This window comes from Schistocerca cancellata, chromosome 11 (genome assembly GCF_023864275.1).
Source record: "Schistocerca cancellata isolate TAMUIC-IGC-003103 chromosome 11, iqSchCanc2.1, whole genome shotgun sequence".
Lineage (NCBI taxonomy): Eukaryota > Metazoa > Arthropoda > Insecta > Orthoptera > Acrididae > Schistocerca > Schistocerca cancellata.
In genome coordinates, this window is record NC_064636.1 from 110,456,399 (window position 1) to 110,742,731 (window position 286,333).

At 40.9% G+C, this 286,333-nt stretch overlaps 1 protein-coding gene and 1 non-coding gene across 2 annotated transcripts; both read right to left on the reverse strand.

Annotated features, from left to right (window-relative positions):
* Positions 1-35,716: 35,716 nt before the first annotated feature.
* Positions 35,717-179,111, reverse strand: LOC126108748 (cation-dependent mannose-6-phosphate receptor-like). Its single transcript, XM_049914092.1, has 6 exons — positions 178,871-179,111; positions 136,311-136,419; positions 113,635-113,756; positions 76,674-76,770; positions 51,715-51,963; positions 35,717-36,635 (listed from the first exon to the last, which is right to left on the reverse strand). Exons 1-6 carry the CDS (start codon positions 179,047-179,049, stop codon positions 36,570-36,572), a joined length of 822 nt encoding a protein of 273 aa, XP_049770049.1. The 5' UTR covers positions 179,050-179,111; the 3' UTR covers positions 35,717-36,569.
* Positions 69,137-69,211, reverse strand: Trnal-caa (transfer RNA leucine (anticodon CAA)). Its single transcript has one exon. It is a non-coding gene; the product is annotated as a tRNA-Leu (tRNA).
* Positions 179,112-286,333: the final 107,222 nt, after the last annotated feature.

Sequence of the window (286,333 nt, forward strand, 5' to 3'; positions counted from 1 at the left end):
TATTCTGTGAAGATGTACCTGTCAGTAGAGGCCTTTGACCCCCAAAGTCTCCAGACTTAACATCGTGTGGTTTTTAGTTGTGAGGCACACTAAAATGCAAACTGTATGCTGACAATCCTCACACAACAGATAGTCTTAAATGGAAATTACTAGAGAAATTGACATCACGCCTGCAAAACTACAGCATGTTGCCAGTAACGTCAGCGATGTCTGGATGGCTGTGGCCACCACTTACAGCATTTCTTATAAACAGCTAACTACCGTGTTTCTGAATGTAACTGTTATCTATTCTTTTTTAGTTAGTTCATTGTTATTTGAATTTTGGGCGTGAGGGATACCGGTTTTACGTGGGACACCCGTCAGTATCTGATTTAACAACAGCAGTCAAGGTGCGTCTCCTAAGTCTTAATAAATGACCTTAAAATTCCAACCGTAAATGTGTGAGAGGAGGAAGGCATTTTAATTACCACTGACACTGAGTGAGAGTAAAATATACAGAAAATGAATTTGGACTAATTTTCATTCATTCCAGTTGTAACGTTACGTGCATGAAATTTACAATAATATTGTTTGACTTGTTATTAATTGATATTAATTTTCATTTTCATGCTGAGGAAATTAATTTGTTAAAAAAAAAGTAAAAGGATAACGTTCTATAAAATAATTTGCATGTACGTGAAAGAAAAATGTTGGATTGAAAACTGTATATCTGGCGCTACATTTGCAACATAAGACTGAAGAACAAAAAAATTGGTGAGTACAGAAATTTACATTTTTTTCCAGTTTCAGGCAGCCATCTGTACTTCCTTTATTCCAATCCATTTATTTCGAAATTATTTTTCCAAATTGTAGTTAAAATTGATTTTCTATTGTTGCAAATGATACGTGAAGAACATATTCACAGTAATTTATTTGTGAGAGGGAAATTTCAGTACCAGTTTAATAATTCAATTTATTAAAAATCATCTAGAAATATCCATTTCCATAAGAGAAATTTCAGATTTCAACAAATCATATTTTAATTTATTTATTTTTATTATTTATTTATTTATTTATTTATTTATTATGCCTTTGGAAAACTTTATTTGCAATTAATTACGAAAATCACAAGATGCATGCCAGACGCTAAGAAATTGTTTCCGCAGACGAGCTTAGTGAAAGCGACACACTGCAAAACATGTCCAACAGTCAAATGAATATTGAACTTAATAGTGAGGATGTTCAAGACATAATTTTACCGGATTGACTAAGACAACAACAGGCGAATGGAGAGTGAGTACTACGCGACCAGACATTAATCAGACATGAAAAAATGACGAAACTAAGACATAGGACTCTGACATGCTCAACCAGATTCTTTTGTTACTTGGTGACCAAAACAGAAAATTTGACACTTTAGACAAAAGATTTGACGCTTTAGACAAGGAAAATGACAATTTAAAATGTGACATTGGGAAATTTGATACTAAATTTGATGAACTGACATGGGACATAAAACAATATTTTGAAAAACAATAGAGACAAATTGCCAATGTGACAGAAACCACCAGTAGTCTTGGAAGGAAATTTACTGACTTATCAGACAAGGTTAAGAGACAAAAACTGACTTACGACGATGTAATGAGAAATTGTTAACAGTAGTTTTTGAACAACAGAAAACCAGTATCCAAGTTGACGAATTACGACAGTCACACAATTCCGTAAAAACAAACCGAGAACACTTAGACCAGACGATTACAGACCTTTCAGACAGATTAAATGATGTAACATTGGAGCAGAAATCCTTACAGGAAAAGTTAGAAAAACTTGAAGACAGAGCAGATGTAGCATCTTTAAAGAATGACACAACTCTAGCAGAGAAAATTGTCCATGAATGCAAATTATGTGATGATTATTTAGATGAGAAGTTTGAGACAATGACACAGATCATTTTAGATACCGGTAAGACAAAGGAACAACTAAAGAGGAAACAGATAATATTCAGAAAGAAAATTTAATACCAAGTTTGTCAGTGATACCAAAACCCATAACAGGCAACCAAAACACGAATGAGAATCCGAATAATGCTAGGCCCAGCACACAGCCGAAAATAGAATTACCAATGAGTGGTACAAATCCCAATGAATCATTTTCACTGCTACCACAGGATCAAAGTTACTATCAGACATCACCACATACTATGCACAGTTTGACCCAAAATGCAGGACCCATAATACCATCAGGAGTAGCTGCTGAAACATTAGTACGGCATGGATACTTTCAGACATTTTCATGTGATGAGAAAGACAAAGTGCATCGGTATTTTCCTGAGACATTGGTTAGAAGCTGATTAAATTCTATATCTTACGAATTTGTTACGTGGAAGAGCAGCTAAGTGGGGAGCAGCAATGAAAAGATGATGTTTAACATTTGAACAGTTTGAACAAGCATTTCTTGAGGAATTCTGGTCGATCACAGAACAGCAAGTTTTAAACGAGAAGTATACAATCCAGAAATTTACAACCCGAAGAAAGAGACTTTATGCCAATACTTTGAACGCTACCTAGTCAAAACATTATATTGGACAAAAACCAGCAGATTTACCAGACGTAATTAGAACACTTAAAAGCCACTTACAATTACCATACCGTGATAAATTATAGGAGTGTCTGAGGACAACATAAAGAATTTTTTCAGTTATGTTGATGAGATAGATGTTGTTTACAGAGATGATATCAGGAATTTCAATCAATTCTATCTGATCCATCCAAGCAATTCGCATACGCACAACAACAGAAATGACAGAAGCTATTGGAATCTGCCTCCGACACCACAACAAAACACTCAAAGAAACAATTCGCACTATACTGAGACAAATCCATTCAATATTAGGAGAAACAACTCGCAGCATTGGCAAGGAAATGGTAATTATTACTATAATGGTTATCCGAACAGTAATTACAATCAGAACAATAACAGTTATATTCAAAATAACAACAACAGAAGAAGGAACCGAAATTATAGAGATCAAAGAAGAGAGGATAACAGGTACCATCCAGGATATTTTCAGAGAAACAACAGACAACAACATCCAAACATGTATTGCAGGATTAACAGTAATGACAATACCAGTTACATTCAAGGGCGAAATAATTCATGGGGAAATCACAATGGCCCACCGCCGCGACACATGCAATACAGCAACCCTCAATTCATACCTAACGGAACTCCCAATGCGACGCGAGGTAATGTCAACAATCAAACAGCTGATACTTGGGTGACACGTGACAGAAATGTAAATATTATTGAGTTGGGCAATGAACCCAACCCGCAGCAACAGCCGAATTTGCCGGAAACGAAAGACGATCGAGCTAAGCGCTCGAGTTAGGGTCTGTAGGAAGCAGAGCGCAACGGACCTGACGATTTGTTTTCTCCAATATGATAACAATAAAAAAATAGAAAATGAATTATCTCATGATGTAGATTTTAACAGTACCAGTAAAACAAAGAAGATTATTCAGACTATAACACGAGTTATGATTGGTAGTTACAAAGTGGAAATAATGTTAGATACAGGAGCAGCAGCAAGTGTCATTTCAATGTTTTTATATAATGAACTCAAACGAATAATGAACATACCAACATTGCCAGTACAGAATTGTCACATTATAAGTGCCCCCACCCAATGAACCATGGATCTTGCCGTTGGTGGGTGGGGTGAGAGAGGGGGGGGGGGGGGAGGGGGGCTTGCGTGCCTCAGCGATAACAGATTGCCATACTGTAGGTGCAACCACAACAGAGGGGTATCTGTTGAAAGGCCAGACAAACATGTGGTTCCTGAAGAGGGGCAGCAACCTTTTCAGTAGTTGCAGGGGCAACAGTCTGGATGATAGACTGATCTGGCCTTGTAACACTAACCTAAACGGCCTTGCTGTTGTGGTACGGTGAACGGCTGAAAGCAAGGGGAAACTACAGCCGTAATTTATGATGATGGCATCCTCTTGGGTAAAATATTCCGGAGGTAAAATAGTTCCCCATTCAGATCTCCGGGCGGGGACTACTCAAGAGGACGTCGTTATCAGCAGAAAGAAAACTGGCATTCTACGGATCGGAGCGTGGAATGTCAGATCCCTTAATCGTGCAGTTAGGTTAGAAAATTTAAAAAGGGAAATGGATAGGTTAAAGTTAGATATAGTGGGAATTAGTGAAGTTCGGTGGCAGGAGGAACAAGACTTCTGGTCAGGTGAATACAGGGTTATAAATACAAAATCAAATAGGGATAATGCAGGAGTAGGAGTGCGGGTAAGCTACTACAAACAGCATAGTGAACGCATTATTGTGGCCAAGATAGACACAAAGCCCACACCTACTACAGTAGTACAAGTTTATATGCCGACTAGCTCTGCAGATGATGAAGAAATTAATGAAATGTATGATGAGGTAAAAGAAATTATTCAGGTAGTGAAGGGAGATGAAAATTTAATAGTCATGGGTGAGTGGAATTCGAGAGTAGGAAAAGGGAGAGAAGGAAACACAGTAGGTGAATATGGATTGGGGGAAAGAAATGAAAGAGAAAGTCGTCTGGTAGAATTTTGCACAGAGCATAACTTAATCATAGCTAACACTTAGTTCAAGAATTATGAAATAAGGTTGTACATGGAAGAATCCTGGAGATACTAGAAGGTATCAGATACATTATATAATGGTAAGACAGAGATTTAGGAACCAGGTTTTAAATTGTATTACATTTCCAGAGGCAGATGTGGACTCTGACCACAATCTATTGGTTATGAACTGTAGATTAAAACTGAAGAAACTGCAAAAAGGTGGGAATTTAAGGAGATGGGACCTGGACAAACTGATTAAACCAGAGGTTGTACAGAGTTTCAGGGAGACATAAGGGAACAATTGACAGAAATGGGGGTGGGTGGGGGGGAGATACAGTAGAAGAAGAATGGGTAGCTTTAAGGGAGAAGTAGTGAAGGCAGCAGAGGATCAAGTAGGTAAAAAGACGAGGGCTAGTAGAAATCCTTGGGTAGCAGAAGAGATTCTGAATTTAATTGATGAAAGGAGAAAATATAAAAATGCAGCAAATGAAGCAGGCAAAAAGGAATATAAACGTCTCAAAAATGAGATCGACAGGCAGTGCAAAATGGCTAAGCAGGGATGGCTGGAGGACAAATGTAAGGTTGTAGAGGCTTATCTCACGAGGGGTAAGATGGATACTTCCTACAGGAAAATTAAAGAGACCTTTGGAGAAAAGAGAACCACCTGTATGAATATCAAGAGCTCAGATGGAAACCCAGTTCTAAGCAAAGAAGGGGAAGCAGAAAGGTGGAAGAAGTATATATAGGGTCTATACAAGGGCGATGTACTTGAGGACAATATTATGGAAATGGAAGAGGATGTTGTAGATGAAGATGAAATGGGAGATATGATATTGCGTGAAGAGTTTGACAGAGCACTGAAAGACCTGAGTCGAAACAAGGCCCCGGGAGTAGACAACATTCCATTAGAACTACTGACGGCCTTGGGAGAACCAGTCCTGACAAAACTCAGGAACATCAACAAAAGCAAAACGAGGATAATGGAATGTAGTCGAATGAAGTCGGGTGATGCTGAGGGAATTAGATTAGGAAATGGGATGCTTGAAGTAGTAAAGGTGGTTTGCTATTTGGGGAGCAAAATAACTGATGATGGTCGAAGTAGAAAGGATATAAAATGTAGACTGGCAGTGGGAAGCAAAGCGTTTCTGAAGAAGAGAAATCTGTTAACATCGAGTATAGATTTAAGTGTCAGGAAGTCATTCCTGAAAGTATTTGTATGGAGTGTAGCCATGTATGGAAGTGAAACATAGTTCGGACAAGAAGAGAATAGAAGCTTTTGAAATGTGATGCTACAGAAGAATGCTGAAGATTAGATGGGTAGATCACATAACTAATGAGGAGGTAGTGAATAGAATTGGGGAGAAGAGGAATTTGTGGCACAACTTGACAAGAAGAAAGGATCAGTTGGTAGGACATGTTCTGAGGCATCAGGGGATCACAAATTTGCATCGGAGGGTAAAAATCGTAGAGGGAGACCAAGAGATGAATACACTAAGCTGATTCAGAAGGATGTAGGTTGCAGTAAGTACTGGGAGATGAAGAAGCTTGCACAGGATAGAGTACGAGGTGCATTCAAGTTCTAAGGCCTCTGATTTTTTTTTCTAATTAACTACTCACCGGAAATCGATGAAACTGGCGTTACTTCTCGACGTAATCGCCCTGCAGATGTACACATTTTTCACAACGGTGATGCCATGATTCCATGGCAGCGGCGAAGGCTTCTTTAGGAGTCTGTTGTGACCACTGGAAAATCGCTGAGGCAATAGCAGCATGGCTGGTGAATGTGCGGCCACGGAGAGTGTCTTTCATTGTTGGAAAAAGCCAAAAGTCACTAGGAGCCAGATCAGGTGAGTAGGGAGCATGAGGAATCACTTCAAAGTTGTTATCACAAAGAAACTGTTGCGTAACGTTAGCTCAATGTGCGGGTGCGTTGTCTTGGTGAAACAGCACACGTGCAGGCCTTCCCCGGACGTTTTTGTTGCAGTGCAGGAAGGAATTTGTTCTTCAAAACATTTTCGTAGGATGCACCTGTTACCGTAGTGCCCTTTGGAACGCAATGGGTAAGGATTATGCCCTCGCTGTCCCAGAACATGGACACCATAATTTTTTCAGCACTGGCGGTTACCTGAAATTTTTTTGGTGGTGGTGAATCTGTGTGCTTCCATTGAGCTGACTGGCACTTTGTTTCTAGATTGAAAAATGGCATCCACGTCTCATCCATTGTCACAACCGATGAAAAGAAAGTCCCATTCATGCCGTTGTTGCGTGTCAACATTGCTTGGCAACATGCCACACGGGCAGCCGTGTGGTCGTCCGTGAGCATTCGTGGCACCCACCTGGATGACACTTTTCGCATTTTCAGGTCGTCGTGCAGGATTGTGTGCACAGAACCCACAGAAATGCCAACTCTGGAGGCGATCTGTTGAACAGTCATTCGGTGATCCCCCAAAACAATTCTCTCCACTTTCTCGATCATGTCGTCAGACCGGCTTGTGCGAGCCCGAGGTTGTTTCGGTTTGTTGTCACACGCTGTTCTGCGTTCATTAAACTGTCGCACCCACGAACGCACTTTCGACACATCCATAACTCCATCACCACATTTCTCCTTCAACTGTTGATGAATTTCAATTGGTTTCACACCACGCAAATTCAGAAAACGAATGATTGCACGCTGTTCAAGTAAGGAAAACGTCGCCATTTTAAGTATTTAAAACAGTTCTCATTCTCGCCACTGGCGGTAAAATTCCATCTGCCGTACGGTGCTGCCATCTCTGGGACGTATTGACAATGAACGCGGCCTCATTTTAAAACAATGCGCATGTTTCTATCGCTTTCCAGTCCGGAGAAAAAAAATCGGAGGCCTTAGAACTTGAATGCACCTCGTAGGATGGAGAGCTGCATCAAACCAGTCTCAGGACTGAAGATCACAACAACAAGAAGTGCCACCGGCAATAAATCAAAGAATATAAAATTTCAAGCTGTCATTAACTTCACATTTTCAAATATACCACTCAATTATAGTTTTCTGGTAGTAGACAAATTAGTTATGCATTGCATATTAGGAATTGACTTTTTGAATGAATATCAAGCTATCATAGATTTACGAAAAGGGAAATGTGATTTAAGCTTAAACCAACTACAACTGACAATAGGGAAAATTTAAACAGTAAACAAAGTAAGTTTGAACAGTTACATTTTGTGTATCCACCAGCAACAAACATATGTGATTTAACTTTTAATGAAGCTGTATCTCAGGGAATTAAACCTAATGATTTATATGAGAAATGCGCAGAATCTGAATATCTGATGAAGGAAAAACTTGAATTACTTGAAGTTTTGCAGCAATTTGCTGAGATATTTGCCTACGTTGAAGTTATACAGTTATTTACAATCTAATGAATGCAGGTAAGTCTAGAAAGCTAAGAGAAGTATATATAGGCCTATATATTTTAGACATTTGAACCATCCAATAGCTAATAAGATATTTGGTTATAAGAGGATTTGCTATTGAGGCATACACACATTAGAGGAGGCATATACACATTAGAGGAGGCAGAGAACTGAACAGAATTATTTTCTTTAGGAGGCATGTGATAATAGTTATGTTGATATGAGTGTCTGAATGAGATAAGTGAATGTAATTTTAGTTTAATAAGAGGATAAATAGTAATATGGAGAGAGGTAAATGGAATATAAGATAAGAAAAGGGTGTTATTATTATTATTGTTGTTGAAGTAAAAAACGAAGTGATGCTGAATAAGAGGAACAGATTCTGTAACTTGCCAAATGAAAGCATTGGTACGTTGATAGAGACAATAACAAACACAAATTTCAAGCTTTCACAACCCACTGTTGCTTCACCAGGAAAGAGGGAAGGAGAGGGAAAGACGAAAGGATGTGGGTTTTAAGGGAGAGGGTAAGGAGTCATTCCAATCCCGGGAGTGGAAAGACTTACCTTGGGGGGGGGACAGGTATACACTCGCGCGCGCACACTCACATATCCGTCCGCAAATATATGGTCTATGTGCAGGTGTGTGTGTGTGTGTGTGTGTGTGTGTGTGCGTGTGTGCAGCAGCCACTGTTGAATACCGTATTTACTCGAATCTAAGCCGCACTTTTTTTCCGGTTTTTGTAATCCAAAAAACCGCCTGCGGCTTAGAATCGAGTGCAAAGTAAGCGGAAGTTCTGAAAAATGTTGGTAGGTGCCGCCACAACTAACTTCTGCCGTTGAATATATGTAGCGCTACACATGCATGCTTTGCAGGCAGAAAGATAAATACTAGAGCCAAAACCTCTGCGTCAGTAAATAAATTTAAAAAAAGGTGGAAGATGAGCTTTTTTCTCCGCCCCGAGTTTCGACCATTGCATTTTCAGACATTATCCAACGAAGTAAATACAAATGCCGTATTGTTCATCTTCGAATGTGGCAGCATTTCAATGTACTACGAAAATCCGACTGGCAAAACTGTTTGGGATGTTTGTCAATATGGCCAACTCTACGTTCTGAATTTTTTTCCTACATGTGAAAAGAGATGGCCGCAAATAGGAACTTTTATGAATTGCGAATCACATGCAGTGTTCTCTTCACCATAAGAATAATAACGAATATAAACATTTTGCCATGTATTCTTTCGTGTTTGCTGCTACCTCATTTAAATTCTGTCTGCCTAATAAACTACGAAACTAGAGTGAGACAACAGCAAACGTGGAAGGATATACATATCATGTCATGTTTATATTCATATTATTCTTATGCCTAATAGTGATACAGTCACAAATGAAGCACGGCAATTGACTAGATTTTTAAATCTAAGACGACTCTAATTTCTGTGCAGAATGTAATGTACGAAAGAGGCGTCTGCAAAGATTTTCAAACAGAGAAAAATTTTCGCTAAACTCTCGTTCAGAACATCTTCTATCATAAGCAATCTATTATTTGGTTCTTGCTGATCATTATCAAAGAAAGCAGCAAAGAAAACAAAGAGCAGTCTCTTGCCATTGTTTCGTTGATGAGACGATTCACCCCTTTTTTTTTTAATGCGGCAGTAGCGCACACAAAAGCAAGCCATGCTGCGAGCGGCGGAAGGTCATAAACACTCATTATCAGAATGCGACAAACAATGCATGACACAGTAAAATAATGCATTTTCAGCTTAGAGTGACGTAAACACCTATATCAAAGAGAACGGCACTTATCAGATCAAAGAAAAATAAGCAATGAATTCAAACCAGAGGAAGCACGTGAAAAAGGAGGGGTAACCGTATAAATACGGACGGAGCGCCTACGCATAGCAAAGGCTACCTGGTAAAGCTTAACTGCTAAGCTTACGACTCGAACCAAACTACTGTAACTGTACTGTCATTCATTCAACCTAAATTGTGTCTCATATTACTATGGACCAACTTTGTTTCGATTTGGAGGTGCGGCCTAAAACTTTTCTCTCCCCTTGAATTTCGAGTCTCAAATTTCAGGTGCGGCTTAGATTCGGGAAATTTTTTTTTCCTTGATTTCGAATCTCATTTTTCGGGTACGGCTTAGATTCGAGTAAATACGGTATTACCCACCAGCCCTCAACCTCCACTAATTTCAAGTTGCTGCCGCTCATTCCTCACCTGTCATTCAGCAACATCTTTGCCTCTGTACTTCCGCATTGCCTGACATATTTGCCCAAACTCTTTGCCCATATGTCTGCTTGTTTCTGTATATGTGCGACTCGTGTGTGTGCACGCGTGTGTGTGCGTGCGTGCACGTATACCTGTCCCTTTTTTCCCCCTAAGGCCGGTATTACACTATCAAATTTCTTTGTCAGAGATTTGATCAAATATGTTATCAAATATTCCGTCAAATATATTTGACAAAGATCTTTGACGTAGTGCTAGAAGGGGTATTACACTGTCATCAAATTTTTCGTCAAAGTTCAAGATGGCTGACAACAACTTGTTATTAACCGCAGCAGTTGCACATACCACAATTGCATTGTGTGCACATGCGGAAAAGAAGTGGGGGGAAAAAAAGGAAACATACATACGAGGTTGACAGTCTTAAATTCCTGGGATTACAACTTAATAATAAATTCATTTGGGAGGAGCAAACCACAGAACTGCAGAAACGCCTTAACAAGTCTGTATTTGCAATTCGAGTGTTAGCAGACATAGGCAACATAAAAATGAAAAAGCTTGATACTTTCATTCCATAATGTCATATGGTATAATATTGTGTGGTAAATCTTCGACTCAAACAAAAGTTTTCAGAGTCCAAAAGCGTGTAATACTTATTATTTGTGGAGTAAATTCACGGACGTCCTGCAGAAACCTCTTCAAAGAACTGGGTATACTAACTACTGCCTCTCAGTATATTTACTCCTTAATGAAATTTGCCCTAAATAATATCTCTTTTTTCCAACAAACAACTCAGTTCAGACATACAATACCAGGAACAAAAATGATCTGCTCAAGGACTTAAAAGCACTTACTTTAGTTCAAAAAGGTGTCCACTACTAAGGAACGCTCATCTTCAATAATTTGCCAGCAAACATAAAAAATTTAGTTACAAATAAAGGTCAGTTTAAAAGGAGCCTGAAAGACTTACTAGTGGCCAACTCTTACTCCACTGACGAAATTTTTAATAGAAACAAATGATGTATTGTATTTTTCATACTATTAGTATCGTTATTTCAGCTTAAAAAAATTGACATGTTTCATATCTACCAGGATCTCCTCAGCACAGATCTATGGAACGAAAAACTAATCTAATCTGGGTGAAGCCGTGGGTTTTACGATGACACGATAAAAGCATTCAACAAAACTTGTTACGTGAGCTTACAGTGGAAGACGTCAAGTCGCACATCAATTACTTAAGAATGGATGAGCATACATTTCTGTATCTGCTCAGATAAGTGTATCCTCATATCACAAAGCACAATATTCACTTAAGAACTGCTACATCTTCAGAAGACAGGCTCACTGTAACACTCCGATTCCTTGCTACAGGAGAGGGTTAGGTTAGGGCAGGTCAGGTCTCGTCTCCAATCTTCTTAATCTATTTTTGTATTCAGGGTGACTCACGTTGTAAAGCGCCACATCAGCTTCATACATGTCTATTAATTTTGTAGTTGTCGGCACACACCACTTGTATTTACTGGCAATGTTTATAAAAACACTACAGACGACAGAACGCTGCAGCGATGCTAGCGCTCCATGTGGTAACATGTCACATTGCAGTGAACAGAAGACAAGCGATTTCTTTGATAAAATCTACGGCGAGGCCCTAGATTTGATCACATATTGGACGACATTTGACAAAGTTCCTATTACACCATCAAATATCTTTGACAAAGATTTTTGACAATGAAATTTGATGGTGTAATACCGGCCTGAGGTAAGTCTTTCCGCTCCCAGGATTGGAATGACTACTTACCAACCCACATCCTTTCGTCTTTCCCTCTCCTTCCCTCTTTCCTGATGAAGCAACCGTGGGTTGCGAAAGCTTGAATTTTGTGTGTGTGTTTGTTAGTGTCTCTATCAACATACCAACACTTTCGTTTGGTAAGTTACATCATCTCTGTTCACTTTAACATTAATCTAATAGGAATTTGTAATGAAATTTGTGGAATTATGTAGGCTTGATACTTCAGATTGGTGGAATTATTTAAGAGAACATATTTAGCACAGTCATCTAATAAACAAAAAGTCTGCCCTTCGTTACGGCTCACACTCTCATCCCTACCTTAGAAAAATTTATACATGTTGATGAAATATTTGACATTATATAATTAGTGATTATCTGACAGTATGGAGAGACACACACATATATTTATTTATGAATAGAATTTTACAGGTACCGCAAGGTAAGTACAGAATGAATATACAGCATGGAACGCAGCAGCAATTATCTGACAAGAACTAAGATGAAGAAACGGTGTTAGGTATAGGAAATTTTACATTATATTAAGTTAACATGTACTTTGTCTATCTTATTTTATTTTGTGCAGCCCACTGTAGGAGATGACTTTACTATTATTTATGAAGTAATCAGCAACCATCCCATGAACCTATCCTCCTACAGAAGGCTGTCGTGAAGCTTGAAATATGCGTAAATTTTATTCCAGGAGGCAAGATGAATTTTAAGTTGAATATTCTAGTGAGTTGCCACAATTATTTTAAAATGTTGCAAGTGTAACAAAAGGGAAAGGAACAAAAAGGAAAGAAAGGAGAAAGAATGAGGTAACAAATAAAATAAATAAAAATGTATATTTCAATCTGAATGGAATGTAATTCACATGTCAACACAATTATATTGAATGTAACGTAAAAATTTACTATATTTTTCATTTAATTCTGTATATGTACTATGACAACAATGTAAATATCTCATGTAATGATTTATTGTAAATATTTGTATATTCATGTACTTATTATATCAAGAAATGTATTTTAAGGAGATGTTAATGAACTGCAAATGACTTGTGCATGCAGCACATGATTCATATAAATCGAACTGAAAATGCACAGAAGAAACCAACGTGATGGAACACTGGTCAAGAAATATTTACGGAGTGTCAATGTGTCTTGAAGTGTATGGTGTAGTGGAAGCCGGCAGGTCTTCAGGTTGGTGTAAACGACAAGCTCGTCGCCTGTCGTAGGCAGTGAGGTGTTTCCTGTGCCCTCATTGACCATTTATACCCCGGTGGACGCCACCAAAATTCGACTGCTGGAGATTACAATTTCGTGTTGACAGAATGAACAAACTTTGGATTTTCTTCAAGTCATACGCAAGAGACCCAGGCACTGCACATACACTCAGGAGCCGATACTACGTTTAAAGACATTGGAGCAATATAACAGAAACATTTATTGTTCGAATTAATTCCGTTGTAAACACGATTGATGTGATGTGAAGTTGTGAACTGAATTCAAACGCTGTGCTAAGCAAGTAAGCAACGATAATATGCCGAAGTGCAAAGACATTAATATTACGAGTCGTAAAGAAGATACACACCAAAAAGACTGATATGCAAATAGCATTGTGCTCAGAAATATTTTTGTAATATGTAAAATTATTATTTTCTCATATATATAAATAAGTGTGTAAATTTTCTACACTGCCACGCTCGCTTGCGGAGCGTGTCAGTAGAGGAGGCATTGTAACAGTAGTTGACTACCGCCCTTCCGCCAAAGCAAAGTTGTGATTTACGATCACGCATGCAGAAGAGCGCTGCGCCAACGACAGATTTTTATAAGTAATTTTTACTTTTGCGTAGGTGCTTGTTTTAACTACTAGTTCATTACTCTATCTTGTCTTCATACGTTTAAGATGTATTTTTTGGCGCTGATGTTAAAGAATGATTTTAAATGGAAATTAAGACTTTACTATGAAACGAACACACGGCGTTTTCAAGTTATTTCAGTAGTGATTCGCAATGGTTATCGCCAAATTTATAAATTAATCCAGACAGTGAGAACTTCAAGAAATTTTCATCAGACGGAGAACTAGAGGACCAGCGAACAATGAAAAAAGGACTTCCTACAAGAAGTAGTATTCCAGATGCAGCCACAAAGACTATATTATAATATATACTACGTTACTGACAGAATTATAAGGTAAATTTCGACTTATTTCTGATGCTATTTCCCTACAGTTGCTTTTTGTAGTGTTGCCGACCCGGTCTGCCATTCACGGTCAAATTACATAATTATCTCAATCAGTAATATGAAGTCCGCCTTATCCGTAACTTAGTCAATCAAAATTCAAACCCCACTCAGATTTTCTATTTTGTATTTTCACGGCAGAACTCCGAGGACAGGAAAAGTTTTATCTAAAACTGGGCAGTGGTAGTACTGAATTTTCAATCGTACCAGCAGAACAACTTAATAGTTTGGGCCTCCAGCATTCACAAGTATGATGATGAGTGAAAACTAGAGAATTTCCATCACAGTTAATTAAAAGTTCTCATAACAACCTAGCTGCTGCATATGACGAGATACTCAACTTCGATATCCTCGGGGGTTGTTGCTTCAGGAAGTCACAGAGTTTGACGTTGCTGATATAATTTCCTGTAATGCAGCCTCCGAAAGAATCTCGCGCAAACAGCTTCCTCACTGACTGACTGGCTCTCACTGCCTCTGTCTCTCTTTTACACGTCTCTTCCTTACTGACTCTCTTCGATTGGCTGCTACTCTTACTGCCTCTGACTCTCTTCGGCTTACTGCTATTCCTGGTTCATGTGCCACATCCTTTTATATAAAACTAAACAATCGAATACATTGTTAAATGTAAGATATTCAAAACAACAATTAAGTCATTAGATGATTTTCATTGAAAGTTTAACTAATCTCGTATATTGTTTCAATTAATTTTACATTACAACAATGTAAATTTCATTTCAGTTAATTATAAACAAATGACAGTCAGTAAAATTCTGACGTTTCGGCGACTATTGCAAGACGCCTTCCTCAGGGTGTATTGCTGACTGCTGAATGAGCACTAGTTTCGTTACGTATAGACTGTGGAGGAATGGTATCATTGGATATGAGGGTGAGGAAGAAGAGTATAGGTGTTCTTTTATTGGTCTTTGCATTGTGTGTTGTTATTGGTGGAAATAGCATTTTCCAGTGGAGTTTCCTTTATTGCTTGCCATTTGTGGAAATCGGCGAATAGGAAACTTGAGTGCCGACTGCAGTGCAGCGTTGTTCATTAACTGCCTAGTATCGACTACGGTGCGTCAGCACTCTGTGTACCCTCTGCTGCTGTGGCCGACTGCGCACCTGTTGCTTTGCGTGAGCTGTCCTTTTGCAAAACTGTCACTGCTGGCAGTCAACACACTGCAAGTCGGTATCTATCTTCTCTATTCATGTTGTCACATTGCTTGACTATTTCTGTAGCTTTCTCAAACTAAACGGCTGTTTTGCCAGTATGCGAGCCTCTCGAAATTTGATCTCCATCCTGCACTGTTCCTGGTGTTCTGCCACCCCTGATTTGTTGTATTGTTTGAGATTGATATCTCTCTCGTCTTCAAATAACCTTGTGCTTATTGGACGTCCAGTCTCACCTACATACACCAGTCCACATTCACACCCGATTTAATAAACTCTGGTGGCATGAAACTTGTCTCTTAGCCCAAAATAGCTTTTATTTTGTTGTTGCTACAAAGGACTGTGCGCCCTGCTTCGTTCTGTATTTCCCTATTGCTCTTCTCCTTCGGTGCCATAGTTTTATGTATCATCCTCATGTCGTAGCTATTACCTCCAAAAATGGACCTGAGGTTCTGTAGTTCAACTTTGGGATTGTGTTCATTGCTGATTCTGTAGGCTCTCTTGGTTAAAGTTTGCAGGGCCGATTTGTTTTGTGTAGGATGGTGGTGGAAGAGGAGAGGGGGGAGGGATCTGTGCTGGTGGGCTTCCTATAAACTGTGTCCTAGCTTCCCGTCAGGCCTACGATACACTTACATGTCGAGAAAAGGCAATACCCCATTCTTTTCTATTGTCATGCTAAAGTGAATTTTGCTGTGCTGCTGACTGATCGAGTACGGATCTGATGGTCAGTTTTGCCCTGAAGTCTTTATTCACGAATGGATCCATGACGAACGCCCTGAACATTTTAGAGGAACGCATGGCACATGATACCCGTGAGCTAGTGCACCACTGTTTGACAACCACCTACTTCAGGTGGAAAGGGGATTTACATGAGCAGACGGATGGTGTAGCTACAGGCTCCCCTCTATCGCCGATTGCAGCAGACTTTTTTTATGCAAGTGTTCGAAGAAACAGCACTCCAGTCCATACCATTACTTCGGAATGCTGGCTACGATATGTTGACGACACCTTTGTCATCTGGTCACGCGGGGAAGAAGAGCTTTAGAACTTCCACCAACATCTCAATCAGCAGCACAGCAAAATTCACTTTACCATCAAGATAGAAAAGAATGGGGTATTGCCTTTTCTCAACGTGAAAATTTGCTGTAAACCTGCCAGGAAGCTTGGCCACAAAGTTTATTGGAAGCCCACCAACACAGGTCAGGTACCTGCATGCATCCTCCCACCACCATCCTATGCAAAAGAAAATGGCCCTGCAAATTTCAACTAAGAGAGCCTACAGGATCAGTGATGAACACAATCTCACATTTAAACTACAGAACCTCAGGTCCATATTTGGAGCTAATGGCTATGACATGAGGAAGAAGGCAATAGGGAAATGCAGAACGAAGCACGGAACACCGTCCTGCTACCATACTTACAAGGGATCACTGAACATCTTCGACGTGCAAGTCGCCAAAGTGGTGTCAAATCGAAAGACTCGCACCCGGTGAACGGTCTACCCACCGGGAGGCCCTAGTCACACGACTAAAAAAACGGAACGTCTGGGCAAAATTCTCCCTCAGGCAGGTATTAAGCCAATTTTTCGTAGCAACAACAAATTAAAAGAAGTTCTGGCCTCTACAAAAGATACAATTGAGAAGTTTCATGCCACCAGATTGTATGAAATCGGGTGCAAATGCGGATTGGTGTATGGTGTATGTAGGTGAGACTGGACGTCCAATAAGTACAAGGTTATCTGAAGATGAGAGAGATATCCATCTCAAACAATACAACAAATCAGCAGTGGCAGAACACCAGGAACAGTGCAGGATGAAGATCAGAGTTCAGACACGAACTAGACTTTGGATATAATTGGAGTAACAGATCCTACACATACATTTCAGCACTTCTAAAGCTACTGAAGTCAATTGTCAGTGGTGTGATGGTGAGGCGGAAACACGAAGGAAGACCGTAGCTAAAGTGAGATCACCAGGGCTTCAGATAGCGATGGGGGGGGGGGGGGGGGGGGAACCCTCATAAAATCAGTGGAAATAACCACTCCTGAGTTCCAAAGAGTTACCAGCACTCTAGCTAGAACAGGGGATTAAAAAGAATGGGGTACAGTGTTTGAGACTGTGTGGAGACGGATCAGTGGGAGACGAGAAAAGAGTAGTTCGTAGTGATGAATTGTGCTGTGTTGTGGAATTTTGATGGAATGGGTTTTTCACATCTGGAGAATGTTACCTGGCATCATGTGTAGTGCCAGTAATGGAAGTACAGAGGTAGTGTTGTTATTTTTAGAAGAGTATTATTGGTAGTCATTGTATCATGTCCTTTCTGCGCTAAGTTGGGAAGGATATGAACACATTTTACAGTACTGTGTGCTGTGTGGAATAGAGGTACTGTTCAAAGATGATGATTAATTGAAGGGGTCTGAGAGATATAGTCATAAGCCACATTGAACTAGTTTTGAGATACAGCGAGTTTAAATTTCCACGGAGATCTGGAAATGTTAAATACAAAATAGAAACTTTATTTCTACTGCAAACACTTGCTTAATACTTGTAAAGCATGTTGTTAAATAGTCAACTCTCTGCATGCTATAAAATATTAATTTTAGAATGATTCTAATTAAGATGTAGTCAATGGTGGCTTATGACTATATCTCCCAAAAAAATTGTTTAAAACATAAAGTATGAATTTGTATGGACTTATTTTAACTACTCTTACACAGCAAGCAGAATGTATAATTTTTACACATTAATATATACATATCGGGTATCTCAGATGTATAAAATACTTTTTCATTGATACAGTTACATCAAGGAAGTTCCTCTACCTCATCATTGTACACGTTATTTCCAGTACATGAATGAAAGAAATCTTGATTTGCTGCAGGTATGTATGGCATAAGAGACAGTACATCATCAATTTTTTCCTGGTTAATTAGTAGTGGCTTTCTGTACTTTATTGGCAGCTGATATGGATTTGGTTCGACTAGCCTTCCTTTCTTTTTGACACGAATATCCACTGACATGAAAGCTCCTATGTCTGAATAAGAGTGATTTACACTTAGCTTGAAGGGATTTTCAGACTCGAACTTAAATTGGGTAGTTTCACTGAAATGGTGGGGATCTCCAGACGTGGATTCTGTACGTTTTGAGATCAATGTCTTCAGGCTTTCCAAACTTCTGATGTCTTCAGGCTTTCCAAACTTCTGAAGTCTTCTCTTTCCATTTTAGTTACAGTGAAATGTTTTGGACTCGCAGATTTTATTACTTCTGCCCATTCATCTGGAGTGTACACTATTGGATGTCTGTTTCTTGCATACCGTTGAATGCGACAAAAATCACAATCGCAAGGTAGCATGGTGTGACCTACCACAGGGAAGTAATGCTGGACAGAATCAAATCTTTTGGTAGCAACAAGGGACCTTTCCAAAGCAATAATAGTCCAATTCTTTCCCTGACCCTTGCAGTTGTCTGTGATTATGTGGAGATGTTTTGTCTGAGAACTAGTTATCTCAAAGTACTTCAATAAGCAGCTCCCAACCTCATCTGAACCCCGTCCTCCACCTTTCTCGCTCCACAGAAACATATAACCCTTATTTGATCCACACTCATAGATAGCATAGTTGTATATCCATATTTTCCTCTTGTAAAATGCTGGATCAACTGTTAGTTTACGTGTGGGGAACGTTTGCTGCGTATCCATTGCTATCACATGATGCTCTTTCGAATTTTCTTTAGCCAGAGCAGTTAGATACAATCATATTTTGTCCTCGGTCAGCCTTTTTGAGATGCAGTTCATATTGTTGTTTCTTTTCTGTGACTTCTTCTGCACATAATTCTGGGTTATTTATTGCAATTAGAAATCCATCACATTTTGAACAGGTGTCACTTTTTGGTAGTTTGAAGCTTATGTTAAATTCAGATACGAAAATTTCTCTGAATTTACTTTCAGATACTGCAGGAACCTGCTTTTCCTTGCAGTATTCTGAGTATTTATCTTGAAATTAGGAAGCAGTTTTGAGATCACAATCCAAATACACTCTATTGGGGTTCTGTTGCCTACTGTAATGACTGTTATATTTCGGTATGGCAGTTGAGAAATTTTCTAACACTTTGTACAACTTCGTCTTGAAATTTATGTGGGTAGTTTCCATGTTTTCCTGAAAGAAAAAAAAAGATGAGCTTTTATCCTCTTCCTAATAGAAATATTTGTATCGTACTCAGTTTGAGTACATCCCTAACTTATAGCACGGAGTAACATACAAACCTCTTCCATCTTCTTTTGGCACTGCAAATCCCTGCTTCATTTGATGTTGCAAATTCCTCACTCTTTGTGCATGTATCTGTAAGCCATGAACGCTTAGGAAAGCTTCCTTGCAGATCATGACTTCTATTCCGTATATCCTCACATAATAAGAAAATGTAACATCCCTGGATGATATTTTCTTGGAAGTCTTTTTTGGATAGCTTTGAAAGAAATTACGACAAATGTAACAAAATGAAATAAATACACAAAATATTAAACCATTTTTATTTAAATAGTGAACAAACCTCTGCTTTTTCGGTTCCATTTTCATACAGCTCTGGGCATTAAAGTTTCCTATGTCCCAAAATGAATGAAAAATGTTTCTTCCTCTCCAAACAGTTTTGTGAAGCATTTATTTAAACATGCACAGGGACTTCCTATAGTAGCAGCCTGAACAGTCTTGTGGGTTTTTAAAGACATATACTGCTGACCAGCATTTCGTTGACATTTTGCTTTATTTTTCTTCCACTGATCAATATTGTGCTTTCTTTTCCGTGAAGGCTTTGGTTTTTCTGGTGATTCTTCATTTATTCTACTTATTTCAAGCTATAATATGAAAAGCAAAATAGTCTAAGAATTTGCGTGAGATATAGTCATAAGCCACACAAAACATTAAATTTCGCTAAAATCACATTAATGAGAGAATATTTTTTACACATCCTTTACCTTTGAAACTACATTATTGCACCAGTAAGCAGTAATATAAATGTGCCCATCAAGTTTCATCATTAACACACAGGATGGCTGTCAAATGCGTTGGCAATGTTGAGAGAAACAGTCACAGGCCACAGGAAATTAATCACCAGATATAAACCGTTTTATACAGGGTGTTACAAAAAGGTACGGCCAAACTTTCAGGAAACATTACTCACACACAAATAAAGAAAAGATGTTATGTGGACATGTGTCCGGAAACGCTTAATTTCCATGTTAGAGCTCATTTTAGTTTCGTCAATATGTACTGTACTTCCTCGATTCACCGCCAGTTGGCCCAATTGAAGGAAGGTAATGTTGACTTCGTTGCTTGTGATGACATGCGACTCATTGCTCTACAGACTAGCATCAAGCACATCAGTACGTAGCATCAAAAGGTTAGTGTTCATCACGAACGTGGGTTTGCAGTCAGTGCAATGTTTACAAATGCGGTGTTGGCAGATGCCACTTTGATGTACAGATTAGCACGGGGCAATAGCCGTGGCACGGTACGTTTGTATCGAGACAGATTTCCAGAACTAATGTGTCCCGACAGGAAGACGTTCGAAGCAATCGATCGGCATCTTAGGGAGCACGGAACATTCCAGCCTATGACTCGCGACTGCGGAAGACCTAGAACGACGAGGACACCTGCAATGGTCGAGGCAATTCTTCGTGCAGTTGACGATAACCCCAATGTCAGCGTCAGAGAAGTTGCTGCTGTACAAGGTAACGTTGACCACATCACTGTATGGAGAGTGCTACAGGAGAACCAGTTGTTTCCGTACCGTGTACAGCGTGTGCAGGCACTATCGGCAGCTGATTGGCCTCCACGGGTACACTTCTGCAAATGGTTCATCCGACAATGTGTCTATCCTCATTTCAGTGCAAATGTTCTCTTTACGAATGAGGCTTCATTCCAACGTGATCAAATTGTAAATTTTCACAATTGACATGTGTGGGCCGACGAGTATCCGCACGCATTTGTGCAATCGCGTCATCGACACAGATTTTCTGTGAGCGTTTGGGCAGGCGTTGTTGGTGATGTCTTGATTGGGTCCCATGTTCTTCCACCTACGCTCAATGGAGCGCATTATAATGATTTCATATGGGATACTCTACCTGTGCTGCTAGAACGTGTGCCTTTACAAGTACGACACAACATGTGGTTCATGCACGATGGAGCTCCTGCACATTTCAGTCGAAGTGTTCGTACGCTTCTCAACAACAGATTCGGTGACCGACGGGTTGGTAGAGGTGGACCAATTCCGTGACCTCCACACCCTCCTGACCTCAACCCTCTTGACCGAGCGAGGTGGCGCAGTGGTTAGCACACTGGACTCGCATTCGGGAGGACGACGGTTCAATCCCGTCTCCGGCCATCTTGATTTAGGTTTTCCGTGATTCCCCTAAATCGCTTCAGGCAAATGCCGGGATGATTCCTTTGAAAGGGCACGGCCGATTTCCTTCCCTCACCCGAGCTTGCGCTCCGTCTCTAATGACCTCGTTGTCGACGAGACGTTAAACACTAGTATCCTCCTCCTCCTCAACCCTCTTGACTTTCATTTATGGGGGCATTTGAAAGCTCTCGTCTAGGTAACCCTGGTACCAAATGTAGAGACTCTTCGTGCTCGTATTGTGGACGGCTGTGATACAATACGCCATTCTCCAGGGCTGCATCAGCGCATCAGTGATTCCATGTGACGGGGGGTGGATGCACGTATCCTCGCTAACGGAGGACATTTTGAACATTTCCTGTAACAAAGTGTTTGAAGTCACGCTGGTACGTTCTGTTGCTGTGTGTTTCCATTCCATGATTAATGTGATTTGAAGAGAAGTAATAAAATGAGCTCTAACATTGAAAGTAAGCGTTTCCGGACACGTCCACATAACGTGTTTTCTTTCTTTGTGTGTGAGGAATGTTCCCTGAAAGTTTGGTCGTACCTTTTTGTAACACCCTGTATACTTACCGAAACATCATCTGAGCTGGAACTGCTGGTCGATGGATGCCAAGATTCATCACTGTCAGGATCCAAAGTGTCAAGCTCTTCACTTCCACTACTGTCTGTGTCAAATATGTGTTGAAGACGCAAAGACGCTTCAGATGTTCCTGACCCACCTGCCATTTTGCCGTGGCTTGTGACTATGTATCTTCTGAAACTACCACCAGATGGCACAGCATAGAACTGCACTCCATCATAGCCTGCCATCTGTTGCAGTAACATGGAACATTTTCAACACATTGTGAAGAAGACATTTTTAAGAATGCCGCAATATGAAAAACTCAATTTCGTGAAAGTTGTGGCTTATGACTATATCTCTCCAAGTCCTTCAATTGTATAGCATGACAGTGCGCATGTGTTACAGAAGCACCTGTGAGGTATTGGTTTTGGCACAATAACATTCCTGTAATGGACGGTCCTGTGCCCAGGATCCAAACCTTGAGCCCAGTGAAACCTCTACAGAACGAGGTAGAATGTCAACTTCACCCCAGACCGCAGCCTCCAACATCGCTACTTTCTCTGGTTCCAGTTCTTGAGGAAAGAATAGGATTGCCATTCTGTCAGATTTTCAGACACCTCATTGAGTGTCCCCAGAAGAATTCAAGGTCCCATAAAGGTGAAGGGAGGATATACTCCATATATTGTAATATACCCTGTACTGATAGGTTTCCATATACTTACGATCAGAAAATGTACAGTGTATACAAAGCATCACCTACGGTAAAAGTAGTATCAACTGGAAGTAAATGATAGTTTTAGGTGACTGAAATTTATGCATAATACTATTTTCTTTACTGTTATGTCGATAAAAGTGCAGGTGAAACACATTTTACATCTCGCGGTTTGATGCAATTGACAGACACTTCTTTTGTACTTCTCTTAAATGATGGTTTTATCTTTTTTTTCCATTGGGTGCTAAATGGCGAGGAAAATTAAAAGTGATAGCATATCAGATGGGTTACTTTTCTTGACAGAGTGGAAATTGTTAAGAGCAAATGGTTAAGGAGTAGCTTTCTGCTATTCCTAAGAAATTTTTACATCTAAGTGAGAATCGAAAGATTTGTTTGTACTTCATTGGTGGGAGAATAGTGATGTTCATTACCAGTATGTAAAATGTAGTTCACATTGTGGGTAAAAAATAAAAGTGTAGTTAATATTAAGCTTCACGTACTTTTATGAAACTGATATATAATGATACTCGTATATTTTAACACAACCAGGTGCTGCACAAAGTTTTCCCTCTTGTACTTCTACTGAAAATACTACAGACATGATGCACATGTCAGTTGACCGAGATCTGTTGCAATATAATGATGTCGATTGCATTGGTGCACCGTGTCTTTGTTCAGCATAAGGTTCCAATAGCTCTATATATGAAACTTCCTGGCAGATTAAAACTGTGTGCCCGACCGAGACTCGAACTCGGGACCTTTGCCTTTCGCGGGCAAGTGCTCTACCATCTGAGCTACCGAAGCACGACTCACGCCCGGTACTCACAGCTTTACTTCTGCCAGTATCTCGTCTCCTACCTTCCAAAGGATTTTTTACGTGTTTCTGATTATAAATCTTATTTAATTGACTGCAATAGCGTCTGAAGTTTGGAAGTATCAGGTGAGCATAAGAGAGCAGTGCCTCATTAGAAGGCACCTAAATCATGAGAGCAATCAAATCCCTCACTTGAGCTAGGAATATTTCAGTCTCTCTTATGGTATTGTTCCAACAAATGGTAATGGGAAATATACTCCTACCGAAATATCTTGTGGGCTTTGTCTTTTTACTTGACACGTTTTGCATGAAAATGACAAGATTTCACAGTACTGTTCCGAGAATTCATTGTTTGTCACCTAGTACATACATCTCTGTTGTCAGAATCGTTCAGCTCTACTACCAAGAAGCGCAGATAATCTTCAGTGCCCAAGATTTAATCCTGTTAAGAGAAATATATTGTCACCTTTGCAGTATGCAAGAACCGCCCAGTTGTACTAAACCTCCAGGAGATGTTTCAGTTTAGCAGGTGTCTGTAGATGGCGGTATAAGGGCCCTGCTTTCCCACTCGAGTCTTACAATAATTAAGCCAGTCCATCCTCGATTTGACTTAGTGAGCTATTGTGCAGGAATTCTTCCTACCTGTTGCGTAGAGATGCTCTTGTAGTTTTATGCCCCCTTGCGAAACCATAGCAGTGTCGTCAGATTCTGAATGTGCAGTACTACTGTCTGTTTTTCACATAAGGAAATGAGAGGAAGTTTTTTGTGCAAATAATTTTTACACGGGATGCCATTATGGTGCATTTATGTAAGAAACTCTGTCAAACGAACTTTTTCACACTGATTGTTATTGACCGTAAGAGAGCACGGTCTACCGCATAAATAGATCAAAAGGCATCATATCGACAACTGCCAATTGTGGTGCACAGTCTGTAACTTGAGCATAAAATTGGTACAGTTCGTGTAAGATAGTATGTCTTCGGTTATGCCAAAGTTACTCATTCATTTACTAATATCAATGTTTCCTGGTAGTGTACAAATTACTGAAAGATATTATTTATGACTCACAGACTCCTAATGTCAGAGTGTCAAAAGGCAACTTTTGCTAGCAAATGTGTATTAATAACAATTACTTTCCAAAATAAATCTCTTTGCTGATGTCACAAGCAATTTCTGAATCGGCACCTCAATCCTCTGGCCCTGAAAGCGCAAGACAGCCCACCACGGCTAGCTGGTGTGGGAGCCTACCACTCTCTTCTTACTCCATATGTATTGCAGCACAAGTGTCATCCACAGCTGAGAAGGATGTCCACAACTTAATGAACTGCTGCATTTCCAGTGTGAATTGTAAACTGCTCTAGACAAAATCTGACTGCTTCGAGCAACATATTAAATCGTCTATTTTGTTCAGTGCATTGGTATTTTATATGTAACATTGTTCAAATTCTCCATATTGATACCAGTAGCTGCTGTATCAATAATTTTTTAATACTGGTACTGTGTATATAATTAGTGATATGCCATGGTTCTCACCATTATACATATTTCATGTTAATTTAAAACCTCATTAGTGGTAGGGTTTTTTGCTTACAATGTAGATGTGATGTGTCACTTAGAATATCTTTTATCTCACTGTTGTTTGTACAGAATTCTAGAAACTCAGAGACCATGACCTGCAAACAATGGAACACATGGCTGCGTACGAAATCTAGTAGAAAGGTAGTTTTGGGAAGGCCGATAACACAAACTGCAGGCAGCCACAGCGTGTGAGGGAGCGAGGGGAGGAACCATTTCACTTCACACCCAGAAGGTCTTCTGAACTCCATAATGTGTGTATCTGTGCAGCTTTGACTGACAACCTAAAAGCTTATATGCAGTGCATCACTTCAGATACCAAATACGAGGTGCTATCCAAAATTTTCTGGACTGGTGCTGCCTTCTGTTGAAAACCTTACCTTTGGACTGACTGTCACCATCACCGTCGAACTAGTTCCCATCCGCACGTACACACTGGTCCCAGTGATTCTGCCACTAGTGAAACGTTTTCTGGAAGTCCTGTTCTTTGAAGGTGCCAGCGATGCTTCTTGAATGAGTGTCGAACACACTGCCTTTCAACTTGAGTTTCAGTTTTGGGAATAGCGCAAAGTCGCAAGGTGCCAAATCTGACGAGTACGGTGGGTGGGGTACAACCGCCATGTTGTCTTTGCCAAAAAGGTCCTGGGAAGCAAGGACGTGTGACAGGGCATGTTGTTGTGATGCAGCAGCCAGTTCCCTAGACGTCAAAGTTCGGGCCGTCGTCACCGCACGTTTTTACGGAGCCGTTGCAAAACGTCACAGTAGTACGCAGAATTCACTGTTTGGTTGGGGGGGTCGAATCCTCTGTGCACAATTCCCTCAGTATCAAAGTAAAAGATGATCATGGTCGTCACTTTGCTCATCACCTGTCTCGCTCTTTATTTATTTATTTTTTTTTCTCCTCGGAGAGCCTGGGCTCTTCCACTGGGACAATTGTCTCTGGATCTGTAGCACTTTTACCAAGATTCACACAGAATTTGACACTCATGCGCTGTTCTGTTCGCGGATCCATCGTAAAATCGCCACACACCAAACACAGAGTATTATGGAAATCACTGTGGACACGCAACACGTCCTCCCAGCTGAATGCCACTCCACACACTGACTCGTCAGATATGCAGCTCTCGCCACCTAGCTGTGCAAAGATCGACTACTCGTACTTTCCAGATGGCAGCACCTCTTATGTATAAAAATGTATTCTGCCTTTTACATTGTATCATTGTTACGATATTATGAGAAGGAAAGTTCCTACTCACCGTATAGCAGAGATGCCGAGTCGCGATAGGCACAACAAAAAGATTCACACAATTATAGCTTTCGGCCATTAAGTGTGGTTTCAGTTGCCTGAGACTGCAGACGTGTGTGCAAGTTGTGTTCGCGTGAGTGTGCGTGTGTGTATGTGTGTCTATTGGTGACAAAGGCCTTCATGGCTAAAAGCTATAATTGTGTGAATATTTTTGTTGTGCCTATCGCGACTCGGCATCTCTGCAATGTGGTGAGTAGCAACTTTCCTTCTGGAATATTGTTACATTCAATCCTGGATTTTCCACTGCATCATTGCTACATTTACACTGAAGTGACAAAAGTCGTGGGATTCCTCGTAATATCATGTCGCACCTCTTTTTGCCCAGCGTAATGCAGCAACTGAACTTAGCATGTTCTGGACAAGTCATTGGAAATCCCCTACAGAAATATTGAGAGGTGCAGGATTTGTGCACGACCTGACCTCTCGAGTATGTCCCATAAATGTTCGTCGGATTCGTGTTGTGTGAGCTGCGTGGCCAAATCATTTGCTCAAATTGTCATTCAAAACAGTATAAAAATTGCTTCACTTGGACCAGAGGTCCCAAACCTTTATAGGACCACCACCAGTTTGCACAGTCCGCTGTTGACAGTTTGGATGCATGACTTTGTGGGGTCTGCACCACACTAGACCCCTACTATCAGCTCTTACCAACTGCAATCTGGGCTCATCTGACCAGGCCACATTTTTTCATTTGTCTAGGATCCAACTGATATGATCATGAGCGCAGGAGAGGTGCTGCCATAGCCCGTCGACACCAAATTTCGCCACACTGTCTTACCGCATCTGTTTGTTGTACATCCTACATTGTTTGCAGTTATTTCACACGTTGTTGCTTGTTTGTTAGCACTGACAACTCTACGCAAATGCTGCTGCTCTCGGTCATTAACTGAAGGCCGTCGGCCACTGCAGTATCTGTGGTGAGAAGAAATGGTGTCCGATGACTTTTGTCTGCTGAATGTAATGGATACAGGAGAAGTTCATTCGTAATTTTTATCAGCAGTTAAAGGGCATCTAGCATTGTGCACAACACTGATTTTATAAATTACACATACTTAGAAATTAGGGTAATACAGTACATAATTTGTCGATTTCTGCTGCATCTCGTGATGGCAGGATGGTGTTTTTTACAAGTGGTATCGTAATGTGTCTTCCCCCCTCCCCCCATTTTAAGACATGACGCAATCTATATTGTGTTGTGTTACTTACATCCTTAATTTTTGTCCCCTCTGCCCTCCCATGCCCCATGTGTTCCCGGCTAGATATCAATTAGCTTGTTGATTGAATTGTTAGTTAAGATGCTGTCTCACTAAAGTGACAGTAAATTCATACAACACAAACATTTTAAACCAAATTCTTCTGTTCTGACTAAGGATAAAAGTGGAGATACTGTGTTTTAGAAAACAGATAAATAAGAAATTGTGAGTTATTTCTGTGTGTCAGTTTTCTTTTTAATTCCTTTAATTAAAAGCTTGCTGACATAAATCACACAAATATATATATATATTTGCTCAAGAGAGCATACTTGTGGCACTGAGAACAGCAATAGCAGATGATTTTTCTTACACTTAACATGAAACAAAAAATATATGAAAGATGGAAAATCTCTATCATATGACTGGCATACAGATGCCTTAAAAGAATGTGACTGTAGCAGGATTAAACCTTTCCAACACACTTACAAGGAGAGTTCTCCAGCAGTGGGATCGACTTTTTGAAACCATCTATACCATAGGTTCCAAAACTCTTGTGTGTCACACCCCTCTGCAGCCAAAATTGGAAACTTTGCGCCACCCTTCATCAGTGTGTGTGTGTGTGTGGGGGGGGGGGGATTGTTTAAAGAGAAAGTGGTAAGGACTTGATGAGGAGAGGGGGTTGTGATGGAAAATACCTATGTATTAATTTTTCTCTTGGCACTGCCAACATAAAGGTGGTGTGTGTGCGCCTTGTACCCATCAGATACTAAGGCGTAACAATGACATGGAAGTAACATGGAGTCGTGTAGACTCATCATTACAGCCTTAATTTCCATGTACTGCCATGTCTTAACCACTCTCCTTCCAAATGCGAATCCAGTGCGCCACATCACCGATAGGAATCAGAATTTTCCAAAGGGCTTCTTTTAGTGAGAATAGCAGTTAACCGACGAAATGCCCACATTCTGCTCCTGAGCTTACACAGCTGAAAGAGCTGAATGTAAAATCAAATTTTGATAAGTAGCTCAGAGCTCATATGTGGGTCGCAGAACGCAATTGTGCGCCTTGTGGGGTGGAGGTGACATTTTAAAGTGTTCGACACTTCTGAAGTACAGAGGACGAAATTTGTTCTTGTGTTTGACGTCCCGTCAATGGTGTCATTAGAGACAGAGCGCAAGCTCGGATTAGGGAAGGACGGAGGAGGACACCGACAGTGTCCCTTCAAGGGAAACGTACCGACATTTGCTTTAAGCTAGTTAGTGAAATCACAGAAAACCTAAACCGAGATGGCCAGATGCGAGTTTGAATGTGTTCCGAATGTGAGTCCAGTGTATTAACCACAGCTCTATCCCTCTCGTTTGTCGAGGGAATTAGCAATCCTTTGTGTGCCACAGAATTACTTTTCAGATACAGAAAATACAACTGTCTTCACACTTGCCAACAGGTTTGGGGTGCTATCTTCAAATGAAATCAAAACTGAGCCATTGTGATATAGTTAATCTGTAGGGATCCTGGTGTATCCCTCGTCTGAGGAAAGTAAAAACAAAAGGGAAAGAGTTTGTTAACAGTCAGCAGTTCGAACATTTCTCATTAGGGATGTGAAGGATCGTGTTGTGTGTTCAGAATCTCTGTATCGGGGCCTCATATGACGTGTCAAAGAGGCCGTTCTGGCAGTTATTGAGACAGCAGTAGGGTGCAACCAGCAACAGATTGTGGCACACAGTGTTAAGAACAACAACACGTATTGTCGAGGACCCGAGGTTGTTCTCAGATTGTTCCAGCTACCGGCTGTTAAATTACGGAAGACCGGCCTTGTGCATGGAATTTCAATAAAACTGACAATCTGCACCACTGCCCATGGACCTAATTGTGCCCCCCCCCCCTTTTGAGTTAAGTGCAAGTCTTTAACGAGAGGCTTTGCCAGGACCGTGATGTTCTAATGGTTACTTTCTTCATTTATGCCACAGAGCTGAGAACTGTAAGAGCTCCTTAAATGAGTCGAGGATGCGCTAGATGTCAGAGTAACTGACTGTATGTGGAGGCAAGCAAGAGTTTTTTAGATTGATTGACACTCCACCCAGCCCAGATAACTATAGTAACTACAGCTACACAAATTCACAAAGCTTTACTGTAACCCAGAGACAAGGATGAGATTATTAAGATATCAGACGCCTAAGCATCTGCAACACAAATGTCAGAGTTGCTCCTCAAGAGCTGTGGAACTCATTTAATATTGTCTGGCTAAAACCAAATGCAGCAGTGACAGCTTCAGTGTAAATCTAAGTGTATACCACAATTATAGGCTAATGGCAAGTAGATGTGTTAGTTTTGTCACAATTGTTAAGAAACACCCACAGATATAGAATTTGCAACTCCATGCAAAATTATTTGAGTAAGACTCAGTACCAAGAGTGGGCATAAACTTTTAATGGTGTCCTATCGATCATCGGACTGCCCCCCCCCCCCCCCCTCCCCAATATAACCAGAATCTTTAGAGGAAATCTCAGCTGTCTAGAACGTACATTTCCCAACCCTACTCTAAGCATTGGGTAAGACTCATGCTGCAACTGCAGGATGTTACAAAAAGGTACGGCCAAACTTTCAGGAAACATTCCTCACACACAAAGAAAGAAAATACGTTATGTGGACATGTGTCTGGAAACGCTTACTTTCAATGTTAGAGCTCATTTTATTACTTCTCTTCAAATCACATTAATCATGGAATGGAATGGAAACACACAGCAACAGAACGTACCAGCGTGACTTCAAACACTTTGTTACAGGAAATGTTCAAAATGTCCTCTGTCAGCGAGGATACGTGCATCCACCCTCCGTCACATGGAATCCCTGATGCGCTGATGCAGCCCTGGAGAATGGCGTATTGTATCACAGCCGTCCACAATACGAGCGCGAAGAGTCTCTACATTTGGTACCGGGGTTGCGTAGACGAGAGCTTTCAAATGCCCCCATAAATTAAAGTCAAGAGGGTTGAGGTCAGGAGGGTGTGGAGGCCACGGAATTGGTCCACCTCTACCAATCCGTCGGTCACCGAATCTGTTGTTGAGAAGCGTACGAACACTTTGACTGAAATGTGCAGGAGCTCCATCGTGAATGAACCACATGTTGTGTCGTACTTGTAAAGGCACGTGTTCTAGCAGCACAGGTAGAGTATCCCGTATGAAATCATGATAACGCACTCCATTGATCGTAGGTGGAAGAACGTGGGGCCCAATCGAGACATCACCAACAATGCCTGCCCAAACGTTCACAGAAAATCTGTGTCGATGACGTGATTGCACAATTCCGTGCGGATTCTCATCAGCCCACACATGTCGATTGTGAAAATTTACAATCTGATCACGTTGGAATGAAGCCTCATCTGTAAAGAGAACATTTGCACTGAAATGAGGATTGACGCATTGTCGGATGAACCATTCGCAGAAGTGTACCCGTGGAGGCCAATCAGCTGCCGATAGTGCCTGCACACGCTGTACACGGTACGGAAACAACTGGTTCTCCTGTAACGCTCTACATACAGTGACGTGGTCAACGTTACCTTGTACAGCAGCAACTTCTCTGACCCTGACATTAGGGTTATCGTCAGCTGCACGAAGAACTGCCTCGTCCATTGCAGGTGTCCTCGTCGTTCTAGGTCTTCCCCAGTCGCGAGTCGTAGGCTGGAATGTTCCGTGCTCCGTAAGACGCCGATCGATTGCTTCAAACGTCTTCCTGTCGGGACACCTCCGTTCTGGAAATTTGTGTCGATACAAACGTACCGCGCCACGGCTATTGCCCTGTGCTAATCCGTACATCAAATGGGCATCTGCCAACTCCACATTTGTTAACATTGCACTGACTGCAAAACCACGTTCGTGATGAACACTAACCTGTCGATGCTACGTACTGATGTGCTCGATGCTAGTACTGTAGAGCAATGAGTCGCATGTCAACATAAGAACCGAAGTCAACATTACCTTCCTTCAATTGGGCCAACTGGCGGTGAATCGAGGAAGTACAGTACATACTGACAAAATTAAAATGAGCTCTAACATGGAAATTAAGCATTTCCGGACACATCTCCACATAACATCTTTTCTTTATTTGTGTGTGAGGAATGTTTCCTGAAAGTTTGGCCGTACCTTTTTGTAACACCCTGTATGTTAGATGTGATGGCAACAAATAGGCCTGATCTCTTAGACGGTGCTCACATTCAACCTGTCACTGTAAGACAAGTGTAGCACAAATGCTTACTGCAAGACAAACTACAACTACAGCATGTAGAAAGAATTACACATTCAGTAAATTAGATGAAGAAGCAGCAGTGTACATCTCAAGGGAGAACTTTAAGCCTTTAGCTTTCGGCATGAGATATTAGAAAAAACTGTGTAAGCATTTAGAATAATAATTAATAAAGCACTTGACTGATATGTATCTAACAAAACAGGCCATGATGAGAAGGACCCTTCACAGTATACTGTCCAAGTAGAGAAACTTTATTTAAACATTAACTACTGCACAACAGGTATAAAACAAAGCACGTGGAGTAATAGACACTAAATGAAAAGTGCTATGTCTTCAGAAGGGCAATCCATCAAGCTGCTTTCACCAACTAACACAGCAGTTACTTTATGTAAAACCTGTCAGAAAACCCAAAGAAACTCTGGCCATTTGCAAAGATTGTATTTGGCACCATTGTTTGGGTAGATATATTTCTGAATGGCAAAAGGAACAAACTGGAGGGTAAGTACACAAAGTCAAAGATTTTAAATGTTCCTTTAAGAAGGAGCACTCCTCAATAATAACACTGACACCAATGTAAAGGCATGACAGAGAGATGAGTGTCAGTAGTCTTGGGAAACAGCTCAAATTTGTGAAACTGAACAAGCCCCCAGGGTCGAATTAATTCCCTATCACACACTACACAAAATTTTCATCAGAGTTAGCTCATCTTTTAATTATAATATACTAATTATTAATTATAATATACTAATATACTACACTTTCAGAAATGACTTCCTGACACTTAAATCTACATTCGATGTTAACAAATTTCTCTTCTTCAGAAATGCTTTCCTTGCCAATGTAGACTGGCAATGGCAAGGAAAGCGTTTCTGAAGAAGAGAAATTTGTTAACATCGAGTATAGATTTAAGTGTCAGGAAGTCGTTTCTGAAAGTATTTGTATGGAGTGTAGCCATGTATGGAAGTGAAACATGGACGATAAATAGTTTAGACAAGAAGAGAATGGCAGCTTTTGAAATGTGGTGCTACAGAAGAATGCTGAAGATTAGATGGGTAGATCACATAACTAATAATGAGGTATTGAGTAGAAGTGGGGAGGAGTTTGTGGCACAACTTGACTAGAAGAAGGGATCAGTTGGTAGGACATGTTCTGAGGCACCAAGGGATCACAAATTTAGCATTGGAGGGCAGCGTGGAGGGAAAAAATCATAGAGGGAGACCAAGAGATTAACACACTAAGCAGATTCAGACGGATGTAGGTTGCAGTAGGTACTGGGAGATGAAGGAGCTTGCACAGGATAGATTAGCATGGAGAGCTGCATCAAACCTGTCTCAGGACTGAAGACAACAGCAACATACTGAAATTCCTCGAATGACAAATTGTGTCCAGCAGTTGGAAGAAATCACAAGTCACATCTGTGCACAAGAAAGGTAGCATAAATGATCCACAATACTACTGTCCAACATCCCTGACATTCTTCTGTTGTAGCAAAAATAACACAGTACCTTGAACAGAATCGTGTCTTCCAGTAAACAGGTTTTGAAAATATAGATCACGTGAAATCCAATTTGTATTTTCTCACCTACACATCTTGAAAGCTGTGTATCAAAGCCATCTGAATGTAAAACCTTAACAAGAAAAGAAAAGAAAAATTATTTGTGCATTGGGGTCAACACAGACTGACACACTGGGTTGTACAGTTTACCCCAAAATTGAAACACTGTTACATATATCTGTACTGCTTCCACATCTATAAGTAACAACAGTGGTAAACAATTGTCGCAAAAGCAAGTCAAAATATGAAAGCAAGTTGAAATACGTAGAAGGAAGAGCAGTTAACATTCAGATATAAGCACCACAAAATCACATGGTTTGGGAAGTGTAATGGTACTTGAATTACGTAACCATTACGGTACCTCACCTGAACCTCTCGATACCAGCAATGTTTTACTGTGTTTCTGTAAAGTAGTTAACATATTTCTGTGACAACATTCAGATTTGATTTCATTAATGTAGAGATACTTTGATACATCGATATGTTTATGTTGCAATGATATTATTCTTATGTGTATTCTTTCTTTTGTCACTATGATCTTTGATGTACTTGTAACTCTTGATTTTTGGGCGCGTAAGCGATTATTACTTAGTTAGAGAGTTGGACTTTGAGAAGGTCAAGTCTTGGACGTCATGTTGGAAAGACGCATATTGTAGCCAGTTTATAAAATGTGAACTTTAACAGTGAGGAAGATGTTTTCAAGTATGTTTTGTATTGTGAAGTGATGTTTTGTGTGTTACGTGCCATTGCAACAAAAGCAATAAAAAAGAAGTGTAACTTGAATTTGGAGTGTTGATTACTTTTTTTTTTTTACATCACCATTGTGCTAACTTTCAAAGGTTGAATCTTCAAAAATGGTTTGTGAAACACATCTATAAAACTTTTGAATATTGCATAATAAAATCTAGGCTTCTTTGCATCTGAGCTTGGAATCATCACCACCTAGATTTTCGACGATTGTGCCATGATTTTACGAGACCAGCGTGGGAAACACGAAAAGATGAGTGCCTAGTTCATTCATTATTACATGAAATAACTTTATTAACTGTCCTCTAATGACACCTGCCACATAATAACTTTGTTGTTGCCTGAAAATGCAGTATTTAGCAGCGTGAGCAACACCACAATCATTATTAAATTGACCTTTGTTGAGGTAGGGTTGTTAGAGAAGCAATTTATGTTGGTGACAAAAATTGTCATTCAGCACATCTGAATGATCAATCTGTAGATACTACAACTCTATTGGCTGACTGTGTGTCTGTAAAGTAAGTTTTGATAACTGCCTTAGACAGGACTGCCTCACTTCTATGTATGAAAGAGGTTTAACCGTTTTTTGAACTATGGTTCTGTTTTGAAATTGCACATGCTTCGCATATTTTTAGAATGAACACACTATACTCCCCATGTAAGATGAATTCAAATGGCTGAAACTGAATAAAAATTATTTTAAAATACAGAGATTTGTTTGTTCTACCACCCATCACAGTAATTTACATGTAAAACTCTGTATTCATACAATTGAGCCAATTTAAAGATTAAATGAACACAAGTAGCTGAAGAAACAATGCCATGTCACAGACAATTATAAGTGGAAAATCCACAAGAACCGTAAATGAGGTATTATTTGGCAAAAAGTAAATTAGTGTGTGAGAAAGAAATGGAGTACTTGCAGATTTATATTTCCCAAAACTAGTTCTTGCATTCTCATTAGCATTTCTATTTCCCTCAAGGTATTAGTTTGCAAGAAAAGAGAAGCCAATCAAATGAACATTTTATGAAGTATGTTATTACTTTCTTCCTTCAAGTCTATGGGTTCCATCACAGTAAACATCTGTTGTACAAAAATTTCAAACTTAAAGCACATAAATAATACATTCTAAGTGGGGAAGAGGAAGGAATTCTGACAAACACAATGAGGAATTAATTATCCTCTTGTGTGCATAATTTTAAGCAGAATGAACATACAATTATTGCATATCCCTCTTTTTTTTAATTAAAGCTTTATAAAAGTTTAGAAACAAGAAACGAACATAAACTTCACTCACAGTCTTCGTCTCTTTCCACAGAAAAACACAACATACTCCAATCGTGGTAAAATACACTCTTGTGGTTTCAACATCTATTTTTTTTTAACAGTAAACAAGATAAAAACAAATATTTACAAGTTAGTAATGATAAGTTACACAGCAGCACAAAAAATATATTGCTCTCACCAAAGCAGTAAACTATTATATATCATTATACTCAGACAATAAATCCTCATCGTTTTATTTCTGAAAACATTACAAGGAAAAATTCTGCTCCATTTTCAGTAATCATTCACGACCTGGATCAAAAACTTTGTGAATTACACTCTGTAATTATGTTACAAATATAAATGCCCAGCATTCTTTTATGGAACACATCTGTATTTACAATCCCTGTACACTCAGCAAGTTTATGAAACATATTCAACTGTTTTTGGCACAAGTACCTCTTTTAAACTCAAAATTCTCCCTTCATACGAAGAGAGCTATCCAGTATTTATTGTTACTAAAGTGTGTGTTAACCATCAGAATGTTTCTGACATCTTAGCTTTTTAAACAAAAAAGAGAACAACTTCCGTGTTTAGTGAGTCGATACATAACAAACTGCCATTTGTACTTCTCCCGATTGTGCGAAATGTCGCACCGCAGTAACTTGCAGACAGAATTGTGATAGATACATTTTGAGCAGTTCAGCTTTTACAGATCTGTAACACTGACACAAAAGCAGCTCAGACAGGTTCGAATAATATCAGGCTGGCAGCAGTATCGGCATACCACAGGGGACACCGAGTCCTCAGATGCTGTCGTAGAGATTGGCTGGCCGCACTCGGCAGCCGCTGAGAGTGAACGTGACACCGTCCTGCAACAGACGTGACAGGTCTGGATAAGTTAACCATAAAGCTCAGTTCTACCTGCTTTGCACTTACCAATGTATCTCATTGCATCGACCTAGCTAAACTTTACAAAGGGAGGGCCATCTGTGCGTTTGTTCATAGTAGTAACCTATAAGATGCAGGCAGCCAATAGGAGGATAGAATGTGGAAGCCAATGAACAACTGTTAACAAGATACACCTTTATGCCACTAACGTAAGAATTAATCACATTTTGTGGCCAGCCTTTCCTTCATATTCTGCTGAAAAATATATTAAAAAATGCTGTGACTTACCAAATGGGAAAGCGCTGGTAGACACACAATAAATAAAAAACAAACAAACTGACACACACACACACACACACACACACACACACACACACACACAAAAATATCAAGCTTTCGCAATCCACGATTGCTTCATTAGGAAAGAGGGAAGGAGAGGGAAAGACGAAATGATGTGGGTTTTAAGGGAGAGGGTAAGGAGTCATTCCGACCCCGGGAGCGGAAAGAATTACCTTAGGGGGAAAAAAGGACAGGTATACCCTCGCACACACACACACGTATCCATGCGCACATATACAGACACAGGCAGACATATGTGAAGGCAAAGAGGTTGGGCAGAGATGTCAGTCGAGGCAGACGTACAGGGGCAAAGAAGTTGTCCAATGAAAAGTGATGTACGAGGGGCGGCAACTTGAAATTAGCGGAGGCTGAGGCCTGGTGGGTAACGGGAAGAGAGAATATATTGAAGGGCAAGTTCCCATCTCCGTAGTTCTGATAGGTTGCTATTAGTGGGAAGTATCCAGATAACCCGGACGGTGTAACACTGTGCCAAGATGTGCTGGCCGTGCACCGAGGCATGTTTAACCACAGGGTAATCCTCATTACCAACAAACACTGTCTGCCTGTGTCAGTTCATGCGAATGAATAGTTTGTTGCTGGTCTTCCCACATAGAAGGCTTCACAGTGTAGGCAGGTCATTCGATAATTCATGTGGGTGCTTTCACACGTGGCTCTGCCTTTGATTGTGTACACCTTCCGGCTTACAGCACTGCAGTAGGTGGTGGTGGGAGGGTGCACGGGACAGGTTTTACACTGGGGGCAGTTACAAGGGTAGGAGCCAGAGGGTAGGGAAGGTGGTTTGGGGATTTCATAGGGATGAACCGAGAGGTTACGAGGGTTAGGTGGACAGCGGAAAGACACACTTGGTGGAGTGGGGAGGATTTCGTGAAGGATGGATCTCATTTCAGGGCAGGATTTGAGGAAGTCTTATCCCTGGTGGAGAGCCACATTCAGAGTCTGATCCAGTCCCGGAAAGTATCTTGTCACAAGTGGGGCACTTTTGGGATTCTTCTGTGGGAGGTTCTGGGTTTGAAGAGATGAGGAAGTGGCTCCGGTTATTTGCTTCTGTACCAGGTCAGGAGGGTAGTTGCGGGATGCGAAAGCTGTTTTCAGGTTATTGGTGTAATGGTTCAGTGATTCAGGACTGGAGCAGATTCGTTTGCCACGAAGACCTAAGCTGTAGGGAAGGGACCGTTTGATATGGAATGGGTGGCAGCTGTCATAATGGAGGTACTGTCGCTTGTTGGTGGGTTTGATGTGGACGGATGTGTGAAGCTGGCCATTGGACAGATGGAGATCAACGTCGAGGAAAGTGGCATGGGATCTGGAGTAGGACCAGGTGAATCTGATGCAACCAAAGGAGTTGAGGTTGGAGAGGAAATTCTGGAGTTCTTCTTCACTGTGAGTCTAGATCATGAAGATGTCATCAATAGATCTGTACCAAACTTCGGGTTGGTAGGCCTGAGTAACCAAGAAGGCTTCCTCTAAGCGACCAGTAAATAGGTTGTCGTACGAGGGGGCCATCCTGGTACCCATGGCTGTTCCCTTTAATTGTTGGTACATCTGGCCTTCAAAAGTGAAGGCGTTGTGAGTTAGGATGAAGCTGGCTAAGGTAATGAGGAAAGAGGTTTTAGGTAGGGTGGCAGGTGATTGGCGTGAAAGGAAGTGCTCCATCGCAGTGAGGCCCTGGACGTGTGGGATATTTGTGTATAAGGAAGTGGCATCAATGGTTACAAGGACGGTTTCCAGGGGCAACAGATTCAGTAAGGATTCCAGGTGTTCGAGAAAGTGGTTGGTGTCTTTGATGAAGGATGGGAGACTGCATCTAATAGGTTGAAGGTGTTGATCTACATAGGCAGAGATACGTTCTGTGGGGGCTTGGTAACCAGCTGCAATGGGTCGGCTGCGATGTTTGGGTTTGTGAATTTTAGGAAGTGGGAAGAAGGTAGGGGTGCAGGGTGTTGGTGGGGTCAGGAGGTTGATGGAGTCAGGTGAAAGGTTTTGTAGAGGGCCTAAGGTTCTGAGGATTCCTTGAAGCTCCGCCTGGACGTCAGGAATGGGATTACCTTGGCAAACTTTGTATGTAGTGTTGTCTGAAAGCCGATGCAGTCCCTCAGCCCCATACTCCCGATGATCAAGTACCACGGTCGTGGAACCCTTGTCAGCCGGAAGAATGACGATGGATCGGTCAGCCTTCAGATCACGGATAGCCTGGGCTTCAGCAGTGGTGATGTTGGGAGTAGGATTAAGGTTTTTCAAGAAAGATTGAGAGGCAAGGCTGGAAGTGAGAAATTCCTGGAAGGTTTGGAGAGGGTGATTTTGAGGAAGAGGAGGTGGGTCCCGCTGTGATGGAGAACGGAACTGTTCCAGGCAGGGTTCAATTTGGATAGTGTCTTGGGGAGTTGGATCGTTAGGAGTAGGATTAGGATTAGGATTATTTTTCTTCGTGGCAAAGTGATATTTCCAGCAGAGACTACGAGTGTAGGACAGTAAATCTTTGATGAGGGCTGTTTGGTTGAATCTGGGAGTAGGGCTGAAGGTGAGGCCTTTGGATAGGACAGAGGTTTCGGACTGGGAGAGAGTTTTGGAGGAAAGTTAGCTACTGAATTGGGGTGTTGTGGTTCCAGATTGTGTTGACTAGAATTTTGAGGTTTTGGGGGGAGTGGCGCTGGAAGTGGGAGATTGAGTAGATGGGAGAGACTGGGTCTATATGCAATGAGAGGAGGTTGAGGTTTGTTGGAGGTTGTGGAGGGTGAGTGAGTTCTCTCTCCGGAGGTGGAAAACCAGGAGATTGGATAGTTTTTTGAGGTGGAAGGTGACATGCTGTTCTAATTTGCGGTTGGCCTGTAGGAGGATGCTCTGAACAGTCGGTGTGGATGTGGGAGAGGGAAGATTGAAGACTCTGATTAGGGATAGGAGTTGACAGGTGTATTCATTGGCTGAGTTGATGTGTAGGTGAAGGATTAGGTGTGTGAGGGCAATGGATTGTTCGGTTTGGAACTGGTATAGGGACTGATGGAAAGAAGTGTTACAGCCAGAGATGGGAACTTTAAGTGTGAGGCCTTTGGGGGTGATGCCAAATGTCAGACAAGCCTGAGTAAATAAAATATGGGAGCGTAATCCGGCTAGGGTGGAGGCATGTTTGTGGAGGGAATGTAAATAAAACTTAATGGGGTCGTCGTGGGGATGTTGTGAGGGTGACATGTTATTAGAAGGTGGAAAGTGTAACATGAGGCTAAAGTGAAAATAAAAATATATGGGGAGAGATAAAGGTGAACTAGAAAGCAACTAGAGTTTCGAAAAGTGTTGGTTTAAGCTGAGCTATGTTGATCCTGTGGTGAACTTAGGTTGGTAAACAATGATGTGTACAAAGGTTGGGTAGTTGTGTTGCCTCCAAAACACTTTAAGGGTGGAGAAATTCGGGAAAATTGTGAAAAAACTGCGTGTAAATGTATTAAAAGGACTGGTTATGTGGTGGCAGATTATGAAAATGAGGCTAACAATTGTCTGATGAATCTGTTACCCCCGGAAACCATCCTTGTAACCACTGATGCCACTTCATTATACACAAATATCCCACACGTCCAGGGCCTCACTGCGATGGAGCACTTCCTTCCACGCAGATCACCTGCCACCCTACCTAAAACCTCTTCCCTCATTACCTTAACCAGCTTCATCCTAACTCACAACGCCTTCACTTTTGAAGGCCAGACATACCAACAATTAAAGGGAACAGCCATGGGTACCAGGATGTCCCCCTCGTATGCCAACCTATTTACAGGTCACTTAGAGGAAGCCTTCTTGGTTACCCAAGCCTGCCAACCCAAAGTTTGGTACAGATTTATTGATGATCTGGACTCATAGTGAAGAAGAACTCCAGAATTTCCTCTCCAACCTCAACTCCTTTGGTTCCATCAGATTCACCTGGTTCTACTCCAAATCCCATGCCACTTTCCTCAACGTTGACCTCCATCTGTCCAATGGCCAGCTTCACACATCCGTCCACATCAAACCCACCAACAAGCAACAGTACCTCCATTATGACGGCTGCCACCCATTCCATATCAAACGGTCCCTTCCCTACAGCTTAGGTCTTCGTGGCAAACGAATCTGCTCCAGTCCTGAATCACTGAACCATTATACCAATAACCTGAAAACAGCTTTCGCATCCCGCAACTACCCTCCCGACCAGGTACAGAAGCAAATAACCGGAGCCACTTCCTCATCCCCTCAAACCCAGAACCTCCCACAGAAGAATCCCAAAAGTGTCCCACTTGTGACAAGATACTTTCCGGGACTGGATCAGACTCTGAATGTGGCTCTCCAGGAGGGATACGACTTCCTCAAATCCTGCCCTGAAATGAGATCCACCCTTCATGAAATCCTCCCCACTCCACCAAGAGTGTCTTTCCGCCGTCCACCTAACCTTCATAACCTCTCGGTTCATCCCTATGAAATCCCCAAATCACCTTTCCTACCCTCCAGCTCCTACCCTTGCAACTGCCCCCGATGTGAAACCTGTCCCATGCACCCTCTCACCACCACCTACTGCAGTGCTGTAAGCCGGAAGGTGTACACAATCAAAGGCAGAGCCACGTGTGAAAGCACCCACGTGATTTACCAACTGACCTGCCTACACTGTGAAGCCTTCTATGTGGGAATGACCAGCAACAAACTGTCCATTCGCATGAATGGACACAGGCAGACAGTGTTTGTTGGTAATGAGGATCACCCTGTGGCTAAACATGACTTGGTGCACGGCCAGCACATCTTGGCACAGTGTTACATCGTCCAGGTTATCTGGATACTTCCCTCTGACACTAACCTATCAGAACTCCGGAGATGGGAACTTGCCCTTCAATATACTCTCTCTTCCCGTTACCCACCAGGCCTCAACCTCCGCTAATTTCAAGTTGCCCCCCCCCTCGTACATTACTTGTCATTCGACAACATCTTTGCCCCTGTACTTCTGCCTCGACTGTCATCTCTGCCCAACCTCTTTGCCTTTACATGTGTTTGCCTGTGTCTGTATATGTGCGGATGGATGTGTGTGTGTGTGTGTGTGTGTGTGTGTGTGTGTGTGTTTTTTATTGTGTCTATCTACCAAAGCTTTCTCGTTTGGTAAGTCACAGCATCTTTATTCTTTATATATATTTTCCCTGTGTCCTGCTTGACACCGTCAAATATCTGGGCGTAATGCTGGCGAGTGGAGAGCAATGTGAGGTGGAATGAGCATGTGAGAACTGTGGTAGGGAACACAAATTGTCAGCTTCGATTTATTGGGAGAATTTTAGGAATGAGTGGTACACCTGTAAAGGACACCGCATATAGGACACTGGTATGACCTATTCTTGAGTATTGCTCGAATGTTTGGGTTCTGTACGGTTGCACTGAAGGAAGACATCAAAGCAACTGAGAGGCAGGCTGCTAGATTTGTTACCGGTAGGTTCAAGAAACAAGTACGTGTTACAGAGGTGCTTCAGGAACTCAAATGGGAATCCTCACAGGGAAGATGACATTCTTTTCGAGAAACCCCATTGAGAAAATTTAGACAACCGGCGTTTGAAGCTAACTGCCGCCCAACAATTCTACTGCCACCGACGTATATGGCGCATAAGGGCCACGGAGATAAGATACGAGAAATTTGGGGCTCATACGGAGGCGTACAGACATTTGTTTTACCCTCGCTCTATTTCAGAGTGGAACAGGAGGGGAAATGACAAGTAGTGGTATTAGGTACCATCCACCACACACAGTATGGTGGCCTGCAGAGTATTGATGTATATGTAATTATCTTGACGCACGAGTTCATAGCATTTTTCCATAAATTTAATAAACACGACAAATGCACATAACAGAGACTTTTGTCATCAATAATATATTCTCCTCCACCATTTACAATAGTCTGCCAATGCTGGGTTCACTTTTCAATTTCTCGACTAGAAATCACTTGGTTTTCAGGGAAGAACTCGTCGAGCCACGTTAGGAGCACATTTTCGTCTGGAAAAGAAGTTCCTTGAAGGCCGACGGAGGTTTCTCGGGTCTCCAGCCGGGTGGTAGCGTTGATATCTCACGATGTTTTGGGAAGTGTCATACTACCCATCTTTGCCAGAAGACCCGAGAAACCTTCATTAATAGTTTACGCCGGGAAAGCCTACAGTCACATATTTCTCGAAGGCTGTTCAACAGAGAATGGTAAAGAAGAAAATGTGAGGGCACGGTATCAGGTGAGTAAGGTAGGTGCAGAATGACTTCCCAACTCAACTCCCGCACAGTGTTTTTTGTACGTCTAGTAGAATGCGGATGAGCATTATTGTGGTGTAGCATCTCTTCGTGCTGTCTTCCCGGTTGTTGTTCTCGGACTATGTTTGCAAGATGTCTCAGCTCTCGATAATAAATGTCAGCAGTGATGGTTACACTTTGGGGATGCAATCCTCAGTACATCACACTGTCATTGTTCCACCAAATGTGTAACATTATCTTTTGTAGATTCACACAGGTCTTTGTTTGGCTCAACCATTCCTCTATTTTCCTTACGTTAGCACGAAGGCACCATTTCTCGTCACCAGTAATCGCACAGGAAGGGAATGCTCGGTGTTGTTCACAAGAAACTGATGATGAGCAAGCAGAGATGCACATAAAGACGCCTCTTAATTTTTGTGATTTTGGCTCAGAGCGTGTGGTACCTGTGCACCTGATGTCTGAAACTTTCCCCACTGTGTGCAAATGTCGCACGACGGTGGAGTGATCATAGTTCGTCACACTTGCAAGTTCTCGAGTACAGTGACGTGGATAACTGTAGATTAATGCTTTTAGTACACTGAAATGGATTAATGATTTTTAAATGGTCTTCATCAAACCTCCAAGGTATTTCTAAATCTGGAGAGCCACTGGTGTCAAAACGATCTCCTTAAAATGCGAAAATCAATTTCTTGCCGTGTCCAGTCCAATAGCATTATCCCCGTGCACAGCGCAAGTGTCTCTAGCTGCCTTCACCGCTGTCACCCCTATACTAAACTCAAACACGAAGATATGTCACAAATATTTGAATTTTTACACTTGGCAGCACATTTTCTAGCATCCACCGCTCCAGTAGCTACCTCAAAATGACAATATATAAACTCAGATAGCAACAGTGGACTACAAATAAAAGATGAGAATCGACAAACAAACCCGTAGCAACCGGAATACCAAGCTGCAAACAAAAATGCTATGAATTTATGCAGCAACCTAATAATATAAAGTATGAAACACTCAGAACAGGAGGAGGAAACAAAATAAAACTTATCAGGTCGAAAGGGAATGTGATGTTATTTCAATGACTACAAAATATAGTCAAATTTACAAACAACCACTTGGCAGTACCAACCCACTTTCAAGTATAACTTTCATCCCCTCTGGCAGAAATTCACACACCAATTTGGTCGGGAAGGGTGTCGTAAAACCGTCGTATCCTCTCGCAATGTAAGCTGGCTCACAACTCTCCTAAACGGCAACTCTCCCCGTGGTATTTGTAAATGTGTAGAGCCACTGATGGCAAAACGATATCCTCATGTGTGGACGAGAGTTTTCCCATCGACAAACGGTACCACAGTACTGTCGCACAGGATTTAACTTGCGAGGACACAAGACATACCGTCATGCCGACAGAGTTCCCTCGGTCACTACGACCCACGATACACGACGTGATACTGGCAGAAAAACCTCTGTGCCTCTCCGAAACACTGAAAGAATGGGATCTCTCCCGATGTCACTGACATACTCACTGACTACAGTCATCCGGGGTAGCGCAGAATCGCAATTCGTCACCGATCGCAATGTCACGTCACTCGACATCAGTCCGTGTGTGCTTCCCAGTCACAGCACCACTTCGTACACCGTCATCATTGTAATGGTAGCCTACATGTGGGGCAATAATTCCCTAGTCTGGCTGCTGCTCATCTCAGACTAATGGTGTGCGGTGACACAGAATACTGCAGGGAGTCCATTACATGTCCTCAGTTCACAATGCAGTGATCCTCAGTCGTGGTGTTCAGATACTATCGAAAGAAACCTTGCTGACAAGTACGCTCACCTTCACATTCCCATCTAGTCCGATATTGAGCCACTGTCACATCTGAATGCCCGACAAATCTGGATAATGCACGATTCGACCAGCCGGCTGAACGGATATCCACAGTGAGGCCCCTTTCGAGCTTTGTCACGTGCTGATAATGCTGTCTCACACAAGTACATATTTCCTTCCCAGGAATCACTCGCCATGTGATGCTATTCGTGCCCCTTTATACCCTACTGGACCTGGTACAAACAACTAAACATGAAGAACACCAATGCACTCTGGTGGCTGTTCTACCTGTCACGGACAACTGCAACTTTAATCTTTTACATATCTGATGATATTGTGTACATGCACAAGTTATACAGGCATCTGACCGTGTCTTCTGGGCGTTTCACTGTTTTTGTCAGGCAGTGTATATATACAGGGTGTTCCAAAACTTGGTAGGCAAAGCTTCTGAAATGGATTCCTCGTATAATGAGAAGAAAAAAAGTCCGGTACATGTGGGCTCAAAAGTGAATACCTTAAAGAGTTACAAGCACCTTTTCATCTTCGATACTGTGAAACATATGTCTTCTACTGTAAGCTCTTTGCTTTCCATATTCTGGGAGGCAGTGGTATGGACCAAAACAAGAAAAAAATTGTCAAGTAAACATGGCTCTAAAATGTATACCTTAAGAGTTACAAGCAGTTGTTTATCTTCACTACTGTGGAACACTTATCTTCTACAGTGAACAAGTGCTCGTAGTTCTTAAGGTATTCATTTTACAGCACATGTTTACTAATAATTTTTTTTTCTTGTTCTTGTCCATATTACCTCCTCCGAAAATATGGAAAGCAAAGAGCTTGCAGTAAGAGAGATTTGCTTCACAGTATCAGAGATGAGCCCATGTTTACTGGACATTCTTTCTTCTTCTTGTACGAGGATTCCATTCCCGAAGTTTTCCCATCGAGTTTTGAAACACCCTGGACAGCACGTCTGAACCTTCTATGCTGAAATATTATTAATGGTTTTGTCTCAAAGGTAGGATGTAGATTGTGGTGACAGTGATCTGTAGCATAACCTGAGGTCTAGTTAGGTTGGAATGTCACAATTTAGTTGCAAGTGGGTAAAGCTGACAAATGTGAAGGAGTATTCCATATAGAGCAGGACACACTTACAATATTTAAAAGTTTATGATTTGGTACTTTATTTATATTTTTTGAAAATGCTGGACTTTTTACTGTATATCAACAATGGTTTGTGGCTCATTATTGCTTTCCCGCCATAATTTGTAGCCTTTATATAACACCATATGTTTTTCATGTGATGAGAGTGTGAAATATTGGAGATTTTGGACCTTCATTTCACCTAATTCGCAGGTAAGAATTAGCATAGAATTATTTGTATTACTGTTACATACCCTAATGAACTGCACAAAGAGCATGAAACTGAAGCAGGCAAATTATAGGTTGAGCTAAATAATATAATATAACAGTACGAATTTTCATGTAACATGAGTCACTTTCATGTAATTAAGTTTTTGTACCAAGAGAGATATTAGAGATAACTTTATCTTGTTCAGTAATTTACTTCTTAATGTGACTGTATAACTAATATCACTACTAAAAATTTCTCAATTTCAAAAATTGTTCAAATGGCTCTGGGCACTATGGGACTTAACCTAACTAACCTAAGGACATCACACACATCCATGCCCGAGGCAGGATTCGAACCTGCAACCATAGCGGTCATGCGGTTCCAGACTGAAGCGCCTAGGACCGCACGGCCTTACCGGCCGGCTTCTCAATTTCAACCCACATTGTAATAACAGAAAATTAAATGTGTAATGTGAGCACGTAATCTGAGTCACAGTTGTTTTATTTTAAGATTGGAAGACGAGGATGCCCTAGCAGCAACAGAAAGACAGGAAAAAGTTATAGAAAGAGAAGGAAAACATGAATAATTTAAGAAGTATCTGGAAGAAGCTCGAAAAAGCCAGCAGGAGCAGAAACAAAAGTTTCTACAGTTGAATCACCATAAACAAGGACTGTTATTAGAAGAAAGAGGAGCTAAAAATAGGGAGAGAGTTAGAAAACATAGGCAACTAAGATGCAAGATCAGCAACCTAGTAAAACAAGTTTCTCACTGTATAAGTCACATAGTGCTCTGGATAAAGCCATGGCTTGAGTGCTGCAATTGCTTACATTAGCAAGGTACTGTCAACTATACCTGAAAATGTGAAGGTAGTTTCAATCTAATCAGATGGACCTGCCTCACAATTCAAAAATTCAATTTCAAAAACATCCCAGATGTGTGTGATAAGGCTCAGATCAGGTGAACTGGGGCCCCAGCACGTCAATTGAAATTCACCACTGTGTTCCGTGAATCAGTCCATCACACGCCAAGCCTCGGGACATGGTGCATTATTGTGTCAAAAAATGCCACCGTCATCAGGAAACGTGATCATCATAAAGGGGTGTGCACGGTCTGCAGCCCGTGTACAATACTCCTCGACTGTCACGGTGCTGAGCTCCATCGGATACACGGATGTCAGTACAAATATTCCCCTGAGGCATAATGAGGGTGCCGCCAGCTTCTCTCCGTCGCACGGTACAAACGTCGAGGAGCTGTTCCCCTCAAAGATGACGGATTTGTGCTGTCTCATCATGTCAAATGCTCTGCCATTGTCTCAACGTCCAGTGCCGACGGTCACGTGCCCGTTTCAGTTGTAGTTGGCAATGTCGTGGTGTTAACATTGGCACGTGACGTCTACGGGAACATTATTTCTATTTCTTGTATTGCGGCAGCGAATTGCCGAGTTTATTCTAAATTCACTTTTTTTATCAACAAAATATACAAATAGTGACAATATTATGAAACAGATAGATTGATACTGACTTGTAGATGAGATGCTGATGTTGAGTTGCAGACTGGCACCACAAAAAGAATGGTATACATTTGAGCTTTCGGCCAAAATCCCTTCTTCTAACACACAGCAAAGAAAAGCAACACACACACACACACACACACACACACACACACACATACACGACCACTGTCTCTGGTCTCTGACACCTGATTGCCTACAGCAATGGTGCCTCATCTCTTCCTCCACCCAAACGCCTCAGGAGGCCCAACGGTACTGACTGACCGCCATTTCATTCTCAGCCAACAGGCATCACTGGATGCAGATATGGAGGGTCACGGGTTCAGCACACTATTCTCCTGGCCGTTAGCTTTGATAAGCGTAGCCACTACTTCTCAGTTGAGTAGCTCCTCAACTGACCCCACAAAGACTCAGTGCACCCCGATTGCCGACAACACTCAGCAGACCCGGACGGCATCCAATCCGGGCACTAGCTAAGGCCCACAGCACTTACTTTTTGGTGATCTGGCAGCAACCGCTGTTACCATTGCAGTATGACAGTGCATCATAGGATAAGCAGTCTAGGTGGTGGGGTTGAGGAGGCCGGGCCGGGGAGGGGGAGGGGGAGGGGGAGGGGGAGGGGGAGGGGTAGGAGGGTACGGGTGGGGGAGGGTGTGGTGCTGCTTGCAGCAGTGTTTAGGGACACTGTGGGAACAGGAAAGGGCTGCTAGGTCAGGAGGTTTGGGGGGGGGGGGGGGGAGGGAGACAAGGAGGGGGAGGGGAAAAGAACTAGTTATTTAAACTCCCATCTCATGTAACATGCGCAAGAAATGGGAATCCCTACTGCCTAAAAATAAATTTAGAAACATATCTCATTTGCCCATCTTTCTACAAATCATCTGTATATCCACATTCAGAGATTTCAAAGTTCTGTTAGCAACATGGCACATAACAGTGTTCATACAAGCTCCAAGACAAGCAGTAATGTACTGTGAATAGGATTCACTATTTACATACAGAGGTAAACATTTACTTCAACAGTACAATCATAATCAGGTAAATATTAAGCTACCAGTTTTTCTCTATACAAAAATGAATGTTTGTCCATGTGTTTGGAACGTCTAATCACAGCAAGTAATGACCTGATTTATACACTGTTATTTGCAAAATAATGCGCATTGTCTGGAGAAGGTTTGTAGTTTTGGGTTGGGTAGTTTTATGGAGAGGAGACCAAACAGCCGGTCATCGGTCTCATCAGATTAGGGAAGGACGGGGAAGGAAGTCAGGCGTGTCTTTTCAAAGGAACCATCCCGGCATTTGCCTGGAGCGATTTAGGGAAATTACGGAAAACCTAAATCAGGATGGCCGGATGTGGGATCGAACTGTCGTCCTCCCGAATGAGAGTCCAGTGTGCTAGCCACTGTGCCACCTCGCTCGGTGCGATATAGGATGAACACCAATAAAAGCAAAAAAATGATAATAGAATGTAGTCAGATTAAATCAGGTGATGGTAATGGAAACTAAGAGTTTTGCTACTATATTTGGGCAGCAAATTACACGACGGCCGAAGTAAAGAGAGTATAAAATGTAGACTGGCTACGGCAAGAAAAACGTTTCTGAAGAAGATAGATTTGTTAACACTGAATACAGATTTAAGTATAGTCTTTTCTGATGGTTTTTGCAAAGAGTGTAGTCTTGCACAGATGTGGATGTGGACAATGAACAGTTTTGACAAGAAGAATGAGGAGACACTGAATCACATAAGACGGAACTTAAATATATGGAAAACATGACTAAAAGAAGGAATCGGTCGATAGGGCACAAGCAATCATCGATTCGGTAACTGAATGAAGTTTGGAGGATAAAAGTTGTAGAGGGGGACGAAAGCTCGAGTACAGTAAATAGATCTGAGTGGATGTCGGTTGCAGGATTTATACAGAGGTGAAGAGGCTTGCACAGGATCGATTAGCACGGAGAACTGCGCCCCGCGGGCGCAAGGCAGTGTAGTTCAGCGCCCCGTACACGACCGTGTGTCGCTAGTGTTGGCATGGGGGGGGGGGGGGGGAGAGAGAGAGAGAGAGTGAGTGATAGCTGCAGAGTGAGTTGTACTGTACCATGGTCTGATCACACGTAAACAAATTATTCTATTTTAAAAATACTTTTATGTAAGGGATATAGAGTCTCATTCTTACTGTTAGTAGTTACAAGTAAATATTTTTTGTTATACTTCGTGCTACAGCTTTTTGTATCTCTTTTCAGAGTTTAGAAATCGGATCCTTAGTTTGCTGTTTTGTACATAATAATTTTAACTGACCAAGGTTATAAAGCCCTTTAATTCTTACAGTCAGCATTGTTAAAGAAGACAATTAACATTTTACACGTTTTTCTTTTTCGAGAAAACTATTTTGTCTAGGTTTGGTACAATATTCCGTGAGACTGCTAACCTCAAAGAATTAATCAAATTTTTATCGCCAAGTAATGAATGCTTCTTAGTTTTAGCAAGCTTTAAAAGAGAGAAAAAGCGCTCACAAATAAATGTAGAACCAAACATTAAGAGAAATTTGGCCGTGTGCTTGTGCAAAAGAGGGTATTTCTCTCGTGGAAGACATCTGTAAAAGTCATCCCAAGTTTTACACTAAGAAAGTGGTTCTTCAGGTGGATGTTGCACTGTAGGTCAATCAGCTCTAGTTGAAGCACTTGTGAGACGTCCTCTACCCGAAGGGAAAACGGGCGAACAAATATATATAAGGCCGGTTGACGGTCAATTATCTCCAAAAATTTGTTTTCAAACCGTTCTTGTAATTCGCAAATGATTTTGACATAATCTGAAAAATCCGCATCTTCTTTAACGCTGTCTAGTGCAGGAAAATGTCCACAATTTTTCTTGTGCAATTGTTTTTTTAAGTGCTTGAATCGTCTGCACTAAATCAGCAACAGAGTGAACATTTCACTCCAAGGTGAAAATCAAAGTATTTAAATGACCAGTGAGGTCACTCAAAAAATCCAAATTCGCCACCCACTTAGGATCACAAAGTAATTCTTCTGGACGTCCTTTCATTTCAAAAAGGTATTTATTTCACCCCTCAAGGAGAAAAACCGATGAAGCACCTTTCCTCTGCTCAGCCATCTTAATTCGGTGTGGTAGGGGATATCCGGGTATTCCGCTTCGATGATGATGATGATGATGATGATGATGAGTCCCATACTTCTTTACAGAGCGTAGGGGAGCGACGCGGAAGACTCGCTACCGCGAGACCACAAGCTGATCAGCCAGAAATTCTTTAAATTGGTGATATGTGAGTCCATGCGATCGAAGATGATTAACCGTTCGAAGAACTGTGTCCATAACATTTATTATGTTGACAATCTTCGCACAAAGTGCCTCCTGGTATATCAGACAATGGACTGCCGCGAATAAGGAACAGCCGACTTCAGCCATTTTTGACCTAACATAACCCAGGAATCAAGTGCGTATCCCTCGTAGGGCAGGGGCTCCATCCGTTGTTATACTGGTCAGGCGTTCCTATTTTAAACCAATTGACTCTAACACATTTTCCATGGCTAGAAAAATATCCAAACCCGTGGTTGTGTCTTATAATGGTATAAGGTCCAGTGGCGCGGCGGGCGGTCGGGCGGGCGGTCTGCACGGCCAGCTGAGCGACACGGCCGGCCACTGCGACAACAAACGAATTCGCCCGGGGCGCTGGCTGATTGCGGGCACTAGCGCATCGGGGGCACAGTTTGGACGAGCCTGCTTTACACTGAAGACCACAACAATAATAGATTTCAACAGCAGATGAAAGCAGAGTGCCGTACCTTGACGAGCTCGGGCAGGGCTGACCAGAACTCGATGTTGGGCACCATCTCCCGGCCAGTGGCGCCCCGTAGCAGTCGAAGGGCGAGTGCTCCGCCCACAAAGTACACCCCTAGGAACACGACCAACAGGATGCACAGCACCGACCCCGTCGACAGTCCGCCGTCAGCGGCAGCTCCCGCGGCAAAATCCGCCGGCGACATGGCGGGCCGGTACGTCGGGCACGCAGCTGCCGAAATCAGTTCGAACTTCTGCAAATATCGAACAAGGATGGGGATCAGGAGGGGACACTGTAGTGAGCCAATTAACTTACACGATATTTAGACCCAGTACACACACAGGGTTGAAGTGTCTACGACCCGGGACAACTGGGAGATCCGGGAAAAAACAGGGAAAAACCTGGGAATCTTTTTGAATTCTGGGAATTTTTCATTGTTTTAGTTTTCAGTTAAATTTTTGTGATTTTTGACTGGTAAGAACCAATACTCTAACAAAAAATTTTACTGTATCCCACTTCTGCAGAATAATACTGCAGCAACAAAACATGAACGAGAGAAAAAAACGAAAATAAAGCTTAAGTCACAAAGAAAATGCGCCATAGATAGCAACAAAACACAGTGTTTATACAAACGTCTGCCAACAGTAAAGTGTGTCAAAGGCTTTAGGAAGACTGTGCAGTGCTTCTTAACAACAAATTGCCTCCAATGAGCATGACATGACAGTTTTTTACATTAGAATCGTTTTAATGCAAGATTTTTTAATGTTTCACACGTACGAACATGTGGGCTTCCTGCGTCTTCGTAACTGCGCGAGTGCAGTGACGCCTATTATCTGGCACTCTCTGGCAACTGCTGAAACGTACCTTTCTAATAGGTACCGGAAAAATATTGCGAATATTGCTTTGAAAAGCGTTACTTTCAAAGAAAATTTCCTTTTATGTAAGATAAACTATGTGAGAGAGTGTACGACAAATTTCTTAAATCACAGAGCGTTTGACTCTCATTTAAAACTCAACTCCTTGAGGACGACCATATGAAGAGTTTCGAGCCCAGACGATCAGACATTTACGTCGTTATTAAAAAATTTTACTGGCACATTTACGTGATGTATGACGCGCAAAAAAGATCAACAATATATGTGGAAGCATAGTTTCTCTTGCAGCTCATTAATCTTAGAGACCAATATTATATATCATAGCTTTGCTTTTCTTGTAGCAACAATTGTACATTAATTTAAGCCATTAATTTTTCTTATTTGTGTGTTCGCACTACTTAAGAGTGATCTTGCTATTGGCTGACTACATCACGTGTCAAATGCTGTCATCAGCTGGTGAGATCAGGTGACAAGAGCTGTGACTGGCTTACAAAAGTGCGTCGCAATCTCAATTTTAATGCTTCGGAAAGTAATATGCGGTGTTTGGTGTAATTCGAATTTATACCTTCGTAACAATGAAATACGCAGTGTATATGTTGCTGCACATCAAAAATCTTTCCAAAACGTGTTTTTTTCCCCTGAGTTTCATTTTCTAAAGTGCCGGGAAATTCTACGCCGGTGTATAAAACCATAAACCATAAAAGGATTGATAAGTGCCGAGAAAAAGTATACTGTCACTTAACACGGAAAAGTGTATTTTCACTGGGGAGAAAGTGTATTTTCAACCGGGAAATCCGGGTAAAATCTGGGAATTATTTTTCCTTATCCATGTAGACGCCCTGAGGGTGTATGGGTGGAGAAGGAAAAAAAATTCCCGGATTTCCCGGTTAAAAATACACTTTCTCCCGGGTGAAAATACACTTTTTCTTTTTTAAGTGACAGTATACTCTTCCTCGGCACTGTAAAACTCGTCAATCCTTTGAATGTTTATGGTTTTATATACCGGAGTAGAATTTCCAGGCACTTTAGAAAACGAAACTCGGGGGGAAAAACATGTTTTGAAAGACCTTTGATGTGCTCCACCAAATAATGTATGTCACTTTCCAAAGAATTGAAACTGAGATTGCAATGCGCTTTTGTAAGCGTCATAGCTCATTCACGTGATCTCGCCAGCTTATGACAACAATAGGACACGTGATGTAGTCAGCCAATAGCAAGATCACTCTTAAGTAGCGCGAATACACAAATAAGAATAGTTAATGGCTTAAATTGATATACATAGCATTCACATATAATATTGGTCTCGAAGATTAATAAGTTGGAAGAGAAGCTAAGCTTCCACATATAATGTTGATCTTTTTTGTGCGTGTTACACTTTAAGATACACACACAAATGTGCCAGTAAAATTATTAATAACGACGTAAATGTCTCATCTTCTGGACTCGAAATACTTCTAAATGGTCGTCCTCAAAGAGTTGATTTTTAAATGAGAGTCAAACGCTTTGTGTAAGCAATTCATCGTACATTCTCGCACATAATTCATCTTGCGTAAAAGGAAATCTGCTTTGAATGTAACGCTTTTCAAACCACCATTCGCAATATTTTCCCGCGACCTGTTAGAAATAGGTTCCTTTCAGCAGTTGCAAGAAAGCGCCAGTTAACTGGCGTCACCGCGCTTGCGCAGCTACGATGACGCACGAAGCCCATATGTTCGTTCGTACGTGTAAAACATTAAAAGAGCTTGTCATAAAAGAAACAAGACTTCAAGGGATACTTCAAGAGCATCGGGATTTCGCGAACCATACTAAAGTGCATCAAATTCGGCTTAAAATGCACATCCGCATGTAAATTTTCTTGATGTACCAGTACTCGCATTTGGTTCTTTATTATAGCATAATGCCATACGTGCACTTGAAATGCAGCGAACAGTTGAAACTAAATTAAACACTTCGTTTCAAATAAATTGACTGCCTCAGTAGAAAGGATTAATAAAAGCCAAATCTCTTTAGCAAACCAGCAAAAATAACTTCATTGTTCTGTAAGGCGATTAATGCTTGACTGTCAAAGATGGAAATAAAATCTGAAACTTTTAACATATTTTATCCTGCCGTAATTATGCGAACGTATTTTAATTCATTTGATAGCACCCGGCCACAAAAATCCGTTTTGTTATCATTTAACGTGAGAGCAATAAACGTAGAGGAAACAACAAAATCACTGAACATAAACACAGGTCACGTGGAGAAGACCCACCTCCCCACCACAACTCTGACTGCTCTGTGCATGTCCCGGATCTACGAAATTTCCGAACCGGAGCAATATTAAGTAGTGGCGCCCAGCCACACTTCCGTAAGCAGCAGCGGGAGAAGGTACTACTCATACGTGACTCAATTGCGCATGCGCAAGAGCCCGCCCGCAACTGCTCAAACGAATCTAATTTAAACAGTTGTCAAGTCACGCTCATCGGAGGCAATTTGTTGCTATAAAGCATTCCATAGTGTTCCTAATGCCTTTGACACACTTTACTGTTGGCAGACGCTTGTATGAGCACTGTTTTGTTGTTGGATAGAGGGCATTTCCTTTGCAACTTAAGTTTTATTTTCATTTTTTTCTCTCCCGTTCATGTTTTGTTGCTGCAGTTTTATTCTGCAGTAGCGGGATACAGTAATATCCTTTGTTAGAGTGTTGGTTCTTACCAGCCAAAATCACTAAAACTAAAACAATGAAAAATTCCCGGAATTCTAAACAATTCACGGGTTTTTCCAGGTTTTCTCCCGGATGGAAAAATTCCCGGGTTTTTCCCTGATCTCCAGGGTCGTATACACCCTGACACATCTATCAGTGTGAAATCCATATGTGGATTGCACCTGCTTTGCGAGCGGTGTTCATTGTAGATTATTCTTCAGATTTTGTCTTTTTTTTGTATAATAATATTTTTCAAAAAGCTTCGTTGTTAAAATTACATTTCTAATTACTATTATCATTATCACTGTTATTATTATCATTAAGTATATATGTTAATAGACATAATTGTTAACTGTGGCCATGAAAAGGGTGCAGGTATATATCAGCAGCATACGATACAATCAATCACCAGCTACTACTAGTCGAGGTCTACAATCTGACCAAAGATTTAGGTCTAACCACACTCATCGCCTTCCTTCTGCAGAACTGCAGGTTCTCTGTCGACTTTCCGGGACGGCGTAGGCGACGGAGACTACAGAAGAATGGCCTCCCGCAAGGAAGTGTTTTGGCTCCAATTCTGTTTAATATACACACGAACGATCGAACTATAGCTCCAAACACAGGGAGCTGCTTCTACGCTGACGACTTCGCTCTAGCCACCCAGGGCACAGATTTTGAATTGGTGGAGAACAACCTCACGAATGCCCTCTAAGATCTATCCAGATACTACAACACAAACCAGCTTAAACCAAACCCTTCAAAGACCCAAGTGTGTGCTTTTCATTTGAGAAACACGGAAGCGACTCGCAAGTTGAAAATAGTACGGTCGGGGGTCAAACTGGAACACTGTGAGACTCCAAAATACCTAGGAGTGACACTTGACAGATCTCTCACTTTCAAAAAGCACTGCATGAAATGCAAGTTGAAAGTCTCCACCAGGAACAATCTCCTTTGGAAACTGACCAGATCATGGTGAGATAGTGAATCTGAAACAATCCAAACATTTGCAATGGCACTATGCTATTCTGCGGCAGAGAATGCCTGTCCTGTTTGCTTTAATTCAACTCTTGCCAAGCAGGTGGATGTAGCTCTCAACGAAACCTGTAGAATTATAACAGGTTGCTCGAAACCCACTCCAGTCGAACGGTTTTACCGCCTCGCAGGAATAGCAGCACCACCAGTTCAAAGAGAGAGAGTTGCGACAAGGAAAGAAAGGCAGTGGAACAGGAAATCACTTATCCTCTGTACGACCACAAACTGTATCCACAACGACTGAAGTCGAGGAAGAGTTTCCTTATGACATCAAAGGAACTTAGTTCCACTGCTGAAAAAGCTAGGTTACAACTATGGAGGGCTATGACCTACCTTCCCCCAGGTTGGAAAAAGAGTTGAAGCTTTACCTCCAGGCCATGACAGGGAATGGACAACTCTGAAGTCCCTGAACAGACTGAGACCTGGAGTTGGAAGATCAAAACTTAACCTGGCTAAATGGGGATACACTGATCCAAATGATATTCAGTGTGACTGTGGAGAACAGACAGTCCGGCACATGCTTCGGTGTCGATTGTGCCCAGTCTCCTGTACAGATTATCTTCAACAAGTTACAAAAAATGCACTGGAAGTGGCCAAGTTTTGATCAAAAGTAATGTAATCATAAATGTGTAAAATGCATGTATATGTACCTGTGTGTTTCTGACAGGAGAATAATAATAATTATTATTATTATCATTAAGTGTGTACACAAGTTCACAGCACTTTTGTTTTGCTTATTGGTATTCCGGTTGCTATGGGTTTATTTATTGTTTGTCATTTCTTATTTGTAGTTCAGTGTTACTACTTGAGTTTACATATTGTCATTTCGAGACAATGAGTGGATCTGCAGGGGCTAGAAACTGGAGTGCCGTGTGGAGAAATCAGAACATTTCTGACACATTCTTCTGTTTGAGTTAAACAGAGAGGTGACAACAGCAGAGGCAGCCAGAAACATTTCCACCGTGTATGGGGACAATGCCACTAGATGGAGAACAGCAAGACAATGGTTTTCTCATTTAAGGATAGTTCTGACATTAGCGACTCTCCGCATTTGGAAAGACCTACAGGGTTTGGTGAAGATTGTTTAAACACATAAATCCACAATGATGCACGTCAGTGTACTGCGAGAACTGGCAAATGTGATGAAGTACGATCATTCCACCATTGTGCAACATTTGCATGCAACGGGGATGGTTTAAACATCTGGTGTACACATACCTCATGCTCTGAGCCAAAATCACAAAAATCAGCAGTTGTCCATGTGTGTGCACCTCTGATTGCTCGTCACCAAAAGGCTCACGAGCAACACCGACCATTCCAATCCCGTGTCATTACTGATGACGCAAAATAGTAGTATCTTTATGCTAACGTAAGGAAAAGAAAAGAATGGCTGAGCCCAAACAAAGTAGCAACTTCCCATACATAGACCTGCATCCTTCCACAAAAGATAATGTTACACATCCAGTGTAACAGTGACAGTATGATGTACTGCAAATGATTCCCCAAGTTGCAACCAACAACAACTGAGATGTCTTCCAGATGCAGTCCGAGAACAACAACCATGAAGCCAGCATGAAGTGATTCTACTCCACGATAACACCGGCCCCCATTCTGCTAGACTGACAAAAAAACACTGCTTGGTTGCGAAATCGTTCCACACCCACCTTATTCAGCTGCATTTGTATCCTCAGATATTTCACCTTTTTTGCTCTCTATGGAACAATCTTCAAGTAACTTCCTTTTCGGTCAAAAATGCGCTCCAAACACAGTTCGATATGTTCTTCACCTTAAAACCACGCATTTTCTACAGTCGTGGAATCAAAAAGTTGCCCCATTGTTGAGAGGCTGTTGGAAGTAATGAAGGAGAATATTGTATTGATGACAGAAGACTCCGTTATGTCTCTCTGTCATGTTTTAATAATCGTATGGAAAAACGATAGTGAGCAAGATGTATCAGACAGGTGAAATACCATCGGACTTCAAGAAGAATATAATAATTCCAATCCCAAAGAAAGCAGGTGTTGACAGATGTGAAAATTACCGAACTATCAGTTTAATAAGCCACGGCTGCAAAATACTATCACGAATTCTTTACAGACAAATGGAAAAACTAGTAGAAGCCGACCTCGGGGAAGATCAGTTTGGATTCCATAGAAATATTGGAACATGTGAGGCAATACTGACCCGATGGCAGTTATAAGAGTCGAGGGGCATGAAAGGGAAGCAGTGGTTGGGAAGGGAGTGAGGCAGGGTTGTAGCCTATCCCCGATGTTATTCAATCTGTATATTGAGCAAGCAGTAAAGGAAACAAAAGAAAATTTCGGAGTAGGTATTAAAATCCATGGAGAAGAAATAAAAACTTTGAAATTCGCCAATGACATTGTAATTCTGTCAGAGACAGTAGAGGAACAGGTACTCGATTGTGTTGAAAGATGCAGTTGCCATCCTCGAATTGCTCTTCAACAGTGGGAAGCAAGAAGGTGCTTAAAACCTCAAAGTAGGCCTGTGCTGTGATACTGCCATGCAAAACAACAAGGGGTGCAAGCCCCCCTCCACGAAAAACAAGACCACACCGTAACACCATTGCCATCGAATTTTACTGTTGGCACTACACACGCTGGCAGATGACATTCACCAGGCATTTGCCATACCCACACCCTACCATCAGATCACCACATTATGTACCATGATTTGTCACTCCACACAACGTTTTTCCACTGTTCAATCGTGCAATGTTTACGCTCCTTACACCGAGCGAGGCGTCGTTTGTCATTTACTGGCACGATGTGTGGCTTATGGGCAGCCGCTCGACCGTGAAATCCAAATTTTCTCACCTCCCGCCTGACTGTCATAGTACTTGCAATGGATCCTGCAGTTTGGAATTCCTGTGTGATGGTCTGGATAGATGTCTCCCTATTACACATTACGACCATCTTCAACTGTCGGCGGTCTCTGTCGGTCACCAGATGAGGTCGGCCTGTATGTTTTTGTGCTGTACGTGTCCCTTCACATTTCCACTTGTGTTCCTTTACATTTCCACTTCACTATCACAAACAGTGGGCCTAGGGATGTTTAGGAGAGTGGAAACCTCGGGTGCAGAGATATGATACAAGTGGCACCCAATCACCTGAGGACGTCCGAAGTCTGTGAGTTCGTCAGAGTGCCCCATTTTGCTCTCCCATGATGTATGACGACTACTGAGGTTGCTGATATGGAGTATCTGGCAGTAGGTGGCAGCACCTAATATGAAAAACGTATATTTTTGGGGGTGTCCAGATACTTTTGATGATGATGATGATGAGAATGAGGATAATGATGTTTGGTTTGTGGGGCACTCAACTGTGTGTTTATCAGCATCCATGCAACTTCCCAACCTTTGCTCAGTCCAATCTCGCCACTTTCATGAATGATGATGAAATGTTGAGGACAACACAAACACCCAGTCATCTCGAGGCAGGTGAAAATCCTCGCCCCAGCCCGGAATCGATCCCGGGACTCCGTGCTCGGGAAGCGAGAGCGCGACCGTGAGACCACGAGCTGCAGACCGGATACTTTTCATCACACAGTGTATGACTGATATGTAGGAAGAAAATCCTTTAGTACATTTCAGTCCCAGCTGGTCACTATTGAAGGTACATTGGGTTACGGGATTCCTCTTAAGCTGCAACATAATTGGTGACTTATTTTTGTTACGGTGCAAAGTCAAGCGCTGGAACGACAGTAAAGAGAACGCCGTGAGAAGAGGTCAGCTAATAGCATACTGACCTACCTCCTTCCAGGATAACAATGTGACAGCAGCGGCCTCTTCGTGAAGTGGATACAAGCGCTGCGCCCGACTGGTGACGGCCTACCTCAATAGCAGCTCCAGTGTTAACCACTTCATTAGTACTCTCTACATAGCACAGACTTTTGTTTGCCTATTCTGAAGACTGATTATTTTGTACGTTGTGCACTGCTTACAACAGATTTATCAAAGTTAAGTATTTGTAATTTTCTTATTGTAATAAGGCTCATTAATACGAGTTGTTTGATTGTTTGTCTAGTGAACCGAGTAGGCATGATTCCTAGACACAACAATTTTCATTTCAATTGTTAACCTATTTTTCTTCAGAGAGGTTTCACTACTCACAAGTTTTGAGTAACACATATGTTTACCTAATTGTCATGTTAAATTTCGCTTTTTTGCCAAAATACAGTATAAATTTCACAAACTCACCTTGGAAAAGCTATTGTCACACCATCTTGAAATAGTGTGTCTTATTAAACACGCAATAGGTGATCAGAGAGGTCAATACGTTACTGGAAACCTCACTGTGTCAGTTTGCAGTAACACACAAGAAGGAATTTCACATTAATTTTCATACTAAGAAGTGAATGACTGTTTAGAAATTGCAGTACTGGATAGAAAATAAATAAATAGATAAATAAAAACTGTAGCTTCAGTTGTATCGTTGTAGATAAGGAAGTTCTGTGTGTTAACCTTCTGGCAAAATACTCTCCTAGTTTTGTATTATCATTTGCCAAAATTTCATTCTGATTGTTCAAATCATTTAGGAGATGTGAGGTATACATATGGAGGGGAGAGAGGACAAGCAACCAAGTACTAAATAGTATTTGACGTAACTATAATAATACAATGACAAATAGAAAGATGGGGTACAGGTGCAGAAAATGAATTAATAGAAAAGGACAGTAGAAACAGTAGGGTTTTGAATCGGTAATCTAGCTGGAGTTTGAGTTTTAAGAAAAGAGAGAACAAAAGAAAGAATAGAGTGCAGTTAAAAATACTTAGACATGTAGTGTCGTCAATAGATGAGTTGAGATGTGAAGAAGGTAGTAAGCAAAGGATGTAACACCTGAAATAGAGTACAGACATGGAGGTCGAAAGGGAACCTCAAAGTAATATAGGAGAAAGCAGAAGGAAAAGTAATGGAAGATATAAATATATCTGAAACGTGGTGTACTCTCTAATCAGGCATGATGAATAAAAGGCAGATAGGTGGAGCTAAGAAAGGCCGACCTATACTGTGCGGGCAGGGGCACCAAGAAAGGGATTGACCTGTACCATAGTAGAATAGGAATTAATATGCGGCACTGCCATACTGAAGGAAATAGAAATATTTTACAGTACTGGGACACAGAAGTTGTCTTTGGTGGAAGTGAGGGTAAGTTTTGTTAAAAGGATAATCCATAGATCTTTCTTAAAACTGGTTATAAGTAACACGAGGTTTTTTCCAATGGTTTATAGTAAAGAAGTGAAAGGATTTGTGTGCAGTGGTGGAAACAATTTACACCCCACCATAACTGCGCGCAGAAGCTTTCGAAAACAAGTCCGTATTCTTGGAAAGTGGGATATTAAAGAAGTAAAATTCTCTAAAAAGAGAAGAACTAAATGTCAATATAATGGAAACTCAGAAAGTTTATAATGAGTATAACAGCGAAAGATCTGCTACCTACATAAAGAAGGTTCATACTGCTTTACCTATTCAAAGAGGAATAATATTATGATGTATATCATATCAGAATAAGTGTCTCACAAATATCCAGTAGATAGATGCTAAAATTGTCTTAAATTGAAAACGAAAATAGTTAATTGGTTATGAGGTCAAGAGGATCACAAATGAAAGGAACTTAAAAATAACATTAATGACAAGTAATATGTTTGTATTACTATGCACATTCCTCAGATACTTCGGCTGATCAAGAAAAGGTAGCCACACTAGTAAAGAAAGTAACAAGATATGAGAAATAATATTACAAGTATGAAGAAAATGAATGAATCCTGCCAAACAGGAACCAAGTAGTTAAGTAATTAAGTGAACATAGTCACAAGTGATCATTAATGATTCTAAAAATTTATGTTGGAGAAATTATGTAAAGGCAGCTTAAAGATGTAAGAGTAGGATAATAATAATAGAATAGACTACAGACTTAAGCACAAGATCTCTTGTGTGATTGACAGAATATGTAGTGTTTCAGGATATTTGTAAACATCCCAAGCCGTCAACAAGAGATGCTCGTGAGTAAGTTGAATAAGGATAAATGTAGTGGGAAAGGGAAACTGTGAGTTTTCCTTTCTTGTATGCAGTGAATGTGGAGCAGTGGTGAAGCCGTCGAGAAGCGGGCCAGTAAAAGTGGCATTACAACGACTGGTCGTCTGGGAGTCATTTGTGCCATGGGACTGCAAGTGCCTGAATACGAAAGCCACAGAGTAAATGACACAACAATAAGGGTGTAATGAATAACTGAAGAATGGTAGTTGTTTTTCTCTCGGGTCCTACTGTATGCATGTACGGACGTTTGAATGTACTCAAGAGAGTGGTATTACAGTAGCAATTGTTAGTTGTGTTGTGAAAAGTAATAGTAAAAATATTGGGCAAAATATACCCCTGTTTGTCAGAAGTGTGGCTATTTATTTAGTAGCGCCATAGAGAGAACTTGCAGAAGCATTCCAGGAATCTTCACTGATGGAAGGATCCGGACCTCCAAAAAAATTACTCCGAGAAGAGAGGATAAAGGTAATACTTCTTTCATCTGGCAGTGTATTGTGGTCGGCAAAATACTGCCCTGTTATATCAGCCAGGGATGCAACTTCCCGATAGTGCTGGTATAAGACCCACCACAAATCTTACAAAATAAACAGCAGCAGGAAAAGAAGGAAAAATACACACCAAATGTTGATTAGATTTGATTGCATTTAGAGGCCGCTCCTGCCAGATCCCGTACACGATCCACATCTGCCAAATACAGAATAAAAATACTTTCCATATGTAACGCAAAGAGTTTTTACACCACTGATACTGAAGCATATTTGAGAAAGCAGCCAGGAGAGCCATTTCAAGTACCATACATCCCAGCAGATAATATAAAAAGGCTGGTCACTGATATCAAAGATACACAGAGAAATGGGACCACTGATAATTGGTACATGAGCTGCCAATTAGCGAAAGAGATGTAACAGAAAAAACTGACCATTCTACGCACTCAGCACAAGAAAAAAAGGCAGATCCCAACTGACTTTTTGCCTCTAAAAACCAGTCTGCTCGAGTTTTGAAATTGTTGCTTTCAAAGTAATAAATCACCTGTCACATAATTGACAAAAAGAAATCACTCAGACTTCTGCCTCTAAAAACCAGTCTGCTGGAGTTTCGAAATTTGGCTTTCAAAGTAATAAATCTCCTGTCACATAGTTGACAAAAAGAAATTGCTCAGACTCCTGTCCACAATGCACAATATGGATGATGTTGACACCAAACCAGGAAAACCACAGCCATTAATGATTAAAATCGCACTACAGGAGGGGTGGCAAGGAGGCAAAAAAGCAAAACAAGAATTGGTACCATAATAAAATAATTAATATTAAAATGTATGTCATTTTTATGTTACTTACAACTTAACTGTCTGTTATACAGAAGTAAAATAACATATCTGTACCATGAATTCCTTCATCCAGGTGCTGGTTAAAGCTTTTGAAACAAATATAATATTACCGCAAAATATAAATATTTAACTGATCCCTAAAGAAACTATAAATTATTGTAAAAAGCCTATGCACATATTCGTGTGTGTGTGTGTGTGGAAGAGGGGGGGGGGTGGAGGGGGGGAAGGGGGGGGAAGGTGGGAGGGGAAAGAAGACTAAAAACACACACACACACACACACACACACACACACACACACACACACACACACAATCACACACCCTTGAAGGTTAATCAGCCACGTCTACCAGCTGACACTTTCAGAACACAGCTTCCTTTGGAATTGTACCATATTTAAGTTCCATCTAAGTACATTACAGGCCTATAGTTCTCAGCACACAATATGTGCTGCCGTATTGTGTCTGCATTTGATCAAAAATTTTCATCCGTCATTCAACTTTCTCAATCGAAAAATGAGGGAATGGAGAAGATGAAGAGGCCACTGAACCAGTATATAATTAATTTTTTCACGGAGACCAGCCTGCATTTTTTGGCCGCCGGATGCTACCTCTGGCATATTACCTCGAAGAAAACAATTTATTGACAAATAGTCTGCACGGATTCAGAAAATATCATTCTCGTGAAACACAAATAGTTCTCTTTTCTCACGAAGTAATGAGTGCTATTGACAAGGGTTGATTCCACCATATTTTTAGATTTCCAGAAGACTTCCGACACCACTCCTCACAAGCGTCTTTCAATCAAATTATGCCTACGTTGTGGGACTGGATTCGTGATTTCCTGTCAGAAAGGTCACAGTTCATGGTAATTGATGGAAGGTCATTGAGTAAAACAAAAGGAATACCTGGCATTCCCCGAGAAAGTGTTACAGGCCCTCAGCTGTTCCTGATCTACGTAAATGGCATAGGGGAGTTACCTGTGCAGCCTCTCGGATTGTTTGCAGAGGATGCTGTCACTTCCTATCTTATAAAGCCGTGAGATAATCAAAACCAAATGCAAAATGATTAAGATGAGGTACGATATGGTCAAAAAGTGCCAACTGTCTCTAAATTATGAAAAATGTGAAGTCATCCACATGAGTACTAAAGAAATCTGCTAAGTTTTGGTTACACAATTAATCAACCAAATATAAAGGCTGTAAATTCAAGAAAATACTTAGGGATTACAATTACAAATAACTTAAACTGGAATGATCAGATAGATAATGTCGTGGGCCAGGTAAATCAAAGACTGCAATTTATTGGCAGAACACCTAGAAAGAAAGAGATTTCTTGCACTATTCTTGCCCACTCTCTTCTGGAGTATTGCTGTGTGATGTGGGATCAGCATCAGATGAGAATGACAGAGGACATCGAAAAAATTCAAAGAAGACCATCCCATTTTGTATTACTGCGGAATAGGGGACAGAGTGCTACAGACACGACACACCAATTAGGGTGGCAATCATTGAAGCAGAGACATTTTTCACTGCGGCACAATTTTCTCGTATAATTTAAACTGCCAACTGTCCCCTTCGACAGCGGAAATGTTCTGCTGGCTCCCACCTACACAGTGAGAAATGATCATCACGATAAAATAAGGGAAATCAGAGGTTGTGCAGGAGGATTTAAGTGCTCATTTTTCCTGCGTACCATTCCAGAGTGCAACAGTAAAGAAATAGCTTGAAGGTGGTTCAATAAACACTCTGACGGGCACTTCATTGTGAATTGCAGAATAAGTGTGTGTGTGTGTGTGTGTGTGTGTGTGTGTGTGTGTGTGTGTGTGTGTGTGTGCGGTTGGGTGGGTGGGTGGGTGGGGGGGGGGGGAGAGGGGAGGAGGTGGGGCAGTTTGAAGTACAGTCAGTTCTAGACACAAGTTCTTTGTTGGAATTGTCTCAGATTCTGTAACTTTCCATTCTCATTTATATTCCTCTCTTGGAGGATCACAACACACATTCAATCTGGAGATAATGCAAATGTTATTGATCTGGTAATACATACTACACTTTTGCTGAGAGTTTATGAATCTGCACAAAATTTACATTAATACTGGCTCCTTCACTACGGGCCAGATCAGTAAAAAATTTCAATACTTTCGACGGGATGATGTTAGATAGTTTTTGAATGACTTTTCACCCTTTACACTCACCGACTGGAGTAGCACTACACGCCGAGCACTGCTCTGTGTTTTGCTCACTACCAATTATTCAGGTGCCACTCAGCTACTGCACTCTTAACAGTGTAAGTGTGGAAACGAAGCTATGAGGCGGGTGAATCACAGGTCTCAGCAGGCGCAGACTGCAGGGAGCAGGTGTGACCTTAATGTGTCTAATTTTGTGATGGCCGCTTTAGGTACTTCATTGTTCAATGCTATATATATATGCTAGATTAGTATATGAAAATAACTTTCTTTGAAAAAAAAAAATTGTTACACTAATATGCAATGAAAAGTAAAGTAACCACTCAATATATCGGGTGATCAAAAAGTCAGTATAAATTTGAAAACTTAATAAACCACAGAATAACGTAGATAGAAAGGTAAAAATTGACACACATGCTTGGAATGACGTGGGGTTTTATTAGAACAGAAAAAAAAAACAATGTTGCTAGACGCGTGAAAGATCTCTTGCGCGCGTCGTTTGGTGGTGATCGTGTGCTCAGGCACCACTTTCGTCACGCTTGGCCTCCCAGGTCCCCAGACCTCAGCCCGCGCGATTATTGGCTTTGGGGTTACCTGAAGTCGCAAGTGTATCGTGATTGATCGACATCTCTAGGGATACTGAAAGACAACATCCGACGCCAATGCCTCACCATAACTCCGGACATGCTTTACAGTGCTGTTCACAACATTATTCCTCGACTACAGCTATTTTTGAGGAATGATGATGGACATATTGAGTATTTCCTGTAAAGAACATCGTCTTTGCTTTGTCTTACTTTGTTATGCTAATTATTGCTATTCTGATCAGATGAAGCGCCATCTGTTGGACATTTTTTGAATATTTGTATTTTTTTGGTTCTAATAAAACTCCATGTCATTCCGAGCATGTGTGTCAATTTGTACCTCTATATCTACATTATTCCGTGATTTATTCAGTTTTAATATTTATACCGACTTTTTGATCATCCTGTATGTGAGGAATTGTAGAAACCTAAAACATAATGTGAGTTTAATGTAAAAAAAGTCATAAGAAAATTGTAAAATTTGTGACAGATTGTTCTATTTTCAAATGCAAGAGTAATTATTTTAATAATGTGTCACATGTAAGACTTTATAAAATTACTACTTTGAGTGAAACTGAGTCTTATTATATAACAAAGCACTGAAACGACTGTCTTTTGTTTCTGTGTTACAGTGTTTTTCTGGTTCAGTCACAGTATACAAAATGAAAAGTTACGTTTATATGTGAAAAGTGTTCAGTTTTACAGATTAGCAACCTGTGGACCAACAAAGTATCTTCTGACACAAGTAAATATTTTTCATTTGACTGAACTCGACACAGTGTGCAATTGGAATGGGGAACAATAAAATCGTCAAGAGTACAATGGGTGCCCAAAAATGCATGTGGTGTTACTTTCAGTTCACGATTGCATTAAAAAATACATACCCTTTGCAATAATTGCTCAATTAGGTTCTTTTTGGACATACAATTATTTGTCAAATAATTTCGGACACAGTGTCCATGGAACTAGATAGATCACAACATACTGATTGTAATAAACAGTCTGAATTGTGATTATTTAACATTAATGTTGAAACTTGCTGGCATATCAGCGCACACTCCACTGCAGAGTGAAAATCTCATTCTGGAACATTAATGTTGTTAGCACTTTCGGTCAGTACTACCCGACCACGATATTACTGCACATGGCCTCCCGTGACCATTACCACAAACGCGCCAAGACGTTACAGCAAACGAGTACAGTGGTGATTACAGAAAGCGCATCGTACCGTAAACGATTTTGAGACAGTAGTCCACATGCTATGAAGTGATTCAGTGTGCCCTTGTGAGATATCACAATAAAACCTCACGATAAAAGCACCCTCACTCCCAGGTGCAGTAATACTGCGGTCCATCAGTAGACCATCATCAGACAACATTTAACGCAGCAGTAACGGGCCATCCAGCAATGACAACAGTTAACTCTAACTGACAAGCTACTGTTCTCCTGTCGATCAAAATTTGTGAGGCAACTTCCTTTGCACACAGCAGCACAGTAACACATATCGCTGCCGCTCTTCTGGTATATCTTGCACTATTTTTTCCTGTGTACGCATGCACGATTCCTGTCGGTATATAAAGTCAATAGGAGTGCTTCCAGTCTTTAAATCTCACTCCAAAGACGGGGGAATGGTTTTCCTAGCTGAAATACACTGACAATAAATAAATAAATAAATAAATAAATAAATAAATAAAAAATAATAATAATAATAATTCACACTTTGAAATTGACCATCATTCTAGATCCAGTAAAGTTCACCAATTTAAATACCCCAGATCGTGCTTCAGCAGTAAAAACATCATAACACTGGATGCTGATGACAGAATAACCTCAAGATCAAGATGTCTGTACACTCTAATCAGCCCACTCAAAAGTAAAGCTTTGTCAGTCACCACTAATATGAAGATATACAGGGCGTATCATAATTAATGGCGTAAATGCGTACAGTTGAAAGTACACAATACTAGAAGCAAAAAAGTCTCAGTCAACATAGGGCCAAAAATGCATACCTTAAGAGCTGCGAGTAATTATTCATCTTCAGTACTGTGAAGCAAATCTCTTCTACTGCATGCTCTTTGCTTTCCATATTTCGGGTATATGATAATATGGACCAAAACAAGAAAAAAAAGTCCAGTAAACATGTGCTCTAAAATGCATGGCTTAGGAGCTATGGGTAATTGTTCATCTTTGGTACATTGGAACACAATTCTTCTAATGAACAAGTGCTCATAACTGTTAAGGTATGCATTTTGGAGCACATGTTTACTGGACAGTTTTTCCTTGTTTTGGTCCATATTACCGTTTCCCAAAATATTGAAAGCAAAGAGCTTGCAGTAGAAGGGATTTGCTTCACAGTACTGAAGATGAAAAATTACTCTTAGTTCTTAAGGTATGCATTTTTGACCCTATGTTTACTGAGACTGTTTTGCTTCTAGTATTGTGTACTTTCAACCATATGTGTTTACACCATTAAAATACCCTGTATAACACCGTCATGTGCCTAGTAGTACTGTATGGTTTGCAAAGCTGGATGCTTACCAAGAAAGAAAGAGAAAAACTGAATGTTCTCGAAAGAAAAGTGGCGCAAAGATCTGGGGGCCTGAGTTGGGGAATGTAATGTGGAGATTCAAAAGAGCATTGAAATTTGACTTGAAAGTCTCTTCGCAAACATCCTGGCAGATTAAAACTGTGTGCCGGACCGAGACTCGAACTCGGGACCTTTGCCTTTTGCGGGCAAGTGCTCTACCAACTGAGCTACCCAAGCACGACTCACGCCCCGTCCCCACAGCTTTACTTCTGCCAGTACCTCGTCTCCTATCTTCCAAACTGTGAGAAAGGGGCGTGAGTTGTGCTTGGGCAGCTCAGTTGGTAGAGCACTTGCCTGCGAAAGGCAAAGGTCCCGAGTTCGAGTCTCGGTCCAGCACACAGTTTTAATCTGCCAGGAAATTTCACATCAGCGCACACTCCGCTACAGAGTGAAAATCTCAGTCTGGAAACATCCCCCAGGCTGTGGCTAAGCCATGTCTCCGCAATATCCTTTCTTTCAGGAGTGCTAGTTCTGCAAGGTTCGCAGGAGAGCTGCAAAGTTTGGAAGGTAGGTAAGAGGAGGTACTGGCAGAAGTAAATCTGTGGGGATGGGGCGTGAGTCGTGCTTGGGTAGCTCAGTTGGTAGAGCACTTCCCCGAGAAAGGCAAAGGTCCCGAGTTCGAGTCTCGGTCCGGCACACAGTTTTAATCTGCCAGGAAGTTTCGTATCAGCGCACACTCTGCTGCAGAGTGAAAATCTCATTTTGGAAGTCTCTTTGCGTTTGCTGCTGGATCCTAAAATCAACTTGACTCGATATTTCGGCGATCCAACTGGTCGCCATCTTCAGGAAATGCTGCTTCTGGTGACGAGTCCCGCTGAGAACTGACGCCAGGCTGCAAATCGACGTCCTATATAGGACACCATTCAGTACACGGCGCATGTGCCGCCCATCACAGTTGCTGCCCCCTAAGACAGGGAGGTGGTGCCGCCCTCAGTGGAACACTGCTGGCAACGATATATCGCCCTCAGGGCCGCACCGAAGAACGTTCAGTTTTGATGCGAGATAATACAGGATTCCACGTCTTGCTAAGAGGAAATCCATTGTCTCTGTTGATTAAATTCTCAGCCAACCTAACTTCAATTGCCTCTTTATAGCCACTGTTCAAAAAACCGGAAATGTTGGCAACTACCACAGTTTCATCAAATTTCATACTGTGTCCCTCATTTAAGCAGTGTTCTGCTACTGCCGATTTTTCCGGCTGTCGTAGCCTCGTATGACGGCGTGTTCCACACACCTGTCACGCACTGTGCGAATCAAACAGCACATGTAAGCTTTCCCACACTGACACAGAATTTTGTACACACCAGGTTCCCTAAGCCTCAAATCACCTTTCCCAGAGCCATGCAGTGCCCTAATCTTAGAATGTGGGCGGAACACACTCTTACTGTTATAATTCCTTAAAATTCGTCCATTCTTAAATGGTAAGCCTCCAGCGTAAGGAAGAAAGGCCACTGATCTATGTTCCTCTTCGTACACCTCCGGAGATGGCCCAAACTCCAAAGCCCGACAAATCTGCTTCTCGGATAATCCATTTTCCTGATAATTTAATGAACAGAGACAATGGGTTTTCTCTTAGCAAGATGTGGAATCCTGTATTGTCTCGCATCAAAATTGAACGTTCTTCGGTGCGGCCCCGAGTGAGATATATCGTTGCCGGCAGTGTTCCACTAATGGCGGCACCACCTCCCTGAAATATGGAGTCAAGTTGATTTTAGGATCTGGCAGCAAACCCGAAGAGACTTTCAAGACTTATTATGCTGGGAAAGCCTACGTAATCGCATTGAAATTTGTCAGTTAATGAAGCAACCCGCTATCATCCAGAAATTACAAAGTAGGAGACTGTAAGGGGCTGGGCCTGTGGTTAGAATGGAAACCAACATAATTCCTAAGAAGGCATCTGACGGCACTCTCCAAGCAACAAGACCGCTGGGTCGACCTCATACACGGTGGAGAGACGACATAGAGAAGGACGCCATAGTATTAGGAATCCACACAGGGTGGAGAGAGACAGCAAGAGATAGAAGAAGATGGAAGCAGATCGTCGATGCGGTGCACAGTCTACAGGGCCTGTAATTGCTGAAAAGGAGAAGAATACGACAAAGAATATATTTAAGTTGTTAAAATTGCAAGATCACAGGTTAATGTAAACACAAGATAAGCCACTGAAAATATGAAATGCTGGTACATTAATAAATGGTGTAACCACAGAATGTAGAAGCAAGCATGCAAATGTCAACGAATTGTGTTTTACAGGTTTGTGGGACTGGTTCTCAGGGCTGTTGGACTCGGTCGGTCAGTACTGGGACGGTTAATGCCGATTGTGGACGACGCCAAGATTGTCGTCCGATGACATCCTGTATCTGCTCCATTGGAGACAGATCTGGTGATCGAATTGGCCGTGGCAACGTATGGACACCCTGTAGGACGTGTCGAGTTATGACAGCTGTCTGTGGGTGAGTGTTACCCTCACGTTAAACACCCCACGGAATACTGTTCTTGAATAGCAGCGTAACAGGTTGAAATTGTGGTCAGCTTGTCACAGAATACTGTTCATGAATAGCAGCGTAACAGATTGAATTTGTGGTCAGCATGTCACGGAATACTGTTCGTGAATAGCAGCGTAACAGGTTGAATTTGTGGTCAGCATGCGTGGGATAACCACATAGTGCTACTGTTGTCATACAAAAGTACACCCCAGCTCATAACTCCAGGTGTAGGTCCAGTGTGCTGCAAGCCCTCAACAACACAAACAAACACACAGCCATCACTGGCACTGAGGCAGAACCAGTTTTCATCAGAAAACACGACAGAGCTGAGGTGTTACATGCTGTTTAGGCAAACAACATTTCACACTCCTTGTATAGTACAAGAAAAGATGATTGTGACAGAATAATATTAAGTAGAGAGTAAGTCGCAGAACATATACTGTGCACGGGTGTTTGTTTTCATTTGTCACAGGACGTGTGAAATATGAGAAAACAGCAAGGTGTGACGACAAGTAAACATCTTCACCTGCGGTGCGCGAGGCCTTCACGTTTCGACACCGCGGCTCGGTGGCCAACCACTGAGGAGCAGCCACACTCTCCGAGAATAAAAAAAAAAAGATGATGATTTTGTGACAAATAAAATATACTGAATCTTGGATGTGATGCTGAACCTTCAAGACGTATGTAGTATGAAAAGTTGTGTGCTTTATAATTCGTGCGTCACTCTAATGATCTGTATACCCATTCAAGGAAATATAAGTTTGTAAAAAGAAGGCCCCAGATGTGCTTTTTCGTGACACGAGTAGAAGTTCTCTCTTTTTGCTCCAATAATGCCTGCAGAATGTGAAGAAGTCATGACTTTCCTCAGGTGTAACGGAAATTCAGGGGCACTTATTAGCAGGACCTCTACTTCAAAAGAATCAACTACAGCAAACTGATTTAAGAAAGAGGGTAAATACATCAGAAGTACATCTGGTGACAGATCTCGTAAGGTGTTCTAACTCAGTTTCAACTATAAGGAGCGAGCCAGCAGCTACACTAATGGCCATTAAAATTGCTACATCATGAAGATGACGTGCTACAGATGCAAAAATTAACCGACAGGAAGAAGATGCTGTGATATGCAAATGATTAGCTTTTCGGAGCATTCACACAAGGTTGGCGCTGGTGGCGACACCTACAACGTGCTGTCATGAAGAAAGCTTCCAACCGATTTCTCATACACAAACAGCAGTTGACCGGCGTTGCCTGGTGAAACGTTGTTGTCATGCCTCGTGTAAGGAGGAGAAATGCGTACCATCACGTTTCCGACTTTGATAAAGGTCGGATTGTAGCCTACCGTGATTGTGGCTTATTGTATTGCGACATTGCTGCTCGTGTCGGTCGAGAACCAATGACTGTTAGCATAATATTGGTAGGTTCAGGAAGGTAATACGGAACGCAGTGCTGGATCACAATGGCCTCGTATCACTATCAGTCAAGCTGACAGGCATCTTATCCACTGCAGCCACGTCTTGATCCCTGAGGCAACAGATGGGGATGTTTTCAAGACAACAACCACCTGCATGAACAGTTCGATGACATTTGCAGCAGCATGGAATATCAGCTCGGAGACCATGGCTGCGGTTACCCTTGATGCTGCATCACTGACAGAAGCACCTGCGATGGTGTACTCAACGAAGAAACTGGGTGCACGAATGGCAAAACGTCATTTTTTCGGATGAATCCAGGTTCTGTTTACAGCATCACGATGGTCGCATCCGTGTTTTTCGACATTGCGGTGAATGCACATTGGAAGCGTGTATTTGTCATCGCCATACTGGCGTGTCACCCAGTGTGATGGTATGGGGTGCCATCGGTTACACGTCTCGGCTCGCCTCTTGTTTGCGCTGACGGCACTTTGAGCAGTGGACGTTGCATTTCAGATGTGTTATGACCCGTGGCTCTATCCTTCATTCGATCCCTGCAAAACCCTACATTTCAGCAGGATAATGCACCACCACATGTTGCAGGTCCTGTACGGGCCTTTCTGGATACAGAAAATGTTCGACTGCTCCCCTGGCCAGCACATTCTCCAGATCTCTCACCAACTGAAAACGTCTGGTCAATGGTGGCCGAACAACTGGCTCGTCACAAGACGCCTGTCACTACTCTCGATGAACTGTGGTATCGTGTTGAAGCTACATGGGCAGCTGTACCTGTACACGCCATCCAAGCTCTGTTTGACTCAAAGCCCAGGCGTATCAAGGCCGTTATTACGGCCAGAGGTGGTTGTTCTGGGTACTGATTTCTCAGGACCTATGCACCCAAACTGTGTGAAAATGTAATCACATGTCAGTTCTAGTATATTATAATTGTCCAATGAATACCCGTTTATCATCTGCATTTCTTCTTGGTGTACCAATTTTAATGGCCAGTAGTGTACATAAAACTCTAAACCAACAAGAAAAATGCTTCAGACCTCCAACCTGCGCTGCCTGTGAAGGTACCCCTTGAAGCAAACCAAGCGCTGTATCGTGTGTGAGATACAGAGGCGAGCGAGAGCACCGGGACTTACCCCAGTTCACTGCTAGTAGCGCCACGTCACCTTAACGCGTCTGCATGTAGCAAACAAGTATTGCACCACAATTTAGTATGAAATTAAAAATCAAAATTTATGTTTAAAACTTTGTTAAATTATAGTTTAGTATAATAATGTTCCAAATATCAAGTCTTGATGTTCTAAACTTACTCATTTACGGAAAAACGCCATTTTAAGAGAAAAATCAGAGGCGCTATATAATGACGCTAGGAAGCCAGAATTTGGTTAGAAGGTGCAATTAGAAGTTGTAAATAAGACATGCTGGTTTCCAAAACCACAAAACAAAAATTAACGGCAGAATTCACGTTTTTCGGAAAAATCAGAGGTGCTAAATAATGGACTTAGAAACTTGAAAATTTGTTTTATGCTTCAGTACAACCCAAACATAGTAACAGAGTGTCCACATTAATCTACCTCTTATAGTTTTTAAGTAATTAAATAAAAACTAATTTTGTAACTAAAATGTACCTAAGTGTTGTAGATTAAGTACTTGAAATTTGAATGACAGAGGATTTTGGTTAAACCAGATGATCAAATATATCAAATAATAGAGCTACACCAAGTTTAAGACTTGTAACATAAATAGCAACTGATAAGTCTTAGCAAAGGTGTGGTTCAGAGGTAACAATCTACCGTTAGTTCCACTAAATAAATTCTATTAGGCAAAGTTTTCATTCTAGCGAGCTGAAACTTTCTACGTGCTTTCAAACTGCTTATCTGCATACCAGCAAAAATTAAGAAGTTTCTGAAGTAATTGGTTACTATATTATTAAAGATTATGTGCCCGAGAGAACTCGCGAGGACTGTACACCATCCTGGATCGTTGAGAATTTGGTAAAATAACTGTTAGTGTGCCGTCCGTGTGAAATTCAATTCTGCGTGGCAAGTGGTGAATTTATTTCCACATTTATGGCGAGCATTAATTTTTGAATATTTATTGCGAACTTTCAATTGAGTGATTTTAGTCAGGGCGAAAAAAAATCTGGTAGGAAGTTACCATAGAGGTCGCCTCTGAACTGCTAAAGCTGCTGTTAGATTAGAAAGACTCGTTTTCAATCGAACATAATGAAATTTTAAGTGTTGTTTGTGAGAAACTTTAATTAAATTAAATCTTGATTGGAACTTTAAATTTTTACTGAAGTCATAGTCCTGATCCCACGAAGAAATGGGAAATAGACACTTTTCTTTCAGTGGGCTGGACCGGAATGTGGCCGTGCATACTGGAAACTAATGTCAGTATGTATCCCTTCGCTTTCTGGCTGACCACCAGATTAGTTGCCAGGCTCACGTGATTAAAGACGGCATCAAAACTTTACACCAGTGTCAGAACTTACTCGCCGCCCCACACCCTCTCTTGAAGCCATTGCACAATTGTGGTGAAAAGGGTATGCAATGAAGTCAGACATCTTGATAAGAGCTATAAGCAGTTCAATTATTGTGAGCTTTGACATTCAGAAGGCTCATGTTGATGTTTTGGCTCAAATGGCTCTGAGCACTATGGGACTTAACATCTTAGGTCATCAGTCCCCTAGAACTTAGAACTACTTAAACCTAACTAACCTAAGGACATCACACACAGCCACGCCCGAGGCAGGATTCGAACCTGCGACCGTAGCAGTCCTGCGGTTCCGGACTGCAGCGCCTAGAACCGCACGGCCACCGCGGCCGGCTGTTGATGTATTCTGCAAACGTGTATTCAACCGTGTTGCTCTGACACACTCAGACACATGAATGAGTTTCGAACCAGGTCACAGAGGTAGGAAAGATGTCAAATAACATCAATTAATCTGTGGTAACCATCCTCCACCGTGACTACCTGTTGCAAACTATCTAGCAAACATGTTTCAAAACTGCTGTAGCATGGAAACGGTATGTTCCCAAATTTGTAACGGGAATTTCCAAACACCCCATATTTAAAAAATAGCAGTCTTCCTGTTACCAAGGAAAACACAAATGAGCAAAACCACAGTCCAATCTTACTCTAATTAAATAACAATAAAACTCATTATATGACCTAAATCAGCATTTAATTGAAAAGTAATAAGAGATACTTTCATATTATATCACTCTGATGCCAAGTTCAAGTCTTACCCCACAGAAACAACACACTCAAAACTTTAAACAGAACAGCTGTCTCAGATCACAGCCAACTGCTTATTAGATTGCTACTTATTTTGTATAAAACTGTCTCATTGAGGGATTGTACTGCTAGCTTGGGAGGATCACATTCTTGCACGGATCATACATTTTTTCTCACCTAGCATACAGTTTATTTTATGTTACTGCTGCTCACTTGGATGCATGACAGCACCATTTAGCACTGTGTTAGCTGAAGCAATAATGAAAGAATAGGTATGGGCTTGCAATTATAAAGCAACAACAGAACAGTACTAGACAATGTTATTTGCGATTGGCACATTTTATACACAGGTGCGGCCGCTCGAGGACAGAGATCACTTCGCCAGAACCAGATGCCTAAATAGTGAGATGTGGCTGTACACTGTGGAAATACTGGCTGTAGTTATTTAATTTACAGAGATCACTGGAATCGAAAATAAAAAGCTCTCACTCACCAGGTGGTTCTCCTCTGTACTTCCAGGACTGACCGTCAGCCTCGTGTTGTTGACATCAGTCGACTCAGTGTCACACAAGATCCGGAATGTTGTTGTCCTGAAAAAGCATCTCGGGTGAAGAACACAAATAGGTTTAACAGTTTTAACAGAAACAAGTGTAGCACAAATGGGGAATGATGACGTTTGGTTTGTGGGACGCTCAACTGCGTGGCCATCACCACCCGTACAAAGTCCCAATTTTGACACAGTCCAATTTTTACATAGTCTAATGTAGCCACTGTCATGGACGGTGATGACGACGACGACGACAACACAAACAGCCAATCCCCGGTCATAGAAAATCCCCAACCTGGCTGGGAATCGAACCCGGGACCCCGTGATCCAGAGGCAGCAACGCTAACCACTAGACCACGAGCTGCGAACACAAATGGGGAATAAAACAATAAAACTTTCATGCTTTTGTGTCAAAACCAACACTGTTGAACCAAAATTTTGACACTGCCGCAACTGAAAACTGGTGTTGAAGTCTTTAGTTTGAAGGCTGGTTTGATGCAACCCTACATGCCAATCTGTCCTCTGCAATCCTCTCCATCCCCACATAACTACTGCATCCTATAACTACTGTATCCTACAACCACTTATAGCTGTATTCAAGCCATGTCAACAGAACCAACCAATTCCTGTATATCCATCTTTTTAGAGATTGTTGCAGGACTCAGGTGTTCGATAGAGAATGTCAAACACCTTCCAGCTGCCAAATTTCCAACCTTATGTTATTTGGCAACTAGTTTCAGCCATCTTCAGGCCCCTGACCGACGTGTAGGAAGAATCTAAATCGGTTGTGATCAAAACAGGTGCCAGCAATACTGGTATCAGTAGATATTTGCTACAGTGATCACTTCAACCATATGACAATGGCTACATCCTGTAACATAATGACAATGTGGTGTGTGACTTCACATGTGCTTCAAAAGACAGGGAACAGGAGACAGAATATTTCTTTTGCATCACCGTCAGTTCTTCGAATGAGCTGTGATCATAGACTAATCAGTAGCATGGCCCAAGTATTACATTAGGTTGGGAAAGCAGTATCAAACTCTGTGTAACAGAGCAAGAGGGACAATCCTGCTTCTTCTTCTACCATTCCTGAAATCAATTTTTTTTTCTTTTCTGATATTCTTTCCATTAGTAGCAAACTAACGCATCAAGATCCACTGCAAGTAGTATGACAGGCGGGAGGTGAGAAAACTATGATTTCACGGTCAAGCGGCTGCTCGTAATCCTACATCACACTGGTAAATGCCAAACGACGCCTTGCTTGGTGTAACGAGCCTAAACATTGGATGATTGAACAGTGGAGAAACATCGTGTGGAGTAACGAATCACGGTAAATAATGTGGCGATCCGATGGCAGGGTGTGGGTATGGCGAATGCCCGGTGAACGTCATCTGCAGCATGTGTAGTGCCAACTGTAAAATTCGGAGGTGGTGGTGTTACGGTGTGGTTGTGTTTTTCATGGAGGGGGCTTGCACCTCTTGTTTTGCGTGGCACTGTCACAGCACAGGCTTACATTGATGCTGTAAGCACCTTCTTGCTTTCCACTGCTGAAGAGCAACTCGGGGATGGCGATTGCAACTTTCTACACGATTGAGCATCTGTTCGTAATGCACGGCCTGTGGTGGAGTGGTTACATGACAATAACATCCCTGTAATCGACTGGTCTGCACAAAGTCCTGACCTGAATCCTACGGAACACCTTTGGAAAGTTTTGGAACGCTGCCTTCGTGCCCAGCTTCACCGACCAACATCGATACCTCTCCTCAATGCAGCACTCAGTGAAGAATGGGCTGCCATTCCCCAAGAAACCTCACAGCACCTGACTGAACGTATGCCTGCGAGAGTGGAAGCTGTCACCAAGGCTAAGGGTGGGCCAACACCATATTGAATTCCATTTTCAGCTAGGTGTCTGGATACGTTTGATCATGTAGTGTATTTTGGTGTTACAAAAGTATAAAATACAGTGTTGTAGTTTCCAAACATAGAACACCAAAATGTAAGTAGTACGATGCCCATGCTACGATACGGACTGTAGCAGTGCTCTGAGTGGTCTGGCAGTGAATTTCAATTTTGGGAAAATATGGCACAATAATATGTATTATTGCTTTGTGTAACATAGTTACAAGGTGATATTTTTCATCAAGAAACACTAAGCTTTGACATATAATAATAGTCGTCAAAAATTTTTTGCTGTTGTTTCTTAAGTGTGTGGTTATGGAAGAATCACTGTTCACAATATTTTCCCACGACCTGTTAGAAACGTAAACAGTTGTGATGACACACTCATCAAAAGCACTTTGCTGTTACCAAGTATTTCACAGTCTTCATTTTAAAGCCCTTGAGACATTTTGCTGTTGGCAGATGCATGTGTGTGCACTGTGCTTTGTTGTATAGTGTGTTTTCTTTGCAACTGAAGTTCTATTTTGGTGTTATTCTCTTGTTTATGTTTTATTGCTGCAGTATTACTCTGCAGTAGTGGACTAAAGTCAAATTAGTTTACAGAAATTTAACTGAAAACTAAAGTAATGAAAAATTTCCAGTATACTAAAAAATTCTTGGCTATTTCCTGGTTTTGTACCAAATGAAAAAATTCCCGCGTTTCCCAGTTGTCTCGGGGTGTATACACCCTGTTCTACGGTACAATGCTATGTTGCGGGCATCAATTGTTACTTCTCACAGTGCGACAGTGTTGTGGTAGCATTTTTTGACACGGTATGTGTCTCTATGAATTATCTGTACAGTTTTGAGATACTCCTGTGGCGAGCGTGATCCCCAGCGATCTTCCACAATGGCATACGTGAAGGAGCAGCCTGGACTTTGACTCAGTCCCAGGGCCTGTAGCCAGCTGCGGGCCAGCCTGCCTCGGAATAGTATACAACAGCGCTCGACACGGTTCCCGACCGAACCAGACCACGCATCCAGGCTAGAGAGGTGCAACGTTGTACTGCTGTGTTCTCTGTCAAATTGGCACACTTTTGTAATGACTGAAATAATATCAAATACCTTCTCAACCCGCAACATTTATTTTCATTTTCTCCTAAAAAATACTTGACCTTTGAGGTGCACATATTATAAGTTAAAGGTATCTGTCCTCCTAAATAATGAAAAATGATCATAATATTTAATAAATTCTGTATGAATAGTTAAGATGGGTCAGGTTCGGTCGATTTGGGGGAAGAGACGAAACAGTGATGTTATCGGTCTCATCGGGTTAGGGAAGAATGGGGAAGGAAGTCGGCCACACCCTGTCAAAGTAACCATCCTGGCATTTACCTGAAGTGATTTAGGGAAATCATGGAAAACCTAAATAAGGATGGCCAGACTTGGGACTGAATTGTCATCCTCTCAAATGCGAGTCCACTGTGCTAACCACTGTGCCAACTTGCTCGGTAATAGTTAAGAATCATATTATTTGTTTCATTCTTTTCTTTTCTTATCTTATACAAAGGGGTCCAAAAAAATGTATCTACTGTTTAAAAGTCCATAACTGTCAAACTAATTGACGAGTTGTCTCGTCTTTGGTAGTGTAATAGTTTGTAGTTCCAGCAATCGCCACACAAGCGTTGTATTGCGTTGTTTTGTTTGTGTGGTGTGGGTTGTCTTACCGGGGCTTGATTGGGCCATTATTCTTTGATGGCACAGTTACCAGTGAGGTGTGCCTTCAGAAGCTTCAGACATCCATTTTACCTGCCATCCGAGACTCGTATGGAGATGGAAGAGTTTACTTTCAACAAGATGGTGCCCCAGCCCACTACCAAAATCGTGTTAGGGCATATCTCGACAAAAATCTACCAGGAAGATGGATAGGCCATAGAGGTGCTGTGGAGTATCCACCACACTCCACAGACCTAACTCCTCTGTACTTTTACCTCTGGGGAACACTAAAGGATGCGATTATCAACAAAAGCCATGCACATTGGATGAACTTTGAGAATGAAAATATCCAACTGAACATGTTGCAGTCAGTAGTTCGTGGTGCACTTCGGTGGCATCGTTTGTGTGTGGATGTTAATGGTGACCATTTTGAAACACCTACAGTGATGAAACTTCCTGGCGGATTAAAACGGTGTGCTGGACCGAGACTCAAACTCGGGGCCTTTGCCTTTCGCGGGCAAGTGCTCTACCAACTGAGCTACCCAAGCACGACTCACGCCCCGTCCTCACAGCTTTACTTCTGCCAGTACTTCATATCCTACCTTCCAAACTTTACAGAAGCTCTCCTGCGGACCTTGCAGAACTAGCGCTCCTGAAAGAAAGGAGTTCGAGTCTCAGTCCGGCACACAGTTTTAATCTACCAGGAAGTTTCATATCAGCGCACACTCCACTGCAGAGTGAAAGTCTCATTCTGGAAACATCCCCCAGGCTGTGGCTAAGCCATGTCTCCGCAGTATCCTTTCTTTCAGGAGTGTTAGTTCTGCAAGGTCCGCAGAAGAGCTTCTGTTAAGTTTGGAAGGTAGGAGACGAAGTACTGGCAGAAGTAAAGCTGTGAGGACAGGGCGTGAGTCGTGCTTGGGTAGCTCAGTTGGTGGAGCACTTGCCCGCGAAAGGCAAAGGTCCCGAGTTCCAGTCGGTCTGGCACAGTTTTAATTTGCCAGGAAGTTTCGTATCAGTGCACACTCTGCTGCAGAGTGAAAGTCTCATTCTGGACCTACAGTGATATCTTTAATTTGGACTTTAAGTTACACTTTCACCAAAAATGAGACAACTCCGTCAATTAGTTTGCAAGTTATGGACTTTTAAACAGTGGATACATTTGTTTGGACCCCTCTGTATATAACAGCTATATGCAAACTGAATGAGACACCACCAAAGGTAAATTAACGAATTGTTATGTGACAAAGATAATGTTTTGATACATCGTTAAATATCAGTATGAAACAAAGTAAGAAACACACACTTCACCCTTTTGTTCAGAGAAGTGGTAGTGTACAGACGTATGCTTGGATCTGTCCTACCAGCATTGTTAAAAAATGTCTATTTCAACTATTCATAAAAAGTGTTACAAAAAGATATTGGAAAAGTAATGTTTATTCATACGGTTAAGAGGTCAACTCCTATCTGTTCACCATTTCACTCGCCGCCGAGATCCTGCATCCGGAGGTTTGGTGCAGACGAGAAGAATTTACGTGGTATCCTGAGGAGCGTTCTGCCATCGTCACTGTCACAATTGAGGCTAAACACAATGCAATTAATGTGAAGCAGTATGTAATGCAAATCACGTTAACTGACCTTGAATGTATTCATATTAAAGGTCTGTTGATATTGGTATCAGTTAAAGTCCACCTAGGACTGTGCACAGATTTATAAATTACCTTCTAATTTCTTTCAACTACTCTTTCCAATCACTTTTTCCAATTATTCATGCAATTATTAATCAATTTGAGTCCCAAATCCCTATTCAATGGCAACCATGACAAGATGGCACCACAGAAAATAGGAAAACTTTTCAATTGTTGAGATACAAATTTACTCGAGATAAGTGATTGATATTATTGTTACAAGAAACTAATGAAACTTTCATTGTATTTGTTACATGTCCATAAGATTGAAAATACTAAAAACATTGATGATCCTAATTAAAATTAAATTCTGCCTACAAACGAGACAAGCCGGGAATGCTGATTTCAGCAGTAAGGCTAGAAAGCTGCTACGCTGTATGCCTATGTGGACATGCCTGGTGCCACCTCTCTGGCAGTAGATAATCTCTTTTCCTTCCAATTAATATCCTTTATAGAAAGTGTGTTTCTACAGAAAAGACAAAAATTTGTACAAAGTCATCATTTAAGTGCAAGATAAGTCATTCAAATTCTAAAAGACTGTGTCAGATAATAATCAGCTAAACCTACTTAAATTGAAAACTACCAATACAGACAAAATTTCATTTTTGAAAAAATTTTATTCATAATTTTGTAAAAAACTATTCACAACAAAGTCAAAGGGAATGGCCATTGCTGCACATTCATTACAAATTGCAAATGGCAAACACAAATTGCAAATGGCAAACACAAAACAATACCAAACAGTACAATAATCCACAGACACCTGAGCATGGCAACAGTTGAAGGTAACGCACCAGCTCGTGAACTCGCCAACGGTAACCCAAATGACGAGATTGGCTTCCCACTATCAATATATGACGACACTATTAATATAACTATTCATGATGTCACTTTTATTACACTCTATGAGACAATTTCTCTGTTCTCACCAGGAAACATTTTTTCAAATAGTGGAACTGAAGGGCGCGACAGCGAAAATTCCTTCGATTATTCGTTCATGACATCGCAAACGCAAGAACAGGAAACAGTTTGTAAAAGCAGTGTAAATACTAGTGAGACAAAAAATTTCATACAACTCCTGCAACAACTAACACAACAACTTAAGGGTATAGGACAACAGTTTACACAGCAAAATCAGGCATTTAATGATTTCAAGAATAATATTAGTCAACAGTTCAGTGAGGTGACCAAAATTATACACACTGAATTATCTGACAAACTATCTGGGTAGTTGACAGAGCTACATAAAGAACGAAAACAAGAAATAATTACCAACCTATCCTGCAATATAAATACGTTAATGGAAAGAGTATATCATCCATAGATGATAAACAGGAACAACCTGCAGATGTGTTACAGAACCTTAGTGAAGCATTTCTGAAATTCAGGAGACGCAATCCCAAGTGGGTGCATCGCTAAAAATGTGACAAAGTCAGTCAGAGAGTTGCAAGACCTCTGCAAAAACTTAGAAACAGAAGTACAAAAGTTGACTCTATGGGGTAGAGTCAAAATGTGCCAAAAAAACACAGAGATAAGTTATGTGTGGATTAAAGGAAATAACTGAAAAAGCTGAAGCTAGGATGCTGGATAAGAGCAGCAAAATTTATGTAGATACTGTAGAAGCTTTAAAAGAGAAAGAAAGTCAGTTTCTAGCTAAAATAGATTCCAGTTTAAAGGAAGCAGAGAAAAGAAACTTCCTGGCAGATTAAAAGTGTGTGCCGGACTGAGACTCGAACTCGGGACCTTTGCCTTTCATGGGCAAGTGCTCTACCATCTGAGCTACCTAAGTACGACTCACAACCCGTCCTGACAGCTTCAATTCTGCCAGTATCTCATCTCCTACCTTCCACACTTTACAGAAGCTCTTCTGCGAACCTTGCAGAACTAGCACTCCTGGAAGAAAGGATATTGCAGAGACGTGGCTTAGCCACAGCCTGGGGGATGTTTCCAGAATGAGATTTTCACTCTGCAGCAGAGAGTGCACTGTAATGAAACATCCTGGCAGATTAAAAAGCTGTAAGGACGGGTCGTGCATCATGCTTGGGTAGCTCAGATGGTAGAGCACTTGCCTGCGAAAGGCGAAGGTCCCGAGTTCGAGTCTCGGTCCGACACATAGTTTTAATCTGCCAGGAAGTTTCACATCAGCACACGTTCTGCTGCAGAGCGAAAATCTCATTCTGGAAACATTCCCCAGGCTGTGGCTAAGCCATGTCTCCGCAATATCCTTTCTTCCAGGAGTGCTAGTTCTGCAAGGTTTGCTGAAGAGCTTCTGTGAAGTTTGGAAGGTAGGAGACAAAGTACTGGCAGAAGTGAAGCTGTGAGGACAGGTCGCGAGTCGTGCTTGGGTAGCTCAGATGGTGGAGCACTTGCCTGCGAAAGGCAAAGGTCCCGAGTTCGAGTCTCGGTCCGGCACACGGTTTTAATCTGTCAGGAAGTTTCACATCAGGACACACTTGGCTGTAGAGTGAAAATCTCATTCTGGAAGCAGAGGAAAAATTACACAGCAGTATTGCTATAACTACTGATATTCCAAAACAACATTTGACAGAAAACAAATGCATGCTTTTAGAGAAGTTAGATACTTTCACCGGTTACCCACAATACGTGGCTAGCCTGCTGAAAGAAAATAACAAAGGTTGCAGAATGCAGCAACACTTGCCGGCAGTGGTATCTGTCGAGCAAACGCAATTTCCATGCACAGTGCCACAATCGAACACAAATGTGCCTGTCGCTGGCAGCGTTGCGTGTTTTACAACATTACTTGCAGATATAGGATTACTTAGACATCAACAATTTCTGGTATTTACCTCCAAAGGGAAAAGAACAAACCTCACGATCTTTATCAGAGCATTTCGAAATGTTTTACTTCGCACCGGGACGGAAGCCGAGAAATTAGATTTGTTGTCGGATACACACAGGGTGACATTCTACTACGGGCTACGGACATGGCAGAACATTGCCACTACTATGAATAGTTTGCGAGGTGAGAGCCTTTCTGGAAAAATATTGGTCTGAGGCTGTACAAGGGAGGCTTATATGTGAAGTATTCAACCCAGCTCCATCCAGTAGCAAACATGGAAGCTTAAGGGGATATTCTGAAAAATATTTGACTACAATCAGTTACTGGATGAATCCAGTATCTCAAGTAGACGTTGTAGTGGGACGCGGAATTGAAGCGTCACCCATCCACCAGTGTCAGCCCAGTTAATTTAGTGTTTTGTTTATGTATTTTGTAATATTTGTAATGTTTGTGAATTATCTAAAGTTTTGTATTTATTTTTATGTTTCGTGTAGGTAGAGGGTGACGCAACAAATGGAGACAGCATCTTCACTGCCGGGACCAGAGAGAAAATTGCTGGCCACTATACGTCGCGGGTCGACAGCCAAAGAGCAACAGAAGATCCTGAAACTGAGTTGTTGCGTCGTGCCTCTAAAAACTGAAAAAAATAAGAATTTGTAATGTTTCTACAACAATGACGTCATAGAAAGTTTAATCATGCTGTAAATGTTCAGTCCTATCTTGTCAAGGCTCATGTTCATGTCTATATGTAGTATATATGAAGATAATAAACTAGCGTATACTACAAAAGTTTAAATACGTGTTCCGAGAATTTATTTATGAAGAATTATATTAAGGAAGAAGTATTACTGATTTATTTGACAAGATTATTAATTTTTGACAATGTTCATCACGAGTTTGAGTCTTAAAAGTTTATTCAATGTGGTTTTAATATTTATTAAAGCAGATAACTTGCATTAATATAATTTCTGAGAAGAAACAAACGACATCTAAATTAAAAAAAGTTTGCGCAAACCAATTGGACTGAGTGACATAATTCTGCGCATACGACTCAAATGATGATGTTTTAATTACAATTTCATTCAACAACAATTCAGAGACAACTTTAAAAAGAATTTAAATAATTTTGAAGTGTTTTGTAACTGACTTAGGTGACGAAGTCTGCACACGGTCATATGTCAAAAGAAAATCATTTATACAAAACGTATGTCGTTACACTACAACGTGCTGAAAATTTCCTGCCCACATTAGGAAAAAAACTCATCATCATCCCAAACACGACACCAAATTCTTTCTATCTGTACTGGTTTCAATTGATTTGATATATCAAGAGAGATCAGTACAACCCGAGCCCATTAATATGCAGATAGTGCCACAGAGATGTGGACCAACAAATGAACAATGGATTTGTAGTGCAACACGGATGGCAACCTTACCCCACACAGACCTACGGTAACGGCAATGGTAATCGCAATGGCAATGGCAAAAGCCATAAATTCGTGGGTGGATATAAAAGAAATGGGCAAAAATTTAACACAAACAACTACAACGGGCGAGTAGAGTATGGCCAGCCTAAAAATTACTGGCAATAATCAGCTGATCACTTGGCAAACCCAAAACAATACCAGACAGTAAAATAATCCACAGACAGAGGAATTTGACCAACAAAGTAATGCGCAAAGGCAAAGAGAATTTTAGTCGATAGCCTCACTGGATATTATTTGGCACAATCAAACACTAACGCTCCACATAGTAGAAATTATGCCTAACCCAGAGACCGATGCCACTGCAATACCGGAAAACTTGAACTGGTCACGGTAGGCCTCTGTCCTGTGAGCTGGGGGGGGAGAGTGGGGGCGTGAGATCGATCTACACTCGCTTTATCAAATACGATGAAGGTAGTGATGTGGAAGATTATCTGTATCAGAGGTGGGCACGAGAGCTACCCGTGGGCACCGTGAGCCACGAGGGCAACGCTGAGCAGCTGTGAGGGCACGTAGTGCGGATAGCAGAGCTGTGCGACGTGGCCGGCTGCTCGGGTACGCACACTGCAGGGGGGTAAACCGCGCCGCTGTGAGCGCGCTTCGTGCACAAAGCTGTGTACGGACAAGCTAACGTATATAGTGCAGGTGGAACACGAGTAAGTCCGAGGTGGTTTTATGCATATGTGGCGTCCGTGAGCTCGGCACCAGTACACGGTTATTGGGAGGCCAATTGTATGTGGCACAATGTGTGTGTCTGGGACGTAAGTGTAAAACGTGCTTACATGAAGTTTCTGTATCCAGAGCCTGCAACGGTTGCCAACATACGGATGAAACACAGTTTCAAACTTTTTTTTAAAATTTACTATTAAAAACATATACAAGGGCGATGTACTTGAGGACAATATTATGGAAATGGAAGAGGATGTAGATGAAGATGAAATGGGAGATACGGTACTGCGTGAAGAGTTTGACAGAGCAGTGAAAGACCCGAGTCGAAACAAGGCCCCGGGAGTAGACAACATTCCATTAGAACTACTGACAGCTTGGGAGAGCCAGTCCTCACAAAACTCTACCATCTGGTGAGCAAGATGCATGAGACAGGCGAAATTCCCTCAGACTTCAAGAAGAATATAATAATTCCAAAGAAAACAAGTGTTGACAGATGTGAAAATTACCGAACTATCAGTTTAATAAGTCACGGCTGCAAAATACTACCGCGAATTCTTCACAGAGGAATGGAAAAACTTGTAGAAGCCGACCTCGGGGAAGATCAGGTTGGATTCCGTAGAAATGTTGGAACACTTGAGGCAATACTGACCTTACGACTTATCTTAGAAGCTAGATTAAGGAAAGGCAAACCTATGTTTCTAGCATTTGTAGACTTAGAGAAAGCTTTTGACAATGTTGACTGGAATACTCTCTTTCAAATTCTGAAGGTGGCAGGGGTAAGATACAGGGAGTGAAAGGCTATTTACAATTTGTACAGAAACCAGATGGCAGTTATAAGAGTTGAGGGACATGAAAAGGAAGTGGTGGTTGGGAAGGGAGTGAGACAGGGTTGTAGCCTCTCCCCAATGTTATTCAATCTGTATATTGAGCAAGCAGTGAAGGAAACAAAAGAAAAATTCAGAGTAGGTATTAAAATCCGTGAAGAAGAAATAAAAACTTTGAGGTTCGCTGATGACTTTGTAATTCTGTCAGAGACAGCAAAGGACTTGGAAGAGCAGTTGAACGGAATAGATAACATCTTGAAAGGAGGATACAAGATAAGCTTCAACAAGAGCAAAATGAGAATAATGGAATGTAGTCAAATTAAATCGCGTGATGCTGAGGGAATTAGATTAGGAGATGAGACACTTAAAGTAGTAAAGGAGTTTTGCTATTTGGGGAGCAAAATAACTGATGATGGTCGAAGTAGAGAGGATATAAAATGTAGACTGGCAATGGCCTGAAGAAGAGAAATTTGTTGACATTGAGTTTAGATTTAAATGTCAGGACGAGAAATAGTTTGGACAAGAAGAGAATAGAAGCTTTCGAAATGTGGTCCTACAGAAGAATGCTGAAGATTAGATGGGTAGATCACATAACTAATGAGGAGGTATTGAATAGAATTAGGGAGAAGAGAAATTTGTGGCACAACTTGACTAGAAGAAGGGATTGGTTGGTAGGACATGTTCTGAGGCATCAAGGTATCACCAATTTAGTATTGAAGGGCAGCATGGAGGGTAAAAATCTTAGAGGGAGACCAAGAGATGAATACACTAAGCAGATTCAGAAGGATGTAGGCTGCAGTACATACTGGGAGATGAAGAAGCTTGCACAGGATAGAGTAGCATGGAGAGCTGCATCAAACCAGTCTCAGGACTGAAGACTGCAACATATTAAAAACAGTTTTGATCACAATTTATTTGTTACGGTGACCGGATTTGACCACTACTGTGGTCATCTTCAGACCGATGACTAAGAATCTCCTTCTGCTGGAGAATCACTCCACTAGCATTCTCCAGCAGAAGGAGATTTTTACTCATCGGTCTGAAGATGACCACAGTAGTGGTCAAATCTGGTCATCATAACAAATAAATTGTGATCGAGACTGTTTTTAATAGTAAATATTTGTAACACATTGATCACTGTCACTTCCATAATGTACTCAAAAGTAACAGTTTCAAACCATTGTAACACATTCTACTTTCGTGGCCACAAATAGGATACAGACATAAAGGACTAAGAAACGAACGCATCTCTATTGTAAATCTTACATTATATTTAAATAATAGAGGGAAACATTCCACGAGGGAAAAATATATATATAAAAAAAACAAATATGCTGTAACTTACCAAATGAGAAAGTGCTGGTATGTTGATAGACACAATAAAAAATCACACAGACAATTTTCAAGCTTTCGCAACCCAAGATTGCTTCATCAGGAAAGAGGGAAGGATAGGGGAAGATGAAAGGATGTGGGTTTTAAGGGAGAGGGTAAGGAGTCATTCCAATCCCGGGAAGGTATACAACCGCGTGCGCGTGCGCGCACGCGCCTACACACACACACACACACACACACACACACACACACACACACACACACACACACACCTATGTGTGTCCTGATTTGCACAGAAAAATTTTCAGTGTAAATGAAACACTTTACTAATAAGTTATATCTTGAAACTCTTACTAGATACACTTTCCAGTACATCTACTATGTTACGACTTATCTCATCTAAATTGAAGCTAAATTAAAACAATAAAATAGAATAATCAATAATGAGAGCGACGGGCGATGTGTACACACCTCAGAGCCAATATCAGTTAAATGGATCACACATCCATATGTGTGTGTGTGTGTGTGTGTGTGTGTGTGTGTGTGTGTGTGTGTGTGTGTGTGTCCTTTTTTCCCCCTAAAGTAAGTCTTTCCGCTCCCAGGATTGGAATGACTCCTTACCCTCTCCCTTAAAACCCACATCCTTTTGTCTTCCCCTCTCCTTCCCTCTTTCCTGATGAAGGAACCTTGGGTTGCAAAAGCTTGACATATGTATGTGTGTTTGTGTGTTTTTTATTGTGTCTGTCAACATACCAGTGCTTCCTCGTTTGGTAAGTTACAGCATCTTTGTTTTTTACATTATATTTACATCTAAAAACAAAGATGATTTGACTTACCAAACGAAAGTGCTGGCACATTGACAGACACACAAACAAACACAAACATAAACAGAGGCCAGCCTCTGTATATGTCTGCTTGTGCCTGTATATGTGTGGATGGATATGTGTGTGTGTGTGCGCGAGTGTATACCCGTCCTTTTTTCCCCCTAAGGTAAGTCTTTCCACTCCCGGGATTGGAATGACTCCTTACCCTCTCCCTTAAAACCCTAATCCTTTCATCTTTCCCTCTCCTTCCCTCTTTCCTGACGAGGCAACCGTTGGTTGCGAAAGCTAGCATTTTGTGTGTATGTTTGTGTGTCTATCGACGTACCAGCGCTTTCGTTTGGTAAGTCAAATCATCTTTGTTTTTAGATGTACTTTTTCCCACGTGAAATGTTTCCTTCTATTATATTCATTACATTATATTTACATAGACGTGTGTAGTTCAGAGGAGGGGTACTGCGTACGAATAGGACATAGGTGTTAATTTACATCATCCTGGATGTTTTAACAATGATTCTGAACTAGCATCACGACATTTTGTATGAAATTACTGATCATCAGGTGCACTACACCAGTCAGATGAACATCAGTAAGGCTACTCCTAAGGTTCGATCTTGTGAGTTTCATTACGGAGAACACACTTTTGCACAAGTACGTTGTTCCAAAAAAACTATACGCACGGGCAGATATTTTAAATAACAATGGAAATTGGTCACGTGGGAAATATTTGTAGAAGCTTCCCAAGATTTCTGCATTGTGAAGCTTTTTCAGCACACAACTGCATTGAAAGTCAATGAGTTCCAACTGAATTTCAGAAGGCACATTTTGAACGTTAACTGCAAAAGGAGTCACAAAAAGCTTGACATTGCATTCCAGTCAATGTAAGTCCTCAAACCTACTATGAAAACTGCCTTAGTCAGACTTTTCACTAACAACTAGTGCAAAGCTTGGGAAGTGTACACACTGACAGTTGCACTGCCCACAAAAGCAGTTTCCTCTTGAATGCCAAAATAGTTTCAAACACTTCACTAATTACTTTATTTCTACCTTGCAAAGCTACATTCAAGCTATTCAGATGCTTGGTTATATCAGTTAAAAATACAAAAGTCTAAATCCACTGTGGGTTGTCCAATTCTTTCACCGGTTTTCCTTTCGCATCCACGAATAAGGCTATACCTTTACGTCATTAAAAAATCATTCTATAACAACACCTTGAATCAACCAGAGTACTTCACACAAATATGGAACATCACCATCTTCACACTCGAGATTTGCCAGGAATGATACGAATTGTCTGTGTCCCGAACCGTGCAATCTGAGAATGTTAACTGTTTTTATAACGACGTCCGTGACACCAACTAATTTGGCACATTTTGCTAGCAAATTAAAACGGTGAAGAACACAATGTATTGGTAGCAGTTCCTGCTGGATATCGACAGCTTTCAACTTTTTTCGTATCAAAGCACCGGCACCATACTTATGACCAATCATTCCAAAAGCCCCATCTGTTGCAACCGATGAAAGTTTTTCCCAACATAGCTCGTATTTCTCCATTATATGTTCCACGCATGAAAATATATCGTCAACCATTGTCGTGTATTGCATTGGCACTAAATCAACGAGTTCCTCAATCGCATAAAACTGAGCATCAACTTCTCACAAAAAGACTGAAAGTGGGGCAACATCACATACATTAGTGCTTTGGTCCGATGTTAATGAAAAGAAAACCAAATCTCTGATCGTGTTTCTCAATTGAGCTTCCACATCGTGTGCCATTTTTTCAATGCGTCTGCAAACCATTCTCCGTGAAAGAGGAACGGTTTCAAAACAGAAAGACTTGCCGGTCACAAAATGTTGCGGCAGCAACAAAACATTCTTTCACAAATTCTCCATCACCGTAGGGCTGTACTGTTTTAGCCATTTTTAGAGCTACATCATAGCTTACTGTCATTGCCGCACTGTTGCGGACGATGAGTTTTTTCGTCCTGTTAATACGTACCGGAGAGAGTAAAAGTGACCGAAAATGCATGTAACATATTATTAATAACAGTAATAACGTGAATCAATGTTATAATTATCTACAGGTACTCGTACGTCTTTCTCATTTTTCTGTTTCAATTCGATAAGTTTGGCTTTTATTTCTTCATCATTCAAACTTGTGAAGCAGTTGATAATGTTGCTTCAAATTGTACTTCTTCCTTGAAGACAATGTTGCATTGCAAACCAAACATTGAAGTCAGCTTTGCGTTCTAACAAAAAAGTACTCTTCTTCCCATTGTGGATTAACGAGTACGGTTTCAAAGGACTTTCGTTTCAATGATTTTAACCCATTAGCACTGGAAATAATTTTTTCGTGATTTTTTAAAAAAATTTGCATTATTATGTCTGTAAAAGGCATAAATTACACAACAGAGTTGTTTCGACGAAAGATATTTGATGTTGCCATATGGCAATGCTAGGCGCTTTCACTACCTAAATTTATATGGATTACAACTTCAACTAAAATAAGTACGATATTGAAATTTCTTATTACATATACAAGTTTTGTGCAAATTTATTATTCAGTCTTCATCATACAATTGATACTTTATAACACAGTACAATTAATAATCAAAAATCAAACCTTGAACTCAGCATTTTACATGAAATGGAATAAAATAGTTAATACACAATCCCACATTACACTTTGAACACATTGTTCTCACAACAGATTTACAGTCCTTGTGTGCACACCTTTTCTTCTTCTTTCCTTCCGTGTGCTGGACGAGGTGGCCAGTCTTATCAAACCTAATTGAATCCGATATGCGGCTGTCAGAACATGCCCTTCATGCAGGTCTCCTGGCTCCTTTTGGTAAAGCTTGGTGTCTTTGCGAGTACACTGTTGCTACTTCTCTCTTGAAATCTAGCTGAGAAATAGTTTGGTTTCTTGCTTTATTAAACAAAATCCAACTGTTTTGTATGGTGACATCTAACATCCATGTAAAGAGACACCAGTACCATTTCTTGCTTCTTATTGCAATGCGATAGCATGCTAGATTCTGATCCATCTCATCAGCACCTCCCATATATGTATTATATTTGGCTACCAGTTTTGGTCTGGGAATCATTATATCGACTTGGCCAACTTATTGTGCACCACATGAATAAGAGATCATTGTGACACCCGAGTTGTCCAGCCACCGCACATACAATAATCCATCATTCTTCTCTATTCAGATCTGGGGGCTCAACAAACACATCACCTTCAATGTCGTCATTATAAAGAATCTCCAGCGCGTCAGCAAGCGAGAAACCTCTTCTAAAACAAGAAAGAGAAAATTCGTCCTTTTACTGAGTACAAGCGCCTAGCGTTGCCATACAGCAACACTGACGTTCAAACGACCTAAATGAACGTAATTTATTTCACAGCAAGCAGTAACCTCCAAAGAATATATATTTGAGTATTTAAAGCACAACCATACTAAAAAGCCAACTTATATATCTTAAGTTACTGTGTAAAACATACTTACTCTAACTTATACTCCATTTTTCTTCGTCATTCAGCAAACGACGACTTCCAACACTGCTTATGCCACAGAATTTAAATGTATCGTTAAAACTGTTGCATTGTAGTGATCTTTACAGTCTTGGAGAATGGAATCCAGTGCTGCCAGCACTCTCGCTTCGTCGATGTCGTGGAATCACCGATTTTAAAAAAGTGTTACAAACATTGCCATACGGCAACGCACGATGCTAATGGGTTAACTCCTCTTCGGTATTTGCCCAGCTCTGATCTACCGGGTGATCAAACAGTCAGTATATATTTGAAGACTTAATAAACCATGGAACAATGTAGATGGAGTGGTAAAAATTGACACACATGCTTGGATGCTAGGAATGACATAGGGTTTTATTAGGGGAGGGGGGGGGCAAAAAAAAGGGGTCGCAAAATGTCCAACACATGGTGCTGGACAGCAAAACATCAGTGACTGCACATGACAATTGTGTATAAAACGTGCTGTAATGAGAGAGAAAATCAGATGTGCCAGCAGTCGCAGCATGTTGACGTTACCTGAAAAGGCACTTTTAGTGAAGCTGTATTATCAGAATGAGGAATGTGCTAGTTCAGCGTTACGATCCTATTGCCGTAGGAAGGGGATTCGAACGGGCAAAGGTCCGTTGACAAACGCAGCTGTGGCGAGAATGATTTCGAAGTTCGAAGCCACAGGTTGTTTAGACGATAGACCACGTAGTGGCCGACCGAGCACAAGGCGTAATGCTGCTGAGACAGTTCAGGAAGAAATGGAGAATGTAGCGGGTTCATCTATGCACGGGGAAGTCAGCGCTCATGCAGTCGCACGTCGCACAGGCATTCCATACACTACTGTTTGGTTGGCACTGAGGCGTACCCTCCGATGCTATCCGTACAAAATCCATCGGCATCATGAACTGTTAACTGGCGATTTAGTGAAACGGAGGGCATTTGCGGTGTGGGCGTTTCAAAAGATGGCGGAAGATGACGATTGGTTGAGTAACTTGTTGTGGACCGACGAAGCTCGTTTCACGCTCCGAGGGTCTGTCAATGCCCACAACTGCAGAATTTGGGCTACCGAAAATCCTAGAACTGTCGTGGAAACTCCATTGCATGACGAGAAAGTCACGGTATGGGTTGGATTTACCACATCTACTGTTGTCAGGCCTTTTTTCTTCGAGGACATGCGTGATTCTGCTTTTGTAACTGCTACCGTGACGGGTGAGATGTACGTCGATATGTTACAGAGTCGCATCATCCCCAACCTGGCTGATAAACACCTGCTGGAATGTATGTGTTTATGCAGCATGGCGCTACACGCCATATTGCCAGACGCGTGAAAGATCTCTTGCGCGCATCATTTGGTATTGATCATGTGCTCAGCCGCCACTTTTGTCTTGCTTGGACTCCCAGGTCCCCAGACCTCAGTCTGTGCGATTATTGGCTTCGGGGTTACCTTAAGTCACAAGTGTATCGTGACCGACCGACATCTCTAGGGATGCTGGAAGACAACATCTGACGCAATGCCTCACCGTAACTCCGGACATGCACTACAGTGCTGTTCACAACATTATTCCTCGATTACATCTATTGTTAAGGAATGGTGGTGAACATATTGAGCATTTCCTGTAAAGAAAATCATCTTTGCTTTGTCTTACTTTGTTATACTACCTATTGCTATTCTGATCAGATGAAGCACCATCTGTCAGATATTTTTTGAACTTTTGTATATATATATATACCTAAAATAATTATAAAATCAAAATAAAAAATAATGAACTAAAACGTAATCTTAAAGATAGCTGGTTTAAAGCTTACTATTATATTTTATTAAAACAAATTATAGGTTATTAACTTCAAAGCTTATCCCTTAAAGAATAAATAAGTTAATATTTATACTTAAAAAATTAAATAGAAACAATTAACTTCAAAAAATTAAATTTTTTCTTAAGAAACTAGATATCTTGGGAAACGATTAACATCTCATTTCTATAAATAATTTAATAATAATTATGATACATTAACTATAAATTATTTATAAATCAACCCAAATCAAGACGAAATATATATATATATATATATATATATATATATATATATATATATATATATATATTTTTGTTCTAATAAAACCCCATGTCATTCCAAGCATGTGTGTCAATTCGTACCTCTCTATCTACATTATTCCGTGATTTATTCAGTTTCCAAATTTATACTGACTTTTTGATCACCCGGTATATCAAAGTAATGAGGATACACAGAAAAGAAAAGGGTAAGGTACAAGCTACTATTAACCCTTTAACTGCTCTGTACGTGTTAACGTGTGCCTCTGTACCTGTCCCCGTGTGCTCCGAACGTGTTTACACGTGCCACCAGTCCTCCTACCTGGTACTCTGAACGTGTTTACATACGTCGCCTTACTGGCACCTGTGTGCTCCCGATGTGTCGAGCCGCGCTGCCGCTTCTTTCCCTGTGGCCTCTGGCTGCGTTAACACGCACAGCTGTATATTCGCGCTGAGTGCTAAGTAGCTGTTCAGCGTTCCGCCGGCACGGTTGAAGTCTCGTGAGCGTCTGCTGCGTGTTCTCGTGTTGCAGTTTTCGTCTGTGCATTTACTGACCATTGAGGCGGTTAACATCTCGAGAAGAAAATGACACGCCGTCGTGGTTGTACGGATCAAGAAACCTTCGAAATTCTCACTAGAAGTGACAGTGAGAACGAAATTTTCGACCGCGTCGGTAATTCTTACTCTTTGACTGAATCTCAAAGTAATAGTCCTGTGCAGTGTACTTCAGCTGGAACGACACATCTGTCAACAAGGGAGAGATATCGTTCAGAATCTGACGGGTCTGAGAGTGATAGTGAAGTGCCATTGAAAAGAGCTCGCTTTAGCGACACATTTGACTGGAAGAAAAGTGATTTTCTTCCATTTACGCATGTGTTCAATGCTTCAGCTTCTGGACACAACAGTGCTTTAGGGCCAGATTCAAGTGTTTTATCATATTTCCTAGTATGGAAGAATCGATGAAATTTGTAGCAAATGAAACCGACAGATTTTTGTTCCGTAGGAAAGAAAATACGCCAGAATCTGAGCATTCTTGTTTGTCCAGATGGAAAGAAACATGTTTCGAGAAACTGTATTCTTTCGTCGCTGTTTGTATGCCACTGGCTCGTGTGAAAAAGCTGAAAATCGGTGACTACCGGTCCACAGACACACTCTTGAACACTCCTGTTTATGGCGAAATAATGCCCAGAGACTGTTTTCTGTTAATTTTAAGAATGCTTCACTTCAGTGACAACTCTGTCAGCAATGAAGGAGACAGGTTATTTAAAATTAGGTTTATTGTTGATCAAATTCACGCAACATTTCGCAGCACATCTCATCCGTATCAAAAGCTCTGCATTGTGAAAAACCTCTTGTTGTTCGAAGGGCAATTATCGATCAACAGTACATTCACTCCAAAAGAAGTAGGTTTGGAATAAAAACATTTGTGCTATGTGACTGCCAGATGGGTTATATCCTGGATTTCATTGTTTACAAGGGCACAAATACTGCAATTAACTTCCACAATCTGGGGGAAAGTGGCAACGTAGTAGCAACCACTGATGAAATCATTTTTAGGAAGGGGACACACTCTCTATGTCGATAACTGGTATTCAAGCCAAGACCTGTTCCTTTGGCTTCATAACCGTGGAACAGACGCACGTGGTACTGTCCCGGGGGGGGGGGGGGGGGGGGGGGATAATAATAATATCAGTAATACAGTCATGTCCACTGATACAATCCTTGCCATGAAATGGTGTGACAAAAGAGAAGTCTGGATGCTGACCACCTGTAATACTGTAATACTGCAGAAATGGTTGAGATGGAAAAGACAAACAGAAAGCTATGTCAAAGATTAAGGCAACCACAATGTGTTGCAGATTACAACAAGAGTACGGGTGCTGTTGACCACCGTGATATGCTGCCGCGTTCAGGGCAATCACTACAAAAGACTGTCAGGTGGTACAAAAAGTTCTTTTTCCACAGACTGGATTTGTGCATTTTAAATGCCCATGCTCTCCACAGAGTAGTAACAGGACGAAAAATGCAACTAGCGGAACTTCATTTGTGTCTGGTAAGAGAGCTTGTTGAAACTTACGCAAAAGGATGGAGGAAAGCTGGCAGAGGAAGGCGCTCTGAAGATGAGAATCCTCTAAGATTAGCTGGGAGGTATTTTCCAAAGGTCACCGAGATGTAAAACTCGAGAAACGTACGCCAATGGGATGCTGCGCAGTACGCTCGAAGCAGAAAGTGCGTCGAGAAATGAGATACGAATGTAGAGCGTGCAACATACCGCTATGTGTAGTGCCTATCACACTAAACAAAACTATTAACCGTCTATAATCACCCAGAAGAGAATGAGCGACATTGATAACTTTCTAAAAGTAAAGGGCAACAAAAAGGAAAAAGAAATATAAAAAATACAAAAATTGTATACAAAATAAAATAAAAACAAAAAAATATATTTTTAACTTCGCCAGTGCCGGTCCAAAGCCCGGATCAAAAAGAAGGATAGAAAATATATTCAGAAGATATAAAAGATATTCCCAAAGAGATAGAGGGGCTGGCCAGTACTTACCTCAGCTCAGTAAAGCCGATAGATACACAAAACAGAACAGAAAATTTTTATCCTAGCTTTCGGAACTTCGTTCCTTCATCAGGGAGGAGAGAGGGGAAAAAAGGGGAAGAAGGGAAAGTGGATTCAGTTACTCACAACCCAGGGGAAAGGTAAACAGGGAGGGTAGCAAAGATGGCAAGTAAGACTCTTCAGTCTTGTCCTCTTTCCCTTTCCTCTTTAGCCATTCATGCATCTTTTCATCCTACATAGTTGTGTTTATCTTTATACTCTATACCTCTTCACTTCTGTATGCACCCTCTTTGGTTTGAAGCTGGCACAGTACTTACAGTAGCATATATTTGGCTTCCCTCTGACACCCATGCCTCCATCTTTGCTACCCTCCCTGTCTACCTTCCCCATGTTGCTTCATAACCTGGGTTGTGAGTAACTGAATCCACTTTCCCTTCTTCCCCTTTTTTCCCCTCTCTCCTCCCTGACGAAGGAACAAAGTTCCGAAAGCTAGGATAAAAATTTTCTGTTCTGTTTTGTGTATCTATCGGCTGTACTGAGCTGAGGTAAGTACTGGCCAGCCCCCTCTATCTCTTTGTTAGTATTTGTTTCATATCTTTATAAGAGATTTTCCATTACTCATAAAAGATACTCCAACACTTATGATTTTTGACTTTGAAGCCATTTTACAGAAGTGTTACTGCACTCTCCAAAACACAAACTACATTTCTCAAATGCCATTAAATATATTACATATGTTAAGCATAAAATTAAAACAAGCATAGTGCTACATTGTTGATTCAAACAAACATCATGTTTGTTTGCATGGCCATCTTCCACAGCAGCTCTAACAATTAATTACTGTTAGCTTTGCCATCTTAATCTTACTGCAATTAATGAAGAAGAATTTCACACTAGACACATTTCGTTTTTATTTACAAAGCGTCTTCTGTGTTCACCGGTTTTCCTGCTTCATGTCAACCTCCGCTAATGAAGGGAGGGAAAGCAGTGGTGCGCAAAGGATGTAAACATGAAGCAGGAAAACCAGTGAACACAGAAGATGCTTTGTAAATCAAAGCGAAACACATCTGGTGTGAAATTCTTTTTCATTAATTGCAGTAAGCTTAAAATGGCAAAGCTAGCAATAATTAATTCTTGTCCATTATAATTATCCGAGCGGTTATGCTGTGGTTGGTTGATGAATTCTGTGTCAATTCCCAACGTTTCGTCTCCGACTGCAGGAGACATCTTCAAGGGGGTCGGTAGCTCGATGGAAGGTCCAACACACTCACTAGCTCGCTACTGATTGCCGCTAAATTCTGTGTCCGCTCCCTCCCGCACCATGGCGTGACGTCACGTATTTTGAAAATGTCAGTGCAATTGGCCGCTGTCCGCCGCCGTCGATCGCCATTGCCATCACCCAGTAGTGGACGGGTGGTACATATCTTCTTTAATACTGGCATCCATATACCGTTTAATTTCACGCCGTCCTCCTTTCGATTGAAATTATTAGGGTGTTAGCAATTTCGATTGCCTCCCTGTAGAGCCTTTCGTAATATCCACTTGTGGCCGCTAGTACTTGCATCTCGTCGAAACGAATATTGTGGTTCCCTGGCTGGAAAGCATGCTCCACAACAGCTGATCATTCCATTTCTCCTCTTCTAAAATTGCCCTTGTGCTCTTCCAAGCATTTAAAAACAGTTCTTTTAATGGTACCCACATAAACATTCCACAGCTGCATGGGATCCTATACACTCCAGCTTTTTCCAATGGTTTGCGAGCGTCCTTGGCAGGCTTAAGGTATTCGTGTATCTTCCTGGTGGGCTTGTAAATTACGGTAATATTCCGCTTCGTCAAGATCCTCCCTATTCTTTCCGTTACATTTTTAACAAACGGCAGGAAAACCTTAGATTTTGCAGTAGCCTGGCTAATTATAATGGACATGATATTTCTGGCCGTGAAAGTCTACATTTTATTAATAATTAATTCTACATATTGTTTATTATAGTGATTCTTAGTAACACAAGCAGTTTCAATGCACATCATGTGTGTCCAGTAATGCACCCGCAGATTCACAGTCACGGAAAAAGTATCGAGATACGTCGTGTGTCAGTGATCACACTCAGAAGGCGAGACAGCCGCGGATGTCCTAGCTCGAGAAATATTCAGCACAGGGCAAACTCTGCCAAGCAGCGAGCTCTGCCGCAGGCAACGGTCCGTGGGGAAAGCCATTAGCACAGGTACCAGGATTAGGTGGCCTCAATGGTGTGCTCGACCGTACTTGATGGATGCACGGCTTCAGCAGCCAAAGGGTTAAAGCCAAAATATTTGACCTCGAAGTATCCATTGTGGTTGACACAGGTGCTACAACTAATTTGATGTCACAGGAAGCTCTTCAGGAAGTGCATAAATGTGGGTGTATACCCACACTGCCAGTGCAAAACTGCAAGGTATGAACTGTGACCGGTCAGAAATCAAAAGGAGGCAAAATACGAGCCTTAATTCCTGCCCAATTAGGACAGTTTTCTGTACAATGCAATTTTTTGATAGTAGAGAAATTAATAGTTGATTCTTTAATCAGTATGGATACATTTAGGACACGCCAAGTACAAATTGATATAGACGAGGGCCAATGTCATTTCACAGTAAATAACCAATTATTTGCAATAGATATAATCACGGGAAGTACCGATAAGATGTAAAACTGAAGTTACTCACGGCTTTTGAGGCTCAACTGGTAAATCCCTCAGTCATGTTTGTCAACACATATAATAACGAACAGTCGGTGGCAGAAGAGGTAAACGTCAACACAATAAATACAAAGGTAAGTGGACCAAAGAGCTTGTCTCGAGAGCAGAAAGCAGAACTTACAGAACTGATACTTGCTTATATGTATGTGTTTGAAAAAATAACAGTCACCATTAAGGATCTCTCTCTCTCTCTCTCTCTCTCTCTCTCTCTCTCTGTCTCTGTGTCTCTCTCTCTCTCTCTCTCTATTCGTTTAGTCGATTTCGACTCTTCGTGACCCCATGAACCAAATCACGCCACTTTTTCCTGTCTTGCACTTTCTCCCGTAGACCTTCCAGGTTGGAACACATTGCTTCTGTGATGCCATCGATCCATCTCATCCTCTGACATCCTCTTCTTCTAGTCCCTTCAATCTTCCCCAGCATTAATGTTTTTTCCAGCAAGGCATGCCTTCGCATTGTGTGTCCAAAGTAGGTCAGCTTTTGTTTTAACATTAGACCTTCCAGGGAGAAATCTGGTTTTATTTGCTCCAATACTGATCTGTTGGTTCTCTTTGCAGTCCATGGAACTCTAAGAAGTTTCCTCCAACACCACAATTCAAAGGAGTCAATTCTTCGCCGTTCAGCCTTTCTAATGGTCCAGGTCTCACATCCATACATCACAACTGGAAAGACCATAGCCCTCACAATACGGATCTTTGTTGCTAGTGTTATATCTCTGGACCTTACAACCTTGTCAAGGTTTGACATCGCCTGTCTACCGAGCAACAGGCGTATCCGGATTTCATGGCTGCAGTCGCCATCAGCAGAGATCTGGGAACCGAGATAACCGAATGTGGTCACTACCTTCTTGGTTTCTCCTGCTATACCCCACAAATTGGTAGGTGTAGGTGCCATAATTTTCGTTTTCTTCACATTCAGCATAAGACCGGCCTTTTCACTTTCGTCTTTCACCTTCAGTAAGAGTGTTCTCAATTCTTCTTCACTTTCTGCCAACAGGATCGTATCATCTGCATACCTGAGGTTGTTTACATTTATTCCAGCTATTTTAATTCCTGTTTCTCCTTCATCTAGCCTCGCATTCCTCGTAACATGTTCTGCATACAGATTGAATAAGTATGGTGACAGTTTGCAGCCTTGCATTAGACCATTAAGGATACTGTGTACAAAATGGGAATATATACTCATGAAACTGTTTGTTCTACTTCATACCCTACACCATGGACAAAGAGGGAAGCAGTAAGAAGAGATTAGCAGGATGCTTGAATGGGGCACGATACAACCACCATTTTCCCCTTATTGTAGTCCTATTTTGGCCACAAGTAAGCCAGATAAAAAGGTGTGCTTGGTCCTTGATGCAAGTAACAGTAATAAGATTATCGTACCTGTTTGAACATGTCCAGACAATTTAGAGGAACTGCTTATGAAATTCCATGACGCTAAATTTCTTACTATAATCTATCTCTGATCCTCATATTGGCAAATAAAATTACATGAAGAAAGTTGGAAGTAGACCACCTTTGTATGTGGGGGCAGAAGCTTGGATTGAACGTAAGTGCAGGTGTACTTATCTCTGCACTAGACAAAGTGCTAGGGCCCAAACTTTTGAGCGAATGACTTTTTAGTCGCCACACCCACTTGGGTAGACCACCCGCCAAATTAGCTGAGAGCGCTAACGAACTGCTTCCTGGACTTGGATAGGTGCGCCCGCCCCGGATCGAATCCGCTCGGCAGATTAATGACAGGGCCAGTGTGCCGGCCAGCCCGGATGTGATTCCTCGTCGATTTTCCACTAGGTGAATACCCGGCTGGTCCCCACATCCCGCCTCAGTTACATGACTCGCAGACATTTGAAACACTTTCTCGCTCTTTCACGATTTACACTAGATGCAGACACGTGGGGTACACTGATTTCGTCCTGGGAGGTAAGGGGTGGCATCAGGAACGGGATCTGGCCACGCCATTTCCACTACCCTTGCCACATCCAATTGTAACAAGGCCGACCCTGTGAAAACTGCGGGACAAGACCCACTTGGGTAGAACACTTGAGATCAATTGAAAAAGTATTGATCCGCTTTTCTGAACATGTAGTAACAGCAAATCTCAAGTAATCTAATTTCGGACAAGAAAAGGTAAAATTTTTAGGACACATAATCTCTTTGGAAGGCAGATCCTAAAAAATTTGATGCCATTAGGAACTGTACTGTTCCTCAAATCATTAGGCCTAGTCTCATTTTTCAGGAAATTAATCCCTGACCAACTTACAAACAGTGATGCTTTTCTCAATCATATACAGAAAAACACTGCTCGGTTATGGGACAAACAATGTCAAATTGAGCAAGACTTATTAAATGCTAATATTTTATATCAACCATACACGAAGAAGGATTTTTGTTTATGCACCAACACATCTTCTCAATGTCTGGGTTCATGCCTTTTTCAAATGGTACAAGAAGAGGAAAAACTCATTGCTAAAGTAATTAGCTTTGCCAACTGCACCTTATTCGAAGCTGAACGTTCATTTTCAGTTATAGAATTGGAGGGTTTGGCTGTAATATGGTGGTTTAAAAGTTTGAATATTTCCTTTGGGGTAAACGAACAAAGTGACCATCAGTCCCTATCATTTTTGTTAGCTTGTAAATTGCTACACCGACGGATAGCCAGGTGGTGTATGTTTCTTAAAGAATTCAATCTTCAAATAGTGTACGTAGAAGGAAACCAGAACATAACAGCTGCTGTTCTTTCTTGATTATCACAAGGCTTAGAGGAATTTAACTCTTTTAGAGCAGAAAGGTGAAATAAGAGCTATGTTGATGGAAGACAAAACACTCTGACCATATTATGTCCACATGTGTAAGCACACAGAGCAATTACAGCAGGAAGACGTGCTGTAGTGAGGTAAGAGCAAAACTTGTGCAAAACGGTGATGAAAAGTTAAAAAGATTTTTCACTATTCACACAGCTGTTCTGTTCCATAGGAATCACCCCGAACAAGAAGACTTGCGTGTGTGTTTGCCAGAGGAATATGTGGATGATTTTATCTTATACACACACACAATACTTAGGGCAATTATGGCACTACAAAGTGCACTGACAAAACAGGTAAACATTGTTATTTCCCCAAACTTAGACAAAGACAAAGACCTAAGCCGAAACAAGGCCCTGGGAGTAGACAACATTCCATTAGAAATACTGACAGCCTTCAGAGAGCCAGTCCTGACAAAACTCTACCATCTGGTGAGAAAGACGTATGAGACAGATGAAATACCCTCAGACTTCAAGAAGAAGAAGAAAGCAGGTATTGGCAGATGTGAAAATTACCGAACTATCAGTCTAATAAGCCACAGCTGCAAAATAGTAACACGAATTCTTTACAGACAAATGGAAAACTGGTAGAAGCCGACCTCGGGGAAGATCAGTTTGGATTCCGTAGAAATGTTGGAACATGTGAGGCAATACTGACCCTAATACTTATCTTAGAAGAAAGATTAAGGAAAGGCAAACCTATGTTTCTAGCATTTGTAGACTTAGAGAAAGCTTTTGACAATGTTGACTGGAATACTCTCTTTCAAATTCTAAAGGTGGCAGGGGTAAAATACAGGGAGCAAAAGGCTATTTACAATTTGTACAGAAACCAAATGGCAGTTATAAGAGTCGAGGGGCATGAATGGGAAGCAGTGGTTGGGAAGGGCGTGAGACAGGGTTGTAGCCTCTCCCCGATGTTACTCAATCTGTATATTGAGCAAGCAGTAAAGGAAACAAAAGAAAAATTTGGAGTAGGAATTAAAATCCATTTAGAAGAAATAAAAACTTTGAGGTTCACCGATGACGTTGTAATTCTGTCACAGACAGCAAAGGACCTGGAAGAGCAGCTGAACGTGTAAGTAGGCTGTTTATGTTTTCTTATTAGCAACATTACATAGCGCTCTGTACGAAAATCACTGGCTGTGCTGTGTGCAGTCTGTGGCTAGTTTGCATTGTTGTCTGCCATTGTAGTGTTGGGCAGCGGCAGCTGGATGTGAACAGTGCGTAGCATTGCGCAGTTGGAGGTGAGCCACCAGCAGTGGTGGATGTGGGGAGAGAGATGGCGAAGTTTTGTTATTTGTCATGAACTGCTATATATATTATGAGTATTAAGGTAAATACATTGTTTGTTCTCTATCAAAATCTTTCATTTGCTAACTATGCCTATCAGTAGTTAGTGCCTTCCGTAGTTTGAATCTTTTATTTAGCTGGCAGTAGTGGCGCTCGCTGTATTGCAGTAGTTCGAGTAATGAAGATTTTTGTGAGGTAAGTGATTTGTGAAAGGTATAGGTTAATGTTAGTCCGGGCCATTCTTTTGTAGGGATTTTTGAAAGTCAGATTGCGTTGCGCTAAAAATATTGTGTGTCAGTTTAAGCACAGTCTTGTATAATTGTTGAAAGGGGACGTTTCAAACGGAATGGACGGTGTCTTGAAAGGAGGATATAAGATGAACATCAGCAAAAGCAAATCGAGGATAATGGAATGTAGTAAAATTAAATTGGGGGATGCTGAGGGTATTAGTTTAGGAAATGAGACACTTAAAGTAGTAAAGGAGTTTTGCTATTTGGGGAGCAAAATAACTGGTGATGGTCAAAGCAGAGAGGATATAAAATATAGACTGGCAATGGCAAGGAAAGCGATTCTGAAGAAGAGAAATTTGTTAACATTGAGAATAGATTTAAGTGTCAGGAAGTCATTTCTGAAAGTATTTGTATGGAGTGTAGCCATGTATGGAAGTGAAACATGGACGATAAATAGTTTGGACAAGAAGAAAATAGAAGCTTTTGAAATGTGGTGCTACAGAAGAATGCTGAAGATTAGATGGGTAGATCACATAACTAATGAGGATGTATTGAATAGAATTTGGGAGAAGAGGAGTTTGTGGCACAACTTGACGAGAAGAAGGGACCGGTTGGTAGGACATGTTCTGAGGCATCAAGGGATCACCAATTCAGCTTTGGAGGGCAGCGTGGAGGGTAAAAATCGTAGGGGGAGACCAAGAGATGAATACACTGAGCAGATTCAGAAGGATGTAGGTTGCAGTAGGTACTGGGAGATGAAGAATCTTGCACAGGATAGAGTGGCATGGAGAGCTGCATCAAAACAGTCTCTGGACTGAAGACCACAATAACAACAACAGGCAAAGAGTACTACATGTGGTACGAAAGTGTATTGTCTGCCAGAAAGCAAAACATTCTAACATCTCCAAATAGATTGAACTACATCCCATTGTGGCTAAAAACCTCAAGAAAAGGTATCATTGGATGTGGCCGGACCCTATCCCAGAGGTAAGGGGAGAGTAAAGTATATAGTAGGTCTGTATGATATTTTCACCAAATACGTAAAACTATGTGCTGTACATAACATTACAGCCCGTTCAATTATAAGACGAATCAAAGAGGATTATTTTGAAAGAGTAGGAAAACCAAAAGTCATGTTAACAGATAACGCTTCTCATTTTGCTGGATGGAAATGGAAAGAGTTTATAGATTCCAACTAAATCATACACATTTTAGTATCCAAATTTTATCCTGAAGCATCCCCATTGAAAGGGTGTTGAAAGAATTCAACAGGTTTGTGAGGACCTATATGTCTCGTAAACATACCAAGTGGATTGAACATGTCACTCCTTCCTTACAAGTTTTTAACAACCTTCCCCATACATCAACTGGATTTACACCAAATGCGAACTTATGCGGTATCAGGAGGAGCATTTCTGCATCATCACTGTCACAATCGAGGCTAAGGACAATGCAATTAATGTGCAGCAGTATGTAATGCAAATCACATTACTTGACCTCGAATGTATTCATATTAAAGGTCTGTTGATATTGGTATCAGTTAAAGTCCACCTAAGATTGTGCACAGATCCATAAATTACCTTCTAATTTCTTTCAACTACTCTTTCCAATCAATTTTTTGAATTATTCAAGCTATTATTAATCAATTTCCATCGTTCCCATATCACTATTCATCTGTCAAACTCTATTCACAGTGTACGGTCTAATGAGGAAGGCATCTGTAATTCAAGCAATTTTAATACAACTGTGTTTTACATAACTGATGGTAGATATCTATCAATGTACTCAGAAGCTTTAACAGATTGGTATTGAAATTACATAGATCTGACAAGGATAACAGGTCTCTTTCAGGCTCTAGCATTGATTGCAAAGGAAAAGTAGTCCACTAAGAAGAACAGAAACACGGTTATTGAGATCTGATTAGCAGGTGCAAATCATAATAAATTCACAACATAGATGACCACAAAAACTATATTATGTGCCATTTATTGATCAACTAAATAGGCAGATAAATACTCCATCTTGTGTCTGGTGGTGGAGTGTGCAATACTTAGTAAATTTCATGGATCCACTTGTACCACAGAGTAATACAAGCAGTCACAACACTCTCTGGTGCAAAAGTTGATACCGTTTGACAACTGGAGCAACACTAGCATTTCAAGTGGTGAGAAAGCAGTCAGTCATATGCATCCTAAGCATAATGTTTGTTTTTAATTATTTCCTACTTGCTTAACGAAACAGTTGATATATTTTTGCTTTCTGTGCATTAGCAAATTATCAAAAGACATGAATTATCATGAAATACGTGTAAAAACAGCCTAATCGCACTGATTCAATGACAAAAGCTAAAACTCATTCATGATGAAATATTTTCGGTTGTGTGTATATTTGCAGCTTACTGTGTGAAAGGGGATATTCTGTGTAAAGTAGGAAACACGATATTTAAAAGTTTAAAATTTGGAACTTTTTTATGTATTTTTTTGAAAATGCTGGACTTTTTACTGTATGGCAACAATGGTTTGTGGCCAATTATTGCTTTCCCTCCATAATCTGTAGCAATTTTTAAAGGTCATATGTTTTTCATGTGACAAGAGTGTGAAATACTGGAGATTTTAGACCTTCATTTCAACTAATTGGCAGGTAAGAATTAGAATATCATTACTTATATTACTGTTACATACCCTAATTTATTGCATAAAGACTATAAAACTGAAGTAGGTAAATTATAGGTTGGAATAAATAATGTAATACAACAGCATGAACTTTCATGTGAAATGAATCACTTACATGCAATTAAGTTTTTATACCAAGTGAGATAATAGAGATAACTTTATCTTGTTCAGTAATTTACTTCTTAGTATGAATGTGAGACTAATATCACTACTAATTTTCCCAATTTCAACCAATACTGTAAAAACAAAAAATTAAATGTGTAACGTGAGTCACATAATCTGGGTCACAGTTATATTATTTTAAGATTGGAAAAAGAGGATGCCCTAGCAGCAGCAGAAAGACAGAGTAGGAGGAGGGAAAAGTTAAAGAGTGGAGGAAAATATCAACTGAAATTTAAGAAGAAGCATCTAGAACTTATTTGCTACATCCCATGGTAAAGGAGCCGTAGATGGAATTGGTGCAGTTGCAGAATGGCTAGTGGGGAATGCAATAAAAAAATGAAAATCCATAGTAGGTGATGCATCAACTTTTACTCAAGTACCACAACTGTGCAGGTTTTTCATATGTCTATTGACAAAATTCGAGGAATCGGTGGGCTCAAATATTTTCTTCAGCACGATTAGTACAAAACATAAAAAGCCTTTACTGCTTTCACTACAAGAAAGGAGTACTACAAACATATCTGATGCCTCCAAAGAATTTTGCTGCTGCAGATCATCATACTGCAGAAAGTGTGAAAATTTGAGACTGGTACAAAGTAGAATATGACAGTAAATTCAATGCTGGAGAAGTACATTCAGTTTTTGGAAATTATTACTTAATCAGTGTAATGGAGAATGCTGGTCACTATTGGAAATGGCCTGTAAAATGTGATGAAATTTTGAAGAAAATTAATCCACTTGATGTTGCCAACGCAAGAGGATACTTTTAATTGAATTTACAGTTCATTTTCAAAAATTTCATGCTCTTATAATTTTTCACTGTGTTCCAAAAGTAAAATGTTAATGTTAAGTTTATCTTATTTGACACATAATACCAAATTTTAATTTCTCTGCTTGCAGTAAAAAAGTTTTTCCAACCAGAAGTAGCAAGTAACACGAATCACGTAACACTGAGTCACGCGCCTTTTTCAATATAGTACAGTATTTCACATGGTATAAATATTTTTAGAAATCTGTAATGGTGTCATTTGAATGCCAACCTAATATGCATTTTCTGTGATAAAAACTAGATCCATACTCCTAATAGTTTGAGGACACTTTTGACCTAAAATGCACATTACAAATAGGATGTCCCAAATTTGTAACACAAGTCACAACATAAATTACATTCTTGTTCTTTAATTTTAAAGCTCTTCCCTGCTTAAATAACAATTGAAGACCTTTGCCTGGAGAAAACAATTTATAATGATGATTTACAAAATAAAATATGGGTTAACAGATTGATAACAAGTCAACATAATAAAACACTGATTTCAAAATGTAGCACGAGTCACCGTGGAATCTCCCAAAGCAACAGAATATAAACACCTATGTCATGCATGAAAACATGTATTTCTGTTGTTGTTTATTGTTACTGCCATAGGCACTTCCCTTGAAGCTTAAAATTTTTTGGTGTCTTATGATTCGCCCATTTTTACACTTAAGTTGATTTCCTAACACACGAATGTTATTGTAAATGAATTACTTTTCTTTCAAAAGCGAATGTGTTGAAGATTCTTGCTGTTGGTGGCTCAGATTTAGTAACAACTGTGGAATTGGTTTCTCCTGTGCTGGGAAACAGTTTTACTGATTTTGATGATTTATTATCCCTTAAGCTACAGTTGTGGTGGCTTATTTGATACATTAAATAATGTAGTTATCACTTCCACATTCATTGATTTGGCTATGTGTGTGATCAGGAAAACTCTGCTTCATTAGATAGATATATGACGTCTTCCTGTAAAAGATCAGGTGTTCTGGTGTTTACCAGAAATTTTTTGTTATTAAAGAAAAATGACATCATTCAGTAAATGTACGTTACAGGAGAATCACAAATAAACTGTAATGTAATGCACCGTTTCGTATCTCCCAGGGTCCTTAGGAAACTAAATACAGTGGAACCTCACACAGCGAGCATAATTTGTTCCAGAATCTTACTCATAGTGCAAAACACTCATTAAGGGAAACAATTTGTCTCATATAATTTAAAATAAAATATGATAATGTATTCTATTCAGAAAAGTACTAAAAGTTTTATCTTATACATGTCATTTATTCAAAGAAAATTGCGCATATAGTATTAGTGCATAATTGTTCACGATACACCACTAATTGTTTTTTACCAGGAAGCTATTTATAGTCATTTGTTTCTACCAATGCTTCAACACTTGGCAAAAATGTGACACAGCGTTATCGCCGTATAAATTTGTAGTGCACGTAGCCACTGCTTTATTGGGGTGATGACTTCCAATGTACGATACAACCGATTCCTACACTTTCAGCATTTCTCTTATTGTGCCAGAAGCTTCTACTCTGCTGTTACTGCTTCCTTCTCCTCCTCCTTCTCTGAAGAACTTCACAACTTCCTGCTGTGAAAAACACTGCAACGCGATAAGCTCTTCGGTGGTCATTTCTTGGCTGTGATCTTCCACAAGCTCATTGGTATCACTGCTATCCACTTCTAGTCCTATGCTCTCGGTCAAAGACACAATCTCACTGACTACAGACTCCACAGGTACAGGCTCAAATGCCTCAGAGTCACATTCGACAATGCACTCTGACCAAAGCTTCTTCCAAGCAGAACGAAGTTCTCTCGGTAACCCCTTCCCAAGTATTTTCCATCATCTTGACAGAGGCAACTATGTTAAAGTGATATTTCCAAAACTTTCTGAGAATGAGATTGGTAGCTTCAGTCAGTTCAAAGCAATGCTCGAATAGTGCTTTAGTGTACAGCTTCTTAAAGTTAGAAGTAACCTGCTGGTCCATAGGCTGGAGTAACGGAGTGGTGTTGGGAGGCAGAAATTGTATCTTGATGAATTGCAATTCTTCAACGAGTTGGTCTTGTTGGCCTGGAGAACGGGCAGAAGCACTGTCCATAACAAGCACGACACAAAGTGACAGATTCCCCTCAAGCAAATAGTTTTTCATCAAAGTTTCAAATTGATCTAATCACATAAAAGATCACACGTCACCGAAGCCTTGTGTTGAACCTCCACTTAACATTTAACCTGCTCTTCTGGACTTTACACTTCTTGAAGACTTGTGCAGTTTGTGAACGGTAAACAAGTAGCGGTTTAATTTCCGAATCGCCACTTGCATCGGCCCAGAATAACCGTGCGAGACGAGTCTTTGATTGGCTTGTGACTGGGAATGCATTCTCCTCTGCTGTTACAATGGTACACTTCGGCATCTCTTTCCAGAGTAGACCCATCTCACCACAATTAAAAACCTGTTGCGGCAGATGACCCTAGAACCTACGAGCATCTCTAAGTTGCTGATAAAGTTCTCTGCTGCCTTTGTGTTGCAGCTGGCTGTTTTGCTGTGCCTCACAACATTTTGGATGCCGGTTCATTTCGTAAAGTCCTCAAACCACACACAGCTTCCCTTAAATACTTCTTCAGCTGCTGATGATCCTGTCATCACCTTAATGAGATTGGCAAAAATCATTCTCACCTTCTCATAAATGATGTTCTCATTAATAGTGTTGCCTTGCAATTGCTTTTCATTTATTCATATAAGGAACAACCTTTTGACATCATCCAGAATATGAAACCATTGTTTAGATACGCTTGTCACTCCCTTTCTACATCTACATCCATACTCCGCAAGCCACCTGACGGTGTGTGGTGGAGGGTACTTTGACTACCTCTATCGGTTCTCCCTTCTATTCCAGTCTCGTATTGTTCGTGGAAAGAAAGATTGTCGGTATGCCTCTGTGTGGGCTCTAATCTCTCTGATTTTATCCTCGTGGTCTCTTCGCGAGATATACGTAGGAGGGAGCAATACACTGCTTGACTCCTCAGTGAAGGTACATTCTCGAAACTTCAACAAAAGCCCATACCGAGCAACTGAGCATCTCTCTTGCAGAGTCTTCCACTGGAGTTTATCTATCATATCCGTAATGCTTTTGCGATTACTCAATGATCCTGTAACGAAGTGCGCTGCTCTCCGTTGGATCTTCTCTATCTCTTCTATCAACCCTATCTGGTACGGATCCCACACTGCTGAGCAGTATTCAATCAGTGGGCGAACAAGTGTACTGTAACCTACTTCCTTTGTTTTCGGATTGCATTTCCTTAGGATTCTTCCAATGAATCTCAACCTGGCATCTGCTTTATCGTCGATCAACTTTATATGATCATTACATTTTAAATCACTCCTAATGCGTACTCCCAGATAATTTATGGAATTAACTGCTTCCAGTTGCTGACCTGCTATATTGTAGCTAAATGATAAGGGATCTTTCTTTCTGTGTAATTGCAGCACACTTCACTTGTTTACATTGAGATTCAATTGCCATTCCCTGCACCATGCGTCAATTCGCTGCAGATCCTCCTGCATTTCAGTACAATTTTAAACTGTTACAACCTCTCGATATACCACAGCATGATCCGCAAAAAGCCTCAGTGAACTTCTGATGTTATCCACAAGGTCATTTATGTATATTGTGAATAGCAACAGTCCTACGACACTCCCCTGCGGCACACCTGAAATCACTCTTACTTCGGAAGACTTCTCTCCATTGAGAATGACATGCTGTGTCCTGTTATCTAGGAACTCTTCAATCCAATCACACAATTGGTCCGATAATCCATATGTTCTTACTTTGTTCATTAAACGACTGTCGGGGAACTGTATCGAACAAGCATCTATCTCCATAATCATGTCCTTGTTTTCGATGGTAGAGCAAATAGTTGATGTAGACTGATCATATGTGCGTGCTAAATCAGCAACACTCACATCATGATTTTATGTTTTATTTCTATGGCCATTTTCTTTCTCTTATGGTCATCATCTTGCGGCCTTATCTTTTGGGACATTTCTATAAAGGCTGTTAAAATTTGCACACACAAAAGAAACACTTTGTGTGAATGCAAGTTTAGAAAAATGTGTGATCACAAGCTGCACTAAGATGGTAGCAGAAAGACAATTAAACTAAGACTTCAGTACAAACTAGACAGTGTTCATATTCCTGTGCTGATGATGAAAGGTGTTTATATTGTTGAACGTTTCCCCTGGTGTGCACGAACAGCTGGTAACATCACACTAAATCGTTGTCACTCATTATGCAAAACATCACTCGTTAAGCAAAGCCATTTCTTTACAATTTGTTTTGTTCATTATGCAAATTGTGCATTACAGGTGGTGCTCGTTAAGCGAGGTTCCACTGTAATGATAAATGTGGTGTAATTTTTCAGTTATTGTCAATTTTTATGGCACTACACAACCAAAATGTGAAAAGTATGCTACAAATCAATATAAAACTTGGTATTCACATTCATCCGGTATCATATTCAGGAAGTGTTGCTCAATGGCTGCTCGATGCACTGCTATCGTTGGGCGTTACAAAAATTGAGACGGAGAGTTGCGACTGTTATGTGGACTGTGTTTGTACCAGATCTTTTTTTCTCCCTGTGTTTCCAGTTACTGTTAGGGAAGAGTTCACTGACTTTTGTAGCCAATGATTTGAATTTCACATTATCTGTAGTGTTGCTATAGAACATCAGAGAGTTTAATATAATTTGCCTCACCAAATTTATATGCTAAGTAACAACCAAGCACAGAACCACAATTCAGACAGCATGCAAAATTTGTTACTGAATTCCAATACTGTTCATTTACTGTAAATACCTGTTTCCGTATTTGTACTGTAGGTAGATGGGGTTGTACAGGCCATCCTCATTCACAAAAGATGTCTCATTTGCACGGCCCAAATTTGTGTAGTCATTAGTCGTCGAGTTTAACAAGCAAACCTGTTGAAGAAAGTCTGTTTGAAATCTCTAGAAATAACATTGAAAAGAACAAAATACACGATGTAGATGAAGTCAGGGAAGACTTTCTATTATTTATTGTACAAGAACTAAACATTGTACAGATGTCATACATACTGCATTTTGAAGAGAAACTCTGAAACTTATTTTTACAAACATTCAATACGCAAACCACGAGTGACCTGGCAGACATCAATACGGTAATCGAATTCTTGCCATACCCGCCCCAGCATGGCACCTTCGACTGTGGCAATTGCTTCCCGTGTTCTCTCTCGGAGCTCTGCTACATCACGTGGTAGAGGCGGCACATACGCCAGATCTTTAATGTGTCCCCACACAAAAAAGTCACAGAGTGAGATCTGGTGATCGGGGAGGCCATTTCGTTAAACAGCTGTCCCCTTCTGTAGCACAGCCCATCCATCAATGTGGCAGCTCCGTGTTCAGGTATCCGTGAACTTTACGATGAAAATGGGGTGGAGCCCCATCCTGCTAAAAGATGAACGGAGAGTCCGATTGGATTTGAGGCATGAGCCATTGCTGCAACATGTCCAAATAGGAATATCCAGTGACAGTGCTCTTGGCGAAGAAGAATGGCCCGTACTATTTTCGACGTGACAAGGCAAAAAAAACATTTACCTTTTGGAAAATAAACAACCTACGATGCAGCGATATACATGGAGGAGGTGGGGGGGGGGGGGACACAACTTTTAGGGTTTCTCTTCAAAATGACACATGTATGATATCTTGGCAATGTTTGGTTCTTGTGCAATGAATAATTGAAAGTGTTCTCAGACTTTCTGTAAACCCTGTATGTAATAAGATAATGCTTTCTCAGCTTGCGTCACATTTACTTTCCAGTCTTTACTGGTACTATGGGTATCACCGGCATGCTACTTTCGTCAGGTGCATAACTCTTAGTTATACACCAACTGTTAATTACAAATTCATGTCAATAGTAAAAATGTTTGTTGCTGGGTGTGACCGTGAGATTGTATTCTGAAATGTTTCAGCCTGCCCCGTGCAAACATATTGTTACAGGCACACAGGGCACAAGAACAGACACAGCAGCATTATTTCTCACAGCTGTTAACATGCCACAGATCTTTAACTGCTAAGAAAACTCATATTTCAACTGATAATACCAGCACTAATAGCACAGACACTTACTGTACAAGCATATTTACTAATCGTACAATGAAGGCTTTCACGACCGGATGGTACTGTTGTTGATAATTCTTCCGGGTTATATGGCCGTGGTCCACAGAATACTTCTATTCCTAATGTTTCGTCCAATACTACGTTGGACATCCTCAGAGGTACGGGTGGTCCCGTCGAGTCCTGCCGACTGACGAGTCGGGCATCGGAGAGCGGCCTAAATACCGAGGAAAGTGGGCGTGGTCTAGCTCGCACGTAGTAGCAGAGCGAAAACTAGTCAAAGATAAAAAGTAACTATCGATAATAGTCTGTCATAGATAAAAATCACTTATCGATTCTGTAACGCCACTGTCCATATCTCGCTTAATTTCGAGGCCTCTTCTTTTCTATTAAAATTATCTTCATGTTTATAAATTTCAATAGCCTCCCTATACAGTCGTGGATAACAGTTTGTGGTAGCACTTAACACTGTAGTTTCAGAAAACTTAACTACACGGTCACCGGACTGAAGTGCACGTTCTGCAACGGCCGATTTATCTATTTTACCCAGTCGGCAAAGACTTTTATGCTCCTTTACCCTCGTATCCACACTTCTTTTCGTAGTACCAATATAGACCTTGCCCCAGGTACACGGAATTTTATACACACCGCTAGATGATAATGGTGGACTTCTATCTTTAACAGAATGAAGTACTTGTCCTATTTTTCTGGTAGGTTTGAATACCAGTTTCACTTTATGTTTCAGCAAAATTTTGCCGATTCGATCTGTAACCTTACTAATGAAAGGTAAGGGCACCGTGTTCTTCCATTGTGGAACGTGGGGAAAAAAAACTGCAAATTGGCATTCATAAGAAGAAGAACAACACCAAAAGTGCAACAGGAGCGTAATATGTAAGAAATTGTCCACGTAACCTGTAAGTACAGTTCAAAACATTACTACTTAACAGGAAATACCAACCACCAGCACGGTTTATAACCTATAGGCACAGTGACAAAAATGTAAATTAAATAGCTAACATATATACATATTCCAGGCCACTGATGATGCCTTGCAGAAAATAAAGGCGAAACGTGTATTGCACTAAAATTGTGTTTTATTCAGATGCTGTCAGACGGTCCATAAGTAAAAATTATCAATATACCATAACTGAGAGCTCGTTCCCATGTAGGGAAGACCAGTGGTGATGCCAAAGTGACACCACCTGCTGACACACTGCAACACAGAGATCATCGGAGAGAATACAAGAACTGGCGAGCTGAGATACGAGGACTGCAGCCTCGGCAGCAGTGTCGGCGGCCTCGTATCCTGTCACACCAAAGTGACCGGGAACCCTCATAAACGTCACAGTGGCTCCATCGAGAGTGAGCAAGTGAGAGCTTTCCTGGACCTGTTGCACTAAGGGAAGGACAGTGTGCAGCACACAGAGGCTTTGAAGGACACAGAGTGTCTGAGCAGATGTACTGCGTGGCCCGATACAGCGCAAAGAGCTCTGCCATAAATATTGAGCAGCATGCCGGGAGCTGATACCAAATAGCGTCGGTGACAATGACAGAGGCACACCCGACACCACAGTCAGTCTGAGAGCCGTCAGTGTACACAGAGATACAGTCGCAAAGTACCACGTGAAGGTCGTGAAACAGAACACGATAAAGTGAGGCCGGAGTAGGGTCCTTAGGAAGTGAACGGAGGGCGAGATGAACACGGGCCACCCCACAAAGCCGAGGACACGAAGCCACCAGGAAAGATGCAAATAGCATGAAGTTAAGCTGTCAGAGTAAGATCCTAAAGCAAACTCCAGGAGGTAACAGAACAGGGACGCACCCAGTACTAGAGATAAAAGAAGTCACCGAAGAAGGAGGCACAGGACGGGTGGCCACGCACGGCAGACAAACGCCACGCATATCTGTCGGGGAGAAAGTCATGGTGGTAGGACAGATGTAGTTCGGCAGCTTCTGCGTACAGACTTTCAACCGGGCTAGAGTAAAAGGCACCAGTGGCCAAACAGATACCACGATGGTGGACACTATTGAGAGAGCATAAGAGGGACGGTGTGCAGATGCGTAAACGAAACACCCACAGTCTAGTTTCGAAGAGACACGGGACCGGTACAAACAGAGAGCGGTGGTTCGATCTGCACCCCACGAAGTACCACTGAGGACATGTAGGACACCGAGGAACCGCATACAGCAGGCTGCCAGGCAAGACACGTGGGAGGACCGAGAGAGTTTTGCCAGAAACATAGCCAAAGCCTTGCAGACAAACAAAAATTATGCGAAGCGAAATGTAGTGTGAGGAGGGCTATGTGAGAGACGTTCAATGAATTCGAAAGTAAAGTTCTATGTACTGACTTGGCAGAAAATCCTAAGAAATTTTAGTCTTATGTCAAAGCAGTAGGTGGATCAAAACAAAATGTCCAGACACTCTGTGACCAAAATGGTACTGAAACAGAGGATGACAGACTAAAGGCCGAAATACTAAATGTCTTTTCCCAAAGCTGTTTCACAGAGGAAGACTGCACTGTAATTCCTTCTCTAGATTGTCGCACAGATGACAAAATGGTAGATATCCAAATAGATGACAGAGGGATAGAGAAATAATTAAAATCGCTCAAAAGAGGAAAAGCCGCTGCATCTGATGGGATACCAGTTTGATTTTACACAGAGTACGTGAAGGAACTTGCCCCCCATCTTGCAGCGCTGTACCGTAGGTCTCTAGAAGAGCGTAGCATTCCAAAGGATTGGAAAAGGGCAGAGTTCATACCCGTTTTCAAGAAGGGACGTCGAACAGATGTGCAGAACTATAGACCTATATCTCTAACGTCTATCAGTTGTAGAATTTTGGAACACGTATTATGTTCGAGTATAATGACTTTTCTGGAGACTAGAAATCTACTCTGTAGGAATCAGCACGGGTTTCGAAAAAGACGATTGTGTGAAACCCAGCTCACGCTATTTGTCCACGAGACTCAGAGGGCCGTGGACACGGGTTCCCAGGTAGATGCCGTGTTTCTTGACTTCCGCAAGGCATTCGATACAGTTCCCCACAGTCGTTTAATGAACAAAGTAAAAGCATATGGACTATCAGACCAATTGTGTGATTGGATTGAAGAGTTACTAGATAACAGAACGCGGCATGTCATTCTCAATGGAGAGAAGTCTTCCGAAATAAGAGTGATTTCAGGTGTACTGCAGGGGAGTGTCGTAGGACCGTTGCTATTCACAATATACATAAATGACCTTGTGGATGACATCGGAAGTTCACTGAGGCTTTTTGCGGATGATGCTGTAATATATCGAGAGGTTGTAACAATGGAAAATTGTACTGAAATGCAGGAGGATCTGTAGCGAATTGGCGCATGGTGCAGGGAATGGCAATTGAATCTCAATGTAAACAAGTGAAATACACAGAAAGAAAGATCCATTATCATTTAGCTACAATATAGCAGGTCAGCAACTGGAAGCAGTTAATCGCATAAATTATCTGGGAATACGCATTAGGAGTGATTTAAAATGGAATGATCATATAAAGTTGATCGTCGGTAAAGCAGATACCAGACTGAGATTCATTGGAAGAATCCTAAGGAAATGCAACCCGAAAACAAAGGAAGTAGGTTACAGTACACTTGTTCGCCCACTGCTTGAATACTACTCAGTAGTGTGGGATCCGTACCAGATAGGGTTGATAGAAGAGATAGAGAAGATCCAACAGAGAGCAGCGCGCTTCGTTACAGAATCATTTAGTAATCGCGAAAGCATTACGGAGATGATGGATAAACTCTAGTGGAAGACTCTGCAGGAGAGACGCTCAGTAGCTCGGTACGGGCTTTTGTTGAAGTTTTGAGGACATACCTTCACTGAGGAGTCAAGCAGCATATTGCTCCCTCCTACGTATATGTCGCAAAAAGACCATGACGATAAAATCACAGAGATTAAAGCCCACACAGAGGCATACTGACAATCCTTCTTTCCACGAACAATACGAGACTGGAATAGAAGGGAGAACCGCTAGAGGTACTCAAGGTACCCTCCACCACACACCGACAGGTGGCTTGCGGAGTATGGATGTAGATGTAGATGTAGAAGAAAACCGAAAGCCACTTTTGACGTTCCACAAATAAAGACGATCGAGCCATAGCTGAAGAGAAATGTAATAGATGGTAAAATCACCAACAAACAGGAAGTCAGAGATTTCCGGCGGAAGACAAGCCATTAATGGCAATAGCAAATAGGACGACGCTGAGGATAAAGTGATGATGCGCACCGTTTTCCCACATAAAGGTGTGCGACAGAGCAGAAGCCGCACGTTTATTCCTTGACTTGCACCATAGGGTGGTAGGGTTTCGGGTTCCCCTGAATAGGTCAGGAGTTCACTACACTCAGCTGGCGGCTAGACGGGTAGCGGAGGCTGTGTGGCATGGACTGGGCGGTTTATTAGGTTAGGAGGCCTCGGGAAAGTACGGGGTGAGCTGCAATCTCAAAGGGTGCATGGTAAATATAGGACATGCTTGGATCAAGGAACAGTCGGAATTGTAGTTGTAAATTGTTGTAGTTGTGCTGGGAAAGCCCCTGAGCTACAAGCGCTAATAGAAAGCACAGAAACTGATATCGCCGTAGGTACAGAAAGCTGGCTAAAGCCTGAAATAAGTTTTGCAGAAATTTTTACGAAGTCTCAGACAGTGTTCAGGAAAGATAGATTAGGCAGAATTGGTGGTGGAGTGTTTGTGTCTGTCAGTAGTGGTTTATCTTGTAGTGAAGTCGAAGTAGATACTCCATGCGAATTGGTATGGGTGGAGCTTATACTTAACAGCCGAACTAAGTTAATAATTGGCTCCTTCTCCGACCCCCAGACTCCGATGATATAGTTGCTGAACAGTTCAGAGAAAATTTGAGTCTCGTAACAAATAAATACCCCACTCATACGGTTATAGTTGGTGGGGACTTCAACTTTCCCTCGATATGTAGGCAAAAATACTTGTTGAAGACCGGTGGTAGGCAGAAAACATCTTCCGAGATTGTCCTAAATGCTTTCTCTGAAAATTATTTCGAGCAGTTAGTCCACGAACCCACGCGAATTGTAAATGGTTGCGAAAACACACTTGACCTCTTAGCACCAACAATCCAGAGCTAATAGAGAGCATCATGACTGATATAGGGATTAGTGATTACAGGGTCTTTGTAGCTAGGCTCAATACCGTTTCTTCCAAATCCACCAGAAACAAACGCAAAATAATTTTATTTAAAAAAGCGGATAAAGTGTCACTAGAAGCCTTCCTAAGAGACAATCTCCATTCCTTCCGAACTGTCTATGCAAATGTAGATGAGATGTGGCTCAAATTCAAAGATACAGTAGCAACAGCAATTGAGAGATTCATACCTCATAAATTGGTAAGAGATGGAGCTGATCCCTCATGGTACACAAATCAGGTCCGAACACTATTGCAGAGGCAACGGAAAAAGCATGCGAAGTTCAGAAGAACGTGAAATCCCAAAGATTGGCTAAAATTTACAGACGTGCGAAATTTGGCACGGACTTCAATGCGAGATGCCTTTAATAGGTTCCACAACGAAACATTGTCTCGAAATTTGGTAGAAAATCCGAAGAAATTCTGGTCGTATGTAAAGTACACAAGCGGCAAGACGCAGTCAATACCTTCGCTGCACAGTGCTGATGGTACTGTTACCGATGACTGTGCCACTAAAGCGGAGTTATTGAACGCAGTTTTCCAAAATTCCTTCACCAGGGAAGACGAATGGAATATTCCAGAATTTGAAACACGAACAGCTGCTAGCATGAGTTTCTTAGAAGTAGATACCTTAGGGGTTGCGAAGCAACTCAAATCGCTTGATACGGGCAAGTCTTCAGGTCCAGATTGTATACCGATTAGGTTCCTTTCAGATTACGCTGATACAATAGCTCCCTACTTAGCAATCATGTACAACTGCTCGCTCACCGATAGATCTGTATCTACAGATTGGAAAATTGCGCAGGTCGCACCAGTGTTTAAGAAGGGTAGTAGGAGTAATCCATCTGTTGAGTGGTAAATTCGAGGGCGAATTTCTCCGAAGGGTGGAGGAATGTTGAGTGGTACTTAAGTAAATAAATTAGTGAAATCAAAGTGAAGTAGAAATTAGAATATAAATGAAAAACTTGGTTTAGTTTAGAGAGTTACATACTGGCATTCAGCGGGCAGAACAGCAGAACAGAAGAGACAATGACCGTGATGTCAGCAAGTTCCACATAAGCGGGCGCTGTCGATTCAGCCGTCAGGGCATCGCCCGACCGGCTCACGTGTTTCTCAGTTGTCGCATGTGAGCAAAGGCCCTCGCCTACATCCCAAGAGCCAATGACCGACGTTAAGAAGATTCTTCGAGAAGCTTTTCAACGTGACAGAAGAGGCAATGACCGGCTCACGTGTTTCTCAGTTGTCGCATGTGAGCAAAGGCCCTCACCTACATTCCAAGAGGCAATGACCGACGTTAAGAAGATTCTTCGAGAATCTTTTCAACGTGACAGAAGAGGCAATGGCCGTGAAGTCGTTCACCTCCAGTAAACTGAAGTGAATAAATACGCGAGACGCAGTGGGCCTGTGAGATGAAGACGAGAGGAAGACGAAGGCGAAGACGGAGACGAAGACGGAGACAAGTGACGAAGAAGACGAAGAAGTGAAGAAGCGTAGCAGTTGTTTTAAGTCAGTTTCGGTGCTGAAGACCGTCATGCAAGAAGAGACTACATCATGCACAGACGCACCAAGTCTGCCGCTGTAATGGAATAGCAAGCAGCAGCCTCAGCGCCAGAAGACAGAAGTTAAAAGGTATTTGATTTTACGCACCCGGGTGACTCGTGAGGACGGGAAGGAGACGGCCTCACATCAGCAGTCACCTGTGAGCTGGGATGAAGACCTGACAGCCGAAGACTGGCAAGCGGGAGTCCGTGGTTCGAGTCCGGGACACTGGCCTTCCCCCGCCGCGCCGCTCCGCTGGTCGACGCACAACACACGCGGCCGCTTAGAGAAGAGAAACACTGGGACGCCACATTCAAGGTATCACCATCCGATGCACGACGTCGCTTGCAATAATTAAACGGGCCACCTCGCGCTGCGCGTCTCTGGTCAGCTGGGCGAGACGGCGACACAAGATACACACCGCTACGCGTAATCAGACGCCGCCGCTGCCGCAGCAGAAGGCTACGCAAACGACACGGCTGCCGCTCTCCGAACCAGAACGTCCCAGTAAGATACAGTTGTACGAAACTTCCAATAAAAGTTATCTTATGTAAAAATGCTGTTTCATTCTACCTTATACCTGAGCCAAGGAAGAACCCACCCTGCCCACATGTTATTAAGAGTGAAAAGTTAATTTATTTAATATTTTCACCATGACAGAATGCTTTAGAATGCTCATCCTGACAATTGACAGCATCAAAAGAGAAAACTCAGTTACATTTAGTGACAGAAGGTTACATTTAGTAGCACAACTGTTACACATCGACCTGCAGACCTATATCATTGACGTCGGTTTGCAGTAGGGTTTTGGAGCATATACTGTATGCAAACATTATGAATCAATTCGAAGGGAATGATCTACTGATAAGTAATCAGCATGGTTTCAGAAAACATCGTTCTTGTGCAACGCAGCTAGCTCTTTATTTGCACGAAGTAATGGCCGCTATCAACAGGGGATCTCAGGTTGATTCCGTATTTCTGGATTTCCGGAAGGCTTTTGACACCGTTCCTCACATGCGACTTCTAATCAAGCTGCAGGCCTATGTGGTATCATCTCAGTTGTGCGACTGGATTCATGATTTCCTGTCAGGAAGGTCGCAGGTCGCAGTTCGTAGTAATAGACGGCAAATCATCGAGTAAAACTGGAGTGATATAAGGTGTTCCCCAGGGAAGCGTCCTGGGACCTCTGCTGTTCCTGACCTATATAAATGACCTGGGTGACAATCTGAGCAGTTGTCTTAGGTTGTTCGCATATGATGCTGTAATTTACCGTCTAGTAAGGTCAACCGAAGACCAGTATCAGTTGCAAAGCGATTTAGAAGAGATTGCTGTATGGTGTGGCAGGTGGCAGTTGACGCTAAATAACGAAAAGTGTGAGGTGATCCACACGAGTTCCAAAAGAAATCCGTTGGAATTCGATTACTTGACAAATAGTACAATTCTCAAGGCTGTCAATTCAACTGGGTGTTAAAATTACGAACAACTTCAGTTGGAAAGACCACATAGATAATATTGTGGGGAAGGCGAGCCAAAGGTTGCGTTTCATTGGCAGGACACTTAGAAGATGCAACAAGTCCACTAAAGAGACAGCTTACACTACACTCGTTCGTCCTCTGTTTGAATATTGCTGCGCGGTGTGGGATCCTTACCAGGTGGGATTGACGCAGGACATCGAAAGGGTGCAAAAAAGGGCAGCTCGTTTTGTATTATCACGTAATAGGGGAGAGAGTGTGGCAGATATGATACGCGAGTTGGGATGGAAGTCATTAAAGCAGAGACGTTTTTCGTCGCGGCGAGATCTATTTACGAAATTTCAGTCAACAACTTTCTCTTCCGAATGCGAAAATATTTTGTTGCAACCAACCTACATAGGTAGGAATGATCATGAAAATAAAATAAGAGAAATGAGAGCTCAAACAGAAAGGTTTAGGTGTTCGTTTTTCCCGCACGCTGTTCGGGAGTGGAATGGTAAAGAGATAGTATGATTGTGGTTCGATGAACCCTCTGCCAAGCTCTCAAATGTGAATTGCAGAGTAATCATGTAGATGTAGATGTACCTCGAAAGCTCGGTCTTTTAAAAATTCTTGAAGGAAATGGGGCAGGTGGCCATGAAAGCCCCACATGTAGAGTGTACAGAGCCCCACATGTAGAGTGTACAGAGGATACCGGTCCTCCAGCAGGTGTTGTAGGCTATTCTCTAAATCCAAAAGCATGGCCACAGTCTGGGATTTCCACAGAAAACCATTCGAGACACGGGTGGACAAAGTGACGAGACGGTCAACTGCAAAATGCCGCACACCAAATCCGTACTGTGCATCGGTTAGTAAATTGTGAGACTCGAGTCACCATATCAGCTGGGCACGAATCGTACCTTCCAGCACATTGCAAACACAACTGGTGAGGGAAATGGGGCAGTAGCTAGAAAGAAGGTATGAGCTTAGGTATGGGTATGACAGTGGCTTCACACCGGCATCTGGGAAATAAGCCCACTGCCCAGATGCGGTTGTACATATTAAGCAGAAAGTATTTGCCCACAAGAGAATGGTGCTGCAACATCCGAATGTGAACAGCGTCCGGCCCCGGCGTGGAGGATCAGGATGAAGCGAGAGCACGATCTAGTTCACTCACAGTAAAGGTGGTACTGTAGCACTCACGATTACAGAAGATAAGGGTACCGCCCGAGCGTCCTGCATTCGTTTCCGATGGAGGAAGGCAGGGTGATAGTGGGTGGAGCTCAAAATCTCGGCAAAATGGTGGTCCGAGGTGTTGGAGATAGCAATAGAGTCCACAATGAGATCATTTGCTACTGTCAGGCCAGAAATTGGGCAATGTATCTTGGTCCCAGAGAGCCACTGGAGGTTTGCCCACATGATGGAAGAGGTATTGGGACTGTTAAAAGAAGTAGTGAATGAAATCGAGCTAGCTTTTTGCTACCGCAAAGAACGCGACGACACTGTGCGTGCACCTGTTTATAATGAAAGCAGTTTGCCATCGTAGAATGTTGTTAAAAATGCAGAGAGCACGTTTCTGTGTGTGAATTGAATCATGGCGCGTCAATCTACCGAGGGACCGAGATACGTTGTGGTAAAGCGAAACTCTGAGGAATGGAATGTTCTGTGGTGCTAAGGATAAAGTTTCTAAGATATTCCACCTGGTCATCACAACTGGGAAAATGTTGTTCATCACAGGTCGCCACGGAGGAGTAAAGCATCTAGGCGGCCTTAATAAGCTGCCATTTTGATATGCACGGAGGTCGGGTAGAAGTCAGAAAATGGATAGTGCACAGGAGACGGTCGCTCAAGTACGTGTCAGAGAGAACAGACCACTCGAGACGATGGGTAAGCTGGGCAGTGTAGAACGATAGGTCCAAATGGGAATAGGTGCATACGGAGTCTGAAAGGAACATGGGTGCTCCGGTGTTAAAGGCAGAAAAGGTTAACTCGATTAAGAAGAGGGCACCTCTCAGACAGGTTGTGGGATGACGCCTAAAGGGAATATGCACATTAAAGTCACCGAGCAGCAGAAAGGGGTGAGGTAGCTACCCAATAAGCTGGAAGAAGTCTGCCCTGGTGGCATCGTATGACAGAAGGGTGTAAACTGTACAAAAGGGAAAAGGCCAAGTGAGGAAGAAAAGGTGAAATGCAACAGCTCGAAGGTGGGTAGTCAGGGAGACGGGTCGATTACGAACGTCATCCCGTACGAGTAGCAAGACCCATTCGTGATACGGAATGCCGACAACGAAATGCGAGAATTTAGAGCAGTCGTGAGGATGCAATTTTGTTTTCTGGAGGTAGAGAACAAGTGGACACTGCCATTCTAAGAGCAGTCGTAAATCCTCTCCGTTGGATCGAAGGCCGCAAACGTTACATCGGAGGAGAGACACGACGAGGAAAAAATGCAGGGGTATCTCGTCGGCGGCTGCCGAGGGCCAGTCTTCGGAGACTCGACGCTACAGGGCAAAGAGGCAGGAGGATCCCGCTCCACGAGGTGTACAGAAGCGTCGGCATTCTCCTGCTGTCGGCCTACGGAGACCGGGTCAGAAAAATGGGCGGTGACGCGCACCAGTGACACGAAACCGGCAGGGCAAGGGTACGGCGTGGCGACACCGTCGAAGAGGATCTCCGAGTCGGGGAAGGAGGAGTCTGTTTGCCTCTGTCCGACTTATCGCAGCCTTTCCACTTAGCAGAGGAAGACTCAGGTGTCGGTCAGCAGGAGGTCTTCACGAGAGTATTCCTCCCGTCCTTCCCAGCCTGACGGCCGTGTAGCTGGTGACTTCACCCCACGAGGCGAGAGTTCGGTGGCCAGAGGAGGAGACGGGGATGCTACCACGATGCTGGGCGATTTCACAACCTCGTTGCTAAATGTGAGGTCACGTCTGCACGGCCACATCCTCTGTGGAGCGAGACGTAGCAAGAACAGTACTGTAGGTACCAGACGATAGAACACGGGGCTTCCCACAAACCGACAACTTGCGAGTGAGTGGCCGAGGCGCTATTTCCCTTTACCCGGATCTCCCGGACAGCCCGCTCGTAGAGGCAGACGGGACAGTCGTAGGAGTAACCGGCACGGTTGCCACTGCAGTCGACGCAGTGGGGAGGAGGCGGCAGGCAACTGCACTCGTGAGCATCCCTACCGCAGGTTACACATTTGGCGGGGTGTCGACAGGACTCTCGAGTGTGGTCGTGATAATGACACTGGTAGCAGTGCGTCAGGTTCAGAATGTACACTCTGACGGTGATAACTCCATAATCGGCTTCGATCTTTGATGGAAGAACCGCTCCTTCAAAAGTGAGAAAGAGGGTGCGTGTGGGCACTAAAGAGGTATCTACTTTTTTCATCACCTGATGGACGGCAATGACACCCTGATCGGAGAGGTACGTTTGGATTTCTGCCTCTGTCAGACCGTCAAGCAGCCTAGTGTAAATAACACCGTAGGAAGAATTCGGCATCGGACGGGCTTCGACACGAACAGGATAGCCGTGGAAGGGCAATGCTGCAAACAGTTGTCAGTGCTCGAGAATCGGAAGTGTTCTCCAAAATCTATAAACAGATTTACCACAGCGAAGGACTGACCGTCTTCAGTACAGGAAACCACGAGGAACCTCGATGCAGCTGGGGGACTCTCTGAATCGTTAGCCTCATTCCGCTGATGTTTCGTAGCCATTAACTGTGAAGGTGATTGGCTCACTGTAAGAAAATCCCCCACGATTACCGACGTCTTCCACGGCGCACTCCTTCCGACTGGGGTAGGTGACTGTTCTCACCCCAGGTCACACCACCGAAACACGTGACAGAGGGACCGATTGGCGATTTGGGAAGGTAGCATCTCGGGCAATCACTCCTCCCTGGGCCCGGCCCGTATCACGGGGTAAGTGCGAACCACACCTGTCGACCTGGGGCTGGGAATTACGCGTTACCCAACCACCTGTTACACATCGGATATGTGGGCCGGCCTTCAGGAGCGGACAGAGAGGAAGGAAAAAAAGGAACATCAAAACCTGGAGTGGAGGAAGGGTAGGAGAAGGTGAACAAAGAAAGAAAAAAGGAACAGTGGAGAGTATTCTGGTACCGACTACCAAAAATGCAGAATACATTTGCATAAGCAGCCCAGACATGTTCCTCAAGGAAGGAGAAAAGAACAGCAAGAGGTCAGACATGCAGCACAGAAGGGAAAAGATGCTGGGGCCCCGTGGTAGCTGAGCAAGAACCTGCCAAAGAGCAACGAGCCCCCTAGTGGGTACAAATGGTTTGTTTACATACATAATGGCTGGTTTACAGTTGTAGGGTTGTATCTTAAGCCATTTCAGAACTAGAGGAGCCTGATTTCTGCCTAAAATACTAACAAAAAGTTATTCACAGCTGTCACAAATTCAATAAGTAGTTTTAAATTTATTTAATCTACATTAAAATTAAAGGACGTAAGATTTGAAAATTTCTGCATTTACATAAAATTTTCTGCAGAATTCAAATATTGTATCAGACTTGTTGTAATCACATTATGAAGGGTCATTTTAGCCTTTCTTTTAAATGTCCACAACTTAAATTGCGTATCACTATGTGCAGATGGTAGTTTCAGTGTCCCAGTATTCTGGCTCGCATCGTTGGAAAGAGAGGAAAGTTTCTTTGAAACAGACTTAAAAAATCTTTGGGGAAATGAGATTTACACTAGTGGTCATAAAAACAATACTTAGGGCACACTAACAAATTATTCCATTTTTACACACAGAAACAAAAATTTATCCAAAATAATACCCACATTTACATGTGCAGGAATAGAAATTTGTTCACCTAATTATCTAGAAATACAATTTAGGCTACAGCAATGGAAAATCCAGGATCAAGTGTAACAATATTATGAAAAGGATAGTTGCTACTCACCATACAGTGCAGATGCTGAATCGCAGATAGGCACAACAAAAAGACTGCCAGAAAATGAGCTTTTGGCCAACAAGACCTTCGTCAGAGATAGAATTAAAACACACGCACACACACACACACACACACACACACACACATTCACACAACTGCAACTCACTCACACATGACTGCAACCCCTGGCTGCTGAGGCCACACTATAGTTGTGCCTATCTGTGACTCAGCATACCTGCTATATGGTGAGTAGCAACTATACTTTTCATAATTTAGCATACAAACTATTATAAAAATAAATTAGCTACAAACTACTCCTTTTCTATTTATCAATTTTTGTCTACTGAAATTTGATATTGTCTGCCCGTCACTGTTGTCAGTTGTACTATGGTACGTAACATATATTTTGAAATGAGATCTGACAAATATCAACTCTATCTGGCCAATAAAAAGATACTGTTGGACCTGCTGAGTGCATAAATCTAATTCTGGCATCTCCCTGATCTAAATTTATAATTTCAATAAGACCAACATACCAATCAGAATTGTGTTTACAGCAAACAAATGAATTTACTTTCAAGGCTTCTGCAATATGTGTTTCCCCACCAGAAAAGTTAAATTGTAAAGCACAGTTACTAACACTAGTAACTCTTTTTGCAGCCAGAGTATTGGTTGATGAATGTATGAACTGGTGGACACTTCAGGTGCCAGCCACAGTTTTCAATTTTGTAAATCACTGTTGCAGATTAGTTCCTGTAAAACTCTTATTTCTACACTACTGGCCATTGAAATTGCTACACCAAGAAGAAATGCAGATGATAAATGGGTATTCATTGGACAAATATATTATACTAGAACTGACATGTGATTACATTTTCACACAATTTGGGTGCACAGATCCTGAGAAATCAGTACTCAGAACAACCACCTCTGGCCGTAATAACGGCCTTGGTACACCTGGTCATCGAGTCAAACAGCTTGGATAGCGTGTACATTTACAGCTGCCCATGCAGCTTCAACACGATACCACAGTTCATCAAGGGTAGTGACTGGAGTATTGTGACAAGCCAGTTGCTCGGCCACCATTGACCAGACGTTTTCAATTGGTGAGAGATCTGGAGAATGTGCTGACCAGGGCAGCAGTCGGACATTTTCTGTATCGAGAAAGGCCCGTACCGAACCTACAACACGCGGTTGTGCATTATCTCGCTGAAATGTAGGGTTTCGCAGGGATCGAATGAAGGGTAGCGCCATGGGTAATAACGCATCTGAAACATAACGTCCACTGTTCAAAGTGCCATCAATGCAAATAAGAGGTGACCGAGACGTGTAACCAATGGCACCCCATACTGTCACACCGGGTGATACGCCAGTATGGCGATGACAAATACGTGCTTCCAATGTGCGTTCACTGCGATGTCGCCAACCATGGATGCGACCATCATGATGCTATAAACAGAACCTCGATTCATCCGAAAAAATGACGTTTCCCCATTCGTGCACCCAGGTTTGTCGTCGAGTAGACCATCGCAGGCGCCCCTGTCTGTGATGCAGCACCAAGGGCAACCGCAGCCACGGTCTCCGAGCTGATAGTCCATGCTGCTGCAAACATCGTCGAACCGTTCGTGCAGATGGTTGTTGTCTTGCAAATGTGCCCATCTGTTGGCTCAGGGATCGAGACATGGTTGCACTATCCGTTACAGCCATGTGGATAAGATGCCTGTCATCTTGACTGCTAGTGATACGAGGCCGTTGGGATCCAGCACGGTGTTCCATATTACCCTCCTGAACCCACCAATTCCATACTCTGCTAACAGTCATTGGGTCTCAACCAATGCAAGCAGCAATGTCACGATACGATAAACCGCAATCGAGATAGGCTACATTCCGACCTTTATCAAAGTCAGAAACGCGATGGTACGCATTTCTCCTCCTTACACGAGGCATCACAACATTTCACCAGGCAACGCCAGTCACCTGCTGTTTGTGTATGAGAAATTGGTTGGAAAATTTCCTCATGTCAGCATGTTCTAGGTGTCGCCACTGGCGTCAACCTTGTGTGAATGCTCTGAAAAGCTCATCATTTGCATATCACAGCCTCTTCTTTCTGTTGGTTAAATTTTGTGTCTGTAGCATGTAATCTTCATGGTGTAGCAATTTTAATGGCCAGTAGTGTAAATACAAAAAAAATAGATTTTAGAAAATGTCTCTCTGAAAAACTCAAACATCTTTTCATGATCAGAAATTTGCTCCTTATATGGGCACTATAAATTGGCCTTAGTGTCCATCTGTTTAACGCCCCCCTCCCCTCCCCCCCAGAATATCATCACAAGATCATTTTCAATGGCCTGTTGCAAAGGAAGAGTACAAGGTAGTGATCCCAAACTCCCATGAAGTATATTCCGGTTTGTGTAGGCAATAAATAGTATGTATCTTAGTGCAGGCTGTTCCAGCTTGTCCGCTGTGGAGCACTCCCTGCTCCAGGGAGCCGTGTCGCTCGCTGTGACCATTCAAGAGGGCCGGCACGCCGGCGCGTAGCATGGCTAGCTGAGGCAGGCGGCAAGCCAGCTGCATCTTACAAGATCGACAACCTCGTACTCTTAGCTGCTAAGACGTGGTGACATGCTACACCAGGAAATATGATGTTCAGGAAATAAACAAGAAATAACTGTTTTACAAGAAATTGCATACTAAATTTACTGGGCCTCGGTAGCTTGACATTTTCTTTTCATTACAAGATCAGAAATATCAGGTGTCAAAGTGTTCACAGCGTTAATGTGGAGGATGGCCTTCGTTGTTGCAGCCTAAAGAAACGATCGTTCCTTACTTTTTACTCTTTTCATTGCTGAGAAAAGCTGCTCACAACAATACGTAGATCCAAACGTGCACACAATCTGAGCGGCATTGTTGTGAAGCTTGGGAAATGTATTTTGCTGTAATGAACGATACCATTGTGACAAATCCAACGTGTTGTAGTACCTCTCTTTCAACAAAGTTGAATTTTGCAAATCAATAATCTCCAATTGAAGTGATGATGACAAGTCATCGGGGGAAACAGAAAAAGGAGTGCTGAACATCTTAAGTTCCATTTCCAAACTAGTGAGGTCTCAGAATCATGTTTCAAACGATATGATGAGCTGCTTTAGCTTTGCTTGGTAACCGCTGAAAGTAGTACCTTCAGGTAGTTTTAAAGAAGCGAGAAGACTGAAGAACGTTACATGTCCATTACACATCTGCCTCTCAAATAAACGTAACTTTTCCACAAACGCTTTGATCTGGTTGTGCACGTCAACGATTAGCCGCCCTTTGCCCTGCAATGACAGATTTAAATTATTCAGATGCATAGTTATTTCAGCTAGGAACGCCAGGTCTGATATCCATTTTATATCTTTCAGACAACGCATTTCTTCCCCTTTCATTTCGAGAAAAAGGGATATTTCCTCACGAATAGCAAAGAAAACATCAAGAACTTTTCCCCGACTCAGCCAATGAACTGTACTGTGATAAGGTATATCCCCATACTCCGTTTCCATATCTTTCAGGAATCCTTTGAATCGGCATGATTCGTACCGTGACGCCACACAAAATTCACACACTTCACGATATCTTTCATTAAGCCACCTAGCTCTACTGTTACAGCACACAGTGCCTCTTGGTGAATAAAACAATGAAGAGTCAAAATGTCTTTCCCGAATTTGTCCCTGAGTTTATTTTTAAAACGAGAAGCGAAACCTCGGTGATGCACAATCATTTGTGGTGCACCGTCTGTCACTAGAGAATGGAGCTTATCCCATGGCAAATTCATATTGTCCACTGATTCACAAACAGCTTCAAAAATGTCACGGCATGTTGCGGTGTGATCGAGTGGTACCACATCCAAGAGTTCTTCCGTTACTTGCAGCTCCATGTCGACACCACACACAAAGACTGCAAGCTGAGCACAGTCCGATATGTCGGTGCTTTCGTCAAGCACTAGCGAAAATGCAACAAAGCTCTCCCCCTTTTTCCTGAGCTGTGTCTCTAAATCCGCTGCCATGTCCAGGATTCGAGGAGACACTGTTTGCTTCGACAGGCAAACCCCTTCAATTGCCTGCACCTCCCTTGGAAACAAACATTCTGCAACTGCTACCGTGCACGATTTTACAAGTGGTCCCACCGAAAATGGCTTGCCACTCGTCGCAATGATGTGAACGACCCTGTAGCTTGCCCAAACTGCAGATTCAGTAGTGTTTTCTCCGCTCTCATTCACCTGAAAATTATAAATGCATTACAGAACATGAACTATGTTAGATGTTTTGATACCCTCCATATTACAAAACCGTTTTTAAACTTACATCTACTGGTATGTCGTTCTTAAGCCTGGCTACCAGTTCTCTGCGTGCAACGCCTTCTACCTGATCGTAGTGCGCTGCCTGAAGATGTGTATAATGTCATCGTATACTGTACCTCTTAGCAGAATAAAGTACTTTATGACATACAAGACACTGTGGACGACCATCCCTGTCAATGAATAGAAAGGTATCCTCCAATAGAGGTACAGGGCTCCCACAGCTAGTCATAGCTGTCATTGAACACGGATTATTGCATCAGTTGAGGCTGCATGCGGTCAGGGGGCAGTGAGTTCACTTTCCCCCTCCACGCGGGCTCCGAGCTGCCACAGTGAGCACTCCAGAGCGCTCTGGCTCCCTGGAGCTCGGTTGGAACAGCCTGTCTTAGGGCATAACCTAACATCGTGATGACACAAATTTAACGAAACTTTTGCAATTTTTTTGTTGAGTGCTGCACCTATCTGTATAATACTATATTTTGTTAACAGCAGGACAGTGGTACTTAATTGGCTCTACACTTTTTGACTGGATATTATAGACAAATCAACATTATCATCTAAATCTTCAGGCACGTAACATAATGATAAATGGCATCATTCCTCAGTGCCAGGATTTTTGTAGTACACAATAGCAGGATGTATAGTGCACAACAAATGATTCCAATAGTAACTCTGTGCTGCACCTTGTAGCACAAAACCATAATTTTCAGCAAAATCCATTAGTATTAATGCCTCATTTTCATTTACATTATTTTCTCTATCTTTCAAATATGCAGCTTGAATTTTTTGTTTACAGTATAACTGTGTGGAATTAAAGTTTCTAGTTTAGTTACTAACTTATCAGTAAATTCATTTAATGGTAGGGTCGTATCAGTAAGCTGAGTTCTGTCACATGATACCACTGCCGGTAATTTATTTCATCGTCTTCCCCAAGTTGAAATTTTGTTTTCATGTAATCTTTTGAATGTGTTTATCACAAATTCTTAATTACCATGCAATCCCTGTTTTCTTTACTACAAACAATTTTATCTGTGAAAGAATTTACATCATCCTTCATATTTAAATTTAGGCCTCATAAAAGCAAGTCAACATTTTGGTATATGGTGCATACACAAATAGCATGTGTTCCTGATGAACCAGCAAATGCACACCATTTAGAATGCATTTGAGAAAATTTTGAAAATTCTAGTTCAATGTTAGAATAAATTTGCTGAAATAGTGCATGTATACAACTCCTCTAAATTACGAAGTATTAAATGTTTCGACTGTACCCATCAACTTTATAAAAAATACAGTTTCATCAGCTAACTTTCTTCCTTGCTTTGAGTCCGGCAGTGACCGGATTCTTTTTGTATTACGAACATCCCTAGCTTCACATACCACTATTTGCAATACACCAAAAGTTCTTTGAATTTTTTCTCTTGCTGAACAGATTCCTTTTGTATTACGAATGTCCCTATCCTCACGTACCACTCTTTGCAATACACGAAAAGTTCTTTGAATTTTTGCTCGAGGAAAGATAAGAACACGAGTCTTTTCTCACTTATTTACAGCTGGTATGTTTTTTTTTTTTTTTTTTCATTAATTCAACCAGTCTATCTAAATCCTAGTCTTTTGCTTTTCCTCGTGTCTAGTTGCTATACTTTCACATTCGGAACTACTGTCTTTGCGTAATTCTTCTTCTTGAACATGAAGCATATGAACCACTTTCTTTGATAGAGTTTGCCTAACTGCCTTTATTTTACATTTCTCATAACTTACTTTTTCGTGTGAAGTTCCGAGTATGCACTTTCATCAGTGAACCATCTATATCTGTTAAACTTTTAGTAAGTTTATCCAGTTCTTTGCATCCTATGCTGCTTTTCCTTCTGCCCAGTCTTCATTGGACATATTCTTTTCTTCACTGTTACTTTCCTGACTGGTGCCTTTGTTTGTCGTCTTTTAGTCTGCACCTGAAATTTCACTTAAGATTTGCTTACGGCATGTTGAACTCAACTACTACCCTGGAATAACAGTGAGCCTAACATGTAATACCTCACAGAACTGCTCAGAAAGATCAAGTGAAACAACTCGCAAATCATACTTAATTGCCAGAATGAGATTTTCACTCTGCAGTGGAGTATGCACTGTCATGAAACTTTCCTGGCAGATTAAAACTGTGTGCCGGATCAAGACTCGATCTCGGGACCTTTGTCTTTCGTGGACAAGTACTCTACCATCTGAGCTGACCAAGTATGACTCTCATCCCGCGTCCTCACACGTTTACTTCCGCCAGTACCTCATCTCCTACCTTCGAAACTTCACAGAAGCTCTCCTGCAAACCTTGCAGAATTGGCACTCCTGGAAGAAAGGATATTGCAGAGACTTGGCTTAGCCACAGCCTGGGGGATGTTTCCATAATGCGATTTTCACTCTGCAGCAGAGTGTGCGCTGTTATGAAACTTTCCTAGCAGATTAAAACTGTGTGCTGGACCGAGACTCGATCTCGGGACCTTTGCCTTTAGTGGGCAAGTGCTCTACTATCTGAGCTACCAAGGCACGACTCACGCCCCCTCCTCACAGCTTTACTTTTGCCAGTAATGCTATGAGGACAGGGCGTGAGTTGTGCTTGGGTAGCTCAGATGGTAGAGCACTTGCCCGTGAAAGGCAAAGGTCCCGAGTTCAAGTCTTGGTGCGGCACACAGTTTTAATCTGCCAGTAAAGTTTCGTGCTTAATAGTTTTTTGTGCCTTTTAAATGGATCACAACAATGCACATGTGCATAACTCTGAAAACAATCCAGGTACTCAATTTTATGGTGACTGCAAACATTACTTAAATCACCATGTTGCTGAATTCCTTTTTGCCAAAGCAGCAGTTTTTTTCTGTACATCAGTGAATGTGGTAGCTGCAATGTTGCTTACAACAGGTGCATAGAAGGCCTTATGGCACTCTGCTTCCAGGAAAGTACCAATGCTGTATGGTGGGTAACTTGTGCAATCTACAGGTCTATTTGCTATACTCCTCCATGTGAGTTAATTTTTTACAACAGGAGTGTATTTCTCCTGTGAAACGAACTAAAGTAAATTAATTATGCTGATTTATAAATATTCTGCTGTAATTTACCAGTGTAATTAAAATGTAATGTTCAGATTGTGCACTAATCAAATTAGCTACAACTTCTCATGGCATCCATTCTGAAAGACACATTGCCAGTGGTGACACCTGGTCTGGGAGGGAAATTAGGAATGTTTTCGGTGATGAAGTGTTATTTTTTTAATGTCTCACATTTAGTTCTGCCACAGACGTAGTTGTCATTTCCCCAAAGTTTTATTAAAGTCTGTTTCAAAGGAAATTTCCTTCTATTTCCAATGTTACTAGCCATAATACTGAGGCACTGTAACTACCGTCTGTACCCAATAATTTGTAATGTAAGTTGTGAACATTTAAAAGAAATATCTCTATTTTTAAGGCTCAAAAGACCCTTCATAATATGATTACAACAAATCTGATACAATATTTGAATTTTGCAGAAAATTTTACAGATGTATGGGAAATTTCAAATCCTTCCAACTTAAATTTTAGGATAAATTAAATAAATTTAAAATCACTTAATCTGTGACAGCCATGGATGAATTTTTTTAGCTCTAGCTCTGGAATGGCTTAAGCTACAACCCTGAAATTTTAAACCGGTCACCGTATATGTAAACAAATCGTGTGTACCAAATTTCATCCAGGCGGTGGGTTGCATGCCAAGGTTCTGTCGATATGGAACGACCCACAACAATACGAACGCAAAGAAAAGTTGACCGAGTTATTTGCTTAATGTTCTCCATTTATTAGATGAATTTGCTGCTACTACTACTACTACTACTACTACCACTACTACTACTACTACTACAAAGAATACTACTACTAATAATAATAATAATAATAATAATAATAATAATATTGTGTGACCCACAAAAAAAGTGTCAGAACTTACTGAAGTGCCACAGAAACAATCGTTGCCAGCCCCATAGTCTGGGCCAAGTTTCAGGTCAGAGCAGGGGTGGAAAAAGAGTGTCACATTCGTCTCCACTGCCACCATGAACCTGAAACATGTATAGAGCATCTCTTTTCATGACAGCATTCAACATTAAGCTGGCAAAGAAATGTGTTTGCATGGAAAATAAGAAATTACATGAAAAGGAAGGGATGATAACTTTTTGCTATTACCTCAGCTGACCTTAGCCTGTCCACTTTCCCAGTTTTCTGTCCTTAGTCTGGAATATCAGGTGGCCTACACCTATAGGATGCTTTCATGATGTTCATAAAAATTTCTAGGGATGATGTTATTGTGGTCTTAAGTCGAGAGACTGGTTTGATGCAGCTTGCCAGGCTATCCTGTCCTCTGCAAGCCTCTTCATCTCTGGATAACTCCTGTAGCCTACATCCTTCTGAATCTGCTTCATCTTTCAGCCTTCCTCTATGATTTTCAGTGCCCCAAACTTCCCACTATTAACAAACTGATGATTACTTGATGCTTCAAGGTGTGTCCTATCGACCAGTCCCTTCTTTTAGGTAAGCTGTGGGATGAATTTTGTTTTTCTGCAATTCGATTCAGTATCTCCTCATTAGTTTTTCGATCTACCCCTCTAATCTTCAGCATTCTTCTGCAACACCATATTTTGAAGGCCTCTGTTCTTTTCTTATCTGAACTGTTTATTTTCTACATTTCTCTTCCATGTTAGGCTACACTCCTCACAAATATCTTCAGAAAAAAATTCCTATCTTTGTAACTGTCATTTAATGTACTTAAATTTATTTTATTTATTTATTCTTCTTTCGGAGATGAATTTCTTGTTACAGCCAGTCCACATTATTCATCCTCTCTATTTTGGCCATCATCAGTTACTTTGCTGCTCAAATAGCAAAACTCATCTACTACTTTTAGTCTCTAGTTTCCTAACCTAATTTCCTCAGCATCACATCATTTATTTCAGTAAGATTCTATTACCCTTGTTTTAGTTTTGTTGATCTGTATCCTATAATTTTTCTACAAGGTATTACATATTCATTTCAACTTATTTTGTAAGTCCATTGCCACCACTTGCGAAATTACAGTGTCATCTGCAAACCACAAATCTTTTATTTCTTCTCCCTGAATTTTAATTACCTTTTCAAATTTTTGCTTGGTTTCGTTTGCTACTCTTTCAGTGTACAAACTGAACATCGTCGAGGACAGATAACACCCCTGACTCACTGCCTTTTCAATGACTCCCTCTCTTTCATGTCCTTCAACTCTTCTAACTGCCATCCAGTCTCGGTACAAGTTGCCAATAATCTACATCTACATCTACATCTACATCCATACTCCGCAAGCCACCTGACGGTGTGTGGCGGAGGGTACCTTGAGTACCTCTATCGGTTCTCCCTTCTATTCCAGTCTCGTATTGTTCGTGAAAAGAAGGATTGTCGGTATGCCTCTGTGTGGGCTCTAATCTCTGTGATTTTATTCTCATGGTCTCTTCGCGAGATATACGTAGGAGGGAGCAATATACTGCTCGACTCCTCGGTGAAGGTATGTTTTCAAAACTTCAACAAAAGCCCGTACCGAGCTACTGAGCGTCTCTCTTGCAGAGTCTTCCACTGGAGTTTATCTATCATCTCCATAACACTTTCGCGATTACTAAATGATACTGTAACGAAGCACACTGCTCTCCGTTGGATCTTCTCTATCTCTTCTATCAACCCTATCTGGTACGGATCCCACACTGCCGAGCAGTATTCAAGCAGTGGGCGAACAAGCGTACTGTAACCTACTTCCTTTGTTTTCGGATTGCATTTCCTTAGGATTCTTCCAATGAATCTCAGTCTGGCATCTGCTTTACTGACGATCAACTTTATGTGATCATTCCATTTTAAATCACTCCTAATGCGTACTCCCAGATAATTTATGGAATTAACTGCTTCCAGTTGCTGACCTGCTATATTGCAGCTAATTGATAAGGGATCTTTCTTTCTATGTATTCGCAGCACATTTCACTTGTCTACATTGAGATTCAATTGCCATTCCCTGCACCATGCGTCAGTTCGCTGCAGATCCTCCTGCATTTCAGTACAATTTTCCATTGTTACAACCTCTCGGTACACCACAGCATCATCTGGAAAAAGCCTCAGTGAACTTCCGATGTCATCCACCAGGTCATTTATGTATACTGGGAATGGCAACGGTCCTCTGACACTCCCCTGCGGCACACCTGAAATCACTCTTACTTCGGAAGACTTCTATCCATTGAGAATGACATGCCGCGTTCTGTTATCTGGGAACTCTTCAATCTAATCACACAATTGGTCTGATAGTCCATATGCTCTTACTTTGTTCATTAAACGACTGTGGGCAACTGTATCGAACGCCTTGTGGAAGTCAAGAAACACGGCATCTACCTGGGAACCCTTGTCTACGCCCTCTGAGACTCGTGGACGAATAGCGCGAGCTGGGTTTCACACGATCATCTTTTTCGAAACCCGTGATGATTCCTACAGAGTAGATTTCTAGTCTCCAGAAAAGTCATTATACTCGAACATAATACGTGCTCCAAAATTCTACAACTGATCGATGTTAGAGATATAGGTCTATAGTTCTGCACATCTGTCAGACGTCCCTTATTGAGAACGGGTATGACCTGTGCCCTTTTCCAATCCTTTGGAACGCTATGCTCTTCTAGAGACCTATGGTACACCGCTGCAAGAATGGGGGCAAGTTCCTTCGTGTACTCTGTGTAAAATTGTACTGGTATCCCATCAGGTCCAGCAGCCTTTCCTCTTTTGAGCCATTTTAATTGTTTCTCTATCCCTCTGTCGTCTATTTTGATATCTACCATTTTGTCATCTGTGCGACAATCTAGAGAAGGAACTACAGTGCAGTCTTCCTCTGTGAAACAGCTTTGGAAAAAGACATTTAGTATTTCGGCCTGTAGTCTGTCATCCTCTGTTTCAGTACTATTTTGGTCACAGAGTGTCTGGACATTTTGTTTTGATCCACCTACTGCTTTGACATAAGACTAAAATTTCTTAGGATTTTCTGCCAAGTCAGTACATAGAACTTTACTTTCGAATTCGTTGAATGCCTCTCGCATTGCCCTCCTCACATTACATTTCACTTCGCGTAATTTTTGTTTGTCTGCAAGGCGTTGGCTGTGTTTATGTTTGCTGTGAAGTTCCCTTTGCATCTGCAGCAGTTTTCTAACTCGGTTGTTGTGCCACGGTGGCTCTTTTCCATCTCTTACGATCTTACTTGGCACATACCCCTCTAACGCACATTGTACGATGGTTTTGAACTTTGTCCACTGATCCTCTACACTATCTGTACTTGAGACTAAACTTTTGTGTTGATCCATCAGGTACTCTGAAATCTGCTTTTTGTCACTTTTGCTAAACAGAAAAATCTTCCTACCTTTTTTAATATTTCTATTTATGGCTGAAATCATCGAAGCAGTAACCGCTTTATGATCGCCAATTCCCTGTTCTGCATTAACTGTTTCAAATAATTCGGGTCTGTTTGTCACCAGAAAGTCTAATATATTATCGCCACGAATTGGTACTCTGTTTAACTGCTCAAGGTAGTTTTCAGGTAAAGCACTTTAAAAAATTTCACTGGATTCTTTGTCCCTGCCACCCGTTACGAATGTTTGAGTCTCCCAGTCTATATCCGGCAAATTAAAATCTCCACCCGCAAATTATAATCTCCACCCAGAACTATAACATGGTGGGGAAATCTACTCTAAATATTTTCCAAATTATCCTTCATGCCACAACAGCTGCTGAGACAGGGGGCCTATAGAGACATCCATGTTCCGTTCCCCTTATTTTTGCCTGGTACTTTCAGAACTTCAAAGAGCGTACCGCAACCATTATTGTGAAAGAAACAAGCTCTTCGGATATCGACCAGCTGCCATGTCACCTTACGCTTTGTGGTGTAAAGTGGATGTGGTATGGAAGCGTGTGTGTCAGCGCACCAGTCTCCGGGCCACTGTCTGTTTCCGTGACCAGAGCAGCAACTCCTCAATCGTGTAGCTCCTCAGATGGCGTCACGTTTCTCAGTGCACCCTATACCAACCCTCCAACTAAAAAAATCCCTGGGAGTACTGAGAATTGAACCTGGTTTCTCTATATGGCATACCAATTCGATTCTACACAGAGTACGCGAAAGAACTTGCCCCCCTACTAACAGCCGTGTACCACAAGTCTCTAGAGGATCGGAAGGTTCCAAACGATTGGAAGAGAGCACAGGTAGTCCCAGTCTTGAAGAAGGGTCGTCAAGCAAATGCGCAAAACTATAGACCTATATCTCTGACGTTGATCTGTTGTAGAATTTCAGAACATGTTTTTTGCTCGCGTATCATGTCATTTCTGGAAACCCAGAACCTACTCTGTAGGGATCAACACGGATTCCGGAAACAGCGATCGCGTGAGACCCAACTCGCTTTGTTTGTTCGTGAGACCCAGAAAATATTAGATACAGGCTCCCAGGTAGATGCTATTTTCTCTGACTTCCGGAAGGCGTTCGATACAGTTCCACACTGTCGCCTGATAAACAAAGTAAGAGCCTACGGAATATCAGACCAGGTGTGTGGCTGGATTGAAGAGTTTTTAGCAAACAGAACACTGCATGTTGTTATCAATGGAGAGACGTCTACAGACGTTAAAGTAACCTCCGGCGTGCCACAGGGGAGTGTTGTGGGACCATTGCTTTTCACAATATATATAAATGATCTAGTAGATAGTGTCGGAAGTTCCGTGCGGCTTTTCGCGGATGATGCTGTAGTATACAGAGAAGTTACAGCATTAGAAAATTGTAGCGAAATGCAGGAAGATCTGCAGCGGACAGGCACTTGGTGCGGGGAGTGGCAACTGACCCTTAATATAGACAAATGTAATATATTGCGAATACATAGAAAGAAGGATCCTTTATTGTATGATTATATGATAGCAGAACAAACACTGGTAGCAGTTACTTCTGTAAAATATCTGGGAGTATACGCTCGGAACGATTTGAAGTGGAATGATCGTATAAAATTAATTGTTGGTAAGGCGGGTGCCAGGTTGAGATTCATTGGGAGAGTCCTTAGAAAATGTAGTCCATCAACAAAGGTGGTGGTTTACAAAACACTGGTTCGACCTATACTTGAGTATTGCTCATCAGTGTGGGATCTGTACCAGATCGGGTTGACGGAGGAGATAGAGAAGATCCAAAGAAGAGCGGCGCGTTTTGTCACAGGGTTATTTGGTAAGCGTGATAGCGTTACGGAGATGTTTAACAAACTCAAGTGGCAGACTCTGCAAGAGAGGCGCTCTGCATCGCGGTGTAGCTTGCTCGCCAGGTTTTCGAGAGGGTGCGTTTCTGCATGAGGTATCGAATATATTGCTTCCCCCTACTTGTACCTCCAGAGGAGATCACAAATGTAAAATTAGAGAGATTTGAGCGCACACGGAGGCTTTCAGACAGTCGTTCTTCCCGCGAACCATACGTGACTGGAACAGAAAAGGGAGGTAATGACAGTGGCACATAAAGTGCCCTCCGCCACACACCGTTGGGTGGCTTGCAGAGTATAAATGTAGATGTAGATGTAGATGTAGATGTACACTGACCATTCAGCTAGGGGACACTTTTGAGAAAACCAGTCTCTAATTGTTTTTTTGAGTCATCAGTATGCTGGCTGTGTTGATGTGACCCACCACAAATTCCTCTCCTGCGACATGCTTTTGATCTCAGAGTAATGCTTGCAACCTACTTCCTCAATCATTTCCTCGGTGTATCCAATCTCTGCCTTCCTCTTCAGTTTTTCCTCTCTACGGTTCCCTCTAGTACTGTGGATGTTATTCTGTGATGTCTTAAAACATGTCCTATAATCCTGCCCCTCTTCTTAGTATTTTTCATGCGTTCTTTTCTTCACTGATTCTATGAAGAGCCCCCTCATTCCTTACCTTATCAGTCTACCTAATTTTCAACATTCTTCTGTAAAGTGTAATGACAGGGGTTATATCACATGACTGAGGCACTGATTTCAGGTCTCTATATGGCAGCACTAGGTGTGTAATTGTTCTACAGGGTGTTACAAAAAGATATGGCCAAACTTTCAGGAAACATTCCTCACACACAAATAAAGAAAAGATGTTATGTGGACATGTGTCTGCAAATGCTTAACTTCCATGTTAGAGTTCATTTTAGTTTCGTCAGTATGTACTGTACTTCCTCGATTCACCGCCAGTTGGCCCAATTGAAGGAAGGTAATGTTGACTTCGGTGCTTGTGTTGACATGCGACTCATTGCTCTACAGTACTAGCATCAAGCACATCAGTACGTAGCATCAACAGGTTAGTGTTCATCACGAACGTGGTTTTGCAGTCAGTGCAATGTTTACAAATGCGGAGTTGGCAGATGCCCATTTGATGTACGGATTAGCACGGGGCAATAGCCGTGGCACGGTACGTTTGTATTGAGACAGATTTCCAGAAAGAAGGTGTCCCAACAGGAAGACGTTCGAAGCAATTGATCGGCGTCTTAGGGAGCACGGAACATGCCAGCCTACGACTCACGACTGGGGAAGACCAAGAATAACGAGGACACCAGCAATGGACGAGGCAATTCTTCATGCAGTTGACGATAACCCTAATGTCAGCATCAGAGAAGTTGCTGCTGTACAAGGTAACGTTGACCACGTCACTGTATGGAGAGTGCTACGGGAGAACCAGTTGTTTCCGTACCGTGTACAGCATGTGCAGGCACTATCAGCAGCTGATTGGCCTCCACGGGTACACTTCTGCGAATGGTTCGTCCAACAATGTGTCAATCCTCATTTCAGTGAAAATGTTCTCTTTACCGATGAGGCTCCATTCCAACTTGATCAAATTCTAATTTTCACAATCAACATGTGTGGGCTGATGAGAATCCGCACGCAATTGTGCAATCACGTCATCAACACAGATTTTCTGCGAACGTTTGGGCAGGCATTGTTGGTGATGTCTTGATTGGGCCCCACGTTCTTCCACCTACGCTCAATGGAGCACGTTATCACGATTTCATACGGGATACTCTACCTGTGCTGCTAGAACGTGTGCCTTTACAAGTACGACACAACATGTGGTTCATGCACGATGGAGCTCCTGCACATTTCAGTCGAAGTGTTCGTACGCTTCTCAACAACAGATTCGGTGACCAACGGATTGATAGAGGTGGAAAAATTCCGTGGCCTCCACGCTCTCCTGACCTCAACCCTCTTGACTTTCATTTATGGGGGCATTTGAGAGCTCTCGTCTACGCAACCCCGGTACCAAATGTAGAGACTCTTCGTGCTCGTATTGTGGACGGCTGTGATACAATACGCCATTCTCCAGGGCTGCATCAGCACATCAGGGATTCCGTGCGATGGAGGGTGGATGCATGTGTCCTAGCTAACGGAGGACATTTTGAACATTTCCTGTAACAAAGTGTTTGAAGTCACGCTGGTACGTTCTGTTGCTGTGTGTTTCCATTCCATGATTAATGTAATTTGAAGAGAAGTAATAAACTGAGCTCTAACACGGAAAGTAAGCGTTTTCGGACACATGTCCACATAACATATTTTCTTTTTTTTGTGTGTGATGAATGTTTCATGAAAGTTTGGCCGTACCTTTTTGTAACACCCTGTATATGTATCTGTAGTCTAAGCAGAACATACACAAACAATCATTTCTTTCCTCACTCAGTTTCAATATTCTTTATTTTTACTGAATTCAGTTTGCTACCTACCCCTTAGCTGCTCAACCTACCTATCTGATCTTCAGCATTCTTCTGTAGCACAACATTTCAAAAGCTTCTATTCTCTTCTTGCCTGAAATGCTTATTGTTCACATTTCACTGTCACAGAAGGCTACATTCCAGACAAATACTACACAAGGATCTCAGGTGGTTCAAAAAGAGCCTCGGTTTTAGAACGGCTGGTAAATTTTTGTTTATAAGTTGGTGACATTGTTTTGATTTGTTTCTATTTCCAGGAACATTCCAATTGTTGCCTCAGTTTGAATTTCTCGCATTTCGTCTCTCACCACAAAGCAGTTCATGTGTGCGCAACGTGTGCTAACCGTGGAAATGTTTTATCGTATAGGAGAAAGTTATACAGCAACTTTCAGATGACTTTGCACGACTCTAGCGCGTAATTAGGTACCATATGAATCAACAGTTTGCAGACTTGCAAAAAAGTTCTTTGAGACGGGTTCAACAATAAACCACAAAAGTCCTCGGCATTGTCGTTCTGGTCGAAGTGAGGAGAACATTGTGGTAGTCTGTGACAGTGTGGCTGTTGGCCCCACGAAATGAATTTCTCTCTGTTTCGAACTATTGCGCTTAAACTATTCTCCACTAAGATCTCCATTACCACTCCTATAAAATTCAGTCGATGCAGCAGCCAAAAGCGACGGATCACCACAAGAGACGACAGTTTGTTGACTGGGTTCTGAGTGGATGACAGCTTTGTAAACAAAATTGTCTTTAGTGATGACGCACACTTGCACTTAAATGGTTTTGTGAATAAGCAGAACTGCCAGAAAATCCTTGCACGATCCAAGAAAGGGAAATGCTTCTGCAACGATCAACAGTTTGGTATGACTTTTGGTCAGACAGTGCCGCTGGCCCTTACTTTTTCGAACACGAGACACAGCAAGCTGTGATAGTCAATGGAGATTGATACTGTACGACGATAAGAGAGTATTGGTGGCCTCATTTGGATGCAATGGATACTGAATTCTTGTCATGCCCTGTCAAATGACATTATCTGCACACATTGCACAAATATTTCTGGCTGCTCAGGCTCCAGCACACTTCTGCAGAACTCAGACGAATATGTCATAAATAATTCAATTTCTCCACTTGTCACTCCATTTTCTAGCATCTACAGCTGCACTCACTATCTCAAAATAACAATATGTGAACTCAAATGACACAAGTGAACTACAAATAAAAAATAACAATGGATAAATAAGCACGTAGCAACCAGAACACCAACAAGCAAACCAAAAATGCTGTGAAACTTGTGCACCAACCTAATATATCTTTTTTTCAGCTTTTCTTGCTTCTGCCACTCTGCATTTTATACCCTAGCTCTACTTTGGCCATCATCAGTTGTCCTGCTGACCAAAGATTCAACTCATCAACTACTGTTAACATCTCAGTTCCTAATCTATTTCGTAAAGCATCACATGTCTCTACACTCAATTATCCTTGTTTTACTTTTATTGATATTTATCTAATAACCTCTTCACAAGTTACAATCCATTCCATACACCTGATCTTACAAATCCTTTACCATCTTTGAAAGAACTACAATGTCATCAGCAAACCTTCAAGATATTATTTATTGTCTCTGAACTTTAATTCATTTTCCAGATCTCTTCCCGGTTTCCCTTGCTGCTTGCCAAACATACAGGCTGAATAACATCAGGGATACTTTATGACACCCTCTCACTCCCTTATCAATGACTGCTTCCCTTCCACGTCCTTCAACTCCTATAACAACAGTCTGGTTTCTGATCAAGCTGTAGATAGTATTTTGCCCCCTGTATTTTATCCCTGATACCTTCAGAATTTCAAAAGGTGTGTTCCAGTCAACCCTGTCAAAAGCTTTCTCTAAATCTAAAAATGATACAACCACAGATTGCCCTTTTATTCTTAGTTAAAGAAATATGCAAATTCTTGTATTGTACTGTATTGTATTGTATATTTATTGGTGCCGTGAATCATACCTGTACAGGGGTACAAAATGATACAGAACAAGTCAAATAATTTGCAATGAAGTTTAACAGAAATACTGTTGTATGGTTTTCAGTATATAACAGTATAACTCTAAAATATGGGAATAACATTTCACAAATACACAAAAGTTTTACATGCACACATTTCATACTTTCGGCCTTGATAATACAGACACACTCATATATGTAATAGACCACATATAATACACACATAAATCTACATGTACACATTTCTTATTTTGGCCTTAATTGTATAAACTATTTAAATTCTTCATGTATTTACATTGTAGCTAGATATAAATTCAACACTATAGTAGCAATTCTGTAGCAAGCAGTCATTCACTGCAGTTTTGAATTTATGCATGCCAGTTATTGCCTTAATTTTTTTAGGTAGTTTATTATACAGTTTTTTTCCTGCTTGCAAGGGTCCTTTTTGTTTTAGCGTTGTATGTGAAAACTGCATATGTAAATCTTGATTATTCCTTGTGTAGTATGAATGGACATTTTGGTTTTTTGGAGCAATCTTGCTATTTTCATCTACGATTTTCCTTATAAACATTATTGTTTCTATGATATATAGGCATGGTAATGGAAGAATATGAAGCTTTTTAAATGAGGATTTGCATGAAGATCGAGGTGCTGAGCCTTCCATGGATCTTATAATTCTTTTTTGTGCAATAAAACAGCTTTTGCTGGGTGGTGAATTTCCCCAGCAAGTTAAACCATATTTGAGAAGTGGTTCTGCTTGGGCATAGTACACATTTTTTATGGCTTGAATTGATGTGCATCCATCAAGAATTTTTATACTAAAACAAATGGTATTTAATTTACTACATAGGTGTTGTGTGTGTTTCTGTCATCTTAGGTCAGCTTGGATCCAAACTCCCAAAAATTTGGTGCTATTTACAATTTCAAGTCTTTTGCCTAACAGTTCTATGGTTGCAGTTAAAGGCTGTTTATTCTGCACTGTGTGTAGATGCATAGTGTTCGTTTTACGTGTGTTTATTATTAAGTTATTCATTGCAAACCATTCTGATACATGTGAAGTGCTCTTTTTTATTTCATTTTGGAGCTCTTCTGGGGTCTTTCCTTTGATAAGTATATGTGTATCATCGGCATATTTAATGTACTTATAGTTAGGGTTGGATGGTTCCAGGTCATTTACAAACAGCAAGAACAAGACTGGTCCCAATACGGAACTCTACGGCACACCTTATTTAACACACTGTTTTTCTGATTGATAGGAAGTTAAATTTTTTCCTTCTTTGTACAAGACTTCAACTATTTGGTGTCTGTTTTGTAGATATGACTTTAACCACTCATAGGCTGGGCCTCTGACACCAACGTTTTCTAGCTTTCTAAGCAACAAACCATGGTTAATGATGCCAAATGCTTTTGAAAGATCTAGGAATATTGCTGCTATGTGTTCTTTTTTATCTAATGCATTTAAAGCTTCATTTAAGAAATTGATAATAGCTGTCTCAGTGGATTTACATTTTTGGAAACCATGCTGTGTAGCTGAGAAAAGTTTATTTTTTCCAATGAAATCTACGAGTCTTTTATAAAAGATTTTTTCAATTATGTTAGAAAAAAACAGATAGTAGAGAGACTGGCCTATTATTTGTTATATCCTTTTTTTTTAACCCTTTTTGTACAATGGCTTCACTTTAGCTATTTTTAACCTTTCTTGGAAGATTCCCTGCGAAAGTGAACTATTGCATATGTCTACCATGGGCCTAACTACTAAGGGTGCACATTTTTTTGTGATATGGTCTGGTATATAGTCAGTGCCAGAGGAAAATTTTGATTTTAGCTCCCCTATTGTTTTTAGCATTTCCTGTTCATCTGTTGGGTATAGGAAGAGAGACTTGTTACTAGGGATAGTTTTAATCTGATTTGCAGTGACAGCATATTGAAAGTTTTGCTTCACCAGTATCTCAGCTGCCTCAGAGAAATATGAGTTAAAATTATTTGCGATCTGCTGGGGATCAGATATTACAGAAGTGTTTTCGTTCAGTTTGATATTATGGTATTCTCTCCGTTTTACTCCTGTTTCATGCCTTACAATGCCCCATATGGCTTTCATTTTATTTTGTGCATTTGCTATGAAGGAACTATTTGCCATTCGTTTTGCTTCTTTTATGATTTAGTTAAAATCTTTTTGTAATTCTTAAAATAGGAATCAAATTCTGGGGCTGTGGTGTGCTGTCTAGATATTTCATGAAGTAACCTCTTTTTCTTCACAGATATTTGTATCCCTGTTGTGACCCATTTTATTTTCAGATCAATTTTTGTGACTGTCTTTTTATGGAGTGGAAAGCAAAGTTCAAAATAATAGCTAAAACTATTTAGGAATTTGTTGAACTTATCATTTGTACTTCTACATTCATAGATGTCTTCCCAAGTTTCTTTACACAGATAGTTAAGGAAATGTTGTATATTCTGGTCATTATACTTCCTAGATGTAGTAGTTAGACAGACAGTTGAACTAAACAGTTTTCCTAATTTTATACTAATTTCTTGGGCTGTGTGGTCCCCAAAGCCTGTATAGTGGGTTTATGTTGTATGTTTCAAGGGCACATTTGTAAATATTTGATCAAGTATTGTGGCTGAGGCTTTTGTGATGTGTGTTGGCGTTTCTATAGTAGCCTTTAAATTGAAAGTTGCTAAGAGGTTCAGTAAAGCAGTTTTTTAATTGGACTCACTTGCAAAGTCAGTGTTGAACTCCCCACATATAATTAGTTTTCTATTTTTTTGTGTAGTCTTGTGTAAGATATTTTCAAGGTTCTTTAACATGATGTTAATATTGCCAGTTGGCGCCCTGTATAGACAAATTATAGCAATTTTTTCGTCCGTGATTTCAATTCCATCTACCTCAATATCTTTCTCTATGGATAATTTTTCTACATACGGCATACATTTAAAATTTATGCTATTTTTAACATAAATGCAACTACCACCATGTTTACACAATTTCTGACAAAAATATCCACCCAATAAAAAATTTGGAATGCATAGCATATGAAGTTTCTCTTTGTCAAGCCAATGCTCAGTGAAACATAATACAGAGGTGTTTTCTAACAAAATTTGAAATTCATTTACTTTGTTGGATAACGATTGTACATTTTGATGACATACCGTCAGGTTTGGAGTTAAACACAAGTTCTGAAACTTACTATCTTTAGTACTTATATTTATATTGGAATTTCTTTGTGTAAGATATTTTTTATTTTCAATTTTCACTTTTGAATTTTCACCCCCTCCATGTGGTATCAGTTTCCCTTGTTCTTAATGATTTTACAGATGTCTGTAACCATTTTACTGAAATTCGTTGAGCCTAGTCTGTTCAAATGCACGCCATCCTTTCCCAAGCATTTGTCACTTAAAAATTTGTTGGGGTCAACGAATATTGTGCCGAATTTGTCGCACTGTTTCCTGATAACACTGTTTATGTTGCTTATATAAGAATTGCTTACTGACCTTCTGTGCAGAATTCCACTTATAACCAGTCTTGCAAGGACCAATACCCAAATGGAGTACCCATGGCAGTACCGCGGATTTGTTTATACATATGGTCAGACCCACAACAATCTCCATCACATCCTGAAATGCACTCTCAGCACTGTGTGTCTAGTTGGCACGTTGCACAGGAAAAGGTAGGGGTGTGTGTGTGTGTGTGTGTGTGTGTGTGTGTGTGTGTGTGTGTGTGTGTGTGTGTGTGTGTCCGGAGGGGGGGGAGGGTGGCATGTGCACACTTCTAAATCAACATCTATACTCTGCAAACAACCATGAAGTGAATAGCAGTGAGTACGACCTATTGTACCAGTTATTACAGTTATGTAGTGGATTGTAGTATATTCCTCTAGTCATCATTTGAAGCCAATTTTTGTAATTTTGTTACACAACTTTCTCAGGATAGTTTACGTTTATCTTTAAGAGTCTTCCAGTCCAGTTCCTTCAGCATCTCTGTGACACACTCCAATGGCTCAAACAAAGTCACACCACTGATTTGTAAGCAATCTTCTTTGTAGGCTGATTGCACTTCTCCAGTATTTTACCAATAAAGTCTAAAAATGGTTCAAATGGCTCTAAGCACTATAGGACTTAACAACTGAGGTCATCAGTCACCTAGAACTTAGAACTAATTAAACCTAACTAACCTAAGTACATCACACACATCCATGCCCGAGGCAGGATTCGAACCTCCGATCGTAGCAGCAGCGCGGTTCCGAACTGAAGCGCCTAGAACCGCACGGCCACAGTGGTCGGCAAACTGAAGTCTACCACCTGCTTTACCAGTGACTGAACCTATGTGATCATTCCATTTCATATCCCTACCGAGTGTTACACCCAGATATTTGTATGAGCTGGCTGATCCCATTTGACTCATTGAAATTATAGTCGTAGTATACTATATTCTTTCATGAAGAGCAAAATTTTGCATTTCTTAACATTTAGAGGAAGTTGTCAATCTCTGCACCACACTGAAATCTTAACAGATCTGACTGAATATTTATGCAACTTCTTTCAGACAATGCTTTGTTATAGATAGCTGCATCATCTGCAAACAGTCTGAGTTACTATTAATATTGTCCACAGAGTCATTAATGAATAGCAAGGGTCCCAAAACACTTTGCTGGAGCACAACCGAAATGATGATGACACTCTGTCCGAGATGACATGCAGCATCCTCTCTACCAAAAAATCCTCAATCCAGTCACAAATTTCACTCGATACCACATACGATAGCATTTTTGATACTAAGAATAGGTGTGATACTGAGTCAAATGCTTTTGGGAAATTGAGAAATACTGCATCTACCTTACTGCCTCGATCAAAAGCTTTCAGTATGTCGTGCGAGAGAAGTGCTAACCGCCTTTCACACAATTGACGTTTTCGAAATCCGTGCTGGTTGGCATCGAGGAAGTCATTCTGTTCGAGGTACCTCATTATGTTTGAGCTCAGAATATGTTCTAAAATTCTACAACAAATGGGTGTCTAGGATTGGATGGCAGTTTTATGGATCAATACTTCTACCCTTCTTGTAAACAGGTGTTACCTGTGCTTTCTTCCAACTAGTGCACAGGTTTTTTTTCTGTTCAAGGGATCTATAATAGATAATAGTTAGAAGAAGGGCTAACTCAGCTGCAAATTCAGTATAGAATCTGATTGGGATTCCATCAGCCATGGAGCTTTGTATGATTTCGGCCGTTTCTCAACACGAGTAACACTAACACTTATTTCACTCATCTTTACAGTGGTATAAGGATTAAATTTAGGCAGTTCTCCCAGGTTTTCCTTTGTAAAGGAACATTGAAAACAGAATTGAGCTTTTTAGCTTTTGCTTTGTTACCCTGAATTTTAATTCTCATCTCGTTCGCTAGGGACCGGACACTAACTCTGGCGCCACTGACAGCCTCGACATATGACCGGAATTTCTTTGGGTTTTGTAAAAGATAATTTGACAATATTCTGCTATGGTAGTTATTGAAGGGTTTATGCATTACACGCTTGACAGCCAAATGCATTTCTTTCAGCATGTCTCTACCTATAGTCCTATGCTTTGTTTTACACCTTTTATATAGTAATCTTCGTTTGCTTCTTCTTTTGTGTGAACCTGTTGACAGCTCAGCATTTACTTAATGATCGGACATTAAGCACGTAAGCGAGAAAACATTTCGAAAAAGTTTGAAACCATGTAGAAAGGTTTTTGGATGTTGCCAAGGGCTCTCATTATCTAACACCAGTGAGTATAGTCTTGCAGATTTGTGCTCTGATTTAAACAAAAGTTAGTTTTTCATGCATCTCAACATTTATGATACAATGTCTCCTGAGCTTCATCCCGTACAATGACATAATTCCACAGGAAATTCAATGATATACTGTGATACTGCCTGTTAGCAGTGAAAAAGTTATAAATTAAAACATCATGCCTGATGCTTAAATCTAACTGTATGAACAGTAAAAATGTTGTAAGCAATAAACTTTTTTTCCTATCATCATTTTGTAGTGAGTGTCACCAAGAAAAACTTTTGTAAATGTTTGAAGTTGTGTACTAACCCTCCTATTGCAAGATCTTTTTACTTCACTGAGTCCCATTTGGGTCCTAACCACCCTCCCGAAGTAATTTTCACGCAATGCAATGGAGGTATTACAGCTGTTCAATATAACAGCCATCATTCTATTTTCATAAACATTACATTTAAGAAACAAAGAGAGATTTAGACTGGGGTCATAATGACCCAAGTGGTACTCAGAGCAAAAAAACCATGAACAAATTTTAATGTTTTGAAAAGCAAAATTGAACAAAACACCATTTCGTATAATCGACTCAAAGGCAAAAGGTCATATATTTTGGAAAAATTGACTAACTGCGAGTAGGACTTGCGCACTAAGCCATGTGCGCAAACTTGATCACGTAATAATATGTAGTTCACACGTCCTGGGAATTGAGAATCTCAATGATTTTTGCCCATTTTCAATATACAAGGGTGATCCCAAAAGTAAGGTCTCCTATGTTTTTATAAGTGAGCCGTGGTAAAATTTGCTGTTTTGAAGAGTGCGCCGCAGAGCATAGTGTAAAGCAGTCGCCTTCCGTTTCTGGCGGTGGCGCCGCTACGGCAATCGCAGCTTTGGTGTCTCCCTCTGGTGGGAAAGGGGAAAGGTTGCCTGTTCACGTGCATTAAGGGGCGCTATCAGCTCACCACTGGAGCAGTTGGCCAGGCAGAGTCTGAGTCTCGGCGAGTGTGGTCAGTTGGTCAGCCGGGTCAGTGTGAGGCAGTCTGTGTCTGTCTGTCGTCTGGAGTTTTAGTATGAGTTAGGCCGCCAGTCTGCTCGAGTTGTTCAGGCAATGGACATTGGCAGTTGGATCGATCGGTCGGTCGGTCGCGCACTGGGACACGAGATGACTTGCCCGTCTCGAGTGTCGGCGCATGTGAGGTCGCCACGCGAGTCCAGTGGGCCGCGCCGTATAGCGAGGGGTAGTGGCTTCACGGCCGACACGAGAGCAACGGGAGTCAACCCACGACATCGGTCTGGCCAGGACGAGCTGCGATGCCGTGAGACGGGAGATCGGCGCGCCTTCCTGCGTACGTCGAAGCGGCTGGCAGCAGACAGTTCGGGAGAGCGTTTTGGGCATGCTGCGCCAGGGCTTCGCCAGAAATCGCAGTTATTAGAAGTTAAGTGATTCGTGATATGTTGTTTCAGTTACTTGTTAAATTCAACTTGTTTTCTTGATCAGTCTCTCGTCCCAAACTTGCTTGTTTGTCTCTCGTCCACATTTGTCTGTCTGTCTGTCTGTCTGTCTGTCGGTCTGCCGTATGTTAATAGCTGCCTCTGTCATGTTTGTCAGATTCGGTGTTAACAAATTTATAGAATTCAGGTGTAAAGGCCGAATTCCTGAAATATGTTCTTATCTTGCCTGTCATCTTGCAAGGCGGCATATGTGTAATGTGGAGCATGTTGTACATTTTATGTAAGTCTGAATTTCATGGGTTATATTTAAATAGTTATTTTTATAAAGTTGCCACCCTTCCACCATTAGAGTCCTTTTAAAAACAAATTGCACTTTCGGTGGCAAACAATTTCTTAGTGCGAGTGTTTGTATCATTTCCATCCCTCTTACGGGGTGCATAGTTAATGTGTTTGTGTGAGTTGTTAAAATTTTTAATTTAAAGTAATCTGGTGTGTTGCAGATTTGCACCAGTGTAGTCTTTCAGAGGTTGTTGTGAGCGGTCGTGACTACGGCCGTGTTGAAAGGGAGCGGCAAGCTTCTCAGCCCGACGGCTCATGCTGTCAATATTGTTCTTTCTGCCTCTAAATAAAATTGTAACTTGATATTTCGAAGGTGCTTTTCTGCTTATAAATTTTAAATCTGTTTTGAAAAGGCTTTTATGAATAAAATTCCCATTTGTTAAAGGTAATTTATTTTCATCAGTTACTCCCTTGCAACTACTTCCACGCTCATCTAGTGTGATTAAATGTGTTAATGTTCTTGATGAATCACTAGTAAATAAAGTAAATTCTTTAAGAAAAGATTTTGAAAGTAAATTCATGGTTTAATAAGTACAGAACTCTGTTTGTGTGGAACTTGGTCACACTGTTACGAAGAGTGCTTCACGCGCTGTGTGTAAACATGCACACACCGCGCTGAGGCGATCAGTTTTGGCTTGGCAGCCGTTGAGAATGGAGCTCCCGTTGGATGTTACCGCCAAGTGTGAATTGTGCACAGTTATTTGGTTTTTGAATGCAAAGGGCGCTGTGCCGATTGAAATCCATCGCCAATTGGTGGAAGTGTATGGTGAGTCGTGCATTGACGTCAAAAATATTCGTAAGTCGTGTAGAGAGTTTGCAGCTGGTTGGACCGAAATTCACAACAAACCAAGGAGCGAGAGACCATCAACTTCAGAGGAGACAGTGTCAAAGGTTGGGCAAAGCATGTATGAAGATCGGCAGATGACCCCGGATGATCTCTGCATGTTAGTTCCTGAGGTTTCCCGAAGCACCGCTCACAGAATAACGGAAACATTGAACTACCGGAAGGTGTGCACAAGATGGGTGCCACACATGCTGACCGAGGACCACATGCGGCAACGAGTTGATGCTTCCCCCGCATTTCTTCACTGCCTTGCAGCCGAACAGGACAACTTTCTGGATTCAATTGTCACGGGTGGCAAAACCTAGGCATACCACTTTACACCTGAGACCGAGCAACAATCACACCAGTGGCGGCATCCTTCTTCGCCAAAGCCGCGGAAATTCCAACAAACACAGTCTGCCAGTAAAGTCACGACAACAGTTTTTTGGGATCGGAAAAGGGTATTGTCAGTTGACTTTATGCCCACTGCGACCACAATTAACGCTGACAGTTACTGTGGGACTCTGAAAAAACTCAAACGGGCAATTCAGAACCGGAGAAGAGGAATGTTGAGCAAGGGGGTACACACTCTCCACGACAACGCTCGCCCACACATAGCTCGGCAAACCGTTGCTCTCCTGCAACAGTTTCAGTGGAACATAATCACCCACCCACCCTATGGTCCTGACTTGGTGCCCAATGACTATCACCTGTTCCCTAAGATAAAATAACATTTGGTCGGGAAGCGATTCAGCTCCGACAACGAGGTGAAAGAAGAGGTTCATAACTTTCTGACCAGCATGGTGGTGAGCTGGTATGACACGGGCATACAAAAACTGCCACAGCATCTACAAAAATGGTGATTATGTCAAAAAATAGCTAAATGTTCAAGCTGTAAACTGATGTAAACCATTGTAGAAATAAACAGGTCTATGTACTTATAAAAAAATAGGAGACCTTACTTTTGGGATTACTCTCGTAGATACTGACACGATATTGGTCCCAGAAATTCCACAACCATGTCAATATCTCTACAGCAGTTCTTCGGACTAAACCGGACATGCAAAAAGAAGCGAGCAGGGATTTTCTGTTTACATACGTATATATATAAGATTTAATAAAATTCTTTTTATGCAGTCAATAAAATATGAGTACAACTTACATTTTATGTATGCATGCATTAATGTTCATCATTATGTTTCTGATGTATGATGAATGCAATGCATGTTCTAATGGTAAAAAGATATTTTTTATGTGATATCATTACAATTTAACAATTTACAAATTTTTTTACTTGACTTGTACTCTGAAACATTGTTTCTTTCCAAATTTCATTCTATGTCAATGGGAAGTAGCCTACAGGTTTTGATGAGTGGGTTTGAGAGTTTCAAAATATGTGGCACAAATGGCCGAATCTTTTGACTGAACTGACTAAAAAGTGTAAATGTTTTTCACGGCCAAAGTATCACAGACTGTAGTACACGACATAAATCTGAACTTGATACGCCAACCTGTTCCAGAAGAAAGTGGGTATTACCACACAGACAGACCAACAGATGGATAAAAACTGAAATAATGTTCTAATGTTCTTTTTATATGATATATTTACAAATTAACAATTTTCGATTTTTTCCTTTACTTGTACCATGAAACCTTGCTTCTTTCCAAATTTCATGATTCTAGAAATGGGAGGTACCTTACAGGTTTTGATGAGGGAGTTTTCTGGTATCAAAAGAGTGGCATAAATGGCCATATCTTTTGACTGAACTGACTCAGAAGTGTAAAATTTTTATACTGCCAAGGGACCATAGACCTCAATATATGACACAAATCTGAACTTGGTGCATCTACGCGTTACCAAGAAAAAAATGTTTTAACAGTCCGATTGATGGACAGCAAAGCAATCCTATAAGGGTTTCATTTTTATAGATTGTGGCACATAATACTAAAAGTACTTTTGGAGAGAGAGAGAGAGAGAGAGAGAGAGAGAGAGAGAGAGAGAGAGAGTGTGTGTGTGTGTGTACACACACATTATTTCCAGTGTGTGTGTTTGGTCATACTGACCCCAATGGTAGTACAAGTGTTCTCATTCTCAAATACTAGGAGAATATACTCCAGGTATTTGCATGCCATGAGTTATGCTGCCTGAAGACGTACATACAGCGTATAATTGTAATACTTGTCCGACCATATTAAACCTGTAACATAAGTCTACAGGTACAAACCTGTTGAGCAGACTATGAAAGCGTTTTAAATTCAGTAAAATTTTGTTTCCTCTGAAGGCTGTTAGATAATCTGCAACTCGTCCAGGTTACTGTACCCTGGGTTAGTTATTTAGTAGAATTTAGTAGAATATTGCTGCGCGGTGTGGGATCCTTACCAGGTGGGATTGACGGAGGACATCGAAAGGGTGCAAAAAAGGGCAGCTCGTTTTGTATTATCACGTAATAGGGGAGAGAGTGTGGTAGATATGATACGCGAGTTGGGATGGAAGTCATTAAAGCAAAGACTTTTTCGTCGCGGTGAGATCTATTTACAAAATTTCAGTCACCAACTTTCTCTTTCGAATGCAAAAATATTTTGTTGAGCCTAGTCTATATAGGTAGGAATGATCATCAAAATAAAATAAGAGAAATCAGAGCTCGAACAGAAAGGTTTAGGTCTTCGTTTTTCCAGCGCGCTGTTCGGGATTGGAATGGTAGAGAGATAAGTGTGATTGTGGTTTGATGAACCCTCTGCCAAGCACTTACATGTGAATTGCAGAGTAATCATGTAGATGTAGTTTGGAAAGTAAGTTCAGTTTCGATTTTTCTCCACAGCACTGCTACAGTCACAGTTCCGCTCGTGTGCAGTAATATCTCTGGTTCAAGCAGAACAAAATTATGGCGTTTCGAGCTCATTCTGTGTTGTGTGTCATTTGTAGTGATTGTTTGTAATTGCATCATTGGTCAAAAATGCCACTGTGTGTGAACTGAGACCTGTGATTCATTTTCTGAATGCTAAGAATGTTAAAGCAAGTGACATTCGTTGACAAATCTGCGAAGTTTACGGAGAAAAATGTAATGAGTGCTTCAGCGGTGAGAATATGGGTCCGACAATTTAAGGATGGGCGTGTAAGAAAAACTGTAGGTTTACGATTAATGCTACTTTGTGTCAACCTATTTCACAAACAGTAATTTATGGGATTGTTCTGAAAAACTGGGTTTTCATAAACTAGGCACATGTTGGGTGCCTAAACTTCTTAGTGAACAACAAAAACAACAATGGATGGGTAGCGAATTTGATTTTTTCACACTGTACAATGATGATGGTGAGAAATTTTTATCCCAGAAAGTCATTGGGGAGGAAACTTGGGTCACTTATGGCACCCACAAAATGAAACGGCAATTGATGGAATGGAGACAAACTTCTCCCCAGAAAAGCTTAAACCTGAGAAACTCTTGACACTTCAAAAGGTTATGTAGACAGGGCTTAGGGACACACAAGGTATTTCACCAACTGCTTTTTTACCATGAGCAATCAATAAGGATGTTTCTTGCGAGAAGCTTAAGAAATTGCAACACACAATACAGAATGAGAGCAGAGAAATGGTCTCAAAAGGTGTGTTTTTCATTCACGACAATGTTCAACCACACACTGTGAATGTGACAAAACGATTCCTTCAGAGCTTTGGCAGGAACATTTTTGGCCATCCTCTGTTCAGTCCCGACCTCACTCCTAGTGATTTTAATTTCTTTCGGCACCTGAAGTAATTCCTCGGAAGTAAGCACTTCGACAATGATGAAGAGGTAAAAGAACACATTACACTGTGGTGAGGAAATGATGTGACAATACTTGTATCATGCTATGAGAAACGCCTGGAAAACTGCAGGCACTATGTTGAAAACCAGTGTAAGTGATAGATTTTTGTGAAATAAATTGCTTCCTTTATCTGTATTCGATTTCCTTTTTATTACCAAATCGAACTTACTTTCCGAAGTACCCTCATAGAGAGAACAGCAGATCCATTCCTCCCTCCCAACTCCATTCTTCGACAATGAGCGGTAGAATAAGTATTGAGAAGCCTACATCAGCATGTAGGTTCAATTCGATATAACTTTAATGTCATGGTACCACTACGTGGGATATGGAGTGTAAAAAATATTTTGGACTACTCATCACTGGTGTAGTTTAATGTAAACATGTTTACCAATACTCTTGACCACAGGAAACTGTTACGTACGAGGGTTGTTCATTAAATAATGTCCCATAATTTTTTCCTCACAATGTATTTAACCTTAAGAGTTAGAATTTGATGACTATACCAATCAACATTTCGACCACTGCCGCTGTGAGGTCGGATCTCACCTGGTGGCGTTGCGGGCACACGACGTGGTAACAACAGTATGTAGGCTGAGCAGACATGGACAGGGGATCACCCTAGTGAACATATGGGCTGCAAATGGGGAAATCCACTGAGATAAGCAACTTTGATAAAGGGCAGATTATTATTTTGCAGAGTGCGTGAACAAGTATCTCAAAAACGGCAAAACTGGTCAAATGTTCACGTGCTACTGTCGTGAGCTTCTACGGAAAGAGGTAGAAGCGCAGTGAAACTACTACTAAGTTGGTTGTTTGGTTGGTTGTTTTGGGGAAGGAGACCAGACAGCGTGGTCATCGGTCTCATCGGATTAGGGAAGGATGGGGAAGGAAGTCGGCCGTGCCCTTTCAGAGGAACCATCCCGGCATTTGCCTGGAGTGATTTAGGGAAATCACGGAAAACCTAAATCAGGATGGCCGGACCCGGGATTGAACCGTCGTCCTCCCGAATGCGAGTCCAGTGTCTAACCACTGCGCCACCTCGCTCGGTACTACTAAGTTGGACACCCACGACTTTTCACAGAACGTGGGGTTCAGAGGCTTGTCTGGTCTGCATAGTAGGATAGACGGTGACCTGTGGCATCTCTGAGATGAAGATGATGTTTGGTTTGTGGGGCGCTCAACTGCGTGGTTATCAGCGCCCGTACAATTTCCCAACCTTTGCTCAGTCCAATTTCGCCACTTTCCTGGATGATGATGAAATGATGAGGACAACACAAACACCCAGTCATCTCGAGGCAGGTGAAAATCCCTGACCCCGCCGGGAATCGAACCCGGGACCCCGTGCTCAGGAAGCGAGAACGCTACTGCGAGACCACGAGCGGCGGACTGTGTGGCATCTCTGCTGAAAGTGCACAATACTGGTGCACGCACAAGTGTTTCGGAGCACACAGTTCGCCGTACGTTATCTAATGTGGAGCTCCACAGCAGGCCACTCCTACATGTTCAACTGTCAATCAATGGAAACGTTTCAGCTCTTCAGGTGAATCACATTTTTACTACACTAGGTTGACGTTCACATACACAAACACTGCCATCGAGACGAATGGCGACTCAAAACGTGCAGTGCACGACGTACGCAGGCTGGTGAGAACAATATTATGCTACGGGAGACATTTTCCTGTGCGTGCACGGGACTTGTGGTACTAATCGAAGACACGCTGACAGCTGTGAACCACCTGCATCCCTTCGTCTTCCCTGATGACAATGTCACCTTTCAGCAGTTTAATTGTCCGTTTCTCGGAGCGAGAACTGCACTACACTGCAGTGGTCTGAGGTGAACTATCGTGAACTCACGTTGATGTCTCTGTGACCAGATTCACCTGATGTAAATCCTATGAAACCCATCCAGACCACTAACGGGTGCCATCATTGCGTACGCAAATCGGCAGCCAATTATTTACACAAATTACGTGACCTGTGCATAGATATCTAATGCCACATACATACACAAACCTACCAACAAACAGTCAGATCAAGAATGAGATTTTCACTCTGCAGCAGAGTGTGCGCTGATATGAAACTTCCTGGCAGATTAAAACTGTGTGCCCGACCGAGACTCGAACTCGGGACCTATGCCTTTCGCGGTGATCTACCAACTGAGCTACCGAAGCACGACTCACGCCCGGTCCTCACAGATTTACTTCTGCCAGTATCTCGTCTCCTACCTTCCAAACTTTACAGGAGCTCTCTTGCAAACCTTGCAGAACTAGCACTCCTGAAAGAAAGGATACTGCGAAGACATGGTTTAGCCACAGCCTCGGGGATGTTTCCAGAATGAGATTTTCACTCTGCAGCGGAGTGTGCGCTGATATGAAACCTCCTGGCAGATTAAAACTGTGTGCCTGACCGAGACTCGAACCCGGGACCTACGCCTTTCGCGGGCAAGTGCTCTACCAACTGAGCTACTGAAGAACAACTCACGCCCGGTCCTCACAGTATTCACGAGTGCTAGTTCTGCAAGATTTGCAAGAGAGCTTCTATAAAGTTTGGAAGGTACGAGATGAGATACTGGCCAAAGTAAAGCTGTGAGGACCGGGCGTGAGTAGTGCTTCGGTAGCTCAGTTGGTAGAGCACTTCCCGCAAAAGGCGTAGGTCCCGAGTTCGAGTCTCGGTCAGGCACACAGTTTTAATCTGCAAGGAAGTAACTGTCAGATCCCTGATACGCAGAATAAGTTATGTATTTAATTCCAAAGACGGGAAAACAAGCTATTAAGCAGGTGGCCATAATGTTTTGGCTCATCAGTATACACTTCAATGATCTCCGGTATCTGCAGAGGCAACTGTCAAGATAAGATGATGCGGCATCCACATGATTCACCATGCTGGGTGCAGTGGCTGTGGCAGGACGCCCCGAATGTGGCTGATCTTGGAATTCAATTTCTGCACTGCCTCAGACTAACTCTCTTAAATCATTGTGAAAAAGCACTCCCGTCGACAGCATCATTACCGTACACTGCACACAAATTTCTATGGGTGTTCACTGTGCTGTGTCAAAACACACCAGTTACATTCGCCCTTACTAGTGCTGAGCATCCTACCCGATAACTTAATAACAACACCTGGTGGTTACTGTAAATATACGTGTACAATGTGTTGTTGTTGTTGTTGTTGTGGTCTTCAGTCCTGAGACTGGTTTGATGCAGCTCTCCATGCTACTCTATCCTGTGCAAGCTTCTTCATCTCCCAGTATCTACTGCAACCTACATCCTTCTGAATCTGCTTAGTGTATTCATCTCTTGGTCTCCCTCTACGATTTTTACCCTCCACACTGCCCTCCAATGCTAAATTTGTGATCCCTTGATGCCTCAAAACATGTCCTACCAACTGATCCCTTCTTCTAGTCAAGTTGTGCCACAAACTTCTCTTCTCCCCAATCCTATTCAATACCTCCTCATTAGTTACGTGATCTACCCACCCTATCTTCAGCATTCTTCTGTAGCACCACATTTCGAAAGCTTCTATTCTCTTCTTGTCCAAACTAGTTATCGTCCATGTTTCACTTCCATACATGGCTACACTCCATACAAATACTTTCAGAAACGACTTCCTGACACCTAAATCTATACTCGATGTTAACAAATTCCTCTTCTTGAGAAACGCTTTCCTTGCCATTGCCAGTCTACATTTTATATCCTCTCTACTTCGACCATCATCGGTTATTTTACTCCCTAAATAGCAAAACTCCTTTACTACTTTAAGTGTCTCATTTCCTAATCTAATTCCCTCAGCATCACCCGACTTAATTTGACTACATTCCATTATCCTCGTTTTGCTTTTGTTGATGTTCATCTTATATCCTCCTTTCAAGACACTGTCCATTCCATTCAACTGCTCTTCCAAGTCCTTTGCTGTCTCTGACAGAATTACAATGTCATCGGCGAACCTCAAAGTTTTTACTTCTTCTCCATGAATTTTAATACCTACTCCGAATTTTTCTTTTGTTTCCTTTACTGCTTGCTCAATATACAGATTGAATAACATCGGGGAGAGGCTACAACCCTGTCTTACTCCTTTCCCAACCACTGCTTCCCTTTCATGCCCCTCGACTCTTATAACTGCCATCTGGTTTCTGTACAAACTGTAAATAGCCTTTCGCTCCCTGTATTTTACCCCTGCTACCTTCAGAATTTGAAAGAGAGTATTCCAGTTAACATTGTCAAAAGCTTTCTCTAAGTCTACAAATGCTAGAAACGTAGGTTTGCCTTTTCTTAATCTTTCTTCTAAGATAAGTCGTAAGGTCAGTATTGCCTCACGTGTTCCAACATTTCTACGGAATCCAAACTGATCTTCCCCGAGGTCGGCTTCTACCAGTTTTTCCATTCGTCTGTAAAGAATTCGTGTTAGTATTTTGCAGCTGTGACTTATTAAACTGATAGTTCGGTAATTTTCACATCTGTCAACACCTGCTTTCTTTGGGATTGGAATTATTATATTCTTCTTGAAGTCTGAGGGTATTTCGCCTGTCTCATACATCGTGCTCACCAGATGGTAGAGTTTTGTCATGACTGGCTCTCCCGAGGCCATCAGTAGTTCAAATGGAATGTTGTCTACTCCCGGGGCCTTGTTTCGACTCAGGTCTTTCAGTGCTCTGTCAAACTCTTTACGCAGTATCTTATCTCCCATTTCGTCTTCATCTACATCCTCTTCCATTTCCATAATATTGTCCTCAAGTACATCGCCCTTGTATAAACCCTCTATATACTCCTTCCACCTTTCTGCCTTCCCTTCTTTGCTTAGAACTGGGTTGCCATCTGAGCTCTTGATATTCATACAAGTGGTTCTCTTCTCTCCAAAGGTCTCTTTAATTTTCCTGTAGGCAGTATCTATCTTACCCCTAGTGAGACAAGCCTCTACATCCTTACATTTGTCCTCTAGCCATCCCTGCTTAGCCATTTTGCACTTCCTGTTGATATCATTTTTGAGATGTCTGTATTCCTTTTTGCCTGCTTCATTTACTGCATTTTTGTATTTTCTCCCTTCATCAATTAAATTCAATATTTCTTCTGTTATCCAAGGATTTCGATTAGCCCTCGTCTTTTTACCTACTTGATCCTCTGCTGCCTTCACTACTTCATCCCTCAGAGCTACCCATTCTTCTTCTACTGTATTTCTTTCCCCCATTCCTGTCAATTGTTCCCTTATGCTCTCCCTGAAACTCTCTACAACCTCTGGTTCTTTCAGTTTATCCAGGTCCCATCTCCTTAAATTCCCACCTTTTTGCAGTTTCTTCAGTTTCAATCTGCAGTTCATAACCAATAGATTGTGGTCAGAATCCACATCTGCCCCAGGAAATGTCTTACAATTTAAAACCTGGTTCCTAAATCTCTGTCTTACCATTATATAATCTATCTGATACCTACTAGTATCTCCAGGATTCTTCCAGGTATACAACCTTCTTTTATGATTCTTGAACCAAGTGTTGGCTATGATTAAGTTATGCTCTGTGCAAAATTCTACCAGGCGGCTTCCTCTTTCATTCCTTCCCCCCAATCCATATTCACCTACTATGTTTCCTTCTCTCCCTTTTCCTACTGACGAATTCCAGTCACCCATGACTATTAAATTTTCGTCTCCTTTCACTACTTGAATAATTTCTTTTATCTCGTCATACATTTCATCTATTTCTTCATCATCTGCAGAGGTAGTTGGCATATAAACTTGTACTACTGTAGTAGGCATGGGCTTTGTGTCTATCTTGGCCACAATAATGCGTTCACTATGCTGTTTGTAGTAGCTAACCCGCACTCCTATTTTTTTATTCATTATTAAACCTACTCTTGCATTACCCCTATTTGATTTTGTATTTATAACCCTGTAATCACATGACCAAAAGTCTTGTTCCTCCTGCCACCGAACTTCACTGATTCCCACTATATCTAACTTTAACCTATCCATTTCCCTTTTTAAATTTTCTAACCTACCTGCCCGATTAAGGGATCTGACATTCCACAATGTGTTAAGAAAAAAAATATGTTATAGATGATCCGAGAGCATCAACAAAAGGAAAAAAGAAAAACTACAGATGGTGAGCGTGTGCGACATCAGCGATGCACCAGCTCGCCATAACTTGGTCCATAGATAATGCCTGAGCGACACACAGCAACTGGTCACTGTCTTAGATGACCGGCAGCATCAATGAATAATTAATTAATTGTTAAAAGTTGGTGTGGCGCTGCATGTTTGTTCGTGAAAATGATTCCTATTGTATGGTGTGTGGTAGTCTTTGATGGCCCACGTGCACTTACATGAATAAAAGTGTACTGAAATACCTAGAGACAATAAATTCAAGTTTTCTTGGATTAACAGACAAGAAGAGAATAGAAGCTTTTGAAATGTGCTGCTGCAGAAGAATGCTGAAGATTAGATAGGTAGACCACATAACTAATGAGGAGGTATTGAATAGAATTGGGGAGAAAAGGAGTTTGTGGCACAACTTCACTAGAAGAAGGGATCGGTTGGTAGGGCATGTTCTGACGCATCAAGGGATCACCAATTTAGTGTTGGAGGGGAGTGTGGAGGGTAAAAATTGTAGAGGCAGACCAAGAGATGAATACACTAAGCAGATTCAGAAGGATGTAGGTTGCAGTAAGTTCTGGGAGATGAAGAAGCTTGCACAAGATAGAGTAGCATGGAGAGCTGCATCAAACCAGTCTCAGGACTGAAGACCACAACAACAACAACAACAACAGAAACCTTACATGTATTCAATTAGTAGCTGGTGTGTGTGCATATATATTTTGTGAGAAAAGCAATCTTAATAATGCTTTGCAGGACACAAGTATACAAAGATATTTGTAAGTGTTGCCTGATCAAAAAGATTCATCAATCAAGTCAATCTACGTTAAATATACAGAGGTTAGGTATGTTAAACAGTTAAAACGATTTCATTGATGGAAAGAGTGTCCTACGAAAGCTTAGTCTGAATGGAAGTTGTCAAAATTTATTACAGAAAAGTCAACAATTACACAGATAACAGAGAATGGTACATCTGTGGAGTACACGATGTTGTGTTACTTACATAGCAACGCTGGGCTAAGCGGAAAGAGATTTAGTGGCAGCATAAACTATATTACTTGTTATCTGTATTGGGGGAAGAGTCTTAATACAAACTGGTCATAACACGGCGATACATGGAATAGAACTTTTGTAAGTAATTGAAAAGTTACGAGACTTTACCAGAGATAATATACTCCATTGTGAAAATTTTGTCGTGTGGGGAGAAGAATTGCAAGCTATATGCAACATTTATCTTGACTTAATAAAAACAGGTACTGTATTTAAAGAGGTTTGAGGCTTTGATTCGACCCATAGTACGATAACGGGAATTGGTAGCAAAATTGGCCTATCTCGTAAGTACTGCTTGATATTGGTGGTCATTGTCATTAGAATGTTTGGATGTGTCTATTCGTAGTATAATCGTGCCATTATTCGATCATGACGTGTATAGTAAGGATGCTGTCTGCCATTATTCGATATTTGAGCCGGGTCTATCATCAGTGGTTGAGGTTGCTGTAGTAGTAATTATACTAAGGTTGATCTGTCTTCAATCTGTCCCTTGAGAGTGTGATTACAGTATGTGGCAGAGTTGAATAGTGGGACAGCATTGTCTCAATCAACTTGTGGACGGTCAGCCAGGTAGGATCTGAGTGCCTTGGAGTGCAAAGAGTTGGACAACATGGCACTAAACGCTACGCTGAAGCAAGTTTTGATTTCACAGGTATCCCCTTTTGAGAAAGACTGCTTTCATTTGGGTTACTAATTTGTTTTGTATTTCACAGTAAAGCAACATTTTTAGTTTAATAAGCCTTATTCTTTCTTTCTCTGCCCCCCTTTAATCTAAACCTAGACCCATTTGCAGATGTGTATGTGGTGTATACGTCTTTATAGAGTATTTAAAAATGAAGTTATGAAACGAATGAAGTGCAGCAACAATAAAGATATCAACACATTGCCATCTGAGATGATACAGTAATTTGAGATAATACAGAGAAAGAAGTCCAGAAGAGAATGGCCATCTGGAATGTCCATCTAAGACCACATGGATTAACAGTAACTAAATCAAATAAGGCTGCAATGTTAATCAACAGACAGAACACGAATTGGAAAAAGGACTGGAAGTTACACAGCTGGAAGCAAACCAGCAAACAAATATCTTGAATGCATCATTTCAAGTGATAACAGGATATCACACAAGGTGAACATCCAAATGCAAAAATCACATTTGGAGTCTACTCTGGAATGAAAAAGTCCCCTAAGATCAAAACAGACACTACTTCAGTCTAATTCCCATAGTGATCAGAGCCATTTGAACTACTTCAGTCTAACAAGCTAAAGGCTTATAAATCTGCAGAACAACTAAACAGGCTGAGAAAAGACTAAAAGCCACAGAAATGATGTTCTTACAAACTATGGTCCAGAAAACTAGCAAGTATAGTACAAAAAATGAAAAAAATAAAGGAAAAAGCTAGAGTGTAATATCCTTGAAAGAAAAAGTGGCAAGAGTCCATTTGGCATGGTCTGGCAGTGTCAGACAAACGGACAAGGGAAAGATATCAAAATAATGGCTACACACATGTGTGATTGGAAGAAGATTGGTAGGAAGGGCAAGGAAGAGATGGCTGTACCATGTGAAGGAAGATACATGAGGAAGGGAATTCAAGTAAACAATGTCCTCGCAACTGGAGTGGAAAACCGATGATGATGATTTGTGATTCGTGTTGGAACATAGAATTTCATAACTTTAACAATAAGCCCTTGTTATAAACAATAAAAAAAGCACTCCATCTTCAGGCCACGAGTGGCCTACCGGGACCATCCGACCGTCATGTCATCCTCGGTGGAGGATGCAGATAGGGGAGGGGGGTCAGCACTCCGCTCTCCCGGCCGTAAGATGGTATTCTTGACCAAAGCTGCTACTATTCTGTCGAGTAACTCCTCAACTGGCATCACGAGGCCAAGTGCACCCCGAAAAATGGCAACAGCGCATGGCAGCCTGGACGGTCACCCATCCAAGTGCCAACCGTGCCCGAAAGCGCTTAACTTTGATGATCTCACGGGAACCGGTGTCTCCACTGCGGCAAGGCCGTTGTCATAAACAGTAAAACTAGGGTGAATACAGAAAGAATTTCAAAATCAACATGTAATTTTAAATATACAAATAATACTTGAAATATACACAGCCCAGACACATTAATATGACCAGTGCCTATGTTCGATGTCAACGAGCAATAACCATCCGCAGACAGCCGATGGCAGCACTAGCAGTGGAGGATATGTATAAAGTATGTTGTGGGGGAAGAGGAAGACGCAGAAAACAGTGCAGTCATTGTCGTAATGCAGAAACGGAGCTATTTATCTGCTGTCTGAAAGGACATGATCACTGGTTTTCAGGCTAAGGGTGAAAGCATTTCCGAAACAGCTAAGTTTGTAAACTGTTCATGTGCCACCATCTTTAAAGTATACCATGTGTGGCAAATGACACTTTGCAAAACTGGTGCCGAAGCAACTGTAGTGCACCACGGGCCACGGACAACAGTGGCGATCAACAGCTGTGGAGATGTTTACGGGTGAAAAGATGTGCAACTGTCGAGCAACTGACAACGAATGAACGCGGGGCTTCCAACAGTCATCATCATCATCATCATCATCATCATCATCATCATCATCATCATCATCATCATCATCATTTAAGACTGATTATGCCTTTCAGTGATCAGTCTGGAGCATAGTCCCCTTTATAAAATTCCTCCAGGACCCCCTATTCAATGCTAACATTGGTGCCTCTTCTGATGTTAAGCCTATTACTTCAAAATCATTCTTAACCAAATCCAGGTACCTTCTCCTTGGTCTACCCTGAACTCATGAGTCTCTTGGGTAACCTTGCTTCTCCCATGCGTGTAACATGACCCCACCATCTAAGCCTGTTCGAACTGACTGCTACATCTATAGAGTTCATTTCCAGTTTTTCTTTGATTTCCTCATTGTGGGCAACCTCCTGCCATTGTTCCCATCTACTCATACCTGCAATCATCCTAGCTACTTTCATATCCGTAACCTCAACCTTATTGATAAGGTAACCTGAATCCACCCAGCTTTCGCTCCCATACAACAAAGTTGGTCGAAAGATTGAACGTTGCACAGATAACTTAGGTCTCGGTACTGACTTCCTTCTTGCAGAAGAGAGTAGATCGTAGCTGAGCGCTCACTGCATTAGCTTTGCTACACCTTGCTTCCAGTTCTTAAACTATGTTGCCATCCTGTGAAAATATGCATCCTAGGTACTCGAAACCGTCCACATGTTCTAACTTTGTTCCTCCTATTTGGCACTCAATCCGTTTATATCTCTTTCCCACTGACATTACTTTCGTTTTGGAGATGCTATCTTCATACCATAGTCCTTACATTTCTGATCTAGCTCTGAAATATTACTTTGCAAACTTTCAATCGAATCTGCCATCACAACTAAGTCATCTGCATATGCGAGACTACTTATTTTGTGTTCACATATCTTAATCTCGCCCAGCCAGTCTACTGTTTTCAACATATGATCCATAAATAATATGAACAACAGTGGAGACAGGTTGCAGCCTTGTCTTACCCCTGAAACTACTCTGAACCGTGAACTCAATTTACCGTCAACTCTAACTGCTGCCTGACTACCTATGTAAAGACCTTTAATTGCTTGCAAAAGTTTGCCTCCTATTCCATAATCTCATAGAACACACAATAGCTTCCTCCAAGGAACCCGGTCATATGCCTTTTCTAGATCTATAAAGCATAGATACAATTCCCTGTTCCATTCGTAACACTTCTCCATTATTTGCCGTAAGCTAAAGATCTGATCCTGACAACCTCTAAGAGGCCTAAACCCACACTGATTTTCATCCAATTTGACCTCAACTAATACACGCACTTTCCTTTCAACAATACCTGAGAACATTTTACCCACAACACTGATTAAAGAGATACCTCTGTAGTTGTTACAATCTTTTCTGTTTCCATGTTTAAAGATTGGTGTGATTACTGCTTTTGTCCAGTCTGATGGAACCTGTCCCGACTCCCATGCCATTTCAATTATCCTGTATAGCCATTTAAAACCTGACATTCCACTGTATTTGATGAGTTCCAACTTGATTTCATCCACCCCAGCCTCTTTATTGCACTGCAATCTATTGATTGGTTTAAGAATCATGAAAGAAGGTTGTATACATGGAAGAACCCTGGAGATACTAAAAGGTATCAGATAGATTATATAATGGCAAGACAGAGATTTAGGAACCAGGTTTTAAACTGAGAGACATTTCCGGGGGCAGATGTTGACTCTGACCACAATCTATTGGTTATGAACTGTAGATTAAAACTGAAGAAACTGCAAAAAGGTGGGAATTTAAGGAGATGGGACCTGGATAAACTGAAAGAACCAGAGGTTGTACAGAGTTTCAGGGAGAGCATAAGGGAACAATTGACAGGAATGGGAGAACGAAATACAGTAGAAGAAGAATGGGTAACTTTGAGGGATGAAATAGTGAAGGCAGCAGAAGATCAAGTAGGTAAAAAGATGAGGGCTAGTAGAAACCCTTGGGTAACATAAGAAATATTGAATTTAATTGCTGAAAGAAGAAAATATAAAAACACAGTAAATGAAGCAGGAAAAAAGGAATACAAACGTCTCAAAAATGATATCGACAGGAAGTGCAAAATGGCTAAGCAGGGTTGGCTAGAGGACAAATGTAAGGACGTAGAGGCTTATCTCACTAGGGATAAGATAGATACTGCGTACAGGAAAATTAAAGAGACCTTTGGAGAAAGGAGAACCACTGAAAGACCTGAGTCGAAACAAGGCACCCGGAGTAGACAACGTTCCATTAGAACTACTGACAGCCTTGGGAGAGCCAGTCCTGACAAAACTCTACCATCTCGTGAGCAAGATGTATGATACAGGCGAAATACCCTAAGACTTCAAGAAGAATATAATAATTCCAATCCCAAAGAAAGCAGTTGTTGACAGATGTGAAAATTACCGAACTATCAGTTCAATAAGTCACAGCTGCAAAATACTAACGCGAATTCTTTACAGACGAATGGAAAAACTGATAGAAGCTGACACGTGAGGCAATACTGACCCTACGACTTATCTTAGAAGAAAGATTAAGGAAAGGCAAGCCTACGTTTCTAGCATTTGTAGACTTAGAGAAAGCTTTTGACAATGTTGATTGGAATACTCTCTTTCGAATTCTAAAAGTGGCAGCGGTAAAATACAGGGAGCGAAAGGCTATTTACAATTTGTACAGAAACCAGATGGCAGTTATAAGAGTTGACGGACATGAAAGGGAAGCAGTGGTTGGGAAGGAAGTGAGACAGGGTTGTAGCCTCTCCCCGATCCTATTCAATCTGTATATTGAGCAAGCAGTAAAGGAAACAAAAGAAAAATTTGGAGTAGTCCATGGAGAAGAAATAAAAACTTTGAGGTTTGCTGATGACATAGTAATTCTGTCAGCGACAGCAAAGGACTTGGAAGAGCAGTTGAACGGAGTGGACAGTGTCTTGAAAGGAGGGTATAAGATGAACATCAACAAAAGTAAAGCGAGGACATTGGAATGCAGTCGAATTAAATCAGGTGATGCTGAGGGAATTAGATTAGGAAATGAGACACTTAAAGTAGTAAAGGAGTTTTGCTATTTGGGGAGCAAAATAATTGATGATGGTCAAAGTAGAGAGGATATAACATGTAGACTGGCAATGGCAAGAAAAGCATTTCTGAAGAAGAGAAATTTGTTAACATTGAGTATTGATTTAAGTGTCAGGAAGTCGTTTCTGAAAGTATTTGTATGGAGTGTAGCCATGTATGGAAGTGAAACGTGGACGATAAATTATTTGGACAAGAAGAGAATAGAAGCTTTCGAAATGTGGTACTACAAAAGGATGCTGGAGATCAGATGGGTAGATCACATAACTAATGAGGAGGTATTGAATAGAATTGTGGAGAAGCGGAGTTTGTGGCACAACTTGACAAGAAGAAGGGACCAGTTGGTAGGACATGTTCTGAGGCATCAAGGTATCACCAATTTAGTACTGGAGGGCAGTGTGGAGGGAAAAATTATAGAGGGAGACCAAGAGATGAATACACTAAGCAGATTCAGAAGGATGTAGGTTGCAGTTAGTACTGGAAGATGAAGAAGCACAGGATAGAGTGGCATGGAGAGCTGCATCAAACCAGTCTCAGGACTGAAGACTACAACAACAACAACAACAACAACAACATCTATTGACCATTTTCTCTACTTCCTCAAATGTGATCTCCTATTTCCACCATCATTCCCATCCCACTCTACATAGAAATCTGAAACATTACTGGTCATATTTTCACTTACATTGAGTAACTCTTCAAAATATTCCCTCCATCTGCCCAAGGCATCAACAGGATTCACCAGCAGTTTTCCTGACCTGTCCAAAATACTTGTCATTTCCTTCTTACCTCCCTTTCGAAGACTGCGAATTACACTCCAGAATGATTTTCCAGCAGCTTGACCCAATATCTCCAACCTTGGCTGCTGCAATTACCAGTTTGGCTTTGTTTCTTTCTTCAACATAACTTTCTCTTCCAGCAGTGTCTCCTCAAAAACTGTTCAGCAAACATTGCTTCACCTGGGCCTCTGCCTCAGATGCCTGGTTCATGTCCCCGTGCTGACTGCTCTTCATCGGTGTCGAAGGCTGGAATTTGCGTGCGAATACTGCAAAACGACCACTGAGTGGCAGCGGGTGATCTTTTCAGATGAATCACACTTTATGCTCCACTGGACAGACGGATGGATGTTAGCACATACAGAGTTAAACATCTGAAAGAAACCACCCTGCAATCAGGAGAGAGCCTTATGGTCTGGGGAATGTTTTCATGGCATTCCCTGGGTGATTTTCTCATTCTGGAAGGCACAAAGGATCAACACAAGTATGCATCTACCCCTGCGGACCATGTCCACTCCTACATGTGTTTTATTTTCCCTCTGCATTACGGCATCTACTGGTAGGAGAATGCAACGTGTCACACAGCTCACAGTGTACGTGCACAGTTCAAAGGACACCTTTACTGTACTCCCCTTTCCACCAAACTCTCAAGATTTAAACCTAATCGAGGATCTACATCTACATTTATACTACGCAAGCCACTCAACAGTGTGTGGCGGAGGACACTTTACGTGCCACTGTATATTACCTCCCTTTTCTGTTCCAATCGCGTATGGTTCGCAGGAAGAACGACTGCCGGAAAGCCTCCGTGCACACTCGAATATCTCTAATTTTACGTTCGTCATCTCCTCGGGAGGTATAAGTAGGGGGAAGCAATATATTCGATATCTCATCCAGAAACGCACGCTCTCGAAACCTGGACAGCCAGCTACACCGTGATGCAGAGCGGCTCTCTTGCAGAGTCTGTCACTTGAGTTTGTTAAATATCTCCGTAACGCTATCACGGTTACCAAATAACCCTGTGACGAAACGCGCCGCTCTTCTTTGGATCTTCTCTATCTCCTGTGTCAACCTGGCCTGGTACGGATCCCACTCTGATGAGCAATACTCGAGTATAGGTCGAACGAGTGTTTTGTAAGCCACCTCCTTTGTTGATGGACTACATTTTCTAAGGACTCTCCCAATGAATCTCAACCTGGTACCCACCTTACCAACAATTAATTTTATATGATCATCCATTTCAAATCGTTCCGCATGCATACTCCCAGATATTTTACAGAAGTAACTGCTAACAGTGTTTGTTCCGCTATCATATAATCATACAATAAAGGATCCTTCTTTCTTATATGTGGGATCACCTTGGCATAGCTTCACATCCCTGGAGGTACCTCACAGAACCTCAGTGACACACTTCCTGCACATCTCACAGCCAAGCTGCAAAAAATGGTTCTTCAGGCTTCTGACAGATGGTCACATTAATGTGACTGGACAGTGTATAATACTCTCACTGCAAATGAATGTGTTCCATGCACTTTCTAGCCCATTACAAACCTTTCTAACCACCTTGGCAGCATGTACGTAAATTTTGCCAATTATTTCACTCTTTCTTCTCATTTAGCCTCACAAGGTTAAATTAACTCTTTTCTAGGACTCTCCACAACAGAAAATTGTTAAGAACTGAACTTGGAACCTACAGTCCAATACAGAAGCATCCGATTCCGCCCGTCTGCTTTGACCCATGACGTCACAAATATGGCAGAAATGACTGTAAACTACGATTCCAATATGGCACATATAAAGTCATTACGTACACATTATGAGGACGAAAATACATCGAAAAACAAACACACACACTTTCCGCATAAAAACCTAATGACACTAACGGGACAAACGCGGAAAAATGGGGTGTTTTTGGGTGGGGGAAAACTAAATATAAACAAAGTTAGACACCCACCCCCATACAAAACCACACAAAACGATGAAAAAAACCAACATCACAAAACTCCCCAAATACCGCTAAACACATCATCTCGAATCGGACACTTCCCTTGACCTATACAGCTTAACAATAGCTTCCAATCCCATAAATTAGTATCAAACACTTCCCTTGGCAGCTTCCAATCCCATAAATTAGGTACAAACACTTCCCTTGGCCTATATAGCTTAAAAACATCTCCCGATACCAACATACCCAGCTACACATTGGGATCGAACACTTCCCTTGACCTGCGCAGCGTTAATTTTATCCGTCATATCCATTCCTGAACAAAAACAACAACCGATTAATTTTACTAAAATTACCACATGACGTACAGCGAACAACACTAAATTAACCTTGACACAAAATCGTTAACTCACTGAAACAAATTCCACTACAAACACAGCCGACACTCGAACAATTCTTGATAATGAGCAAATGTGAACTGAGCCCATTACACCACACGAATGAAAACCCTGAACATACCACCAGAGAGCACAACAAAACACAACACGACGACATCTACAAACACGCCACACTCACAAACCAAACTCCACAGCGTCATGACGTCACACACGTCAACACCCTTACGTCACGGGTCAAAGTCGACGCATGGGATCGGATGCTTCTGTCGACCCCAATTACGCTAACAACTAAACGAGTGGGTTGGTCATGGGGAAACTACTGTTAACTAGACACATCTTTATGCTGCTAATCTATCAAGTAATTGCATTTTCTTTCCAGCTGTTATCTGTGGATGCACTGGGTTACTCCACAATGTGATACTAACAGAGAAAACAGTGTGAAAATAAGAAAAGTAAATGAGATTTTGTATTTCAGTGTAAAGAGCAGTGGAGATCATTCTTGGAGCCAAGTTACTTATCATGTCATTTAATTTCTGTTTAACAGGATGATACAGAGGCAGAAATTATTAAATTTCTTTAGATGTTGAGATAGGGTCAGAGCACAAAATTTTCAACACAAACGTTAACACAACAATCAAAATTATGTACAGTGGGGTAAGACAGGTATGAACAGCATTTTAATAAATACATCATTAACTAACAATAATACATATCCAGAAAATGTCGTATGTGTTGTACAATCACAAATAATACTACACTATATAGCCTGAGGTCTAGCTTAGGTTGAAAGGTAATACGTATATTGTGGGTTGGTGTGGCCAATGAATATGTCACACAATAAGAAGCTTTATTGCAGAATGAACACTGTGGTGACAGACAGATACGTAGCATTGGCCAAGGTCTAGGTTATGTTGGAAGGTTATAATTTGTTTGTGATTTGGTGAAGCCAAAACAATGTGAATGTAAAATAATGCTTTGTCTTGGAATATGTAACGGATTTTGCACTGTCTAAAAAAACAGCAAAGCACCAGGAACTGAAGGAATAACTGCAAAACTGTTGAAAAATGGGGGAATTGGTCTCCATAAACTTACCATGCAGATATAAAATCAGGAAAGAATCCCAGAAGAGTGGATCTTGGGTGTACTCCAACAAGACATAAGGAAGTACGCAAAATTTGTTTGAATTACTGAGGAATCACTCTGCTATGTGTAACCTATAAGATTCTCTCTAATATTATATAACTGTAAAAAAAAATTCTGTATTTTGCTTATTTTCATTCTATTATGTTGTATCGGATCATCCTCTGGGGTAAATCATCGAACCACGCAAAAGTTTTGAGAGTGAAGAAGTGTGTATTAAGACTCATTTGTGGTGAACATTCAAGAACATCATGTAGAAATCTGTTCAATGAACTGGGTATTATAACCACTGCTTCTCAGTATATTTATTTATTAATGAAATTTATTGCAAATAATGTGTGTGTATTTCCAACTAATACTCAATACATAGTATCAACACTAGGAATACGAACAATCTACACTCATGTTCATAAATTAAGGATGATGCTGCTACATGGTGAAACAATGCTCTGGTGGGTGGTTTGCAGGTTTAAATCACCTTGACCATGCAGTGCATTTGAACTGCGGTTGTCATATGGTGGCGCTGGCAGCAGTCCACATACGCAGAGGTGTGTTGCTGCATGTCAGAGTACGGTGCAGCGAGTAAGTATGCAGACGTTTCAGATATGCTAATGGTGACTATGTGTTGAAAACGGCTCAAAGAACACATATTGATGACATTATGAGGGTTAGAATACTAGGGCGACTGCAGGCTGGTCAAACACAGCAGGTAGCAGCATGGGCCCTCCATGTGCCACGAAGTGTGATCTCAAGATTATGGCAATGATTCCAGTGGACAGGAAATGTGTCCAGGCACTACAATACTGGACGTCCACAGCGTATAACACCACAAGAAGTGGCAGACGGCCATGGAGTACTGCAGGTAGCCTTGCTCGGAACCTTATCGCAGCCACTGGAACAGTTGTCTCCAAACACACAGTCTACAGACAACTGAACAGACACGGTTTATTTGCCCGGAGACCTGCAAGGTGCATTCCACAGACCATCGGTCACAGGAGAGCTCGTAAAGCCTGGTGTCAAGAACACAGTACATGGTCATTGGAACAGTGGTCCCAGGTTATGTTCACGGACGAGTCCAGGTATAGTCTGAACAGTGATTCTCGCCAGGTTTTCATCTGGCGTGAACCAGGAACCAGATACTAACCCTTTAATGTCCTTGAAAGGGACCTGTATGGAGGTCGTGGTTTGATGGTGTGGGGTGGGATTATGATTGGTGCACGTACACACTTGTATGTCTTTGACAGAGAAACTGTAACAGGTCAGGTACATTGGGACGTCATTTTGCACCAGTATGTCTGCCTTTTCAGGAGTGCAGTGGGTCTCACCTTCCTCCTGATGGACGATAACGCACTGCCCCACCGAGCTGCCAGCATGGAGGAGTACCCTGAAACAGAAGATATCAGGCGAATGGAGTGGCCTGCCTGTTCTCCAGACCTAAACCCCATTGAGCATGTCTGGGATGCTCTCGGTCGACGTATCGCTGCACGTCTTCAAACCCCTACGACACTTCAGGAGCTCCGACAGGCACTGGTGCAAGAATGGGAGGCTATACCCCGGCAGCTGCTCGACCATCTGATCCAGAGTATGCCAACCCATTGTGCTGCCTTTGTACGTGTGCACGGTGATCATATCCCATACTGACGTCGGGGTACATGCGCAGGAAACAGTGGCGTATTGTAGCACATGTGTTTTGGGATGGTTTTCTCAACTTATCACCAATACCGTGGACTTACAGATTGGTGTCGTGTGTGTTCCCTATGTGCTTATGCTATTAGCGCCAGTTTTGTGTAGTGCCACATTGTGTGGCACCACATTCTGCAATTATCCTTAATTTATGAGCATGAGTGTACATGAAGACCTAAGCCACTTACTTTGGTACAAAAAGGGGTCCAATATTAAGGAAAACACATTTTCAATCAATTGCCAGCAACCATTAAAAACTTGCTTTCGGATACAGTAGAGTTTATACAGAGTATGAAAGACTTGTTGATAGGAAATTCCTTCTACATTACAAATGTATATCTTGATAGGGACTGTTAGACCAACTTATGTAAAAATCTCTGTTACATTTCAGTTTTGACAGCACTTGGTCACAACAGTCAATATTAGGTATGTTGCATATGATAGATTTATTAAAAGTGCATAAATATGTTTCATTCTGACAGTGTATTAATTCTGTAAATATTAGCTGTTCCATTTTTCTATAATGTTTTCACATATTTTGACAGTCTCATGACACAAGATCTGGGAAGTGAATATTATATTAAATGTTCCATGTTGTTTTTATGTTATACTTTTTGGCATGTTCCACACTCACTATGGAACAAACACCTAATCTAATCTAAAACAGGTTAGTCCACATGCAGAAGATATTTTGGGAGAATATCTGTGTGAATATTGGTATAGTAGGTCAACAGATCAGATATTTATACTGAGGCAAACACACGAAAAGGCATATGATTATAATATTGAGCTTCATAACCCCTTTATAGACTTCAAGCAGGCCTTCGAAAGTCTTGATAGGGCAGAAATGCTGACTGATTTGCTACTGCTTGGTATACCATTTAAGTATGTTTCAATTACCCTAGCAACATTGGCTAGTTCCAAGGCTGCAATGCAAGTGGTTGACGAACTCACTAAATTGTTTATTAGTAAAGGAGTCAGACAAGGGGACACCCTCTCTACAATGCTTTTTAATCTGACTCTTAAAGAAACCATTCGGAAGCTTCATATATCTGGTTACTTAGGCACAAAGTAAAGCCAGATGGGGGCATATGTTGCTGATGTAGCAATTATTAGCAAAAGAAGAGTTTCAGTAGAAAGAGCAATATGTGAGCTGAAAGAAGTGACACTACATAGAGGCCTCAACCTCGCTACAAAGAATTTTTTTACAGTATCATTTTTAATATTTATATTGGGGTGCACTAAACGAAAACTTAATAGAAAGGTTTGGGACAGGGGAAATTCTAAATTCCAAGGAAACAACAGTTTAGAAATCATTAATAACGTAATACTCAATATGTTGACGTTTTTAGTTGAATTAGCCACAGAGTTATTGTAACATTTAAAACCAAATACTTTTTTAAAATCTGAATGGGCGGAAAAGTACGAGATATGTTGATTCATTTATGATTCAGATCGAAGTCGCGTTTTTGTTTCCGTAATTCAATGAAAATGAGTGGTGTTTTGACACATTAATAGGTTTGAAACGGGGCTGTTCCGTTTTATTATCATTTGTTTCCAAACTAATGACATTTAACATGAGATTTCTAAATTCATACTGTCAAAGACCGACTTGTGTGTGTGTTCAAAACGTGGTTCAAAATAATACCCATGGCAACAGAAAAGAAGTTGTAAACTACTGTATGTCGGTCCACACGTAACGATTGGTCACTAAGTGACAACTCTAAAATGTACAGTAATGAGGTTTACACTAAATGAAGTCCTACATTGTGGTATAAATTCGAACTGCATTAATTATTCGTGGCGTTCACTTCCTCCAGATTTCTCTTCCACACAGCCCTTAACAAACATTAATATTAACAGATATAACTGTGACAGAGTAGCACAATTAAGATTACGTAAGTTTTTCTTATATTTGTTTTCGCTCTCACCATTCATTTCTGAAGCCCAATTCAGAGAAATCTATGGCAAGACCCGACGGAAAAGCACACCGGCACGGATTTTCCCATTTGCACGCACGCTTCTTGTTCTTCAGAGAATCACAAGGCACACAAAATACCGAGAGACAGGCACTCAAAGCTAAAAAATAGGCAGTTTCGCGCAACAACATATTCGCCGAGGACAGACTGGCCTGGACTACTCCCCGTAAAAAACAAACATTACACCTGCGAATCACGAGATCAACAGATGACAACAAGGTTGCTACATAGAGATGACAAAACAGCAACGATATTTGCGGGCACTGAACAAAAACATGGGAAAAGCGATGATGTTTTTGAATGTAAACAAGTGTCCGAAATAACCCTTTCTGTTTCTTGTGAATGTTTTATGCTGAGATATTATTTATTTGTAAATGTTACACAATTTTTTCTTACACGTGAAGAAACTTGTCAAATGCGTGCCTGTAGTTTGTCCTGGCTTCTCTGTTATAATTAGTCGACGCTGTCATGAGAGTTTGAAGAGGAATATAGCTGTTGACGCGCAAACCTTCAGTGTACTTGTGTGTTATAAACGACGAACACAAAAAAATATAAAAAGATGTCTTTCTGTGGAATGCTACTTAAAAATAAAATTGAATCACGCTCATGTTGTGCACAGATGCTTTTAAGAAACTGCACCGTCATTAACTTTAATTCCATTGCCTCCAATCTTTAGAGGAATCAGGGAAGTTCTCTACACCAGATACTTATCAATAGCCTACAGCGTAAAATGCTATCTCTATAACAGCTTATAGCTTTACTTGTTAAAGAAAAAAAAACAATAATATAAAGTGCTAGTTACACTTCTTCAATTTCACCCATATCTCTTTAATAACCTACCCTAATCAACAATAAACCTAGAGTGTTGTAGTATCTTAAATGGAGTAAGGAATTACTCAAGAAGTAATTGCTTAACCTTAAACCATACGAAAATAAGTCTAATGTACTTTCATTCATTTGGTCCATATGATCTGATATTAAACAGTGTGCTACAGATGTTGGACAAAATATATTAATATGTATTGCAGCATGTTTATTTAAAGGTCTACTTAACTGAGTGGGTGACGTGTTACACATCAACATAAATAGCAAGTTTACTGTTCTAAGTATTCTTTTTATATAAAGTAAAAATAGTGACAACAAATAAGGCTTCATGGCTTCACAAAGCTGTTTATTGTCTTGAAAAGGCTTTATACATTTGGGAAGCTTTTTGACAAGGTTGTGTGTTAGTAACACATGCAGGTTAGAGTTTGTTCTAGTGATGTTTGTGAATTTCTCTATTTTCTTTAAGTCTGCATTAGTTGGTACTGTGTGGTCTTCTAAGAATTTTACTATCTTGAGAACATCTAACCAAAGCAATGCTAGGATCTACAGGTTACAGAAAAAGGGGTTTGCAAAAGTCTTTAGTTTTGTTTCCATTAATGATGCTCATGGCTCTCTTCTGGATTCCAAAAGTGCTGAGTGAAAATTAACACGGAATATTATACCATTTTTTTAGGCCAGCCTGTATGCATGCACTTATTAGGCTGCTGATTTCTTGCTGTTGCAAGCTTGCAGCACACACAGTGCATTGATCAGTATATTTATTCCATAATTGGTTATTTTATATCATCAGTCCCAGGTATTTTAATTCAGTGTTTGTTGGTTGGTTATATATCGTTAAAAGTGGTTGAGAGGGGCATGTGTTGCATGTGGAAGCTCGTGGAAATAGTACTGAGCCCTGAGGCACACCTTGATTAACAGTTTTACTGCCATATAATCAATTATTGAACAGAGTTGTTTGTGGGTGTATGTATTTAAGTGTGTGTTATTGTTTAAGAATGAAGTATTCCATTTGTTTGTAAGTCCTCCGGTACCATACTGTTCAATTTCTTTCAGTAATGCTTCTGTGATCCACTGTGTCCGAAGGCTTTGAAAGATAATGAAATATACTTATAGTGGGTTGTTTTGTATCTAGTTGTTGTTGTTGTGGTCTTCAGTCCTGAGACTGGTTTGATGCAGCTCTCCATGCTACTCTATCCTGTGCAAGCTTCTTCATCTCCCAGTACCTTCTGCAGCCTACATCCTACTGAATCTGCTTAGTGTATTCATCTCTTGGTCTCCCTCTATGATTTTTACCTTCCACGCTGCCCTCCAATGCTAAATTTGTGATCCCTCGATGCCTCAGAACATGTCCTACCAACCGATCCCTTCTTTTTTTCAAGTTGTGCCACAAACTCCTCTTCTCCCCAATTTTATTCAATACCTCCTCATTAGTTATGCGATCTATCCATCTAATCTTCAGCATTCTTCTGTAGCACCACATTTCAAAAGCTTCTATTCTCTTCTTGTCTAAACTATTTATTGTCCATGTTTCACTTCCATACATGGCTACACTCCATACAAATACTTTCAGAAACGACTTCCTGACACTTAAATCTATACTCGATGTTAACAAATTCCACTCCTTCAGAAACGCTTTCCTTGCCATTGCCAGTCTACATTTTATATCCACTCTACTTCAACCATCATCAGTTATTTTGCTCCCCAAATAGCAAAACTCCTTTACTACTTTAAGTGTCTCATTTCCTAATCTAATTCCCTCAGCATCACCTGATTTAATTCGATGGCATTCCAATGTCCTCGCTTTACTTTTGTTGATGTTCATCTTATACCCTCCTTTCAAGACACTGTCCACTCCGTTCAACCGCTCTTCCAAGTCCTTTGCTGTCGCTGACAGAATTACTATGTCATCGGCAAACCTCAAAGTTTTTATTTCTTCTCCATGGATTTTAATACCTACTCCAAATTTTTCTTATGTTTCCTTTACTGTTTGCTCAATATACAGATTGAATAGCATCGGGGAGAGGCTACAACCCTGTCTCACTTCCTTCCCAACCACTGCTTCCCTTTCATGTCCGTCGACTCTTATAACTGCCATCTAGTTTCTGTACAAATTGTAAATAGCCTTTCGCTCCCTGTATTTTACCCCTGCCACCTTCAGAATTTGAAAGAGAGTATTCCAATCAACATTGTCAAAAGCTTTCTCTAAGTCTACAAATGCTAGAAATGTAGGTTTGCCTTTCCTTAATCTTTCTTCTAAGATAAGTCATAGGGTCAGTATTGCCTCACGTGTTCCAACATTTCTACAGAATCCAAACTGATCTTCCCTGAGGTCAGCTTCTACCAGTTTTTCCATTCGTCTGTAAAGAATTCGTGTTAGTATTTTGCAGCTGTGACTTATTGAACTGATAGTTCGGTAATTTTCACATCTTTCAACACCTGCTGTCTTTGGGATTGGAATTACTATATTCTTCTTGAAGTCTTAGGGTATTTCACCTGTCTCATACATCTTGCTCACCAGATGGTAGAGTTTTGTTAGGCCTGGCTCTCCGAAGGCTGTTAGTAGTTCTAATGGAATGTTGTCTACTCCCGGGGCCTTGTTTCGACTTAGGTCTTTCAGTGCTCTGTCAAACTCTTCACGCAGTATCATATCTCCCATTTCATCTTCATCTACATCGTCTTCCATTTCCGTATAGACCCTCTATATACTCCTTCCACCTTTCTGCTGTCCCTTTTTTGCTTAGAACTGTGTTTCCATCTGAGCTCTTGATATTCATGCAAGTGGTTCTCTTTTCTCCAAAGGTCTCGTGTGATAAGCCTCTACATCCTTACATATGTCCTCTGGCCGTCCCTGCTTAGCCATTTTGCACTTCCTGTCGACGTTTGTATTCCTTTTTGCCTGCTTCACTTACTTCATTTTTGCATTTTCTCCTTTCATCAATTAATTTCAGAATCTCTTCTGTTACCCAAGGATTTCTACTAGCCCTCGTCTTTTTACCTACTTGATCCTCTGCTGCCCTCTCTATTTCATTCCTCAAAGCTACCCATTCTTCTTCTACTGTATTTCTTTCCCCCATTCCTGTCAATTGTCCCCTTATGCTCTCCCTGAAACTCTGTACAACTTCTGGTTCTTTCAGTTTATCCAGGTCCCATCTCCTTAAATTCCCACCTTTTTGTAGTTTCTTCAGTTTTAATCTACAGCTCATAACCAATAGATTGTGGTCAGAGTCCACATCTGCCCCTGGAAATGTCTTACAATTTATAACCTGGTTCCTAAATCTCTGTCTTACCATTATATAATCTATCTGAAACCTTTTAGTATCTCCAGGGTTCTTCCATGTACACAACATTATTTCATAATTCTTGAACTAAGTGTTAGCTATGATTAAGTTATGCTCTGTGCAAAATTCTACCAGGCGGCTTCCTGTTTCATTTCTTAGCCCCAATCCATATTCACCTACTACATTTCCCTCTCTTCCTTTTCCTACTGTCGAATTCCAGTCACTCATGACTATTAAAATTTCGTCTCCCTTCACTACCTGAATAATTTCTTTTATCTCATCATACATTTCATCAATTTCTTCATCATCTGCAGAACTAGTTGGCATATAAACTTGTACTACTGTAGTAGGCATGGGCTTCGTGTCTATCTTAGCCACAATAATTTGTTCATGATGCTGTTTGTAGTGGCTTACCCGCACTCCTATTTTTTTTATTCATTATTAAACCTACTCCTGCATTACCCCTATTTGATTTTGTATTTATAACCCTGTATTCACCTGACCAAAAGTCTTGTTCCTCCTGCCACTGAAATTCACTAATTCCCACTATATCTAACTTTAACCTATCCATTTCCCTTTTTAAATTTTCTAACCTACCTGCCCGATTGTATCTAGTAGCTGTAAGTATGGTATTAATGCAGTCATAAAGCCATTTCTGTAGATCTGTTGTTTCTAAACCAGTGTTAAGATGTACTCAGTATAAATTGTTTGTCAATGAAGCCCGTCAGTTTTAGTGCATAATTTTTCCTAATATTTTAGAGAAGCAGAATGAAATTGTAATAGGCTATTGTTGTTCATGTCTTTATTATTAATACCTTTTTTGGAAACAGGAATTACTTTTGTGATTTTCATGATTCTGGGAAAGTACTTTCCTGGAATGAATAGTCGCAGAGGTGTTTATTTTATTTTATTTCTTATTTTTGAGTTCTGTGGATCCTTGACACGAATGTATCACTAGGATGTAGAACGTGTCAGGTTATTTCAGAAGCCACATGTAGATAATCATGAGGCAACCTATTTAACATATAGAAGTAGATACATGAAAAAGGACATCCCCATGTCAAAAAATTACACACAAAAATTCAGATAACAGCACAGATAATAGTACAGTAATGACAAAGATGACTGCATAAATAATAGTGCAGTAATGACATAGATGATTACATAAACAAATTTAAAGTAATTCATCTAAAAATATTCTGCCTGCAAGTGATATGTTAATCTACATAATCAGTTTTATTAGAAATGCATGAAATTAAACACAAATTCAAGAAGTATTACACATTATCAAAGAATTCCTGTAAAGAATAGAAAGAATTATCCAAAAGATAAAGATTTATCGCTGTTTTGAATTTAGTATGATCCCCAATGACTGACTTGGTATGGACAGGAAGTTTATTGAACACTTTTTATATTTGAATAATGAACTCATTTCTTTACCATGCTGAGATCTTTTAAATCTTTGTGAAGATAATGTTTTCTTGTTGTATTGTGATCATGGTATGCACTATTCATTTCGTAAATTGCGTAATATTTGTTCACGAAGCACATTAGTGACAAGATGTATTGACAAGGCATGGTGAGGATCCCCAGCTGTTGGAATAAATTTCTGCAAGAAGATCTAGGATGCACTCTACTCATAATCAGTGGTTCAGCTGTAGTATGCATGCATTTCTTGATGGTATTTGCTAGGATACCATCAGTGCCATCTGAATAAGTATTTTTGATACTCTGAAGGCTTTTTCAGCATTATTTTTAGTGACTGTAGTAATTTATATTGGCTCTATGTACATCTGATTTCTCTAGTTTACTGCTTGATGTTTTGTGTTTGGGTAATTTTAATCAATTCTGTGGCCATATTTGTAAATAATTTGTTGAAAGTGTGTAACCTCCACACGACACAGTACTCATTAAAGCCTGTTCTATGGTAAGTGAACAGGGTTCACCTTATGAGAAAGGATTTTCGTATAGACATCGACCGCGTGTACCTGAATGGTGGCAAATCAGACTTACACCCACTCTGTAATAACAATGATTCGTCAAGCAAGTTCGAAATGCAATTACACGTCAGGATGGACCAAAAGCAACCCTGAAGATGCTGCCAATTTGATAATAATATGATCGCCAGCCTAATTAGGCATTAACTGAGTTTCTTCCCTGTACAAGTTGGTATATATTCATGCAAAACAACAAGTAGTAACACTGCATAATATAGCACAATTTTAGAACCAGAAAATCTATTGAACTGATAATTTCACATTCTGTACTGATATGAAAAAACCATGAATACATAACACAACACTATAATGTATACTACAAAACTTTATACTGTCTATTAATCTGATTAAAATCGGGCATAGGTTACCCTAGAAATAGCACTTTCGAGCCACACACAAAATGTCAATTTTGATAAAGATAAAACACTGATAAATTTTGACTTTTATATTGACTTTAACTTTTGCTGGTCAAATCAATTTAGAACACTTCAGAATTCAAATGAATAAAAGGGGGGGGGGGCACCCTGAAACTGTTATGATTACTTTATTAAAAAAATTTGATTACTGAATTTATTATGCGTCGAAGATTTCCGGTATATAAGTTACTTCTCTTTTCATGTTATTTACTGCTCATTTAAATACCTTTATATCTGTCTCGAAATAATAAACTTCATTACTATATCAATATTAAAGTTATCTTTCATCTTCGTTAGACCTTCGTTATTCATTTACTGGTTCATTAACAAAACATTTCTTTAAACACCATTATAATGTAGCTAGGTCTGCAAATAATTATTATTAACACAAAATTTAATTTTTCATTTCGGGGCACTTGGATTGCACAATATTTGGAAAGGACCCTGTCTAGGTTAGTTGTGAGGATAATAAAATGATGGGAAAGTTCTGGTAAAATTTAGGTTATTATTGCACAGTTCACTCTCTGATCCATACGAATACAGTACTAAAAGTTTCAACCTGCTAGTGTCGATGCGGCGGTTGGTGGGCGGCGAGATGGTGAGGCACAGAGCACACTTACAACCACAGCTATGGCTCTTGATGTATCGGCACTTTAATTCTTCTTAGTGTCGCAATACTTTTCTATTTAGTGCCTATGGAATTTTTCAATGCTGTGTGGGCGTTGGAACAGCATACCCGAGGCTCAGTGAAGCTCTGTCTTCCAGGAGAGCCTGCTCGCTCCAGAAGGTGTTGCTCAAACCAGTGCCAAACTCCAACTATTACTGAGCCCGTTGTGCCGTGCAGTGCCCGTGTGCATTTTCCCGCAGTCGCCTACCAGCCACCTTTTATTGCTCCCTTACAGACGGGGTATTCATCCGAGGTTTTGCATTCTACATATCCTAACACATTGCCTACGTATGGGCCAGATGCACAGTTACAATTTTAAACATCTTACAACAGTTTCAACATTTGTTACATTTCAATTCTATTACAATATTACTTGACATTTGACATGAACATTAATATTCACATTGAAACTTGTTTACAGTTTTCTTAACACAATGGCATGAAACAAAACAAAAAATGAAATCAGAACATCAATTACACAAATGTATCGAAAAATCAGAAGAAAAAAATTATTTATATGTACAGTAGTACAGCGTCGTTGTTGTTACAAGTGGTTATCACAGCTTCAGGATTCATTGTTGTTTCCCTGTTGTCTTTAATTTCAATGTTTGTGTGCTTGTTTTGAGTAAACAGTCAAACTGATGGAGTGCAGTGGATTGTTGTGTATGATGATGTATGGAACTAAAATTGGATGAGACAGGGGAAAAAAAAAATAGCTTATGCAGTGAAAACAATGTCACAAGTTCCGAAGTATGAGCATATGTGTATGGACTATTTAGCACTAGTGTTTCCATAGCTCACATGTGCAGTTGAAGTAGGGGAGTGTGTTGCAGGCATGCATACAAGCAGAGTATTTATCCTTAAAAAATGGCAGTTAGGCTTCTGTGCAGTCACAGATATAAAGAGTCATGTAAAGGGATATTCAAGAGTAAGAAATTACTTACACTTTTATCAATATATATTTCTAAACCTCTACAACTAAATTTGAAATACAAGTGGTACAATAATTGAAACAAATTTGTAAGTCAGGAGAAATGATTATCAACTGGCAAGACAAAATACACAAGGTGCAGACAACAGTCCGTTTCACATTTATGTCAAATTGTTTAACAAACATCCAAAGTACTTGAACAGCTCAAAAGAAAGTTTTTTAAAGTAACATCTTACTAGCACTATTTTTACACAAGGATATTAAGGAATGCTTCTCAGAGAAGTAGACTACCTTCAATTGAAGGTCATTGAGATGCACTGACGATGTAAGAAAAGACAGATTACTATGTACCGTAAAGAAGACATGTCAAGTTGCACACAAACACAATTAAAAGACACTCATATAAAGTTTTCAGCTACAGCCTTTATCAGTAAAATAAACACAACACAAAACACACACACACACACACACGCACAAAAGTAAGCAAGCATGCCTCACCCTCATGCACACATGACCTCCAACTCCAGCATCCCATGATGGAATTCCAGCAGTCATGTGTGCATAAGGTATGCTTGCTTGTGTATGTGTCTTTTACTGATGAAAGCTGTGGCTGAAAACTTTATGTGAATGTTTTTTAATTGTGCCTGTGTGCAACTTGACATGTCTTCTTTACAGGTACATAGCAACATGTGTTTTTCTATATATATAATAGAAGGAAACATTCCACGTGGGAAAAATATATCTAAAAACAAAGATGATATGACTTACCAAATGAAAGCGCTGGCACGTCGATAGACACACAAACAAACACAAACATACGCACAAAATTCTAGCTTTCGCAACCAACGGCTGCTTCGTCAGGAAAGAGGGAAGGAGAGGGAAAGACGAAAGGATGTGGGTTTTAAGGGAGAGGGTAAGGAGTCATTCCAATCCCGGGAGCGGAAAGACTTACCTTAGGGGGAAAATGTCTGCTTTGTCTGTATACGTGTGTCTTTCCCCATATATATTGTTTTTGTAATTGTTCCCAGCAAATAACTTTTGACATCATTGAGGAACCACGGAACCCTACTTAATATTTTGGTAGAAAAGCGGTCCAGATCACAGCAAATTATTTATTTTTAAGTCTGGTAACCGTTTTTGGCCTATATGACCATCTTCAGACCAGGGACTCTGAAATATAATGACCGCCATGTATTGCAAAACTCATTCATCTTAAAAATTAACATAAAAGCTAGATAGTTATAAAATAAAATGATGTGTATATGTAGATGATACAAAGAGCAGGTCACAGACCTGCTTCGAATCCCACCTGTACCAGCCACCAACTGCTAAATGGCTAGCAAATGATTTTTGCTGTAGAGAGGAAGCTCCATCATGTGCAGTTACTGGCATTAAAAATAAATAATTTGTTGTGATCTGGACTGTTTTTTTTTTTTTTTTTTCAAAATGTTCCAGGAAAGTTATGAGATGGATTGTAACAAATATCCATAGTCCAAAACAAATAATATCAGTCAAATTCTAAACTTAGACCTAGCATTTTGTTTACATATGTACAGCTTTTATTTCATCCATTCACACATCATAGAGGAGAGCCTTCAGATATGTGCAAGGAGTCAAGTTATACACTAACAGGTGGAAGCAACCATTCTTGGCTGCTTCTGTAAAGTACACTGCTAACAAACTATGTCTGGCAGTAGTTTACTCAAACTTATAACTAAGGTAATTACATCCAGATTACTTTATATATGTATGTTAGCAGTAAAATAGCTACTTAAAAAAAGAAAGAAAGCCATTGCTCCTTCTACACTACTCAGCTGCTATTATTATCTAAAGCTTTAAATAAAGCATTCTAACTTTACATTATCTGATACATACTTTAGAGTTAAGCAGAATTACATTCCAAAGTCCAGGTATTCAGACATATTGCAGAAGAAGCTAATGAGGTATTCTTTTACTTAATTTCTGAATATTTGGTGATGTTCAATTGTTTCCTGCCTGATGTCTCCTGGCAATCTTTTACAGACTTTGCACCAGAATAAAAGTCCATTCTGAACCATAAAGAGAGATGCATAGACTATACGTAAATTATATCTAGTTTTAGTATTCTGGCTGTGAAACGCCAAGTTCATCATAAATCCATTCTTGTTGTTGTGGTCTTCACTGCAAAGCTGGTTTGACTCAGCTCTCAATGCTCTCTATCCTGTACAAGCCTCTTCATCTCCATATAACTATCGCAGCCTACATCTTTCCGAATCTGCTTACTGTATTCACTTTTTGATCTCCCTCTACAACTTTTACCCCCCACACATCCCTCCAATACCAAATTGGTGATCACTTCATGTCTCAGAATGCGTCCTATCAACTGATTCCTTCTTCTAGTCAGGTTGTGCCACAAATTTCTTTTCTTCATAGTTCTGTTGAGTATGTCCTCATTAGTTAGTGATCTACCAATCTAATCTGTAGCATTCTTCTCTAGCACTACATTTCAAAAGTTACTCTCTTCTTGTCCATGTTTCACTTCCATACAAGGCAACACTTGAGACAGAACTGTCAGAAAAGACTTCCTAACACATCAATCTGTGTTTGATGTTAACAAATTTATCTTCTACAGAAATGTCTTTCTTGCCATTGCTTGTCTACATTTTATATCCTTTCTACTTCAGCTGCATTCAGTTATTTTGCTGCACAAACAGCAAAACTCATAGACTACTTCTACTGTCTCATTAATTAGCTGCAGGTATTTTTCTAGATCTATCAAAAGCCTTTGACATCCTGGACCATAACATTCTGCGCAAAAAATTAGAAAGACGAGAAGTAAGAGGTGTAGCACATAGCTGGTTGTGTTCATACCTAAAAAACTGCAAGCAGAAAGTATAACTTCAGTATGAATTCAACAAAATGAATAAAACGAGAAACAACTCCTTTCTTTCTAGGGAATTACCAACAAAATATGGTGTACCACAGGGCTCAATCTTAGGTCCACTACTCTACTTGATTTATGTAGACGACTTAGTTGAATATATGAGTCCCACAAAAACTATCCTGTTTGCCGATGACACCAGCATATTGCTCACTGGATCCAGTCTAGGAACTCTGCGGTCCACAGCAAAGTTCTATGAAAAGACTTTCTGAGTGGTTCACCAAAAAACAAACTCATTATAAATACTGAAAAAACTGTGTGTGTCGATTTTTATTTAATTCCTCCGACTAATCAAATGTCTATTCAAGCCCAATTAAAAATTGATCCCCTAGAAAATGTAAGTGTCGCAAAATTCTTGGGTCTGTGGGTTCAGCAAGACTTAAAGTGGGACACACATATAAATAACTTGTGTAGAAAACTATCATCTGTGTACTATGGCCTAAGAATTTTAAAGGCTACAATAAGCGAAACAACAGTACTGCAGCATACTATGCACAGTTCCACTCACTAGTCCGATATGGGATCATTTTCTGGGGGTACTCAACTCACCGTGTAAAGGTTTTTAGAATGCTTTAAGAATAATGAGTGGCCTTAAAAAGATGGAGTCCTGTAAATCCCATTTTACTGAGCTTGGTGTTCTGAATGTTCCAAGTTTATTCATTTATGAAACTATCTTGTTCACTAGGGACTACCTTCTGGAAACAGGCAAACTGCTACAGAACAAAAATGTACATAACTATAGTACCAGAGGGGAATCAAATATACATCAAAAATATCACAAAACAACCACCTATCCGAGGAGTATAATTAACATTGGTGTAATACTACACAATAAGATACCAGAGTAAATAAAAAAATACTACTCATCCAATATTTAAAGCTAAACTAAAGGAATTTCTAATAAAGCACTGTTTCTATTCTGTCAGAGAATTTCTGAATAAGTAACAAAATTAATTGTAATAGGTATCTAATTTTAATTTGCCTACTATTTTGAAAATACTATGTATTATTGTAACTTATCTTTGACCTATCCAATATCAATTGTACAATTTGTGCTATATGATAAAACTGGACCAATAAAAATCAATTCAAATCATTTCCTAATCTAGTTCCCTGTACATATATAGCAGTAACCATGAATCATGGATATCACCCTTGGTGGAGACACAGATAGCCACACTGTAGGTGCATCCACAATGGAGGGGTATCTGTTAAGAGGTCAGATGAGTGTGTGGTTCCTGAAGAGGAGCAGCAGCCTTTTCAGTAGCTGCAGGGACATCAGTCTTAATGACTGATTGAACTGGACTAGCAGCATCAACCAAAACGGCTTTGCTGTGTTGATATTGAAAGCGAGGGGAATCTACAACCGAAATTTTTCCTGAGGGCTTGCAGCTCTGCTATATGGTTAAATGAGTATGGCATCCTCTTGGGTAAAATATTTTGGAGGTAAAATAGCCCCTCATTTGGATATCTGGGTGGGGACTACTCAGGAGGACGTATTTATCAGGAGAAACAAAATTGGCATTATACGGATTGCAGCATGAAATGTCAGATCCCTTAATCGGGCAGGTAAGTCAGAAAATTTAAAGAGGGAAACGGGTAGGTTAAAGTTAGATATATTGGGAATTAGTGAAGTTCAATGTCAAGAGGAACAAGACTTCTGGTCAGGTGAATACAGGGTTATGAATACAAAATCAAATAGGGGTAATGCAAAAGTTGGTTTAATAATTAATTAAAAAATAGGAATGTGGATAAGCTACTACAAACAGCATAGTGAATGCATTATTGTAGCCAAGATAGACATGAAGCCTGCACCCACCACAGTAGTGCAAGTTTATATGCTAACTAGCTCTGCAGCTGATGCAGAGATTGAAGAAATGTATGATGAGATAGAAATTATTCAAATAGTTAAGGGAGACGAAAATTTAATAGTCATGGGAGACTGGAATTCAATAGTAGGGAAAGGAAGAGAAGGAAAAATTGTAGGTGGATATGGACTGGGGGTAAGGAATGAAAGAGGAAGCCGCCTTGTAGAATTTTGCACAGAGCGTAACTTAATCATAGATAACACTTGGTTTAAGAATCATAAAAGAAGGTTGTATACATAGAAGAGGTCTGGAGACACTGGAAGGTTTCAGATTGATTACATAATGGTTAGACAGAAATTTAGGAACCAAGTTTTACATTGTAAGACATTTCCAGGGGCAGATGTGAACTTTGACCAAAATATATTAGTTATGAACTGTAGATTAAAACTGAAGAAACTGAAAAAGGTAAGAATTTAAGGAGATGGGCTCTGGATAAATTGACAGAACCAGACGTTGTAGAGAGTTTCAGAGGGAGCATTAGGGAACGACTGGCATGAACAGGGGAAAGGAATACAGTGGAAAAAGAATGAGTAGCTTTGAGAGATGAAATAGTGAAGGCCGCAGAGGACCAAATAGATAAAAATACAAGGGCTTGTAGAAATTCTTGGGTAACACAAGAGATATTGAATTTAATTGATGATGGGAGAAAATATAAACATGCAGTAAATGAAGCAGGCAAAAGGGAATACAAATGTTTCAAAAATGAGATCGATAGGGAGTGCAAAATGGTTAAGGAGGAATGGCTAGAGGACAAATGTAAGGATGTAGAAGCAGATATCACTATGCGTAATATAGATATTGACTACATGAAACTGAGAGAAACCTTTGGAGAAAAGTGAATCACCTACATGGATATCAAGAACTCAAATGGAAAACTAGTCCTAAGCAAAGAACGGAAAGCAGAAAGGTGGAAGGAGTATATAAAGGGTCTGTACAAGGTAGATGCACTTGAGGACGATATTATGTAAATGTGAGTGGACGTAGATGAAGATGAAATGGGAGATATTACACTGTGTGAAGAATTTGACAGAACTCTGAAAGGTCTAAGTTGAAACAAGGCTCTGGGAATAGACAACATTCCGTTAGAACTACTGATAGCCTTGGGAAAGTCAGCCTTGACAAAACTCTTCCATCTGGTGAGCAAGACATATGAGACAGGCAAAATACCCTCCGACTTCAAGAAGAACATAATAACACCAATTTCAAAAACAGCAGGTGCTGACAAGTGCGAAAATTACTGAACTACCAGTTTAATAACTCATGCTTGCAAAATAGTAACACAAAGTCTTTACAGACAAATGGAAAAACTGGCAGAAGCTGATCTTGAGGAAGATCAATTTGAATGCTAGAGAAATGTAGGAACACGTGAGGCAATACTAACCTTATGACTTATCATAGAAAATACATAAAGGATAGGCAAACCTACGTTCTAGCATTTGTAGACTTAGAGAAAGCTTTTGACAATGCTGACTGGAATACTCTTTTTCAAATTCTAAAGGTAGCAGCAGTAAAATACAGGAGGCAAAGGGCTATTTACAATTTGTATGGAAATCAGATAGCTGTTATAAGAGTTGATGGCCAGGAAAGGGAAGCAATGGTTGAGAAGGGTTATATAATCTGTATATTGAGCAAGCAGTAAAGGAAACAAAAGAAAAAATTGGAGTAGGAATTAAAGTCCAGGGAGAAGAAATCAGGGTCTTGAAAAGAGGATACAAGATGGACACCAACAAAAGCAAAATGAGGATAGTGAAATGTAGTTGAATTAAATCAGGTGATGCTGAAGGAATTAGATCAGGAAATGAGCCACTTAAAGTAAGAGAAGAGTTTTGCTATTTGGACAGCAAAATAACTGATGAGGGTTGAAGTACAATGAATATAAAATGTAGACTGGCAATGGCAAGAAAAACATTTCTGAAGAGGAAAAATTTGTTAACATCAGATATAGATTTAAGTGTCAGGAAGTGTTTACTGAAAGTAGTTGTGTGGAATGTAGCCATAAATGGAAGTGAAATATAGACAGTAAACAGTTTAAACAAGAAGAGAATAGAAGCTTTTGGATGGGCAGATCATGTAACTTACAAGGAGGTATTGAATAGAGTTGGGGAGAAGTGTAATTTGTGGCACAACTTGACTAGAAGAAGGGTTCAGTTGGTAGGACACATTCTGAGGCGTCAAGGGATCACCAATTTAGTACCGGAGAGAAGCATGGAGGGTGAAAATTGTAGAGGGTCAGGAGGATGCAGGTTTCAGTAGTTACTTGGAGATGAAGAGACATGCACAGGACAGAGATTAGATTAGACTAGATTATTCACTCCATAGTGTAGCATGGAGAGTTGCATCAAATGAGTCTTTGTACTGAAGACCACAACAACAACAACAATAGAAGTAATATAAGTCTACGTACATTATGTAATTCTATAGCAATAACATGCTAGGTGTCATAAAGGAGAAATTCCACCATGAGCAGTTACTGGAACTAATTTACAAAATTATATAAATGCATGTTACAGATATCTATAAATATGATCTTAGAGATAACAGAGACAGGTAATACAGACTCCTTGCCCTGTCAGTTGCATGCTTACTCTGTATGATAGTTATATTATCAACATTATCAAGAATTGTCACTGCTTAAGTTTGGAACCAGTAACATACATGTCAAACTGTGCACTTTGTTATAGGACATATTTCAGATCCTGTGGTATTAACTGACAAGTATGTCATTGCTATAGAAGTGCATAATGTAAGTAGAGTTATATTACTGCTATATATGTAGTTATTATTTTGCAGAAATCAATGCACATGTAGTTGTTTGTTCCTCTGTATCTGATGCCACTGATGATGGGTTACAACCCCTAAAAACCTGTTTTGGCAAATAAAACATTTCTAGTGCAGCTCATGGCATATAGAAGGTGTCTTTTAATAAATATCTGAAAGCTGTGGAGCACCAAGCATTCAAGATTTGTTTGGTTTCCTTTACTGCTTGCTTAACGTACAGCTTGAATAACATCAGCAATAGACTACAACCCTGTGTCACTCCCTTCTCAACCACCGCTTCCCTTTCACGGCCCTCTACTCCTGAACCTGACGTCTGGTTTCTGTACAAGTTGTATATGATCTTATGCTCCTTGTACTTTACCCCAGCTACCTTCAGAATTTGAAAGAACATATTCCAGTCGACATTTTCAAAAACTTTCTTCAAATCTACAAAGGCTGTAAATGTAGGTTTTACTTCTGTAAACTATTTTCTAACATCAGTCATAGGGTCAGTATGGACTCGCTTGTTCCTACAGTTCTCTGGAATCCAAACTGATCTTCCCTTGTGACAATGCTCGCTTGCTTTGTTTCTTCGTTTGTTGACCTCGCTGTCGACGTACTGGCTGAAAAATGAGTTGTGGAAGTGTAACTTTGTCTACTGTAAATGACGTAGCTGACAGGTGCACAGTTGCATTTCACAGTACTTTACTTTCACTGTTCACAAGCCCCCAACATTCCACACTTATATAGCCAGTGCACTATTGTTTTAACTTTTGATAAGCCTCATTATAGGCTGCAGGTGAACGTCCACATACTGCTACAATAGTTTACTGTTGAACATCTACAAGCAGTAAAAGCCTTACCACACAGTTCACAGTCTTTCAAACAAATTTAACAGACACTGTCATTGCTTTACCACATGGCCTATTGGTGTAGCACTTATTTCACTGCTGCATTGTTGTTGCTCTAACCAACACAGGTTGAAACTCGGCTGTGGACTGACATGTCTCGTGACCAAAAACTGGGTCCTTATCTATCCTCACAATAATAGGTACTGAAACTACACATTGTCTGAAGTTAAATTTACAGAAATTACAATTAAAACGTAACCCATTAAATTCACTGAATACATCAAAAAATTCTGTCTTTTTAACAATTTCTTCTACTACAAGGGTTCAGCAGAATTATTTGTTTAAATTGTGAAATTAACAAATATCATTATGTGAACAATACTTTTGATAAAACTGTTAATTACTTTGGAATTAATTAAAGGCTGGCTTTGCTAACATGTTTTTGAATATAGCCGAATAGATACTTTAAGATTACTAGTATTTCATCTTCAAAATGATTATAATTAGTACAGAATTTATATTTGTTTATACATCAACAACAGAATTTAAATTACAAAACAATTACTCATTTCACCCTATAACAAAAGTTAACTAGGAATAGTTGAAATAAATTATAAAATCAAATACATACAGAAAACTAAGCACAAAATTAGATCTGGTGTTATGTTCTTTAAAACAGGGTCAACCTTTCTATAATACGGAAATACAGATTTTTCTCAAGTATGTTAATGGTAATTAATTTGAAAATGAAAAAATGAAATTTAAGGAGGTAGATGGCAAAACAAGAGGGGAAGTAAAAAATATCATGGCTTGCTTCATCACACCCTGTGCTCAGCTTCTACCAGTTTTTCCATTCTTCTGTAAATAATTCATGTTACGACAAACACCACTAGTGCATGTATGTACTGGAGTGTGAGTGTATGAATACCTAGGTCCCTGAAGATGCTTCTGCAATGTGTTCGTTCATCAACTGTACACAGTAGTCGTATTGTTGCATGCTTCTGTACAATAAACAGCTTTTCCATATTAGCTGCAATGCCTCAGAAGATTATGTTGTAGGATAGAATTGAAAGGAAGCATACAGAGTATGCTAGTCATCCTGCATGCAGGTCAACACATTACTGCTGTGTTCTCCCAGGTTTTCTGTGCATATTTCGTACATCATCATTATTAGTTGGTTTACTCATCAAACTGATTAAACCAGAGGTTGTACAGAGTTTCAGGGAGAGCATAAGGGAACAATTGTCACAAATGGTGGAAAGAAATACAGTAGAAGAAGAATGGGTAGCTTTGATGGATGAAATAGTGAAGGTAGCAGAAGATCAAGTAAGTAAAAAGACAAGGGCTAGTAGAAATCCTTGGGTAACAGAAGAAATATTGAATTTAATTGATGAAAGGAGAAAATATAAAAATTCAGTAAATGAAGCAGGCAAAAAGGAATACAAACGTCTCAAAAATGAGATCGACAGGAAGTGCAAAATGGCTAAGCAGGGATGGCTAGAGAACAAATGTAAAGATGTAGAGGCTTATCTCACTAGGGGTAAGATAGATACTGCCTACAGGAAAAAAAAGACCTTTGGAGAAAAGAGAACCACTTGTATGAATATCAAGAGCTCAGATGGAAACCCAGTTCTAAGCAAAGAAGGGAAAGCAGTAAGGTGGAAGGAGTATATAGAGGGTCTATACAAGGGAGACATGCTTGAGGACAATATTATGGAAATGGAAGACAATGTATATGAAGACAAAGTGGGAGATACAATACTGCGTGAAGAGTATGACAGAGCACTGAAAGACCTGAGTTGAAACAAGGCCCCGGGAGTAGACAACATTCCACTGGAACTACTGACGGCCTTGGGAGAGCCAGTCCTAACAAACTCTACCATCTGGTGAGGAGGATGTATGACACAGGTGAAATACCCTCAGACTTCAAGAAGAATATAGTAATTCCAATCCCAAACAAAGCAGGTGCTGACAGATGTGAAAATTACCGAACAATCAGTTTAATAAGCCACAGCTGCGAAATACTAACACGAATTCTTTACAGACGAATGGAAAAGCTAGTAGAAGCTGACCTTGGGGAAGATGAGTTTGGATTCTGTAGAAATATTGGAACATGTGAGGCAGTACTGACCCTACGATTTATCTTAAAAGAAAGATTAAGGAAAGGCAAACCTATGTTTCTGGCATTTGTAGACTTAGAAAAAGCTTTTGACAATGTTGACTGGAATATTTTCTTTCAAATTCTGAAGGTGTCAGGGGTAAAATACAGGGAGTGAAAGGCTATTTACAATTTGTACAGAGACCAGATGGCTGTTATAAGAGTCCAGGGACACGAAAGGGAAGCAGCGGTTGGGAAGGGAGTGAGACAGGGTTGTAGCCTCTCCCTGATGTTATTCAATCTGTATATTGATCAAGCAGTAAAGGAAACAAAAGAAAAATTTGGAGTAGGCATTAAAATCCATGGAGAAGAAATAAAAACTTTGAAGTTTGCCGATGACATTGTAATTCTGTCAGCAACAGAAAAAGGACTTGGAAGAGCAGTTGAACGGAATGGACAGTGTCTTGAAAGGAAGATATAAGATGAACATCAACAAAAGCAAAATGAGGATAATGGAATGTAGTCGAATTAAGTCGGGTGATGCTGAGGGAATTAGATTAGGAAATGAGACACTCAAAGTAGTAAAGGAGTTTTGCCATTTGGGGAGCAAAATAAGTGGTGATGGTCGAAGTAGAGAGGATATAAAATGTAGACTGGCAATGGCAAGGAAAGCGTTTCTGAAGAAGAGAAATTTGTTAACATCAAGTATAGATTTAAGTGTCAGGAAGTCATTTCTGAAACTATTTGTATGGAGTGTAGCCATGTATGGAAGTGAAACATGGACAATAAATAGTTTGGAGAAGAGAATAGAAGCTTTTGAAATGTTGTGCTACAGAAGATTGGTTGGTTGGTTTGTGGGTTGAAGGGACCAGACAGCAACCGTCATCGGTCCCTGCTACAGAAGAATGCTGAAGATTAGATGGGTAGATCACATAACTAATGAGGAGGTACTGAATAGAATTGGGGAGAAGAGGAGAGGCACAACTTTACAAGAAGAAGGGACCGGTTGGTAGGACATGTTCTGAGGCATCAAGGGACCACAAATTTAGCATTGCAGTGTGGAGGGTAAAAATCGTAGAGGGAGACCAAGAGATGAATACACCAAGCAGATTCAGAAAGATATATGCTGCAGTAGGTACTGGGAGATGAAGAAGCTTGCACAGGATAGAGTAGCATGGAGAGCTGCATTAAACCAGTCTCAGGACTGAAGACCACAACAACAACAACGTACTCATTGCTAAGTGTCATGATGGAAGCATGGGTTCATCAATTTGAGGAACAGCAGAATGGATTCAGAAGTAACTGGGGAACAATAGATCCAATTTTCTCCTTAGCCGTCAGTGGAGAAGTATTGAGAAAAAGAAAAGGACCTGATAGCAGTGTTCCCGTTTTTTTTTAACAAGTGTAAGACAAATATACCGAGGTATAAAATATGGGAAAGATTGACAAAACATAATGTTCCTCATTTATTAATTAAGAAAGTTTGGATAATATATGAAGATTGTGAAAGCACTGTACAAGTAGGAGGTGGAAGATCAAAATGAATTCCTCTTCTGTGGCAACCTCTTCATCTCAGAGTAGCACTTGCAACCTACATCCTCAATTATTTGTTGAATGTATTCCAAACTCTTTCTTTTTCTACAGCTTTAGCCATCTACAGCTCCCTCTAGCACCATGAAAGTCATTCCTTGATGTCTTAACAGATGCCCTAACGTCTTGACTCTTCTTCTTGTCAGTGTTTTTCTTATATTCCATTCCTCTGTGGGGACTTCCTCATTCTATAACTTACCAGTCTACTTAAATTTCAACAGTCTTCTGTAGAACCACACCTCAAATGCTTCAGTTCTCTTCTGTTCTGGTTTTCCCATGGCCCATATTTTGCTACCCTACAATGCTGTGCTCCAGATGTACATTCTCAGAAATGTCTTCCTCAAATTAAGGCCTGTAATGGATACTAGTGATTTCTCTTGGCCAGGGATACCCTTTCCACCAGTGCTAGTCTGATTTTGACATCTTTCTAGCTCCTTCCATCATGGGTTATTTTGCTGCCTAGGTAGTAGAATTTCTTAACTTATCTACCGGGTGATCAAAAAGTCAGTATAAATTTGAAAACTGAATGAATCATGGAATAATATTGATAGAGAGGTACAAATTGACACTCATGCTTGGAATGACATTGGGTTTTATTAGGACCAAAAAAATACAAAAGTTCAAAAAATGTCCGACAGATGGTGCTTCATCTGATCAGAATAGCAATAACTAGCATAACAAAGTAAGACAAAACAAAGATGATGTTCTTTACAGGAAATGCTCAATATGTCCACCATCATTCCTCAACAATAGCTGTAGTCGAGGAATAATGTTGTGAACAGAACTGTAAAGCATGTCTGGAGTTATGGTGAGGCATTGGCGTCGGATGTTGTCTTTCAGCACCCCTAGAGATGTCAGTCGATCACGATACATTTGCGACTTCAGGTAACCCCAAAGCCAATAATCGCACGGACTGAGGTCAGGGGACCTGGGAGGCCAAGCAGGACGGAAGTGGCGGCTGAGCACATGATCATCACCAAACGACAAATGCAAGAGATCTTTCACGCATCTAGCAATATGGGGTGGAGCGCCATCTTGCATAAACATTGTACGACCCAGTAGGTGTTTATCAGCCAGGCTGGGGATGATGTGATTCTGTAACATATCGGTGTACCTCTCAGCCATCACGGTAGCAGTTACAAAACCAGTATCACGGATTTCCTCGAAGAAAAAAGGCCTGATAACGGTAGATGTGGTAAATCCAACCCATACTGTGACTTTCTCGTCATGCAATGGACTTTCGACGACAGTTCTAGGATTTTCAGTTGCCCAAATTCTGCAGTTGTGGGCATTGACAGACTCTCAGAGCGTGAAATGAACTTTGTCGGTCCACAACACATTACTCAACCGATCGTCATCTTCTGCCATCTTTTGAAATGCCCACACTGCAAATGCCCTCTGCTTCACTAAATTGCCAGGTAACAGTTCACGATGCTGATGGATTTTGTACGGATAGCATCGGAGGGTACACCTCAGTGCCAACCAAACAGTAGTGTACAGAATGCTGGTGTGACATGCGACTACACGAGCGCTGACTTCCCTGTGCATAGACAAACCTGCTACAGTCCCCATTTCTTCCTGAACTGTCTCAGCAGCATTACGCCTTGTGCTCGGTCTATCGTCTAAACAACCCGTGGCTTTGAACTTCGAAATCATTCTCGCCACAATTGGCATTTGTCAACGGACAAAATGAATCCCCTTCCTATGGTGATACTATCGTAATGCTGAACTAGCACATTCCCCATTCTGATAATACAGATTCACTAAAAGAGCCTGTTTAGGTAACATCAACATGCTGTGACTGATTCTCTCTCTCATTATAGCTCCTTTTATACATGATTGTCATGCGCAGTCACTGATGTTCTATTGTGCAGCGCCATCTGTCGGACATTTTGTGAACTTTTTTTTTTTTGTGTGTTCTAATAAAACCCCATGTCATTCCAATCATGTGTGTCAATTTTTACATCTCCATCTACATTATTTCATGGTTTATTAAGTTTTCAAATTTATACTGACTTTCTGATCACCCGGTATTTCATGATCACCAGTTCTGATGATGAGTTTCTCATTGTTCTCATTTCTGCTACTTATTACTTTTACCTTTCATTGATTTATTCTCAGTCCATAATCTGTGCTCATTAGGCTGTTTATACCATTGAGCTAATCCTGTTCTTCTTCTTCACTTTCCCTGAGGGTAGCAATGTCATCAGTGAATCTTACACTGATCTCCTTTCACCTTGAATTTTAATTCCACTCTTGAACCTTTTGTTTGTTTCAGTCATTGCTTCTTTGGTGTACAGATTGAACAACAGTGGTGAAAGACTATCTCCATCTCTTACACCCTTTTTAATCCAAGCACTTCATTCTTGGTCTTCTACTCTTATTGGTTCTTGTACATATTTTATATTAACCATCTTTCCCTGCAGCTTACCCATATTTTTCTCAAAATTTCGAACTTCTTGCACCATCTGACATTGTCAAATGCATTTTCCAAGTTGACATGTCCTACAAACTTGCCCTGATTTTTCTTTAGTCTTGCTTCCATTACCAACTGCAACATCAAAATTGCCTCTTTGGTGCCTCTACCATCCCTAAAGGTAAACTGACCATCTTCTAACAATCTTCAATTCCCTTTTCCATTCTTCTGTATATTATTTGTGTCAACAACTTGAAATCATGAGCTGTTAAGCCTACTCAGCCCTTGCCATCTTTGGAACTTTGTGGATGATATTTTCCAAAAATCAGAAATCACCAGACTCACACATTCTGCACACTGGGGTGAAAAGTAATTTTGTTGTCACTTCCCCCAAGGATTTTGGAAATCCTGATGGAATGTTATGTATCCTCTCTGCCTTATTTGATTTTAAGTTGTCCAGAGCTGTTTTAAATTCAGATTTTAGTACTGGATCCCCTATTTCTTCTATACTGACTCATGTTTTTTTTTTCTTCTGTCACATCATAAGACAAGTCTTTCCCCTCACCCAGAGGCTGTCAGTGTACTCTTTTCACCTGTCCACTCTCTCCTCTGTATTTAACAGTGGAGTTCCCATTGCACTCCTTAATGTTACAACCTTGCCTTTAATTTCACTGAAGGCTGTTTTCACTTTTACATATAGTAAGTCGGTCCTTCTGACAATCATTTGTTTTTCAGTTTCCTCACATTTTACATGCAGCCATTTCGCCTTAGCTTCCCTGCGCTTCTTCTTTATTTCATTCCTAAGTGACTTGTATTTCTGTATTCCTGAATATCTGTGAACATTTTCAGACTTCCTTCTTTCATACAGCAATTGAAGTATTTCTTATGTTACCCATGGTATCTTTATGGTTACCTTCTTTGTACTTACATTGTTCTTTCCTACTTCTGTGATTCCACTTTGTAGAGATTCCATCCCTCTTCACCTGGACTGCATACTGAGCTATTCCGTATTGCAGTACCTATAGTCTGAGAGAACTTGAAGTGTGTCTCTTCATTCCTTAATACATCCATATCCCACTGCTTTGTGCATTGATTTTTCCTGACTAATTTCTTAAACTTGAACCTATTCTTCATCAGTAATAAATTTTGGCATGAGTCTGTATTTGGTCCTGGGTACCCCTTGCAATCCAGTATCTGATTTTGGAATCTCTGCCTGGCCATAATGTAATCCAACTGAAATCTTCCCATTCTCATGGCCTTTTCCCAGCATACCTCCTCTTCTTGTGATTCTTGAACAGAGTATTTGTTATTAATAGCTGAATTTCATCGCAGAACTTGATTAGTCTTTCTCCTCTCAAATTCCTACTACCAAGCTCATATTCTCGCATAACCCTCTGTTCTACTCCTCCCCCTACAACCTCATTCCAGTCCCCCATGACTACTAGATTTTCCTCTCCCCTTATGTACTGAATTGCCCATTAACTATCCTCATAAACATTCTATATTTCTTCATCTTCTGCTTGTGACATTGGTATGTATACCTAAACTATCACTGGCAAAAGAAAATGCAACACCATTTTTTAATGCAAATGGTCTACCACTAAATGAGGAAAAGACCCAGAATATGTGGTTCAGTCTATCAATGACTACAAAAATAGAAAAACAAAAGGCAAAGTTTTTAGGTATCATACTTGACAACAGTCTAACATGGAACTCTCATGTTGATCACATAGTGGTTAGGTTGTCAAGAGTTATATATTTGTTGAAGAGACCAATGTGTTGTGTGACATTTGAGTATGCAAGGACAGCGTACATTTCCTTTTTTCAATCTGTTTTAAGATATGGGTTAATACTCTGGGGAAACAGCAGAAAAATAAATGAAATTATGGTGATCCAGAAGAAAGCAATCAGAGTAATGGCTAAGGTATATAGTAGTACACATTGTAAACCATTGTTCATTAAATATAGAATTTTAACAGTTATTAACTTATACATTCTTGACAGTGTTAACTACATACTTGCTGAACAACCTAATTTAAGTGTAACAAATCAAAGGCATGACTATTATACAACAACCTGTACTTCTCTGTTGTTGCCACAAAATATATTAGCTATAACTAACAATAGTCATAAGTATATGGCAATTAAAATATATAACAAATTGTCTAAGAATGTGTCAATCAAGCCTGACAAATTATTTAAAGAAAATGTACATACCTTCTTGTTAACTAATCCATTCTATTCATTAGAAGAATTTTTAGAAATGCCCAATATCAACATAAATATGTAAAAATTTATTTTGTAAAATTAATTTTAAGTGAACTGATGAAGTCTATTGCATGTAATAATGCTGAATGACCAATAAAGAATCTGAATTATCACTGTTGGTTTGCTGTCTATTCTGATGTGAACAACCGTATCAGTGATATTGTAACATTACGAGTCAAGATAGCTGTGACGGAAATTGAATAGCGTAAAGTTATCATTAAAAACGCACGCCGCGCGATTTAATTGAATAGCGTAAAGTTATCATTAAAAACGCATGCCGCGCGATTTGTGACGATTTGGTTGGTCATAATAGTAGTAACATGCTTTTGAATACAATTACAATATAACGGCGATACCTGTTTAGTGTTATTGGAAATAATATGTAGTAAATTAATGAGTAAGGTAGCCGATCCTATAAGAAGAGGTGAAATGGGGCATATTAAAGTGTTTTGCTTTATGTCGACTAAGCTGATTATATGGCGTCTTTTTTTTTCGGTTACTCTTAGAAAAAAAAAAAAAAAGTAATGAAGTGCTAATGGTGCGTTGTGAAAATATAGGGGAGAATTTTAAATAGCTACAGTGTATAATCAGACTAACAAATGGACATTCAGTTACGCGAAATAGCGGACAGCGAAGTGTGGTCATTAAATTGAGTACACCTACAGGGCAGTCAATTCCGGGATAAGTCTATTCGCATCTCACGAGGGACGCGGTATTGAGACCGGTTTTTTTTTCTTATTATATCACGGAGAGTGGGCTTCAATTTATAAAAAGGAGAAAAGCTGTATCAATATCATTGACTGTTGGTGTTAAGCAACCAAAACTGTTCATCAAAGGGTTTCGGTGAATGAGTGGTGAATGCGAAATGAAACTGTGAATGAAGTTATATTAAATAAAGCAGAAGAGACAAGACAGTTTGGTCGTATCTGTTATTATTCCATCAACCGTAACATTTCTTCTCGTTGTACGAAGCCTTTATAGACGATCGTTATGACAATTTGCTTTGAAGGGATCTCGTTACGAGTTAAGTTTTGGGGACCTGGTCAACAAGGGATAGCTCGTAGATCTTAACTACTGCAGCTATTCTGGAATCGCGACAGTGTGGAAGTGAACCGTATGTGCAGTTGACGGACTTTGAGCGAGGGCATATAGTGGGCATGCGGGAGGCCGGGTGGACGTACCGCCGAATAGCTCAACACGTGGGGCGTGAGGTCTCCAGAGTACATTGATGTTGTCGCCAGTGGTCGGCGGAAGGTGCACGTGCCCGTCAACCTGGGACCGGACTGCAGCGACGCACGGATGCACGCCAAGACCGTAGGATCCTACGCAGTGCCGTAGGGGACCGCACCGCCACTTCCCAGCAAATTAGGGACACTGTTGCTCCTGGGGTATCGGCGAGGACCATTCGCAACCGTCTCCATGAAGCTGGGCTACGGTCCCGCACACCGTTAGGTCGTCTTCCGCTCACGCCCCAACATCGTGCAGCCCACCTCCAGTGGTGTCGCGACAGGCGTGAATGGAGGGACGAATGGAGACGTGTCGTCTTCAGCGATGAGAGTCGCTTCTGCCTTGGTGCCAATGATGGTCGTATGCGTGTTTGGCGCCGTGCAGGTGAGCGCCACAATCAGGACTGCATATGACCGAGGCACACAGGGCCAACACCAGGCATCATGGTGTGGGGAGTGATCTCCTACACTGGCCGTACACCACTGGTGATCGTCGAGGGGACACTGAATAGTGCACGGTACATCCAAACCGTCATTGAACCCATCGTTCTACCATTCCTAGACCGGCAAGGGAACTTGCTGTTCCAACAGGACAATGCACGTCCGCATGTATCCCGTGCCACCCAACGTGCTCTAGAAGGTGTAAGTCAACTACCCTGGCCAGCAAGATCTCCGGATCTGTCCCACATTGAGCATGTTTGGGACTGGATGAAGCGTCGTCTCACGCGGTCTGCACGTCCAGCACGAATGCTGGTCCAACTGAGGCGCCAAGTGGAAATGGCATGGCAAGCCGTTCCACAGGACTACATCCAGCATCTCTACGATCGTCTCCATGGGAGAATAGCAGCCTGCATTGCTGTGAAAGGTGGATATACACTGTACTAGTGCCGACATTGTGCATGCTCTGTTGCCTGTGTCTATGTGCCTGTGGTTCTGTCAGTGTGATCATGTGATGTATCTGACCCCAGGAATGTGTCAATAAAGTTTCCCCTTCCTGGGACAATGAATTCACGGTGTTCTTATTTCAATTTCCAGGAGTGTATATAAATACATAGTGTATGTCTTGGTAGTGAATAATCATGTCAAACCGAACGAAAAGAATACATGATAATGTGCAGTTGAGTAGAGTAATGAGTAGAGAGAGAGAGAGGAAAGTGAAGAGGATATGGATGATGCATCCCATGAGCTCAATCTGGGACAGGAGACATGTACAGATAATAATACAGTTATTGATTTAGAGCCGTTAGGAGATTCAAATACAATGATAAGTAAGGTAAGCAGCGTGGGAGAACATAAAGATCTTGAGGTTTCGGAAGTAGATCTGCAAGTTGATCCTCAAAATGGAAATATTAATCAAAAAATGTTTGATATGCTGGTATCAATAAATACTCAAATGGGTGTAATGAATGGAAGACTTGGTTCACTAGAAAAAGATAATAAGCAATTAAAAGAGGACAATCAAAAGTTAAACGAAAAATTTGAGGCCAAATTTGGTTCATTAGAAGTTAAAATGGATTCTTTGGAAAGCAAACTGAACACCTTTGTTTATAAACTGGAAAATACTAAGAAAGAATTAAAGGCGGACTGGAAGACTCAATTAAATGCGAAATTTGGAGAACTAGATGTAGAGTTTTCTAACACCTTAGAAAGGCAATATAATAATTTAATGTGAAAACTTCATGACGTAGAAAAGAAATATGAGGTAGTTTCGAAGAGTTATGATGGCCTGTCCAATAGGATGGTTAAGTGTGAAAGCAGCTGTTTCAATGCTAGCGCACAGATAGAAGAGCTTTCGAAACAAATAGTCGAGTTTGAGTCCGATGCTCGTAAGGGGATTGACAAGTATTTAGTAGATCAAACTAAAAGACTTGACGAAGATCTATCTGAATGGATAGAAATAAAAGGAAATGAAATTGTAGACAAGGTTAAGACTACTATTGGATCCCAGTCAAATGAAAATATCAATGAGCACCTAAGTAGAAATGATCAATTAATTAAGCTCTTCACTAGCGAAATTCAGAAAATAAAAGAGAAAATAGTTGATGAGTTACCTAAATGGCAAAAGGAAACCAACCATAAACTGGCGGAGTTAGAACGAAAGTAATCACAAAATTTGTTGACAGAGGACGAACGTTTGGAGAATAGGTCGAAAAACAACCGAACATGTGAAAATACGAAGTACAATTGTGGTGAAAATTTGCATTGGGAAGTTGATGATTCGGTTGGTAAAGATGATGATTCTTTTGGTCAGCGAGGATATTTGTCTTCTTTAAAGGTGGAGAAAAGCATTTTTAAAAGTAGACAATTGCCAACATTCTCTACTGAAAAGAACAACCTGCATCCGAAAATCTTTATCAATAATTTCAAAAGAATATTTCCACGTAGCTGGTCAGAACACGACCGGCTTCAATTTATAGTATCCAAAATTACCGGAGAAGCCGCATTATGGGCCGCTGAAGTAAGTGAATGTTGCCACACTTCTGCTGAGTTTGAACAACTTTTTTTGGCTAAATACTGGTCGTCGAGTAAACAAGAGAAATTAAGAAAAGAGGTTTACCAACCTGAGTATTTTAACAGTAAAAGGAGTACTTTAAGGCAATATTTTGAAAATTACATAAATAAGACACGTTATTGGAGTGATCCAATTTCTCACAAGGAAGTGATCAGAATTTTGAAGGGAAGGTTGCCCATAAATATACGTGAAAAGTTAATAAATGTTCCTGACCATGATGTAGAACAGTTCTTGTCGGTGATTGACTCTATAGATATGATTATGGAAGATGCAAGACAAATGAGTGGTAATCAAATGTCGACTCACACTCATAGTAATACGAATAATTATAATAATAATAATAATTTAACGTATGATAATAATAATACCGAAAACCAGGTCAAACCCGCATCACAGGAGCGTGGACAATCTTCATCCTATGGTTGCAATAAAAACAATGATTATAATAAATATAGGAGAGATACTTACTGTGCTAGAGGTAAACCTCGATATAGTGATGCGAATGTGCATAGTAGTGATATTAATAAGAGTAACAGGTACCCAAGTGATGATCCCAATTGTATTCGACCTTGGGAAGATAATTCGAAGCATAATGTTCATCGGCAGGATGGAACAAATGCCTCGAGTCCTCATCCAGCACAAGGAGTTATACCAATGGGCGAAGGAGCCTCCAATGTGCGACGGGGTGAATACCATAACTCAGATCATACTGTACGGATTATGGAAGTTCATGAACCCCCACCGATGACTCAATGAAATAGATTAAACTAATACCAGTCACCAAATGCCTTCCTAGGATGACTGGAAAGGAGAAGGAAGGCAGGCATCAATTTGAACTGAGAGTATTAAGGTACAATAATGATCAGGATATAAGGAATGAATTAATTGAAGAAAAACCTGAAGTTTCTAATAAATGCGGACAAATTTTACAGGCAATAATTCCAACAAGTATAAATAATGTTGATGTTGAAATATTAATTGATACTGGAGCAACTATTAGTGTCATGATGCTGGACTGTTTAAAACAGATAAGCCGAGGGGTAAAAATACCCACTTTTCCTATCATAGGATGTACCGTGTCTGGCGCGTTCAGCGCAAAAATGCAAAAAGTTGTGAAACAGGTACGTGTCGACGTTACAATACGGGGGGGGGGGGGGGGGGGGGGGCTCAAATAGAAAGTACATTCCTGGTTGTTCCTAAAATGACAGTACCATGTATCTGGAGTTTGGATTTTTTATGTGAGACCGGTGCAATCATTAATTTAGAGAAAGGTGAATGTATATTTAATTCCAATGGTAATGTTTTGACAGCCACCCTGAGAAAGGGCCGAGTAATTCCAAATCAGTTGTGTATGAATCTAATGGTAAAATATGTCAGTATTGATGATGAAAATGTGTACGATATATGCCTTATTGAATGTTCTGAAGAAATGATTGATAAAATGTCATTGCAGGAAAAGATGTTAGAATCAGAATATTTATCTGTTATCCAAAGAGACGAACTGTACTACTTGTTGGAAGCATATCAGTCGATTTTTAGTAAACGTCCGGGTATAATAAAAGACTTTGAATTCCATATAAAGACGTATGCACATAAACCCTTTTGTCATACTTCCTATTCTATCCCATGGACAAAGAAAGAAGTAGTCAGAAAGGAAATCAATCAAATGTTAGAATGGGGTATTATTGAGCCCTCAGATTCCGAATATTGTAACCCTCTTGTGGCGGTAATTAAACCAAATGGTGACATCAGATTGGTGTTGGATGCCAGAGAGATCAATAAGATCATTATACCTGTACAAACGTGACCAGAGAACCTAGAAGAGTTAGTACAAAAGTTTTATGGTGCCCGCTTCTTAACTTCTTTGGATATGCGTAGTTCATATTGGCAAACTAGAATATCGAAAGAATCTAGAAAATATACTGCATTCATTTTTCTGGGCCGAAGTTACCAGTTTACCGTCATGCCATTTGGGTTGAAAATAAGCGGTGGTGTTTTCATATCGGCATTAGATACCATACTGGGCAGAGACCTTTTGAATGAAGTTATGTTATATGTGGATGATTTGCTAATTGCTTCTGAAACTTGGGAGGAACATTTGGACTTATTAAGAAGAGTTTTTGCGAAATTTTTGGAATACGGAGTTACTGTAAATTTGAGCAAATCCAAGTTTGCTCATAACCAATTGAAATTTCTTGGACATATAATCACTCCTGAAGGGATAAAACCAAATCCTAAAAAGATGGATGCGATTAACAGATGTGCTTATCCAAAAAATAGGATGGAATTAAAGTCATTTATCGGCTTAGTTTCATTTTTTCGACGATTTTTACCCAATCAGTTAGGAAGCCAAGACTGTTTGTTACGGCTGTTACGAAAAAATGTCATGTGGGAGTGGAATTCCGAATGCACGCAAGCTTTTGATAACATCCGCAATGCTTTGACTAATGCTCCACTGTTACATCATCCGAGACTTGATCAAGATTTTTATATTGCTGCGGATGCTTCTGAAACAGGATTGGGTGCCACTCTTTTCCAGATGGACAATCCAGAAGATATCAGTACCATCAAAATAATTGGGTTTGCCAGCAGAACACTCTCTAGCTGTGAACGTGCATATTGTACTACTGAATTGGAAGTACTGGCCATGGTCTGGTCCCTTAGAAAGTTTCGCTATTTTGTATATGGAAAGAAGATCATTGTATTCTGTGACCACAAAGCTTTATCTTTTATTTTAACAGGAAGGATGTTCCATTCACGTTTAACCCGGTGGGCCTTGCTACTGCAAGAATATGATATTACGCTCAAATACATCAGAGGGAAAGAGGAGACGAGATACTGGCAGAAGTAAAGCTGTGAGTGCCGGGCGTGAGTCGTGCTTCGGTAGCTCAGTTGGTAGAGCACTTGCCCGCGAAAGGCAAAGGTCCCGAGTTCAAGTCTCGGTCGGGCACACAGTTTTAATCTGCCAGGAAGTTTCATCATAGCCGATGCTCTTTCAAGACTACCGAAAAGAAAGAATGACGACGAGTGTGAAGAACGGACTACTGACTTTAAAGTCATGAATTTATCAAGGCAATATTGTGAGAGGCAGATTTCACAGCTATGTCGAAGTCTTCCACAACTGCAAGAAGATGATAAGTTGTGGAAAGCCATTAGGCATGCTGTTGAAAGCAAAACGCTAAGTCACTCTCAAGAACAGTATCAATTAAAATCTGGAATATTGTATCGAAAGAAGGATGAAGAAGATGTTTGGAAAGTTTGTGTTCCAAATAAATATTTAGAATCACTAGTATGGTACACTCACCTTAATTGGGGTCATTTTGGTGCCGCTAAATGTACAGCCAAAATAGCACAATACTGCTATCATCTAAATTTGGGACGTATAGCTACAAATATTCTTCAGAAGTGCAAAATATGTCAAAAGGCGAAACCCATAAACTATTGTCGGAAGATAGAATTACATCTTATCATCCCACAACAACCTTTAATGTTGGTGTCATGTGATGTCTGTGGACCATGTCCCATGACACGTGGACGGTTCAGATATGTATTGGCTTTCTATGATCTCTTTTCAAAATATGTGAAATTATATCCTTTGAAAAATCTCCATGTTCGACTCATGTTACGCAAATTTATCAACAACTATATAACTGAGCTTGGCAAACCTATAATGGTCTTGACAGACAACGCTGCTTATTATACAAGCAAAGTATGGAGAGACACTATGAAAGAACAAGGAATCCAGCACATTTACATCTCAAGATTTTACCCTTGTGGAAATCCGGTTGAGAGGATCTTCCGAGAGTTGAACCGATTTTTACGGACATACATACCCAAACAACATTATAAATGGATCAATTGTATTTATGAATTTGAGAAAGTGTATAACGACTTACCACACTTATTGACTGGTTATTCACCTAACCAAATAGTATTTGGTGAAAGTATTGTGCCAGAATCGATGAAGAAATTACCTGCGATAGAACAAAAGATTACCAAGAAAGAAGATATGGTGAAGAAGGTCTACGAAAACCTGAAGCATCAAGCACAATTGAGAAAAATCAGTTTTGATAAAAATGTGAAGAAAGTAGTCACATATGATGTAGGGGAAGAAATTTTATTGAGAAATCACCCAAAAGCATCAACCAGGAAAAGACTGAATAAGAAATGGCAATATTTATATACAGGTCCATACAAAATAATGAAAATACCTCATGAAGGGAGCTACCTCCTGGCAGATTGTGATACTGATGTAATTAAAGGCTTGTTCCCTCACATAGACCTGAATAAGTATTATCAATAATGAGCAAAATATAGATTCAAGAAACACTGAATGATACCAAGACTACACTCAGTGGACTAAATAAAAGCACCAGTGGATAAATACGTACTTATACTAACTTACAAAGAAAATTAAAGAATGTACCGACGATTTCCATGAGATACCTTCTTGGTATCAGCAACCATGTCGACGCTGAAATAGGATTTATCCTCTCACCGAATAGCGAGGATGGATGATTTAAAAGTGGAATTAAGAGGAACAGAAAAGGACCAAATCCTCTCTGGTTAAACAAGTGGCCTAATAAGGGTTTTGGCCTAGGATGCCAATCGTCGAACCCGGCTGTGATCCCTGCCTTGCACAGTCGGTTGAAGAACTGAGGGCTTCATCCAAGAAAAAAAAAAATGTGGTGTGAATATGAAGTGATTAGTGCGAAGTGTTTCTAAGACAACCTATAAACAAATGTGGAATTTAGTTAAGGGCATATTGTCTAGGCCCATTAACTCAACTTAAATATTGTAGAATGTATGTACTGACTTGTTGAGTGAATCTGAGAGTGAGTGTATTCACCGAAACAAATACCCTCTCCTGTCACTGTACAAAAAAAAAGCCTGTTCTGTCTGGAACCCTCTTCAAGACATCACAGTCTGGGGGGCCGTGTAACATTACGAGTCAAGATAGCTGTAACGGAAATTGAATAGCGTAAAGTTATCATTAAAAACGCACGCCGCGCGATTTAATTGAATAGCATAAAGTTACCATTAAAAACGCACGCCGCGCGATTTGTGACGATTTGGTTGGTCATAATAGTAGTAACATGCTTTTGAATACAATTAAAATATAACGGCGATACCTGTTTAGTGTTATTGGAAATAATATGTAGTAAATTAATGAGGAAGGTAGCCGATCCTATAAGAAGAGGTGAAATGGGGCATATTAAGGTGGTATGCTTTATGTCGACTAAGCCGATTATACGGCGTCTTTTTTTTCGGTTACTCTTAGAAAAAAAAAAAGTAAGTGCTAATGGTACGTTGTGAAAATATAGGGGCGAATTTTAAATAGCTACAGTGTATAATCAGACTAACAAATGGACATTCAGTTACGCGAAATAGCGGACAGCGAAGTGTGGTCATTAAATTGAGTACACCTACAGGGCGGTCAATTCCGGGATAAGTCTATTCGCATCTCACGAGGGACGCGGTATTGAGACCGGTTTTTTTTTCTTATTATATCACGGAGAGCGGGCTTCAATTTATAAAAAGGAGAAAAGCTATATCATTATCATTGACTGTTGGTGTTAAGCAACCAAAACTGTTCATCAAAGGGTTTCGGTGAATGAGTGGTGAATGCGCAATGAAACTGTGAACGAAGTTATATTAAATAAAGCAGAAGAGACAAGACAGTTTGGTCATATCTGTTATTATTCCATCAACTGTAACATTTCTTCTCGTTGTACGAAGCCTTTATAGACGATCGTTATGACAATTTGCTTTGAAGGGATCTCGTTACGAGTTAAGTTTTGGGGACCTGGTCAACAAGGGATAGTTCATAGATCTTAACTACTGCAGCTATTCTGGAATCACGTGCTACTGTGACCGTTGTGTGTTGTCAATGGCTTAAGGTCATCACATCTCATGCTCTAAGATCGACGCGCCTTTCCTCTTGGTATAACAGTGTCTCACGGTAACAACGACAACGCCGATGGCGAAGGAAGATACGGTAGAATATGTCCACAGTAACTTTGTCTTCTTTCCATTTCATTTCACTGTCCCTCACTGTATCTAGATTGATGTTTAGCATTTTGCTTTTCAGGTTATCTAGCTTCCCTGCCATATTCGAACTTCTAACAGTACTACCCCAACTTATAAAATTTTATTGTTTCATTAGTTATTGAATATTTTTATCATGATCACCTCTTCATTGGCAGGCCCTTCATGGAGATCCAAATGAGGGCCTATTCTGGAATCTTTTGCCAATGGAGAGATCATCATTACAGTTTTTCAATTACAGGCCACATGTCCTGTGGATAGACATTATGTGTCTTTAGTGCAGTGGTTTCCATTGCTTTCTGCATCATGTCATTGATCATTGCTGATTCCTCTGCCTTTAGGAGCAGTTTCCCAGCCCAAGGGCATGAGAATGCCCTGGACCTCTGCCCCACCTCCACCATCTTTGGCAGGACCACTGGCTGAATGAGGATGATTTCTTATGCCAGATGTCTTCAGCAGCCACTGCTGATGATTTTTATTCAAAATTTGCACAGTGACAGTGTTTGAACCTGGGACCAAGGACTTTTTGATTACTGATCAAAGGTGCTACACCTAGACCACAAGTACAAGTAGAAAAGAAAGATCCCAATGCTTTTGGTTTTGCTGCTCACATACCATTTGGGTTGATATGGAACTGGAGATTCAGAGGAGACTGGGTTACTAGAATAAGAAATTTAAAGTATTTAAGTTGAACATGAGCAAGAGCAAAAGGTCAAGCTAGAAGTTTTAAGCAGAGTGGCAAAAGGGCCCAACTTCTTCCGCCAAGTGTGAAATCTAAACTGGGACAAGAGAGTCTCTCTAAGAGGTAAACAGGCAATGTGTAAAAGACTGTATAGTCTGGTGATCTGTGTAATAAATAAGAGAGTCAAATACAACCATGTGAAGTGAAGTTCCTTAGGTTAGCTCTAAAAAATAATTAAAAAAGAGAAAGCAAGAGATACATAATCAGGATCATATATATGAGAGACCTGTGAGTGACCTTGACCGTGGAGGAAAGAATTGCTGCTGCGAGATTGAAGTGGTTCGGTCACGAGAAGCGAATGCATCTGATATCGGTATTGGCAGATGAAGTACCAGGAAAAAGACTAATTGGGTGGCCTAGATGGGCAGACAATGTTGATGAAGATCTTAAAAGGACAGGAATGACGCGGGATGCAGTGGAGAGAGAAAAGCTATACGAGGACAGGAATCAATGGAGGCATATCATTCACAAAGTTCCTGCCCAGCTCGCTGGAAGGAAATCCTGATGAGGATGATGAAGATGGTTCTTATTTCTGTACATGAAAAATGAAACATCTTCCTCCAACTCCACATTTCAAAGGCATCAATTCAGTTTTTGTCACTAGCTTTCACAGTCCAGGACTCACAGCTGTACAAAACACAGGGAACACGAGTGTTTTGACCAAGCTCATCTTGTTTTGGATATTGCCTGGTGCTGTTAGATCTTAGTGAGTTTAACTACTTCAGCTTTGTCAAGGACAAGCCATCATTTTATTACTTTATCGCAATTTTCTGTGTCTTTGATCAGAGACACTGGATATACACAATCACCAACACCTAATGGTATAATAATATAATATAAAATACAAGCATCAAAAACAGTTTTGCACCACCGCGGTTCCAAGAGTTCCGGAACCTGTACAGAAAACTGGAATAGAGATCAACATAAACATCATTTCCGCCCTTTTTATTGCTCATGAAAATCACACATTGCACGTTGTACGACCATACAGCAAGACCTTCAGAGGTGGTGGTCCAGATTTATGTACACACCGGTACCTCTAATACCCAGTAGCATGACCTCTTGCATTGATGCATGCCTGTATTCATCATGACATACTATCCACAAGTTCATCAAGGCACGGTTGGTCCAGATTGTCCCACTCCTCAATGGCGATTCGGCATAGATCCCTCAGCATGGTTGGTGGGTCACTTCATCCATAAACAGCCATTTTCAATTTATCCCAGACTTGTTTGATATGGTTCATGTCTGGAGAACATGCTGGCCACTCTAGTCAAGTGATGTCATTATCCTGAAGGAAGTCATTCACAAGATGTGCACGATGGGGACACAAATTGTCATCCATCAGCGCCAATATACTGCCAATATGGTTGCACTATCAGTTGGAGGGTGACATTCACGTATCATACAGTTGTTATGTCACCTTCCATGACCACCAGCAGCATACATCGGCCCCACATAATGCCACTCCAAAACAGCAGGGAACCTCCACTTTGCTGCACTAAGGCATTCAGCCTGACCGGATTGCCACCAGACACATCTTCGACGATTGTCTTGTTGAAGGCATATATGCGACACTCATTGGTGACGAGAACATGATGCCAATCCTGAGCAGTCCCTTCGGCATGTTGTTGGGCCCACATGTACCATGCTGCATGGTGTCGTTGTTGCGAAGACAGACCTTACCACAGACGTCGGTAGTGAAGTTGCGCATCATGAAGCCTACTGCACACAATTGGAGTCATAAAATGATGTTCTGTGGCTGCACAAAAAGCATTATTCAACATGGTGGCATTGCTGTCAGGGTTCCTCCAAGCCATAATCCATAGATAGTGGTCATCCACAGCAGTAGTAGCCCTTGGGCAGCCTGAGTGAGGCAAGTCATCGACAATTCCAGTCTCTCTGTATCTCCTTCATGTCTGAACGACATTGCTTTGCTTCACTCCAATATGCCTGGACACTTCCCTTGTCGAGAGCCCATCCTGGCACAAAGTAATAGTGCAGATCCAATTGAACCATGGTATTAACCATGTAGGCATGGCTGAACTACAGACAACACGAGCCGTGTACCCCCTTCCTGGTGGAATGACTGGACTGGCTGTCGGTCCCCCGTCTAATAGGCACTGCTCATGTATGGTTGTTTACATCTTTGGGCAGGTTTAGTGACATCTCTGAACAGTCAAAGGGACTGTGTATGTGACACAACATCCACAGTCAACAACTATCTTCAGGAGTTGTGGGAGTGGGAACCGGCTGATGCAAAACTTTTTTTGTGTGTCTATATATATATATATACATCTAAAAAGAAAGATGATGAGACTTACCAAACAAAAGCGCTGGCAGGTCAATAGACACACAAACAAACACAAAAATACACACAAAATTCTAGCTTTCGCAACAAACGGTTGCCTCATCAGGAAAGAGGGAAGGAGAAGGAAAGACAAAAGGATATGGGTTTTAAGGGAGAGGGTAAGGAGTCATTCCAATCCCGGGAGCCGAAAGACTTACCTTAGGGGAAAAAAAGGACAGGTATACACTCGTACACACACACACATATCCATCCACACATACACAGACACAGCAGCAGTGCACGATGGGAATGGCAACTGGGTGGGGGTAAGGAGGAGGCTGGTGCGGGGAGGGGCAGGGTGCAGTGAAGTGCTGCTGGGGAGCACACGAGGACGAGATGGAGAGAGGGTACTGTTGTAACCGCGACAGTTCCTGTTGCGGGGTTGCCACTAACGAAAATGCTGCAGGACCAAACGGGAGCAGCCCGCAAACAAACAAGATGAAAAAATAGGAATGGAAGGACGAGCATGATGACAGACAATCAAGCAAGACACTGAGATCGACAGAAAAGTATTAAGCAACTGGGTCACAAGAGATAACTTCACGAAATCAAAACAATGTCCACTCGTAAACGGGAAGTAAACACATGCAACGTAAATACGATGTCTGTAAGTGAGATATTAACTGACTCACACGAATACTTTATTTTCATACGCTTATGTCGTATGGTATTATTTTTTGGGGTAATTCTTCTGATTCAAAGAGGGTATTTTTGGCTCAAAAACGGGCTGTTCGAGCTATATGTGGTGTAAGTTTGAGAACCTCTTGTCGACCCCCATTCAATAGTCTGGGAATTCTGACATTGCCCTCACAGTATATATTTTCTTTAATATCGTTTGTTGTTTGCAATATTAGCCTATTCCCAAGAGTTAGCAGCTTTCACTCAGTTAATACTAGGCAGAAATCAAATCTGCATGTGGAATGCACTTCCTTGACTCTTGTGCAGAAAGGAGTGTAGTATTCTGCTGCATCCATTTTCAATAAGCTACCACAAGAACTCAAAAATCTTAGCAGTAGCCCAAACTCTTTTAAGTCTAAACTGAAGAGTTTCCTCATGGCTCACTCCTTCTATTCTGTCGAGGAGCTCCTGGAAGAGCTAAAAAATTAAGCAAATTCCACTGTTACATTGTTGATTTTCTTTATTTAAACTTACGTCTTGTCACCTGAATATGTTTTTTTATATTTCATTTAATCTGTTTCTAATATTGTGTTATAATTTCATGTATTGACTCGTTCCATAACCATGGAGACTTCTTAATTTGGTCCCACGGAACAATAGATAAATAAATAAATAAATAAATAAATACCAGACTGTGAATTGCTATAATAATAATTATAAAAGGTGGCAATTTTATTCACGCACTGTCTTTTAAACAGATATGATGGTATCTGATACTCAAGTACTAATGCAAAGAAATGTAATGATTCTAAAATGCTTTAAATTCTTGCTATGATTTAATCTTTAAAATTTAATAATTCTCTTCCTGTTAATATTTAATTAATTAACTTACGTTGTTCAGATTTCATAATGCTGACGGCGTTAAAATTTAGAGTTGTTTAGTCCCTGTTTTGTTTCCTTTTAATTGTTGCGAGCCAGCGATGGTGCAATGCTGTTCGCTTTCAAGTCTACACATTTATAAAAATCAGGTCCAGGAAACACTTTTGTGATCACGGTTGCAATTTAGACGGTATTTGCCTAATTGTACTGATTAAGAGTTATTGTTTCTGAAAGATGCAGGTTTGATTAAAGCTGTGTGCAGTTTTGCGTGTTTAATAAAAACATTCCTAACATGTCGCATAACAAAAAGTAACATAGGAATCACAACCGTGGTCAAACGAAGAAAATATATGATGACATAAATGTTCTTCGCTGTTATTCAGGACAAGTTTCGATTAAACACCGCAATTTTCAGTCTTTAGAAATCACAAGATGATACACTTTAGAGATATTTGTTTTGAATAACTTGTATTTACCTTTTCTTATACAATATGGTGATTGTCCACAAGGATTATCTCTCTCTCTCCTTTTTATAGCCTTTATACATTCACATTACATACATCAATTAAGAAACTTTTCTTTCTCTACCGACCAGTACGAGAGCAAAATCCGCACAGACAAAATGTCTTACATACAATCAGTTCTCACTTAACAATCGTATACAGGGTGTTACAAAAAGGTATGGCCAAACTTTCAGGAAACATTCCTCAGACACAAAGAAAGAAAATATGTTATGTGGACATGTGTCCGGATGCGCTTACTTTCCATGTTAGAGCTCATTTTATTACTTCTCTTCAAATAACATTAATCATGGAATGGAAACACACAGCAACAGAATGTACCACCGTGACTTCAAACACTTTGATACAGGAAATGTTCAAAATGTTAGCGAGGATACATGCATCCACCCTCCGTCGCATGGAATCCCTGATGCGCTGATGCAGCCCTGGAGAATGGCATATTGTATCACAGCCGTCCACAATACGAGCACGCAGAGTCTCTACATTTGGTAACGGGGTGCGTAGACAAGAGCTTTCAAATGCCCCCATAAATGAAAGTCAACAGGGTTGAGGTCAGGAGAGCGTGGAGGCGATGGAATAGGTCTGCCTCTACCAATCCATCGGCCACCGCATCTGTTGTTGAGAAGCGTACGAACATTTTGACTGAAATGTGCAGGAGCTCCATCGTGCATGAACCACATGTTGTGGCGTACTTGTAAAGGCACATGTTCTAGCAGCACAGATATAGTATCCCGTATGAAATCGTGATAACGTGCTCCATTGAGCGTAGCTGGAAGAATATGGGGCCCAATCGAGACATCACCAACAATGCCCGCCCAAACGTTCACAGAAAATCTGTGTCGATGACATGATTGCACAATTGTGTGCGGATTCTTGTCAGCCCACACATGTTGATTGTGAAAATTTACAATTTGATCATGTTGGAATGAAGCCTCATCCGTAAAGAGAACATTTGCACTGAAATGAGGATTGACACATTGTCGGATGAACCATTCGCAGAAGTGTACCCGTGGAAGCCAATCAGCTGCTGATAGTGCCTGCACATGCTGTACACGGTATGGAAACAACTGGTTCTCCCGTAGCACTCTCCATACAGTGACGTGGTCAACGTTACCTTGTACAGCAGCAACTTCTCTGACGCTGACATTAGGGTTATCGTCAACTGCACGGAGAATTGCCTCTTCCATTGCAGGTATCCTCGTCGTTCTAGGTGTTCTCCAGTCACGAGTCATAGGCTGGAATGTTCCGTGCTCCCTAAGACACTGATCAATTACTTCGAACGTCTTCCTGTTGGGACACCTTCGTTCTGGAAATCTGTCTCAATACAAACGTACCGCACCACAGCTATTGCCCCGTGCTAATCCATACATCAAATGGGCATCTGCCAACTCTGCATTTGTAAACATTACACTGGCTGCAAAACCACATTCATGATGAACACTAGCCTGTTGATGCTACTTACTGATGTGCTTGATGCTAGTACTGTAGAGCAATGAGTTGCATGTGAACACAAGCACCGAAGTCAACATTACCTTCCTTCATTTGGGCCAACTTGCAGTGAATCAAGGAAGGACAGTACATACTGACGAAACTAAAATGAGCTCTAACATGGAAATTAAGCATTTCCGGACACATGTCCACATAACATCTTTTCTTTATTTGTGTGTGAGGAATGTTTCCTGAAAGTTTGGATGTACCTTTTTGTAAAACCCTGTGTATGTATATATATAATAGAGGGAAACATTCCACGTGGGAAAAATATATCTAAAAACAAATCAGTAACTTACCAAACAAAAGCGTTGGTATGTTGATAGAGACAAAAAACACGCAAACACACACAAGCGTTTCCGGACACATGTCCATATAACATCTTTTCTTTATTTGTGTGTGAGGAATGTTTCCTGAAAGTTTGGCCGTACCTTTTTGTAACACCCTGTATAGTTTCGTAGTACAAACAATGCTAGTTTATTCCGTGCACTAGAAAGTCTTTGATTCACTGAGCACAGAAATTAAAATAATAAAATAATAATTACATTTTTAATATCGTCACTTCTTCTTTATATAATGGAAATAAGGTTTGACATCTTCGTAATATTATTTTTCATCATTGTAGCACTGTAACTGCTTTGCTGAGTGAGAGGCAGCTGCCTAAATACATGACAGGGTATGTCGCTACTGGCCACTGGGACCACATGCTCCACAGTGGCACCCTCATGTTCGACTCGGGGCCAGGAGCCCGCACAACTACTGCTTACGGCGTGACTGCTGCAGAGACCTCTAGTGGTCGCCGAGTTCCGTGCTGTCTGGTGCGGATTCAAAACCCACAGCACTCAGTACCGGAGGTATGGCAGCTAGGTGCAGTCACAGGAGGTTATACAGTAGGCAGGGGAGAGGTGGAAGGGGAATGGGTTGTGGAAAAGGAGATAAGTGAAAAAACTGGCTGGAATGAGGGTTGTGTAGCGCTGGAATGGGAACAGGGAGGAGGCTGAACTAGTGAGAAAAATCAGTAACGAAGGTCGAGGCCAGGAGGGTTACGGGACCGTAGGATATATTACAGGGAGAGTTACAGAAATACAATTCAGAAATGCTCGTGTTGGTCGGAATGATCCGTATGACACTGACTGTCAAGGGATAGGTGATGTTAGTGACTGGACTGGAGTAAGTGGTGGTGGGAGGATGTATGGGACAGGTCTTTTAGGTCTATTCCAGGGATACGAGCCACGAGAATTGTTGAATGGCGGAATACCACTGTGGGAGGGGTGGAAAGGATATTGGGCGGAACATTTCTCATTTCAGGCTGTGACCAGAGATAGTTGAAACCCTGGTGGAGAGTAATTCAGTTGCTCCAATCTGAGTTGTGCCGAGTTACGAGGGGAATGCTATTCTGTAGCCAGACGGTGAGACTTTGGGAGGTTGTGGGAGACTGGAAAGATAAGGCACAGGAGATTTGTTTTTGTAAAAGGTTGGGAGGATAATTACAGTCTGTGCAGGTCACTGAGACCCTCGGCATTTTTTGAGAGGGACCGCTCGTCACTGCAGATGTGACGACCACGGGTGGCTAGGCTGTATGGGAGGGACTTCACGGTATGAAACGGGTGGCAGCTGTCGAAGTGGAGGTATTGCATGTGATTACTAGGTTTGATATGGACAGAAGTACTGATGTAGTGATCTTTGAGGCGGAGGTCAACATCTAGGAAGGTGGCTTGTTGGGTTGAGTAGGATCAAGTGAAGCAAATGGGGAGAAGCTGTTGAGGTTCTGGAGGAATGTGTACAGGGTGTCCTCACCCTCAATCAAGATCACAAAGGTGTCGTCAATGAAACTGAACTGAGTGAGGGATTTAGGATTCTGGGTGTCTGGGAAGGATTCCTCTAGAAAGCCCGTGAACAGGTTGGCATAGGATGGTGCCATGTATGTGCCCATAGCTGTACCTCAGATTTGTTTGTAGGTAATGCTTTCAAAGGAGAAGTAATTTTGGGTGAGTGTATAGTCGGTCATGGCAACTAGGAAGGAGGTTGTAAGTTTAGAATCTGTTGGGCATTGAGAAACATAGTGTTCAACTGCAGTAAGGCCATGGACATTAGGGATGTTAGTGTAAAGAGAGGCAGAGGAAATGGTTGGTGTCTTTTATACAGGAGGGTAGGTTCCACGTAATATTACTTTATTTTATTTTATTTTTTTTGCTAGAGCTGTGTCGTTTACCAGTCATGACTGGACAGACTGCATCAAGATTAATTACGTATATACAGTTAAAAAAATATTCACAAAATTAAGACATTTATACTTAATAGAAACAATATTTGTTTGTCCATTCACTTTGGTCACTATTAAAGAATTCACCAATGGAGTACAATGGGTGTTCTTTCAGGTCCTGTGCTACTCTCCTTCTGAATGTTCCTAGTGGCAGGGACTGCACTTCTTGAGGCAGTGAGTTGAACATCTGTAGGGCAACCACTAGAAAGCTGTCTCACGTTTCCATCAGTCGACACCTGGGTATTTCGATGCTTCTCTTGTTACGGGTATTGTGATTGTGTATATCTTGCCACATGCTAAAGACTCCTCGGTTTTCTTTCACGCTGATGAGACAGAAACACATACTGGCTGAAGACTGTCATAATTCCTAACTGCTTGATGTGATTATTCTGAGAGCTTTTTTCTGTAGAATTAGCACATCCTTACAACCTGCAGAATGTCCCAATAACAGTAGGCCATAATTGATGTGGCTATGGAATAGGGCATAATATACTGTTATGAGATATTGGTCACTCAATCCACCTTTTAACCTCCTCAGAAGGTATATTACACGGGAGAGCTTGGAGCACACGTGCACTGTGTGTTCGTTCAATGTTAGTTTCCAGTCTATCATGAAGCCCAACAGTTTGACAGCCTCCATATTATCATGACATCCGATGTTGTTAAGGGTGCATATCAGATATTGTGTTTTTTCTTCATTCATTTTCATTTTATTTTTGATGAACCATTCTTCAATGTTTTGGAACAGTACATCTGTTTCTTGGAGTGATTCTGCAGCAGTTCTTCCTTTGGCAAAAAGGATGCTGTCATCAGCAAACTGTAGCATATTGTTGTTATAACCCATATCGTTGACATAAATAAGGAACAGGAGAGGCCCTATGATGGACCCTTTGGGTACTCTACATTCCAGCTTTTGTTCTTGTGATGTTGCTCCATGAATTGATACCAGTTGTCTCCAGTTTTCCAGATAAGACTGGAAAGTTTCCAGAACGACACCTCCGACACCATAACACTTCAATTTATTGTGCAGTATCTTGTGGGAAATGCAGACAAATGCCTTGCTAAGGTCACAGAGTGTCAGTGCCACACTTCCTCTGTCTTCAAATCCTTGCCTTATTTTTCTGGTCGAGTCCAGTGCTGCCGTAAACGTTGACTTTCCCTTGCGAAAACCGTGCTGTGTGTCCTGGAAGACCTTATTTACTTCCAAAATAATTCTGTAACTGGAGTTTCATAACAGACTCCATAACTTTAGCTAGAATTGGCTGAAGGTGGTTGTCTATGAGAGCAGAGATTCTCTCAGTGCAGGTGCAGTAACTGGCCAGAATGGGGCGTCCAGGGTGGTTCAGTTTACGGATTTGAGAAGCACGTAGAAGGTATGAGTGTGGGGAGCGGTAGGGATGAGCGGAGAGGTGGATTCCAGGGAGAGGATCTGGGATGGGCCTGAGGATTTGAGAAGAGACAGGAGATCCTGCTGGATTTCTGGAATGCGGTCACTGTGACAAGGTTTGTAGGTGGACGTATGTGACAGCTGGTGGAGTCCTTCTGCCAGGTAATCCTTGTGGTTGAAAACAACAGTGATGGAGCCTTTGTCCATAGGTAATATCATAAGTCTGGGATCAGTTTTCAGATGGTGGACTGTGGTTCTTTAGGAGGATTTAAGGTTAGTTTGCATGCATCACTACCCAAATCCCTCAACATGCATGTAAAATCTGGTGAGTGAATGTGTAAACAGCGTTCTCAGTAGAGAAACCCCCCTGAAACCCAAACTGTGATTTGCTAAGGATACTACTGTTGCTAAGGTGGGATACTACTGTAGAAGACTTTCAACACCGTTCCTTGCAAGCGCCTCCAAACTAAACTGCGTGCCCGTGGAATAAAGCCTCAGTTGTGTGACTGGATTCATGATTTCCTGTCAGAAAGATCACAGGTAAAACAGAAGTAATATCCAGCATTCCCCAAGGAAGTGTTATAGGCCCTCTATTGTTCCTGATCCATACGAACAACGTAGGAGACAATCTTAGTAGCCCCCTTATGTTGTCTGCCGATGACACTGTCATTTACCATCTTGTAAAGTTATCAGATGACCATAACAAATTCCTAAATGATTTAGATTAGATCTATGTATGGTGCAAAAAGTGGCAATTGACCCTGAATAAAGAAAAGTGTTAAGTTATTCACATGAGTACTAAAAGAAATATGCTAAATTTCAATAACGCAGTCAGTCACGCAAACTTGAAGGTTGTAAATTCAACTAAATGCTTAGGGATTACAATTACAAATAACATAAATTGGAATGATCACATAGATAATGTCATTGGTAGACTGTGATTCATTGGCAGAACACTTAGAAGGTGCAACAGGTCTGCTAAAGAGACTACTTTCACCACTCTTGTCTGTCATATTCTGGAATACTGCTGTGCGGTGTGGGATCTGCATCAGGTGGGACTGATGAATGACATCAAAAAAGTTCAAAGAAGGGCAAGTTGTGTTATTGTGATATAGAGGAGATAGTGCCACAGACATTACACATGAATTGGAGTGGCAATCATTAAAACAAAGGCGTCTTTTGTTGTGACGGGATCTTCTCATCAAATTTCAACCACCAGTTTTCTCCTCCAATTGCGAAAATACTCTGTTGGCACCCACCAACATAGGTAGAAATGATCAGCATTATAAAATAAGAGAAATCAGGGCTCACACAGGAAAATGTAAGTGCTCATTTTCCCGTGTGCCATTTGAGAGTTGAACGGTAGAGAGACAGCTTGAAGGAGGTTCATTGAACCCTCTGCTGGGCACTTTATTGTGAATAGCAGAGTAATTACATATTTCTAAAAAGAAAGATGATGAGACTTACCAAACAAAAGCGCTGGCAGGTTGATAGACACACAAACAAACACAAACATACACACAAAATTCTAGCTTTCGCAACCAACGGTTGCCTCGTCAGGAAAGAGGGAAGGAGAGGGAAAGACAAAAGGATTTGGGTTTTAAGGGAGAGGGTAAGGAGTCATTCCAATCCCGGGAGCGGAAAGACTTACCTTAGGGGGAAGAAAGGACAGGTATACACTCGCACCCACACACATATCCATCCGCATATACACAGACACAAGCAGACATTTGTAAAGGCAAAGAGTTTGGGCAGAAATGTCAGTCGGGGCGGAAGTACAGAGGCAAAGATGAAAGACAGGTGAGGTATGAGCGGCGGCAAATTGAAATTAGAAATTAGCGGAGATTGAGGCCTGACGGATAGCGAGAAGAGAGGATATGCTGAAGGGCAAGTTCCCATCTCCGGAGTTCTGACAGGTTGGTGTTAGTGGGAAGTATCCAGATAACCCGGACGGTGTAACACTGTGCCAAGATGTGCTGGCCGTGCACTAAGGCATGTTTAGCCACAGGGTGATCCTCATTACCAACAAACACTGTCTGCCTGTGTCCATTCATGCGAATGGACAGTTTGTTGCTGGTCATTCCCACATAGAATGCTTCACAGTGTAGGCAGGTCAGTTGGTAAATCACGTGGGTGCTTTCACACGTGGCTCTGCCTTTGATCGTGTACACCTTCCTGGTTACAGGACTGGAATAGGTGGTGGTGGGAGGGTGCATGGGACAGGTTTTACACCAGGGGCGGTTACAGGGGTAGGAGCCAGAGGGTAGGGAAGGTGGTTTGGGGATTTCATAGGGATGAACTAAGAGGTTACGAAGGTTAGGTGGACGGCGGAAAGACACTCTTGGTGGAGTGGGGAGGATTTCATGAAGGATGGATCTCATTTCAGGGCAGGATTTGAGGAAGTCGTATCCCTGCTGGAGAGCCACATTCAGAATCTGATCCAGTCCCGGAAAGTATCCTGTCACAAGTGGGGCACTTTTGGGGTTCTTCTGTGGAAGGTTCCGGGTTTGAGGAGATGAGGAAGTGGCTCTGGTTATTTGCTTCTGTACCAGGTCGGGAGGGTAGTTACGGGATGCAAAAGCTGTTTTCAGGTTGTTGGTGTAACAGTTCAAGGATTCCGGACTGGAGCAGATTCGTTTGCCACGAAGACCTAGGCTGTAGGGAAGGGACTGTTTGATGTGGAATGGGTGGCAGCTGTCATAATGGAGGTACTGTTGCTTGTTGGTGGGTTTGATGTGGATGGACGTGTGAAGCTGGCCATTGGACAGGTGGAGGTCAATGTCAAGGAATAATAATGTATAATTATGTATAATTACATAGACGTAGACAGATAAATCTCCTCAAAAATGTTGGAGAATGATGTTGGCAGTGAAACAAGTCAATAGCTGTTGACATATCAATTATCACCTTTCCTAAAGAGGGTTTCTTTTCTTTGCTTGTGCTTTTATCCTGTTGTTTCACAGGGTCGGCACGGTTAGATTTGGATTTGGCAATGTTAATGTTTAGGGGTAGCTGGATTTCAGATGTCTGCAAGTTGTGTAACTGAGGTGGGCCATATGGAGCAGTCCGGTTTCACCTTGTGGGATGTGGAAAACTTCCTAAAAACCACATCCAGGCTGACCGACACACCGGCCCTCGTCGTTAATCCACCAGGTGGATTCGGTCCGGGACCGGCGCACCTTCCCGAGTTCAAAGAGCAGCACATTAGTGCTCACAGCTAACCCGACGGGTTCTTACAGATGGGTTAAACAATGGCATATTTCAGTCTCTCTGGAGAAATGCCTCGAGTTACTGATGCATTACATATTTCAGGTAAGATTGGGGTTATTATGTGGGAACAGATTTTTAGTAGTTTATTGAACAAAAAAAACCAGATGAACTTTTATGCTTGACAGAGTGTATAATTTTCTTAATTTCAGAAGGAGAAGTTGGTGATACATTCATATAATTGAATTTTATGAAAGTTGAGCAATGGAAACTCCAGGTTGGAATATAAACAATGGAGGAAAAGACAGATTGCTACTTACGGTAAAGAAAACACATCAAGTTGCAGACAGGCACAATTAAAAGACACTCACATAAAGCTTTTGGCCATGACCTACATCAGTAAAAGAGAAACACACACACACACACACACACACACACACACACACACACACACACACACAAAAGCAAGCACACCTTACACACACACACACGACTGCCAACTCCAGCATCTCACGCTGGAATTCTGGTGGTCATGTGTGTGTGTGTGTGTTTCACTGATGATAGTTGTGGCCGATAGCTTTATGTGAGTGTCTTTTAATTGTACCTGTCAGCAATTTCTTGACGTGTCTTCTTTACGGTAAGTAGCAATCTGTCTTTTCCTTCATTGTTGTTTTTACGAAAGTTACATTTTCAGCATATAGCTGTGGTTTTGATCTTGAACTGCTGTCCGTATGATTTCTGCTACATTTAAGAAATCATTATTAAATGTAGTTGATGCTGGTCTCTTTACTTCTCTTGGTCCATGTTTCAGAGCCATATGTGAAAATGGGTACGTAATATGTTTCATAGGTGACTGTCTTGCTTTTTAATGGTACTTTCTTGTTCCTTATTAGGGATGAGTGATTTCTTTGTCTATAAAGCCAGTATTGGATACTTCAGTATCACGGTATTTGCAATGATTCATCATCTGTTCCTATTTCCCGATGTAATGTTACAGGCCATATTGGGTCATGTAGAGTACCCGATACAGCAAGTTTTGTAGTGTGCAATACAGATGTGGACAGTATATAAAGACACTTTATGAAATGGTTCTAGCAGAAGTGTTGGACTGTGTTACAGACCAATTAATTTATGTTCTTTATTAGACAAAGTAATGTACCATTAGGATAAGTCATTACCACTTTGATATGGATTTTGGGATGTTTTGAAGAGAAAGAACAAGTTCTGGAATCAGTGTTAATAATGTATAAATGTTAATAACCTTTTTCATTCAGTTTTGTAATTATAATTCAATTTGTAAAATTAACTGTGTAAACCATTAATTTTGAAAAAAGCTTTACATTTTCTATCTTTGCAAATCAGGACAACATGGAAATCACCAACTAAAAATCTCTAATTAAACTCGTAATTAATGTTTCTAGAACAGTCTATAGAGAAATTCAGTACAATGTCCATATATTATGAAAACTAGAGAAGATTTGTTTAAACTGGAGACATAACCTGATTCAGAAAGACAATTCTGTGTCAAAAAATAATATCAGAAGAATGATTCATTAATCTTTTGCAACACAATTTAAAGCTTTTGGGTTGTATGTAATTATTCCACATTTTTAACCTTCAAATGTTGTAAAAAGTAATTTTGAACGTTTGAATTGAAATTTTCATATTATAGAAATATTACCAGCTCAAAATTGTTTTATAAAATCACATAATTAATTAAATTATGAATAGTTATTCAAGAATATTCTGGACTGAATTATGAAAGATATTCTACAATGTTTTGGACTGAATAATAAGAACTTAATTGTTAACTGTATGTATATTTCAAAATTGCACTTGCAAAAGATCAATAACTTCGGGAATATGCATTATCGTTGTACTCGTTTTGATTTCTACTAAAACTCCGTAATGTCAGTTTTTGCTGTGATTACTTATTGCAATTGTAACATCAGACATGAAGTATCTAAACAATGTAAAAGATCATCATTGTCAAGAAATGTATAAATACACCCTGTCAAAAGGCTTTGGATGTTTTAGTTGGTAAACATATGTTTGTAGGAGTTATAGAGATTGTAAACAGATCTGAAAAAGAAGAGAGTGGTTGTATTATTGGCTGGTGTGTGGTAAATAAATACAGGGTGTGTCAAAAGAATGTATACACACTTTGAAGCGCCATAGAAAATTTATTTCCCGTTCTACAATGTTAAATTTCTGCAAAGGGAAAGCTTAAAGTCCAATTGGAAAAATAAATGTACTTTGCTGGTGGCCTTCAGCATCAATACATTTCTGAGTACGAGTCACCACTGATTCCATACATCGTGCCAAAGTGTCCTATGAGATTTCTTCACACACCACCTGAATCTCATTCCAAAGTGTGTCCAGGTTACGTGGATTATGTTTGTACACCTCATCTTTTACTGGGCCCCATAAGAAGAAATCCAGCGGCATGAGGTCTGGAGAGCATGCAGGAAACTCGATTGGTCCCCTGCATCCTATCCACTGGCCTGGCACATTGTGATCCAGGTATGCTCGTACGTCCCTATGATAGTGCGGCGGGGCGCCATCTTGTTGGAAATAAAACTCATCATTACCGTATAATGCACGAATGGAAGGGAATATGGAGTCAGCAAGCATTGTTAGGTACATTTCTCCAGTAACAGTACCTTCAAAGTGGAAAGGCCCAATGAGTCCTCTTGCAGGCAAACCACACCACACATTTACACCAGGCAAATTCACAGCCTTTTCAACTGTAATGTGAGGATTATCTTCAGGCCAGTACACACAATTGTGCCTATTAACAGTTCCATTGAGTTTGAATTGGGCTTCATCTGACCAAATTATGCTACCCATAAATCCCGGTTCATGTCTCACCATCTCCTGAACCCATTCACAAAATTCTAACCTTCGATCTGGATCGTCATCACTTAGCTGTTGCATCAGCCTTGGAATGTACACACAAAACTTGCCTTTCTTCAGAATGTGTAGCACACTACTAGCACTTACATTACTCTCATGTGCTGCTTGCCTTGAAGATTTTTGAGGAGAACGCTGAAACAGTTCCAAGGCCGCAGTTGTGGAATCATCACTTGCAGCTGTATGAGGTTGCCCTGATCGACCTTTATGCACATCACACACTGTTCTAAGAATTTCGAATTTGTCTCATAGATGTGTAATTGTTAAGCTTGATGGTGGTTCTGTACCATACTCACTTCTCCACTGTCTTCGAACCCCAGCTACATTCTTAAACAGCCAGTACCACTTAATTATCTGCTTCCACGCTTCAAAGCTCAAACGCACATCCGCCATGTTGCAGTTACTTCCTTGCCACTGCTGCCACCTGTTGAAGAAACATAACATTACTTTCTCACAGATATTTAACCTTGTAGAACGGGAAATAAATTGTCTATGACAGTTCAAATTGTGTATACATTTTTTTGACACACCCTGTATATGTTGCTAACATGTTAATTGGTGTATGTCAGTTAGTGACCCAAGACTTTCTGCAATGAAGTTATCACCACCAAAAAAAAAAAAAAAAAAATGTAAAATGTGCTATACTTTGGAACTGCAATGTTATAATTGCCAGAGGACCTGAGATGTTATAACTACAGGAGGAACCATAATGCTACAAATGGTCATCGGAGCCAGGATTTTATATTTGGTGTCAGACCTGTAATGTTAGACCCTCAGTTTCAATATGTCCCACCAGTTGCCCTTACCATTTCATGAGCATCACCTCAGTTTTCTCCTGGCTCAGGATGACACCATACACTTTGCAGCTTCTGTCTGGGTGTTTATTTGATCTTGACAATCTTCATACAAATGCTTGATCCTGTATACCGTGTCACCCTAAATTCCAATTTTCATTAGTGTTTCCCACAGTTTGTCCCTGTTCTACACATCAAATGCTTTCTTTATATCACAAGTCTCACCTGTGTTCACAGTATGCTCTAAGAAAAAAATTATTGGTAGATGTGATGTACATGTACAGCCAAACAAATGAGTACAGTTTCAGAAAAATTGGACGATTTATTCAAGAGATAGTGTTTCACAAACTGAGCAAGTTGGTAATGCACTGGTACATCTCTGGTCCTTATGCTAGCAGTTATTTGGCATGGCATTGACAGGTTTGTTGGATGTCCTCCTGGGGGATATCATGCCAAATTCTGTTTTATTTATTTATTTATTTATCTCTTGTTCTGGTGATCCATGTTGTGACACTATCACAAGATGTGGAACATGTCAATTTTACAAGCTTTTGGCCAGAATTTATGGTAATACGTAAAACAAGACGAAAACAGTAAACAGTAACTTAGGTCCCACTACAAAAAATACATTTTAGAGATAGATAGAGATTACAAAACAAAAACAGTAAACGGAAACTTAGGTCCCACTACATAAAAATACATTTTAGAGATAGATAAAGATTACAAAATAATAAGTGTTACAGAGAAATAAATATTGCAAAATATATGTTTACAATAAAAATATTCGGTATTACAAATACAAATTTGGGCATACATTTGCAATTTACAATACAAGAAATGTTAAACACTGTAGTTCAGGAACTCTTCTATTTTATAAAATAATCCTTGCAATAGGAACTGCCTTAAGGTTTTTTTAAACAAGAGATCATCTACCAAACACTTAATTCTTGAAGGGAGGGCATTAAAAATCTTACAGCCACTGAAATGGACTCCTTTCTGCACCATACGTAGATTTGGCTGTTCATAGCGCATATCATGTTTCCTTCTAGTATTGTGACTGTGATATGCACTATCCAGCTTAAAGATGGATTTTTCTTTCCTTATGAAGCACATCAAAGAGAATATATATTGCGCAGTGGATGTAAGTATTTCAAGCTTCTTAAAAAGATTCCTGCATGTGGCTCTAGGATGGACTCCATACATGATCCTTATGGCTCTTTTTTGTACACACGGTACCTTTTTAGTCAGTGGCCGATTTCCCCAAAATATAAATCCAAATGCCATAATTGCACGGAAGTAACCATAATATGCTGACTTCACGGTTTCCATGTTTCTATAAGAAGAAACAATGTGCAATGCGTATGTTGCTGAACTTAGTCTTTTGCATAGATCCAGGATGTGGTTTGACCAATTCAGTTTGCTATCAATATGAAAGCCTAGGTATTTTGAGGAATCTACCCTGGTTATTGTCTGCTCACCTATTTTTACTACTATTTCCTCCTCTTTGGATGGTGTGTGGAACTGAATGTAGTTTGTTTTACAGTAATTTAAAGAAAGACCATTAATGTTAAACCAGTTCACCATTTCATTTACAACCTTATTTGCTGCTGTTGTTGATGTGGTCTTCAGTTCTGAGACTGGTTTGATGCAGCTACTCTATCCTGTGCAAGCTTCTTCATCTCCCAGTACTTGCTGCAACCTACATCCTTCTGAATCTGGTTAGTGTATTCATCTCTTGGTCTCCCTCTACGATTGTTACCCTCCATGCTGCCCTCCAATACTAAATTGGTGATCCCGCGATGTCTCAGAACATGTCCTACCTACCAATCCCTTCTTCTAGTCATGTTGTGCCACAAACTTCTCTTCTCCCCAATCCTATTCAATACCTCCTCATTAGTTATATGATCTACTCATCTAATCTTCAGCATTCTTCTGTAGCACCACATTTCGAAAGCTTCTGTTCTCTTCTTGTCTAAACTATTTATCGTCCACGTTTCACTTCCATACGTGGCTACACTCCATACAAATGCTTTCAGAAATGACTTCCTCACACTTAAATCAATACTCGATTGTTAACAAATTTCTCTCCCTCAGAAACTCTTTCCTTGCCATTGCCAGTTTACATGTTATATCCTGTCTACTTCAACCATCATCAGTTATTTTGCTCCCCAAATAGCAAAACTCCTTTACTATTTTAAGTGTCTCATTTCCTAATCCAATTCCCTCAGCATCAACCGATTTAATTCGACTACATCCCATTATCCTTGTTTTTCTTTTGTTGATGTTCATCTTATATCCTCCTTTCAAGACACTGTCCATTCCATTCAACTCCCCTTCCAAGTCCTTTGCTGTCTCTGATAGAATTACAATGTCATTGGCACCTCAAAGTTTTTATTTCTTCTCCATTTATTTTAATACCTACTCCGAATTTTTCTTTTGTTTCCTTCACTGCTTGCTCAATATAGAGATTGAATATCATTGGGGATAGGCTACCATCCTGTCTCACTCCCTTCCCAACCACTGTTTCCCTTTCATGCTCCTCGACTCTTAAAACTGCCATCTGGTTTCTGTACAAATTGTAAACAGCCTTTTGCTCCCTGTATTTTACCCCTGCCACATTCAGAATTTGAAAGAGAGTATACCAGTCAACATTGTCAAAAGCTTTCTCTAAGTCTACAAATGCTAGAAACGTAGGTTTTGTCTTTCCTTAACCTTTCTTGTAAGATAAGTCGTAAGGTCAGTGTTGCCTCACGTTTTCCAATATTTCTACGAAATCCAAACTGATCTTCCCTGAGGTCAGTTTCTACCAGTTCTTCCATTCGTCTGTAAAGAATTCGTGTTAGTATTTTGCAGCTGTGACTTATTAAACTGACAGTTCGGTAATTTTCACATCTGTCAACACTTGCTTTCTTTGTGATTGGAATTATTATATTCTTCTTGAAGTCTGAGGCTATTTCGCCTGTCTCATACATCTTGCTCACCAGATGGTAGAGTTTTGTCATGACTGGCTCTCCCAACGCCGTCAGTAGTGCCAATGGAATGTTGTCTACTCACGGGGCCTTGTATTTGCTGTTACCTCAAGTTTATCTATTGAATTATCAATAAGTAGTGTAGTGTCATCAGCAAAAATGGTGAATCTACAATATTACGTACAGAGAGGGAGATCATTAATTATTATTATTTTGAGCTTTTCCTCATTACAGAGGCTTATCTCCAACATAATAATTTACTTGGAAATTACAATACAAACAATAAACGTTCTTAAACTATATACTCAAAATATTTCTCCAGGTGTTTTGATCTTGTGTGTCCTCTTCCTCTGCACCCATTCTCCTCATTGTGTGCTGTACATTTTGGAGCCAGGTTGTCATAGGTCATGCTCTTCTTCTTCTCCCCTCCGGTTCCCACTCCAGTATCAATTTTGATATTCTGGTTTTCTCCATTCATCGTACATGCCCATACCACTGTAATTTCTTCCTATCCATTACGTCATATGTTCTTTCTTTTATTTCCATTCTCCTTATTACTTCGGTGTTCCTTATCTTTTCTTTCCTGGAGATTCTTGCTGATCTTCTCCAAAAGTCCATCTCTAGAGCTTGTAATTTTTTAATGTGCTTCATGTTAATTGTCCAGGTCTCCGTTCCATACAGAACCACACTCTCTAATATGGATTTGTATATTAGTTTTTTAGTTATGCTCATTACATTCCTGCTCCATAAGACTGAGTTAAGCATCCCAATGACCCTCCGTCCGCTACTAATTCTTTTATTGATTTCTGACTCTGATTTTCCCTCAATTTCTAAAATGGATCCTAAATAACAGAAGGTGTTTATCTTTTTGATTTTCTTTCCTTCAATGTATAGCTCATCTGAATCATTAGTCAAGTATTCTGTTTTTTGGCAATTAATCTTCAAACCCCAAGTTTTGTATGCTACTGCTAGTTGATTGCACATATTATTAGCATCCTCCCCATCTTGTGCTACGACTACTTGATCATCAGCAAATAATAAATGATGCAGGTAAACTCCATCTCTTATTTCTAATCCCATACTATTACATTTACGAGACCGTGTTCTAAGGCTAATATCTATATAGATTTTAAATAATGATAGTGACATGGGACAGTCCTGTAAAAGGCCTTTGCTTGTTCTAAATTTCTGTGAAAGTTTATTACCAACTTTCACTTGGCAAATGTTATCTTTATACATCTGTTATATTATTTTAATCAAGGGAGGGTTTATGTTTGCCATATGTAGTGCTCTCCAAAGTAATTTTCTTGGAACAGTATCATATGCTTTTTCTAGATCTATGAAAATTAATCCTATATTTTTTGATTTTTCCGTATGTTTCTCCAAAATCTGTCGTAATGTGAAAATATGGTCTACACATGATCTCCCAGCCGTGAATCCACATTGTTCTTCTTGGGTTCTAAAATTTTTTTCCAGTTTGTTTTTAATTACTTTCGCAAAAATTCTCATTAATGTGTTTGTAACACAAATTCCTCGATAGTTTGAACAAATTTTGCGATCCCCTTTCTTAAATATTGTATTAATGTAACCTAGCTTCATCTCGTTGGGTATTGAATCTCCATGTATCATTTTGTTGAAGAGCTGTGTTATCAGTTTCACAATTTTGTCACCACCATATTTCAGACACTCCAGATTGATATTGCCTGGTCCCGGTGATTTACCATTCTTTCCTGTTCTCAGAGCCTGAAGTACTTCACTTTCTAAAATCTGGATCTCATCATCTTCATGTCCTTTATCTTCACCTGTTCCTTCTTCTAGATATTCTTCTCTGTCCTCATTTAATAATTTTTGGAAATACTCTTCCCATTCCTTTTGTGTTATCAGTTGGAGATTAGTTTTGCTTTTTGTATCCTGTCGAAGCCCTTTCAATACTGACCACGCTTCTTTTGCTCTCCCAAATCCTAATTTGCTATTCACCTTGGCACATGTTCTTTCCCATGCTTCATTTTTTGCCATCCTTATTTTTTTCATCACTTCATTCTTCTTTTCCTTGTATATTGATCTTGTTTCTTCTGATTTATCATTCAACCACTGAAGGAACGCATTTCGTTTTTCTTTAACGAGGACCTCTAGTTCCTCTGACCACCACTCTGCTGCACGATTGTGGTTGCTATCTTTTTTACCCAACACCTCCGTTGCTATGATTTTCACATTAGCTTTTATATAGTCATATATTTCCTCTGTACTTCCTTCAAATGATTCAACCAGTTTCCTTTCCATTCTGGCCGCAAAGAGTTTTCTGATACTAATAATTTCCGGGTATGCAGCCGGATCCCGTCGACATTCTGCCACGATATTTCGGCCCAGAGACGTCCGGCCATCATCAGGTGAGTACACAACTACTGAAGAGCCCAGGTGCAGTCGCGGTATTTATGCCGAATCTCGCGCATGTGAAATGTACTGGCATCCTACAGCGCATGCGTCAGGTGTTGACATGCGCAGCATAGCCGAGTTGTACGTGCTGCCCTCGGTGGTGGAAATAAAGGTTCATCTAGTCATTGAGTATCGAATGACACTGTCGATTCCGCTGTGATTGTATAATTTTAATAACAGGATTCCAATTTTTATCCAGCTGAAAGCCGTTGTCACGATTTATAAGATTATTGGCAAGACGTATTTCCACTGATTCCTTGATTACGGAATCCCAAAAACCGGAAACTGGGGATAAAATTTTTGTTACATTGTATTCCATTGAATGTCCCAAAGAAATACAGTGCTCTACTACTGCCGATTTTGACGGTTGCCGCAGACGGGTGTATCTTTCATGTTCTATACATCGTTCATGGACAGTTCTTGTCGTCTGGCCAATATATGCAGCGCCACATTCACAGGGAATTTTGTAGACGCCTGCCTTCTTCAGTTGTAAATCGTCTTTAACGGATCCAACCAGGGCCCGGTTCTTTGCTGGTGGAAGGAAGATAACCTTGATTTTATTTTTCTTCAGTAATCGGCCTATTTTCGACGACACATTCCCGGCGTATGGAAGGAACGCAGTTGATTTAAAGTCATCATCTGCGTCCTCAGTGCGTTGCTTCTTGTTATGATAGTTGCGCATGGCCTTCCTTATTTGGCGAGAAGTGTAGCCATTCTCTTTGAAAACCTTCTCCAAGTGTTCTAATTCTGCGTGGAGGTTTTCATCATCCGATATTATATGCGCTCGATGTATTAAGGTACTGAGAACACCGGCTGTTTGTGCTGGGTGATGGCAGCTTGACGCCTGGAGATACAGATCTGTGTGAGTCGCTTTCCTGTACACAGAATGTCCTAATGACCCATCATTTTTACGGCGTACTAGCACGTCTAGAAATGGTAAAGTGCCCTCTTTTTCAATCTCCATCGTAAATTTGATGTTCTCATGTAATGAGTTTAAGTGATGAAGGAATTTCTCCAGTTCCTGTCTGCCATGAGGCCATACAGCAAAAGTATCATCTACGTACCGCCAGAAGACCGTAGGCTTTAAAACAGCAGACTCAAGTGCTTTCTCCTCAAAGTCCTCCATAAAGAGATTAGCTACCACAGGCGACAAAGGGCTCCCCATGGCGACGCCGTCTGTTTGTTCAAAGAATTCGTCATTGAATAAAAAGTACGTTGAGGAGAGTATATGTTCAAACAAGGCCGTCATTTCTGCACTGAATAAGTTACCAATAAGATGTAATGATTCCATTAAAGGCACTTTGGTAAAAAGTGAGACCACATCAAAGCTGACTAATAAATCCGAGCTGCTAAGCTTAACTTCCTTCAAGCGACTGACAAAATCCTCGGAATTACGTATATGGTGGCAACACTTACCCACATATGGCTTTAGTAACGAGGCCAGATATTTTGCTGTAGAATAGGTCGCAGCACCAATATTACTCACTATTAATCGTAGTGGGGCACCATCCTTGTGTATCTTCGGAAGACCGTAGAGTCTTGGTGGTACTGCATTGTGTGGTCTCAATCTCTTGATAACTTCTTCAGGTAGAGAACAGTCGTTCAAAAGGGTAGTAGTTTTCCTTGATATTTGGCTTGTTGGGTCCTTTTCAATTCTACGGTACGTAGAATCATTTAGCTGACAATATATCTTCTCGTTGTAGGCTTCTCTTGTCAGAAGAACTGTGGCGTTACCCTTATCCGCAGGCAGTATGACTGTGCTAGTATCTTCTCTCAGGCTGCGGAGAGCAGCTCTTTCAGCTGGCGAGATGTTACTCCGTTGTGGCGCACATTTCAACAACGTTCGGCAAGATTCACGTCGAATTTCGTCTGCAGAATCCACAGGGAGACGTCTAATGGCTTCCTCAATGGAACTGATGAAATCCGTTAAAGGCAGTGAGGCAGGTGTAGGAGCGAAGTTTAAACCTTTCGCAAGCACTGACATCGTCGCATCATCAAAAGATTTCTCCGTGAGGTTCACCACGGACCGTCCAGAGATAGCTTCTTGCGGTTTTCGTGTTACGAGTTGGCTAAACTTTGCACTTTGTCTGTTCGTACTGTCCCTGTGAGCCCAGTCTGCCTTGGCCCAGGATACGCCGTCAATCCAGTCCCAACTAAGGGAAGAACATCTTGCTGAAATCTTCAGATGTAAATAATATAAATTCCTGGCGACAGCGTCTAACTCATGTCGCGTAAAACGGATTCGTTCTCTTACTAAAGCCAGACTCGCCTTGCGTTTTATATTGTTGGCAGCCACACTATTAATAAAATGAACAACTCTGGCGAAAGTTGGAATCAATTTATTGTCTCTACATTTCAGTAAAAAATTTAGTGAACACAGCAACCTGGCTCTTTTCTCACGTAATTTATCCAATACGTGGATATCCTGAACCATCTCCTCCCCGTAAAGGTATTTGATGTGACTTCTGAAAACACACAGTTTTCTGATACTTTCGTCTTGTAGGTTGTCAATATTAAAAGGTAAATTTTCATCTTTCTCAATCTGGTTTGTTTTATTTATGTTACTTGTATCACTCCTTGCATTCTTCCATGGCCAGAAAGACTTCATTTTAACTAGATAGTGGTCTGATCCACACTGGGCTCCCCTATAAGATCTGACGTCTACTGCTTTGAAACTACTTGTTTGCCTAATGATAATATAATCTATTATAGAACAAAGTTCTTTGGTGTTCTGTTGCCAAGTATATTTATGAATGTCCTTATGTTTGAAAAATGTGTTGGTAATTTTTAGATCAAATTGTTCACAAATTGCAATCAATCGTTCCCCATTGTCATTATATTCGTCCTCTCCATGTTTTCCTACTATTCTGCAAGATTCTCTAATTCCTACCCTTCCATTCAGATCTGCCATGATAATCAGTTCCTTTCTTATTGGGATTTTTTCAATAGTCTCCCTGAGGGTGTCCCAAAATGTATCTTTCTCCTTATCTTTTGAGTCGTTCGTGGGTGCATATATGCCAATAATCATAACTTCCCTAGCAAATAATGTCATTTCAACAGTTATAATACGTTGATTGATGAATGTCCAATTTGTGATTCTTTCTTTCCATGATTTCTTTATCATAATGGAGACTCCTGCTTTGGCTCTTACTGCTTTTGATACCCCACTCCAGATATGTACATAATTATCCAGTTCTTCTTCTCCTTGGCCTTTCTTCTTTGTTTCAGAGAGTACGACAACATCCATGATGAACATGTCAAGTTCTGCAGGTAGTAAATTTATTTTAGTGGAAACACCTTGCACATTCCAGCATCCAAACATAATTTTCCGTTTCTCATCGCCAGTTCGTCGTCCAAAGTTCCAATTTTTCCGAGGCATATTATTAGGTTTTTTAGCATTTTTATGTTTTTATGTGAGTGAGGAGCTGGCCCACTGCACAACCCCCAACCCGGAGGACCAGGTAATTTTTACTCAAGGTTTTCTTCCTTAAGCCTTTGATAAGCCAATATCATACTACAAGGCAGCAGTTGCTAGTTTTGGTCCACCCCGGGTATTTTATTTCCCCGGTACCCACCATATCTGGTGAGCATTCCCCTATCCACCACCTGGGGAGGCGCCCGATGGGAGACCAGCAAACTCCACACGGGAGATCATTAATTAATATAATAAAAAGTATGGGGCCCAGAACTGAGCCCTACAGCACTCCACATGTGATGGTACCCCATTCTGAAGATAATGGGACACCATCTTGACTATCTACTACAACTTTTTGTTTCCTGTTTGACAGGTACGAGTCAAGCCATTTTCCTGCTGCACCACTTATACCAAGATGTGCTGTACAACTGGCACATTAGCTCATCAAAACCCTAGCTGATTGGAGGGCCCTGCCCATAATGCTCCAAATGTTCTCAATCGGGAAGGGCACCGGTGACCTCGTCGGCCGAGGTAGGGTTTCTCAAGCACGAGTACGGGCAGTAGAAACTCTTGCTGTGTGCAGGCTGGCATTTTCTTGCTGAAATTTCATAAATGATCTACCATCATGTATAAGCCTGCCATGTAAATTTACATTATTTGCTGATGTTACCACAATTTTTATGAGCAGTAGAACAGACGACAGTCTTGAGGAACTGATTAATCACATACTCTCAGATGTCGTTAATTGGTTCAAGGTGAATGGTCTCTCATTAAATTCCATTAAGACCAGCTTTATTCAGTTCTGTACGAAAACAGAAAAAGAGAGAGAGATAAGTGTGACATGTGGTAATCAACCAATAGAAAGAATGGAAACAACAAAATTTCTTGGAGTGCACATGGACAAGAAAATGAGCTGGTCTTCACATATTATTGATCTCTGTAAGAGGCTTAGCTCTGCTACCTATGCTTTACAGGTTGTCACTACATGTGTTGAACCTAACACTGCACAAGTGGCATACTATGGTTATTTTCACTCTCTCATTGAGTACGAAATTATTTTTTGGGCCAATCAGCCATTAGCAAGGAAAGTGTTCATTGCACAGAAGCGAACTTTAAGAATTATATGTGGATTGCACCCAAGAGACTCGTGTAGAAATAGCTTTCAAAAACTTAAAATATACACAACTATATGCCAATATATTTTTTCTGTCGTATGTTTTGTTTGCAAAAATATAGAGATATTTCAACCAAACAGTAATTATCATGAGCATAACACATGGAGGAAGGATGACATACACAGGTAGCACAGAAATTTGAGCTTGGTGCAAAAGGGTGTACACTACACTGGAACAAAACTCTTCAATGCTCTTCCTCCTGAAATAAAGACAGAGATTCATAACGAGAGTAAGTTTGAGAAAGCGCTAAAAATATTTCTGCTAGAAAAAGCTTTTTACAGTCTAGATGAATTTTGAACTAAATAAATTGTAAAATTTTAATATTATGAAATACAAGTTGACATAATGCCACTAAGAATGTTATTTAACCTGAGCTCTGTATCTGTGTGTGCTCTGTATCTGTTTTCTGTAGTGCTTTAATGATTCTAAGGAAATATGTATTTTCTTTTTCTGTATTGCTGCCCAAAGAATATACTGTATAAATTTTTATATAATTATGTACTCAAATTTCTGTATATGCTATAAGATTTTTAGATTGTATTTGTAAAAAACTGACTCGTTCCACATCCTTGTGAATCCAACAAAGTTGGACCTATGGAACATGGAATAAATCAAATCAAATCAAGTAATTGACATACCACTGTGCTTTAAGGATGTCACGGATGACAACCAAAATTGTCCTACTATAAAATGAAATGGCACCCCAGACCGTCACTCCTGGGTTATACGGTGGGCAACGGTCGGGTCGGTTTCCCACCACTGCCTGGTGCTTCTCCAGACATGTCATCACTGGTCATCAGGGCTCAGTTCATAGTGGGACTCATCACTGAAGATAATTCTACTGCAGACAGTGATACGAGGGTGGTTCGAAAAGTTTCCGGAATTACTGAGGCAGGTCAGCATTAGTGTGATGAGTTGTTCACGTGATATTCGTTGGACTGTTGCCTGTAAAATGTGCCACATCAGTGGTCTCGGAAGAGAGCTGCAGTGGTGATGTGGCTCTGTTGTTGTTCTACATCTACATCTACATCTACATCTACATTTATACTCCACAAGCCACCCAACGGTGTGTGGCGAAGGGCACTTTACGTGCCACTGTCATTACCTCCCTTTCCTGTTCCAGTCACGTATGGTTCGTGGGAAGAACGACTGCCAGAAAGCCTCCGTGCGTGCTCAAATCTCTCTAATTTTACATTCGTGATCTCCTCGGGAGGTATAAGTAGGGGGAAGCAATATATTCGACACCTCATCCAGAAACGCACCCTCTCGAAACCTGGCGAGCGAGCTACACCGCGATGCAGAGCGCCTCTCTTGCAGAGTCTGCCACTTGAGTTTGTTAAACATCTCCGTAATGCTATCACGGTTACCAAATAACCCTGTGATGAAACGCTCCGCTCTTCTTTGGATCTTCTCTACCTCCTCCGTCAACCCGATCTGGTACGGATCCCACACTGATGAGCAATACTCAAGTATAGGTCGAACGAGTGTTTTGTAAGCCACCTCCTTTGTTGATGGACTACATTTTCTAAGCACTCTCCCAATGAATCTCAACCTGGTACCCGCCTTACCAACAATTAATTTTATATGATCATTCCACTTCAAATCGTTCCGCACGCATACTCCCAGATATTTTACAGAAGTAACTGCCACCAGTGTTTGTTCCGATATCACATAATCATACAATAAAGGATCCTTCTTTCTATGTATTCGCAATACATTTCATTTGTCTATGTTAAGGGTGAGTTGCCACTCCCTGCAGCAAGTGCCTATCCGCTGCAGATCTTCCTGCATTTCGCTGCAATTTTCTAATGCTGCAACTTCTCCGTATACTACAGCATCATCCGCGAAAAGCCGCATGGAACTTCCGACGCTATCTACTAGGTCATTTTTATATATATTGTAAAAAGCAATGGTCCCATAATGCTCCCCTGTGGCATGCCAGAGGTTACTTTAACGTCTGTAGAAGTCTCTCCATTGAGAGCAACATGCTGTGTTCTGTTTGCTAAAAACTCTTCAATCCAGCCACACAGCTGGTCTGATATTCCGTAGGCTCTTACTTTGTTTATCAGGCAACAGTGCAGAACTGTATGGAATGCCTTCCAGAAGTAAAGGAAAATGGCATCTACCTGGGAGCCTGTATCTAATATTTTCTGGGTCTCATGAACAAATAAAGCGAGTTGGGTCTCACACAATCGCTGTTTCTGGAATCCATGTTTATTCCTACACAGTAGATTCTGGGTTTCCAGAAATGACATGATACGTGAGCAAAAAACATGTTCTAAAATTCTACAACAGATCAATGTTCATGCATAGAGATTTGTGAAGGCAGAATGAATCGAGACTCGAGCAGTGATTAAGTACTCTGTACAGAAAGGTACGAAAGCAGAGGACATTCATGTCGATTTCCAGAATACACGGGGAGATTCTGGTTCTTCATATTCGACTGCTGCCAAGTGGACACATGCATTTAAATTTGGTCGAGAGAGCTCAGATGATGATCCGTGCAGTGGTCGGCCAAGATGTGTCACTACTCCAGTAATTGTTGCAAAACTGCACAAAATGGTCACGGAGGATTGCCAATTGAAAGTGTGTGAGATTACTCACACATGCCAGATGTCAACTGAAAGGGTATATCACATTTTAACTGAAGAATCAGAAATGAAAAAATTATCTGCTAGATGGGTGCCACGACTCTTGACGCCAGATCAAAAACGAGCGAGAATGGACATACTGGAACAATGTTTGGCCAGTTTTAGGAGAAACGAAAAACAGCTTTGCACTGGTTTGTGACCACAGGTGAAACTTGGGTGCACTAATATACTCGAAAGACAAAACAATAGTCAGAGCAGTGGAAACATGCTGATTCTCTGCCACCAAAGGAAGCAAAGACAATTCCTACAGCAGGAAAGGTCATGACATCAGTGTTCTGGGATGCGAAGGGGATTCTGTTTGTGGATTATCTCCCCACTGGGCAAACAATTACTGGAGAATACTGTGATAACCTCCTGGACAAATTTGAACAAAAGACACGTGAAAAAAGGCCACGTTTAGCAAAGAAGAAAGTCATGTTCCATCAAGACAATCCGCACCCGCACACATCTGCCATGGCCATGGTAAAATTACATGAAGTAAGGTACGAATTGTTGCCACACCCACCTTATTCATCTGATACGGCTCTTTCAGGCTTTCATCTCTTCCCAAAACTGAAAATTTTACTCGGTGGACGAAGATACACTGCAAACAAAGAATTGATAGCCGGAGTTAACAACTGAAGGCTGTTGTAGCAGGTACAATTTTTTAATGTACGCAGCACAAAATAAGGAGTACTTAATTTTTTGTTCATTTGCTCAATATGTGCTTCTCATTGCAAGTTGCCTTGTAGATGAAGTCCAAGAAATTTGGTACAGGCTGTTTTGGCAGTTGTCTGTCCATATAGCTCTAGATTGGGTGATATCAGATTTTTTGATTGTGCTGTGTGTATATCCATAGCTACAGTTTTTTCAGTGTTTATTATTAAATCATTGTCATCAAAGTAACATGTTAGCTTGTCAGTGGTTTCTTTTATGTTTTTTACAAGAGTTTCTTCTGAGTTTCCTGTAATTAGAACACTTGTATCATCAGCAAATTGAAATATTTTACTGCTGTCATTGCTTATGCCATGTATGTCGTTTACATGGAGTAAGAACAGAACAGGACCCATTACTGATCATTATGGCACTCCATATTTAACAGTCAGTAGCTTGGAATTTTGGAGGACAATATTATGGAAATGGAAGAGGATGTAGATGAAGATGAAATGGGAGATACGATACTGCGTAAAGAGTTTGACAGAGCACTGAAAGACCTGAGTCAAAACAAGGCCCCGGGAGTAGACAACATTCCATTGGAACTACTGATGGCCTTGGGAGAGCCAGTCCTGACAAAACTCTACCATCTGGTGAGCAAGGTGTACAACACAGGCGAAATACCCTCAGACTTCAAGAAGAATATAATAATTCCAATCCCAAAGAAAGCAGGTGTTGACAGATGTGAAAATTACCGAACTATCAGTTTAATAAGTCACAGCTGCAAAATACTAATGCGAATTCTTTACAGACAAATGGAAAAACTGGTAGAAGCCAACCTCAGTGAAGATCAATTTGGATTCCGTGGAAACGGAACATGTGAGGCAATACTGACCATATGACATATCTTAGAAGAAAGATTAAGGAAAGGCAAACCTACATTTCTAGCATTTGTAGACTTAGAGAAAGCTTTTGACAATGTTGACTGGAATACTCTCTTTCAAATTCTGAAGGTGGCAGGGGTAAAATACAGGGAGCAAAAGGCTATTTACAATTTGTACAGATACCAGATGGCAGTTATAAGAGTCGACGGGCACGAAAGGGAAGCAGTGGTTGGGAAGGGAGTGAGACAGGGTTGTAGCCTCTCCCTGGTGTTATTCAATCTGTATATTGAGCAAGCAGTAAAGGAAACAAAAGAAAAATTCGGAGTAGGTATTAAAGTCCATAGAGAAGAAATAAAAACTTTGAGGTTCGCCGATGACGTAATTCTGTCAGAGACAGCAAAGGACTTGAAAGAGCAGTTGAACGGAATGGACAGTGTCTTGAAAGGAGGATGTAAGATGAACATCAACAAAAGCAAAAGGAGGATAATGGAATGTAGTCGAATTAAGTCGGGTGATGCTGAGGGAATTGGATTAGGAAATGAGACACTTAAAGTAGTAAAGGGGTTTTGCTATTTGGGGAGCAAAATAACTGATGATGGTTGAAGTAGACGGGATATAAAATGTAGACTGGCAATGGCAAGGAAAGCGTTGCTGAAGAAGAGAAATTTGTTAACATCGAGTATAGATTTAAGTGGCAGGAAGTCGTTTCTGAAAGTATTTGTATGGAGTGTAGCCATGTATGGAAGTGAAACATGGACGATAAATAGTTTGGACAGGAAGAGAATAGAAGCTTTTGAAATGTGGTGCTACAGAAGAATGCTGAAGATTAGATGGGTAGATCATATAACTAATGAGGAGGTATTGAACAGAATTGGGGAGAAGAGGAGTTTGTGGCACTACTTGACAAGTAGAAGGGACCGTTTGGTAGGACATTTTCTGAGGCATCAAGGGATCACAAATTTAGCATTGGAGGGCAGCATGGAGGGTAAAAATCATAGAGGGAGACCAAGAGATGAATACACTAAGCAGATTCAGAAGGATGTAGGTTGCAGTAAGTACTGGGAGATGAAGAAGCTTGCACAGGATAAAGTAGCATGGAGAGCTGCATCAAACCAGTCCCAGGACTGAGGACAACAACAAAAACAGCTTGGAATTATATTTCCTAATGTCATTGTCCCTTTCTTGATCTATTTCCACATATTGTTCCCTGTTTTTAAGATAAGAGCTGAGCCAGTTGTTAGCTGTTCCCCTAATGCCAAGATTTTCTAGCTTGTGTAGCAATTTGTCATGATTTATGGTGTCAAATACCTTTGCCAAATCTAAAAATATGCCCATGGTAAGTTTTTTGTTGTCTAATGCTACCAGTGCCTCTAATAGAAAGGAGTGAACTGCAGATTTGGTTGAGCGGTTTGCTCTAAATCCATGTTGAGATTCTGAGAGAATGCCATTTACCTCTAAGAAGTCTGTTAGCCTCTTATTGAAAAGTATTTCTAATAATTTTGAGAAAACAGACAGAAGTGCCAGTGGTTTGTAGTTGGAAACATCATCTTTGTTTCTTTTCTTGTATAATGGCTTTACCTTTGCCATTTTCAAACATGAAGGAAAAGTTCCTGTAGCAAAAGATAGGTTACATAGGTGGGTTAAGGGCTCAGTAATCAAGACCCCACACTTCTTTATAATGAAATCAGGTATATCATCTACACCTGCAGTGTTTCATTTTGAGACTTTTTATTGTAACCTGTACTTCTTCTACATTTGTTGGGTACAGAAACATTGATCTGCTAGAGACTTTTTTCCCTGTTTCTGAATGCTGTTTTCTATTAGAAGTCTTTTGTGGTAGTTTCTCTGTTACATTTATAAAATAGTTATTAAACATATTAGCTACTTCCTGTGGGTGATTAATGTTTTCCAAGCCAGCCTTTAATACTATATTATTAACTCTACTTTTGTAAGATTTGGTTTCTTTTTTTACAACTTGCCAGATTGCTTTGGTTCTGTTTGAAGCATCTTCTATGTATTTGTCATTGTCTCGTTTCTTTGCCTCCTTTATTATTTTATTTAAGATAGATTTATATTTCTTAAAGTAACTCCCAAACTCCTGAGTTGTGTTGTAGCATCTTGAAATATTGTGAAGGTACCATTTTCTAGCACAAGATTTCCTTATACCAGTAGTAATCCACTTGTTGCTTTTAGTGGTTTGTGTTGTTTTGGCTTTCAATGGAAAAGCAAGATCAAAATAATATTTAAAAATATTCATGAATGTCTGAAACTTATCAGAAATATTTTCTGTACCATACACTATGTCCCATGATTCTTGTTGGAGATAATTCTGGGATGTTTGTACTGCAGTATTACTGAAAGTTCTGCCCACGTGTGTAGTGTTCCTCATATAATTATAGGATGGATTAGTGTTTACACTAAAGCTTATAGCCTGTGCATGATGGTCTGCCATTTCAGCTTTTATTACAACTTATTTATATTTTGTTTTGGAGCTTATTATTATTTGGTCTGTATTAGTGGATTGTAATCTCGAAATTATTGGCTGTTAATATGTTCATCAGCTCAGATTTTGAATTTCTTCGCTTACTAAAGTCTACGTTTAGGTCTCCACATATAAGAACTGTTTTTCAATTTGTTACTACTTTATTTAGTAAAGTATCAAGCTGAGTATTGAATTTTTTTTAGGTGGGTATCTGGAAATTTATACAAACATATCCATAGCATAATAATTTAAAGCCTGTTCTTGAAACTTTGTTAATAACTTTCTCAGGATAGTTTACATCTGTCTTCAAGGGCCTGCCATTTCAGTTCCTTCAGTATCCTCGTGTGGATTAAACAAAGCTATGACCATTCATGCTGTCCTTCTCCATACATATTCAATATCCCCTTCAGTCCTATCTGGTATGGGTCCCATACACTTGAGCAATATTCTAGAGCTGATCGCACAAGTGATTTACAAGCAATCTGTTTTGTAGACTGATTACACTTCCCCAGTATTCTACCAACAAACCAAAGTCTACAATCTGCTGTACCCATGCCTGAACCTATGTGATCATTCCATTCCTTATCCCTATAAAGTGTTACACCCATGTATTTGTATCAGTTGGCCAATTCCAACAGTGACTCACTGATATTATAGTCATGAGACATTTTGTTTTATCATTGCATGAACATTTAGAGCAAATTGCCAAACTCTGCACCATGTTGAAATCTTATCAAGATCTGACTGAATCTTTATGCAGCTTCTCTCAGACAGTACTTCATTATAGATAACTGTATCATCTGCAAAAAGCCTGAGTTTATTATTAACATTGTCTGCAAGGTCATTAAAATACAACATGAATAGCAAGGGTCCCAACAAACTTCCATGAGGCATACCTGAAGTTCTAGATCTCATGATGACTCTCCATCCAAGATAACATGCTGTGTCCTCCCTACCAAAAGGTCCTCAATATAGTCACAAATGTCACTTGATGCCCTCCCTATATGTTCATACTTTTGACAATAAGTGTAGGTGCGGTACTGAGTCAAATGCTTTTCAGAAACTGCATCTACCTGTTTGCCTTGATCCAAAGCTTTCAGTATGTCATGTGAGAAAAGTGTGAGTTGTGTTTCACATGAGCGATGTTTTTGAAAACCATGCTGGTTGGCATTGAGGAGGCCATTCTGTTCAAGATACCCTATTATATTTGAACTCAGGACATGTTCTGAGATTCTACAGCAAATCTACTATCGTTCTTGCAGACAGGTGTGACCTGTGCCTTTCTCCAAGAACTGGGCACAGGTTTTTATTTGAGGGATCTATGATAGATTATAGTGAGAAGAGGGGCTAACTCAGCCACATATTCAGGATAGAATCTCACAGGGATTCCATTGGGACCTGGAGTTTTGTTCAATTTTAACAATTTCAGCTGCTCCTCAACATCACTGACACTAGTGCTTATTTCAGTCATCTTTTCAGTGGTACAAGGATTAAATTGGGGCAATTCTCCTGGATTTTTATTTGTAAAGAAACATTTGAAAATGGAGGTAAGCATTTCATCTTTTGTTTTGCTACTGTCAATTTTAGTTCCTGTCTCATTCACTAGGAACTGGACACTAACTTTGACGCCACTAGCAGCCTTTACATACAACAAGAATGTCTTTGGGTTTTGTGAAACATAATTGCCCTCTTGACAGCCAAACACAGTTGATTTAGCATCTCTCTATCTATAGCCCTAGGCTTCATTTTATACGTCTTATCCAGTAATAATGGAATGTAGTCAAATTAAATCGGGTGATGCTGAGGGAATTAGATTAGGAAATGAGACACTTAAAGTAGTAAAGGAGTTTTGCTATTTAGGGAGTAAAATAACTGATGATGGTCAAAGTAGAGAGGATATAAAATGTAGACTGGCAATGGCAAGGATATCATTTCTGAAGAAGAGAAATTTGTTAACATCGAGTATAGATTTAAGTATCAGGAAGTCGTTTCTGAAAGTATTTGTATGGAGTGTAGCCATGTATGGAAGTGAAACATGGACGATAACTAGCTTGGAAAAGAAGAGAATAGAAGCTTTCGAAATGTGGTGCTACAGAAGAATGCTGAAGATAAGGTGGGTAGATCATGTAACTAATGAGGACGTACTGAATAGGATTGGGGAGAAGAGAAGTTTGTGGCACAACTTGACTAGAAGAAAGGATCGGTAGTTAGGACATGTTCTGAGACATCGCGGCATCACCAATTTAGTACTGGAGGGCAGCGTGGAGGGTAAAAATCATAGAGGGAGACCAAGAGATGAATACACTAAGCAGGTTCAGAAGGATGTAGGTTGCAGTAGATACTGGGAGATGAAGAAGCTTGCACAGGATAGAGTAGCATGGAGAGCTGCATCAAACCAGTCTCAGGACTGAAGACCACAACAGCAACATGCAGTAATCTCTTTTTCCTCAAAATGGAGTTAAGCATTTCAGCTTTTGCTTTGTTACTGTCAATTTTAGTTCGTTTCTCATACACTAGGAAGTGGACACTAACTTTGGTGCCACTAACAGCCTTTACATACAACCGGAATTTCTTTGGATTTTGTGAAATATCATTGCTCTCTTGTCAGGCAAACTCATTTCATTTAGCATCTCTCTATCTATAGCCCTACACTTCATTTTACACATATTACGCAGTAATCTCTGTTTCCTTAGACGTTTCTTTACAGTGACTGTATACCATGGAGGTTCACTCCCATTATGAATTGTTCTACTAAATACATATCTATCCAGTGATTCTTTTAAACTTGAGCCAAGTATCCTTTACATGCTACTGACCTGTGCCAAAAGTTTCAGGTTCCTCATTGAGATATGACATTACTGATACTTTATCTATTTTGCTGTACATATATATATATCTTTCTGTTTGTTCTATTTGTCTTTTGTACTTTGGTAATCATTGTTGCCACAACTGCTATTCACTGATATGAGTTTTAATGTGGATTTCCTCAAAGAGGTAGAGGTCAGGTCTGTTTGTTGCCATTAGATCCAATATATTTCCATCGTCAGTGGGGTTCCTAAATAGCTGTTCTAGGCAGTTTTTAGACAAGGCATTCAATAAAATTCCACAGGTTGTCTTGTCACGCTCACCATTAACAAAATTGTAATTTTCCCAATTAATTGTTGGATGATTGAAGTCTCCACCAATGATTACAGTATGATCGGGGAACATATGTAAAAGTGAACTGGCATTTTCTCTGAAGTTTTCATTTACATCAGGGGGTATGGTGGGTGACAGAAGGATCCAACTATCATTTTATGCCCACCCTTGATACAGAGTCTTGCTCAAACAGTATTGCATGCAGCTTCAATTTCTATCTCGGTGCATTTGAGTTTTTTGTCTACTGTGACAAATACACCATCTACATGTTCCATTAACCTATCCTTTTTATGTACACTTAAATTTCTCCCAAAAATATCACAACTATTAATTTCAGGTTTCGGCCAGCTTTCTGTATGTTGTATTACTGTTGCCAACAGACAGGCAAGAACAGCTGAGGCATGCCGTGTGGCACTGTGAACTTTGCTGTGTGTCTCCAGTGAGGCGAACATGTCTATCAGGTCCAGTGGGTCAGCACCTTTTAATCGTAGTGAAGTGGTGAAATTGTAAAACTGAAGTAAGCAATCTGGACAATTTCTCTAAGAATTTTTTGCATCGCACTATGCTTAATACACATTCGAGAGGCAAATATCTGACTGCAGACAATTTACTTTCTTAAATGAAAGAGAAACTGTATTTTAATGGCAGTCAGTTGACAGTGCTCTAGATATTAAAGGAAATGCGCTTTTGATATTGTAAGATTGATGATGAGAGAAAATTTCTTATAGACAGAAGTTACATTGTAGCTGCAAGAATTATATTTTTAAGAAGAATGCAGGAGATTCAAGATAGTGGGACATCTCACATATTTTATATCAAAGAAATGTATGTGAACCAAAACCATACCAGGTCAATGTGCTGGAAAATGAGCAATGGATTTGCTGGTTTTAAAGTTCCAGTTGTTGTATTGTATTGTATTGTATTTTTTATTGGTCCTGTTGTCTACATAGCAGCTTATGCATAAGACATTGGACAAGTCAAGTTATAAATATACAGGCTGAAAGTAATTTCAAGGCATACATATTTAAGCTTACAATAATACACTTTACACGTAAGTATTTATATAACACATTTCATAAATTTAAATATTCTTCAATGGAGTAAAAGCAGTGATGCTGTAAATATGACTTTAGAGATTTTCCAAATGTATTGACCTCAGTGATAGCTTTTATGTTTTCAGGAAGTTTGTTATAAAGCTTAACTCCCATGTGAAAAGTACGTTTTTGGCACAGTGCTGTGCTGATTTGAGTCATATGTAAGTTTCTGTTTTGTCTGGTAAAGTGCTCATGTATATCACAGTTTTTTTACAGTCTCTGGTCCTTGCCTATTACATTTAATTTAAAGAACAAAAGGGTTTCCATAATGTATACACATGATAATGGAGGAATACCAGATTTCTTAAACAGGGGTTTAAAAGAGTCTCTAGGCTTGCACCCAAACAAGATTCTAATGGCCTTTTTTGTAGTTTAAAAGTGCTATTAGCTGTTTTAGAGTTTCCCCAGAAGGTGACCCCATATCTAAGACGAGAATGAAAGTACGCATGATATGCATTCAGTACTGTTTTCTCACTACAGCATGATTTTAATGAACAAATAAGGTAACATGTTTTGCTCAGTTCTGCATTGAGATATTCAATATGCTTATTCCATCTGATGTCACTCTGCAGCCAAAGTCCTAATAATTTGGTTTCAGTACTGTTACCAACTGGTTCGTCATTGATAGAGACTGATGGGATAAACATGTCCTTGTTAGGAACATTGTGGAATTTTAGAGCAATGGTTTTCTTACTGTTTATTACAAGCTGATTACTCTGTGCCCAGCTGCTAAGTTGTTTCGTGACCATGTTTACTGTCTGCTGTAACTGTTCATCATCGTCTCCTTTTAATAGAATCGTGGTGTCATCTGCAAATATGATTGTTTTGCGTGCATCAACATTTAAGCTTAGATCATTTATGTACAGAAGAAACAGAACGGATCCCAATACTGAAAGTAATCAACTTATTACCATACATGCAGTGTCAGTGGATGCAGGATTTATTCCTTAGAGTAAACTAATGTTTAAGGCTTCAAAATCAAAGAACTCTGAGGGTTACCATAGCAAGATGATGTGCAGTGTATTTAAACTACAGTTTATAAAACAATTATTGCAGTATCTCCGACCAAATTCAGTTATTGTGATGGACAACACCAGTGTCTATTCAGTACAACTCAACAAAATCCCTACTACCCTTACCAGGCAGTCAGATATTATCCCTCGGTTACTGAGTAATAACACCCTTCACAACCTGTCATGAACCAGAGTGGCACTGATGCTGCTTGTCAATCCAAATAAGCCAGCTTACCATAAATATGAAACAGATGAGATCACTAGACAACAAGTAATTACATTAATACCATCTACATCTACATCTACGTCCATACTCCGCAAGCCACCTGACGGTGTGTGGCGGAGGGTACCTTCAGTACCTCTATCGGTTCTCCCTTCTATTCCAGTCTCGTATTGTTCGTGGAAAGAAGGATTGTCGGTATGCCTCTGTGTGGGCTCTAATCTCTCTGATTTTATCCTCATGGTCTCTTCGCAAGATATACGTAGGAGGGAGCAATATACTGCTTGACTCTTCGGTGAAGGTATGTTCTCGAAACTTCAATAAAAGCCCGTACCGAGCTACTGAGCATCTCTCCTGCAGAGTCTTCCACTGGAGTTTATCTATCATCTCCGTAACGCTTTCGCGATTACTAAATGATCCTGTAACGAAGCGCGCTGCTCTCCGTTGGATCTTCTCTATGTCTTGTATCAACCCTATCTGGTATGGATCCCACACTGCTGAGCAGTATTCAAGCAGTGGGCGAACAAGCGTACTGTAACCTACTTCCTTTGTTTTCGGATTGCATTTCCTTAGGATTCTTCCAATGAATCTCAGTCTGGCATCTGCTTTACCGACGATCAACATTATATGATCATTCCATTTTAAATCACTCCTAATGCGTACTCCCAGATAATTTATGGTATTAACTGCTTCCAATTGCTGACCTGCTATTTTGTAGCTAAATGATAAAGGATCTATCTTTCTGTATATTCGCAGCACATTACACTTGTCTACATTGAGATTCAATTGCCATTCCCTGCACCATGCGTCAATTCGCTGCAGATCCTCCTGCATTTCAATACAATTTTCCATTGTTACAACCTCTCGGTACACCACAGCATCATCTGCAAAAAGCCTCAGTGAACTTCCGATGTCATCCACCAGGTCATTTATGTATATTGTGAATAGCAACGGTCCTATGACACTCCCCTGCGGCACACCTGAAATCACTCTTACTTCGGAAGACTTATCTCCATTGAGAATAACATGCTGCGTCCTGTTATCTAGGAACTCCTCAATCCAATCACACAATTGGTCTGATAGTCCATATGCTCTTACTTTGTTCATTAAACGACTGTGGGGAACTGTATCGAACGCCTTGCGGAACTCAAGAAACACGGCATCTACCTGTAAACCCATGTCTATGGCCCTCTGAGACTCGTGGACGAATAGCGCGAGCTGGGTTTCACATGACCGTCTTTTTCGAAACCCATGCTGATTCCTACAGAGTAGATTTCTAGTCTCCAGAAAAGTCATTATACTCGAACACAATACGTGTTCCAAAATTCTACAACTGATCGACGTTAGAGATATAGGTCTATAGTTCTGCACATCTGTTCGACGTCCCTTCTTGAAAACGGGGATGACCTGTGCCCTTTTCCAATCCTTTGGAACGCTACGCTCTTCTAGAGACCTACGGTACACCGCTGCAAGAAGGGGGGCAAGTTCCTTCGCGTACTCTGTGTAAAATTGAACTGGTATCCCATCATGTCCAGAGGCCTTTCCTCTTTTGAGCGATTTTAATTGTTTCTCTATCCCTCTGTCGTCTATTTCGATATCTACCATTTTGTCATCTGTGCGACAATCTAGAGAAGGAACTACAGTGCAATCTTCCTCTGTGAAACAACTTTGGAAAAAGACATTTAGTATTTCGGCCTTTAGTCTGTCATCCTCTGTTTCAGTACCATTTTGGTCACAGAGTGTCTGGACATTTTGTTTTGATCCACCTACCGCTTTGACATAAGACCAAAATTTCTTAGGATTTTCTGCCAAGTCAGTACATAGAACTTTACTTTCGAATTCATTGAACGCCTCTCGCATAGCCCTCCTCACACTACATTTCGCTTCGCGTAATTTTTGTTTGTCTGCAAGGCTTTGGCTATGTTTATGTTTGCTGTGAAGTTCCCTTTGCTTCCGCAGCAGTTTTCTAACTCGGTTGTTGTACCACGATGGCTCTTTTCCATCTCTTACGATCTTGCTTGGCACATACTCATCTAACGCATAACGTACGACGGTTTTGAACTTTGTCCACTGATCCTCAACACTATCTGTACTTGAGACAAAACTTTTGTGTTGAGCCAACAGGTACTCTGAAATCTGCTTTTTGTCACTTTTGCTAAACAGAAAAATCTTCCTACCCTTTTTAATATTCCTATTTATGGCTGAAATCATCGATGCCGTAACCGCTTTATGATCGCTGATTCCCTGTTCTGTGTTAACTTTTTCAAATAGTTCGGGTCTGTTTGTCACCAGAAGGTCTAATATGTTATCCCCACGAGTCGGTTCTCTGTTTAACTGCTCAAGGTAGTTTTCAGATAAAGCGCTTAAAAAAATTTCACAGGATTCTTTGTACCTGCCACCCGTTATGAACATTTGAGTCTCCCAGTCTATATCTGGCAAATTAAAATCTCCACCCAGAACTATAACATGGTGGGGAAATCTACTCGAAATATTTTCCAAATTATCCTTCAGGTGCTCAGCCATAACAGCTGTTGAGCCAGGGGGCCTATAGAGACATCCAATTACCATGTCTGAGCCTGCTTTAACCATGACCTTCACCCAAATCATTTCACATTTCGGATCTCCGTCAATTTCCTTCGATATTATTGCACTTCTTATCGCTATAAACACGCCTCCCCCTTCGCTGTTCAGCCTGTCTCTACGGTATACATTCCAATCTGAGTTTAGGATTTCATTACTGTTTACGTCTGGTTTCAGCCAACTTTCTGTCCCTAGTACTATATGGGCATTGTGACCGTTTATTAATGAGAGCAGTTCTGGGACCTTTCTATAGACGCTCCTGCAGTTTACTATTAGCACATTGATATTGTTATTCCCTGTTGCATTTTGCCTACTCCTACCTTGCCACGTCTCAGGAGGCGTCTTGTCGGGCCTAGGGAGGGGATTCTCTAACCTAAAAAACCCCCATGTGCACTCCACACATACTCCGCTACCCTTGTAGCCGCTTCCGGCGTGTAGTGCACGCCTGACCTATTCAGGGGGACCCTACATTTCTCCACCCGATAGCGGAGGTCGAGAAATTTGCACCCCAGATCTCCGCAGAATCGTCTGAGTCTCTGATTTAAGCCTTCCACTCGGCTCCAAACCAGAGGACCGCGATCGGTTCTGGGAACGATACTACAAATTGTTAGCTCTGATTCCACCCCGCGAGCGAGGCTTTCCGCCTTCACCAATTCCGCCAACCGCCTGTACGAACTGAGGATGACCTCTGAACCCAGACGGCAGGAGTCATTGGTGCCGACATGAGCAACAATTTGCAGTCGGGTGCACCCAGTGCTCTCTATCGCCGCCGGTAGGGCCTCCTCCACATCTCGGATGAGGCCCCCCGGCAAGCAGACAGAGTGAACACTGGGCTTCTTCCCCGACCTTCCCGCTATTTCCCTAAGGGGCTCCATCACCCGCCTAACGTTGGAGCTCCCAATAACTAATAAACCCCTCCCCCCGTGTGCCTGCTCGGACCTTGCTGAAGGAGCAGCCACATGTCCACTCACAGGCAGAGTGGGCGATGCCACACGGCCAGCCTCCACTTTGACCCTCCGCCTCATGCGCCGCGAACGCCGCTGAACCTGCCACTCCCCTTGGGGAGAGGGTGGCCCATTCGCGCCCGGTACCCGCGAAGATGTTTCGACAGCAGGGACAGTGTGTGAAGCATGTAACACCTGGGGTGTACCCTGCGACGCACCAGACTCCCCACTGCCGCTACACTCCGAGGCAGCAGCCTGAAGACGGCTGACCGCGGCCATCAACACGCTCAGCTGTTCGCGAACAGTGGCCAGCTCCTCCTGCGTCCGTACACAGCAGTCACACATCCTATCCATCCTAAGGAATCAATTTACTGAAGAGAGTTGTTCAACCTTTAACTAGACTGCTAATTCACTAAAGGCGGCTGTTTATTCATTAAACTGGGGTTGCTAGCCACTTCTTGTAGAAAACAATGAAAATTGCACTACCTGTCTCTGGACTGTATTGAAAACAAACACTAGCACTACTGGCACTATGGTTGACTAAAGGGACTCTCTCTGACTATATTCAAAACAAACACGAAATCTATGGAACACTATTAATAGCACCAGACAATTAAAGCTTCCTAAAAGCAAATACACACGGAAGAAGTGACAAGTAAGAAAAATACAGTTAATACTTAAATTAAGGTAGCTCGCTGCACAGCAGACGTGAAGCAGACGGCAGTTACGACGACACTCATTACAGTCCCATCAAGATAATATGGGTGCAGTTGAAAGCTTATGTTACAGAAAACTGCAGATGTTGAGGGGCTTAAGCAAGCAGTAATCGAGAGCATCACAATTTTTGCATGGGCATGACATGTAGAAAAATTACAGTCTGAGGACTATCAACGAGAAATTAGTAGGGACTGTATTATAGAGCCTTTTGTAATAAACCTCATTCATTAATAAACCAGATTCCTTACAGCCTGATAGAGAAGAAGATGATGTTGATTTATTGGCTTGTAGTAGGTAAGTACTAAATTCATCAGCACCTTGACTGTGTGACAGTTGTGTCTGTGGTTGCATTACATGTTATTAGCAGCTATGAATCCATCTCTGAAACAATGATTATGCAGTTTTACATTTTATTTGTGTAGAGGCAAATAGTGATTACCAAGAGCTATCATAAGTGTACATGGAAGTAATTTCTCACATTTCACAAAATCAGTCATTTTTTATCTTCTTATGATTTGACAAACTGGGCAAGTGCAAAATTAGTTACAAAAGTAATTCATTAGATTGACTTGAATATATAAAGCACAAGTTTACAATCAACAGTTAGCATTATTTTGAAATGTGTTACATTCATGTCACTGTGGAATAACATAGTACAGTGTTTATATTTGCATTCAGACATATTTCAGTCTTATTACAAACTTACCCATGTTGCTTTTCTTGTATATATTTTTACATGACTGCCTGTCATGGCTGATCCAGGTGTACTTTGCTAAAATGTGTCATTTGTAATTTCTGTAGTACCAAGTAGCTATTGAAATTCATTCTCATTGCTGTCATTTTTGCTCGAGCACAGTATTATTGCTTCTACTGTTAAAGGTCATTTCAGTGTATGTTCGTTTCCTTGCTGCCTGTGTTCATTCTAAAATAGTGGCTGACAATTGCACTGTCTACAAAATTATCAATGGAGAGAAGTCTTCCGAAGTAAGAGTGATTTCAGGTGTGCCGCAGGGGAGTGTCGTAGGACCGTTGCTATTCACAATATCCATAAATGACCTTGTGGATGACATCGGAAGTTCACTGAGGCTTTTTGTGGATGATGCTGTGGTATATCGAGAGGTTGTAACAATGGAAAATTGTACTGAAATGCAGGGGGATCTGCAGCAAATTGATGCAAGGTGCAGGGAATGGCAATTGAATCTCAATGTAGATAAGTGTAATGTGCTGTGAATACATAGAAAGATAGATCCCTTATCATTTAGCTACACCAGCAACTGGAAGCAGTTAAATCCATAAATTATCTGGGAGTATGCATTAGGAGTGATTTAAAATGGAATGATCATATAAAGTTGATTGGCGGTAAAGCAGATGCCAGACTGAGATCCATTGGAAGAATCCTAAGGAAATGCATTCCGAAAACAAAGGAAGTAGGTTACAGTATGCTTGTTTGCCCACTGCTCGAATACTGCTCAGCAGTGTGGGATCCGTACCAGATAGGGTTGATAGAAGAGATAGAGAAGATCCAACGGAGAGCAGCGCACTTCATTACAGGATCATTTAGTAATCGCAAAAGTGTTACAGACATGATAGATAAACTCCAGTGGAAGACTCTGCAGGAGAGACGCTCAGTAGCTCGGTACGGGCTTTTGTTGAAGTTTTGAGAACATACCTTCACCGAAGAGTTGAGCAGTATATTGCTCCCTCCTAAGTCTATCTCGCGAATAGACCCTGAGGATAAAATCAGAGAGATTAGAGCCCACACAGAAGCATACCAACAATCCTTCTTTCCAAGAACAATACGAGACTGAAATAGAAGGGAGAACTGATAGAGGTACTCAAGGTACACTCCGCCACACACCGTCAGGTGGCTTGTGGAGTATGGATGTAGATGTAGATGTAGACTGATCCAGGTGTACTTTGCTAAAATGTGTCATTTGTAATTTCTGTAGTGCCAAGTAGCTATTGAAATTCATTTTCATTGCTGTCATTTTTGCTCGATCAAAGTATTATTGCTTCTACCGTTGAAGGTCATTTCAGTGCATGTTCGTTTTCTAGCTGTCTGTGTTCATTCTAAAATAGTGGCTGACAATTGCATTGTCTACAAAATTAGTAGTATATTGTTCATTTACATGGTTACAACATTGCTTGATATATACAGTAATCTGTGCAGCAACTGCATATTCATCCCAATAAAAATGAAAAATTTAAGGATACTTTGTCAAAAATTTCGAACAGGTTTCAGCCGCAAGTTGTTAAGAGTGCTTCTTCACTTAGGAAGTGTCATCACTGTCATCATTTTGTCTAAATAAAAAGAATAATGTATAACGATGAAATATGCATTACTTATGGTATTTTATAGACTGCATCAAAATTAGTACATCAAAAACAGACTGGAATCCATGGAAATAGCAAGACAGAACTACTGAGAAAGGACGACTGAAATGGGAAATTAAAATATAGGTAGAATATACTCTACTAGGTGCATAACATATCCATTGGGATGGTGAAACTCTTACGAATAACAACACTGCTAGCCATGTAACCACTTAGCAGCCCACTCAGCTGATGCATGAGAGTTCAGTGCTGACAGCACTGGAGGGGCAATATGGTGACGCCACCAGCATTCTCCCTCTCTCTCCCCACAAAATGATTCACTCTCTTTTGGATAGGGTGGACAGCAATGTGTGGCTGTTTGCTGATGATGCTATGGTGTACGGGAAGGTGTTGTCATTGAGTGACAAGATGACTTGGACAGGATTTGTGATTGGTGTAAAGAATGGCAGCTAACTCTAAATATAGATAAATGTAAATTAAGGCAGATGAATAGGAAAAAGAGTCCCAAAACGTTTGAATACTCCATTAGTGGTGCAGCGCTTGACACAGTCATGTCGATTAAATATTTAGGCGTAACATTGCAGAGCGATATGAAGTGGACAAGCATGTAACGGCAGTTGTGGGGAAGGCAGATAGTCATCTTCAGTTCATTGCTAGAATTTTGGGAAGATGTGGTTCATCTGTAAAGGAGACCACTTATAAAACACTAATACAAATACGACCTATTCTTGAGTACTGCTTGAGTGTTTGGGATCCCTATCAGGTCGGATTGAGGGAGGACATAGAAGCAATTCGGAGGCGGGCTGCTAGGTTTGTTACTGGTAGGTTTGATCATCATGCGAGTGTTACGGAAATGCTTCAGGAACTGGGATGGGAGTCTCTGGAGGAAAGAAGGCGTTCTTTTCGTGAATCGCTACTGAGGAAATTTAGAGAACCAGCAATTGAGGCTGACTGCAGTACAATTTTACTTATATTTTGTGGAAAGACCACAAAGATAAGATAAGAGAGATTAGGGCTCGTACAGAGGCATATAGGCAGCCATTTTTCCCTCGTTCTGTTTGGGAGTGGAACAGGGAGAGAAGATGCTAGTTGTGGTACAAGGTACCCTCCACCACGCATCGTATGGTGGATTGCAGATTATGTATGTAGATGTAGATGTTACCTACACTCCTCTATAGTTTCAACCAGTGAAACGGTTACCTTGAAATCACATAATGGTCTGTCCATTGCTGTTAGTTGGGTAACTTCTGATATTGTCTACAGACAAAATGGCTTCTTATGTTGCCTCATATGATACATCTGTTCTACCACACAGTGAAATGATGCATAGTGTATATACACTATGTGATGAAAAGTATCCAGACACCCCCAAAAACATACATTTTTCATATTAGGTGCATTGTGCTGCCACCTACTATCAGGTACTCCAAATCAGCGTCCTCAGTAGTCATTAGACATCGTGAGAGAGCAGAATGGGGCACTCTGCGGAACCCACGGACTTCAAACGTGGTCAGGTGATAGGGTGTCAGTTGTGTCATATGTCTGAATGTGAGGTTTCCACACTCCTAAACATCTCTAGGTCCACTCTTTATGATGTGATGGTGAAGTGGAAATGGGAAGGGCAACATTTAGCAGAAAAGTGTACAGACTGACAGGGACGGCTGACAGTTGAACAGGGTCATAATGTGTAATAGGCAGACATCTGTCCACAACGTCACGCAGGAAATCCAAACTACATCAAGATCCACTGCAAGTTCTGTGACAGTTAGGCAGGAGGTAAGAAAACTTGGATTTCAGGGTCGAGCAACTGCTCATAAGCCTCACATCGTGCCAGCAAATGCCAAATGACACCTCGTTTGGTATAAGGAGCATAAACTGTGGACGATTGAACAGTCAAGAAACATTGTGTGGAGTAATGAGTCACAATACATAATGTGGCAATCTGATTGCAAGGTGTGGGTATGGCAAATGCCCAGTGAACATCATTTGCCAACATGTGTAGTACCAACAGTAAAATTCAGAGATGGTCGTGTTATGGTGTGCTCATGTTTTTCATGGAGGGGGCTTACTCCCCTTGTTATTTGGCATGGCACTATCACAGCACAGGCCTACATTGATGTTTTAATCACCTTCTTGGTTCCCACTGTTGAAGAGCAATTCAGGGAAGGCAATTGCATCTTTCAACATGATCGGGCACCTGTTGATAATGCAAGACTTATGGTGGAGTGGTTACATGACAATAACATCCCTGTAATGGACTGGCCTGCACAGAGTCCTCACCTGAATCCTATAGAACACCTTTGGGATGTTTTGGAACGTCAACTTCGTGCCAGGCCTAACCGACTGACATCGATACCTCTCCTCAGTGCAGCACTCCGTGAAGAATGGGCTGCCATTCCCCAAGAAAGCTTCCAACAGCTGACTGAACGTATGCCTGCGAGAGTGGAAGCTGTCATCGAGGCTAAGGGCAGGCCAACACCATATTGAATTCCAGCATTACTAATGTAGGGCACCACAAACTTGTAAGTCATTTTCAGCCAGGTGTCCAGATACTTGTGATCACACAGTGTATATTGTAACTACAGTTTTTAAGTTTGGAATTGTAAACAAGTTTGTGACAAAGTGTCTCACTTTAATAACAGATGTAGACACTGCTTTCTGTTATGTGATCTGATGACTGCCATTTAACTGATTGAAGCTAGTAATTGTCATATCCGTCCTTGCAATCTTGGTAAATAAAATGTTTTCCAACAGAAGAAAGCAACCCCTACAGTTATATTATTTCATTGTACCATATTTATTAAAAATTTGAACTATGAACGCCATTTTCCAATAAGCAGGTGCCTTCTCTTCTTTCCATATCTGACAAAAGAGTCTGTACATCCATTGTTTTCCAGTAATTCCCACAGCTTTCATCATTTCTCCTGTCATTTCATCAACACCAGCCGATTCTTCCAGTTTCGGTGTATTTCCTGGCATACTCCACGTCACTCCAAGAAATGTTTGTTCCATTGTCTGAGCCTAATGGATGTGATAGAGCAGTGTCTTCTCGTGTATAACTTACGTGTAACAAGTCATCAAGGTAAGGCTTCCACGTTTCTTTAATCTTAACATCAGCCACGATGAGATTTTGATTATTATCTATAAGGAGCTTGGAATGTTCCTTAGCTCATTCTCTATTTTTCATCATCCCACATAGCATTTTGTCATTGCCATTATCATCCTCTCTCATTTCATCACTCCACTTGTTCTGTCACTTCTCTTGTAACAAGTAGTACAGGATTGCCTCAAGTTTCCCCAAGTGAAATTCCCTGATATTTACCTGATTTCCAGACACGTTATAGCATTTTTCCCTGACAAATTTTAAGATCTCAATGGCAAGCAAAGACATAAGTTGGAAAAAAAAGTAAGGACTCCTAAACAATCCCCCTCCCTGTGTGAGAACTGTTTTTAGATGGAGATGGTATATGTGTTTCATTAAGACCACTGTTGTTATTTTATTTCAATACCACAAAACACATCTGGTGACAAAAATATGCGTTTTCATGGTGTTGCAAGACAGATTTAAAATATCAACACTGATTTAATAACCTCATAAAAAAGGAGGTCTCTTGAAAGAGATGTATAAGGCAGGGAAGAATTGTGTAAATCAACACTATAGATGGCCACTAATAAAATGTTGGTTCTACCACATTCATTATTGTATTTTATTACCCACTGTGTTGTGTCTATTATTTTACAGGTATTGTGTGATTTTTCCTTCAAGAAATATATGAGTATATAGTGTACAAACTGCCAGTGACTGCCACAATTTTCTTCTTCTTATCATCCATACTTTCTAACATATAAAGTACTTTGAAAGTGCCAAGATGTACTACAATAAATAAAATGTCTATAAAACACTGAACCGTACAACGTACTTGCAGTGAGACAGTCACAATTCCCGATATCCGTTACCTACGACCTCTTACCTGCGAGGAGCACCTCAGTCCTGGATCTGTGGATAAATTGACAATATCTGCCACCTTATGCCACACACAAACAGTGCCAGCCTGCCGGCAGATCATTGAGACTAGATCTGATGGGCAGGGCTTGCAGTTTATTGGGAAACAATGGGCTCGAGATTGGAAGGCCCAATCTGTTAGACATACCCAATGGCCTACAGGTTTGGACCGTCATGGGAATACACTCATGTGGCCAGCTAGTCACGTGTCGCAGACACATTGACACATTGATCAAACTGCGCAACAGATAAATTGCACAAATACTCTGAGAATCAGTACTGATGAGGATAGGTAGCAACTCACAGTAAAGATGATTGATGAGCTGCAGACAGGCACACAGGTAAGACAATAACATTCTCACAACTAAATCTTTCGCTGTAGCCTTTGTCAGAAAATGAGAGCACGCACACAATCACTCAGACACAACTTGTGCACACGTGACTGCTGTCTCCAGCTGCTGTGTCCACAATCTCCGAGAGTGAGATCCAAACAAATAATAAAGTGCTTACCTTATGCGAACACTGTTTTCCCCTAAAACTTACCGAGGTTAGAGCAAAGTCTACAAAGAAGCCGTGGATTACTCGAGGTATAGGGGTACCTTGTAAAACAAAAAGAAAATTGTATCTGTCAATCCGAAACAGTTCCGTTGTTGATGCTATAGCACATTACCAGAAATAATGCTAAATATTAAAGATTATAATATGGAGATCAAAGCAAGTATATTACAAGGAAAAGATAGTCATATCAGATAACAAAATAGAGACAATATGGGATATAGTGAAGAAGGAGACTGGCAGAACCGGACATGATGAGGGACAAAAAATATTAAGAGTAAATGATACATTGGTGACAGATGTGTATAGTGGTGCAGAACTTTTTAACAAACATTTCATAACTGTTACTGAAAAGATGGAGTTGTCAGGTTCTGTAGATGCTACAATGGAATACCTCAGACCAGACATTTCGAGTAACTTCCATAATATAAATTTGACCCTCACTACCCCAGCAGAAATAATGTCCACCATAAAATCTTTAAAATCAAAAACATCTAGTGGTTATGATGATATATCAACAAAGCTAATTAAAGCATGTGATTCTGAGGTAAGTAACATATTAAGCTATCTGTGTAACCAGTCGTTTATCAGTGGAATATTTCCTGAATGGTTAAAATATGCTGAAGTTCAGCACTGTTTAAGAAGGGAGATAAAGAAACAGCATCAAATTTCCGTCCAATTTCACTTTTGCCAGCATTCTCAAAAATTTTAGAAAAAGTAATGTACAATTGGCTTTATAACCATCTTATCTCAAATAACATACTGTCAAAGTCACAGTTCGGATTTCTAAAGGGTTCTGATGTTGAGAAGGCTTACACTTACAGTGAAAATGTGCTTAATTCATTAGATAAAAAATTGCAGACAACTGGTATATTTTGTGATCTGTCAAAGGAATTTGACTGTGTAAATCATAATATCCTTTTAAGTAAATTAGAATATTATAGTGTAACAGGAAATGCTGCAAAATGGTTCAAATCTTATATCTCTGGCAGGAGACAAAGGGTGTTACTCGGAAAGAGACATGTATCAAGCTATCAGGCATCATTCAACTGGGAACTAATTACATGTGGGGTCCCATGAGGTTCCATTTTAGGGCCCTTACTTTTTCTTGTGTATATAAATGACCTTTCATCAGTAACATTACCAGATGCCAAGTTCGTTCTGTTTGCTGATGATACAAACATTGCAATAAATAGCAAATTAAGTGTTGTCTTAGAAAGATCAGCTAATAAAATATTTGTGGACATTAATCACTGGTTCCTAGCCAATTCCGTGTCACTAAACTTTGAAAAAACACATTACATGCAGTTCAGAACTCGTAAGGGGTGTCCCACGAGTTTATGCCTAACATATGATGACAAGCAGATAGAAGAAGTGGACAGTGTTAAATTCTTGGGATTACAGCTTGATAATAAATTCAACTGGGAGGAGCACACCACAGAACTGCTGAAGCGTCTTAACAAATCTCTATTTGCAATGCGAATTGTGTCAGACATAGAGGATATAAAAATGAAAAAGCTGGCATACTATGCTTACTTTCATTCCACAATGTCATATGGGATTATTTTTTGGGGTAATTCATCAAGTCAAGCTAAAGTTTTCTGGGCATAAAAATGTGCAGTAAGAGTTATATGTGGTGTGAACTCAAGAACATCCTGCAGAAGTCTGTTTAGGGAACTAGGGATACTAACTACTGCTTCCCAATATATTTATTCTTTAATGAAATTTGTCATTAAAATATATCACTTTTTCAAACCAACAGCTCAATTCATGGAATCAATACTAGAAATAAGAATAATCTTCACAATGATTTCAAGTAACTTAGTCTTGTACAAAAAGGTGTGCATTATTCAGGAACACACATTTTCAATAACTTGCCAGCAGCCGTAAAAAGCTTAACAACCAATGAAATCCAGTTTAAGAGAAGCCTAAAGGATTTATTGGTGGCCAACTCCTTCTACTCCATTGATGAATTACTCAGTAGAACCAACTGATTTGTGTGTGTACCATTTCAGTGCAGTAATGTGTTCATCGTAAATAAGTATTATAGTAGTTGTATTACATGTTTATTACCTTATAAATAAATAAAAAAAACTTTTTTTATTTTAAATTCAGTGCATTAGTATTTGTAAAATGATTGTTTCATATAGTGTTCATTAAAAAATGATGATCATTCCACTAGGGACCCGTGGAATGGTACATTACCTTATTTGTTTGAGCTGTAGACATTTGTCATATATTGTTGTCTTTCTGACCTGTTCTACAGCCTGGAGGACCTACTCACTACGGATCAATTGGAATGAAAGTAAATCTAATCTAATCTAACCAAACCACTCCTCACACCTCCCTCTCTCTCATCAGCATCTGCTAGGCTGGTGGGAAGAAGTGGAGGCAGCACTGACTGAAACCTGAGGTGAGTGGTGGGAAGGGGAGAAGCAGTAAGAATGAGGGAGTAGGGAAGCAGCAATGCGTGACATCTCAGTAGGTGGTGGTGGTGGTGGTGGTTAGTGTTTAACGTCCCGTCGACAACGAGGTCATTAGAGACGGAGTGCAAGCTTGGGTTAAGAAAGGATTGGGAAGGAAATCGGCCTGCCCTTACAAAGGAACCATCCCGGCATTTGCCTGAAACGATTTAGGGAAATCACGGAAAACATAAATCAGGATGGCTGGAGACGGGATTGAACCGTCGTCCTCCCGAATGCGAGTCCAGTGTGCTAACCACTGTGCCACCTCGCTCGGTAGATCTCAGTAAATGAACCATTCTGTTGACTGAGAAAAAAGAAATGAGGTCTTTTTTTCAAATTTCCCTGATATTTCCCTGACATGTTTGAAAATCCCTGATATTCCCTGATTTCCAGAAGGTGTGGCAACTCTGTTGTATTGCTTGTTTCATGTGTTTCTGTGTAGTACTTTATTACGAGTCAAAATTGAAATCCGTCAACAGTCAGTTCGTATAAATCAGGGTGTAATAATTTGTAGGTATAGGAAATTAAACAAATTTATGTGCTCAGGGGTGCAGACACCTATTCATTGGGGGAATACTAGGAAAATGTAATCAGTCTATGGAATCTTGCAGGCTTAACAGAAAAAATTGCAGGCTGACAACAGATGTAAGAAAGTTGTATTCTGAAAAGTGATAGTCATACAAGATCTCCAAGTCTTCCATAGTATCTAATGAATACAATAGAGGGAAACATTCCATGTGGGAAAAATATATCCAAAAACAAAAATGATGTAACTTACCACACAAAAGCGCTGGCATGTTGATAAACACACAAACAAACACAAACATACACACAAAATTCAAGCTTTCGCAACCAATGGTTGCTTCATCAGGAAAGAGGGAAGGAGAGGGAAAGACAAAAGGATGTGGGTTTTAAGGGAGAGGGTAAGGAGTCATTCCAACCCCGGGAGCGGAAAGACTTACCTTAGGGGGAAAAAAGGACAGGTATACACTCGCACACACACACATATCCATCCGCACATACACAGACACAAGCAGACATTTGTAAAGGCAAAGAGTTTGGGCAGAGATGTCAGTCGAGGTGGAAGTACAGAGGCAAAGATGTTGTTGAATGACAGGTGAGGTACGAGCGGCGGCAACTTGAAATTAGCAGAGGTTGAGGCCTGGTGGGTAACGGGAAGAGAAGATATACTGAAGGGCAAGTTCCCATCTCCGGATTTCTGACAGGTTGGTGTTAGTGGGAAGTATCCAGATAACCCAGATTGTGTAACACTGTGCCAAGATGTGCTGGCCATGCACCAAGGCAGGGTGATCCTCATTACCAACAAACACTGTCTGCCTGTGTCCATTCATGCGAATGGACAGTTTGTTGCTGGTCATTCCTACATAGAAAGCTTCACAGTGTAGGCCGGTCAGTTGGTAAATCACGTGGGTGCTTTCACATGTGGCTCTGCCTTTGATAGTGTACACCTTCCGGGTTACAGGACTGGAGTAGGTGGTGGTGGGAGGGTGCATAGGACAGGTTTTACATTGGGGGCAGTTACAAGTGTAGGAGCCAGAGGGTAGGGAAAGTGGTTTGGGGATTTCATAGGGCTATGAAGGTTAGGTGGAGGGTGGAAAGACACTCTTGGTGGAGTGAGGAGGATTTCGTGAAGGATGGATCTCATTTCAGGGCAGGATTTGATGAAGTCGTATCCTTGCTGGAGAGCCACATTCAGAGTCTAATCCAGTCCCGGAAAGTATCCTGTCACAAGTGGGGTACTTTTGGGGTTCTTCTATGGGAGGTTCTGGGTTTGAGGGGATGAGGAAGTGGCTCTGGTAATTTCCTTCTGTACCAGGTCAGGAGGGTAGTTGCGGGATGCAAAAGCTGTTTTCAGTTTGTTGGTGTAATGGTTCAGGGATTCCGGACTGGAGCAGATTCGTTTGCCACGAAGACCTAGGCTGTTGGGAAGGGACCATTTGATGTGGAATGGGTGGCAGCTCAATCCCACCAACAAGCAACAGTACCTCCATTATGACAGCTGCCACCCATTCCACATCAAACGGTCCCTTCCCAACAGCCTAGGTCTTCGTGGCAAACGAATCTGCTCCAGTCCGGAATCCCTGAACCATTACACCAACAACCTGAAAACAGCTTTTGCATCACGCAGCTACCCTCCTGACCTGGTACAGAAGGAAATTACCAGAGCCACTTCCTCATCCCCTCAAACCCAGAACCTCCCACAGAAGAACCACAAAAGTGCCCCACTTGTGACAGGATACTTTCCGGGACTGGATCAGACTCTGAATGTGGCTCTCCAACAGGGATACGACTTCCTCAAATCCTGCCCTGAAATGAGATCCATCCTTCATGAAATTCTCCCCACTCCACCAAGAGTGTCTTTCCGCCGTCCACCTAACCTTCGTAACCTCTTAGTTCATCACTATGAAATCCCCAAACCACTTTCCCTACCCTCTGGCTCCTACCCTTGTAACCACCCCCAGTATAAAACTTGTCCCATGCGCCCTCCCACCACCACCTACTCCAGTCCTGTAACCCAGAAGGTGTACACGATCGAAGGCAGAGCCACGTGTGAAAGCACCCACGTGATTTACCAACTGACCTGCCTACACTGTGAAGCTTTCTATGTGGGAATGACCAGCAACAAACTGTCCATTCACATGAATGGACACAGGCAGACAGTGTTTGTTGGTAATGAGGATCACCCTGTGGCTAAACATGCCTCGGTGCATGGCCAGCACATCTTGGCACAGTGTTACACAATCTGGGTTATCTAGATACTTCCCACTAACACCAACCTGTCAGAAATCCGGAGATGGGAACTTGCCCTTCAGTATATCTTCTCTTCCCGTTACCCACCAGGCCTCAACCTCTGCTAATTTCAAGTTGCCGCCGCTTGTACCTCACCTGTCATTCAACAACATCTTTGCCTCTGTACTTCCACCTCGACTGACATCTCTGCCCAAACTCTTTGCCTTTACAAATGTCTGCTTGTGTCTGTGTATGTGCGGATGGATATGTGTGTGTGTGCGAGTGTATACCTGTCCTTTTTTCCCCCTAAGGTAAGTCTCTCCGCTCCCGGGGTTGGAATGACTCCTTACCCTCTCCCTTAAAACCCACATCCTTTTGTCTTTCCCTCTCCTTCCCTCTTTCCTGACGAAGCAACCGTTGGTTGCGAAAGCTTGAATTTTGTGTGTATGTTTGTGTGTGTTTGTGTGTCTATCAACATGCCAGCGCTTTTGTTTGGTAAGTTACATCATTTTTGTTTTTGGATATATAGTATCTAATGAATTACATGTATATTTCAAAAAATATAAAAGACACTAAAAATAGTGATCAGAGACGCCAAAGTAACGGCAAATTATTGCTATATAAATAATTCCAATAACAAAATGAAAGCTGTGTGGAATATAGTGAAACAGCCAACTGATAATGATTCTCCTCAGAATTCCAGTTTTAAATTGAACTGTCATGGCAAAGGCATTACTGTTCCTGAATAAACAGCAAATGTGTTCAATAGTTATTTTAGCAGTGTGAGTGATCGTTAGTCACTGAACTCAAACCTTGCATTAAAAACTGTCTGGTATCATCTGAAAATACAAGCAAAAATCCTGCTTCACTCTTTCTCTTTCCAACAACACAGGAAGAAGTCCTGTCAGTTATGAGAACATTAAAATTGAACCACGCCACTGGAGTGGGCGGCACTCCTGACAGTCTTATTGACAAAAATGTGGAGATCTTATTGCTGAACTATCAACTCACCTTTGTAACAGTACCTTCATGCCCAAAAAGTGCCAAGCTCAAACTACTAGTCAAAAAAGGTAAAAAGTGTGAAGTGGTTAATTGCAGACCCACTGCTCTACTATCAGTATTCTCAAAATCACAAAATTTTATTTTTTCAAAGATGAGTGGTAGATTTCCTGGAAAAGCACAAAATACTGTCTACAATGCAGCATCATATCAGAATGAGTCGATCAGCTGATAGAGCAATTATTGAACTTTTAGGTGAGGTAATTAAAAAAACTAGATAAAGGTGACAATGTCATTGGAATATGCCTATATCTCTAAGGTTTTCGGTAGTGTAGATCACACTGAACTATTGCCTGAGTTTGACAAGGAGGAGCTCGGAGGAACATCCAACAACTGGATGAAATCATAGCTAAGCAGATGAAAGCAAGTGGATGAAGTGCCACACTGAAGTTTCAGCAAATCAACTCAACATTATTCAAAGTATGAAGCCATTAAATGTGGAGTGCTACAAGTGTCAGTGCTGGGACCTCTTGTATTTTTATTATATGTGAACGACCTGAACAAATTCTGTGAGAACACCATTCAGTCTGCTGATGATACTAGTGTGCTAGTTAGTGGGAAAGAAATGGAAATGCTTCAGAAATCTACAGTACACACACTAAGATAATGTAACATGATGTCAAGAAGTCAATAATAAATTCAAATGAGCCAGTGGCATTATATATATAATGTGAAAAAAGATGAGCAAACTGTTCAGATTTAGATATCTGATAAGGAGCTTGTACTGAGACTTGTTTGATGCAGCTCTCCATGCTACTCTATCCTGTGCAAGCTTCTTCATCTCCCAGTAACTACTGCAACCTATATCCTTCAGAATCTGCTTAGTGTATTCATCTCTTGGTCTACCTCTACGATTATTACCCTCCATGCTGCCCTCCAATACTAAATTGGTGATCCCGCGATGTCTCAGAACATGTCCTACTTACCGATCCTTTCTTCTAGTCAAGTTGTGCCACAAACTTCTCTTCTCCCTAATCCTATTCAATACCTCCTCATTAGTTATATGATCTACTCATCTAATCTTCAGCATTCTTCTGTAGCACCACATTTTGAAAGCTTCTGTTCTCTTCTTGTCTAAACTATTTATCGTCCACGTTTCACTTCCATACATGGCTACACTCCATACAAATGCTTTCAGAAACGACTTCCTCACACTTAAATCAATACTCGATTCTTAACAAATTTCTCTTCTTCAGAAACACTTTCCTTGCCATTGCCAGTCTACATTTTATGTCCTCTCTACTTCGACCATCATCAGTTATTTTGCTCCCCAAATAGCAAAACTCCTTTACTACTTTAAGTGTCTCATTTCCTAATCTAATTCCCTCAACATCAACCGATTTAATTCGACTACATTCCATTATCCTCGTTTTTCTTTTGTTGATGTTCATCTTATACCCTCCTTTCAAGACACTGTCCATTCTGTTCAACTGCTCTTACAAGTCCCTTGCTGTCTCTGATAGAATTACAATGTCATCAGCAAACCTCAAAGTTTTTATTTCTTCTCCATGGATTTTAATTCCTAATCTGAATTTTTCTTTTGTTTCCTTTACTGCTTGCTCAATATACAGATTGAATAGCATCGGGGAGAGGCTACACTCCTATCTCACTCCCTTTCCAACCACTGCTTCCCTTTCATGTCCCTCGACTCTTATAACTGCCATCTGGTTTCTGTACAAATTGTAAATAGCCTTTCGCTCCCTGTATTTTACCCCTGCCACCTTCAGAATTTGAAAGAGAGTATTCCAGTCAACATTGTCAAAAGCTTTCTCTAAGTCTACAAATGCTAGAAACATAGGTTTGCCTTTCCTTAATCTTTCTTCTAAGATAAGTCGTAGGGTCAGTATTGCCTCATGTGTTCCAACATTTCAACGGAATCCAAACTGATCTTCCCCGATGTCAGCTTCTACCAGTTTTTCCATTCATCTGTAAAGAATTCGCGTTAGTATTTTGCAGCTATGACTTAGTAAACTGATAGTTCAGTAATTTTCACATCTGTCAACACATGCTTTCTTTGGTATTGGAATTACTATATTCTTCTTGAAGTCTGAAGTCTGAAGTCTCATACATCTTGCTCACCAGATGGTAGAGTTTTGTTAGGCCTGACTCTCCCAAGGCTGTCAGTAGTTCTAATTGAATGTTATCTACTCCCGGGGCCTTGTTTTGACTTAGGTCTTTCAGTGCTCTGTCAAACTCTTCACGCAATATCGTATCTCCCATTTCATCTTCATCTACCTTCTCTTCCATTTCCATAATATTGTCCTCAAGAACATCGCCCCTGTATAGACCCTCTATATACCCCTTCCACCTTTCTGCTTTCCCTTCTTTGCTTAGAACTGTGTTTTGATCTGGGTTCTTGATATTCGTGCAAGTGGTTCTCTTTTCTCCAAAGGTCTCTTTAATTTTCCTGTAGGCAGTATCTATCTTACCCTCATGAGATAAGCCTCTACATCCTTACATTTGTCCTCTAGCCATCCCTGCTTAGCCATTTTGCACTTTCTGTCAATCTCATTTTTGAGGCGTTTATATTCCTTATTGCCTGCTTCATTTACTGTATTTTTGTATTTTCTCCTTTCATCAATTAAATTCAGTATCTCTTCTGTTACCCAAGGATTTCTACTAGCCCTCGTCTTTTTACCTACTTGATCCTCTGCTGCCTTCACTATTTCATCCCTCAAAGTTACCCATTCTTCTTCTACTGTATTTCTCTCCCCCATTCCTGTCAATTGTTCCCTTATGCTCTCCCTGAAACTCTGTACAACCTCTGGTTCTTTCAGTTTATCCAGGTCCCATCTCCTTAAATTCCCACCTTTTTGCAATTTCTTCAGTTTTAATCTACAGTTCATAACCAATAGATTGTGGTCAGAGTCCACATCTGCCACTGGAAATGTCTTACAATTTAAAACCTGGTTCCTAAACCTCTGTCTTAGCATTATATAATCTATGTGAAACCTTTTAGTATCTCCAGGGTTCTTCCATGTATACAACCTTCTTTCATGATTCTTGAACCAAGTGTTAGCTATGATTAAGTTATGCTCTGTGCAAAATTCCACCAGGTGGCTTCCTCTCATTTCTTAGCCCCAATCCATATTCACGTACTACGTTTCCTTCTCTTCCTTTTCCTACTGTCGAATTCCAGTCACCCGTGAATATTAAATTTTTGTCTCCCTTCAGTACCTGAATAATTTCTTTTATCTCATCATACATTTCATCAATTTCTTCATCATCTGCAGAGCTAGTTGGCATATAAACTTGTACTACTGTGGTAGGCGTGGGCTTCGTGTCTATCTTGGCCTCAATAATGCGTTCACTATGCTGTTTGTAGTAGCTTACCCGTACTCCTATTTTTTTATTCATTATTAAACCTACTCCCGCATTACCCCTGTTTGATTTTGTGTTTATAACCCTGTATTCAACTGACCAAAAGTTGTGTTCCTGCTGCTACCGAACTTCACTAATGCCCACTATATCTAACTTTAACCTACCCATTTCCCTTTTTAAATTTTCTAACCTACCTGCCCGATTAAGGGATATGACATTCCACGATCTGATCCATAGAATGCCAGTTTTCTTTCTCTTGATAACGACATCCTCTTGAGTAGTCCCCGCCCGGAGATCCGAATGGGGGACTATTTTACCTCCGGAATATTATATGCAAGAGGACGCCATCATCATTTAACCATACAGTAAAGCTGCATGCCCCTGGGAAAAATTACGGCTGTATTTTCCCCTTGCTTTCAGCCGTTCGCAGTACCACAACAGCAAGGCTGTTTTGGTTAGTGTTACAAGGCCAGATCAGTCAATCATCCAAACTGTTGCCCCTGCAACTACTGAAAAGGCTGCTGCCCCTCTTCAGGAACCACACGTTTGTCTGGCCTCTCAACAGATATCCCTCTATTGTGGTTGCACCTCCGGTACGGCTATCTGTATCGTTGAGGCACGCAAGCCTCCCCACCAACAGCAAGGTCCATGGTTCATGGGGGGGGGGGGGGGGGGGGGGGGGGGGGTTCTTAGGTTTGTGGCTTATTTTCTTAGGTTTATGGCTTCAAAATAATCTTAAGTAGGGAAACAGATTGAAAAACTGTATAAGAAATTAGGCACTACATGCTATTTAATGAGAATATTAGAAGGATGCTGCAACAAAGATTATCTGAAAACTGCACATTTTGCCTATGTACACTCAACAGTGAAATATGGAATAATTTTTTTGGGGTAACTCTTTTCTCAGCCGAAAGTTCTTTAGGTTACAAAAAGGATTATAAGAGTACTGGAAGGTGTAAAATGGAACATTCTTTAAAATCTGGTAATCCTCCAATTTCCATGTATCTGTGTGTATGAGACAGCTGTGGTTGTGAAAAAATATACAATGGAAAATCTTACTATCTTCAAAAAATGAAAATATTCACTCCCATAACACAAAACAAAAAGAAAACTATCATATAGAACCAGTGAACAGTACTCTATATGGAAAGGGCATCCTGGCATATGGGAAAGTTATTTATAGTAAGCTTACCTCAGAAATTAAATCAGTAAATGACCTAACAGTGGTCAAGTCAGCTGCTAAGGGATATTTGACTCACCACTGCTTGGATGGCCTACATGATAGCCTTCAGGAAGTACACTAAATATTGATGTCTGTACCATAAAGACTTATTAATATAAGTGTTACTAGCTATTAAATACCTTAATGATCTTCAATTCAGATGTTACTGTAATACAAATATCAATTTATCTGTAAAATAAATGCTCTTTCAGTACCTACTTGTACAATACATTCTCTGTATGTTACAACTTAAAGCACCTTTAATGTAAAATTAGTGTACCAATTAATGTAAATTTAAATCATGTAATATTATATTTTGTTCTACACTGAGTTGCCCTACATCAGAATGTACAATTTGTGTACTACATTTACAGCTATACTCTGCAAACCATTGTGAAGTGCATGGCAGAGGGTATGTCCCATTGTACCAGTTATTAGGGTTTCTTCCAGTTTCGTTCACATATGAAGTGCAGGGAGAATGCCTCTGTGGTTGCTGAAACTAATCCAATCTTATCCCACAATCCCTGTGCGAGCAATATGTTGGGGGCTGCAGTGTATTCATAGAGTGATCATTCTGTCTATTTTCAAGAGTCTGCCAGTTCAGTTCTTTCAAAATGTTAGTCACACTCTCCTGTGGGTCAAACAAACCTGTAACTATTTGTGCTGCCCTTCTTTATAAATAGTCTGTGCCAGCATACATCTTCACCAGCATGCGGTCGGCACTAGGAAACATTGTACCGGGTAATCAAAAAGTCAGTATAAATTTGAAAACTTAATAAACCACAGAATAATGTAGATAGAGAGGTAAAAATTGGCACACATGCTTGGAATGACACGGGGTTTTATTAGAACAAAAAAAAAAAAAAAAAAAAAGTTCACAAAATGTCCGACAGATGGCGCTGGACAGCAAAACGTCAGTGACTGCGCATGACAATTGTGTATAAAAGGAGCTGTAACGAGAGAGATAATCAGTTGCAGCATGTTGACATTACCTAAACAGGCACTTTTAGTGAAGCTGTATTATCAGAATGGGTAATGTGCTAGTTCAGCGTTACGATCCTATCGCCATAGGAAGGGGATTCGATTTGTCCGTTGACAAAGGCAACTGTGGCAACAATGATTTCGATGTTCGAAGCCATGGGTTGTTTAGACAATAGATCCCGTAGTGGCCGACCGAGCACAAGGCATAATGCTGCTGAGACAGTTCAGGAAGAAATGGAGACTGTAGCGGGTTCGTCTATGCCCGGGGAAGTCAGCGCTCGTGCAGTCGCACATCGCACCGGCATTCCATACACTACTGTTTGGTTGGCACTTAAGAGTACCCTCCGATGCTATCCGTACTAAATCCATCAGCATTGTGAACTATTACCTGGCGATCTAGTGAAGCGGAGGGCATTTGCAGTGTGGGCGTTTCAAAAGATGGCAGAAGATGACGTTTGGTTGAGTAACGTGTTGTGGACCGACAAAGCTCATTTCACACTCTTGAGGGTCTGTCAACGCCCACAACTGCAGAATTTGGGCTACCGAAAATCCTAAAACTGACGTGGAAACTCCACTGCACGATGAGAAAGTCACCGTATGGGTTGAATTTACCACATCTACCGTTATTGGGCCTTTTTTCTTTGAGGAAATACGTGATTCTGGTTTTGTAACTGCTACTGTGACTGGTGAGAGGTACGCCGATATATTACAGAATCGCATCATCCCCAACCTGGCTGATAAACACCTGCTGGAACATATGATGATTTGGCAGGATGGCGCTCCACCCCATATTGCTAGACGCGTGAAAGATCTCTTGTGCATGTCGTTTTGTGATGATCGTGTGGTCAGCCACCACTTTTGTCACGCTTGGCCTCCCAGGTCCCCAGACCTCAGTCCATGCGATTATTGGCTTTGAGGTTACCTGAAGTCACAAGAGTATCATCATCGACCGACATCTATAGGGATGCTGAAAGACAACATCCGACGCCAATGCCTCACCATACAGTGTTGTTCACAACATTATTCCTCGACTACAGCTATTGTTGAGGAATGATGGTGGACATATTGAGCATTTCCTGTAAAGAACATCATCGTTGCTTTGTCTTACTTTGTTATGCTAATTACTGCTATTCTGATCAGATGAAGCTCCATCTGTCAGACTTTTTTTGAACTTTTGTATTTTTTGGTCCTAATAAAACCCCATGTCATTCCAAGCATGTGTGGCTCAATTTGTACCTCTCTACCTAGATTATTCCATGATTTATTCAGTTTTCAAATTTATACTGACTTTTTGGTCACCCGATATATCAGGCACTGAACTGGGTGCACCTATGACATGACAAGACTGAGATGTGCCCCCAGGATACGCACCGATAATGGCCCACGGGTAGCGTGCATGTAGGCTGCTGCCCCCCACCGAGCTGGCCCATTCTCTCAATCTCAGTACCTCACATCAGGACTCAGTTTGCATTGCACCTCAATACATCACACTGTGCTCTAGTCTTCCACAGTGACAGTCATTGCCTCGCACCTCAGCTAGCTGTGAGGGAACGTTAGTCATTGTATATAGTTGTGATATGGACACGGACAAGATTCAAGAATTAGTACATGTTATTTTATTGCCATGAACGACAGAACTTCAGACCGGATATCATTGAAGTTAATTACTCAATTGGTTCCTGCAATAAAGTGTATTGTAACCACATGTTGCAGTGAGAGTAAACTGGCCACTCAACTACCATACGACCCTCTCCTCATCTAGCAAGGAACCACAAAATATTACAAGAGGGCACAGGCACAACAAGTGGGGATGAATCTGATCAACAAATTTTGTTTACTTTTCACGTGTCCTACGTCGCTGTATGGGAGCTGTCATTACAGTGATTCTATTTGCTCATTTGTTGCATGTATTACAGGAGGGGAGCTGCAGAACTAATCTATTTCTCTTTCCAGAGGCTTTACACATTGCTTTTGTTTATTTTTTCATATTTTGCTGCATTTTGTTAGTGTTTGAATTGCTACCCTGCCCCCTCCACCCCTGGCCCCTGCAACTCACCCACAGACTGCTCCTGCTCTGGAACTAAATCAGATTTCTCAGTTTCAGACCCAGAAGATTACCACATTGCTGTCTACTGTACAGCAATTGCTTGCTGTACTAGCTGCATCGACTGCCCAACCAATCAACCTACTGACCAACTGATCCGACAAATGCCACCACACAACTTTCGCCTATTTTGGCACTTTGATGAAAGAAAAGAGAAATGGTTCAAATATTTCACCCAGTTCCAGGCCCATTGCCAAGTCCATTGAATTCAAGGTACTCTGAAATCTTATTATTTCCTGTCCATTGTGGGAACCCCTGTTTTTCCTTAATCCAAAACCTCTTCCCTACATCGTCTCCTGATGCACTCTCCTACGATGAAGTAGTAGGAGCATTAAGTCAGTATTACAAACAGCAGATCCAGCTCACAGCAGCCATATTTCGGTCCTTTTGCCTTAAGAAAAAGCCAGAACAGTGGTTTACTGACTTACAGGGCCTCACTATGAAGTGTACAATGAGGTATAGCTGTGGCAACTTTTATAGTGACATGATGATCTGTGACACAATCACATACAATGTCCCTGACAGCAGAATTACAGAACAGATACTCGAGTACTCAGATCCTTCACTCCAACAAGTGTTTGCAATATTAGAACAATTCGATTCTGTTGCCATAGCCGCTGAAAAATTTGATCAGGTCCCGATTTGTCAGGGCGAGTTGCCTCTTGCTGGGACCACCCCACTCCGCCACCACAATGAGCACACAGAGAGCCTAGTAAACAAGAAGCCAGGACTATAAATCTAGTGAAGTCTTGCTGTCACTCTATTGATCACCATAAGTGGCACAATTGCCCATTGAACAATGCGACATGTTACTCGGGTGGAAAGAAAGGCCATTTCCAGGCAGTTTGCTTGCAACGGCAAAAGAATGCCAATTCTGCTGGCTCTTGCCACAACAGGTCTCATGCACATCCTGTAAATGCAGTGTTTTCAAAACTGACTAACAGATTCTAGCAGTAATTCAAATAAGTTTGTGCCCTCATCTCGCCCCAGTGCAGTGTGACACCATTCCAACAGACTATTAGTAACACAACTAATCGCTGGCCGTCATGTTGGCTTTCAAATGGACACAGATGCTTCTGTAACTTTGCTTAAACAGTTAGGCTCACAACACTTATCAAAATCTAGCAAAAACCTCACTGCATACAATGGACAGGAAATCCCAGTACTTGGACAGTGTAGTTTGCCTGCCACTTACAACTCTCACACTAATATAGTAGAACCCCTCTAATCTGACCTCGGACAGTCCGTCACTCCGGTTAGTCCGACCACGCTCAGGCTCGCGAGCCTGTGCTGACTTGTCACTGACTGGACGCCTGTCGGGTCACTGTTGCGGTGTCCATCGATGTGCATACTGTTATACTGTACGTTATCGTACAGTTATATCCTTTGTTGGGATTAAGGGGAGCCAGAGGTGCCTATGCTGCCCATGTTAAAATCACTAAGTTTGAGGAACATTTATGAATAAACTACCAAATAGAAAAATTTGAACTTTTTTTTACATATAGAGTGGTTTAGTATTGCAGTTATGACAGTGGGATTTTGGAGTATCTTTTCTAGTTTCCTTCCAATTATTTTTTTTATTAATGACCCAATTTTTTTTACAAATAATTGCTTTATAATTAAACTGAAATGAAACTACTGAACATATTGCCAAATGGCTGTGTTACAATGTAAGTTTGACCACTAGGAGTGCTGTATAAAAATTTCATCTCTCTAGCTTGAGTGGATTTTGAGAAAATGTTCCTTATATTCGAAAAATTCTAATTTACGGGAAATGGCTATCAAAGTTTCCCAATACATTCTTGCACTATAGGATGGGTCTTCTTCTTCGTCCTCCAAAAGCTTCCTCTTCCATCTTCTTTTCTGGCCTGTTGTTCCATCACACTTCATATGCCTTTCTCTTCTTTCTGCTCCTCTTATCCTTTCTCTGTCAATATTTCTTAGTGCTCGTACAGTGTTCACCCCAGCTGTAAATCCTAATGCCTTCAGAACTTCACACTTCATACTGTTCCCTTGGTTGTAGGTTGCTATTGCATCATAAATGCCAAAGTGCGGTGTTTTTATGCTTACAAACACCCTTTTAGGAATCACTTTCCAAATCAAATTGTTTACACTCTCATTAGGATTCTGCGTCTTTCCATGTAGACATTTGTGTAACAATTCTGGCTGTGCTAAGTCATGAAAAATTGGTTTTATTGCATTTATCACAGCTGCTGGCAAACCATGTTTGTGATCATAGTCCTTTTTTGCATTATATTTGCACCAGGAGTCTTTTGGGCACAGGCTGTGTTGAGGGTATTCATTGGAAGAGGCAGTATGAAGGAACAATGCCCACACTGCTTTTCGCATGTCACTAACATTGCTAGTATTTTGCCTTATAGCATACCCATAGTACCTCTGTAGACATTCTATCACCTTATCAGTAAGCCTGCCTCTCCCTTCTATTGTCTTTCCATCACTGAGCTTACTCGAACCCAAAGTTTTTTTGAGCCTTCGAAGCCGTGCACCCGTACGCTTTTGCACATGCCCAATGCATTCCAACTTTTCAACTACAAATTCATTTCCATATGGCGTCAGTTCCTCTATAGTCTTGAAACCTTTGGAGTCACCATCCCCAAGGTAGTATTTGTACCTAACGTTGTATCTGGGAACCGAACATTCAAAAATTTGTTTCACTCCATCCATTTCCATTGCTCCACTAAAATTTGCCTCACAGGTTCAACTGTGCTCTCCTTTGATTTTATTTTTGCACCTACAGTGTTTTGATAATATTGCAACATCTATTACTTTTGCACTATCACCACAAGTAGCAGTTACAACCCCATTCAGGGATTTATGACCCCTCTTTTTCCAGGAACCGTCTAATGCCACTACCAAATCCCTAGAACCACTGTTCACTTCTACAGATTCCTCCACTGCTTCCTTCATGGTTTTCAAAGCCACATCTTCAACAGAGGATCCTACCAGTTCACAGTAGTACCCAAATTTGCTTGGAGGCAATGGCAAGTCCATAATACCACAAAACAGTTTACCAGCAGCAGACCCTTTTCCAATGGATCGAAGACCATACACAAGTGGAACATTCACATCAAACACTCTAGATCGTCCATTTTCACCAAAGAGACTGGCATGTGAATTGTAGAAAGTCACTTGATACTTGCAACATGCACAGATTATCTTCATCACACAAGCTAAACCAAAGTGCTTTGTTATCTCTAGTCCCACTCCTACACTTGAACACATTTTGCACAGAACACTTTATTTCAGCACAGAAGATAATAATCCAATATTCAGTACTTCGTTAATATCATCACTGTCACTAACATATTCACGAAATCTGTCACTTCCACCAGTCAGCTTCTTGCTAGAAGATGTCACAGGGCTATGGCCGACCATGTGTTGCTTAGCACAAGAACGCACTGTTTCAGTAACTGTAGTATCGCAACTTGGTATTAGTGTTAATTTTCTTTTCCCTACGTTCTTCCTCTTCTTATATACATGATTACTAAAACGTGGCATCGTAACCAGAACAACGCTTTACACAAGAACTATAATACTACCAACAACAGACGCAACACTGAACTAATTCAAAACGGTAAACAGAAAAGAGACGATGTTCCGCACTCTTAGCGATTCATTTGTCACAGAAAACAATGTAGCCAACCCTTGCACACTCGCTGTATGCGTAATGTAAGGCGCTGTATGCGTAACAGGCCGAGAAAATCCCAAGCAGTTCGCCAGGAATTCACGAGAGGGTGTTAGATGCATTCAGCGGCCGCCCATTTCCTCTGCAGGCGTGGGGGAAAATGGTAATAACTCCACTTCTAGGGCGAGTAGAACAATAATTCAAAGTTTACATTAAAGAGGAAAGATTACCGCCCTTCGATTGTGCCATTCCAGCACTAATTGAAGTGCTAGGTTTTGCAGGTGCCAGCCAGCCAGCCAGCCAGCCCAGCCCAGCCCAGCCCAGCCCAGCCGCAGCGGTCCAACAGCAGCAGCAGCAGCGGTTCCGGTCCCGATCCTGGCCTGCAGCGGCGGTCCAGCCGGCAGCAGCCAGCCAGTCCTCCTGCAGCAGCAGCAGCAGCAGCTGCAGCGTTCCTGCCACCTGCCGTCGCCGTCGCCGTCGCCATCGCCGTCGCCGTCGCCATCCGACCCTGGTCTTCGTCCGTCTTCATCTTCCTCCATCTCCGTCTTTGTCTTCGTCTGTCCCCAGTTTGTGTCGTTTCTTTTTCGTCCTGTGCGTTTTTGTTTCTCCCTGTCGTCATGTCCGCCCCCTCCTCCACCGCCACCACTACCACCACAGCCATCGTCTATACTTCCCCTTCCGCCGCCTCCACCACTATAACATGGTGTGCCCAGTCCCACCCCCCTCCTTCCATCCCACCTCTTCTCTCTCTCCCTTCGCCCTCGCTTTTTGTCGCCCCCTCTCCAGCTTCTTCCTCCCGCTCCTCTCGATCTGATCCTTTCCCTCCACTCCCCCAGCCTGTCACTGCAGCCCCAGCTAGGGTGGTGGCCCGTCGGGCCACTGTCCATGCCCAGCTCTCCCCATCGCCTTCGCCATCACCTCCGCCAGAGTCACTGTCGCCGTCGCCTTCACCGTCACCATCTCCGGCGCTGACCGCTGCATCCACACCGGGACCTGTCCCTTCCCACCACCTCCCTATAGCTCCCGTCCCTCATATCACCACCCGCCCATCTGCCGCCATTAAATGCCCTAGTGGCACCACCACCTCCTCCGCTCTCAAAATGGCCCCACCCCGTCCTCCATCCCCCCCCCCCCAGGGTGCCATGGATGTCTCCCCACCTGGCCCTGCTCCCTCCGCCTCCTCCTCCTCCTCCCCCCCCACCCCGTTTATACAAATACCTCCTCTCCCGTCTCGATCCTTCCCTTCTCGATGCCCATCCGGCTTGGATCTCCGCCCCCCTACCTTTTATAAATCCCTCCAAATCCTTGAACGTCATGCTCTTCGCCTTGCCTATCGCATCTGTCTCCCCTCCCCCACGCGGATCCTGTACGATCTCATCCCCTTCCCCCACCTCCTCCTTTTCCTTGAAAGGATACGGATCCTATACACCTCCCGCAAACTCGATCCTCCTCACCTGCTCGTCTCCCCGATCCTCTCCCACCCCTGCCCGCTGCCGTGCCTGTATTCGCACGTCCCACCTGGTCTCCATCTCTCCACCCTCCTTGCCCTCTCCCAAGGTGGCTTCCGCCAGCTCCCCCTCCCTGATGATGCCCTCCTCCCCTCCATCTACCCCTCCTACCAACTTTGATCCTCCCGCCCTCCTCCTGTGCTTGCTCCTCTGGGCATCCTCCTTCCCTTCTCTCCCTTTTACCTCCCTCCTCCATTTCTCCCCCCTCCTCCCCCGGGCTTCCCCTCCCCTGTCCCTCTCCTCCTGCCCCCATCTCCTCAGCCATTGGCATCCTTTTTCTCCCCTCTCCTCCACCTCACCCCTGTTCCCCTCTTGGCAGGTCCCCGGGCTCGCACACGCTGCGTGGACATTCGCGCGCTGGAGATCACCGCCAACAGTGTCTCGTGTGTGCCGTCATGTTTAGTGTTCAGTGTTCACCGTCACACTCCATCGTTCCCCAGTGCCATCGCCTTCTTCAGTTTTGTGCGTCACGTCAACAGTTCGTCGTGTGAATTGTCATCGAGTGTGAACGGCTTCATGTTTTTTTATGTTCATGTGTCTACTGTTTTTTTTTTCCCGCCGTTTTTCCAAGTGATGTATCTTCTCTGTTTATATCATTGTACTCTCTTCGGCTGAAGAGCGGCGTATTGTGCTGCTGCCAGCCTACCTGTTCCACAAGTTTTAAAATCACAATAAAGGAAAAAAAAAACGTGTGTACAGTTGTCTGGTTTTCAACATGTCTGGATTCAAACATAAACACGTAACTCTTTCACTAAATGAAAAATTAGTAGTACTATAAAGAATGGACGAAGGAGAATCACTCCAAAAAATTGCAAAGAAACTGAATGTAGGACCTACGACAGTTAAGGATCAGAGGAAGAATTGGAAAGATATTGAATCCTATACAGTTACAATTGATAGTGAAAAAACTGAAGAATCACAAAACATTAAAAAACCTAAACTTGAACAGTTTGATAATGCATTATGGATGTGGTTTTGTCAAGAAAGAAGGAAACGAACTCCAATATCTGGGTCAATTCTCAAAGAAAAAGGGATAGTATTGCACAAAAAACTGGAAGGCAAAGTAAATTTACTGCCAGTGAAGGCTGGATTGATCGTTGAAAAACTGGTCATAGTGTCCGATTTGTTTCTATTTCCAGTGAAAAACTAAATGCCGATGCCGCAGCTGCTTAGGAGTTTTCTGTTAAGTTTCAAGAAATTGTTGAAGAAAATGGAACTGTTACCCTGCCTAGTGTATAACATCGATGAGACAGGACTGAACTTTAAAATGTTGCCAACAAAAATGCTCGCAGCTTCAAATGAATCCGTGGTAGGAATGAAACTTATAAGAGATAGAATAACAGTCATTCCTTGTAGCAATGCAGATGGTACTCACAAGCTCTCGTTGTTTGTCATTGGCAAATCTAAGAAGCCAAGGGAATTCAAAAATGTAAACTTATCTTCCTTGCCGGTTTATTACTGCAATCAAAAATCTGCCTGGATGGACTGCAACCTTTTTAAATCCTGGTTTTTCGACGAGTTTTTGCCATCGGTCGAAGAAGACTTGAAGCAAAAAAATCTGCTTGTTCATGCTCTACTGCTGTTGGATAACACACCATCACATGCATCTGAGGAAGATTTGGTGAAAGGGGACATAAAAGCTCTCTTTCTTCCTCCTAATGTGACCTCACTCATGCAACCAATGGATCAGGGCATTATCGAATGGTTAAAAAGGCGATATTGCAGAAAGTATATCAGCTCAATCTTGGAAAAATCTGAAGGAGGTCATAACTTATTTGAGGCAATGAAACCCCTGAACACCAAAGATGCTACAAAAATGAGCATACCGAAGATGAGCAAAATAACGACGCACTGGAAATCGTTAAAGATCTACAAATTCTGGAGCCGAATGTCCCTGTCAATGAAGTTGAAGAGTGGATCAATGAATGTGACAAAGACTGTGACACTTTTGAAGAATTCAATGAGGACCAGAATGTTGCTGCTGTTAGCCAGGAAACTGTGAATGAGGACTCGGACCCTGATTCCACACAACGATGCTAAAAACTCTTTTGACATCGCCCTTAAATATATCAAGCAGAATCCAACTTCAACTCCAATGGACGATTTTTGGATAAAAAAATGGAGGGACACTGCAGCAATGCTATAAACATTTTTTAGTTTACAGTATATGTCGTTTATATGTTATTAAGTACAGTACAGTACTGTAATTTGTTTGCTGTTTTTCCTTTTAAAACCAATACACATTATAGCGTGTGTAGACGTTTTTTAGTTAATAAATTGTTTAACACTGTGTAAAAAACGTGTTTTTGTATTAATGTAGAAGTCTTTTAGTTCTTAAATTGTGTAATTTTTTGTTCTAAATGTCTTTCTATATTTTTGGCAATGAATATTAGATTTTTTCGTATAATCTGACCTTTTTTTCATTCTGACCATGGTCCCGGTCCTGAAGGTGATGGATTAGAGGGGTTCTACTGTACGGTAAAATTTACTATGTTGCAATCAAGAGACAATGAAAATACTTTTTCTTAGATTCGTTTTAGTTGTTTGCCCACACCATCCAAGACAATGTACTTTCAGTGACTGCTTTTAATCCAAAAGACTCTTTTCTGATGCACTCAGAAAAGCTAATAATTTTGCAGTACGCATTACTCTGAAAGAGTGAGACAAAGTAGCAAGTGAATTTAAAGAATTGCAAGACAATGGTGTGATTGTTCCAATATAAGCTACTCAGTGGGCAAATCCATTGGTTTTGATGTCCAAGACTTCTGGTCACATTTGCATTTGTGCTGACTGCAAAATTACAGTCAATTCACAGACAATAATTGACACATATCCATTGCATCACCCTGAGGAACTTATGGACAAGCTCGGTGCAGGCCATTACTTTTCTAAGATTTTGGAAGTAGACACTTCCCCTTATGGAATATGTGCTTTGCTTTCAAGCAGAATTGGTGAACAAGACAGACCTATTGCTTTTGTTTCAAAGTTGCTAACTCAAATTCAGTGCAATTATTCACAAGTTCAAAAAGAAGCTATCGCTATTGTGTATGGTGTGACAAAATTCCATCACCATCTGTTTGGTCACAAGTACTATTTAGTGACCAATCACAAGCCTTTGCAGTCCTTATTTCATCCGTCCAAGCCAGTTCCTACATGGACTGCTCAAAAATTGCAATGTTGGGCTATGCTTCTATCCCAGTATCAGTACAAAACTGTGTACAGGAATGTGGCAAAGTATGGCAATGCTGACGTCCTTCCTCACCTTCTGATTGGCCCCTACTCTGATTT

Bases quoted from the DNA above. Each gene is read 5' to 3' on its own strand.
- LOC126108748 (XM_049914092.1), bottom strand. From the start codon at position 179,049: ATGTTGTTGCGCGAAACTGCCTATTTTTTAGCTTTGAGTGCCTGTCTC. The intron at 136,420-178,870 runs GTGAGAGCGAAA...TACATGTTTCAG, and splicing joins TTGGGCTTCAGAAATGAATG to GTTCATGGTGGCAGTGGAGA. The intron at 76,771-113,634 runs GTATTTACAGTA...ATGCTTTTTCAG, and splicing joins CAGTACAAATACGGAAACAG to GACAACAACATTCCGGATCT.